This window comes from Cricetulus griseus, chromosome 2, assembly GCF_003668045.3.
Source record: "Cricetulus griseus strain 17A/GY chromosome 2, alternate assembly CriGri-PICRH-1.0, whole genome shotgun sequence".
Taxonomy (NCBI): domain Eukaryota; kingdom Metazoa; phylum Chordata; class Mammalia; order Rodentia; family Cricetidae; genus Cricetulus; species Cricetulus griseus.
The window spans coordinates 18498629-18725724 of NC_048595.1; the positions used below are offsets into that span (position 1 = coordinate 18498629).

Here is a 227096-nt window from a genome sequence, read left to right on the forward strand (position 1 = left end):
TCAAATTCAGAGGATCTACCTGCTTCTGCCTCCCAAGTCCTGGGATTAAAGGCGTGTGCCACCAACGCCTGGCTGACCAGTTACTTTTCAAAAGATTTATTTATTTATTATGTCCTCACACAGACATAAATGCAGGCAAAAACAACAACAACAAAAAAAAAAAAACAAGACACCAATGCACATAAAATAAAAATAAATACAAATTTTAAAACCCCATAAGTATGTGTCTATTCGTGCACATTGATGTTTATGTATGTGAGTGCAGGTGTGCCCAGGCCACAGTGTGCCTGTGGAGGTCAGAGCACAGTCTCTCGTGCTCACCAAACTAGTCTATAAGCTTCTGGAGTCTCCTCTCTGCTTCCCATCTCTCTGCAGAAGCTCTGGGATTATAGAGCCGTGCTACCCTGTCTGGGTTCTGGGATTATAGAGTCGTGCTACCCTGTCTGGCCAAGTTCTGGGGATGGAACTCAGGTTCCTAAGTCATGTACAGCAAGTACCTTACCCCCTGGGCCATGTCCCCAGCTCAAAAGTCTTAAGGACTTTTGCCTTCTTAAAAACTAAGTGAAGGCCAGGTGTTGGTGGCGCACGCCTTTAGTCCCAGCACTCGGGAGGTGGAGGCAGGCGGATCTCTGGTCTACAGAGCAAGTTCCAGGACAACCTCCATAGCAATACGGAGAAATCCTGTCTCAAAAAACAAAACAAAAAGCAAAACACCTACGTGAAATTTTTCCTTTTAGTCAAATTCTATCTGATGAGTTGCCACATTATAGCGCCACCTGGTGACAGCATACTGAAGTCACAGGTTCGTTTAGCATCCTGGTGAACAAAGTATTTCAAACCCCAATTTTTTGGACATGACTAAAGATATCAGAGGTAGTCCTTCACCCCGTTGCTCAAGCCTGCTTTCCCAAGTGAGTGCCCAAGTTTACAGCTGCTTTCTTCTTTTCTGAGCCACCATCTCCAGTTTCTGTCAAGAAGCCATCCTGGTTCTCCTTCCCTCCTGGGCCTGTCCTCCAGCCACTGCAGTCCCAGCCCACTCTGCCCTCCCCTGTGCACCAGAGCTAAGCCTGTTCCCCAGCCTTCAGGCAGGAGAGCGCTCCGCCCAGAGGTGTAGGCCCTGCCCTTGGGCTGCTTCTATTTGGACCATCATGTAGCGGCTGGAGCCTCTGAACCACTCAGAGCCAGTGGAACCAAGTCTGGACTCAAACTGAGCTTTCTTGTTCATTCTATTACATATTTGTCATGTGGTTCTATTGCTGTGAAGAGACACCATGACCAAGGCAGTTAGCTCATGAAGAGAGCATGTAACTGGGGGCTTTGCTTACAGTTTCAGAGTCCATGATCATGAGGGGAGAACTAGCTGAGAGCTTTACATCCTGATCCACAAGCCCTAGACAGAGAGGGAAGAGTCACACTGGGCCTGGCAAGGGCTTTTGAAACCTAGAAGCCCATCCCTAACGACACACCTTCCCCAACAAGGCCACACCCCCTGACCCTTCCCTGACAGCTCAACTGCTTACCAAGACTATGGAGGCCAGTCTCATTGAAAACACAGCCACATCTGTCTTCTTTTCTTCCTCCGAGATTGGAGGTGGGGGTGTGCAAGAAACCCTGGCACAGAGCACCCGAGGCCAAGCGTCCTGCAGGGCTCTGTTTTAAAAGGCCCCTTGTGTGAAATGTAGAAGCGGGGCTCTGCCTGGAGCCCCCTTAAATCTGCCTCTGGGCACCTTCCCTGGTTCCCACCCTCCAGACAATCTCATAACACCTTACTTAGCCCCCTCAAAATAAGGACTGAGTGAAGGCTACCCACCAGCCTGACATTTACAGAGCATCCCCCTGGTGTAACTCCAGGGGAGGAAGAAACCCTGTAGCTGGGTGTCCCCAACCTTGTCAGCCAGCAGAAATGCCCTGAAATGCCTTTCAGTCACTGCTGGTGCCAGGGCCCTGGGTGGCCCTGGACATGTCACATACTCATTTGAGTCTTGAGTTGTTCATCTTTAAAAGGGAACAGAGTGGCTCTCCAGACAGTGGCTTTAGGGTGAAGGGGTGAGTAGACCTGTCGTCATCTCTCTCCCCTGCCTCCTTGGGGACATTTGGAGTAGGCACTGCTCCCCTGTGTTGTGAGTTCACGATGCACCCCCACACTGGCTGTGGGCCGCCAGCAGTGAGCACGTCGTCACTATCCCCTCAGCAGAGCAAGTTAAAAGTGAGGTCACCATGGTAACTCAGACGTCGCAATGTGACCAAACTTTTAAGGTGCTCAGTATGTTCTAGACAATCGCCTCCTAGAGGAAGAAAAGGAAGGGGGTCTCAATCCCACTCCTTGGTAGCTTCCATTGATGGGGGCCTGAAATTTTCTGCAAAGAAGGGATGAGGTGAGTACAGGATGGGACCAGAGAAGAGCTGGAAATGACATTGGTGGCCATGAACTGAAGCCTGGACAGAAACGCACTGGCTTCCAGCACCAGCTTAGACGCCATCTTGCTCTGCACCCCCTGATTGCTTCTGTGCCCTCTCTGGGCCTCCAGGAAAGCCTCACCCACAAGTATTTCTTCAAGGGCCAGAGAGGTAGCACATTACAGTTAGCAAGGCAAGGGCCTGGTCCAGGTGGGATTCCCGTCTCGGTCTGACCCCTCTAGAACTCATCGTCTGACCTGAGGCAGGAAAAGGGACTTTGTGCCCAGTATAGTAAAAGATGTCATTGAGCTGGGCCTGGAGGTGTAGGCGCCATTATTTGGAAGGCTGAAGCAAAAGGCTCCTAGTTAGAGGCTTGTCTGGCTATATAGACTTCACATCTAGCCTGATTTAGTGAGACCCTGGCTCAAAATAAAAAGCGAAAGGAGGGCTGGGCCACCATTCACTTGGTGGAGTGCAAGCGAGCTATAGCGTGCACAAACCCTGGCGTGGCAGCCCCTGCTTGTATCCCACTTGGGCAATGTTAGGTCTCCAACCTTGGACAAATGGCTGACTGAGGTGCCTATTTAACATATCAAGGTGAACCTGACTGCCAGGTTCTCCCAGCATCCCTCAGTCCCTACCTGTGACAAGGTATGGCTGGCATATCCTTCCCCCTACCCTGAACTCTCCAGCCCAGGGACTGGGCTGCCCTTCCCTATATCACCTAGCCATTTTGGTTCCCCAGACCTTTGGTCTACCCTTTACCCTCTTGACCTCTTGGCCTGGGCCACCTCTTGGTCAGCATCTCCTCCCTGGCTCTCCCTCTTGTTTGTCTCATGGTCTGGTTTGGTTTGCCAGCCATGTTCAGCCTGGACTCTTCCCTCTGTCTGCTTTCTTCCTTATATCTACAATAAAGATCTTCTCCATATTTAGGAGTAGTTATGGCTCCTCTTTTTATTTAATTTTTTTTTATTCAGGAGATTGAGGCAGGTGGATTAGAGGTTCAAGGTCAACCTCCACTATACAGTGAGTTCAAGGTTAGCCTGGGTTACATGAGACCTATCTCAAAAAAAAAACAAAAACAAAAAACAAAAAACAACAACAACAAAAAACACCAAATAATTGAGATCTAAAAAATAAAGAGTAAAGCCAGGTGGTGGTGGTGCACACCTTTGATCCCAGCACTTGGGAGGCAGAGGCAGACAGATCTCTCTGAGTTTGAGGCCAGCCTGGTCTATAGAGCAAGTTCCCTTACAGCCAGGACTATTTTTGTTTGTTTGTTTGTTTTTTCAAGACAGGGTTTCTCTGTAGGTTTTGGAGACTGTCCTGGAACTCTGTTTGAAGACCAGGCTGGCCTCGAACTCAGATATCTGCCTGCCTCTACCTCTGCCTCTTGAATGCTGGGATTAAAGGCACACATCACCACTGCCCAGCTAGCCAGGACTGTTACATAGAGAAACCTTGTCTCAGAAAACCAACCAAACACACAAAGAAATAAAATAAAGAGTAAGATAGAGGACCAGTGTAGCTCAGTGGTAAGCACAGGATGCTGGTTCATCCCCAGCCCACGGCAACAACTACCAGGATAAATTAGCATTCACTGAACAGCAGCACACTTTCCACAACCCATTTAGTGTCTTAGTCTCTACACAGCCCCAACCCCATCTCCTGGAGCATGGGAGCCTGGATTTGGTGGGTCTGGGTGTCCATGGCACAGGTAGTTAAGAGGAATTAGGAGCAGAGATGGGAGCAGGCTATTGCCCCAGCCTTGCCTCTTCCTCTCACTGGCCTTGGGCCCCTGGCCATCTCACAGCGGGGACATGGAATCACAGAGTCGCCTCTGATCCCTTGCAGCCCCCACTAACTTTCCTGATAGGTCAGCATCACACCCCATGCTGCCCATTGCTAGCCCTGGGACAGGCCTTTTGAAGACAGAATGAGAACAAGACCACCGAGTGATGGATGGAGTGAATAACCAGTCATTACCACTGGCGGCCCTTCGCTGTCCTAGGTCCACCAGGGGCTGGAGCTGGCTGGTCAGAAGGGTGGTACAGGCACAGAGGAGACCTGCCCAGGGGTCCCTCTAGGGGCCCAGAGACACATAACTGAATGTTAAGGGTGTAGGAACCCTGGTCCTGGCCTTTGCCAGAGCTTCTTGGAGCTTCAGTTTTTCTATCTGTAGAATGGGTAGGTAACACTGATGCTTGCACTCTGGCTTGCTGCAGGGACCAGGCCAAGAGCAGGCATGGCCTCATTTTGTAGCTCTTTACACGCCTGTGAAGCCTGAGTCTCTAGAAACCAACTCTCAACAAGGGTGAAAGAGCAACCAGTTCCCTTAGGCAGTGGGGAAGTGAGACAGGGAAGGAAAAAGCCATGAGGGGTTCCCTGGTGAGAAAGCTACAATGGGGAACTCTGGGTGTTCCATTCTGATAGAAATAATGAAAAAAAGACTACATGAGGAAATGGAAAAGCCTTCACAAGTGACATTTACCCCAGTGTTCATTACCCAGCAAACAAGCAACAAAATGTGGTCTCTCCCTGTAGTGGAATATTATTCATCTATAAAAAAGATTAGAGCACACACTGCAACACAGATGAGTCATGAAAACACTCCAAGACAAAAAGCCAGTCACAACAGGCCATGTGGTATATCATTCTCTTTACCTGAGCTGTCTGGAACAGGTAAATCCGTAGAAGTAGAAAGCAGCTGGGTGGCTGCCCGCCGCTGACGGGAGGAGGGAAGTGGGAAGGACTGCCAAAGGACTGGAGGCTTGTTTTGTTTTGTTTCTCGAGACAGGCTTTCTCTGTGTAGCCTTGGCTGTCGTGGAACTCACTCTGTAGCCCAGGCTGGCCTCTAACTCAGAGTTCCTCCACATGTCTCTGCCTCCTGAGTGCTGGGACTAAAGGTGTGAGCCACACTGCGTGGCTGGGCATGAAGCTTCTATCTGGGGTGCAGGGATGTTCTGGAATTAGAAATGGGGGCTGGTCATCCCATATTGTGAAAATACTAAAAGCCAAAGAATTTTGTACTTAAAACAAGAAGTTGCTTGGGCAGGTGGGAGAGTGGCTCAGAGGTTAAGAGCGCTCACTGCATAATGATGAAGACCTGAGTTCATCCCAGGATTCATGTAAAAAGCTGGGTGTGAGCCAGGTGGTGGCGCACACCTTTAATCCCAGCACTCGGGAGGCAGAGGCAGGTGGATCTCTGTGAGTTTGAGGCCAGCCTGGTCTCCAGAGCTGTCTTGGGCGGGGGAGGGGCTAGGCGTGGTTTCATGCGCCTGGAACCCCAGTTCCCTGGCAGAGGCAGGTGGGAGAATCGCTGAGGTTCACTGGCCAGCCGGCCAGCCGAAGAGCCACCTCCAAGTTTAATGAGAGACTGTTTCTAGAGACTTAGGTGGAAAGTGACAGAGGGAGAAAGACACCACATGTTCTTTTCTGGCCTCTAGATACTGGCCATGGGCCTCTATCACAGCAATATACACACAAAAATAAAAAGTAAATTAATATAAAATAATAATAAATCTTCATGACAAAAAAAAAAAAAAACCAAGCTGGGCAATGGTGGTACACACCTTTAATTCCAGAACTCAGGAGGCAGAAAGAAGCAGGTGGATCTCTGAGTTCAAGGCTAGCCTGGTCTACAGAGTGAGTTCCAGGACAGGCTCCAAAGCTGTCCTGAGAAACCATGTCTCAAACAAACAAAAACCAAACCAAATCAAAAAAGCCATGAGGAGCTGGATAGATGGTTCAGTGGTAAAGAGTCTTTAACATTCAAGAGAACCTGTGTTCAATTCCTAGCATGCATCTGGTGGTTCATAGCCCCCTCTAATTTCTTTCAGTTCTTGGGGATCCAATGCCCTCTGCTGGCCTCTGTGTGCTCCTGCAGACATGCAATGCACAGACACTCATGCAGGAATGTACATTTATACTTAAAGATAAAAATAAATAAATAAATCTATCTAAACATGGGCTGGAGACATGGTTCAGTAGTTAAGAACACTGACTTCGGGGCTGGAGAGATGGCTCAGAGGTTAAGAGCACTGACTGCTCTTCCAGAGGTCCTGAGTTTAATTCCCAGCAACCACATGGTGGCTCACAACCATCTATAATGAGATCTGGTGCCCTCTTCCGGCCTGCAGGCATACATGCAGGCAGAACACTGTATACATAATAAATAAATCTTTGCTCATGCCTTTAATCCCAACACTAGGGAGGCAGAGGCAGGTGGATCTCTGTGAGTTTGAGACCAGCCTAGTCTACAAGAGCTAGTTCCAGGACAGCCTCCAAAGCCACAGAGAAACTCTGTCTCAAAAAAACCAAAAAAGAAAAGAAAAAAGAAAAAAAAAAAAAAGAGCACTGACTGCTCTTCCAGGGGACCTGAGTTCAATTCCCAGCACCAGCACCCACATGGCAGCTCACAATTGTCTGTAACTCCAGGATCCAACACCCTCACACAGACATACATACAGGCAAACCACCAACACACATAAAATAAAATAAATAATTAAAAAGCGACCTAAACGGCAACAAAAAGCCCCAATGCTAGCTAACACTCCCTCCAAAACCCTGGGGAGTTGTTTATCCCTCACGTGCAATGTGAACAATCTTTTTGTTTCTTTTTCTTTATTTCTATTTTTGTTTGTTTGTTTTGTTTTGTTTTGAGACAGGGTTCCTCCATGTAGTCCTGGCTATCCTGGCACTCACTCTGGAGACCAGGCTGGCCTTGAACTCGGAGATTTGCCTGCCTCTGCCTCCCAAGTGCTGGAATTAGAGGTGTACACCACCACCTAGCTTGCAATGTGAAAAAGGTTATCTGGATGCCGTCATTTCTTTTAGACCAGTCTGTCACCCAGGCTGGGAGCCCTTCAAGGGCAAAGTCGTGTCTGGCTATTTTGTCCCTGTTGGTAGCAACATCTCCATATAGGAAGCAGCCATAGTAGCTGAATGGCCAAAAGTCCTCATGCCATTGCTTAAGCTGGGCCTTGAGTATGACACTTGGGCCTGGAGCCTGCAGGAAACTGGATCACACCCAGTCCCTGTAGTGGGGGGTACCCTGTGTCCTGCTGTGCCCAAGACCCTTGTCCTCCAACCCCTTCCAAGGAGGAAAGCTAGAGCAGATAGGAAGGGCTTGTCACTGTCACACTGAGGCAGAGGCAGAGTTGGACCAACACTCCAGGAGCCTCATGGCTGTGGGGTCTTCTCCCTCGTGGTGGCATAGCAGAGGACAGCCAGGAGCTCAGGGTCTTCTTTAGGTCCTTGCAATAGGCATTGGCATGAGTTGTGACACACAGACAGGCTTAAGGCCGCAGGACCTGGGGGGGTCCAACCCAAGGTCCTGTGACATTTCCTGGGTTTTTTTGTTTGTTTGTTTGTTTGTTTGTTTGTTGTTTGAGACAGGATTTCTCTGTGGCTTTAGAGCCTGTCGTGGAACTAGCTCTTGTAGACCAAGCTGGTCTCGAACTCACAGAGATCCACCTGCCTCTGCCTCCCAAGTGCTGGGATTTAAAGGCGTGCGCCACCACCACCCGGCAACATTTCCTGTTTTTTATCATTGCTTTAGTTATGGCAGACAGTTGTCTTCGCAAAACCACAACACCAAATCCGATGGCTTCCCTTGGCAGGTGTCTGTGCGTCTTAGTCCCTCTCTCTAGATTCTGTCCCCCTCCTCTTCTCCAGGTCCACAGAACAGACCCCCATGCCAGGAACGTGAATGAGCCTGCAGCCTTGCTGGATCCCTGTCCATGCCCTTTTCCAGAGCTCTCCAGTTGTGTGTGTATTGAGAACTTCTTCAATGCCAGCTCCTATAGTAGGAACACATACCCTGCCCTCAGAGAGCAGTGTATAGCCTTGCAGGGAGGCAAATGTCTGATAACCCAGTTAAGAACCCATCACAGCCGGGCAGTGGTGACCCATGCCGTACACCATTAGTCCCAGAACTCAGGAGGCAGAGGCAGGTGGATCTCTGTGAGCTGGAGGCCAGTTTTCTGCCCGGAAGAGAGGTGGGTCTCTACAGCACTGACTAGAGACTTAGGAACAGCTCCACCTGACAGCTCTACCTGACAGACCAAGAAACCATCCTGCTTAAAAAAAAAAAACTACTAATGCAGTGAAAGGACTAATGTTTGTGCTTTGGATAAATATGTGCCTTTTGCTGGTGTGTGTATGTCTGTGTGTGTGTGTGTGTGTCTGTCCATCAGAGAGCAACCTGCCATTTCCCAGGCACTTTCCCCTTGGTTTTTGTTTTTTTTAAGATTTATTTATTTATGGGCTGGAGAGATGGCTCAGAGGTTAAGAACATTGTATACATAATAAAAAAAAAGATTTATTTATTATGTATACAATATTTTGCCTGCATATATGCCTACATGCCAGAAGAGGGCACCAGATCTCATTATAGATGGTTGTCATCTACCTGTTGTTGCTAGAAGAGTAGCCACTGCTTCTAACCACTGAACCATCTCCCTTGCCCTGTAGTCTTGTTTTTTGAGACAGGATCACTTGCTAGGAATTGGAGCTCAGCAGTTAATCTAGACTGGCTGGCCCAAGGATCCAACCACCTGCCCTCACTGGAATAACAAATGTACACCCCCATCTCGGGCACTCCCATGTGAGTTCTGAGGGTTGAACTTGGGGAGTCCTCGGGCTTGTCTGGCAAGTGTTTTACAGACTAAGCTAGCTATCTCCATAGCCCTCTTGGTTTGGCAAAATAGTTTTTTTTTTTTTTCCTGCTTTTGTCTTGACCACATTTCTTCATGTCGGCATTCCTGGGGCTGCATAATCCACTGTATAATTTCATTTATTTAAAAATCCTTCCAGTCGGGCATTGGTGGTGCATGCCTTTAATCTCAGCACTCGTGAGGCAGAGGCAGGCAGATCTCTGAGTTCGAGGCCAGCCTGGTCTCCAGAGTGAGTGCCAGGATAGGCTCCAAAGCTATACAGAGAAACCCTGTCTCTGAAAAAAAAAAATCCTTCTTGTGCTGGGCTGTGGTGGTGCACACTTTTAATCCCAGTTCTTGGGAGGCAGAGGCAGGTGGATCTCTGTAAATTCAAGGCCAGCCTGGTCTACAGAGCTAGTTCCAGAACAGCCAGCGCTACAAACAAACCTTGTTGCTACAAAGAAACCCTGTCTGGAAAATTAAAATAAATAGATAAAGCTTTAAAGTAGAATAACTTTTTTTTTCTTTTGACAAGGACACGAGGAGGCCAGTTGTTCCAGAGTGCTGCCCTCTTAACAGCCCCCATCTTCATCAGAGTAGAGGCCTGATGAAGGCCTGGCCTGTTGACAGGTGATGTTTTCCCACAGAAGGCGAGGTGGGGAGGGTCTTTGGACTCTGGCCACTCCCTCCTGCCTCTCCCAGATGGCTACAGGTGACAATTTGCAAATGGCTTTGGGATAGGCAGGTGCTACAGTAAATAAAGGGTGGAGAGAGCCACAGTGTGTGACTGACTGGAAGATACCATCCAAACAGCTAGGGAGATGTTATCCGTGCCTGGGCTGAGATTTTCCAGTGGTGTTTTGGGGTCTCCCACATTCTTGTAAGGGTCCTCTCACCCCTGCCCTGTAAGCAAGCCTGATAGTTTGTTTTTGTTTTTTGTTTGTATTTCAAGACAGGGTTTTGGAGCCCGGCCTGGAAATCACTCTGTAAACCAGGGTGGACTGAAACTCATAGAGATCCACCTGCCTCTGTCTCCCGAGTGCTGGGACTAAAGGTGTGCGCCACCATTGCCCAGCCAGCAAACCCAATATTCTTATTGGTTCTCCAAAATGGACTTTGGTGGAATGTTACTTTGGTTTGGTGATGATGGTCAATAAGAAGGGGTTAGACATTTGTTTCTGTGCCCTAGGTAACTGTTCCTGCCACCAAGTGTTCTCCTTTTTGGCCCCACCCTAGTGACAGATCACCACCTAAAATCACTTTGGTGCTTTGTTCTGTGTATTGAGGCAGGGTCTCTAAAGCTCACTGTATAGCCAAAGCTGGCCTCAAACTTAGGAAGTTCCTCCTGCCTCAGCCCTTCAAGCGGTGAGATTACAGGCATGCATCACCATGCCTGGCCCTAGGGCTCCTCTGTAGTGGCTGCTGCAGCTGTCCCTCACTGCTCCACCCTGGACTCTCCTCAAGCATGGCAGCTGCCTGCTTCAGTGACTGAAGTTCTTCCCTGTAGAGGAATCCTGTTTATAGGTAATGCTGACCACGCCTGCTTGGTGGTCAGTGACATGGGAAAGGTTCAAGAGGCCCCCTCTCTCTCACTCCCTGCCGCCTGGCTAAGTGGACTTGCGGACTTGTGTGAGTACTCTTTCTTAATAAACTACCTAGATCTGGATGCACAGCTTTACTTCCCTGTGGCCTAAGTCTTGAGTCCCAACTGGGGAGCCCCTGAAGCTCTGAGGGACACACCTCAGTTGCCCAGTCAACAAAGCAACTCTGAGTTGTGTTCCCTGCAGCTGGTGACCAAGAAAATAAATCCCTACTGCCCACCTGCTCTGTCCTGCTGTCCCACCCAGCCAGGCCCCTCTCCACTCCCACATTCTACATTCTAGCTCCCTCCATCCTGTCCTGCTCAGAGGCCTGGGATACTCAGGGTCTGACCCATCCTATTGCTCCAACTAGTCCCAGGGCCTCATCTCAGGCCTCTTTCAGGTTCCTGTTTCCATAGCCCTGCAGAGGACATGACAGGTGCCCAGGATGACAATTTCTGGCTTGGAATTGTCAAGTATGACGGGCTCAGAGACACCACGTTATCAGAGTCACTGATTTTGAGAGATCCAGCTGGGGCCGGCTAGATGCTGCCCTGAGACAAACAGCAAACTGGGGCTGGGGCGTAGCCCAGGACTCAGTCAACTCAAAGCAAGTCTCCCTCACAGCCTGGTCCTGCCACACCTCCTCAGAGCCACATGGTCTTGAGATAGGGCAGGTGAGCACATGTGCCACATTCATGGAGAAAATTTGGACATTTCTGAGGAAAACAGACTGTGGGTTTCTGTTTTGTTTTTTGAGACAGGGTTTCTCTGTGTAGTTTTGTAAACCAGGCTGGCCTGGAACTCACAGAGATCTACCTGCCTCTGCCTCTGCCTCCCAAGTGCTGGGATTAAAGGCCTGAGCCACCACTACCTGGCCTCAGACTGTGTTTTTTGTTTTTTTAAGATTTTTATTTGTTATGTATACAACATTCCGCTTCCATGTATATCTGCATACCAGAAGAGGCACCAGATCTCATTACAGATGGTTGTGAGCCACCATGTGGTTGCTGGGAATTGAACTCAGGACCTCTGGAAGAACAGCTGGTGCTCTTAACCTCTGAGCCATCTCTCCAGCCCCAGACTGAGTTTTTAAATACCTTTCTGGCCTTCTCCCACAGTGACAGGTTGTAGCTCAGAAACCAGGGCCTATGGGATACTAGCCATCACTGATTAACCAATGTCACTTTCCAGAAACTATTACATTTCCACTCATGGCAATCTTGTTATTTTCATGGGAAATAAAGTATTCAAGAATATAGGAGGTGATTTTCCCCCCTCAAGACAACACTGATAGCTTTTGGTTCAGGCAAAAGGCAAGTGTCTATGAAGGTCAGGAGTGGGGGCACGAGGGCCAAAGTGACCGACTCATAAATGGTCCAGGTCCTAGTGTCTGAGAGCAGCCAAGGGTTCAAGGCCCCTACCTAGAATACCTGGCAGTGACCTTGAGGGTGGAGGCCTGGGTTCAAGCTGGCCCTTCAAAGGCTGCTTTCTCCTGAATGTAGAAGCCATCTGTCTGTCTGATGCCACCTGTGCCCACTGGCCAGAGTTCTTACTACTGTCCTCTTTGTTTCTATCCCCACAGCAGCTTTCCAAGTGCACACATGTGTATACACATATTCATAATAAAATAATGATAATAAATAGATAATGGATTAAAAACCATTCTAATTGTTATTTGTAACTCTGTAATGCTTTTATTTTTATCTTTAAAATTTTTTAATTAAAAAATCAATCTATATGTATGAGTGTTTTGCCTGCAAGTATAAATGTGTGCCACATTTGTGCCTCATGCCCACTGAGGTCAGAAGAGGGCATCAGATCCCCTGGGACTGGAGTTACAGACAGTTGTGATCTACCAGGTGAGTGCTGGGAATTGAACCCAGGTCTTCTGGAAGAGCAGCCAGTGCTCTTAACTAATAAGCCATCTCTCCAGCCCTCTGTGACGCTTTTAAAACCTTTGTGCTTCCCTTTCCCTCTCAAGTTTTTGCTTTAGGATTTCTATCCACTTTCTTGATTCTGTGATACCAAACCTGAAAGGGCTCTGTCTGAAACCCAAATATGGACTATTGGGATGGCTCAGCAGGTAAAGGTGCTTGCTGCCAAGCCTGAAAACCTGGGTTCAATCCCAGGCTCCATTTGGTAGAAGGAGAGTGTTGAACCAACTCCCGTAGATTGTCCTTCAAGCTGAATGCAAACATGTTAATACACAAAAATAAATAAATACGGTAAAAAAAATTTCTCTGTGTAACAGCTCTGGCTGTCCTGAAACTCATTCTGTAGACCAGGCTGGGCTCAAATTTATAGAGATCTACCTGCCTCTGCCTCCCGACTGCTGGGATTAAAGAAGTGTGCTACCACTGCCTGGTTAAAAAAAAAATTAGCCGGGCAGTGGTGGTGCATGCCTTTAATCCCAGCACTCGGGAGGCAGAGGTAGGCAGATCTCTGTGATTTTGAGGCCAGCCTGGTCTACAAGAGCTAGTTCCAGGACAGCCTCCAAAGCCACAGGGAAACCCTGTCTTGAAAAACCAAATAATAATAATAATAATAATAATAATAATAATAATAATAACAATAATAATAAAACCCAGACTTATCTTTAAGAGGGAAGGAGGGAGAGGGGGCCTCCCTTGCAAGACTGGGCCAACTCCAAGTCCTTGCCTCCCACTGTGAATGGAGGAAGATGAGGCCCCTCCAGGACTACCCCTCAGTCTCCAAAGACCCTCTTTTCCACCCTGCTGGCTCATTTTAGACTTGGTGACAACCCTGTACAAAATGAAGGTCACAGCAAGGAAGGATTCTGGTTCTCTGTGAGTTGGCCAAGTCCTTCCAAGCCTAGAATGTTTGCCCAGGATGGTCTGTGAGAGAGAAACACTCAAGTCAGACAGAGTGGGTTACCGCTGCAATCCCAGCACCTCGAAGACTGAGACAGGAAGATCAGAAGTTGAAAGGCATCCTTGGCTATATAGCAAGTTAGCCAGGGCTATACAATGAGATCTTGTATTAAACAAACACTCTAAATGGGGAAGAGAGAAAGAAGAGCCTGATCTGTATTCTCTAAGCTGCTGTTGGGGCCGGGGGTGGGGGGGAGTGGGCATGGTAATTTTGATCCCATGTGTTGGAGAGAAAGGAAGAAGGAAACATTTTCCCCATCACAGCGCTGTGTAAGGAGTGTATGAATGAATGGCTACTGAATGACTGCTGCCATAGAAGCTGTTTCTCATGCAACTAAAAGAAGGACAGCAGTGGGGTCATAAGACGTCAGAAATGCAGCAGTTCTGACCCACACAACATCCAACTGCTCGGCCAGTGGTCCTCTAAGGGGCTCAGACCTAGGAGGAAAAGGGCAAAGGTCCCTGCTGAGTCCCCCTATGGTGAGGGCCTGACTGGAGGACAGTAGCTGGCTTGCCCAAGGTCTCCCTGGCTGGTGGTTAGAAGCGGAAGGGGCTGAGGAAACCCTAGCAGAGGATTTGGAGCCAGAATGGGTTTGAGGGGGAAGCAGATGGGAGGCCAGCAAGGGAGAGAGAGGCCACAGACAATGGATGGAAATGACCTAAGGAATCCCAGTGGCGGGGGTGGGGGATGCATTTGGACCAGGGCCTCAGGCCTCCAAGCCTGTAGACCCACTGCTCACAGCCACGGGCCTAGGGTGACAGGAAACGGCGGGTGAATCCTTGGAGTCTGGACGCAGGACTGCCAGAACCACCAAGTTCTGGCCTGAAGTGCCAGCGCCACAATGAACAGGATAGAAGAGATGGACCAGGGAAGGTCCCCATGTTCCATCCATCCACTCGCCCACATCCTCTTTTTGTGTTTCTTCGTTTGCCAAGTTCCTACTGAGAAGGGTCTGGGTTCTAGCAAGGTACTTCCCAGTAACCATAACGAAAAGCCAATCAGCTAGACAGCCAGGATGTTTCTGAAACTATTTTATTTTTAGTTTATTTATTTATTGGTTTTTTGTGTTTTTTGTTTTTTTTTGTTTTTGTTTTTGTTTTTGTTTTTGAGACAGGGTTTCTCTGTGTAACAGCTTTCTGCGCTGGAACTACTAGGCGGGCCTCCAACTCACAGAGATCCACCTGCCTCCCAAGTGCTGGGACTAAAGGCGTGCACCACCACCTCCTAGCTCTGAAGCTATGTTAAAAAGGACCATGGGAGCCTGGGGACAAGACAACCTAAGATTTGCAAAGGCCAAGTGTAAATACAGGTCCTGGGGCAATGTTCCCTTCCCTCTGCTGTCCCTGCCCCCATCTCTTGCCACCGAATTTTAAATATGCTATTAATGTCATTCTGAGTAATGAAATATTAAAAATTTAAATGATTAGCATGAGTTTTGCCATTCATCTTTGTTGTGTGAATTGCCAGTTTTAAATGCAAACGTCAGAGTCCGTCCCTCATGTGTGTAATCATAAAAACTGCATGATTTGTATTTCATGATTCATCTCGGGGAATGAGGATGGGATCGAGCTGGCCAGGATGATAGACACAGCAGACTGAGGATGGTGGGGAGGTAAAGGAGAGAGTCTGATGCCAGGCAGTTTATTTTTAGCATATTTAAACAGAGTACAATTTGGAAAAACAGTTCCCAACAGTCGTTCCAGTTCCAGATGCACAATAAAGCTTAAGGCATGGCTACATAGAAACTCCTTTGCACAATTCATGTGACCATGAAGATGGGTTGAATAGTTAAAGTGTCTGGGATCTGGCTGAGGGAGTGATCTCTGACTGAGATAGTGTGGAGGTCAGCAGGCTATAAAGTACATGTGTCATTTCTCTGAGGATGGCTTCTATGGACTGAAAGGTCTAGGGAGGGAGAGTCTGGAATAAACATTCTGGGGGATTTGGATGAGGTCTGGCTCTGTAGATAGCACAGGTCACCAGGTCATTAACAATATCCACTCCTGGGACTGGGAATATAGCTCAGTGGGATAGTGTTCATCCACCAAGTACAAGGCCCTGGGTTCATATCCAGCACCACACAGAAAAGAACAAACAACAACAACAACAAAAACAAACCAATATTCACTTCCAGCCTTGTGGGTGGAAAACAGGTATTAATTTTCTCTGAGGAGACACCCCTTTCGTGAGTGTTTCCTGGTTTCCCTAGTGATCTTTGGGCACTTGGACCTTTGTGCCCCCAACAATCCAGTTCAGAGGGGCTGGGTCTTGGCAGTCACCTTTGTGTGACTGGGTGGGAGGGTATGGAAGGCAGCCTGCCCTCAAAAGGAGCCTGCTCCTGCCCTGGCTGCTCTTCTACTTCAGAGCAGTCACACACCACAGGGTGCTGGTGCAGGAGCTGGTGCTGAAGGTGGGTGCAGGAGCTGGGTACTGGGTGCTAGAGCTAAGGATAATAGCTGAGCGCTAGAGCCAGGAAGCCCAGAAGAGCCGAGTAGCTTTTAAACTTTTAGCAACTTGAAGCCAGTCATGGCAGCTGTGTTGACGCCATGGGAATCAGCAAGCACTGTTGTAAACTGAAGTCCCCACAGAGGGAGGGCGCACACCTGTGTTAAAGAACTCTACAAGGTTAAATGACTGATTCAAACTTCATGATTACAGGGTTAGAACGTTACAATTTCAGAGCCACATTTTTTGGGGGGGTTATTTTTTGTTCTTTAAAAAGCCATTCACGGGACTGGAGAGATGACTCAGTGGCTGAGAACACTGGCTGTCCCAGAGTTGGTTCCTGGCACTCATGCTGGGCAGCTCACAACTGCACCCATCTCAAGCTTGAGGGAGATCTGATTCCCTCTTCTGGCTGCTGTAAGCACCTCCACATATGTGACACACATGTGGCATGCTCTTTTTTTTCTTTAAGATTTTATTTATTATGTATATAACATTTTGCTTCCATGTATATCTGCACACCAGAAGAGGGCACCAGATCTCATAATGGATAGTTGTGAGCCACCATGTGGTTGCTGGGAATTGAACTCCAGACCCCTGGAAGAGCAGCAGTGCTCATAACCTCTGAGCCATCTCTCCAGCCTGTGGCATGCTCTTTTTTTTGTTTTTTGTTTTGTTTTGTTTTTTGTTTTGTTTTTCAAGACAGGGTTTCTTTGTGTAGCTTTGGGGCCTATCCTGGCACTCGCTCTGGAGACCAGGCTGGCCTTGAACTCACAGAGATCCACCTGCCTCTGCCTCCCGAGTTCTGGGATTAAAGGCGTCCTCCACCAATGCCCAGCTCGTGGCATGCTCTTATACATACATACAAAATAAAAACAAATCTTCAAAAAGTAAAATAAAATAAAAGTATTCACTGCCCACCCCTTTGAGTAACTTAACATCCTTTGACTGTCGAGTAAAACCTTTAAAGTGCATTCTTTAAGACTACTAGCTTCCAGGGCTGGCGAAATGGCTCAGTGGTTAAGGGCACCGTCTGCTCTTCCAGAGGACCGCGGTTCGATTCCCAGCACCCACATGGCAGCTCACAACTGTCTAACTCCAGTTTCAGGGAATCTGGCATTCTCACATACATACAGATGTAGGCAAAACACTGATGCATATAAAAATAAGTAAATAAATAAAAAAGACTATTAGCAATCAAGCTGGGCTAGCAGTGGTGGTACACACCTTTAATCCAGCACTTGGGAGACAGAGGCAGGTGGATCTCTGTGAGTTTGAGGCCAGCCTGGTCTATAGAGTAAGTTCCAGGACAGCTGGGACTACACAGAGAAACCCTGTCTCAAAAAGCCAAAAGAAAAAAAATAAAGACTACTAGCTTCCACCAACCCAAAAGATAAGTACACCATCAGACAACACCTGAGACCCATAACAGAGTTTTCTGAGCTTTGCTACAACCTACCTACTTGTGTCCCACTTACATATTTGGTGAACATCTTGATTCATGACTTCCTTTGTTTTGTAACTAATAAAATCTCATGTAACCACTCCCACAGTGGATATTATCCTGGGCCATAGCCACTCACATTTGGCTGAAAATAAACTGTCTTACTCCCTTTGAGGGAAGATCTGTGCTCTGTGCCAACACTCCACACCAGTGTGGTTCTTGTTTTTCCTTCCAGAGTGGTATTGTCAATGCCGGTCACAAGAGTGCTCCAGCCACCAGCATCGCCAGGCAGGAAACAGACAGAGACCTCGGAAGGCAGTTCATCCTACACAAATCATGTGCTTCCCAGGAAACCTCCAGGTGAATCAGACCCTCCAAGGAGCCCCTACCCTCTGTCTAGCAGTGGGCCAGAAGAAAGAGCATGACTCAGTCCCAAGGCATGATGGCAGCAGGAGTGGCCACTCTTCAGTTCTCTCTCTCTCTCTCTCTCTCTCTCTCTCTCTCTCTTCTCTCTCTTCTCTCCTTTTCGAGATAGGGTTTCTCTGTGTAGTCTTGGCTGTCCTGGAACTAGCTCTTGTAGACCAGGCTGGCCTCGAACTCACAGAGATCCACCTGCCTCTGCCTCCTGAGTGCTGGGATTAAAGGCGGGTGCCACAACACCTGGCGCTATGGAACATTTTTTTAATGATGCAAAGTTGTGTTGTATTCTTTTATGTTGCATTTGTTTAACTCTGTGAAACTGCGTTACTTTTCCTGACTAAAACACCTGATTGGACTAATAAAGAGCTGAATGGCCAATAGCAAGGCAAAAGAAAGGATAGGCGGGGCTGGTGGGTAGAGAGAATAAATAAGAGGAGAAATCTGGGAGGAGAGGATCAAGGGCTGAGAGAAGGAGGAGGACATCAGGGGCTAGGTACCCAGCCAGCCAGCCAGCCAGCCAGCCAGCCAGCCAGCCATGGAGTGATAAGTAAAGAGAGATATATAGAATAGAGAAAGAGAAAAAGCACAGAGGCAAAAGGTAGCCAAGATAATTTAAGAAAGGCTGGCTAGAAACAAGCCAAGCCAAAGCTGGGCATTCATAAGTAAGAATAAGCCTCCGTGTGTGTGTGTGTGTGTGTGTGTGTGTGTGTGTGTGTGTGTGTGTGTGTGTGTGTGTGTGTTTATTTGGGAGTTGGGTAGTGGGTCCACAAAGAGCCAAAAGAGTAAATAAATAAACAAATAAAAGCCAACAACACCTGAGTTCAATCCCCTAGCATCTTGTAAAGAACCAGGCACAAGCTGGGTGGTGATGGCACACACTTTTAAACCCAGCACTCAGGAGGGAGAGGCAGGCAGATCTCTGAATTCGAGGTTGCCCTTGTCTCAGGGAAGAAAAAAAAGCACCAGGCATGGCAGTGCTCTCCTCTCATGCCAGTCCGGGGGAGTCAGAGGCTAAATGATGCCCAGCCAGTCTAACCAAATCAGTGAACTCCAGGCTCAGGAGAGTCTGTCTCACTAAACAAGGCGAAGGCCTGGAGAGATGGCTTGTCAGATGAGGGCACTTACTGCCAAGCCTGCTAACCTGAGTTCAATCCCCAGGACTACACGGTGGTAAGAGAGAGCTGACTCCTCCATTTACGTAGCACCTCGTGCACCCACCCACCCACCCACCTCTACATATAAAATAAATAATAAAGAAATAATTTTGAATAAAAATTTGAGAAATTGGTGAAGACACCTGCCATCAACCATGTGAACACACAAACACAAAAATGTTGATTATTATTTTTTTTTTTGGTGGCCACTTTTTTTGGTAACTTGCATATGCTGATCTTGAGCACAAACTCTGTAAATATAACACCACGTTGCAGTTTGAAAACAACGGATGTGGCCTGGGCACTTGGCATATGTGGACAGTTCCCAGGAATCAAAGTGTAGAGCTAGGTAGAGAACATACAAGGCTGCTCTTATCTCCAAGCCCCTCGGCATGTGCTGCCTCCAGCCATCTGTGGAAGAGTGTTTTTGAAATGTTTCTAGCTGGGCCTAGTGGGGTACACCTTTGATCCCAGCGCTTGAGAGGCAGAGGCAGGCAGGTATCTGTGAGTTCGAGGCCAGCCTGATCTACAGAGCAAGTGCCAGGACAGCCAGGGTCACATAGAGAAATCTTATCTTGAAACCAAACCAACCAAACAAACAAAACAAAAAAGAAAGAAAAGATGACTATTTTTATAAAATACATAAAAAATTAATTGGGGGGAGAACCCTTCAAACCTAATGTTTTTATTTTTATTTTTTGGTTGACTTTTTTTTTTTTTTAAATGTTCATTGGTATTTTGCCATGTGTGCTCCCTGGAACTGGAGGTACAGATAGTTGTGAGCTGCCGTGTGGATGCTGGGAATTGAACCTGGGTCCTCAGGAAGAGCAGCAGTGCTCTTAGCCACTGAGTCATCTCTCCAGTCCCACCTAATGTTTTTATTTTGAGACTTGGTAGACATCAAATCTTCCCCCACCTGCTCACAAGTTCTCAATCTCAGGCTTGTCCTCACTCTGCAAGGCAGACTGTCCAGCTCTCTTCTTGGATGTACGGGCTCTCCTGATCACAGCTAGAAGCTTTGAAGAGCTTCCACAGCATAGGCAAAGAGCCTGCTCAGAGGAGGCAAGTGGCCTGCCAAGGTTGCACAGCTGGTGAGAGAGGGGCTGAACCCCCAAAGCCTTGCCGAGTCTCTGGAGGCCCTGAACCTTGTGTTTCTTCCTCCCCTTTGCACAAAGTCAAGGGCCCTGTAGATGGCACAGGGTGGTGTGTGTGTGTGTGTGTGTGTGTGTTGGAGGCAATTTAAGACAATCAAGGAACTGCTTGCTCTGTGTCCTCCTGCAAGGGGGTGGCAGAGGGGGCCAGCCTCCCTTCTCCAGACACCAGTCAGTGCTCAGTTTCTCAGTGTGGCCTCCAGGGAGGGCCGGAGAAGGAGGGCAAGAAGAGACAGGACTCATTAGTCGCTGGCAATTACACAGTGCTTTGTCGTTCTTAATTAGCTCAGTTGCTCTGCAGCCTTGGATCTCCCAGGGCTGCCCACGCTGGGAGGTGACAGCTTCAGGGTTCACTGGGGACAGCAGTAGGCAGGGTGGGCCTCCTCAGAGTACATCTCCAGATGCCTCAGGCTCTGCTGTTCCTCCAGCTTCAGAGAGCACCCCGCCCCACCACCATAGAGACACATCAGAAAACAGGAAAATAGAAAGGATGTCCTTGGCTGGATCTAGATTTGTGGGCACCTCCAGGCATTCCCCAGTGGCTCCAGGAGGCCCTGGGAGCATGAGGACTTCCGGTCCCCTGCTGGAGACCTGCTCACCTGTTGGGAACTGCCCACAGACGGGCTCACTGCAAATTTAAGATGGCCTGCATGGCTGTTGGTTGGGCACCTGCTCTCATACCCCAGAAACCTCACAAAGCCCTTGAGGTGGCTACGAGCCCACTATGCTGACAGGAAAACTGAGGCACTGTTAGTTTGAGGTGGCACGTACATAAATGGAGGATTTGGCTGAAGTGCCCAGGCATGTAGAACTCCAAGGTCCCAGAGATGTTGTCCATATGTGTATATGTGTACAAGCATGTGGAAATGTGTATGTGTGCATGTGTGTGCACGTCTTAGGGCAAGAACACCTTTAATCCCAGCACTCAGGAGGCAGAGGCAGGTGAATCTGTGAATTTGAGGCCAACCTGGTCTACAGAGTAAGTTCCAGGACGGTATCCAAACCTACAGAGAAACTCTGTCTCGAAATCCCCGCCAACCCCCCAAATAAACCAAAAACAAAAAAAGCAAACAAAATGAACAGTAGTATAAGTAGCTAAGGTTGAGTATTGGAGAGGAGGCCATTTAGAAGCTATACAATAGGTGAGGAAGCCAAGAGTAGCTGGAAGTTTCTAGAAAAGGAAGCACTGTGAGCAGGGAGAGTGGACCAGGTAAGTGGGTTAGCAGGTGGGTTAAAGGCCGGAGCTGTGTAAAGACAGGCTCCTCGTGGACTACTTGCTTTCCAGTCACTCAGATCCCTTAATGGTGACTGGTCTCCACCCAATTCAGGGAACTCTGGTAGCTGAAGTGAAGCCGACTTGCTCAGGGCTCATTCCAGGTGAGGCTGGTTCCTGTCTCCAGAGCACTCCCTTCCCGGAAGCCACGTGAGAAACACAGCCACAAGAGCCACAGCCACGGAGTGGCTTTTGTTTATTTGAGACAGGTTCTCACTATGTAGCCCTGGCTGTCCTGGAGCTTGCTTTGTAAGCCAGGCTGACCTCGGACTCACAGAGACCCACCCGCCTCTGCCTCCCAAGTGCTGGGTGTGATTAAAGGTGTATGCTGCCACCATCTGGCTCAGTTTGACACTTTTGAGTAAACCGAGGCCCACAGTATTTAAACATTTTGCCAAAGACCAAGCTCATGCTGGCCTCCTCCAGGCTAATCTGCTCTGTGGAACAACAGGTGGAGGGCTGACTCAGAGAAGCAAGATTAACGTTTTTATTACATTTTACTTCTTCATTTTCCTGGGAGGCAGAATGCTCAGCATGGTGTGGAGGTCAGAGGAAAACTTTGGAGAGTGGATTCTTTCCTTCTACTACGTGGATTCTGGGGATTGAAGAGGACCGCTGGCTCCTCACCTAGGCCTTTGCTTTGGTCTCAGTCACTCACAGAGTTGCTAATGGACCATCCTCTGGACACCTGCTCTCTCACCGGGATCCTTGTAAGAACTCCTGAGGAGAAAAGAAGCTGTTTGACTGAAGCCAGAGCATCCCCATACCTGCACTGATTTTTATTTTGCTATTACTAAGGGACTTAGGTCATTGTAGAAGTGTTTGTAAACTTAGATCAGATAAGAGAAAAATTAAAAACAAAACCAAAAACAAACCAGAGTGCTGGGCATGGTGTCACACGCTTTAAACCAGCACTTGGGAGGCAGAGGCAGGCGGATCTCTATGAGTTCAAGGCTAGCCTGGTCTACATAGTGAATTCCAGGACAGCCAGAACTGCCCAGAAAAACCCTGTCTCAAAAAATGTAAATCAAAACAAAACAAGAATCCCAAAGGCAGAAGTCTGGAGACGTAGCTGGTAAGATGTTTGTCCTAGCATGCGTGTTTGTCCTAGCATGCATGAGGCTCTGGGTTCAACCCACAACAGTACATACACCTGGTGAGTAGGGGGTGGGAAGGTTGCAGAGGGGTGCAGACGATGTCCCTATAAATCCATTTGGGAGGCAGAGGCAGGAGGATTAAGGTCATCTTTAGGCTAGGTAGTCAATTGGAAGCCAGTTGGGAGCTATATAAGACCCTATCTAAAAACAAACAACAGCAACAAAACCCCCAAAAAGAAAACAAAAAAAACTCACCTTAAAGCCTGTCTTGAGCATCGAGTATGCTTTCCCTGCCCCTGTCCTGGAGTTTTAAGCATCCCAGTATCTCAGGTGGGAGGCGGGAGAACACTGGCTGCTGGTCCTAGCCTGCTGTGTGACCTTGGGCAAGTTCCTGCTCTTCTCTGGGCCTTAGCCTCCTGACCTGTGAAATGAGGCTTTGGGCACAGTGGCTGCAGTGGAGGCCCCTTGCAGCTCTGACCTTCTGTCTCTACTTCTCTTTCTGGGAACAGCAGAAGGGCTCCCGGCAGCCTGCCCCTCTGCAGGAGATGCATGGCTGACAGATCCCAGCAAGTCACCTCCGGAAGGACACAAAGCTGCTAAACAGTCTCTGCTGCCCACACAGGGTCCCAGGCTGGCCTGATTACCTGGTCCATATGTCTCCTGCCAGCCAGACACCACTGCTGCACTTGGGCTCATGGCCATGGTTGATGTTTTCCCTCTAGATTCCCAAAATCTCTCTGCTGTTCTAGGATCTAGCTGACCCTGGACAAGAAAGCTTGGGGTTCAGCTCTGTCACTTCCCTAGCTACCGCCACAGCCTTCTGAGGGGACAGAGATAACCTGCTGGAGGGAGAGAGAAGGAAGGAGGAGGAGCGGACAGCCCTTCCTGCTGAGAGTCCTCCAACTCCTCTTATAGCTTCCTTAGACACCCGGGGTCAGAAATGAATCAAAACAAAACAAAACAAAAACAAAAACAAATTACAAAAAACAAAAACAAAAAAACCCTTTGTGCCCTTGAGAACATGACTTCTAATTCAGAGGGAATAGAAGGGGACAGCATTACATTGCTCCAAGTTGAATGCAGTGGGAGCCCATGGGAAGAAATGTAACCCAGGGGCAGTGGTCCAGTGGCCCAGGAGGGTTTCCTGAAGGAAGTGGATGGATTCTTCAGGGTAGAATTTAACTTCTCTAATTCCAGTCCCACTGACAGCCCTGTGGAAAAGGTCTTATTGCCTCCTTCATAGATGAAGCCCAAAACAGCCAGACAATGACCATGACCACTGGGCTCTTACTGGGGCTTCTGTCTGTAACTCTTGGGGGAACGTCAGGTGTGTCTCCTGCTGTAATAGGTTGTGGCTGGCTGCACTGTTCACTCAAGCTGAGCTGTTGGAACAGACAGGAGGGTTTAGAGTGGAATGTGAGCCAGGCACACAGGAGACACAGCCTGCCTGTCTCCCAGCCAGGATAAACCTGCGGGCTTCTGAAACTAGCCAGAGGTCACAGCTGCACGGCTGAGGCACAGCTTCTGAGAGTCAGGTAGTGGACATCTGCCATGGATGTCCTTTGCCTGGGACTCCTTTGGGCACAGTCTGATCCTAAGGCCCAGGGTTTTATGGTTAGAATTCTTTGTATTCCGGATTTTTTGAGACAAGGTTTTTACTCTGTATCCCAAGATGCCTTGGAACTTGCAGGAATCCTCCTGCTTCAGCTCCTGCTCCCTAAGTGCTGGGATTACAGATATGAGCCATCACATACGGCTCTAGAGTTAGTCTGGCTTCCTGGAGTTGGAGCAGGTGTGCTGTCTTGCAAGCAGACAAGGGCTGGAACAAAGTTATAATGTCTCCTGAGGCAGGTGGGTAAGGTTTTCTAGAGATAGGATCACACTTCATTTGACACATAACATGACTCAAAGAAGGGAAGGACAGCCTGGGGTCACACAGCAAGCCTGAGTCAGAGGCTAAGGCTGCAATATCCCTGAGACTGTGGGGAGGGGGACAGCTAAGAAGGCTGCTTAGGGAGCCTAGGGTATACACTTCCGTTCCTTCCCAGCAAAATTCACAGCTTCTATCCTATTGTTTGAAACCCCATTGCTTTGGCGAGCCCCTCTGTCATATTTATTTAAATTAATTCTTTACATTTATTTTGTGTATGCATACAGTGGGGGAGAGCACGTGGGTGCCATTGTTAGCCCCTGGAGTTCAGAGGACAACTTGCAGGGGTTGGTTCTGTTCTTCCTCTGTGTGGTCTTTGGGATCATTATTATCAAGCTTGGCGCAAGTGCCTTTATCGACTGACCCATCTCGTTCCCATCTACCACTTTTCTTTCTCTTAGTTTTTTTTTGTTTTGTTTTGTTTTTGTTTTTCAAGACAGGGTTTCTCTGTGGCTTTGGAGGCTGTCCTGGAACTAGCTCTTGTAGACCAGGCTGGTCTCAAACTCACAGAGATCCACCTGCCTCTGCCTCCCGAGTGCTGGGATTAAAAAGGCGTGCGCCACCACCGCCCGACTTTCTCTTAGTTTTGAACAAGACCCTTGACTGCTCTAACCCTCACTCTCTCCATTTGTGAAACGGTCTCCAGGTGCCTTTCAGCCGAGCTGTGTAGAAGGCCGTGGAATCCTGTAGGTTGGGACCGGGAAAGGAAGCTGAGCTAGGAGCCTTGGTGGTCACCGCGCATCGGAACGGACTTCTTGCTGTCACGGAGCCTGTCGTGGGCGGGGAGGGGCGGGGTCGCACTCTAGGGGCGTGCCCGGGGCGTGCCCATGGGTTTAGCCTCTTGGCCCCGCCCCCGGACGTCGCGGGGAGGGCGGGGAGGAGCGCTGCGGGCGCGCGCCGCCTGGCCCGGCGGAAAGTTTTCCTGGAGGAGTTTTGGCGGCGGCGGCGGCGGCAGTGGAGACCGGAGCGGGCCATGGACGCGCTCAAGTCGGCGGGGCGCGCGCTGATTCGGAGCCCCAGTCTGGCCAAGCAGAGCTGGGTGGGCGGCCGGCACCGCAGTGAGTGTGTGCGCCCCGGGTCGGGCCTCCGTCGGCTGACCGGGCGGCCTCGTCCCGACCCGCGCGGCCGGGCCCCGGGGGTCATGTCCGGCTGCGTCTGGGGCGGGTCGGCGGGGTGCGGGCGGAACTCCGGGTCTCCAGGTGCAGCGCGGTGAGGACGCCTAGAGCCTCTCCACCCGCCCAGCCCAACCCACGGGGTCCCTTCCCTCTAGACCCTGGGTCCCGCAGTTCATGCTCCGAGGGGCGAGCTCAGCCCGGGTGCCACCCGAGGTCCTCTCGTCCAGGCTGTTTTCAAACCTTGTTTTCCCTCGTACCTTCCCTTGGGGGCTGTCCAAGTCCCTGGGCACCTAGGCAAAAGGCAGACTCAGACTAGCTGCCACTTCTCCCGGGTGTCTGGAAGGGCGGAGAGGAGCCTCCCCAAGCCACCTCTCGGGTTTCTGTCTGGGAGCCGTCACCTGGCACCCTCCCCCGAGGCCTGAGAAACCTAGCTCAGGTCCCGCCCTTTTCGGGAGTCGTTCATATGGTATCACCTGGGCCTTCCCTTCCTGATGTGAAGCCAAAGCGCCTGGACTCCGGCACACCCTCACCTGCCACCCACCTGGGGCCCACTGGCAGTGTCCCCCACCCCGCCCCCAGCTTCTTGCCAGCACCTTGCCTTGCCCGGCTCCGCCAGGGGAGCCCGAGTTCCCTGGTCCCTGGAGCGCCAGCGTGTCTGGGCCGAGGGAGCCCGCCCTGCCCCTCCTCTCTCCCACTGTGGTGTTCCAGCTGTGGGTTCCTTCTAGCCCTGACTGGTATTGGGAACGTGCGCTGGTGCTAGCTGGTGGGGGTGGGGTCAGAGGCCCCTTGGGCAGGGCATGTACCATCCCTCACACTTACTGACTCCCAAAATAGCCCTTCAAAAATTCGTGAGATGTGACCAGGACTTTTGAGCATGACCTTCCCTTCCAGTGGACGAACCCTGTGGTTTTCTCCTGGGACAAGAGGGAGAAGGGTGGGTGGGGAGGAGGTCTGAAGAAGAGGGAGCCAGGAAGCAGAGATGAATCTGGAGGACCAGGGTACATTTTGGATGGCTAGGTTTCCCTGCCTGCTCCACTTTAAGGAAAGTCCCTTGTTCTTGGATGACTTTTCCCAGCCTGCAAAATGGGGATAAAATTCCTGTGGGGCTGTGTGTGGTGTGTTTCGGAGGGTGCTTGCCTGGCTTGCAGGAAGTCCTTAGGTCCTAAATTCTTGTTTCCATCATCAGCACTTCACAGATCATTTTGTAGTTTTACAACACAAGCCTGTAATCCCAGCACTAGGGACATGGAAGCCCGGGGGTCAGAAGTTCAAAGTCACATTGTGCCAAAAATGAGTTTGAGGCAAGCCTGGGCTAGGTGTTAGTAAAGCTGTTGCTACTATAGTTTGCAGGTTGATGGTAAGGTCTCTTTATGTAGCCCAGGCTGGTTTGGAACTTGCTATGTAGACCAGGCAGGCTTTGAGCCTCTACCAACCTGGGATTAAAGGTGTGCACTGCCATGTCCTCCCTTTGAAACCTAATTCTTTTTTTTTTCTTTTCTTTTTTTAAAGAGTTTATTTACTTATTATGTATACAACATTCTGCTTCCGTGTGTATCTGCACACCAGAAGAGGGCACCAGATCTCATAATGGATGGTTGTAAGCCACCATGTGGTTGTTGGGAATTGAACTCAGGATCTCTGGAAGAGCAGTCGGTACTCTTAACCTCTCCAGCCCGTGGCATGCTCTTTTTTTTTTTTTTTTTTTTTTTCTTTTTTGGTTTTTTGAGACAGGGTTTCTCTGTGTAGCTTTGGAGCCTATCCTGGCACTAGCTCTGGAGACCAGGCTGACCTCAAACTCACAGAGATCCACCTGCCTCTGCCTCCCGAGTTCTGGGATTAGAGGTGTGTGCCACCAACACCCCGAAATCTAATTCTTAACCAAACCAAGTTTGGCCAGCTCTGAGATGGGGGCCTCAGCCAGTCTGCACCTTGGAGGGAAGCAGAACTCTTCTCCTCTCTCCCTGCTCCTCTCAATACTCCATACTCGGAATGAGCTCCTCAGAAGCCTGGCCTGTCTTTGCTTAAGTGTCAAGTTCATGATCTTATTTCACCAAGAAGAGTATTACTTTCCTGGGACTCTTGTGGGACTGTCTGAATGTTTTATTTGCCTAGGAGTGGCTTTGATGAATGCATGCTCCTGCTTTTGTCTCTGGTGTTTGACTTCTGTTAGCTCATTTGTACCTGGGAGGTGATGAAACTTGGGATTCTTATCTTCAGACCCATTTTAGAGATAACAGGGAAGTAAAGTCCATGGCTCCAGGCACAGAGTATGTCCTGAGGCAGAGCTTCCCCAGCCCAGGGATTTTAGCCGCATACCTTGGATTTTCTGGCTGTTGGGGGAGAGGACCTCCACTCCAGGTTTGGCTGGCTGTCCCTAGGACCAATATGGACACAGGTTAGAGAGGAAGGCCTTGGGTGTGTCCGGCATGAGAGATTAGGACATAGACAGTCTTTGGGTTTAGCTTTCATGGTCAAAGGCCAGAGCCTGTTAGTTGGGAAAAGGAACTTGCTCTCAAGCCTGAGGACCCGAGTTCAATCCCTGGGTCCCAGGAGGTGGAGGGAGAAAGCTGATTCCCAAAGGTTGTCTTGAGACCTCCACATGTGCTTACTTCATCCCCCCACATACCTACAGAGTGTAAAAAACAAACAAAAAAACCAAAACTCAGAGGAAAGAGCCATAGGCCTAATTGGAAAGAAAGAGGACTCCCCTCATGGCCACTTTCTCCATCTCTCTGGGAACTTTAAAATCTTATCTTAGTGCCTGACCCAGAATCACAGTATTTGCCCCTCTTCAGCTGTATCCTGGGGTCACTGTGACCATCAGATTCCTATATGGGTTGTGCTAGCCTGTCAGAGAACCCAAAGAAAAAGGATAAAGAAATATAAGGTGCCCATTTCACTAAAGGTAATTCATGAGTCTCTATGGGGTCTATTCATATTTACCTATAGGTTTGTAACTACTGCTGGACTACTGCTGGGCATAGTCCTTCAATCCCAGCACTGGGAAGGCAGAGGCAGGTGGATCTCTTGAGTTCCAGGGCAGCCTGGTCTACAAATCAGTTGCAGGACAGCTAGAGCCACGTAATGGAGAGGACTTGTCTCAAAAAGCGAAACAAAAAGACCCAAACAAAACAAAACAAAATAAAAAACTGGAGTGTCTCCTGATAGTATGTGTGACTGTCCTCACTTCTGGTGGAAGAAGGGACAAAGGGAGAGGACAGCAGATAGTTGGTGGGACTCGCATAGAATGCTAGAAGAAAAGAAAGATAAGCTGCAGGGTTTTTTTTTTTTAAGATTTTATTTATTTATTATACAACATTCTGCTTCCATGTATATTTGCACACCAGAAGAGGGCACCAGATCTCATTACGGATGGTTGTGAGCCACCATGTGGTTGCTGGGAATTGAACTCAGGACTTCTGGAAGAGCAGTCAGTGCTCTTAACCTCTGAGCCATCTCTCCAGCCCCCAACGGCAGCTTTTTCAGATAGGGTGGTGACTGTTATTCTAGAAGTAGCTGTTGAGACATGGGTCCAGGTGAGGATTGTTTGGGAGGATTTCCCAGGAAGTGTGGTGGGGACAGCTGAGAAGGGAAGGAAGCCCCCATAGTGGACAATAGAGCAGCCCCTAGGTCTTCCTACAGAGGTCCCTCAGGGCAGAATTAGCACTGTGCTGTCTTGCTTCTGAATAGCAATGGTTGGAGTGAGACCCACATATCTGTGACTGGAGGATGTTGCAGATGGAGACCATAGCCCTCCAGGTTACGAGGCACCACAGGGCACTGGGTATCTCTAGCAGCCAGGCTGCAGGCAGAGTGGTAGGCGCTGGTGTCTCCTGTCAAAAGTGGTCTGCCAGAGGGGATGGGATAATAGGTTGTGTCATCTTCTAAGAATCTGACCTGGAAGACACAGGTGTGTCAGGGAGGGAAAACCATGGGAAGAGCCTTCGGCTGGTGGAAAGGCACCAGCAGCAGGTCGGAGGACATGGGACCGGAGGCTCCTCGCATTCTGGTTACTGAGGGAGGGACAGGATGTTTGAGGAGTCAGGTCACCACTGTTGACAGAGGTCAGACACTCTCTTTGGGTGCTATGGCATGTGTTACCCTTGCCTTACATTGGAAGGGGCTTGGTGGTTGCAGGATGGGAAGTGGGGCTTGAGTTTCAGGGCTGTCAGTCAGGATCGATCCTTCGTTTTATTTCTTGCCTGTGGTGCTGTGACAGTGACTTCATAAAACCTAGGAAGCTGCTACATGTACATAAAGCCTTTGTGCTTGCCTGATGGGTGACACTGACAGGGGCTGGTGCCCAAGGGGCTCTTGGTGTTGTTTTGGGCAGGATCATGTGCAAGCTCCTCTGTCCTCATGACAGCCCCATGGAGTGCGTACTGTTACCCATTTCCAAGCAAGGACACTGAGACACAGGGAGGCTGAGAGACTGAGTAGCCTTTTCTTGCCCTTACTTTTCCCTTCTAGTATATGCAGGTAGGAGGAAGCCCTGGCTGAGGTAGCAATCACTTAATTATTCACTTTTGAGAATGATCTCGGTGGTTTTAATTTTTGAAATTGGCTTAGTCTTTGTGTTGTTTTTGTTTTATTTCAAGACAGGGTTTCTCTGTGTAACCCTGTAACCCTTGCTGTCCTGGAATTCACTCTGTAGACCAGGGTGGCCTCAACTCAGAGATCCACCTGCCTCTGCCTCCTGAGTGCTGGGATTAAAGGTGTGCATTTGCCACAATGCCTGGTTTTTAGTCTGTTCACATCCCGAAACTTTCACCATGGAAGTCCTGAAAGACCTACTGAATTTGTTTTGTCATGTTCCTGCCAGGGCAGGGTTTAGGTACCCTCCTAGCATGTCCCTGCTGCTTCCAAGACACCCTCATCAGGCTTGGGAACCAGACTGGGTGCCTGGGCAGAGGCTTGTCATCACTTACTTGTGCTTGGCTACAGCTGTGATGTTCAGACACCACCCAGCCAGGTCCTGGCAATGGGGGCCAGGACAGGATGCCCAAGTAGCCCTAACCACTCTTGGGGACCTTAACAAGGAAGGAGCATGTGGTACCCACTGAAGCTAGACTGGACCTGTGGTCTGTCCCCAGGTAACTCCCACAGCATGTCATCTGTAAAATTACAAAATGAAAACAGCGTAGTCATTACCCATCACAGGGCTGAAAATAAGTCGGACTGGAATAAGGCTTAGGGTGCAGGCCTGTATCTGCCCAAGGGCCTCTGGGAGACCTGTGCTTGGGAAGGGGTGCAGCCCTGGCTCTTTGCTCTTGTGGGGTCCAGTAGTAGGAGGCCACACTGGTCTGTCTGTCTGTCTCAATGCTCTTTCTTGGGGAAGTTGTGGGCACAAGAGGCCCCGAAGAACCTCAGTGAAGAGCAAGTCACGTGTCCAGAAAGCACAGAGGGGCCTGCAAGGATAGGCAGGCAAAGGCAGGGAGAGCACTCGGGGAAGGGGCCCTTGTGGCACGGCAGCCTGGGGAGCAGGCTTGAGGACAGGTCCTTTGGAGAAAGGCAGCTGCTGGGCATGGGTGCTGCTGCTGCGGGAGGAATCGGTAGAGCTCTGCTCAAGGCAGCACAGCCATGGCCAGGATTGAGCAAGCCTCAAAGGACCTGGCCCTTTGTCACACCGTATCTCATTATCTTACCCACAGTCCCAACAGCCCTGTGAGCCTGGTATGCTTTCTCTATTTTATCCTGTTTTTGAGACAGCCCCACTATGGGGCTCTAGCTGGCCTGGAACTTAGTATGTAGACCAGGCTGTCCTCGAATCCACAGAGATCCACCTATTGGGATCTGGGGCAGGTGTCACCATACCCTCCCTGTATTCTGTAAGTATTTTTATTTTTTAATAATGTGCATATGTATGTATGAACCTGAGTGCAGGCTCCCACAGAGCCCAGACGTATGAATTCCCCTCGAGCTGGAGTTAGAAGAAGCATTGTGAGCTCACCAGTGTTCTTAACTGCTGAGTCACCTCAGCCCCCATTTCATTTTTATTTATTTTTTTCTCTTCTGAGACAGTCTTGTGTGTGCCAGGCTGGCCTCTAACTGTATGTGTAGCCAAGGACAGTCTTTAATTTCTGATCCTTCTGCCTCTACTTCCCAAGTGCTAGGATTATAGGCATGCTCCATCATACCTGGTTTATGCGGTATTGGGGGTGGAAACCAGAGAGCGTCACACATGCTAAGCAAGCACTCCATCAAGTAAACAACGCCCCAAACTACTTTCCCCCAATTTATAGATGATGAAACTGAGGCTCATGGAGATCTCACTCAGGGTCATTCAGAGTGTCAAACTAAGGCCCTTGCCCTTAGCCACTGGGATAGCTTGCCTGACTCTGATTAGGTGCCCTGGGAGAGGGTGGATGCGTAGAAGATCACTGTAGCTCTGGCTGTGTAGTTTGGCTGGCCTCAAACTCACAGAGATCTGCCTGCCTCTGCTTCCTAAGTGCTGGGATTAAAGGTTTTTTTTTTTTATACATGATCTCAAGGTGTGATCTGGGCTAGTTTCTAATTTAGAATCCCCCTGCCTCTTCCTGGGATTGCAGGTAGGCACTGCCATACCTTGCTTGGAAAGTGCATTTTGGATATTGAGAAATAGACGTTGACTGTGTGGTGGGAGCTTGTGGGGTGTGTGTGTGTGTGTGTGTGTGTGTGTGTGTGTGTGTGTGTGTGTGTTCAGAGAGGAGGGGGGAGCTTTCAGATACCCCAGCTATCACTGTGGGCACCTCTACTTTGACTTGCTGTGTGATCTTGCATAGGTCCTGTGCCTCTCTGGGCTTTAGTTGAATTACCTATCAACTAAAGGGTTGAGTAGAGGGTCTTCACAGCTGGACTTGGTAGCCAGTGTAGAAGTTGGCAGTACTGCAGAGAAAGGTCAGGTCAGGGAAGGAGGAATGTAGAAAAATGTCAAGCATTTGAGGTCAAGGAGGAGAGACTGTTTTGACAGCAAAGAGATCACCAGTGACCTTGGCAAGCTTTGTCCCTTTGGAATGAAGTGAGCGGAAGTGGCTTTGGACAGGGGCCAGGAAAGGGCTGAGCCAGAGGAAATGGGAGAGTGGGACCCAGAGATAGGGGAAGGATGCCTGCCTTCAGGCAGGGATGGATAATGTGACGAGGTCATTCATGATTGATTAGTATTGCCTGCCTTAGGCCACAGTTGAGAAACAGGGAGGCACTGCTGTCTATTAGCAATGTCTGTCAAGGACATAGGCATTGGGCATGGATGTGTCTCAGGTTGGAACGGTGGGCTGGGTATCTTGGGTTGTGGGGAAGCAGCATTGATTATTAGGAAATACCCAAGAACCTTTTCCCGACCTTTGACTAGGCTGGAGGCAGTTTGCCTTATGGCAAGTTGTGTGATCCAGCGATCAGGAGCAAAAGTAGGCACTCCAACCAGTTCCTCAGCTATAGAATAGGCATGAGAGACCTTCAAGGCTGCTGTGCCTCCATTGTTGTTTGGTATGGCGGCTCTGCATGTTCTGGATATAGTGCTGTGAGTTTTGGTTTCTTCCAGAGCAGGGAGTTGTTCTGGTGTTCTTATTGCCTGACACAGAACTGGGGATACCATGGGGACCCTCTGCTTCCTTTTGGAGGATCTAATGGATGGGACGTTGTCTAGGGTCATCTCAGTTGGGGCTCAGGAGGCCCAGGGGGCATCAAGTCAAACATAGCTGGTGCTGACAGTTCTATACTCAGAGAACATTGAGTGCCAACTGTGTGTCAGGCTCTGGGTGACCAGTCAGCAGAGTCCTCTTACCTGGGTCTGAGAGGAGGGGTAATACTTGCAGGGCCCCTCCCATGCTCACTCACAGTGTCAGTGAGGGACAGCGTCTTACTCAACACAGATCCTGAGCCATGAGCCATGTGTGAATGAAATGATAGAGTCCCTGGAACTCAAGGCTCTGGGGCATGGCCAAAGAAAGCAACAGGGAATCCAGAGGGGACAGGGACATGGTAGTGTCCCTTAAGCCCAGGACTCCTCCCCTTCCTGACAGTATCCTAAGCTGTATCATGGCCTTTCCATCCTAGCTGGTGGGGAAGGCACAGGACTTGTGGAATGGGTACCTCCTATGGGTGTGGCATCTTTGGGTTGACAGGCGAGACCCTCACAGGGCTGTGCTCTTATCCCCAGTGACCTCGCTCTCCCAGATAAGCTTGGCCCCATTTCCTACTGTGTGATGGGTGCCCTTAGCCTCAGCTCCAAGGAGGAACTGAGGGATGGCCAAATTTTCCCTTGGTGTCCCCTTTACCTCAGCACTCTTTCCTGCATAGGGACCAGGTGGGGCCCTTCCCAACTCTCCCCTGCCCTTGCTGACATTAGTAATGGCCAGGACATCTTGGAGGGCCCTTCCCATGGGCCATGGCTGCAGCCCAGTGGAGCTAGTAAAATCATTTAACTCTAACCTTAGTCCCTCTCCTTGGGCCACTGTATCTTTGCTGGTCCTCACAGCCACCCATATCTAAAGTGGGTGTGGGCTGGGACGTACCATCTGGTGGGTAACTACCTGTATTTACTGTGGTGGCTTTTTTGTCCCATGCCTTCAACTCTTGAGCCTCATTTTCCTTATCTGTAATATGTGTGTCTTAATTAGGGTTTCTATTGCTGTAAAGAGGCACCATGTCTACGACAACTTTTTTTGTTTGTTTGTTTTTTTGAGACAGGGTTTCTCTGTTGTGTAGTTTCAGCTGTCCTGGAACTCACTCTGTAGACCAGGCTGGCCTTGAACTCACAGAGATCCACTTGCCTCTGCTTCCCGAGTGCTGGGATTATAGGCGTGCACCACCACTGCCTGGCTACCACAGCACCTCTTACAAAGAAAACATTTTATTGTGGCTCTCTTGCAGTTCAGAGGTTCAGTTCATTATCATCATGCTGGGACATGGCAGCCTGCAGGCAGACATGGTGCTGCAGAGGTGGCTGCTACATGTTGATATGCAGGCAACAGGAAGTAGACTGAGTGTCACACTGAGCAAAGCTTGAGCATAAGAGACCTCAAAGCCCACCCCACAGTGACATATTTCCTCCAACAAGGTCATACCTACTTGAACAAAACCTCACCTCCTAATAGTGCCACTCCCTTTGGAGGTTACTTTCTTTCAAACCACCATAATGTGATAACCCCATCTCAAAGAATCAGACTGAGGTCTCAGTAAGGAGGTGGGACCATTCACCTTCAGCATTGAGTTTGGGCACATGAGATGGCATAGTCAAGTCTTGACTCTAGACTGACTGACGGACTCTGTGACTTGGTTTGACTTCCTGGGCTTTGAAGTGGCAGTCTGCAGTGTGTGGCAGCTTGCGGGTGCTCCTAAGGGAGAAAGGGGACAGTGTATGTGAAGCTGGTCAGGGTTTGGGTAGGCTGGGAGGTAATAGCTAAGGTGAGGGTGGGGGTAACCCCAGGGCCCTTTGTAGGTGTGCTGAGGAGGTGGGTGGTGAGAGCCAGGCCTGCTCAGCACTCTGAAGACGACCTGTCCTGTGCTAGAGTTACCAGAGAACTGGACGGACACACGGGAAACTCTGCTGGAGGGCATGATTTTCAGCCTCAAGTACCTTGGCATGACACTGGTGGAGCGGCCCAAGGGGGAGGAGCTGTCAGCAGCTGCTGTCAAGAGGATCGTGGCCACAGTGAGTGTCCAGACCAGGAGAACAGGAGCCTGGGCCAGCTCCCCCTGCCCCAGCTGCCCTTGTCCCCAGGTGGGATCTGTATGCCGTGAGTGATCTCCTGTGTCCAGCTCAGGTATTTCTGGAGATGGCCTTTGTATTTGCCCATAAGGGTCAGCTAGCAGCCTCTTCAGGCCACCCTGGCCTTGACTACTTCCAACGTCAGTCCCCACCAGGCTCCTGGTGACTCACTAGCCCCAAGGAGGGAAGGAAGTTATTCCCGGTTTACCATGTTCTCACTGCTTGGCTGTGTGGTCCACAAAGTTTCCTTCCCCTACCTCTGAGTGGGTGTGGGCCCTTTAAGTCCATTCTCTAGGGTAGCCTTGAACTGTAGCTCAGGCTCTGGCATGTGGGTGGAGCTGGGTTCCTAGGTCATGGTGCTGGCAATCTCCCAGCTACATGTCCCTGGGCTTGTCCCTTCTCCTAGGAGTCCCCAGCTTCCTGGACAGGGGGTATTGATCCCCTCCTGTGAGGGCCAGCTCTCACCAGGCCTCAGGCTGTGGGTTGTCCATTTGTGTCTCAGGAGGGTTGTCCTGGTTTGCTTTCTGTTGCTGTGCTAAAAACACTGACCAAAAGTGACTTGGGTAGGAAAGGGTTTGTTTGTCTCAAACTGAGGGAAGTCAGGACAGAGACTGAAGCAGACACCTTGGAATGAAGCTTTTTGGCTTGCTCAGCCTGCTTTCTTATATCCAGAACCTCCTACACAGGGTAACACCCCGGCTCCCCAGGGGACCGGGCCCTCCCACATCAATCACCAGTCAAGGAAATACCCCCCCAGACTTGGCTATAGGCCAGTCTGATAGCTGTGCTTTCTTAATCAAGAATCCCTCTTCCCAGATGACAAAAGGTAGCCGGCACAGGGTGCTGGTTTAATGTCCACCCCCTGGCATCTTCCAGTTGTCTGAGCTGAGGGGCCTTGGAGCAGTGAGGTACAGGCTACTAGACAGGCTCCTCTGACCCCTGTGTGCCCCTAGGCCAAGGCCAGCGGGAAGAAGCTGCAGAAGGTAACTCTCAAGGTGTCGCCCCGGGGAATCATCCTGACTGACAGCCTCACTAGCCAGCTCATTGAGAACGTGTCCATTTACAGGTATGCCCAGCAGGGAGTGGTCATGTCTGCTCTGCCACTCAGTATGATTGGAGTGTCTTGTCTGAATCTAGGCTCAACAGCTGTCTGTCTGGGGTCCAGGGAATCTCAGTTTCCATCTGTGAATGGGCTGGGGGCAGGTCCTGCCTCTCTGTGCTGTTACTGTGGTGCTAGCAAGTAACCCACAGCTCACAGGGGGCTGTGATGTGATGATGGGCACTGCTGTCCCCTAACCAGCCGAAGCCGCCTCAGAGGGCCTGTGCTTGGCCATGCACCTCGGCTGCTGCTAAGTCAGGCTGGGAACACACAGCTGTGAAACCTGCCTGTTCTATCTGCCTTGAACACAGCTCTCAGATGTTTCCTCTCTGCTCCTAGGGAGGTAGGGTGTAGCCCCGGGGAATTCAGGCTATCCTATTTCGTCTCAGCTGGTCAGGTGTAGGAGTACAAAACCGGGGAGAAGCAGCCCAAACCCATGTTATCCATGGAGAAGCATGAGGCCGAGAGAGGGAGTGACCCAAGACTGTACCATGAGGTAGAGGCTGAGCTGGGATTTGGATCCCAGCTGGAGATCTGTCTGCCCAGGTCCCAGGCCATTGTGTGGCAGGCACAGGTGTGCTGAGTGTTTCCACCTGCCCGCCTTCCCTTAGCCAGCACTTTCAAGTGCCTGCCAGCTCCTGCCCTCCGGGCACTTCCAGTCTGGAAAGGAACGGAAGGAAGGATGTAGGAGACAGTATTCCCAAGAAGGTGGAGGAGGTGGGCCAGGGGAAACCTGGGAAGACCTCCCAGGGGAGGTGGCTCCTTGCAGGACCTGGCTGATGGCCATCCAGAAGCAAGGGATGGTTAGCAGGGAGCCTGATACCTGGGATAGAAAAAGTACTTGGGGACATGGCACCCCCTTCTTTCCTTCTGGGGTGATCAATAGTGGTATTGAAATGAGATGCAAGTTGGGACTGCACTGGTGAGGAGTGAATTGACTGGGCTGCACCCCCAGCCAGCAGGCCCTCCCCTAACTGACTCTCAGGATAAATAGAAGCAGGGCAGGGTTAGACAAGGAGCAGACGATGAGGCAGAGCTTTGAAAGGTCACTGCTGCATAGGAAGTTGATGTCTTCCCTGCACCCACTGGGGCTCCTGGGCGCATCGTCTTCACGTGACCCCAGCTCTAGCTCTACTCCTAGTCACAGTTCCAGAGGACTTGGTCTCTTGGGAGATGATCCTGGATAATATGTGGTATCTGGGTGTATAGGTTTGTGAAGGGCAGTGTCTTGCTTCTCCTTCCAGCCAGCTGACGCAGACCCCACAGGATTGTGGTTGTGAGTTCACACCCTGGCTCTGTCCAGCAGCGTTGTGTCCCAGATCCCCAGCTCTGAGGATGGCTCAGAGGTTAAACAGGGAAGAATCTGCAGAGCTCTGGTGCACTGGCTGGTGTGCAGTTGGGTTCAGATGTTCCTGTTAGGACTGTGGCTCAGTACGTCGTGGAGAGAAAGAAGAGGAAGGGACTTCTTCCTTATTCTCCATGTCCCCTACCTGGTCTGAATCTCTCCCTGTAGGTGGCTCAGGATGCCAAGGCCAGATGTGCAGAGGCGTGCCCTGGTGGAAACCAGGCAGCAGACTCTCTGACACTCAGGGGAGGCACATCCAGATGTGATGAGGTGCAGTGCAGGCCTGGTGACACTTCTCGATGCTTTTCAGGATCTCCTACTGCACAGCAGACAAGATGCATGACAAGGTGTTCGCATACATCGCCCAAAGCCCGCACAACGAGAGCCTGGAATGCCATGCCTTCCTCTGCACCAAGCGGAAAGTGGTCAGTGAGGGCCAGGCCCAGAGGGGACGGTAACAGGGAGGTAAAACAGGTGTGAGGGCTGGAGTTGGGCAGGGACTGACTGGCTGTGGGCAGTGATCGGCCATGTCCCCTGGAAGTTCCTGGGTGTCTTTCTCTCAGTAATGTGATTGTTGGGTTTGAGGCTGTGACACTCTTGTTGTTAGTACAGTCTGGGGTGCAGGACTTGTAGGGATTAGCTTGTGAAGATGGGAAACCAGAGAGACCCATGCAAGGTAAAAGTGATATCTTTGGACTGGGCTTTCTGGGGGTGGGCGGAGGCAAATGGCTCCTTTGCAACCCGCTCTGGGCCTGTTTTGGAGCTGGGCTTTACAGTGTTTTCTTGTTTAGTCTCCAGGGCACTTTCATAAGGTGGTAATGGTTAAGGTCTCTGTTACCTTTCTTTATGCCTTTTAATTACAAGACACACCCCAGAAGCCAGCAATCTTGCTCATGATGGCTCTGCACCCACAACCTGAGAGGCCAAGAGCTTCCTGTTCCTGCCTTTGGCCACATCTGATGGGGCTGAGTGAGGGAGGCACCTTGGTGGTCTCCAGCCTGTGCTGTGACTGGGGAGAAGTCGGAGCTGTTCTGAGGTGGTTGTTGACACCTTGGTTTCTGGGGCCTTTGAGGATTGAGTGTCAGCTGGCTCAGTATCTGCATCTGCCAACAGCTCAGAGCCTGATCCCCAGGCCCCTGGTTCTCATCTCAGAGATGAGACTTTTTCCTTCTCCATCAAAGGACACATCGGGAACTCCACGGTCTCTGGGGCTCCCAGGGCCACAGGAACAAATGACAACAAACTTAGTGACTCAAAACAGCACAGATTCATCCTCTTCCAGTCCTGGGAAGAGGCAGCTGGAATAGGCCAGCAGGTTTGCATTTCTTCAGTGGTCCTGGAGAGAGCCATGGCTTCACTTTCCGCTCCTACAGTACCTTCACAGTCTACCCACAGTCCTTGCCTCAGGGACCCATCCTCCATTTTCAGAGGCACCTGTGTGCCCTCTTCCCGTAGCCTGTCTGACTTAGTCACTGAAGAGACACCATGACCAAGGCAACCCTTGTGAGAGGAAGCAGTAACTGGGGCTGGCTTACAGTTCAGAAGGGTAGTCGTTATGATGGCGAGGAGCATGGCAGTGTGCAGGCAGACACTGGGGCAATAGCTGATAGCTACATCCTGATCCAAAAGCAGAGAGAACAACAACCTCAGAGCCCACCCCCAGCGACAGACTTTCTCCAACAAGACACCACCTCAGAATCTTCCTAATCCTCAAATAGTGCCCCTCCCTGGTGACTAAGCATTCAAATATATGAGCCTATGGGGACCATTCTTAATCCAAACCACCAGTGTCCACTCTCACACGGCTGTTTCTCTGACTCTCCCTCTCAGGTCCCACTGGATAATTCAGGGTTATCTCCCCATCTCAATACCCTTACCCTCTTCCTACCTGGGAGGCTCGGTTGCTGCACACAGGACATTTGGGAGAATGGGAACAGCTGGTGTGCTGTGTAACTGTGGGTGAACCCTGCCCGTCTCTGGTCTGTTTACCTATCAGCAGCATGAGGAGGTCATCTCATTGACTCCACGATCATTCCAAAGGCCCTATTACTTTTACAAGCCTATCTCCTTGCAGACTCCGTGTTACCAGTCATCTTTCTGGGGTCCTACAGGGCTCTGAGTGGTGGCTTCTCCCATAACAGCCTGGCTCCCACAGATGGTGGGAGACATTGGTATGAATGAGGCCACATTGACGAAAAATACAAACTTAATGTGGTGTTCCCACCGTTTGCTTCTTCCTTCTCATTGACGGAACCAGGCAGGGCTGCTGGCCCCAGGTCATTACTGCACTGTAGGCACTAGTAGGGGGGGGAGGGCGTGATCATGTGAAGCAGCTCCCTCTGGGATGGGATTCTGTGCAACACAGGGAGCAGGTCCAGCCATTCAGAAGGAGGCCTGGGCCAGAGGACTATAAACAGTCTGCCCCAGGTCAGAGGGCATAGGTGAGAAAAGCAGAAACCAGCTACCCATGGCTGTGGCTAGTGTAGCCACATGCGTGATTGGCACGACTCTCTCTGGACACCCAGCTGTTTGTTTCTCTGTGTGACCTGGCTGTGATCTGTCTTCCACCTGCTTCTACCCTTTGTCACTCAGGGTTTCCCGGTCTCTCTGGGGTGGTGTAGGTTCCTCCCAGGGCTTCAAGACCTTAGCTGGACTCTAAGGCCATAGCTCGGTGGGCCAACAGTGTGACACCCTTCAGGCCCGGGACTCTGGGATTATCTGAGGGGGAAGCCTTGGTTCAACTCCACCTTTCTGTCAGTTGTCCCCAGTTTGTGGACAAGGCTCTGCAGAGTACAACAGGGACCTGCATAAGTCTGTGAGGCAAGGGTGGGCTTTGACATGAGTCTGGGTCTTGGCTCTAGGGTGGAGGTTTTTAGATCTGGAGGTTAGGGATATGTGCAGAGACTGAACTCGAAAGGATGAGTAGAGTAGCGAGCAGGAGCTGAGAGCCTAGGGATTGAGTGCCTGAGAAGCACAACTTGACGTGGTGTGTCGGGCCTGAAGACTCACCATTGGGTACCCAGGCATGGTCAGCCTACTGGACCCACGGTGCAAATATGGTACTCACTGAGCCTCCACCTTTCCTTGCTGGACAAACAAGAGGCTTGGAGAAGGGGTTCCTTCTGGGGTCCCCCACAGTACAGTCCAAGGACTCCCTTTCTTGGTCTTATTTGAGCATGATTAGAAGGTCACTGCAGGGAAGTGGTTCCCTATGCTCATGTGAGAGGCCCCAGCTTAGCAAACATGGCCTCTGTGATCAGCAGTGGAGGTGGAGGAGTCTGGGCTCCCAATGTGGGCTTAGTCCTAGACACCTCCATTCTGTCTGGCAGAGGGGACAGAGCCATTTCTTCCATGTGGGCCTTAGTGTTCTGGAGTCTGCAGAGGTTAAAATGGGAAACAGGGAAGCATGGGACCTGCTCTGGCCTGCATTCTTGGCCCTCTTTGACTTACGTAGCCTGTTTGGGCAGAACAAGATAGGGACATGGACAGCTGGACCAAGAGGAAGCTTCTGGTCATGAGAGAGCCCCACAGCAGAAGTCCCAGGAGGGCTGTGCAGTGCCCTGGGGAATGCAGGTATCCCTGTGACTCATACCGCTGGGGCCTCTAGGGAAGCAGGTCACCCCCAGGCCTTCCCAGGCCAGGCCTGCAGCCTCTCGCACACATTGCTTCACGTCTCGGCTTGGGTTGCATGCTCATTATGAACACTGTACAGGAAGGACACCAGGGCAGAGGCGCAGGAGTGTGCGCAAACAAACGATTTCTGTAAACAGCACGAACCCCTGTCCTCAGGTTTTGCAGGCAGAGATACTGGTGTTTCCACAGCCCTGCCACATGGGTGACCAACCCTTGTTTCGAGTATGGTGATCTGACTTGGCTGGTAATTAGCCCATATTTTTAGTTCATGGGCAATTCTCAATGGTAACTGGGTCTATTAAACTTGATTCAGACGTGACAGCTTAAATTGTAAACAGCTGTGAAGACTTTCGCACTTAATTACCATATTTAAGTTTTACCATAAAGCATCCTCACTTCCATCAAAAATGTAAATGACGGAAACATTCAAATGAGATTTTTATACTTCGTGAAGTTTAATTGGCGCAGATCAGTTAGTTTGGAGATAGTGAATTTTTTTTTTTTTAAAGAGTTTTGAAGGCGGAGGCCCCAAATTTATTTCTCAATTAAGTTGAGTTGTCTGGTAGAGGTCGCTTAAGCCTGGATTTGTTCTGGCATTGAGTGTGGTACCCTTCTCTGGGGCTTGCACTCCGAGCTCTGGGCTGGTTACCCCAAGGTTGGGCTAACAGGAGATTGTAGCAGATCTGTGTGACAACTGGGACCTGAGACACCTTCACAGCCATCTGAGGGCTCTGTCTGAGCTGTGGCTTAAAAGGAAACATTCACATGGGGATATAAGCATGTGAGCTAGGGACACTCTCATGCACAGATTCCAGAGGGAGGTGAGTGGGGCTGTAGAGCCCTGTGCTGGGGACAGGATAGAGAGGTGGTGACATGTGACTAGGATTTGAAGGGGGAGCCAAGGCACCTGCTCATGAGCTGTTCACAGTGCTAGATGGCTTTTCTTCCTTACCATAACCAATACTTGATTGTGCCACCTCTTACCTGGCTGGGATGTCAGTTGTCGGCTGCTGGTATCCTCAATGCCCTGTGGCCTCCATCTCTCTGGCTGTAGTTCACTCAGGCATGGCTAGGTCCTTCCACTCCTGACTTCTGTTGTCTAGCTCTGAGTGTAAGGAATCCTCAGATACCCCAGGAGGGATTCCCAGAAGTCCTCACACTTGGTTTAGGTATGCATGGCAGGAAGAAAAAGGGGGAGGTGAATGGCTATTGGGGGAGGGGCTGGACAGGAGGTGTAGCTCTCACTGGGCCCCCAACTGCCTCTCTAGAGTGTGGCTTCATTACGCCCCAGGCTGCTGTGGGAAATGGAGAAGCTGGGCCCATACATAAGTCCTCCCCTGGGCCTTCAGAGCCGGTCATGGGGTGGGCGCCCCCAGCCCTCCAGTTCATACTTGCTTTTGCTGCTAACACTCACCCATCCCCACCCTCATTTCCTGTTTTTCAGGCACAAGCTGTCACCCTCACTGTAGCCCAGGCCTTCAAAGTTGCCTTTGAGTTTTGGCAAGCGTCCAAGGAAGGTGAGTCTTTTCTCCGAGGCATTCATTGTGAGTGATGTGAACAGGGACTATACAGGCCGGAAGTCAGACCTGAGCTGGCCCCTGCCTCATCCCCTGCTGGGCTTGTGGTTTTGAACAGGTCTATAAGCCTCAGTTTCCCCATCTGGACAAAGGCCATCTTCCCCCTTCTTTGTTTGGGCTTAAGTGAACTCTGGAAGGTGTCCTTCCTCATACTGCCCCTGAGAGCCCTCAGCTTCCCTTCGCCCCAGTGGCATTTGGAGACAGTGCTGTAAGGGCCTCAGCATGTCATGCCTTGATCCCACAGAGAAAGAGAAGAGGGAGAAAGCCAACCAAGAGGGAGGAGCCATCTCAGGGACCCGACGTGACAGCACCCCGTCATTGAAAAGCTGTGAGTCTTGGCACTGAGCCTGCCCTCCCTCCCTCCAGGGCTTCCCTCCTGAACTCTTGCTGTTTCCTTTTGTTCTGTTAAATCAGGGATACATGTGCCTTGGGTAGCTAAGAAGAATGCTGTTCTGACACACACTTATCCAGACATGACCCCGCATATATGCATAAATGTGTGTGCTCCTGTCTGCTTCACAGCCTATTAGACATCCAGCCTAGTTGGTGCACTTTTGTTTGATTTTAGTTTTTCAAGACAGTGTTTCTCAATATAACAACTGGAACTTACTTTGTAGACCAGGCTGGCTCCCAAGTGCTGGGATTAAAAGTGTGTGTCACTACTGCCCAGCTACTTGGTGCACTTTCAGACATTCAATTTATGTTATAAATATGCAAATATGTGGGCTCCAGGGCCTACTTTGGGAGCCACAGGTTCTCTCCTGTGGGCAACTGTCCTGTACCTGGGAGGGGGAGGGCAGCAAAATGGGACTCCAGATGGTCAAGGTTTGTCCTACGTCTGGACAAGGTCAGGGTCCCACAGCTAATCGGGACTGGTACAGGGTACTGGAATGTGTCTGGAAGAGGCTAGAGGAGATAAATGTATGTTCTCCTGATGCCCCCAACTGACCCCTCATAGTGGTTGCCACTGGGAACCTGCTGGATTTGGAAGAGGTGTCTAAGGCTCCCTTGTCCACGGTCACCACTAATACCAACAACATGGATGAGACACTGCGGCCTCAAGTCTTGGGCACCAGCAGTGTGGTCTGGGTGAGTAGCTCCGTGGCCTGGGCATGGTTTTGGGATCCAGTGTTAGCCAGGTCTCTGAACAAGCCTGAAGTAGGTTCCCACACCCAGGCCCTGACATTGAAAAATGGGCCTCTGGAAAGACCAGATCCAGCCCATCAGGCCCTGGGTGGAGTAGCTGAACAATGTCCCCTCTGAGCCCAAGGTTGTGTCCCAGCAGGCCTGGTTCACAGCCGGGCCATCTCCTCATAGTACTCAATCTGAATCTAGATGTCTGTGGCCTTCCCTCTCTAATCAGCAAAGGCTCCCTTGTTCTAGGCATGGCAGGTTTGTGCCTGGCACCCCTCCCTTCCCAGCTGTCTGAATGTGCAGCCGGACTGCAGGCTCTCAGGACTCATGGCCAGTGCCTGACCTCTGTGTCAGCCTTTTTACTCCCTCAGGGAGGACACCCGACTTTCCACAGCATCCTCCTGCCTCAGCCTCCCAAGTATCTGTGACCCCAAGCCTGTGCCACCAGGCCAATTTATCTCTTCACATAATGGGACTCCTGACAACTGTCAGGTCACCTGTCTGTTGGGAGCAATCCGGGTATCCCTTGTACCTGTCCGTTGCTGGCAAGGTCCACCTTTGCCATTTGTCATGTGTCCTGAAGGTCTCAGAGGGGTTTCACATGGCACTTAGCTCCAAGGCTGTGAGTTCCTAACATTGGTTATCCTGAAATAGCACAGGACTGTGGCTGGCCTCTTGAGGCATGAAGGAAGTACAGGCAAATGTTCTCTGCCCTTCCCTTTGGGGCTAGAAAGCTGTGGAAATCATGTCCCTTACTTTACAGAAGGAAAAACTAAGTCTCAGAGGTCTGAAACATGCCTTTTTTGTCGGGGGGTAGGAGATTCTGAGACAAGGTTCATCTGTGTAGTCCTGGCTGTCCCGGAACTCACTCTGTAGACCAGGCTGACCTCAAACTTAGAGATCCACCTCCCCAGTTCTTGGATTAAAGATGTACGCCAGTACTGACTAGCTGAGACATGCCTTTTCTTGTCCTGGGTCCCAACTTTGGGTCCATGGGCATAAGGCCTGCCTATGCTAGTTTCCCTAGGCACTCCCTTACAACCCACGTACAGGTCCTGGGTCCCTGTAGCTCCCTTGGGAAACATGGCCCCACCCAGAGTTCTTACTTCTTGCTTTCTTTCTAAGGAGCTGGACGATGGCCTGGATGAAGCATTTTCAAGGTAACCCTTTGAGGGCCTATGCTGGGGATATGGGCCTTGGGCTGGACCTGGCTACTCTATACCCTTCCGCCTTTGTTCTGACTGAGAACTTGAGTACTCTAGCTGTCTACACAGTAATTCTCGAATCTCATCAGGGACAGGGAGCTTGCTACTTATGAGCGTAGCCTTTGCAGGGTGTCTCTTGTGAGAATGCTTTTGCAGCTCAGTCAGAATGCTGGCTCAGCTTGTCATTTTCAGCATGTCATGAGGAAGGCTGCTGGCAAGGACTGGGCCACTGGGGTTCCTGTTACTGAGTCTGGGCCCTCAGGCCTCCCTCGTCCCCTTTGGATGTGCAGCCCCTTGGCCTTCCCCTCCAAGCCACTCCCGCTGTAGCCAGGGGCTGACCAGCAAGCAGGTGAGGCCCTTCTCAAGGAAGCAGCCCTTTAACTCACCTTCTCTGCTTCAGTGGCCAATCCACCCATATTTGTTCTTTTTGTTTGTTTGTTTATTTTTGTTTTTCGAGACAGGGTTTCTCTGTAAAGCTTTGGAGGCTGTCCTGGCACTCGCTCTGGAGACCAGGCTGGTCTCGAACTCACAGAGATCCACCTGCCTCTGCCTCCTGAGTGCTGGGATTAAAGGCATGCGCCACCAACGCCGGCATGAGGACCAACGTCCGGCCCCATATTTGAAAACAGTTTTATCCTCTTTTCCAGAATATTCAGTTGTCATGGGTCCTTACTAACAGTCTCAAACAAATCCCTGTGTAGTGTAGTCCCTGGCCCAGACTGGCACTGTGTCCGCTGACCTAACCATGAACACCCTTGTATCCATCAGCTCACAGCCCTGGGGACTCTTCATGGGCTCAGTGCCGTCAGAGGCCTCCCTCCAGGTGTTCACACCCTAGGACTCCTGTCCTCCTCCCCGTCCCCCAGGACAGGGCTGCGCTGTACTGACCTCTCCAGGTTCTTCTGGACATTAGTCTCCTTGTGTGACTATTGGGAAGCTCATGCTCACCCTGGTTATGCCAAGTGTCTTCTCCTGGCTGAACACTTCCTACCTACAACTGGCCTCTGTTAGAGTAGGGCTCATGGCCGGCCCCAGGGCTCTGACCTTCTTGGGCATCCTGCTGTCAGGGGGTGGGCTCTAGCTTCCCTGCTGAGCTTTTGAGTCTGGCCATTTCCCCACTCATGGCCCCTCCCTCTGTCCCCATGCTGGCCAGGCTATGCCCGTTCATTTAGCCCTGCTAGCCCTTCTCCTGTTGCTTGGCTTACACAGCTTTGCCTTCCAGGCTGGCACAGTCACGGACGAACCCTCAAGTCCTGGACACTGGGCTGTCCACACAGGACATCCATTATGCGCAGTGCTTATCGCCCACCGACTGGGACAAGCCTGACGGCAGTGGCATCGATCGAGATGACCTCTTCAGCTTCTGAGGGCCTAGGACTGACTGGCAGGACACAACTGGCCTTGACATGTGATGGACCAAAAGCCACCTACAGCAGAGCAGCCATCACAAGGAGCTGATGGCAAAGCCTGCGGACAAGAGCTGCACAGTCAGGCAGGGAGGGAGGGCAAGAAGAGCCTGCAGTGTCCAGTCAGTGACTCCTGGGTTATGCTTGGAAACCAGGTTTGCATCAGGCGCTCATGATGTATGCAGGGCAGGGCAGGGCAGGGCAGGGCAGGGCCTGGCCTCCTGGTCTCTTTCCTGGAGCCAGTGCCCCCTCCTGTGGCTGTCAAGACAGTGACCAAAGCATTCCGTGTTCCTTCTCTCTGGGGCATCCTTACTCCTCAAGCAGTGAGAGCCTATTATTTGTGCACTGGAGGGGACATGGCCTTCAGGGAAGCTGGGATCCTCAAATTCTGCTTCTTTGGGGCCTGGTAGCTAAGGCCCTCCGAGAGGCAGCACCTGACCAAAGACACATAGCTCTGCACTTTATCTCCCATAATGGACATGGTTTGAGGTCCTTGATGGTGCTGTGGGAGAGCTTGCCTCCTGCCCTCCCTCCACAGGAGGGCCACAGTCCCTGAGGTGATCTGTATAGTGCTAGGACCTAGTGTACCAGCTGCCCAGACTCCCAGAGTCTTACCACAACCGCAGGGATCACCTCTGTTCTGTTTTGTCTGTGTGTCCTGTGTGCCCCCACCTTCTGCCTCTCCATAATTCCTGGAATGATACCAAAGCCTAGCACTAGGCTGTGGCGGGATACTTTTCATTCATTTTACAGGTAAGGAAACTGAGGCAACACATGTCGGGGATGGAGATGAGAATAGAACCCAGATCTGATACCAAAGCTGCTGTTTGTACCGCCAACTTCTCACAGCCCACGTCTCCTTTCTCTCTAGCTTTGTTGTCCTCCCAGGAACCAAAAAGCCCCAGCTATTTTCTGACCAAAATGTGTTTCATAACAAACCATCTGGTGCCTTTCCACACAGCGCTGGCGTGGGCCTCCATGCCCTGCTAACTGCCACACTGCTTCCGGGAAGACATGTTTTGAAGTCTTTTGATTCCATGGGTTAAATGGAATCCTCCAGAAGCATCTCGCTGTCCCTTCCTGACACTGCAGCCCCAGTAGTCCCCCTACCCCACCCAGTGGCCAGGCAGTTTAGTGGTGAGCTGTCCTTAGTCTGGCTGGTCTCATGGGCTCTGGCATCCTGAATCTCAGCCAAGCCACAAGCATCTTTTCATTGCTAGGAGCCCCCAGTGGCTGGGCTTGTGAGAGCAGGTCTCAGTAGGCCCAGGAAAAGCACACCACTGTGACTTAAAGTTCCCAGCTCTTATTGAGTTGCTGAGTCAGACCCTTGCCTTGGGGAGGGTACTTGGAGAACCCTCCCTGGAATCAGGGTAGCTCCTTTTCCCCAACCAGCTCCAGGGTCCTGAGTGTGAGGGGCTGCCATGGTGTTGGGTGGTGCTGTGTTCTTGACAGGCTGTGCCTGCTGGCAAGGCAGCTCTAAGAAAGAAACAATAAATGTTCCCATTTTTTAAGTGTAAGCATCACTCGGTGTTGCTGGTGATGAGGGGCAGTGTCATAGCTCCTGCCCTTTGATGATATGTGTCAAAAGACTGAGGTATACCACATGCCCTTGTGGCACCAGAATAGAGGGTGATGGCAGGTTCCCTGCTGATGAGCCAGCAGGGTACCTTTCTCTGCAACTGTCACTGTGTGGAAGGTCACCAGTGGTCCAGTGTGTCGGCACTGACAGTGTTTCTAACCTTACATCCTGGTCGATGCTGAGTGTGTGAGATGTGAGTGTTCCCATGTGCACCCCTCCCCAGGGACAGTATTCCCACGACTCTCCAATGACTCGGGCTTGCGGGCTTGCTTACTCATGATCTGGTCCTGAGCTCAGTGCTAAGGATGACATTGCCTAGGTGAATTCAGGTTGTATGGCTTTGTGTGAAGGGGGCAGAGATAGAGGATGGGGATCAGTGATTTAAGAGACCCAAAGTCCAGCTATGGCCCTGGGTTAATTACCTGCTTCCCTGAGCCTTGGTTTTCCTGTCTGTAGACAGGGCACAGCAGACTCCTGTGCCTGTGTCCCTGGATTTTGAGACTATTGACCATTGTCATGTTATTGGTAGTTCAGACCTCTGGTGGCTTACAGGTTATCTCAGAGCAAAAGGTCATTTGGATCTAATGTGTAAAGTCCCAGTGGACTCAGACAGTGAGTACCACTCTTAGTGCACTTTCTGCGTGCCAGCTGACTAAGAAAAGTCATGGAGAGCCCAGATGCCATTCAGTTCCTACTGCTGAGGGCACTGAGCTTAGCTAGGAAGGTAGCCCTGTCCTGAGTGCCTGGTAAGGCCACAGCCCTGTCTCATATCCCTAGCCCTCATCCTGTCATGTAGCAATTTCCCAAGAGATGGTTATAATCCAGCTGCTCGTGTCTTGCCCAGACTCACAGTGACCATTCCAGCAAGGCTGCATTCCTCAAGTTCCATGGACTTCTGTCTGGGGACTCCCCAGCCACTGCTCCTTCCTGTGGCTTGTGGGGGTCTGGGGCATTTATGCAATAGTCCTATTTCAAGTGTCCAGAGGCAGAGCCTTTTGATGCCAGCCGACAAGCAGACTCCCTGTGAGGCCCAAGTGGATCAGAGAGGACTAAAGAATTCTTTCTTCTTTCCCCCATAATTTGAAAAGACACTCAACAAGCTCATCCTTCCATTTAAATTTGGCCAACGCCTTTAGTCTCCGGATGTCTCAAATTATGGATCCTGAGCCCAGCTGCCTGCTCTTTCATGCGTAGCAGATGAAGTGGAGGAACAAAGCCACCTTTCAGATTTGATGTGACCTTCAGCTCCTCTGGGTAGACATTGGGTTGGCTCTCCAGGAGAAGCATCACAATTAAACCTTGCGAGGGCTTTTCAGCCTCTGTGCCTGGGTCGCAGGCTTGAGCCTGGCCTGGCTCTGCCTTCTCCTATGCTGCAGTTAGGACCCTGTGCCCAGCCTCAGCATTGTCAGTCTGCCTTGGCACACTAGGAAGTGGGTAGGTGGTCTTAGAACTACTTAAAAAATTGAATCTTTGATTTATTCTTTGACAATTTTATACATGTAAACATCATCTTGGTCCTGTGCACCCTGCTCAACCCTCCAATCCCCACACCCCAAACTCCAGCACTTTCTTTCCCCCCTTTTCCTTTATTTATAGCCTGCTGAGTCCAGGTAGTCCTGCCTGTTGAAGTGGACTTGGCCTGCTCTTGTGTGGGTAGCCACAGATGCAGTGGGTTCTTGAATGTGTTGACCATGTCCTGTCTGAAAGAGCATTCCACAGTACTCTTCCTCTCCCCCTAGCGCTTAACATGCTGTGTGCTCCTTTTCCAGTGTTCCTGATCCTCGGGGAGGGCTGTGAGAAAGGCACCAGGCACTGTCTCAACACTTTGACCCATTGAATTTCACTGTATTAACTGCTGACCACTGCAGAGAAGCCACCCTGGCCAAGGTTAAGGGCAGCACTGACCTATAGGTATAAACATAAGTGTTTAGAGGTGGTGTGGTAACATGTCCTTTAGCAAAACAGCAAGTTCTTCCCTGGGCCTGTGATTGCCCTCACCATGGGCTTTTGACCGGGTTTTAGTACCAGGCCTAACCCTCTTCCTGTAGAGCAGGTCTCCAATCTAAAAGTGATTGGTTATCCCATCCCCTTAATGGCACTGTTGTATCAGTGGGCACATTGCGCATGGTGGATCAGTATGGAGCATGCAGGGTTGAGTGCACATTACCGATGTGTTTTCTGCCCTCAGTGGCCTGCATGGCTCCTTCCAGCACTGAAAGCTAGTCAACAAGGAGGAAGCTTTTGGGTCGTTCAGTTTGGTTTCTGTGTCATACAACCAAAGTGTGTCTTAGGCAGTACAATCTTCACCATCTAGTTTTGGTGACCTCTGGGGCCTCCCTGACCTGTAAATTGTAGGGATGAATCTCATGTAATCTCTCTTCTTAGATAGGGTATCTGAGGGACAGGAAAGATAAGCAAGCTGACTTGAGATCCACATTTAGGAGGTTAGGTCTGGGATTTGAACCCCAGGCTGTCTAAATCTAAAGCTTACTTCTGCCACTCTGCAGACCAGCAGCACCAGCAGTGGGCGTTGTAAATTATCCTGGGAGCTGCTTCTGGGGCCCTGACTCGACAGGCAGCAGTGACAGGTGCCAGCTGCATAAGTCTCTTGCCTCTTCCCAGCTGGCTGCCCCCTCATGCCGCTGGTCTGGTCATGTCCAACATGGGACTCTGCAGAACCATGTGCCCACCACATCAGGCCCCATCTTTCCTGGGTGACATGTGTCCAGTCTGCCAGCACAAGGGTGTCTTAACCACAGGAGGGACAGTAAATGCCAGTGCCAGAGGGCTGGAAGGAAGGGAACCCTCTGTAGTGTCCATACAGTTTGAACTGTTATGGAGACTGTAGGTAGTGTCAGCTAATGTGAGGTGAAGACCCTGAGGACCATAGAGGTTACTGCAGGCCTGGGACTCAGATCCCACGTGTCCTGTAGTGTCCTTGCCTCTGCAGGTCACTGGGAACACTCAGTGCCCATGACCTTGCTTACTGGGAGCTCCTGCTCAGAAGAACAGCCTTGACCAAATGCCAGCACAGTACTGCTGGGCAGCTTGGAGCCTCCAGCCAGGACAGGTGTGGGCTGGGACACAAGGCCATGCTGCTAGGCAACGTATCTGTATGTGTCTGCTGATCACCAGCTTGGCCTTGTCTCTGGATGATGAGAGGCCTCTGTTCTTGACTCTTCATAGTCCAAGGGGCGGGGGCATGCTTCCTGGAAGTCCTCTGTCATGCAGACTTACCTACACTAGCTCGACATTGGAGAACTGGGTTGTGGGGTTGTTGCAGGGGATTCCAGGTGGGCTGCTGAGTGAAGGGACCTCAGAAGGAGTAAAAAGGTTGGGAATACCCTCGGTGGCTTGGTAGCTCTGATGTTGGGGGTGCTGTCTGAGTCACTCCATGGCCAGGTGCTGGGGCACTACCTGACTGTGTGGCTATGACTGAACCATGGCAGAAGGGGTAGACCCTGCTTACGTTTCTGAGCCCTCTGAGATCAGGCAGCCCCAGGTCAGTGGCAGCAGAGGGGTCCTAGTTCCATAGACTCCCAGCAGGCACTGGTTGGGGGGTACTGAGTCTTCATTGCTCCCAGCTCAGCAGCCCTACAACCCTTCCTGGGCTGCGTTGCAGAAACTGTGGGTCTAACTCTAGGTCCTGACCAAAGATCTTGCTTTCAACATGTTTTCAAATAAAGGTTCTGGTATCAGCGTGTGTGGTGTGTATGCGGGCACACGTGTGCCACAGCCACGTGCCTGAATGGGGCACATGTATGAGAGTTGAGACACAGATACCCCTGTGTGTCCATGCTTGTGGGCACCTGCTTGTGTAGAAGGACAGAATCAGGGATGTCTTTCCATGCTATGCTTTCCTCAGAGCTGTTGTGTTTTCTTTCTTTCCTTTTTCTTCTTTTGAGACAGAATCTCACCATGTAGCTTTGGCTGGCCTGGAACTCATGAGAACTGTCCGCTTCCTGATTGCTGGTAGAGGTGTGTATCACTGCGCCAACTACAGCTGTCTGGTCTCCTCTGGGCTGTAGTAGGTGGCTCCTGGGAGGACTTTAGTGTTGAATCCCTGGGAGTCTCACAGCCTAGCAGGGAGGCCTAGGTGCAAAGTCTTAAAACCAGAGGCTGCCATCCATCCCCCCACCCCAGGTTCCCGGGTTGGAGCAGGACCCTCACTTCCCAGTTGGGGAAGACTGGAATGTTTGGGCTCTGCCAATCCTAAGTGAGTCAGACTTCTGAACAGGAAGTCCAGGACTTCAGCAAAACCAGTTGAGGCAAAACCAGGTAGGAGCCAAAGGGTTCTGGGTTCATATCCTATTCTTGTTCCTCGTTGTTTCTATAATCTTAGTCAAACCATGGCTCAGTGTTCTCACCTGTAGAATGGGAACCTACCTCATAGTTACATGTGGAAATGAGTCATCCAGCCTTCAGGCCCATCCTCTGTAGTGGGTACTGTTTCCATTCATGTCACAGAAGCAGCTGGGACCCAGAGAGGTAAACGCCTGAGTCCCTCAGCGGAAAAAGGCAAGCAGCCCGAGATGCTGCACCCTGAACCCGAAGATTGGCTGATAGGGGCTTTAGATCAGGGCAGCTGTCATTAGAGCTGACAGAGATGAAGTGCCTTGCTGGGGTCCCACAGGCAGGAAGGGGTTAGTCCCAGAGGAAGGCTGGGTGTAACTGCATATCCCCTTCTCTCTGTGGTGGTGTCTTTATCACTCCCATCAGCCTGCTGTTAAAAACTGAGAAGGTGTCCAGATTGGGAGAGACACAGAAAGGCCACCTCAGGCAGGGAGATAGACAGTTCCTCTTCAGATGTTTGCATGGTTAGCAGAGCCTGGCTCCGAGCCAGGAGTCTTGGGATACCTGGTGCCCTCAGACACAGGTGTCAGGAGCCTGAGTGGGGACCAGTGTGGGACAGGCCAGTGCTCATCATCCCTAGGAGCTGGGAGACTTTACTATAGCAGAGAATAGAAGGGAGGCCTCAGCTGGGCCAAGTGGTGTCCTTGTGAGGGTGGTGGTCAGAGCCAGGCACGGAGTCACCCCCAGCAGCAGGGCCCCTCACCCTGCACTGCCATTGCCTGAGACGAGGGCAGAGCACGTCCCGAATGCCGCTTTATTGCTACAAGTTTGTCGATTCAGCTCATTACACTTAATTAGAATTATTTAATTAGAATCTTAATAAAAGAGTAAAACAGGAAGGAGGCTGGGAGCGGAGGTGAGGAGATCCGTGCCAGGCCTGTGAAGTAGACGCAGCTGGGGAAGTGCAGTGTGGAGGGCTGCAGGGACCTGCTTGCAAGATTGCACAGTGTCTGGAGCAGGTGTGGCCACCAAGGCACAGGAGCCGGACAGTGGGCAGGGGAGGCCCTGGACTGGGCATCGTCTATTCTTTACCAGGGGCCAAGCCTCCTGGCTAGAGCAGTGGTCATGCAGTATGGGGCCTGTTTCCTGTCATCCAGGGACACCGAGTTCACAGACTAGAAGACATGATTACAGAGAGAACAGGCTAGAAGACAGATGTTCACACAGATGGTATGGGAGGCGGTGTCACTGCACCCAGAGGTGAGGTACCTGAACTGACTGGAGTCTGCACAGGGATAACTATACAGAGACCTGAATGCTGAGTGGTAGGTAGACAAGAGGGGAGGGACTGTAGGAGGTGTGGGTGAGGATGACAGTGAAGCATCACCTCAGACAGGGAGGAGGGGCAGAACACAGCAGGGTCAAAGCTTAGACTTGGGGCCAGGTGGCTTATGTCCGGGCTCCACAGCAGAGTGGCTGTGGAAAGTTACTTTAAGCTTCGTCCCCCTGTCCCCTCCTTTCCCTCACCTGTGGGTGAGGGTAACACTAAACCACCTCACAAGGCTCCTGTGTGGAGGAGCTGAGCTAATGTCTGCATAGCACGTGGGGCGGAATACTGTGTGGTGGCCAGGGCCAGGTGCTGACATTCATGTGGTGATGTCCCTTTACGTGGTCACTCTGAAGCTCAAAGATACCAGGGAAGCTGCAGGTGTGGGGGAGCCACCCAAGCAGGTGTCACCCTAGCTGCTGCCTGTCCCCTCCAGCTCATCTTTCTTCATTGAAGAGCCTTAGTGTGGTTCTGCACCTTTGACCCTTCAGGGGAAGCAGCACACATCCTGGCTTCAGGGCAGATCCTGCCGTGACCAAGACAACAAAATGGAGAAGACCTGGCTTCGTGGTCAGCACAGGGCCTCCTGCCCCTCTCCCGGGCACAGAAGCAGTTGGTGGCCCATGCTTCCATGCTTCCCCTTAGGAAGCCAGCCACGCGGCACCTGGTGCAAATATGCCCGCTGTAGTTTATTTCATGCTATAGGCAGAACACCCCCATCCCCGTGGGGTAGAATGCACCGGCACACCGCCCTCATAATCCAAGGGCAGCTGACTTCAGTGCCCCATGATTTCAACCATCGTGGCTGGAGAGCAGCAGAAATGAGAGACAACTCCTAGCAGAACTGTGGGGTGCCAGGAGCCCACCTCCCTCTGGGCTTCACAGTTTCTGTTATTTTCAGCCAAATGTACTCCACACATCATAGGGCCACAAATAAGAGAGACCCAGGGCTGCCCGGCCGTCTGCCTGCATACAGCTGGCAGAGGAGTGAGAAGCTGTGGGCTCAGCCACCTCTGGATTATGCCCCCTCGAGGGAGGGATCTGACTTTGCATTGGCTTTCCACAAACCACTCCAGTGGCAGAAAAAGACAGGAGAATTTTTAGCCCAGTTACATAAAGTGTTTCTCAGCCCCAGGCATAGACTGGAGCTATGGATTTGATGCCTTGAATTCTTCCCCCCGCCCCCACACTGGTGTCACAGAAACAGAATCTGCCTTCAAAATTCTCCTGCACTCCACAGGATGTATGGACTCAGGTCCTCAGTCCTCCAGGGTACTTTTCCCCTCCCAGATGGCCACAGGCCACCATTTAATTAATAGATTAAATGTCATTTAATTGGCTGTTTCATCACTCACTACACACTCCAGGCCATTAGATTCACGCCCTTGGATGTGTGGTGGACTTCTCTTCTGCCCCGACTAGACCAGATCTTTGCTTCCTCCATTTCCCCAACATTCAGGCTACTTTCTTGGTGGTACTTACTGGAGAGACACCAACTTGCTCACAGAAACTCCTGGAGAATCTGGCTCAGGAGGGAGGTAGACTTCAGAAAAGGTTGTGGCTCCCAGTTGTGAACAAGGTGCCTTTATGGGAAACTGGCTTCTGTGGGTGTAAGGTAATAGGGTGCTCAGTGGGCACTGGCCTGGCTACTGCCCATGAACAAGTCATCCCGACCTTGACCTATGGCACCTGAGTGTTCTGCCCTGTGGCACCGGCGTCTTCCTTGACATGAGGACAAGCATGTGAGTGACAGAGGTGGAGATAGCCCTGCTTCCAACTGGCTGGGACCAATGCCAGCTTTTAACATAACACAGATGTGCTTCCTGCTCCCCAGATAAGAAAGGGGACTGGATTCTAAGCAGGAAAAAAGAATTCCCCACTGAAACAAACCCAGAAAACCAGCCATGAGCCGGGGAAGGCAGAGGCAGGCAGATCTCTGTGAGTTCAAAGCCAGCCTGGTCTACAGAGCTAGTTCCAGGACAGGCTCCAAAGCCACAGAGAAACCCAGTCTCTAAAAACCAAAGCAAACAAACAACCCCCTCCCCAAAAATCCATGGGGTGAAGCTTCCGCCATAACAAAAACAAAACAAAACAAACACACATACACACACACACAAAACCAGCCACATTGCACCTTGTCTCAACATGGTGTTATCATTTTGACAGTGTTGTCTTTGTTTAATCTTGACCATGAACTTTGGAGAGCTGTTACTGGCATCAACCTGTTTTGTAGATTGGAGAAAGGTTCTGTGTCTTTGTCACTTCCAGGCTTTTGGGGTATGGTGACAACAGGACAATGTTGTGACTGTTGGCCATTGTAAGCCAGGCTTCTGGAGGGGACATTGAACTTTGGACCAACTACAGTACTTCAGGGCCCAGCAGAGGCAGGCAGGGCCTGCCCCGTACCAACCACTGTGGGCCTGCTTGGCATGGGTCCCAGAACAAGAGGGAACCGTTATGGAGACAGTGGCAGCCACAGCATGCCCGTTTCTCACCAGAAGCAAGGGCGTGTCAGGAATATGAGTTTCCTGTTGCCTCAGGGTGTGGCAGTGTTGTTACGATTCTGGCTACCGCCCACAGTTGAGGTGGTAGGGCCTACTATGGTAAACTAGGGGTCACTGTGCTGAGCACGGGGCATGCTCACAGAGCTCACAGAGCCTCCTGATGGTAGCAAAGGTCTCCTCCATCAGACTGGCAGTCCCTGAACCTGAGGCTGTCTCCCTTCTCATTAGAGGTTCCTAAGGGTTGAGTGAGGCTTCCTCCCACATATTCAGAGCTCCCGTGTACAAGCCTCTGACTCCCTCCCTCTAGGTACTGAGGATTCTGAGGAGCTGCCTCCTCCCTCAGATTAGACTGTACTGACTGTACTGAGAAACACCAGAGCACTCTAGGATCAGACTTGAAGGGTGGGGCCAACGAACTGGGAGGAACCGGTTTATCCTGAAGGAGGCCCTGAGAGGAGTTAGGACTTGCTGAGGTAATTTTCCAAGGGGGCCATCCCCTAGACAGCCTCCCAGCCAGGAGAACGGGGGTAACAGGGGTGAGGTGTGACCTCAGGAATGCAGTGCTCAGAGCCAGCTAAGGGGCAGCCCTGCTGGCCCAGGCTCAGCCCTAGCATGTGGCTGCTAGCTCCACCCCTTTGAGGATCCTAGACTGTTTTGCCTGGATGTTTTGAGTCCTTGGCCCTGCTCCTGGCCATTGTCTCATCCTACAGAGGCTGACAGATGTGCACAGCTGGGTGGAGGCTCTTATCGAAATCCAGCTGGCTCACCACAAGCCTGAGCCATAGAGCTGGGCTCTGGGTTCTCCACTTTGCCTTGCTGGGTGTCTCTAGGCCCAGGACTATCACCCTGGAACTAGTTGCAGGTGCTGGGATTACAGGGGTGCTGGGAACTGAACCCAGTTCTCTGCAAGAGAAAGTGCTCTTAATGGCTTCAATTCACTCTCATTTGTGTCTCCCCAAGCTCTTCTGGTCTTTAAGGCAGATTTCTAGACTCTACTGTCTCTCTTCCTTTGGCCTTCTTGCAAGGCAGGTTTACTGGCAAAAAATGACCCTGCTTCTAATCTTTTGCAGAAATCCTTGTTTCTTCACTTTGTGTGTATGCCTATATGATGTGTGTGTGTGGTGCACATGTGTTTGTGTGTGTGTGTGGCTGCATACCTGAAGTGATGAGTGTGGAGGTCAGAGGTCGACTGAGGATGTCAGTCTTGCCCTGACCTTGTTTGAGACAGGGTTTTTTGTTTTTTTTTTTTGTCCTTTGCCACTGTGTATGCTAGGCTGGCTGACTTGCAAGCTCTGATGGATTCTCCTGTCCCACCTCCTGCCTTACCACAGTGGTGCTGGGATTACAGGGGTGCTGGGATTACAGGGGTGCTGGGATTACAGGGGTGCTGGGATTACAAGGGTGCTGGGATTACAGAGGTGCTTATGTACCTGACTTTGCATGGGTTCTGAGGATTCAAACTTTGGTCCTCACATTTGTGCAGCAAACAGTTTGCCCACCTCTTCTCCTCAGCCCCTCCCTTCACTTTTGATGCATGGGGTCCAGATGCCTAGGGTGGCTTCTTTGTGTACTTTAAATATTCCGTGGCATGCTCTTCTTGCTTGTTCGGCTTTTGAGAAGTCAGATACGATGACCCCTGCTCCTTTTCTTTGGCTTCTTTTGGGGTGGTGGCCTTCATCTTTGGTTCTCTGTAGTTTGAAATTGATATGCACAGTGTGATTTTGCTCTGCTCTTTTGACCCTGCCTGACTTTCTCTCAGTTTTTCTCCGTGGTTTGGTGTCTCACATTACTGTGGGGGAAATACACAGTGATAACTCCAAGAGTGGTTTCTGGTCCTTTCTCTTGATCTTTTCCTCCTGGTACCCCATTAGTATGTGGGTGACACCCTCTGTAGTCACCCCACCACAGACACTAAAAACCCCCATACTGCCCTCCACCTCAGCCACTCACTACAGCAGCCAACCATATCCTGCTTTCTGGTTGGTGTGTGCGCATCTATCCCGGGCTCGTCATGGAAATGCAATCATACACTCTGTGGTACCTCTCTCACTTAACATAGTGCCTCCCAGGCTTAGAGTGTAAGTGCCTTGTCCCTCCCTTCCCACCATGAACCAGCTGGGGTAGAGCTCAGAACAGGGCCTCAAGTGGGGCACTGAGCCCCTCTCTCTGGTTTAGCCCTACCACAGCCGGGACCCCAGCTGTGACAAGGGTCAACATGCTGGCTTAATGTAGAGCATGTGTGTACTCTCAGGGCACTGTGGAATCCTGGCCCCTACAGTTTCTCCATATGTGTTACTCCTTAGCCACTCCCCCTCCTGACTCCTGTCTGCAGTTACCAGACTCCTGCTGTTGTCCCTTGCTTCCCTGGGTGAGGGTGACAGGAGTCCTCTTGGGCGAGTGTCAGAAGGCTGCATGAACTCAACTCCTTTCCATGACCCCCGCCTTGGGCTGTCTGTTGCCACCCCTTCCACCATAAAATTTCTCTATTAACTTCTCTCTTCTAGGCTGCCCAGGGGATGGGACTGTCTGCCATGGTAGCCAATATTCCCAGGCGGGAGATTTCTTTTTTACAAAACAAAAACAAAAACAAAAACAAAAAACCCCAAAAAACAAAAAACAAAACAAACAAAAACAAAACAACAACAGCAACAACAACAAAAAACCCCAAAAAACTCTGTTTATATTTATTTACTTTATTCCATGTGTATGAGTGTTTTGCTTGCAGGTATGCCTGTGTACCATGTGTGTGCCCGGTGCCCTTGGAAGTCAAAAGAGGGCATTGAATCTGGAGTTACGGAATGGTTGTGAGCTGGGACTCAAACCTGGGTCCTCTGCAAGAACAAGTGCTCTTAACTGCCACACCGTCTCTCCAGCTCCTTGTGTCTTTTTCTTGATACCCCTCCCCTGAGATTGGCTGGAGGAATTCTTCAATTTCACGCCCCCACCACCACCCAGGAATCTCTGTCCCTTGCTCCAATCTTCTGAAAGTGGAGGGGTGAGGGGCTCACTCGCCCCGGCTGTTTGAGGTCTCCACTGCCCCAGTTTGGCTGCATAGCAATGTTCTTGTGTTGACCATGGAACCAGGGCCTAGATCCCTAATTCCCATGTATGGGGTGCATGCGTGTTTGCTCAGTATATTTGTGTGTGTGTGTTGTGAAGCATGCATTTAGTGTGTGTGCATGTCTATTTGTGTGTGTATGTGTGTACATTATGTATGTGTGTACATATGTGTGTGTGCTTATGTGTGTATGTATGTGTGTGTGTGTGTGGTATGTGTGTATGCATGTTATGTGTGTGTATGTCTGTCTGTATGTGGTGTGTGTGAATGTGTATGGTGTGTGGGTGTGTGTGTGTGTGTGTGGCGCGCTATGTGTATGTGGAGTGTGTGTGTGTACATGTGCCTGCTAAAGCACATACATAGAGGAGGGTTCTTTCTTCTCCCTCCCTGGGGCAGAGTCTCCTGTTTCTGTGTTGTGTGCTCCAGGCTCGCTGGCCTGTGAGCTTCCATTTGATTTTTTTATTTCTGCTTCCCTTGTTGCTGCAGGAGTGCTGGGATTACAGGTGTGCACCACTGTTTCTGGAGCATTTTACATGGGTTCTGGAGATCAAACTCAGATCACTGGACTTGCATACCAAGTGTTTTTACCTACTGAGCTGTCTTCCAAGCTTGCATTTCTTCCTTCCTTTCTTTCTTTTCCTCTCATTTTATTTTCTTTTTCTTCCTCCTCCTTCCCCCTATTCCCTTGTTCCCTTTTTATGGTCCTAGAGATTGTGTCCAGGGCCATCAGCAGCCCCGTTTCTTCACCTTAAACAGATCCTCCCTGCTTTCCTCTCAGACATATGGCCTCCAGAGACTGTCTTGCCCCACTTGGCCTTTGGTCTTCCATACATGTCCTTCTCCTCTTGTCTACCTCTGCATCCTGAAGCATCCCTTCCTCCAGGAAGGTTTCCCAAGCTCCTCATGGTGGATGTAAGACTCAGCATGTCTATCCCCCTTCCATAAAGGGACTTGCTTCTCCAGGTCTGGGGCTGTTGGCAGGTGGCCTGTCCAGGGTTTCCTGTGTCTAATGAGTCATCAGAGAATGTTGGGGTGGGAATGAAAGACTCACTCACTCCCCCGCCCCAGCAACCCAGGATAACTCTGGAGGACCACCCTAGCTCTTCAGCGTCCCCTAGAGCCTTCGGAGACTGGCACTGGACCTGTACAGCAGCTCACCTCTGCCCCCACCTGGTCCCCACCTTCTGCTGCCCCAGAGATTGAGTGTACCACATGTGACCCCCACCTCAGACTCTGCCTTGTGTAGCTGGAGCTCACTGGGGACATCAGTGCAAAGGCTTCCATAGTCACCATCCTTGGCACAGAGGCAGAGCCACGGGGTGTCCATGGTCACTCTTTTCAGCACAAGAACTCAGCATGACCACAGCTTCAACAGAGAGTGGGGAGCCAGTACACCCTGATCTCTGGGACAAGGCCCTGCCGTGTGCTGTTGACTGAGGAGGGAAAGGGAGCATATGACTCTAGTGAACCAGAGATCTCTCAAGGGCTGGGAGTGAGGAACGCTGGGTGGGATGCTTGTCCATCATTGTGACTCATTTTATGTCACCTGACTAGGCTAATTCCACCCAGATAGCCAGTGAACCCATCATTACAGGGTGTGTGTCTGTGACATTATGTCCAGATGAGATGAATATTTGGCTCTGCAGGTGGGCCACCATGTGGGTGGCCACTGTCCATCCTCAAGACCCCAAAAGAGCAGATAGATAGGCACGGAGGATACAAATCTGTGTTGTGGGGCTGGAGATGGCTCAGAGGTTAAGAGCACTGACTGTTCATCCAGAGGTCCTGAGTTCAATTCCCAGCACCCACATGGTGGCTCACAATCACCTTGAATGAGATCTGGTGCCCTCTGCTGGCATGCAGGCAGAAGACTGTATACTAAATAAATAAATAAATAAATAAATAAAATCTTAAAAAAAAAATCTGGGGGCTGGAGAGATGGCTCAGAGGTTAAGAGCACTGACTGCTCTTCCAGAGGTCCTGAGTTCAATTCCCAGCAACCACATGGTGGCTCACAACCATCCGTTATGAGATCTGGTGCCCTCTTCTGGTGTGCAGATATACATGGAAGAAGAATGTTGTATCCATAATAAATAAATAAATAAATAAATAAAATCTTAAAAAAAAAAATCTGTGCTGTGTTGGGACATCAATCTCCTGTACTGTAACACCAGAGCCCACGGTACTCCAGCCTTTGGGTTGGGACTGGTTGACCCCAGGGATGGCACCTGGTCACCTTATCTCAAGATTGTAGATGTAGACAGGGGGCTTCTCTGATTCTGTGATGCATGTGTAGGCTGAGTTCCATGGGTCAGCGTCCTCTGTACTTGTCTCTCTCATTCAGCCTCTTCAAAGAAACTGGGTTCACTGTGGAGGCCAGAGCTGTGTGCTGTGGACCCTGAGTCAGCCTCTTCTGGACCCACCTCTCATCAAAGCTACTCATGCCAAGACCCGAGGCTGCTCCGTTCCCTGCGCACCCATCGCTGTGGACAAATGCATGGCCAGGCCAAGAGGCCAGAACAGTCCATAGTTGGAGCTTTGTGCAAGGCAGGATGACCAGGGAGGAACACTCCTACAAGTTTTTCCTTAGGAAAGGCAAAACCCCTCAGTGGTCTATTAATAGATCCAGAGGACAGTCAATAGCCGAGGTGAATATCGGTGTTAACAGGAAGCACTGGGGGAAGGCTCTGGTGGGCTCAGACACTCCGTGGACACCGGGTCCAGACAGAGAAAGGCTGCGTCTGTTGGCTCTGGGCATAGTCTCAGCCTGGAACCTGAGCCTCAGACACTGCTGCTGCCCAAGGGGCTATGAAGTCCCAGCTCCTGGGTTCTTCGTGTCTCTTAAACCTATCAAACCTGTTGGCATCTCAGGCTCACCCTGACTGTGGCTGTCCTTCCTCCCCTCTCTTCCTTCTGGTCTTGGGATAAATGCCGCCTCAGAGAGAACTATTCTGACCTGACCTAAAATGTCCCCACCACTTTAAAAAAAAAAAGCCCCTCCCACATGGCCTTGAACTCTTTTTTTTTTAAAGATTTTATTTATTTATTATGTATACAACATTCTGCTTCCATGTATATCTGCACACCAGACGAGGGCACCAGATCTCATAATGGATGGTTGTGAGCCACCATGTGGTTGCTGGGAATTGAACTCAGGACCTCTGGAAGAACAGTCAGTGCTCTTAACCTCTGAGCCATCTCTCCAGCCCGGGCCTTGAACTCTTGATCCTTTTGAGTAGTCCAGAGAGTCTCGACTACAGAGGACCTCCACACCCAGCCAAAGGTTTTAATACTTTGAACTACTTGCCTAGTTTTTTCATTGTACACACAAATTTCCTTTCATTTGTTCAGTCCAACTCCTTCAGTCTAGAGGGGGAGTCAGACCAGTTACTTTTAAGTTTGTTTTTTTTTTTGATTTAAAAAAAAAAAACTCTTTAGGGGGGCTGGAGAGATGGCTCAGGGGTTAAGAGCACTGACTGCTCTTCCAGAGGTTCTGAGTTCAATTCCCAGCAACCACATGGTGGCTCACAACCATCTGTAATGAGATCTGGTGCCCTCTTCTGGCCTGAAGGGATTCATGCAGGCAAAACACAAATGCACATAAGGAACACATAAATAAATGACAGATAGTAAAAAGGATGTTGGGCTTACAGATGGGTAGTATTTTTGCTAAGTACACACAACAACTTCTGAGGTATTGGATCCCCTCAGAAAAAAAGGGGGCATGGAAAGAGCAGGGAGCCCATCACCCAGCCTTGCCTGGAGACCTTTCACCCCTCATGCCTGTCACCCTCAGGGTTGGGGGGCTTGCCAGTGAAAGACCCCTGTCCCTTAGCCCTTTCTTTCTCAAGTTTGTCTCCTCTTCCTCCTGTCGGCGGCTTCCCCGATCCCCACCCCCGGTGGCCTTTCCCCGCCCGGCCCGAGAACAAGCACCGGGTGGGGCCGGCCCGAGAATGAGCACCAGGTGGGCCAGCCCGAGAACGAGCACCGGGTGGGCCGGCACGAGGGCGAGCACCAGGTGGGTCAGCACGAGAACAAACACCGAGTGAGCCGGCCTGGAGCCCTGCCCCTGAGCCCCCGCCCCGCCCGAAGAGAAACACTCCGTCCCAAGGTCTCCGCCCCCAAGGTCAGCCATCAGGAAGGGGGGGGGAATTGAGTCTGCTGTACCAGACACCAGACACCAGACCTTGAGAATATGCTGATCTGGAATGGCTCTGTGTCTCATTTGAACCATCCAATGGAAATGATTCTGTATTTCGCCTCATTTGAAAGACTCTGTGTTTCACCTCATTTGAATAACTCTGTACTTTGCCTTATTTGAATAACCCTGTATAGCGCCTCATATACATTGACCAATGGGAATAGCTCTGTACAATGCCTCATTAGAATTATCCAATAGAATCCCTGCTCCTAGCTTGCGCCTTTTTCCCTATATAAGGACCCCTTTCCCTTGGCTCGGCGCGCTTAGCCACACAAAGGCTAAGTCGCCCCGGGTACCCGCGTCTCCAATAAAGCCTCTTGTTTTTTGCATCCAGTTCGTGGCCTCGCTGATTCCTGGGTGTGTGGGTCTCCCTCTACGAAAGTGCCTCTTCGGGGGTCTTTCACCAGCATCTTCTGATGCAGCTTTGTTGTTTTCTCCTGACCTCCGCCACCCAAAGATTTATTTATTATGTATGTATGCAGGCCAGAAGAGGGCACCAGATCTCACCATAAATGGCCACAAGTCACCATGTGGTTGCTGGGAATCGAACTCAGGACCTCTGGAAGAGCAGCCAGTGCTCTCACTGTGTTAGTCTGTGTCTTAGTTGCTTTTCATGTTGTGTAAAAAAAAAAAAATGCTGACAAAACAACTTTAAGCAAAAAGAGTTCATTCGGGCTTGCGTTTCTGGGATACAGTCTCATGGTGGGAAGTAATAGCATTGGGAGCTTGAGGCAGCTGGTCACATTGTATACACAGTCATGAAGTAGAGAGCAACAATACTTGTGTCACCTCAGTTTCTCCTTTTTGTATGGTCCAGAATCTGAGCCCAGGGAATGATGCTGCCAACAGGGGGTAGGCCTTCCTGCCCCAATTAACAATTTCTAGTGTGATCTTGGACAAATTGTTAACCCTCTCTGGGTCCCACTTTCTTATTCTGAATGAATATGCACAATAATAGGAATGCCAGGGAAGACACTTGTGCTGGGATAGGAAGGAAGAGGGAAAGAAAGAAAGAAAGAGGAAAGAGAATTGCAGGCAGAGAGCAGCGTGTGCAAAGGCCCTGCAGCAGAAGACGAGGAGCCAGGATTAGAAAGATGGTCCAGGACTGCTGGAGCATGGCATCTCAGCATATCCTCATTGTGCCTTCCCTTCAGAGACTGAAAGTGAGGTGACTCTAAAGTGGGGTACAGACATGGTTTAGGCCCTGCTACGGTTTCAATATTGACTGCCATCCCAAGTTCATGGAAGGGCTGGCCCTCAGAGTGGTATGGTTGGGAGGTGGGGCCTAGTGAGGGTGCAGATTGCTCTTGTGAGGACAGCTTAGTTCCCAGCATCCATGTCAGGCAGCTCACGACCTCCTATAACGCCAGCTCCAGGGCATGGAGGACCTCTCCTGGACCCTGGGAGCACCTGTACCTGCGTGTGCACATACCTGCTTACAGACAACATGGCTACACACAATTTAAAGGATAAAAATAGCTAGGTAGTGGCAGCTCATGCCTTTACTTCCAGCACTCAGGAGGCAGAGGCAGGTGGGTATCTGTGATTTTGAGGCCAGCCTGGTCTACAGGGTAAAAATCTAGGACAGCCAGGGCTACATAGGGAAACCCTGTCTCAAATCTCAGCCCCCCAAGAGAGAAAGAAAGAAAGAAAGAAAGAAAGAAAGAAAGAAAGAAAGAGAGAAAGGAGGAAGGAAGGAAGGAAGGAAGGAAGGAAGGAAGGAAGGAAGGGAAAAAGGGAGGGAACCAGGAAGATAGCTCAGCTCAGTAAGGCATTTGCTAGGCAAGCCTGATGGCCTGTGGCCAAAGAGAGACAGACCCCTGAAAATTGGCCTGTGACCTCCATACCCATGGTGTGTGATGCCCCCACCCCTGCAATCTTACACACTAATAATAAATAAAATAAGATAGAAGTCTTGCTCAGTAGAAATTTCAGACCCGTCACATGTGAGCTAAATGCAGCACCCACAGTGCCTGGGGGAGTAGCTATAGTTAACTCCATCTGTTGCTCATTTGAAATCAAAACTTAACTGGACTTTGCTTTTTTTTTTTTTTTTTTTTTTTTTTTTTTTTATACTGAAGTCTGGCAACCTCAGCAGCAAAGGCCACTGTCTTTGTCCCTGAGTTGCCACCTCTGCTGGAGGGAAAGCAGGTATAGTAACCTCTCTGGCTGGTGTCCTCTGGCATGGTGGCCATGGCCTTTTGTGGAGATGGTCCCTGAGATGAGATGGGAGTGGCCTCCCTGCCCACTGAGTGCCCTCCCAAGGCCTGGGGACTCATGCTACAGGACAGACCCTTTGTCTTCTCAAGCTACTGTCTTCAGGTGTTTGGAGGGAAGCTGATGTATATGCCTTGGGTTGTGAGGGGTTGGTGGAAGCTGTGACGTCTGTCTCTATACAGGAGCCAGGGCTCTGGGAGCATGCATGGTGCTACCTGGGGGGTGGTCTGTGGATTCCGAGGGGTGGAGGGTGATCTGATGGAAGAGGGTGGGGATCCTAGGCTGGGCAAAGCTGTCTTTGTGCTTCTCCAAACCAGGAAGGACTGAGGGGAAGGATCTAGAGCAGACCACGTCTGTGGGCACCGATAAAGGATGGCAGCAAGGGGCTGGGGAAGTGACGGGGCAGAGTTAAATAGCTGGCGTCGAGGCCCACATTCGTGTGGGTCATCCCAGGTCACCTGGCCTGGACTTCCTCTCTCATTTCCACTTTGCTATGCCAGGCTTTCTTCTGAGACCTGCGGAAGTCACCTTCTGTGCAAACCCCCTTTGGCTATGCTCCCATGTCCACTCCACCCCTGCACCTGGGACCTGTCACAGCACTGGGTGCAGAATAGATTATGCTTGATCATTGAAGGGCTGGCCACTCCCACCCCTGTCCCTCAGACTCTGACCCACAATATTCAGCCAGAACCACAAAAAAGCCAGCTAAGGGTGGGAAGCAAACCCATCCCGGGTCAGCTGCTCCCTGTAGGCTTGAGACTGTCACTGGGCCTTTGCCGGCTCAGCAGCACAATCCGGTTATTTCCAGCTTTCCTTGTTAGCAGTTCAGAGGCTTGGATGGTTCCGCTGTGTCTCATGGGTCTTCTTCCTACCTTCCAAATTGCATTAATGTTATCTCCTCTGTGCTAATTATTCTTATGGTTTTATGTTCCTAAAAATAACCGCTTGTCTTGGTGAGACTGGAGTGTCAGGAGGGAGCAAATAGATGTGTGTCCAATCTATCTTAGTTTACCAGACCCACATTCAGCCTAATTTAATCTTCACAACAGTCCCAAGGCCAAGAACAAGCCACGGGGAGAGCGTAGTCTCTTCAACAAATGGGAAAACTGGATAGCTGCAGGCAGTGCGATCAAACTGGACTCCTATCTCACACCAAAATCAGCTCAAAATGGATCAAAGATGCAACGTAAGGCCTGTAGCTAGGAAAGCACTAGAAGGAGAGAAACAAAACAAAACAAAACAAAACCATGATTGGAAGGAGAACAGACAGCGCCAGGACATTTGTGTGGGCAGCATTTGGAGAGGTATGACCCAAAGAACACAGGAATGAGAGGAAACAGACACACGGAATTACATTAAAATGCTCTGCACAGCCAAGGAAATGACAAGCAGCGTGCAGAGACAGCTGTAGGGTGAGATGAACATTGCCACAGCACACATCTGACAGGGGCTTCATATGCAAAATATGTCCAGAACACACCTCACCAGCAAGAGAACAAACAATGTAACTAAAAACTGCATTAAGCCCCCAGGTGTAGTGCTGTCCACTTGTAATTCCAGCCCTCAGGAGGCAGAGGCCGGAGGATCAGGATATCGAGGACAGCCTGGGCTATATGGTGAATTCCAGGCCAGCCTGACTCAGAAAAACAACCCGAAATAGACAAACAACTGGAAAAGCTCCTTTTCAAGGGACAGCAGCTATTTGAAAAGGACCTTATCATCATAAATTATTCTGGGACTGAAAAACCAAACCAGGTCCTGGAGATGTGGCTCTGTGGCCCAGTGGTTCAGAGGACTGCCGAGGCTCTTACAGAGGACCCAGGTTTGGTTCCCAGCACCCACGGTAGGCAGCTCACATCTACCTGCAATTCTAGCTCCAGAGGATCAGATGACCTCTTCTGGCCTCAACAGGCACCTGTACTCACACATATGCACATAATTAAAAACTAACAAACAAATCAAAACCGAAACCACTCTGAGCGGTCAAATCACATGTTATCCAAAGATGCAAACCGCAAGCGTATACTTAGTCACACATACATATGTGGTGGTTTGAAAGAGAATGGCCCCCAAAGGGAGTGGCACTGTTAGGAGGTGTGGCCTTGTTGGAGTAGGCGTGGCCTTGTTGGAGGAAGCGTGTCACTGTGGAGGCGGACCTTGAGGTCTCATATATGTCCAAGCCATGCCCAGTGAGACAGACCATTTCCTGTTGCCTGTAAGTCCAGGGATAGGACTCTCAGCTCCATGCATGCCACCATGATGATAATGGACTGAAGCTCAGAAAATGTAAGTTACCCTAATTAAACGTTGTCCTTTAGAAGAATTGCCATTGTCAGGGTGTCTCTTCACAGCGACAGAAACCCTAAGACACATACATACATAAAATTAGAAAAAAAAAAAAAAAAAGGCAGTATGGGATGGGCTGGTGAAATGGCTCAGTGGGTGAAAGGGCTTGCTGCTAAGCTTGACGACTTGTGTTCAGTCCCTGGTACCCTCAAGGAGAGACATGTCCCCTGACTGCCACAGACATGCTGTGGCATATAACACCCTCTATACACAAAATACATTCTTTTTAATAAAGAAGAGATTATATTTGGCTCGTAGTTTAAGAGTGCAGTATTCATGTGGCAAATCCCTCCTCCCTCCATCTTAAAAAGCTGCATCTCCCGACTGCGAATTGAACAGAGTCCTGGCCTTAAGAGCTCAATAAACTATTTGTCAAGTGTAATTAGCAGTTGGGAACGACCTACATGTCCAGCAGTAACGGATTAGGAAAATAAATGATGGTATATCCATTTTAGTATATGCACTGCTGAAGGGAGCACAATGGTACATCCATTTTAAAAATACTATTTGGCTGTTCTAAAGGATGAGGTAGAAGACTATTTAATTTCATGGAAAAACGCCCCTGACATACTGTTAAATTGAAGAAGCCAGTTTCCTAAGTGGCAAGTGCTGTGGAAACCCATTTTCACGATAATAGGCACACAATGACAAATTAATTAAAAAGGACTCAATGTTTACACACTGTGAGGACTTGAATGTCACCTAAACTCCCACTGAAACTTAATCTTGATTGTGAGGTATTTATTTAAAATTTTTTAAAATTACATTTTTTCGTGTGTGTGTGTGTGTGTGTGTGTGTGTGTGTGTGTGTGTGTGTGTGTGTGTTGTCTGTCTGTCTGTCTGTCTGTCTGTCTGTCTGTCTGTGTCAGGATGTGTAGGACAGAGGACAATATTTGGGAGTTATCTGTCTCCTCCCACCATGTGGAGTATGGGATCTGAACTCAGGTGAGCACCCTAACCCACTGAACAGTCTTGCTGACCCCGTGTATTTAGGTGACAGAAACTCTGTGGTCTTTGAAGGTGGAACCTCATGGAGGTTAAATGAGGTCACAGGGAGAGGCTCTAACGCAGAGGTTCCCAAACTGTGAGTCACAATCCCTTTGGGGGTTGACTGGCCCTGTCATATATCAGATTGCCTGCATATCAGGTGTTTACTTTATGATTCATAACAGTTGCAAAATTACAAAGTATCAATGAAATAATTTTATGGTCGGAATCACCACAACACGAGGAACTGTATTAAAGGGTTGAGGTTTGAAAGGTTGAGAACCACTGTTCTAACCTAATGTGACTGTGGCTCTCTAAGAAAAGGAAGAGAGGCACAGGGTAGGGCAGTCCGCCTCAACGGATGATGTCCTGTCTGTCTTGGGACTTGAGAGTCCTCACTGGTGAAGACCTTTGCTGATGTGGCCCCTTAGCCCCCCAGCCTCCACACTCAGGAGTGGAACAAACCTTTATTCTCTATCATCTCAGTATCCAGTCTGTGGTATTTAGAGACAGCAACTGGAAACAGAGCACGTGTGCACACCCATGGTCATGGCAGCGTTATCCGATGGAGGTATGGCGTTAGCAATGCAGTGTCCAAGGTGGACGGATGTGGTCCTTGGAGGACTGGCTCCAGGACCCCCTCCGATGCAGGATTTGAATGTCCATGTCTCTTATAGAGAGTGCTGCTACGTTTGCATATAACATAAATATTTGCACATAACATACGCATTGTCCTGTGTGGTATAGATCACCTGGATTACTCTCAGTAACTGAAGTGTGGGCGCTGTGTGAGTACTTATTCTGCACTGCTGTTTAGGGAGCGATGACAAGGGACACATGCTCATTAGTAATCTGAGTGCTGTGGGGTTTCACGGATGTGAAGTCTCGGTCATATTGCACACTTAGGAAGTCAGAGGGCTCCTTGCAGGAGTCAGGGCTCTTCTTCAGTGGGTCTGGGGGAGCAAAGCCAGGTCATCAGGTTTGGCAGCATGTGCCCTTACCAACTGATCTATCTCATCATATATATATATATCTCACTATCTATCTATCTATATCTATATCTATATCTATATCTATCTATTAGTGTTCTACCTGCATGCATGCCTGCATGTAGGCCAGAAGAGGGCACCAGATGTCATTATAGATGGTTGTGAGCCACTGTGTGGTTGCTGGGAATTGAACTCAGGACTTCTGGAAGGGCAACCAGTGCTCTTAACCTCTGAGCTGTCTCTCCAGCCCTCGCTTTGTTTGTTTGTTTGTTTCTTTTTTCTTCTGAGACAGGGTCTTGCTGTGTAGTTCATGCTGGTCGTGAACTCAGTTTCCCCACTCATCCTCCAAGTGCAGAGACATGGCATGCACCACCATGCACAACACAATTTTCTTTTACTTAAGACCTGGCCTCTTCATAGTCCCTCCCCTCTCCCTCCTTCCCTCTTCCTTCCTGTCTTATTGGGAGAGATGGGAGTGGATCTGCCTATGAGGGAAATGGCAGCAATTACAATGAAAAGGAAAAGCAAGAAAAATGAACCTGAGCTCTCACCATTGTCTGTCATAGGAGACAATGGATTTCTTTTTCTTTCTTTACTTTTTCTTTGAGACAGTGTTTCTCTGTGTATAGCCATGGCTGTCCTGTAGCTCACTATGTAGATCAGGCTGGTCTAGAACTCAGAGATCCATATTCCTTTGTCTCCTGAGCGCTGGGATTAAAGGCCTGCACCACCACCAACGGGCTGACTAGAATGTTTTAACTGAGGTCCTTAGCCACTACTGTTCAGTCTAGAAGCCACAGCCTTTGGAGCTTGTGGAACACTTGAACTGGGACTGATCTGTATGTGTGTGTGTGTGTGTGTGTGTGTGTGTGTGTGTGTGTGTGTATTTCTGTATGTACAACTTTGCACCAGCAGAGAGCACCAGATCCCACTATAGATGGTTGTGAGCCACCATGTGGTTGCTGGGAATTGAACTCAGAACCTCTGGAAGAATAGTCAGTGCTTAACCTCTGAGCCATCTCTCCAGCCCTGATCTGACTATTGATGTGCTTGACTAGCTGAGGAGACTTTGTTTATAAAGAAAAAAAGTCACTGTCCTAGTGGGCTTTAGCTGTCAATTTGACACAGTCTGGAGTCACTTGTTAAGGGAGTTGCAATTGAGGGATTATCCAGATCAGTCTGGCTTGTGGGAATGTGTATGGGGCATTTGTCTTCCTTGTCAATTTATGTAGGAGAGCCCAGCCTACTGTGGGTGGCACTATTTCTTAGGTAGATAGTCCCAGGATACTCAAGAAAGCTACCTATGGGGCCTGGAGAGATGTCTCAGTGGTTAACGACACTGGTTGCTCTTCCAGAGGACCTGCGTTTTGATTCCCAGCATCTACACAGAGGGAATCCAACAACACCATCTTCTGGCCTCTGCAGGTACTGCATGCATGCAGGACACAGACATACACTCAGGCAAAATTCCCATACATGTCAAATAAAAATAAATCTTAAAAGAAAAAGAAAGCTAGCTGAGCATGAGCCTGAGAGTGAGCTGGCAAGGAGCATTCTTCCATGGTTTCTGCTTCAAGCTCCTGCTCCAGTTACTGTCCTGACTTCTGTCAGTGATGGACCTGTAAAATGAAATGAACCTTCTCCCTAAGATTCTTACGTCAGAGGGTTCCACCAGAGCATCAGGCCCTAAAGAAGCTACTCACCTATCTCAATCATGATTTCCCCCATAATGACTGAAGTGATAATATTTTGCATGTCGTGGTTAAATATCATTGTGGGGTGTTGGTGGCAAATGCCTTTAATCCCAGCACTCGAGAGGCAGAGGCAGGTGGATCTCTGTGAGTTCGAGGCCAGCCTGGTCTCCAGAGCAAGTGCCAGGGTAGGCTCCAAAGCTACACAGAGAAACCCTGTCTCGAAAAACCAATATATAAATAAATAGCATTTTATTTTGTTGAGACAGGGTTTCATGTATCCCAGGCTGGTCTCAAACTGACTGTGTACGGGAGGATGTCCTTGGCTTCTGATCCTTCTGTCTCTACCTCCTGACTGCTGGGGCTTTAGGAATGCACTTGGAACATAATAGCAAAATTAATTTTTGCTTTTTGAGAAAGGGTTTTAAAAGTTAAAAACCACAGTGGCTCAGAAACTCAGACATACAGCAGCCCAAGGCAACATGAGTTAATCTCTTTTAGGGGCTCTGGGCCACCGCGGCCAATGCAGACTGCAGAAATTCTCCTCTTTAGTATCACTACGACCCCACGCTGGCGGAACAGCTGCCTCACAATCTCAACCAGTCACCTGCGGCGTGGACAAGCCACAGCTGTGGAGAACATGGCACCAGAGATGGCATGCTCTGGCCTAGGAGCGATACCTGTCGTTCTTGCTTGCAGCTCATTGGCCAGAACTACCCACATGACTTTATTTAACCACCAGGGGGCGGGACAGTCCCGCTCTGCGCAAGGGTTTGGAGATGTAGAAAGAGAGCCTTTTAATTTTTAAACACTTTCAAGTTAGGGTCTCAGAGTCCCCTGCCTCTGTCTCCTGAGAGCTGGGACATCAGGCTTGTGCCATCACACCTGTTTTGACACATTTGAAAAAGGATTTGAATTAGGACCAAGGCACAAAACATATCTGTGGAATGTGGAAGAGCCTTTGTGGACAGGGATAAAGCTCTAGTCCATTGACTGTCTCGTTTGGGATACTGTGGGTGCCCTTTCCATGGGAAGCCACCTGGCCAAAGAAAGGTGAGGGGCCTGTTAGGTATTTCAGCCAACTGACGGCATGTGGCTTTAGGAACACCTAACTTAACTGATGGCACCCCACCTTCACACCCAACATTCCTTCTTGCACGGAACTGGCTGTTTTTATGTCTTTGAACATTAGCATTTAGGATAGACTAACACCTGTTTCACCTCAGGGTCAAGGAAACTCGGGCCTAAGCAGATGGAGTGGTTTGTCTAGAATCACACAACCCCTTACAAGACAGGATTCGGCTGAAATGCAGTGCGTGAGGCCTTCTGCTTCTCTGCCTTATTTATCTGGCTCAAGACACACACTTGAATGCCAGCAGTGTTCATTTTGAGTGATTTTTCCCTTGGTTCTTTGGTCCAGATGCTCTTTGCCCAGCTCCTGCCTCAGCCTCCACCCTTCCCCTTATTTGGACCCTAGAGGCAGAGACTTCAAGACTTGTCATTGACTTTGGAGCCTTGACTAATGCCTATTAAAAAAACAACAGACCGGGGTGGGGGTGGGGGTGGGGGTGGAGAGATGGCTGACATGGTAAAGTGCTTGCCAGACAAGCATGAGGACCTGAGTTCAGATCCCCAGAACCCACAAAGTGTCACCATGCCAAGCTTGTCACCCAGCACTGTGGGGGCAATAGAGACAGGCAGATCCCTGGGGCTCACTGGCTAGCCAGTCTAGAGGGATTGGTGAGCTCCAGGTTCACTGAGAGAACCTGTTTCAAAAAATAAGGCATGCTGGGTGTATGGGTACACACTTGTAACCTTCAGATCTTGGGAGGAAGAAGTAGGCAGATCTCTGTGAGTTCAAGGCTGGCCAAGTCTACTAAGTGAGACTGGGTCTCTAAAACCAAAACCAAACAACACTGAATAGCAAACAAAACAAAACAAAACAAACAACCCCCCCAAACCATAGAAAATAATAAAGGAAGATAACCAGTGTCACTGCATCTGTGGGCACCCCCTCCAACAGAATCTTCTTGATCTTACTTAGGAAGTGGGAACAGGTGGGGAAATTATGGCAGGGCTGTATTTTCAGCACACTGTTTTATCTCCAGCATTACAGGGCTTGATGAAAGCTTTTGGAAGCCTGTTTTTATGAGAGTCAAAGACATTTCTTTGCCATGCCCTTTGAAAAGCACCAGTGCCATAATAATAATAGCTGACAGTTAGTCCCTTCTGTGTTCCAGGTCCTCGGCTCCCATTCACACCATGGCAAGCGAGGGACACAGGACCCTGGAGGACCTGATGGGCAGCAGTGCTGGTAGGAGTAGTTCCAGATGGGCTCCTCAGGTACTGACAGAGACATCTGCTCCGTTTAGCACTGAAGTTGATCAAGTACTCTGGGCCTTGGAGTGCACATCTGCAACTTCCCGATGCTGGGTGGACATCCCCAAACTTCTGGAAGGAGAGCTTATCTGTGCAGCATTCAGCACAAACAGTCATGATTGTCTGTAGTCACTCAGGCAGGGACCGTGCCCAGGTGCTGAACATCAGAGTGACAGCTGAAGGATTTGCATTCTCACAGGGGACTGGACAGAGTGTTTTGGCCATGGTGCTTCCTTGAAACTCAAGTTCCAGATCCTTCTTGGGGCTGGGGCCATTGCTTGCCACTAGGACACGAGACATGGCTGGCTCTTTGTTTTGTTTATGTGTGTGCTCATGTTCATGTGAGTGTGTCCATGTGTGTCTGACAGTGTGCGTGCATGTGAATCTATACGCATGGAGAGGTTCATGGCCAGTATCTTCCTTGGTTACTCTCTAACTTACTGGTTTTTCGTTGTTGCTGCTGCTGCTGCTGTTTTGTTTTGTTTCTTTTTGTTTGTTTGTTTGGTTGTTTGGTTTGGTTTTTCCAGACAAGAGTTTCTCTGTGAAACAGTCCTGGCTGTCCTGGAACTCACTCTGTAGATGAGGCTGGCCTCGAACTCACAGAGCTCCACCTGCTTCTGCCTCCCGAGTGCTGGGATTAAAGGAGTGAGCCACCAACGCCCCTGCTGCTGCTTTGTGTGTGTGTGCGCGCGCGCGCGCGCGCACGTGTGTGTGTGTGTGTGCGCGTGCGTGTGTGTGTGTGTGTGCGTGTGCGTGTGTGTGTGTGTGTGTGTGTGTGTGTGTGTGTGTTTTGCCTGCATTTATATGCATCGTGAGGGTGACCGGTGTCTGTGGAGGTTAGAATAGGAGTCACTGATGGTTGTGAACAGCTGTGTGGGTGCTGGAAACCAAACCTGGGTCCTTTGCAAGAGCAACAGCTCTTTAAAAAAATTTTTTTTTCCAAAGCTACACAGAGAAACCCTGTCTCGAAAAATCAAAAAAAAATTTTTTTTAATTTCATTTTACATTCCCACCAAAGTTCTCCTTCCCACCCTTCCTCCTTGCTCCTCCTCCCCTCCCCTCAGCCCATCCCCCACCCACTCCTCCCAACAGGTAAGGGCTCCCATGGGGAGTCACACCGTTTGGCACATTAAGTTGGGCAGGACCAAGTCTCTCCCTGCTGTGTTAAGGCTGAGCATGGCATTTCCTCATAGGCAATGGGCTCTAACAAGCTAGCTCATGCAGCAGGAATAGATCCTGGTCCTACAGTCAGGGCTCCCTCAGATAGCCCAAGCTTCACAACTGTCTCCCACATACAGAGAGACACATGGATCGCTCTGGGAAGGGAAATTAGATGAGATCTCCCAGGTAAGCTGGGGGCGAGGGGGTTGGTAAAGGGAGGGGAAGGGGCATGAGAATACGAGGGAATGGGATGGCTGAGGAGGGAAAAGACGGAGAGGGAGAGCAAGGAAAGAAATGCTTGATAAGAGAGCCACTCTGGGATCAGGGAGAAACCTGGTGCCAGGGAAACCCCCAAGAATCCACAAAGATGACCCCAGCTAAGTCTCCAAGCGATAGTGGAGAAGATGCCCGATCTGGCCTTCCCCTGTAATCAAATTGGTGAACACCCCAGCTGTCATCATGGAGCCTTTATTCAGTAATTGATGGAACCAGATGCAGAGATCCACAACTAAGTACCAGGCTGAACTCTGGGAATCCAGTCAGAGAAGAAGGAAGGAATATATGAGCAAGGGAGGTCAAGATCATGATGGGGAAATCTACAGAGACAGCTGAACCAAGCTCGTGGAAACTTGTAAACTCTGGACTGATGGCTATGGAGGCTCCATGGCGGGGGCAACAGCTCCAGTCTCACAGCTTATTTTCTGAGACAAGGCCTCTCACTGGGCCAGGGGCTTAGTGACTTGGCTAGCTCCATTGTTAGGGGTACAGGTGTACCCTGCCACAGGCTCTCATACAGCTGCTAAGGACCTGAACTCATGTCCTCATGCTTGTATGGAAACCATTTTACTGACTGAGATGTTGCACTTAGAAATGTCCTCTTTTGGTCTCCATGGGCACCTTATGTACAGCCAGCCAGGCTGTCTCCACTCCACAGAGGAACAAACCCAGCTTCCCAGGGCGGGGTGGGCTGGGGATTTGCCCAGTGCTCACTGGTGTGGGTGACTGGGTCTCCAGGGTCATCCGCCTTCCCCTCTGCATCAGATGGAGGACTTGGCCTTGGGAGCAGACCAAGAACAGGTGGGCCCAGTCTCTGTCCTGAAGCAGGAGCATGCCATCTCTCCAGGCTTCCTAGCTGCCTCATGCTACCCTCACATCCGCACAGAGGCAGGTGAGGGTTCCTCACCAGCAATGCCTGGGACGAGCAGAATTTCAGATTTTCTATATATATTTCACTGTTTTCATAAGCTTTGCTAGTTGGCTGTCCCGAATCCAAAAACCCCGGTTCTGAAACTTGTTGATCATTAGTTCTCAAACTCAGAGCAAACAGCTAACTAGTGATTATTGACATATCAAAGTGGGTGCTGGCCACCACTCTCTCAGCACCACCAATACCTGGCATATCCTGCCCTCAACCTGAAACTCCAGTCCAGGGCCCCGGCTGTGCTTACTTTTCCCCAGCTCATCAGCCATTTTGGCTATACCCTCTCTTGGCCCAGGTCCCCGTTCTTGGTCTCCCCCCTGCCCCCTCTCCTCACATGGCCCAGCTCAGTCTAGACTCTCCCAGATGCCTCTATCTCTGCCTCTGGCTATTTCCTCTCTTTTATCTACAATAAACGTCTCCTCCACCACACCTAGGAGCTGTCCTCTCTTTTCATTCATTGAGAATGGTAGCATGCTTGGTCTGCATCAACACCATTGGACAGATGGGAAACCAAGGCTAAGAGAGCTCGGGCAATTTGCCCAGAATCACCAGCCCATGTGTGACCAAGCCAGGACTTACACATGTGCCTGTCTGCAGTGCCTTGGCCCTTGGCCAAGTTTCTTACCTCTTTACCCTTGATGTATGGGACTGGGTTGTGGAAATGTAGGTCTATTGAGTGGCATCCCTGACCCACGGCAGTGGCTTCCCTCCCTGACCACAATGTCTCCAGGGCCCTGGAGAAACCTTGCCGCTACTACTAGGACTCCAGGGCCCGGGCTGAAGATGTAGCTGACAGCTACTCTGTAGCGGGCTTAGGGACAAAAGCAGAGTTGAAAGGACTGAACGGCAGCTTCAGAGAGTTTTGGCTCTGTGACCCTGATATCTGGTCCCCAGCAGAGGTATTGGCTGATGTCAGCCTGCTGAGATGAACCCAAGATGACTGCAGGGCCTTTGATCTCAGGAATAACTGGTGTGCCGTGGGTTGGGGAGGAGAGAATACTGTTACCCCACCCCTGGTTGTCTAAGTGTCTCCTGCCTGGGATGGATTTGTCTGGTGGCCATTAGGGAGCTGTCTGATGGTTATCTCCCAGACAGCTTGGTTCTCTCTGTCTGTGAATCTAAACGGGGCTAATGGCCACTTGAGATTCAGATTCCGCAGCTGCCTAGAGCCTTCCTAGTGTGAGAGATTCAGTGGCTCCTCACCTAGGCTCGCACTCCCACCTCAGACATATGCTAGAGTCCTGGATATGGGTGCCAGTGCCCCGTCTGCCATGACCCAGATCGTCTTCCAAATGCCTAACCCTTCCCAGTCCCAGACAACACCAGCAGGGGCTACAGCAGTGCATCCCAGAGGCCTCCGCATCCTTCACTTCAGTCCTTAAAAATGTTCATTTAGCCAGGCCTGTGATCCCAGCTCCTGGGGAGGCTGAGGCAGGAGGATCATGAGTTCTAAGCCATCCTGGATAATTTAGTGTCAAAGTATACAGGTGAAAAGAGGGCTGGGATGTAGCTCAGGGGTGAAGCGCTTGCTTAGCTTGGGCGATGCATTGGATTTGATTCTCAGCACTACAGAGGGGAAACAAAAGTTCATCTGACCCTCCTTCCCTGAGTGCCTGTCCTGTCCTTATCAGTGAGGGACATTGGCCCCCGACATTGCACTCTATTCATTGTCCCCGTGTGTGTGTGTGTGTGTGTGTGTGTGTGTGTGTGTGTGTGTGTGTGTGTGTGTAACAGCTTTGGCTCTCCTGGAACTTGCTTTGTAGACCAGGCTGACTTTGAACTCAGAGATCCACCTGCCTCTGCCTCCCAAATGTTTGGATTAAAGGTGTGCGCCACCACACCTGGTGTGTGTGTGTGTGTGTGTGTGTGTGTGTGTGTGTGTGTGTATGTCTGTGTGCGTGTGTGTTTGTGTGTGTGTGTGTATGTGTGTGTGTCTGTGTCTCTCTCTGTGTGTGTGTGTGTGTGTGTGTGCGTGTGTGTCTGTGTGTGTGTGAGAGTGTGTGTGTGTGTGTGTAGGTCAGAGGATCACTTGTATAGATTCTCTTCTACCATGTGGATCTAACTCAGGTCATCAGACCCGGCAGCAGGTGCTCTTGTCCTCTGAGCCATCTTGCTGGCTCTTGGAGGTGGTTTTCATGACCCAATAATTTAATTTTTCTGGCATGCTGTTTTGTTTAAGACACAGTCTTAATCTGTAGCCCAGGCTGCCCTTGAACTTGTGACAATCTTTTTGCGCCAGCTTGTCAAAGGCTGGGAGTCTAGGCATGCACCACCATACCTGGCTTCTCCAACATGCTTTGCAAAGATCCTTTCCTATAGACAGCGCCTCAGCACTCTCAGTTACAAACATTAACAGATCCCCCTCCTACCCCCATGTGTGTTGTATGGGAACACACATGCCATAGCACGTATGTGGAGATCAGAGGACAGCTTGCAAAAGTCAGTTCCCTCTTCCATTATGTACGTCCCAGGAATCAAACTCTGCTCCTCAGGGTCAGCAACAAGCACTTTTTTTTTCCCACCATCATCTCACCAGCCCTTGATGGGCCTATGCTTAAAGTAACATTTGCAAATTATTCCTTGTGTGGCTCAGGACATGTCACACTGCAGAACCCCAATTTCCTTCCTGGCATCTGAGTGCCAGGAAGATGCTCATTTGGTGAAGTGCTTGAGGCTTGAGTTTGATCCTGAGCATCTATTTAAAATGCCAGGAGTGGTGGCTGCTTATCCTAGCACTGTGGAAGTGGAGAAAAGTGGGTCCTAGGGACTTGCTGTCCATCAAACCTAGCTGATTCAGTGAGCCCCAGGCCCAGGGAGAGACTTTGTCTCAAAAACTACGGTGGACCTTTGACCACATAGTGCACACACATGTAAACCTGTACACACACATGAACCTGCATACACATGAATACCACTCCCTACCACATACACATAAAAAAAGAAGGCATCTGAAGCCTGCTGTCAGAGAGACTTACTCCGGCTGGACAGGATGGACATGGAGCAATGGCCCAGGGTAGAGGTACTTGGTTCCTTCGTAACAGGTCAGATCCATCTGCATTGCCTTCCAAATAAGAATCCCCTTGAAGGGAAGCTTTGTGTCTTACTCAGGGCTGAATCCTCAGCTCCTCTGGTCCTGGCATATAGTAGGTAGGTGTTCAATATAGTTTCTCACGGGATGAAGAAGTAACAACAGGGACCACACTCTGCTCATCTTAGTGCCAGAAGCCAGATTTGTGTAATATCTACCCGCCAGTTTGAGTGTTTGTGAACAGAACAGCTTTGTAGAAATGTGGTTGGGCTGTGTTTCCAGTTCAACTGAGAAAGATATTGTGATGGGTAACTGTGTGACAGTTGGCTGGGCTGGGGGATGCTTAGATAGCGGGGAAGACACCATCCTGAGACTGTCTGGGAGGACATGGATTGAGTAAAGGTCTAGCTTCAGCTACACAGGGGCTATCCCTAACCCAGTGTGGGCTTGCACAGAGACAGAAAATACCAAGGGAGGATGAGCTGAGATAGCCATCTCCTGCTGTGGGATGTTGGGGCTTCCAGTTCTGGGATCTTCAGGCTCAGATGGAGGCCTATGATTGCCTCCCCCCCTTTTCCTATGCTCAGTGCTTCTGGAGTTAGCGATGGTTTGCCTGGGGCTCCAGCCCAAGCCTCCACACTCACGTGAGTCAACCTCTCAGAAGAAATCTTTCTATTGGTTCTGTTTTCCTGGAGAACCTTGATTAAGACAAAGACTTATTCACTTATCCCAAATCCCTCCAAGTCTTTTGTGAAATGAAGCTATTAATAACACCCACCGAGTAAGATTATTCTGAGGAGTAAATGAAGAATTTCCTAGAAAATGTTCAGCTTGTGGCCTTCCTTGAGCCTCACTTTTCCTCTTCTGTAAATGGGTATTTACTCATTCATTCACTGATGCGCTCAACAGACACAGGGTTCAAGGGCACGGCATTGAGGTTGAGATTCAGGGAAGTCACAGAGCCAGGCAGACTCCAGTTCTTGCCGTGAGGGTCTTTGCACACGCCGGAGTGCAGAGACCCAGCCGCTGGGAGAAGAGCCACAGTGTGCGAGGGTGTACAGGGACTAGAGGTCTGGAGGAGGAGGTGTGCCTCAGAGAGCTGACTATGTTTAAAACACCCACATTCTATCAGTGTGAGCCTCAAGTGCCTCTGTGGCTCTACTTAGCCCGACTCTCAGGACACGGCCAGGGACCGGTTGCGAAGTCTCATCCCAGTGAGCACCCTGTTCAGACAACTTTTTTCCCACCTCCTCCAGGGAGCACTCCCTCCCCCCATCCCACTCAGTGCAGAACAATGGTAGAGAAGCTAAAACTAGAAGTCCCTGCCTTGTTCTCCAAATACACGGCAGCCATTTCCTGTGGGATCCAGTGAGAAGCTTGGGCGAGGGAGATGTGAGGGAAGCCAAGCTAGGCCTCTGAGCAGTATACCGTGTCTTGGGATCACAAGCTTACCTCATTGACTAGCCAACTCCAGGGAACTGCCTCCTGCCAGCCAAGCTCACAAGAGGCTGAAACATTTGAAGTAGAAATTTACATTTAAGCTAGGTGTATTGGGAGGGATTATTCATCTCCAGCAACCAGAATATCTGCACCTGTTACCCACAGCAGTCTTTTGTCTTTTATTTTCAGTAGAGAGAAATTTATATGCCAGGGGTATTTAAATGTCAGGCGTGGGTGTGCTGGCAATGGCCTGGCTGGGGTTAGAAGTCTCAGTGGCCCATCTGCAGTAGGCCTCGGGGAAGAGGCAAGATTTATGAGGTGAGAGCCTGGCTGGGCTGCCTGCGGTATTTTCTGTCTTGTCAATGCTGCGTCTCACTTTAAATTGCGGCTGAAACAGATATTTTCCCCCTTGCCTATTACACCTCTTAAATTGTCTCTCCCTCTGCTGTTGTCTCTGTAAAGTGTTTTGCATGAAACCCACACAGCAGCGTTGTTTTGCCCGGTGAGGTTTAACAGCAAAGGAAGGCGCAGACTAAAGTCCACGGATGGCAGTGCTTTAAGTCTGGGTCACACGTGTCTGACAACACATGCCTGTGTATGTGTGGGCTTGTGGAGGTGTCTGTGGGTACGCCTGTGCACATGTCAATGTTTGCTAACATAGACGTGTCTAGACACTTTGCTTTGGGTGTCCGTGCTGAAATTAAGTGTATGTTTGCATACAAGCACACACACCCCCGTCAGTTTCTGTATGCATAAAATGCAAATGTGTACGTACATGCATGTCGTATGTATGACCCATGCATATGTCCAGGTCCCCGCGTCTCTCTGTCCCTCTCCTTCTTCTTGCTTCTCAGGTTAGCATCTCTCTAACCCCACCCAAGAGCTTTGGTCACGTTTTTGGTGGTGGTTTTCAAGGACCACTGGAAATACTGATTCAGCCAGACCTAACCGCGGCCACAGCTCTCCGGTTTGGTCCAGCCAGTCCCATCCCCCAGCACGAAGCAGCGGAACCACCGTGGCTGGTCTGAGCTCTGAGCATCCCTGGCTACCAACAACCTGAAAATCCCCGGCCGGTGCTGAGAAGTGACAGGGTCGCCCAACGATGGGCAAAGCCTTCCAGACCAACCTGGTCTCCTGGCCCTTCCGGGAGAGACCGAAACACAGAGCGGCTCAAGGCGGAGGTGGGCGGTGGAGGGGGCGTCTCGGTCGCACGGAGTCCAGCAAATGCTGGGCAGAAACCAATGGGTGACTGTGGCCCAACGGTGATCCCTCGGAGGCAGCCAATGACCTCGCTTCGCTCTGCACCCCGCCCTTGCCACAGCGCGCAGCTGGACCGTTGGAACCAGCAGGATGGAGGAGCGCAGCGCCAGTACTGGGAGCGGGGGGCGTGGCCTGGACAAGCACCCACCCATCCCTCCATGGTAGGCTCCCTATTGGCTATACTGCGGCACCGCGGCGGGCGGAGAGGCGGGGCGCGGGGCGCGCATGTGGGCGTGGCCTGAGGGCGTGGCCGGCGGGGGGCGGGGCGGCGGCGCTGTCGCAGTGAGAGCCTGAGCGGCGGCGGCCCGTCTGGAGCTGCGGCGGGGGAGGCTGCGCGGCGAGTGGAGCCGCGGGGCCGGGAACAGGTGATCGCAGCGGGAGACCCGCGCCCTCCCGAGTTGCGGCGCCCGAGCCCACGCTCTTGGGCGCAGAGACAGCCTCCCATCCCGGGGCTGATCGGGGCCAGCTACAGGCTTCGCACGCGCTTCTCGGGCATCCCTCTGCCTGCGCGAGCGTCTGAAGCCCCCGGGTCCCGCAGCTGTGCGCCGCGGAGCAAAGTTGTGGACGTGTTCGGATCGCCGGGCCCCGCGCCGTCACCACCAGCCGTGCGCGCGCTCTAGGAGCGGTGCTCGCGCTGCAGCCCCGGGGGCTCCCGTTGCAAACTGCTCCAGAGGCTGAAACTTCGGGTACGGGCGGGTAGGGGCCTTCGTGTGCCCCTGCGCACCCTGCTAGGGCGTCACAGACGGCATGTGACAGCTCCGGCGCGGGAAGGCGCGGGAGGGCGCGGGCTCGGTGGACCAGGCGGAGGGCAGGCTGCAGCGCACGGCGGGCCCGGGGCCCGGGCTCCAGCTGAGCAGCTCCCCTCGCCCGGGCCCCGCCGAGGCCGCCGCGTCCCCGCCCTCGCCCTCGCGCGGGAGGACTCGCTCCAAACTCCCTGAACTTCGGGCGGGTCCCAGATCGGCGGCCTCGGGGTGCGCAGCCCTGTCCGGGGACCCCTTCCGCTGCGCTCTCGCTCCCCACCCTTGAGGACTCTGACGACTCCCGGGAGCCCCGGCGGAGCTGACAGCCCCCTGCTGCTGGCCACGCCGCGATGCTCGTGAGGAAAGTGCCGGGCTTCGTCCCGGCCTCGCCGTGGGGGCTGCGGCTGCCGCAGAAGTTCCTTTTCCTGCTCTTCCTCTCGGGCCTCGTCACCCTGTGCTTCGGCGCCCTGTTCCTGCTGCCCCACTCCTCTCGCCTCAAGCGCTTCTTCTTGGCCTCGCGGACCAAGCACCCCGGCGTGGAGGTGATGGCCGAAAACGCCGGCCACCACCCGGTGTCCGAGCAGGAGTCGCCTCCCAACCCTGCCCCGGCGGCTCCGGCCCCGGGCGAGGACGATCCCGGCCGCCGGGTCGGTGTCCTCCGTAGGAAAGGGTGGCTGCGGCGCATCCGCCCCACCGGGCCCCGGGAGGAGGGCAACAGCGTTGCAGCCCCCAGGCCGCGGGAAGAGAGCGTCCGGTTCAGTTTCGACTACAATGCTTTCCGAAGCCGCCTTCGACACCCGGTCTTGGGGACAAGGACTGATGATGACAGTAAGGAGTCCCAGAGTCTAGTGCGAGCTCAGCGAGAGAAAGTCAAAGAGGTAAGCTCCTGGTCTACCTGAGACCCTTCAGGCACACTGCAGCACCGCCTCCCTCTCCAAAGTTACTCTCTCTCCTCGGTGCATACTTAGGGTAACTAGAGCTTTAGCTTATGGCCTCTTCGCAACCTCTAGGCGGATCTTTCCTCTTGAGTCCCCAGCCCTGGTGGGTTCCACGCTTTCCCTTGCTGGGCGTCTAGTGTGGAGTGGGCTCTAGGTCCCGAGTTTGCATTTGTACAGGAGGAAGCCACTAGAAATTTTCCCTCACTGTGTTGTGTCTTGACTTCCCCCGAGCCCCAGCAGGATATGGAAACCCAAGATGTGTGAGGTATTTGGTATCCTGTTTTGTAATCTCTCAGCATCTCGCAAACCAGGGATGTCTAGCATTCCCGCTAACTGCTTCTACTGAGCTTTGGCAACAATTGTACATAATTGCGTGTGAGAGAGGAAGAAATAATCAATAAAGCAGTGGTTGCAGAAACTCTGATGTTATTGGCTAATTGAGGTGGGTCGTGGACTGGTTCCCTGTAAGGATTGGGCCACAGAGGGTTGGCGAAGGATCACTTTGAGTCACAGTCTTAGTTTATGACATCAAAAACAAACCCAGCCTGGACATGGCTTTCAGACAGTTGCCAAGAAGCCATTGGTACTGAACATTCTGCCCCACCCCAGCTTAAGAGTGGTCTGTGTGAGATGTGTGGCCAGCATAGCAGAGGGGGCTGCAGTGACACCCCCAGGCCACAAGGGGGTTGTGAGCAAGGAGTGGGCCAGGGTCTCCTCCCTGGAAAGAAGAGGATGCTCTCCTCTTCCTGGGGACCCAGAAGGAAAGCACTGCTGCAGTTGGGACCTCTGAGTTTACTGCAGGAAGTCGGCAGACCTGCTTCCATTTCTAGAGAGAACAGGCAGCACCTTTAGGGTCTCCCCTGCCAAGATCTACTAGAGCCACTGGAGGGCTTCGCTACCCTCTTCCTCTGTGGGAGCTGCCTTTCTTCCCAGTACCCATCTCAGCACCATTTATGTCTGCTTGTACCCAAAGGTGCCACTCAGAGCCCTGTTTGAGACTCTTAACAAGTAATCACAGGACATGTGAAGTCACGCAGAAGCTAAGTCCTTAGTGTGTGCATGCTCATGTGTGCACATGAGCAGCTCTCAGTTTCCCAACTGTCACTCAACTCTCGAAGATTAATCAAAGACTAGAATTTGCAATAATTAAGCAAGAGACATCATTTCTCCTCTTTCTTTTAAGGGGCTGTCTTGTGCCCAGTTCACCTATGCCATTTGCCTTTCTCTTTTCCGAAGCTGCTTCCTAACACAGGCCCTCTTTACAGTCTTCTGAACCTCCGTGGCGGGCTGCAGCCCCCAGTGAAATCAATCACACACACATTGCATGCATGTATGCCATTTCTCATGGGATGCCTAGAGCTGCCAAGAAATTGTCAAAAAGATCTCCAAAAGGATTGAGCGTTCAGTACTGTGGAAGAGGTACAGCAACTGTTCTGAAAGCCTAGGTTGGAGTCCCCCTGGCTGGGGGCGGGGAGTGGTAGCCTGGCTGCTGGAGGGGAACTTGGCTCTGTCCATGCAGAGACAGCCTTTGTTACTAGCAGAGGCTGGGGTTCCAACTTTCTGCAGTGGCTGGGGCTGGTAGGAGGTGTGAGGACTCTGCTTTGCAGGTGGGTGTGAAATAACACAGCAGGAGGAGGGCTACATTGTTGCCAGGTATCTGGAGCTGTGATGTGTCATCTCCTTACACCCTTGGTATAGCTGGAGGCATGCTTGGGGTTCCTTGCAACTGCTATTCCACAGCCTGCTGGATCTGTCTTGGAGACTGCGAGCTCCTCAGAGTGATATTCACAGTTATGTTTGGGGACCTGTGGTCTTTTCAGGCTACTTGACTTTGAACCCTACACCATGTCTCCATCCTGAAAATGGTGGGTGGGGTCTTTTAGAAGTTAACATACGGTGACTGTCCCTGCTGTCCCAAAAGAGGAGGCATCTGTAGGACTACTGCTGGAGGTGCCTATTCGTGGTTCTCCTTCTGTTTCTCTGTGTCATGCCTGGGGGTGAATCATTTTAAAGAGGCCAGTGACTTTTGTTTCTGGTTTGTTTATTTCCAGACATGGATTGATTAGACCCAAGGAGAAGTAAAGCTAGCATCAGATAAAAAGAGCCCTGTTCTTATAAGATGAGATTTTTAAAGTGAAAATAAGCATTGGAACAGAATCCGAGAGGGTGATAGATGGGAGTGGATGGAAACTGGACACTGGCTCCCGATCAAGTAAATGTATTTGTGAACATTCAGGTCTGAGAGATGACCTGTGCTGAGAAGATGTGTGGAAGTGGCAGGTTGTGGTTATTCATGTGTCGGGGATACTTTGTCACCTCTAGGTTTTGGAACCATGGAGAAAGCAATGTGTTGGAGATGGGGGATCAAGAGAACAAGGGTCGGTGTCTCAGCTGCCAGCCATCTCTTTTTAGGCAAGTCACGTCCCTTCCTGCCTGAACCTTCCTGTAGGATTGGGTGAAAGAGAGGTGATAGGCTGTTGGTGGACACTGGTCCAGCTCTGGCCCCTCTGTAGACTTCCATGACCATCAGGGACACCAGGCATCCTTGCACCTCCTGGTCCCATGAGGTCAAGTGCAATCATGTGTTGGTTTTGATGGCAGTGATGGATATTATTGTATCCCTAGCTTATACCCATAAATAGCTATCTAAATGTTGATTAATTTAGTTATTCCCAGCGCTCAGGTTGAACTTGGGAGATGGGGTAGAATGGCTGGCTCTACAGCTTGTGCTCATGAAGGGCAAAGATGTTAGCTAGAATACAAAAGAGAGCAGGCTTGTTAACTACTTCTTTTTCCAGATCTGATGACCATATGGACCCATAGGGATGCTTTGTGTGTCGTCCACATGTGTGTTGGGATGCATTCATAGCTGTCCTGGGACATGTGCAACCTGAGAGCTGCAGGTTGGACATGTTTGATAAGGAATGGGAGTCCTTGTCCGTTGGGGGATGGCCCGTGGATTCAAGCTCAGGCTTTTCTTACATAGAAGAGTTGGGAATGGGCACTCTGTTAGCATCACATTCCAGGGAAGTAACTTACACTGTTCTAAATTCATGATGGTGGGCTGCTGATCTGAAAAACCTTGTGGTTCCCTCCCAATAAAGGGGACTTTTGTCAAACAGAATGGCAATCTAGAGCCATGATACTGGTCATGGGTTTTGGGTGTTCTCCTAGCCCATATGTTACTGTTGGACAAATTATAGGAAGGACTATTCCTTCTGGTTCCTCTTCCTGAAGTGCTTGTCTGGGCCAAGAGAACCTGGATTGAGTTTCTGCTTCATTGTCCAGTTGGCCCTGGTCTCTCATGTGTCACCACCTCACAGCAGTCTTGCAAAGAATCCTGCCTGGTTCCACTCTGATTGTGGTTCAGGTCTTGGTCTTGACATGGTAAAACCAAGAGACCAGAATTCAGAGAGTGCTCCTCTCTTCCCCCTGCCTCCCTGTTTACTGTGTGTTCGTGGATCTGCCCTAGTACTTGGATCTGGTGTGACATTTAGTTGGCCCAGATACTTGAATACCAATTCAGTTTTATTCAAGATCTATATATTGGGCTGATGTGGTAGTTTGAATGTAATTGACCCCTGTAATGTCATAGGGAACGGCACTATTAGGATGTGTGGCTTTGTTGGAGTAGGGTGCTGGAGGGTGTGTCACTGAGGGGGCAGGTTTTGAGGTTTCCTATGCTCAAGATATCACCCCGTATTGCAGTCGATTTCCTGTTGCCTGTAAGATGAAGGACTTTTAGCTACCACTTCATCACCATGTCTGCCTGCAGGCTGCCTTGTCCTGCCATGATGATAATGAACTGAAACTCTAAACTGTAAGTGAGCCACCACAATTAGATGCTGTCCTTTATAAGAGTTGTGGTGCTCATGGTGTCTCTTCACAGCAATAGAAACCTAAGACAGCTGAGATTGGTCAGTTGGTAAAGTTCTTCAGGACTTGAGTTTGAACCTCAGAAACCATGTCAAAAAGCAGAGCTTGATGCTGTGTCCTTCTTATCCCAGTCATAGGGAGGTAGGGACAGGTGGATCCTTTAGATTTATTGGTCAGTCAGCCTGCGGGGTGGGCGGGGGAGCCATGTTAAGGCACCTGCTGCCAGGCCTGACAAGTTGCCTTTGATCCCTGAGACGCACTGTTTCCAAAAATCTTACCCTGACCTTCACTGTGGTGCTACGACATGTGTGTTGCACCCCTCCCTGTAAACAAAATAAATAAATGTAAAAAGAATTGCTGTTCTTAGAGGTAAAGCACAAGCAAGACGGATAACAGCGTGAGGTTGACCTCTGGCCCCATATGCACGCATACGTGGGCTTGTGCACCTTCTCTTAACATGCAGCACACACACACACACACACACACACACACACACACACACACACACACACACAGAAAGAGGGAGAGAGGGGAGGAGAGGAGAGAAGAGGAGAGGGAGAGATCTGTAAATGAACAGTTATGGCTGCTGGTAGTTGAGACTGGATCATTGCCCCAAGAGCACCTGTGTTCCCAAGGAGGCTTACAGGGACCTCCAACCAGGTTTAAGGGCTTTAATGGCTCAGCCACCCAAGAGGTTGCCTAAAAGGATCAGTAATTTTCCAAGGCTAATTTGAAGGGGGTGGAGGTGAATGAACTCTTTTCTGCCTGGATAGCAGGCACCTGGAGGATGCTTTTAATTGTCCCAAAGTGCCTTTGGCTTGGCAAGCATGTCCCTGGCTCTGCCCTCGGGGCCTGCCACCCCCAAGCCTCCAGGATATTGCTGGCTGTGACAGGTGATGTTGTCATCTTGTTGGATGGTCTTTGCTCCTCATTAGTAGGCTGGTTCATTAGTCATGTGTGGTTTCTCCCTGTCTCTGATTTATCATCACCAGTACCAGGGACAGGTAGGAAAATTAAAAGGCGTTGTGTTCTTTGTAGCATGTGAATGGGAGTCTGGGAGATGCGTAGGATAATTAATATTAGGAATGGCTCAGATCGAAATGGCTTCGTCTCGAAGAGCTGGCTTGCAGACCCATCGAAAATACTTTGTCTTCCCTGCCCCTCCGTTTCCCTTTTGCCTTGGCTGTGTAGTTCATTTGATTTAGGTGCAGACAAGCTGTAATAACTGGACACATCCCTCAGGAGACTCTTGTGTCTTGAGCCCGGTCACACCCTTCCAACTCCTCCTTAGAACTTCCTGCATTGGTTCCTCACCGGTGGGCCAGCCGCTGTTAGCACCCGCGGATGGATGGATGTCTCTCTACTTTCTCTCTGGGTTGCCAGTCTTTTGGGGAGACTGGGCATTAGAGAAGCAATTACTTCCTGGGCCTCCTGTCCTTAACTCTGTCTTTAGCGTTAGACAAGAAACAAATAAAATGGGGCCTGTAAAGAAGTCAGTTGTTTATTTCACAGTAGAGTTAGCAGGGGGTGAGAATATAGATTCCCCGAGGTGTTCAGAGTGACTGATTTACATCCGTGTTCACAAGATGCCTTTTCTCCACTTTCCCGCAAGACCGATCTATTACTCCACCAAAAATAAATATTGTGATATATATTAGGCACACTTCGCTCAGAGGGTCTTATATCTTTTCTCTTATTGGAAAAAATAAATCAGGCTCATAGATGGCAAAGCCTGGCACAGAGAAGCTGCTTGGTAATCTTGGTGGACACCAGGCCTTGAGAGTACTGTCGTTCAAGCTTGGGGACATCGCCAGTCTGCATCCTGAGCTGAGGTCATGGGTAGGGGAAGCGTTGGGAGTTTTAGGAAACTCTTTCCTGTCACGTGTTTGTTAGCCACATGGGCAACAACTTAGCCATGGAATAATGAACTTATTGGGATTCAGGACAGTGATTGCCTTGAATGTTTTTTACATGTCTTGAAGACAGGGACTGAATGTGGATCATATGTGAGCGTCACAGCCAGGGATGGCTGTTGTTACAGCTTGTTGTGTACCTGCAGTGCCAGAGCACCAGGCTCACTCAGACAGTAATGACTCCTGCTTTCCCACCACCCCAGGCAGAGGTTTGACACACAAATGTTTGCATAACTAGGGGGAAAACAATACAATTTCTTGGCTCCACGTTTCCATGGCTGATAATGGAGCCTCCACAAAGAATTTTTGACAGCCAAAGGACCCTAGTCCCACCTCCCTCTTCCTCCTTCATGTCTCATCTCTCTGGGGCTAGTTAGCACTCAGCTTAGGCATAGTTCTCATCTCCCACCCCTACCCCCTCTCTCTTTGTTTTTTGAGACCATATTTCTCTGTTTAGCCCCAACTGTCCTGGAACTCACTTTGTAGACCAGGCTGGCTTTGAACTCACAGAAATTACCTGCCTCTGCCCCTGCCAGTGCTGGGATCAAAGGTGTGCGCCACCACAACCAGAGCCCTTTCTCTTAACGCAGTCTATGCAGGCAAGAGTGTTCTCATTAGCCCTGTTTTGGGGTCCCTACCTTTCAAGAGAGCAGCAGCTGTAGGCCTCAGTGTGGTGGCTTAACTACAGCTGTTTGTTGCTCCCCCACCAGGGTGTATTGTCTAAGATTTGGGTTGAGAGCCCCCCAGAACCGGGAGGCAGGTGTTCATCACAGCTCTCACCTCAGCAGAGGCTTCTTAACTGAAACTGGAGTGGCTGGCCACAGGATTTAGTACCATCTGTGGAAATTTTTGTGGGACAAATTTGTGGCTTTTACCTCTCTCTCTCTCTCTCTCTCTCTGTGTGTGTGTGTGTGTGTGTGCTTGCTTGTATGAATTTATGTGTATACACGTGTCCTTGGTGGGGCACTGGACCCCCTGGAACTGAAGTTACAGGTGGTTGTGAGCTGCCTGATATGGGTGCTGGGAACCAAACTTGGGTCCTCTGCAAGAGCAGCCAATGCTATTACCCCTGAGCCGCCTCTCCAGCTGCAGCTTTGGCATTTTGACGAGTGCCCTCCTGGGTAGATGAATAACATCTGGGATATTCGGGGTCAGCTCCTTTCCTGGTGAACCCTTCACTAAGTAGCCTGCCATTTTCAGTCACCAAGTAACAGGGCATTTTTTTTCTCCCTCCTCACCTTTCACCTCAGTCACTTTCTGCGGCATCCCACCAAACACAAGCCATTCTTGGCAACTCAGAGGTCTTTGCACGTACTGCTGTGCAATGCAGCCATGTCCTGAAGGGTCCAGGACTGTTACCTGTCATTGCTGGTCCTGTATATCCTCTTCTTTTCCACCGCTTTGTGCTGTAGGTGTTATTTAGTAAGTATAGTTTATATATAGTGAAATGCACAGGGTCTCTCTGTGTAACAGCTCTCTTGGAACTCTCTCTGTACATGAGGCTGGCTTCAAACTTAGAGATCTGCCTGCCTCTGCCAGCCCCACCTCCCCCAGTGCTGGGATTAGAGGTGGGCACCACTGCCACCACCACCACCACCACCACCACCAGGTTGAAATGCACAGACCTTAAATACAGTTTGCTGAGTTCCATCCCTTCTGAAATGCTTTTGCTTTTTCGGGCTCCATCCCCAGAGGTTCCCCATCTACCCCCATCTCCATCCTGATTTCTCCCCAAAGACATCAGTATAGTCAGCCATCTAGTTAGGGTTTCTATTGCTGTGAAGAGACACCATGACCATGGCAACTCTTTTTTTTTTTTTAATTTTTAAAGTTTTTGGTTTTTCGAGACAGGGTTTCTCTGTAGCTTTGGAGCCTGTCCCAGAACTTGCTCTGTAGACCAGGCTGAGATCCTCCTGATTCATCACCATGTCGGCTAGACTGGCAGATCAGCAAGAATCTGGTGTGTGTGTGTGTGTGTGTGTGTGTGTGTGTGTGTGTGTGTGTGTGTGTGCTTTTTACAAGGATGCCAGGGATCCAGGCTCAGGTTTTCATACTTGCACATTACCCATTGAGACATAGTTTGGCCCCTAATGTTTAAAATATTCCAATATCCATTTAAACTGTTTTTAAGCCAGGTGCATGCCTTTAATACCAGCACTCGGGAAGCAGAGGCAGACAGATCTCTGAGTTTGAGGCCAGCCTGGTCTCCAGAGCTAGTTCCAGGACAGGCCCCAAAGCTACACAGAGAAACCCTGTCTCGAAAAACCAAGAAACAAACAAACAAACAAACAAACAAAAAACCCCAAAAACAAACATACAAAAAACACCCCCAAAACAAAAAAACTGTTTCTATTTTTGCATCATGTTTTATTTTTGTTATTTGATATATTGTCCTTGAGTTACTGTTACTATGATGAAACACCATGACCAAAGCAAGTTGGGGAGGAAAGGTTTTTTTTGGCTTACACTTCTGCATCTAAGGAAGTCAGGACAGGAACTCAAACAGGGCAGGAACCTGGAAGCAGGGGCCGTGGAGGAGAGCTCTTACAGGTTTGCTCCTCATGGCTTGCACAGCCTGCTTTCTTATAGAACCCAGGACCACCAACTCAGGAATGGCCCCACAATGGGTTGGGCCCTCACCCATTAATCTTCTCGTCTTCCTATAGCCCAATCCTATGGAGGCATTTTCTCAATTGAGGCTCCTTCCTCTGATGACTCCAGTTTGTATAAAATTGACATTAAACTACCCAGTACATACATGGACATTTACTACTGTATCTTCTTTAAAAAAACAAACCAAACACTTTGTTTATTTTTGTGTGCATGTATGTCACATTGTGTATATGTAGGTCAGAGGACAAGGACAACTTATGGTGGTCAGTCTGCCCTTCCACCAGGTGACATCTCAGGGACTGAACTCGGTTAAGGCTTGGTGGCAGGCACTTTTGCCTGTTGAGCAATCTCCCTGGCCTTCAAACAACCTGCTTCCTGTTACAGGTGTGTCTCTTTGTTTTCCATAGTGTACCTTGTATGAAGTTTACTTTACCTTGATTGACACAGTGTCTTCAGCTTTCACACAATGAGTATGATAGAGATGTTTTCCCATCTTTCATTTTTGATCTAGTTGTGGTTTGTTTGTTTGTTTGTATTAGACACAGGGTTTCTATGTGCAGGCCTGGCTGTCCTGGAACTCACACTGTAGAACAGGCTGGCCTTGGACAGAGATCCTCCTGCTTCTGCTTCCCAAGTGCTGAGATTAAAGGTGTGTGCCACCACTGCCCAGCTTCTATTTGTATTTTTGTATTTAAAGTGGGTCTATTGTGAAGAGTACAAAGTTGGATCTCACTTTCTTGATTTAGTCTGATTTAATCTTCACCTGCTCATTAGAGTTTATTCCATTTACATTTAATGTAATACTTATATAATTGTGTTCAAACCATTTTGTTTTTTAATAATTTATTTTTATTTTATGTGCATTGATGTTTTGCCTGCATGTATAGCTGTGTGAAGGTGTTGAATCCCCTGGCACTAGAGTTACAGACAGTTGTGAGCTACCATGTGGGTGCTAGGAATTGAACCCAGGTTTCCTGACACTTAACCAGCCCAATACAGCAGTTTTTAAATTAGTTCCACATATCCTGTTTCTTTTCTTCCCTTTGGGTCATCTTTTGGGTTAATCAAGTTATTATATCTGATATATCATTTTAGGTAATTTTTAAGACTATGATTTATTTTTATTTTTTTATTTATGTGTATATATGTATGTCTGTAAGTATGTATCCAACATATGTATAGATACCAAGGAGTCCAGAAGACAGTATGAGATATACCTGGAGCTATAGTTACAGATGACTGTGAGCTACTAGACATGGGTACTAGGAGTTGAGCTGAACTCTGGGCCTCTGGAAGAGGAGTAGGTGCTTGAAAGTCATCTCTCCAGCTTCTTACATGGTATCCTAGTTACTAACCTTTTGTCTGTATCATAGTCTACCATGAAATGATATGTCTGTCCTATAATGTAACACTCTAACTAACAATGTACTTCTATTTATTCAGTCTTTTTTCTGTTGTCATTATTTAGCTTCTATATACGTTTTAAACACCAAAGCATACTTGACATTATTTTTGGCTTTATTTTAAATAATCAGTTATCTAAAGAAAAGAAATTCATAAGTTAAAGCTTTCACACACTTTTTTTTTTTTTTTTTTTTTTTTTTTGAGACAGGGTTTCTCTGTGTAGCTTTGGAGCCTGTCCTGGAACTCACTTTGTAGACCAGGCTGGCCTCAAACTCACAGAGATCCACCTGCCTCTGCCTCCGGAGTTCTGGGAATAAAGGCGTGCACCACCACTGCCCGGTGCACCCTCATTCTTATCACTTTTAGTGTCTTGAAGTTTTTTCTTCTGTTTGTGTTTTGTCTGCTTTCATTTCTGTTTGGCCTGAAAATACTCTTTTAACAGTGTAGGTCTGCTGACAATAGGTTCTTGGAGTTTTTGATTATCTAAAAGTGTATACATTTCATTTTATTTTGGAATTTTATTCAGCCATTCATTTAAAAATATATTTCTTTATTTTTATGTGTATGGACATTTTTGCCCAAATATATATCTTATTGCATGTGTTCCTGGCACCTGCAGAGGCCAGAGGAGGGTGTCAGTCCCTTGGAACTGGAGTTATTGATGGTTGTGAGCTGATATGTGGGTGCTGGGAACTGAAAACCTAGGCTTCTGGAAGAGCAGTCTGTGCTTTTAACTGTTTAACAGTTCTCCAGCCCTTCTTTTGTATTTTTGAGTCAAGGTCTTTGCTAACTAGTCCAGGCTGGCCTGGAACTCACAGAAATTGGCCTCCTGCTGACTGCTGAGCATTGGGATTAAAGGTGTGCTCAAGCCTGGCTTTATGGGGTGGCGAATTGTTCATCTTACTTCACAGGTTGATAATTTTCTATCAGCTTGGAAAAAAGACAGTTCACAAGTCTTGAGATACATTTTTTTTCATCCAATTTATGTCTTTTTTTTATTTAGAACTCTAGTTATATGTAACTAGATTGTAACTATATATAATTACGTAACTATATGTAACTAGATTGTAACTATATATATCTTAGATTGCTTGATGCTGCCCTAGAGGTCTATTTTTCAAGTGCATTGAACTTTTCTTCTCTTGTTTGTGGTCTCTTTTCATGTCTACCAGGCAGGTATTTTAATTTGGAATAATTTTACTTCTAGAATTTTCTGTTTGTAAAGGTTTTTGTTTCCCAGGTGTTTGTTCATCGTTTGTATATTTCCCTTTAAATCCAAAGGTGTATCTTTATAATAGCTCTTAAACCAAAAAAAGCATTTGTGTTTGCTCCTTCTCACCTTCTTGCCCTCACCTACCTCTCCCTCTGGCTCTGAATTTCCTGGTTGTGGGTCACCCAATGCCCTCCATCTTCCTGCCCAGCTATTTGATACCGTGGATTAAACATTGTGGCTGCTGCTTTCTTTGAAAATCTGACTTTGTCTGCTTTCAGCGCCCTTCCCGCTTCCAGCCAGCTGACAGCTGTCACTTCTTTTCCTGTCTCCTGATGCTGTTCCCTACTTCCCAGATTTTGTTATTTTCTAACCTGGGGTTGGCTAGGAAACCATTTCATCTAGCTTGTTACCTGATAGATAAGTGCAAGCAGGCAGACCTCTAATGACTACCAAATCAAGGACAGCTCATAGCCTCATAGCACAGTGTGGTATTTAAAGCACCTCATTGAATGATGGGATGAATAATTGATTTTTTTTTTTGAGACAGGCTTTCGCTGTGCAGCCCTAGCTGTCCTAGAACTCGCTCTGTAGACCAGCCTGACCTTGAACTCACAGAGATCCACCCGCCTCTGCCTCCCAAGTGCTGGGATTAAAGGTGTGCGCCACCAACACTCGGTGGTTGATTGTTTTTTGTTTCTTTCTTTATTTTTTTTCTGTAAGCTATGATTTTTCTGTTGAAACTATGACCCAACAGTGATGGGGTTCTAGGAAGGGCTCCTGGCTTCTGACTGATCACATCTTAAATTATTTGTGCATTTTTGATTCACCTCTTCTTTGTGTTAAGAGATAGACGTGTAAGTGATCCACAGTGTTCCTGCCAACATTACTGTGACTTGCCCCTCAGGGTCTCATAGTCAGTCAAATACTTTCTTGGCCTCCTTACCTTAAGCATAATGACCACCTTTGAGACTTGGTTTATAAATCTCCACATTAAAAAAGGAAGGAACAAGCCAGGTGTTGGTGGTGCACACCTTTAATCTCAGCACTCGGGAGGCAGAGGCAGGTGGATCTCTGTGAGTTTGAGACCAGCCTGGTCTACAAGAGCTAGCAGGACAGCCTCCAAAGCCACAGAGAAACCTGTCTAGAAAAAAAAAAAAAAAAAAAAAAAAAAAAAAAAAAAAAAAAGGAAGGAACAGAGGGAAGGACAGTAGGAAGGAAGGGAGGAAGAAAAATTCACATAAACTCAGTTACTGAGTTACCAAGGGATTTCCATGGTGTGGAAAGTTGCTGTGATAAAACAGGGACCAAGGGGCGGGAAGTGTTCATTTCAGCTCACAACTCTCAGGTCACACTCCATCACTGAGGAAAGAAGCCAGGGCAGGAACCTGCAGGCAGGAACTGAAGCAGACAGGCCACGGAGGAGTGCTGCTCACTGGCTTGCTCCTCATGGCTGGCTCAGTGGCTTCCTTATATGCTCCTGCACAGGGGTGGTACCGCCCACAATGGACTGGGCTATTCTACATCACTAACCAAGACAGTTCCCCACGGACTTCCTGACAGAACAATATTATGGAAGCATTTTTCATATTGAGGTTCCCTCTTCCCCAGTGACCCTAGCTTGTATCAAGGTGATACAAATGTATCCAACACTGTATATCATGCACAACCTGCCTTTAATTTTATTTTTCTTTTTTGGGAAGGGGGAGGTGCTGGGTCTGAGCCCCAAGTCTCTGGTCCCACCCCTGGGATGGTCTTTTCAGAGGTTAACCCTTGACCTTGCTAGTAAGTGCTAATTTCTAGGAAGGCATTCCAGTCCTTGTTACGTTTTTCTGTATGTGCGCTCTTGACCCAAATCACAACCCTCCATCCCTCTGGCTCTCCACAAGCCGTCCCCCAAGTGTGCCCCTTGCCTTACCGACCCTGGAGTGGCCTTGGGTTTTAATGATAAGAATCAGTGGGAAATGAAGGCTTTCATTCCTTCCTTTCAGAAGCAGACCTTTTTAAAAACAGCAAGTAAAATATAATCAATTTTGCTACCTCATCGTGCAAGGAAACCCTTTATAAAAGAGACACATTCCTGTTTTGGCAGGAAAACAGCAGCTCAGTCTGGAGACTCCAGCAGCTTGCAGCACTGGCCTCCCTAGACTGTAGCTGGGAATGGGTGGGGGGCATGCATTGCTCTGTGATCTACTTGAATGCAAGACGAAGAAGGATGCTGAGGGCTGGTGAGTTAGCTCAGCAGGAGCCTGAAGACCTGAATTTGACCCCTGGATTCCTGGATCCCATTGTAGGAGAAGACTGACTCCCAAAGGTTGTCTTCTGACCTCCACAAAGCACCTCTGTACACACACACACACACACACACACACACACACACACACACACACACACACACACGAGATACAATAATAATAATATCAAAATTTGAAAAGAGTTTTGACCTAGTACCACCCAGGCATGTAAGAATCCTGGGATGGGGGTGGGGACAGCCCACTATTAAGAGCACTGACTGCTCTTCCAGAAGACCTGGGTTCAATTTCCAGCAACCACATGGTGGCTCACAACTGCCTGTAACCCCAGTTCCATAAGATCTGACACCTTCTTCTGGCTTCTGAGGGCATTACATGCAGGCAAAACACCAGTACACATAAAAATAAAATTAAGCTGAGCAGTGGTGGCTCATGCCTTTAATCCCAGCACTTGGGAGACAGAGGCAGGTGGATCTCTGAGTTTGAGGCCAGCCTGGTCTACAGAGTAAGTTCCAGGTCAGCCAGGGCTACACAGAGAAACCCTGTCTTGAAAAAAACCAAAAAAAAAAAAAATTTAAAAATTAAATTAAAAGTAAAAATAATCTTTAGGCGCTTGACTTTGAAGAAAAGTGAGCAGGCTGAATGATGCTAACCCTAGAACACTCAGGTCACATAGTCCGGGTTTGTGGTGTCCGTAGCACGGCCCATCATTCCATTAAGACTTGAGCTGATCCATCCAACAGACTGTGATATTTAGATCAAGGACTATAATCCTGGCTCATCTGTGACAGAACCCCAAGGGGAAAGTGACCTGCAGGCCACAAGCCAATAGGTTTTCATTGTGTGATGCAGACTCAGACATTGTCTTCTGGCTCCGAGGTTGATATTCTCATGACCTCATCTGAAAGCCACCGTGGTAGTTTAGAAGGTGAGCTTTCACTTTGGGATGGGACTCGGTAGAAATGTCATATTCTTAGGTATTCAAAATTAGTCGTCCGAGTCTTGAGTGCAGGGCTTCTGGCCTTTATTGCCTTCTAGAATCTCATGTAGGCTTTGGTAAATGCTACTGCGACTTCCTTTTATGAAATCAGAGATGCAGACTTAATTGATCTGGGTGTAGCATGAGCCACTAGACCTCTACACACTTCCCTGGTGGGTCTGAGGTGCACCAGGTGTCCCTGTTCTGAGGTGGTTGTCAGTCTAGGCGCTGTCTCCTTTTGAAGTAGAGAAATCTTTTCCTTATTTAAGGGGAATGCTGGAGATGATCTATCTGTAAGTCTTGCACCGGAATTGGATGAGAGAAAAGGTGAGGCAAAGACTCCGTTAAAACTGAATTTTCCTGAGCCGAGAGTACATGCTGTTCCCTTGATCTTACGGATTCATTAAAACTTTAAGAAAAAGGTTCAAAACACAGACAGTTCGTGGAGTCTCATTTACACAGTAGGCTTAAAGGAAGGGCAAAGGCGAGCCCCTGGCTTCATAGAGCTTCATAGAACAATATTGTCACAGGCACAGGTCACTTCCGTGCCCAAACAGATGCCCAGAGACAGAGAAGCACTGCTTAGTGGTGTAAATATTTGCCTGTTCCACCTAAGTCTTTGCTGGGGGTGGGGGAGCAGACAGGATAAACCGCCCGGATGAAAATATTTGCTTGTCCAGGAGCAGTGCTCACAGCAGGACCATTGCTTGTCTTCCTGCTGTGGCCTCTGATGCTTTTGGATCAGCAGAACCGCCTTTGCACACTGCTTCATGACCTTCTGGAGAGCCTGTGGTCAGCAGGGCAGCTTGCTGTCTATGGTATCCAATAACTGATGGCATGCAGGAGAAAGGGACCCAGAGTAGAAGCCACCTGGTCCTGTTGCTACCTCATTTTTGCCATGCTGGGTGTGACCTACCCTGAGCGCTGCTGACCTGGGTGAAAACACCAAGGCTGTTGAGGCTACCTGTGGCAGAAGCCACCAGGGCTTGAGAATATGCTCCCACTGGGCTGGGGAGTGGTGCTTGCTTCGATCCCAGGGGCCCAAATGGCATCAGGGGAGAACCCAATTCCCATGAGTTGTCATGGCACGAGGGACCCCATCTACTACTTCTCAAATAAATTTGGTGAAAAATAATTTAAAACAAAGAATGTCCTAATGATTTCTGGAAGCATTCTCTCCGTGGCATCGGGATGGTGCCTTACACATCTCCATGTCTATGTAAGAAACCTGTGAATTCTCTCTTCAGCCAATTTGCAATCTTTCATCATTCTGTCCCCACTATTTATTTCTAGTGCATTCCTTGGCTGATGCAGCATATAAAACCACATCTCATTTGTCCCTCCCTGGTTTCCTTCCAGCTTGGAGGGGTGGACAATCAGCTCAGGGGCACCAGTGGAGAGTCAGGCTTCAGAGGAGAGTTCTCTGTTGTTAAATCTACCATAAAGCTATGCTTACTCAGGGGCTGCTGGCTGCAGGAAGCGGTGATGGGCGTCTTGGCAGATGGCCGTGCCTGTGGTTTCCTGGAGGCCTATGTGGGAGACGATTGTTTGTATATTGGTTTTCATTTATGTGTTGGTCTTATTTTCATCTTCCCGAGGTACCCAGATGCTACAGTGATAGATTGATTGGAAACGACTCATTTGTCAGGGTTCCGTGGGGGACGCAGGTTCCTTGCTCATGTGCAGTGGAGTCTAAAATGTTTAATTAGATGCTGAAGCTTTTCTGCCTGGGTCCATCTCTGCCTGCTCTCCCAGGTGGGTGCCATTCCTTAAGTGGGAGAGGGACTGGGGGCCCTCTGGGCGCAGCGTGCTCTCCTTCATCCCTCCATCCCTTCATTTTGTCTCGGGGTTGCAGTCCTTTTAAATTCTGCTGTTGGTGTGTCATCCCTGCGCCCCCCCCATCTCAGTTACCCTAAAAACTGCCCTCCCATGGCTGCTGGGATTTGCAGAGCTCATCTGTGTTGCCAGGCAGGTGAGACCCAGACCTTTCTGGATGGATGTGCTTGAACTGATGGTGAGAGGAATGTTAACCCCTTCCCTTCCTTTCTGCTTCAACTTTTCCTGGGAACTGACCTCATCCAGCCCCGGGCGTGAAGACGTGAAGGTGTGGTTTCACCTCTACCATGTTGAATTTGTAGGTTGTGTGCAGTCGCAGGTGTACAACGGTGGCGCCACGGCACTCTGCATGTGTGCAGAGGACTGGACAAGCTGAAGGCTGGGGAGAGAGTGACATTTAGGGCATTATGGGTGGTGCTGAGAGTGGTGGGCTTGTAGAGTTGAAGCTGGGGTTGCCGGACTGGGGGAGAGGTTGGTAGGTGCGACTATGGGGGTGATATTTGGTATGGCCAAAGTTGCTGCCTGGTGAGGGGCGAGGAGGCTAATTCTAGGCACACTAAATGTTGAGAGGTTTGTGAAATGGAGGTGGCCATTGCTGCTGGGTGCCTGGGGACAGGGGTCTGGAATTGGTTGCAGTGAGGTTGCTGGAGTCATTGTATAGTATGCCAGGGGTCAAAGGCTTCCCTGACTGAAAGGCAGGGGCCAACACTTTTGGGAGCACCAATATTTAGAAGAAGAGCCTGTGGCTGATGGCTTAGAAGGTAAGATCCCTTGCTGCCCGTCAGAGGACTGGAGTTCCATTCCCAGGACCCGTGTTGTGGGGCTCACAAACGTGATTCTAGCTCAGGAGACTCAGTGCCTTCTTCCGCCTCCACCAGTGTCTCCACACACATGGCACACACACACATACACACACACACACACACATACACACACACACACACACACACACACACACACACACACACACACACACACACGCTCTCATGCACATAAACAAAAATTTTAAAATCATAAAAGAGAGAATGGAGCCTTGGTCTCCCTCACTTCAGCCGGTCAGCATCTCTCAGCTGTGTGAAGAGTCTACCCTTGGTCCTCTACCTCACGTCTCTCCTGGCTTACTGAAGACTGCCCTCAGTTGTCATTGAATCCAGCCTTCCTTCCTGCCTCTTATCAAGGCCTGAAAAGCCATTTGCTGGCTAGATGTCAGGATTTGCTGTCTGAACTCAGCTGAGAAGAGCTTGGAGGAGCTGGCTGCCTGAGTTCTCTGCTTTCCAGCCTCCCACTGAGGCCAGTTATGTGACCATAATGCTAGGCTGCTGCTGAGCCAGCCACCACAGGATGCTCCTTGTTTGTTTGGTTTTCTTGAGATAAGGTCTTTTGCAACCCAATCTGGCTTTAAACTAGCTATAGAGATAAGGCTGGACTTGAACTCCTGATCCTCCTGCCAAGTGCTGGGGTTCCAATCAAGCAAGCATCACATACTTACGTGTGTGTGTGTGTGTGTGTGTGTGTGTGTGTGTATATATATATATAATATATATATATATATATATATATATATATAGTCTTGCTGTGTCTAGGACTCACAATTTACCTGCCTTCTCTTCCAGGTGTTGGGATTCCAGGCCTGTGCCCCCTTTTTGGGAAGTGGGTTGTGCATGTCTATGGCCTGGTGACACACAGGAGAAAGGAGGAACCCATGAGTAGTGGGAGTGTGTAGCTTCACCTTCATTGCGGTCTGGGAGAAGAGACCATAAAAGAGCAAGGATGACTCTCACAAGCTGGCGGTGGCCGAGTAGATACCGTCAAATTCTTCCCAGCCAGTGTCCAGAGTATACTCACTTTTAGACCAAGTGCCCTGTCAAGGCTTCCTTGACTTTGGGTGGTTAGGCAGGCCACTGCTACAGGCTCCCCGCTGCCATAGAGACCACCCGGCTTCCTGAGTCCAGCCTGGGTGTGAAGATAGGCTCCTGGGTTGGGGAATGGCTAAAGGAAGCGCAAGGCCTCTGCTGCCACATGCCCCTGTGCACGACATTCAGGAAGTTTGCTTTTTCCATCTTGCCCAGATCATTCTGTCTTTAGTGGATCAGACATCTTGAAGTCTGCATGCTAACCCTGCTGGTTCCCCTGGGGTGCAGGGTGAGACCAGGCCAGCGTTTGTCAATTCCAGTTTATTACTGCAGAAATGAGAAGTGATTCTCTGATGGCTGTGTTTTCCCCACGCTGGTGTTAGGCTGCTCAGGTCCCTCAGAGAGGTGTCTTCTCAGGGTCGGCGCTGGCGGAGGATCCAAATTGAAAAACATGTGACTTTTTGACTCCACTCCTTGTTATTTTCACATCTGCTAGACCCGGACCTGAATACTCAGTCAATGCCTACCGCACAGTCCCAGGGCACTTGGGACCAACATGCCCTCCTCATGGTCCTGGGCTTTGTAGACTGAGGCTGCCCATGTGTCTGGAGAGTGTCAGGGGACTGCAGGCTGCTGAGTGAGAAGTCTGGTGTATGTATCTGCATGTGCATATATGCTTGCCTGAATAGGTGTACATCTGCACACGTGTGTGTCGGTTTATGAGCACGAGTCAGAAGACAACCTTAGTTGTCTGTCTTTGCCTTCTATCTTATTTGAGACAATTTTAGGCTGTCTATGCCTAAAGTTTCTGCATGGCCCTCTAGTTTCCGGAGATTCTCCTGTCTCTGCCCGCTATCCCCCAGCAGTAGGAGAGGAGTGCTGGGGTTACAGACCCTGGTGCTGTGTGTCTGGCGTTATATAGCTTTTAGGGATTCAAACTCAGCTTTTTTTTTTTTTTTTGGTTTTTCGAGACAGGGTTTCTCTGTGGCTTTGGAGGCTATCCTGGCACTGGCTCTTGTAGACCAGGCTGGTCTCGAACTCACAGAGATCCACCTGCCTCTGCCTCACGAGTGCTGGGATTAAAGGCGTGCACCACCACCGCCCGGCTCAAACTCAGCTTCTTGTGCTTGCATAGAAAGCACTTTTACCCACTGAGCTGTCTCCCCACCCCACCCCCTTTTTGCTTTTTTTGGTGACTAAACCAAGGTCTAGTTTGAGTGAGGAGAAAGAATGAAGAGGCTGGGGAGGAGCTGGCTGGCGTATACACGGATTAGGACAAGGGGAGGACCCAAATGGCTGACACCAGGATGTCCGAGGCCAAGGAAGTTGCTGCTGTGGGGCTGTCCCCTTAGCTCTGACTTGACCAACAGCTCCTAGGGAGACCTGGAGTCAGGTCTTCAGCAGTAGCCCTGGCTCAGTACAGTAGTGCCAGCTTGGGAGCCTGTTGCTGTCCCCAGGCCTGAGAGGCCAGAGGGCACCTGACAGAGACCTCCTTTGGGGTCCAGGGTTGGAGTTCAGGCGTGTATGGGTTTTCAGAGATTCCTCTGTGTTTTCTGCCTCCTTTTCACCTGGGCATCAGAAAGTGTGTTTCCATTGTACAAATGGAGGCTTGGAAAGAGCATGAGGTTCACAGTCCCACCATGAGGGAGACAGAACCAGGGCACGCATCTGGGCTTCCTGGCTCCTACAATTCTTTCTGCTGTGCTTGCTTCCTGGGGCACCTCACAGGTCTGAGACCCGTGGTCATCTCTCCCTGCACTCTCTCTGTCAGAACGGAAGAAGGTCTTGGGCTCATGAGGAATCAGGAGGAGAGCAGTGGGATCTGGGCCATCTCTAGCTCTTGAGCTGCCAGATTTCTCTCTCCCCAGGCTCTGGTCAGATGGGAGATGAATCTGTTTTTCCTGGTCTGCTGAAGCCATCTTGACCCCTGGCTGTGCCCCATCTGTCCATGTCCCTTTGTGCACAGTGGCCTCCCAAGGGGATGAGCCCTTATCTGAACCCTGCCCAGATTCTTTGACTCACCATCGGAGTCTGATGAGGCATAGCCAGCATCCCTGGCTTTGAGAAAATGGTAAACGCTACTTAAGGGCAACATTCAATTATGAAATCTATTTCTCTTGCCACATTAAAAAAAAAAGTCTCCTAATGTGCCTTTGTGCATACACAAATTTAGTGACACATCACTAAATGTGTATGCGGTTGCCATGGAGACATCTCTCTTCTAACATGGCAGCCTAAGAGCACAGCGAAAAGGGAAGTTTTCTTTGTAAAGAGAAGCAGAGCAGAACTTGGCTAATTGTCATCACACTAATCCCCAAACTGTCAATCTTCTCTGACTACCTGTCTCCTCCCCCCGGCAGCAACTTTGCAGTGGAATCCAAATCAGCACACAGGGCTGGGCCCCTCCTCCACCTCCCCAGAAATTTCACAAGTATCCGCTCCCCCAGTCCCCTGTGCAAAGCCAAGCATATACCTGGAAGGAGTCCAGGTCTTCTTGATTTGAGTTTTCACCTGGAGACTCAGGAAGTGTACCCCCCCTACCTCCGGGCATCTTCTAGCACTGACCAATCAGACACTTGAGGCTCTAAAGGACTCTTGGCACCATTTCTTTGTAGAAAGTGCAGGCTGAGTAGGTAGGTCCCCTGCAGACTCCTGTGAGCTCCACTGGGGACTCAGCTTCAGTTTCTGTCATCACGACAAAGCTCATAGCATGTGGCACATGAGATGTGCTGATTTCATGGTGTCTTTTGAATATCAGAAGTCCCAGGTTTGTTCTTGGTAGTGTGTAAATCCATCAGATGTGGAGAGAGAGGGGAAAGGCCCACAGAGACCTAAGTCTTCCCCCACCTCCAGGTCTCTGGTGTTCCCGGCTTTTCTAGGATCTGATTCTGTGTTTCCACCTGTCTTGGCTGGCTTAGTTGATCCCCTCTGTGGGCGCAGACATTCTTGAAGTTGTGGGCTTTACCAGTAACTTCTGTGGTTTATGTTGGCTGGTCTGTTGACCGGGACATTGGGCTACACTGTCACCTGTCTGGGTTTAGGGTGAAATAGCTCCAGTTACTGGTACAAAAGTTCAAATTCCAGAGTCTTATTGGGTTTACAATCAAAAGCTAGTCTTATGACTTGAGGCCACTTGACTTTCACTGTGTTTTCCCTTCCTGGCATCCGGGCTGGAGGATCTCTTGGCTGAGAGTGACTGCTTGCTGCTTCCTGTAACAAGATTCTGTTGGGCTGGAGAGGCCTAGAGTTAAGCAGACCCTCTCTGACTTGATCTCTGAGGAGAGATCATGAGCTCTTTCAGAAGCTCAGGGCAGCCTGAAGGCAATGGCAGGAGGTGGCCCTGCCTTTACACATAGAGCCAGAGGGCAGCCTTGGTTGTCAGGCTCCAGGCGCTGTCTGCCTTCTCCTCTCAGAGAACTGACCTGGAGCTCACCAAGTAGGCTAGGCTGACCAACCTAATCTGTCAGGCTATGCTGACCAACCAGAGAGCCCCCTGAAACCGTAGGTTTTGCCTTCCCAGTTCTAGAATTACAAGTGTGAGTAATCTGACTTTTTCTGGCTAAAAAAATCTTTAGCTACTACTGGTCCAGTGGTGTGGTCAAAGTCACAGGATACAACCAGCTCTCTCTCTCTCTCTCTCTCTCTCTGTCTGTCTGTCTCTCTCTCTCTGTCTCTCTGTCTCTCTATATATATTTGTCTCTTTTAGAGACATCTAATTATGTAGCCCTGGCCAGCCTAGAACTTGCTATGTAGACTAGGCTGGCCTTGAACTCATAGCGACCTGCTCTTGAGTGCTTGGCCTCAGAACTGGTTTTTGATGCTAAAGGTGGGGTCATAAATGCTTGATGCCTTCTTGTGTACACATTTGTGTCCCTGATGGAGTCCCGGGGCCTCCACATACCAGGGGCATACGGCTTTTTATCTGTTGTTTAATCTCCTGCCTTCATGAGGAGGCACCAGACTCAGGCTGGGGCAGGACCTAATGAAATTTACAAGATTAAAAGCGGAAAGGGTTGGAAGCTTTAGCTACCAGATCAATGCCTGGTGCTCCCTTTGTGGAGTCTTGTAAGGGACATGTGTCACCTCTGCAGGCCACCGCACTCCTGACCCCTTACAAGTATTTGGTGCCTCCTGGCAGTTCTGAGCTTGTGAAAGGATTCATGACTGCAGTATGCGTTCTTGTTGGACTGCCAGCCTGCAAATAATGACATAGAGACTTATTAATTAGGAAAGCTCAGCCTATAGCTTAGGCTTGTTCCTAACTACCTGGTAACTTAAATTAACCCATTTATATTAATCTACATTCTTCCACCTCTCTTCCATCCTGCACCCCCTGTTTCCTCTCCGTCTCCTAGCATCTCCCCTGTGCCTCAGTTATCTCCTCATACTTCCTCTCTCTGCCAGGAAGTCCCGCCTATACTTCCTGCCTAGCTATTGGCTGTTCAGCTCTTTATTAAACCGATCACAGCAATATAGCTTTACTGAGTGTACAAATATCCCCTGACACATGACTTTTCAGAGAAACCAAGTCAAGAGGCCTTGACTCTGGGCTCTAACAGAATTGACTCTCTGTCAAGAAACTGGCCTTTAACAGTGAGCCCGCATGTGGCATGATAAGCTACAGAATTTACCTCTCACACGCCCCCTTTCTTCCTGCCATTTTGGACGGATAAATCTCCCTGACATGGATATTTGAATGGCTGTTAGAAGAGCCGCTGCCCCTCACCCTGCTCTTGGCTTGTACTAGTAAATATCAATTTGGTCCTTATAGAAGGAAAATAAAGGAGACTTGCTTTTCTCCTTAATCCACAAACCCTGTAATTCTCACCTGGAAAATCTGACTCTCCTATTTCAAATCGCTTTTAATGGCAAAGGCAATAAAGGGGGCTTTATTGTTCTTACCCAGCTTATATTTAAACTCTCTTCTTTCTCACTTGTGCATTCAGTAAATAAGAAACCCCTTCCCGGAACACCGGAGGGACTGGCTTGGGGGTGGGGGTGGGGATGGGGTGGGAGCGTGAGGGAAGCTTGAAGCTGGGTATGGGAAAGAGTCCCACCACGTGGGGGTCCAGCAGACATTCTAGAAGAGTTGGGCTTGACTGGTGCCGAATTCTGAGATCCCTTCCCATCTTCCCTTCTGTCCCTGAGGGGAAGTGGACAGATGAGCCCTGGCTAGAGATTATAGACAGGGAACAACTGAGCTGTGCAGAAGGATAGACTCCCCACTGAGAGCTGGGGTGTTCTCAACTCTGTGAGGCTCCATCCCCAAGCTCATCCCTGCTTCTTGGGTTGGGCTCAAAGGCTGACTTTGAGCTTCCTGACTCATTCCTAGGGTCTGGGACAGTTGATTCTAGCTTTGTCCTGCAAAGGTTATGAGCCAGATGGATTTCTGGCCCCCACGTCTGCCCATCTCGTTCTTGAGCAACCCCTTAAGTCACAGATGGACTGTGATGATAGCCCTGACTCTGACCTGAGGTCCCATGTTCAAAAAGAAATAAGCTGCTTCCCATGGGTATGGCTCCGCTTTGGAGTTAGTTGGGTCTCTGGACTTTTCCTACAACTGATGGATTGTGCGTTTAGAAGTGCAGCTAAGCCCTGCTCTGAGTCTGTTAGTCACATGGTGCTACCCCAGCATGGTAGCTGCTTCACAGGTTGGAATGGAGACCCTGCTTCTTGCCAGGGGTGGGGGTGGGGGAACAGCCTGAGCAGGAACTCCTGAAGGGCTTGGAACCAGCAGGCCACATTGCCATCCAGTAGCACCCACTCAAGGCCACATGCTTACTTTCTGACTGGCCCTGCCCATAGCCACTCATGCCTCTTAAGGCCTGACATTTCCCCTGATCAGAGCCCAAGGCCCTTCCCAAGGACACTTGCAGACACCGCTTGCTTGGATCAAGTGGGAGAACCTTGGCTCTGTGGGTCAGGGAGCCCCATCTTCAAAGCCTGCACACTTCATAGTCTGTGGAGGTCTGGGCACGGAGGGACTTCACAGGACAGCTGCCGCCTTCCTGGTTGCTGTTGGCAAACAGTAGGCCCGTCTCAGTGACTGAGATTCTGGCAAGTGCCGCTTGCTGCCAAAGGAGGCTGTTCCGTGTGGCAGAGCCACACTCTCCTGAGAAGCGAGACTCTGCTAATGTGTTCTCAAAGGCTGTTCCAGCTGGCGGCCCCCATTCTTGCTCCTGTGGCTGGAAGGTCCCCAGCACCCACTTGGACATGGGGCTGGCTCACTGGCAGTTCTTGGCCCTTGGCCATTCAGCTAAGACTGGAGCCTGCCACCTACCTTAAACAGTGCCATCTTCCTCTTGCCTTAGTGGGTCTTGGCGCTAAGCCATGATGGGGTGGCTTCCTCCTGAAGCCGAACTTATGTGTAGGGACCCACAGATTCATAGGATGAGCCATGGGTCCCAAGCCAAGCTAACTTAACTACAGCCTTAGTTTCCTTTCTGCACAGTGGGTGATCTTGGAGACCTCCTTGGGTTTAGAGTACACATACAGTGCTTAGCAGACAGCCTGGCACACAGTAGTTGTTTAATTAAGATTAGCTTTTACTTTGTCGCTGTTAGAACCCTGACAGTTTCCCAGGATTTGCAGCTGGTTGTAGACTGACAGGAAAGCCTGGTTTTGTGTTTCTGTGGAATTGTAGTGTCCCTCTAACTTGAATTCCTCCTAATGGGTGTTCTGTTACCCCCTGGCTCTCGGATGGGGTAATCTTGTATCACTCATCCTGGCCAGGGGGCCATGTTGGAGACTGTACCTCCGAGCTCATCTCCCTAGAATTCAATGATGTGCTTGGCTGTGCCTGTCCCTCCTCTGCCCCTGTGCAGGAAAGCTCCTGAGTGGTCCTGCTCTCTCCAGACAGAGGAGCAGAGGCACATTTGGCTGATGTGAAACTTGCCTTCTAACTACTCCAGTAGCTCTCAGCAGTGACCCCTTCCTCTACATTAGTCAGAGTCTGGAGGACAGTTTGGGGTTTAACAGTGGGGGATGGCCTTGGTATCCTGTGGGCCAAAGCTAAGGATGCTATTCAAAATGAGATAGTGCATTACAGACGGCTCTGTAAACAAAGAATTACTGAGCTGAAAAAGTCAGCAGTGCGAGATGGAGACAACCCCCTCCCCCCCAGCCCTATACCCTACCCACCTCTCTGGTGTGGTGATGAGGTGAGTTTGGAGACTCTCAGGGTGTTAGGAGTGGCCCTGTCCAGCTAGATCACTTTTTCATGTTTCCTAATCCGAGAACCTACAGTCACTTCTTCCTTTTTTAAAATTAATTTTTATTTAAATTAAAAACTATCATGTTTACATACCAATCTTAGTTCCCTCTCCCTCCTGTCCTCCCAAGTCCCCCACCAACCCCCCATCCCATCCCCCATCCACTCCTCAGGGAAGGTGAGGCCTCCCGTGGGGAATCATCAAAGTCTGTCACATCATTTGGGGCAGGACCTAGTGTATCTCCTCCCCCATGTATCTAGGCTGAGAGAGTATCCCTCCATGGGGAATGGGCTCCCAAAGCCCATTCATACACTAGAGAGAAATGCTGGTTCCACTGTCTGGGGCCCCATAGACTGCCCAAGACACCTACATTCGGGTGGCCTGGTTTGGTCTTATGCTGGTTCCCCAGCTGTCAGTCTGGGACCCACGAGCCATTTCTTTGTCATCGATGTGCTGTGCAGCTGTGGGCAGGCCCATTGTGGGAGGTGGCTTTCACAGGTGAGGTTCCTTCAATGGACTGCTGTCTTTTGAACGCTGTTGTCTTGGGGACCCTGGGCAGTTCCACTGGTTCACAAGGCCCCTGGCTTGTAGAAGAGAAGCTGTGCCAACCTGGTTTTGGGTTAGATGGTGTGTTGCTGTTATCAAGCTGGATCCAGGCCAGGAGCAAAAGGAACCATCCCACGGGCTGAGTGGGTTGCTCATCAAATAACTGTCCACAAGAGTTTGCTTCAGACTGTCTGTGGCTGTGCCAGGGAAGCTGACTTGATGCGGATGCCAGAGAATGTAATCTCCTCACAGTTTGGCAGTAAGTTTTCCATGGCCCCCAAAATGTGGTGGGGTCCCCAGAACACATGCTAACCTAACATCTGGCTTGAAGTGAAGCAACGCCTTCTCAGGTTACAGTAAACTAGGTCAATTTAAAACAGACACAAACTGAGACCATAGCACCAATAAACCTCTAGCCCACGCCATCCTCTAAGACCCTGGGTGAAGAATTCAGTTACTCTAATTCTGGGCACCCGCCATCCAACTCTCTGTTTCATTTATAAGTCCCATCCCGTGGCCTTACGGGTTCTGTAGAACTTAGGGTGGGAACCAGCTGCTCAGAGTTAAAATCAAGCATTCTCCTCAAAGGTGATGTTAGTCTGAGGCCAGCAGCCTTCCTTCTTGACCACCTCCTTGCTAACCTCAGGTGTGGTAGTTACTCGAAGCAACTGGATTAGTCGCTGGGAACCTCGGACACTTGTGGTTTTGTCTCTTTTCTCGGCTTCCTGGGAGTGAGTGGAGTTGACAAATACAAATGGAATCCTGTTGTCTGGGTCTTTGCTCAGGCCCAGGGGATAGGGGATGATGGATGGGGGGTGGGGGCTAGTGCAGCTGGTTGAAGGCGGCCTCTTTCCTCTGTGGCTCTCTCTCCTGCTGCCTTCTCAGCCTCCAGTCAGGAGGAATGACTTCCAAGTCTGTTGGAAGAAATCTTTAAAAAAAAAAAAAAAAAAAAAAAACCTTTAGAAAAATGCCAGTTTTCCCTCAGGACGTGTTCTTGGGTTAATGGGGGAAAGTGTGAAGAAATGTACTTTTGCCTCCAAACCTCTGTTTCTCTTGTATTATAGTTTGCTTTAAGGAAGGAAAGATCTTGTCCTGGAACCTGACAGTGTACAGTGGCGTCCCCAGGGCCGCCAACAGGACAGAGTCCAAACTGTAAGTGGGGCACCCTCAGCAGCGGCTGCCTCTCTGAGGTGGACATGACATCCTGAAGCTGACACAGGTGTTGGAACGGAGTTATCAGTCTCTTCTGTATTCCCTTAGGAAAGGACTTGTGGGGCTCGAGAGATGGCTCAGTGGTCAACAGCACTTGTTTCTCTTGAGGAGGACCCAGGATTGATTCCCAGCACCTACATAGCCATACACAAGTGTCCATAACTCCCATCCTAGGGGACCCGATGTGCTCTTCTGACCTTGCCAGCACTGCTTGCTCATGGTATGCATACACACTTGCAGGCAAACCACTCATACACATGAGATAAAAATAAATAGAATCTTAAAAAAAGAAATTGTATGCGTGCAGGTACATGTGTGTGTACATGGGTGTGGAGGTCAGAGGTCAACTTGTTGTAGACTTGTTTTTCCTTTCTTTCTTTCTTTCTTTCTTTCTTTCTTTCTTTCTTTCTTTCTTTTTTTTTCTGAGACAGGATTTCCCTGTAGCTTTGGAGGCTGTCCTGGAACTAGCTCTTGTAGACCAGGCTGGTCTCAAACTCACAGAGATCACCTGCCTCTGCCTCCCGAGTGCTGGGATTAAAGGCGTGCGCCGCCACCTTGCGGCTGACTTGTTTTTCTTTCTGGAGACAGGGCCTCTGTTGGTGTTGGATCCCCTGACCAGGTCAGGCCATTGGTTCTCCGGGATCTGCCTGTCTCCACTTTCTAGTACTGTGATTACAAGTTCACGATGCCTCAGCTGGCTTTCCCTCATGGCCACAGGGATTCGAGCTTAGCCCTTCATGCTTGTGTGGCAGGTGTTTCACACCCCAACTTGAAGAAAAAAATTTAATTGATGCATACTGTTTGCAAAATTTATGAGACATGGTGTAATCACTCGACACATACATATAATATGTAATTATATATAATATATACAATGACCAAGTCAAGTATTTTAAACACACTACTGTGAACATCATTGACAGTCAGATGCCATTTGTCATCTGGCTTCAGGTACCTTGGCACCTGGCCCCGGGCTACCAAGTCTTAGTAACACTTTGTTGAAGTGTTAGATGAAATCCTGACTTCAACCTGACTGGGTCAGCTTTGTGTTCTCGATGCCTCAGTCTGAGTGATTCGTTCCTCTGTGGTCTCCGCCCTCTGCTGTGTGCTCTGAGTCCCGTGCCCTCAGTGGGCTGTGCCGAGGCCTGCTTAATTACAATGGTTAATTTGAAAGTGCCCTTAGAAGTAAACTTGAAAAAAGGCACGCGTTCCGTCATGCCCGTGCTGGTATCTTGCTGTCTGTCTAATCTGTTGGGCGCAGGGAGTCGAGGAGTAGAGAGGGAGATGTGGCCTGAGAGGAAAGGTCACCTGTCTGGGCCCTGCCCTGTGAGGCCTGCAGCCTGGCATTTGTGGCGCCTTTCTTTCTCAGCCTGAGGTATTTATTCTAGTGACTCATCTCAGCAGCAATTTATGTTCTTTTTCTCCTTTACCAAGAAATGATTTCCTCTCCATCTGCCACTTGAAGACTCAAGGCCTCCGTTTCCTGTGCTGAGAACATAGTGGCCTGTTGTCCCTTGGCTCTGTTTGTGTCCTTTGGGGCTGGGGGTGGGCTTCTGTCTGATAGATGCACAGAAACCAGATTGACATAGCCAGAGCCTCGGAGAGGCAGCCAAGTGGGACTGGGAGTGTAGGAACCACATGTCATGCCCTGTTACCCACAGGCTTTGTCAGTTGTCACCTCGATCAGACATCACGGCTCCCGCAGCCTTTTGTCCCTCATCTTCTCTGGAGTGAAAACGCTGATGCAACTCATAAGACATCACCGTCCTGAGGCGAGGTCTGGGGACTTGAGCTCTGGACTGAAGCAGCTTGCAGCCAGCAGAAGTGGAAGTCCACCACACAAGTCACCCTGCAGACTGGACAGCTGTCAATTTCAGGGCCCACTCATGGGGGCGGGGGTGTCACTTTTACAACCAGATGTTTTTCGTGTTCAACACTCCTCACTCACTGCCCTGCCTCCTGCCTGGGGCCTTGGCAGTTCTGAAAGTGAGATCTTCACCCTAGCTGTCTTAGGTGCTACTGGTCACACTCCAGGTGGTCACTAAAACCCAGTGGCTGGATGGGTGGTCCTTCCCATAAGTTATCCATCTTCATGGTGGCTCCCAGGAGACAGGGATGGCTTTCCTGTGGTGGAAACTGAGGCTCAGAGATAAGGAGCAACATGCCCAGAGGAAACACGGCTAGGCAGTGACAGAGCCAGGATCTGGATTTTGAGAGAGAGCCATGCTGCCTGTGGGGGCCGGGTGTACGGTCTATGGACTCAGGGCTAGAGAGAGTGGAGAGGAGCTGAGGCTTCATGGGAGCACAAAGTGGCTATAAGGAAACAGCTTCCTCCTTACCTAAATTGCCCCCAGAGTTCTGTCTCCTCTTGGAGGTTCCTCTCAGCTACTCAGCCCCTTAACTCTCCGGGAACCATTTTTCATTCTTTCCTTTGGTCTTTACATTAATTAGTCTCAGAATTAATCTTTGCAGAAGAGTCACTGAGGCAGGGAAGGGGTACTTTGTCCAAGATGGTGTAGTAAACGGTCAAGTCCCGGGGAGTGTGAGTCTGGAGTCTGTTTTTTTTTTTTTTTCTGTACCACACCGCCTGTCCTCCATGTTAGGTTTTCTATGTTCCTTAGTCTCAACTGTTTTGTTAGATGGGCAGTGGGCTGTGGCCTGCCATATCCAAGGCTCCCTCCACACAGCCCTGCTCTTCCCTCATGGCCTCTCCAGGCCCACTGCATACCACAGCGCCTCTCATTACTCCCACAGTCCCTTCAGCTTTGTCTCCTGCTCAGTGAGAAACCAAGAGGTTGTTTGCTTTCTCAAGTTATCTGCAGCTGGCATCTCTCAGGTCTGGCCAGCAGTATAATCAGAAGCACGGCCTGCCCTGCCGACTCTTCCCAGCAGGCCTGAGCCTGAGCAGGGAATGGTTGGGAGGAACAGGGGCTATTGTACCCCAGGAACCCTCATTCCCCATCACCTGACTGAAAGACTTGGGTTGTGCGTCACCTACTTGCCTTGGCTATTCCCTAATTTAACTACAGCTGCACCAGCTGGGATGTGGAGGGGACACAGGATGTGTTAGGGGGAGGTGAGGAAGGGTAGGAACAGTCTTTCCTGCTGCTGAGCCAGTGCCCTGGGCATCGGGGCAGCCTTCAAAGTCATGACTCTTTTGTGACAGTGGCTGGTCTCCAAGGGCACCTATCAGTGCCTGCCAGAGTCACTCTAGCTCATGAGTCCACTTCTGCCCCTGGCTCTGTCCCCACCCTGACTTCATATCTCAAAATGTATCAGTTAGTCCACTGGAGCGTCACTCTGACAGGGATGGAAGTGAGGCTGGTCTCTCACTGTGACAGGGATGGAAGTGAGGCTGGTCTCTCACTGTGATAGGGATGGAAGTGAGGCTGGTCTCTCACTCTGACTGTGGTGGAAGTGAGGCTGGTCTCTCACTCTGACTGTGGTGGAAGTGAGGCTGGTCTCTCACTCTGACAGGGATGGGAGTGTGGCTGGTCTCTCACTCTGACAGGGATGGAAGTGAGGCTGGTCTCTCACTCTGACAGGGATGGAAGTGAGGCTGGTCTCTCACTGTGACAGGGATGGAAGTGAGGCTGGTCTCTCACTCTGACAGGGATGGAAGTGAGGCTGGTCTCTCACTCTGACAGGGATGGGAGTGTGGCTAGTCTCTCACTCTGACAGGTTTGGAAGTGAGGCTGGTCTCTCACTCTGACAGGGATGGGAGTGTGGCTAGTCTCTCACTCTGACAGGGATGGAAGTGAGGCTGGTCTCTCACTCTGACAGGGATGGAAGTGAGGCTGGTCTCTCACTGTGACAGGGATGGAAGTGAGGCTGGTCTCTCACTCTGACAGGGATGGAAGTGAGGCTGGTCTCTCACTGTGACAGGGATGGAAGTGAGGCTGGTCTCTCACTCTGAGAGTGATGGAAGTGAGGCTGGCATGCCTGACCAGTGCACCCATGGATGTACAAGAGCTGACTGGAGTGAGAATTTTTTAAATTAAAATGTGATTATGGGGTTGGAGAGACGGCTCAGCTGTTAAGAGGACTGGCTGAAATTTTAGAGGACCCTGGGTTTGTTTGATCCCCAGCACCATCATGTTAGCTCACAACTGTTTCTAGCTCCAGTTCCAGGGGATCTGATACCCTCTTCTGGCCTCTGGGCACCTATGTGCAAGCGGTGCACAGACAGACATACAGACAAAGCATACATAGAAATAAAGTGTAATCACACCATTTCCCTCAGCCCCTTTCCCCTCCAGTGCCTTCCTGTTGTCCTCTGCCTCCCTGGATCCCTCTCAGATTCCTAGCCTCCTCTTCATTAATTGTTACTCACACACACGCACGCACGCACGCACGCACCCATAAATATGTAAATATAACCTGCTGAGTTTGTTTCAATTGATTATGTGTATATATTTCAGGACTGACCACTTGGCATCGGATAACCAATTAGGGGCCTCATCCCTGGGGGAAGACCACTTTTCCCAAGAGCAATGGGCTGACTATTAAAAACAACCATTATTTTAAAACTGCAGTTTTTACACAAATTTGCCCTTAGATATATTGAAAACAAGGACAGCAAAGGCTCAAAGTTTCTCTCTTCTTAATTATTTTGCCACCTTTTAGATAATTTGTGTAGCGCTATTGTGTCTGTGTACAGTGGTAGGTGGTATACACCCTGGCTCTGCCCAGTGAGGTCATTTGGTAGCCTGGGGTGAGCAGTGATAGGAAAAGTTACACCACAGAAATTGGCAAACACCATAAATCAAAATTTGAGTTTTCCCTTTAATCATTGTCTGGACTTTTAAAAAGTGATGGGGGGAAAGGCTATAGAGATTAAACTTGAAAGTCATTTTATATGTCACACAAAAGCTGAAGAGGACTGAAAAAATTACCCAGTGCTGTGGTGTAGCTAAGTGGTGGAGTGCTTGCCTGGCATGTGTGAGGGGGTGGGTTCACTGCCAGGTACTGTGAGAAAAAGGGGGGCACCTACTGTATTAGTCAGAACTTGAGAATGAGTGTGTGTGTGTGTGTGTGTGTGTGTGTGTGTGTGTGTGTGTGACCTACTGTATTAGTCAGAACTTGAGAATGAGTGTGTGTGTGTGTGTGTGTGTGTGTGTGTGTGTGTGTACACGCGCGCACTCGCATGCAAGTGTAGAGGGGATTTATTAGAATGACTTCCAGGCTGTGGTTCAGCTGATCCAACAATGACTGTCTATGAATGGAAAGTCCAAGAATCCAGTAATTGTTCAGTTCACAGGCTGGATGTCTCAGTTGGTTTTCAGTACATGCTAGAATCCCGAAGAAGTAGTAGTAATGCCAGTGAAGAAATGGACTTGCTGGTGAGGGCAGGAGGGAGCGGCAGAGAGAGCGCCTCCTTCTTCCACGTCTTTATATATGCTTCCAGCAGGAGGCTGGCCCAGCTTAGAGGCGTGTCTTCTCACCCCAAAGATCCAGATTAGAAGTGGTTCTTCTTGCCAGGCGGTGGTGGCGCATGCCTTTAATCCCAGTACTTGTGAGGCAGAGGCAGACGGATCTCTGTGAGTTCGAGACCAGCCTGGTCTACAAGAGCGAGTGCCAGGACAGCCTCCAAAGCCACAGAGAAACCCTGTCAGGAAAAACAAAAACAAACAAACAAAAAAAAGTGGTTCTTCCCAGTTCTAATTAAGCAGAGCGCCCTCACAGGTGTGCTCATCCCATATTTGGGTTTTAGTCAATCCCAGATGTAGTCAAGTTGACAACAAAGAATAGCCATTATACCTACCATACAGTTCATCAAATAAAAGTCTCTGGTGTCATTAGCAAACAACATTGAGTACCCTTTGATTGTTGGTTGGTTGGTTGCTTTTTTTTTTTTTTTTTTTTTTGAGGCAGAATCTCTCAATGTAATCCTGGCTTTCTAGAACTTGATATGTAGATGAGGTTGGCCTCGAACTCACAGAGATCCTCTTGCATTCAGTGGTCTGGGATTAAAGGCATGCAGACCACGCCTGGCCCAACACTGGGTATCTTTTGAAGTGGTTCCCCACCTTGTTTTCTGAGGCAGAGTCTCTCCTGAACCTGGGGCTCACCTTTCATCTAGCCTCACTGGTCAGCCAGCCCAGGGAATCTGCTGGTCTTTGCCCCTCCCAGCTCTTGCCTGTTGCCATTTTGTTCTCATTGTTCCTGTAGGAGCTCCCGCCACAGCTGGTCACCAGTCACAGGTTGGCTACACAATCTTCCAACTTTTGTCTATGGCTGTTCCCTTAGACTGTTGTAGATCCCTTTCATTGTATACTGTGTGACATGCCCCAGGGGCACAGAATAAATAAAACAGCCACAAATATAGATCCTGTTCTGTGGCAGAGAGGGTCTAGAAACAAAAGAGATATGAAACTCCCGAAGCAAGACTTTGCAAACTTTCACCTCTTTTAGTTGCATAGAAAACTCCCCTGCCTCAGTCTCCCTGACCAAGAATAAGCAATCCATATTTCCACCTGACGCTGATGGGGACACATCTCAGCTCAAGGTCTGAGGTGGGTGGTGTGTGAATAGCCAGGAATCTGAAATGAACAAAGGCTATAAAGAACATGGGAGGTTTGTGTGGGGGGGGGCGGCGGGAGGTGGGGGGGGATGCCAATAAGAAGTAGAATTGCAGTTGCATCCGTTGGGGCAGGGGGGTGCCTGCTGCCTAACTCATGTTCTGCTGGTGTTTCTCTACTCCGTGTGGGCTGAACATATGAGACGAGACCTCTGCTCCCCAACTGGGTTAAAAATAATTAATCTAAGAAGTATCACAGAGTAGCCAGCTCGGCCACGAGTCTATCTATTTGTTCAGCAAATACAAGTCCCTGCCCAGTCCTGGACATCACAAGCGCCATGAGCTGCAAAGTCACGTGATCTGAGTCCTTTTCCTAGAGGAGCTTTTGGACTTGTGGGGAAAGTGCCTGGGGTGGAATGCTCGGGAAGCCTTCCCTGTTGTGGAATCGTTAACCATTTTCTCCACATGCTTCACATAGATTTCAGTTTGTAATTATATATGTGTGTGTACGGTAGATGTCTGTCTCTCACAGGTTAGGAGGACCCAGGCCTTAAGTATAGAGTCTGAACAAGCAGACAGGAACAATGTGGGATCACTAGGGAGCCTGGGGGCAGGCGACAGGACTCAGGGGCATCCAGGAGCGAGAGGCTTGAGCTGGGGGGACAAAACCTTGGGAGATAGCTGCACTGATAAAATGCTTGCCTTGCAAGAACGGGAAGCTGAGTCCAGGCCCCAGAACCCCGGTAAAAGTCAGGTGTGGTAGTGCATATTTGTAATCGAGCCCTGGGGAGGTAGAACCTGGTAACTTGCTGGTCAGGCAGCCTGGGATGATTGATGAGTTCCAGGTCAAATGAGAGACCGTGTCTCAAAACAAGGTGTACAATATCCAAGGAAGAATCTAATATTGATCTCTGCCTCCATATGCACAGGCATACACAGACTCAGACAGACAGACAGACAGACAGACAGACAGACAGACACACACACACACACACACACACACACACACACACAGGCGCGAGCACCTTGTGAGTCCTGTTCTTTGACATTAGGTAGGGAACCCAACGCTCTTTGCCTACGTTGTCTTCTTTCTGGGCCGTCTCTGGCTGATCACATCAGTTTGCATTAAAGCTCACAGAAAGTGATTTTTGACATTTTCTTGGGTCAGAGACTCCTGTGTGAATCCAATGAAACTGTAAAGCCATTCTTTCCTAGACTAATGCTCATAGCACGTGCACATAAGCACATCCTATCTAGTTTTACCTTTCCAGGGGTTCCCATACTCCCCAAAGCCTACCCATCAAGTCCAAACCAAGAAGCTTGCTGTAAACGTGAGTGAGCCCATACTCTGGTCCTCTGTAGCCCCGAGCTCTAGCCTAGTTCTTGGCAAATGTGTAATAGGGCTGTGTGTAATAGGGTGAATCTGATGACTTGGTGAGTTGACTTGTGAAAGCCGTACCCTGGTTTGCCATGACTGTACAGAGCTGAGCTCATGGTGGGTAGGGAAAAGGACCAGCTGCAGCAGAGGATGAGAGAGCATTCATCCTGATCTGGCCTGGCCTTGGGGTAGTGGTTCTGTCTGCATCTAGGATGCCTACTTAGTCTCTAAGGGTCTTTTCCAAATAAATCTTAGAACACAGGGGTCTGGGGACTTTGGGCTGTTGTTGTTTGGTACCAGAATTATTTGAACCTACAGGGTGAGGCAGTACAGTACTAGAATTTGCTTGGAGAACTGTTGACATGGAGATAGATTTTTGTAAAACATTTCTTCCTGAGAGAGCCCCCTTCCGTGTCTCCGCACATTGAGCATTATTCTCCTATGTGACCGTGGTAGGCAGAGGTATTATTGGCAGGTAATTTGTCTAGCCAACATCTAATTATGAATTAAAGCTCTCGCTGGAATCTTTACAGCCTGATGGCCAATAGCAGTTGAAGTTTAAGTTGAGCGTATGGTGTCTGAACTTTCCTGGGCACAGGAGTGATGCAGGATTGCTTGGCTCTGAGCTTGCCTGTGGGATGCTGTGTTAGCGGACAATGAATGCACCTGAAATTGCAAAGGGAAGATGGAGACTCCTGAAGTAGGGTCATGACTCAGGGTCTTATGTGTGGAGATCCTTATCTCATGGTTAGACAGGCTGGCTGCTAGACACCAGCCATCATTTCTAGCAGGACCTGCCTCTGCTAGACATGCCATGAATTCTGTGGCCCTCTTAGCTGTGAGCAGACCTTATAACCAAGGATGCCAGCTGTAATTAGCACCTGTGAGAACTCCAAGAACATAGTGCTGGCCCCATTAGACTTAGAGGGCCACGGGCCCTGGCAGGTGGTTAATCTCAGGCGTCTCCACTCCCGTGGAGGAGCTCAGCCTGTATGTAAACAGTAGCAGAGTTGCCGAGAAAGACAGAGGTGGCCTGTCTCTTCGCCTTCCTGTTTGGGTTGGGATCTATTGTATTTGCAGTAATCTTTAATTATAAAAGCCATTACCATGGAGTGGATTATCAGTGTGATTCATTTCTGTCATGTTGCCTGGTAACATCCCCTTGTGTCCAAGACACACTTGCTCAAGAAGGGAAGCCTGGCTCTCTCGGACATTCTGTCATTGCGCTAGCTGGGAAGGCTGGAGGGCCAGTGAGATGGCTCAGTGAGTAAAGGCACTTGCCACCAAGCCTGATGACCTGATGACCAACCCCAGGTGGGTTACCCGGCAACATTACAGGACCCACATGGAGGAAGGAGAGAACTGACTTCTGCACATGTGTGTGTGTGCAGGTGCAAGTGCCCACACATAGTTAAATGGATGTTTTAAACTTTCCCCCCCCAAAAGCTGGAGGTTTAGTTCAGCTGTCGAGTACATACATAGTATGAATGAGGTCCTAGGTTCAATTTCCAGTAACTCAGAGAATTGGGTAGGGCAGGTCCATTCAGTGTGGTGGAACACAAAAGCAGTCAGTTTTCACAAAGATGGAACGACCACAGTGTAGTTCTTCCAGGGCACTGTTACCAGCAGCAAGGCAGAAGCAACTTCTAGACAGTTCTCTCTCCCTCCAGGATAGCATCCTATTGTGCTCTGTGCACTTTCTTCTGAGAAGCCCGTTGTGCACACCCAAACGGACTGCAGAAGTTGTGAGTCTAGGATTTTGTCTTCCAACCAAGAAATGGTCACTGATGGAGACGACAAAGTGTTCTTAGCTGTCTTGGGTAGCGTCTATTGCCCTACCCCCAAACCACGCTGTCTCCTCCTCCTGCTGATCCTTGAAAAGGCCCCATTAATAGAAGAAATGGCCACAGTTCTAACAGGAGCACTCAGAATCATTCACTCAAAGGCCACACTGGTGGGATTTTCAGACACTGCTGGCAATGGCTGGGCTTTTTTTTTTTTTTTTTTAAGTTGAAGAACAGCTGCCTGGACCACTTGGAGAGGTCATCTGTAGAGCGTCAGAGCCTCAGCCATGGCTGTGACCCCACAAAAGTGGTTATCACTTAAAGATAATCACATTCTGCATTGTTCAGCTAAACTCTGGAGATGGACTGATTGGCATATTTAAATCTCATCTCCCAGGCATGTGCTAATTACCATAGCCTAGTTGGGGAGAAGAAACACTCTAATCAAATAGCTGTTTAGAGAGGTTTTGCATTTTAAAATTTTAATGCATCTGTCCATAGGAAGAAGATGGTTTTTGTCCCTACCTCGAGAGGGCTTAAACCTTCAGTGGTTTAAATGGTCCTGGCTATTCACACAGGGACTGTTTTTGCATCTAAATTCTCTGGGTTTTTGCTGCCTTTCCATGTAGAGTCCCTCTTTCAGTCAGCACCTTCCCGTCCAGGGTGGGGGGGAGTTGAATCCAGCTAATGATGCCCACCTGTCTTGCTTATTGTCCATGGCACAGCCAGGCCCGGAGTCAGACCTGAGCAGTGTGCCTCCTTCTCATCTTTCTCAAGTTCACACACGGATCGTCAAGTCCATTGAGGAAGTGAGAGGGATTCCTCCCTTCTGTACTGAAAAGGGCAAATCCAGAGAAAGCTTGGTTGCTCTGTGCATGTAGTGGAGGCCCCTCCTTAGGGAGGACATTCTCACACCCTCACTCTCCCTATCTCAACCCTGACTTTCACCCCCACATGTCCCCATCACACTCTTCCTCACCTTCATCCTACACTTGACCCCAGCCCTTTCTCTAGCCCATCATTTCCGCAACCCTCTCTCTCTCTCTCTCTCTCTCTCTCTCTCTCTCTCTCTCTCTCTGTGTGTGTGTGTGTGTGTGTGTGTGTGTGTGTGTAAAAGGCAGACAATTAAGGGACTCAAGTAGGTTCTTGCTTTTCACCATGTGGGGCCCAGGGATGGAACGCAGGTCAGCAGGGGCCTCACCTGACAAGCCATCTCACTGGCCATAGCTGACAGTGTGTTAAGCAACAGTGCCTGTCAGCCACTGCTCTCAGAATGGAGAAAACAAGATGGTCTCTACCTTTACACGGTATATGCGCTGCCAGGGACAGGGATCTCAGCACAGCCTTCCCTTTGTAGGTGGTGTCAGAAAGAGCCTGTCTCCGAGGTTTATAGAAGAGCCCCGCCCAGTGAGCCACCGTCACCCACAGTGGTGCCTCCAGAGCAAGCGAGGGAAAGAGGAATTTTGCGATGGCTTTGTCGAATCACCTGTCACGGCTGTCCGCTCATTTGTCTCCCTTCTGTGGAAGGGGTCTGTTTTGCCCACACAGCAGGAGCTGCCACTCCTTGTGGCAGTTTTATGGGCCCCAGCAGGAAAGCCCCAGATCTAGAGGCAGCTTAGGAAGAAGAAAACCCTGGTGCCATCAGAGAGTGGAGCCGGAGAATGGAGAACCCTGTCAGGAGTGGGCTGAGGATTCCGGGGAGGCTGGCTGAGGCCTCTGGAAACCGAGCGAGTCCAAGGCCTGTGTGTGCTTTGATTGTGATCACTGAAGCAGTTCAAAAGATCTGAGTTCTCTCTCTTTCTCTTGGTCGGTCCCACTAGTTTTTCTAGTTAATTGTTCTTTGGTGTCTCTTTCAAGGGTTTGAGATCAAATTGCCTGATGTGCTGCCGGCTCCCGTGTGATTGGATCCTCTTTTCAGAGGACGGCTGCAGGAATCCTTTCAAGAACACAGCGCCTCCGCTCAGACTGTGACAGGGAAGCATCCTGAGTGTGTCCTGAGTAATTCAGTCTTGCGGGAGTGGGGGAGCACCGCTGGTCCTTATTAGGAACCTGTAGGGGCCGCCACGCATCATCCATCACCTCAGACCTAGAAAAATGAAAAGCAAGCCTGCCCAGGCAGCCTGATGGATGCAGACACCAGGAGTGCTTATGGGGGGCAACTCCCCAGCTTCAGAATGAATGAGTCCAGGACCCAGTCATTTTTATGGCATTTGTAAGGCTGAGTCATGCTGTCTACTGCTGTAGAACCCCCTCCCAGTGTGATCGGATAACCTTCTCGGTGGGTTTGGCAAGCCTTTCTAGCCGAGACCAGCAGGCTATACTGGTGAGGGTGCTGCAGGGGGAGGAGGGGCGAGGGTGGGGAGGACTAGGGGGCAGAGGGAGATTTCTTAGGCTGCAGATGAAGAAACAGGCTTATCTTTTTAGTGTTCACTGGGGGCTCAGCCCAGCTGTCATCTTAGAGGCCATTCATGGCCACCTGACCCCTCAGCTGCCTTCACCCCTTCCCCTGCTGGGTTTTTCTTCATACTATTCGGCCCTGGTTGAATTTCTCATGCTGGTTGCTTTCTGTCTGCTCACACGGGGATGGATGTGTGAGTCGTGAGTCACAGGGTGCCATGCAGTCTCGCGGTGCTCAGGGCATGTTCTCTGAGGGGATGAGGTGGAAATAGGGACAGGAAGAGGCAAAGGTTGCAGTCAGGCGAACCTGGGTTCAAAGCTTCCACGTTGGCTGTGTGTCCCTCATTTTGGACGTGGGCTTTGTACCTCCTCCCTGGAGTGACTGGCCCGATTTCCTGCCTCATTATTCTTCTTTGACTAGAATATTTTTATTTAGACCAGAATGGGGTCCCTAACATCCCATGAATGCTGGGTTGTTAGGCCTCTTGTTTTAGGGAAGGTCTCACTCTGGCTTTGCTGACTCGGAACATTCTGTGTGGACCAGTTTGCTTCAGAACTCACAGAGATCCACCTGCCTCTGCCCTCTGTGTGCTGGGATTAAAGGTATATGCCACCATGTCCCACTCAGTCCTCCTTTAGTTCAGAGACAGGGCCTCTTAGAAGAATCCTCACTAAAACCCTTAGTCTAAGGGAAAGGTCCAGGAAACACACCGTTCTAGGTATTCCTATGAGGGTTCCCTTCCCAAAGCCAGTTTCTAGGCAGGTGACAACTAATAAGCAATACCCCTGTCCTCCTGAAGCCTCCGTTCCCATCTGTGGCGTGGGGCTTCCTATGAAGCCTACAGGTCACCAGGTGACACAGTGTCACCAAGATACTTCAAACTGAGAGCCGGAACCTAGCTCTTTGTGCTCAGCCAGGGTCCATCCACCACTGACTCTGGTGTTTTCCTGGCTTTTACTCAAACTGGCCTCTTGACTGTGTGTGTGTGTGTGTGTGTGTGTGTGTGTGTTGTGTATACATGTTCACATGAGTGTGTGTGTGTGTGCATGTGTATGCAGAGGTCAAAGATTGATAATTGGGTGTTGTTGTCAATCATTTTCCACTTTAGTTTTGGGACAGTTTTGAACCTGGAGCTCACTGATTCAGCTAGACTAGAGTCATCTCCACAGCCTGGTTTCTAGGCTCTTTCAGCTCAGACAAATGAGCAACCTCTTCAGAGGCTCCAGGTCCTGCTTTGCAAAAGCAGGCGGCCCCTGCCTTCCACCCAGACATTAACATTCAAGAAACAGGAAGGGCAACATCTTGTTTTCACAGGGAACAGAAATCAGGATGGGCCACTTGGCCCCGGCCACTGGGGTGGCAGCCAGCCCTCATCCCGACTCTCTGAGTTGCCACATGCTGTCTAAAGGTGCCGGGCTGATGTTTTGTTGGCTCATTCATTAGCCAGTTGGAGCATCCTGGTGAGATGAAGGGACACAGCCTTTCAAATCAGCCAGACCCAGGCTTCACACTGCTTTTGCCACCTGCCAGCCACGCAGCCCCTAATGTCATTGGGAAGAGGAGACTAATCACACCCCTGCAAATAGCTGGGTGGGAAGCAGTTTGCTCTCATGGATAAGAGTGCAAGCGCTGGAGCTCTCCACTAACACCATTGCCTGGCCCAGCTGCTGTCTGTTCTGTGGCTGTGAGCATGTGCCCTGGGGCTCCACTGTTTCTGTTAAGACAAGGGTAGAGGGGCTTGGGAGATGGTTCAGTTGGTAAAATGCTGTGCAATCATAAGGATCTGAGATAGATAACTAGAACCCATGTCAAAAGCCAGGTATACACGGAAGAGTGATATCCACCGATGTATATTTACCACAAATGAACCATGATCTCCTTGTCACAATGCAGTGGATAAAAATTAAAACTAAACTCAAAACAAACTAAAAAAAAAAAGCCAGGTAGAGCCGGTCGTGGTGGCGCACACCTTTATTTCCAGCTCTCAGGAGGCAGAAGCAGGCAGACCTACATAACGGGTTCCAGGACAGCCAGGGCTATGTAGAAAGACCCTGTCTCAGAAACACACACACACACACACACACACACACACACACACACACACACAGAGAGAGAGAGAGAGAGAGAGAGAGAGAGAGAGAGAGAGAGGAGAGAGAGAGGAGAGAGAGAGGTGAAAATGATACAGCAGCTGGCAGACGTTGGCATGGGAGTAAACGTTTATGAAGAACTGGCCCAGTGTCATGTTTAAGTGGCCAGAGACTTCCATTGCTGAATGACTGAGGCACTGATGAGCCATCATCTGGACTGGTGTGCTATGTTGATTCCTCTTTGGGAGGCTGTGCCAGGTGTTGAAAATGCAGAGGTGACCAGGTCACACATTCAAGGGAAGCATAGACAGACACAAATGGTATTTCTATCTAGTGGAGAAATTAACAGCTGCCAAGATGGCCTGCAATGGCAGGAGCCCTGAGTCCAAACATTGGACACCCTGTGCAGAAAGTGCCACCATGGAGGGGAAGTGGGAGGCACTGCCTGGCTTGGCCTGCTCATTCAGTTTTTTGTTTTTTGTTTTTTGTTTTTTGTTTTTTGTTTTTGTTTTTGTTTTTATTGTTTTGTTGTTGTTGTTGTTGTTTGCCAGATGCAAAGGTCTCAAGGTAGTGTGTGATGCTTGGGTGACAGGTCTTCCAAACTCAGTGACTTGGTGTACACATTTGTTCTCTCCAGTTCTGAAGTCTGAAGTCTCAGATGGGTCTCACTGGGCTAAGAATCACAGCGTTGGCTGGGCTGCATTCATTCTGTTCTAGGAGAGTGAATCAGGCAGGGCTCTCCGGGGAATTAGAGCAACGGAGTAAAGAGAAATGAACCAGGTTCTGTAGTACAGGCCTGTGGTGTGGTTGCAGCTAACACACCCGTAGTTTAATGCCCAGTTGGTCAGGAGTATTGCTTGAGCCAGCCAGGAAAACCAAAATACCTTATTCCAAAAACAAAATGAAGGGATAAAAAGCAAAAATGAAAGAAGAAAAGTAAGACTATATAAAAGATGGATGAATGGATGGATAGAAGGATGGATGGATGGATGGATGGGTGGGTGGATGGAAGGATGGACATATAGAAGGATGGATAGAAGGATGGAAGGAAGGAAGGATGGATGGACAGATAGAAGGATGGATAGAAGGATGGATGGAAGGAAGGATGGATGGATGGAAGGATGGATGGGTGGATGGAAGGATGGACAGATAGAAGAATGGATGGAAGGAAGGATGGATGGATGGAAGGATGGATGGACAGATAGAAGGATGGATGGAAGGAAAGATGGATGGATGGAAGGATGGATGGGTGGATGGAAGGATGGACAGATAGAAGGATGGATGGAAGGAAAGATGGATGGATGGAAGGATGGATGGATGGATGGATGGGTAGATGGTGGATGAAAGAGGTGGGGCTGCAACTCAGTACAGGGCCATGGCTTGAGAGCCGGGGAGGGGGTTGTCATCTGTGTGAAGGAACAGATGTGGGTCTCAGAGGCCAAAGGCCAGAGCACCCAGAGCTCTGATGTCCAAAGGCCAGACAAGGGTCTCTTCTGTAGCCCAGAAGAGAGGGAACATACCCCTTTGCTTGGTTGGTTCCTCTGTGCTTGGCTGGCTCCCATGAACACTGAGCAGGGCCTGCCTTCTAACTCAGCCCACTGACTCAAGTCAGTCTCTCCCATAAGCATCCTTAGACACTAAAAGCCATGCTGCCACAGCCACCGGAGCTTCCCTCGGCCCTGTCAGGTTGGCACCTGAAGTCAACTGTCCTGGGAAGAAGCCCTTCTGTAGGCGGGTCTGCATTCCTTTGTTTCTTGCCCCTTCCTATCCTCAACCACGGCATGGCCTGCAGAGGCCTTTAGTGCCCACCACTGTGGCTCTGACACCGTTGCCCAGATCCTAGCAATCATGGTGACTTGTCCAGATAATCAGGCTCATCTCCCAGGTTCAAGCTCAGCTGGTTAACAGTCTAGATCCACCGGAAGCATTAATACCATCTTGGCCCTGTGATATCTCCGACTCACAGGTGCCGCTCTGGGACGACTGTGCTACTTGGGGTTGGGTGTGTCTGAGGCCAGCTCAAAGGTTCTTGTGACTGAAGCATGGTGAGCAGAGATGGAGTTCAGGGAAAAGTCAGAGAGGCAGGAGTTGATCACAGGAGGTTTGTGAGTCAGGGGAGAGCCACTCGTGCACAGGGAGGGTGTGGGACAGGTGAGTGAGAGGTGCCCTCAGGCTTGATGGCTGTGAGGTGTGGATAAAAGGAGACTTGGGAGGTTCTGGCCAAAGCTACCTGCAGGATGGCGGTCGGGTGCTATTTCCTGAGAAGGGAGGGCACTGGCTCTGCCGCCCAGGATGTGGCAGCTTTTGATGACACTTTCTAGGGGTTCTTGAGTATTTGCTGGGGTGACTGTGGACAGCACAGGTTGCTAAAAGAGACAGGTGAGTTTTGTGGGCTTGAAGCTTGCTGTGACCCTCAGGGTATTGCCTCAGTTTCCTTCTCTGATAGTGAGCACGATGGTGGGCTAATCTCATGAGATCTGCAAGAAGGGGAATTACCGTGTGTGTGTGTGTGTGTGTGTGTGTGTGTGTGTGTGTGTGTGTGTGTGTGTGTGTGTGTGTGTGTGTGTGTCTCCTATGTTGTTACTTGCCTGAGACATTGAATGTATGTATTCATGCAGAGCCTATAGGTGCAAGGGCCAGTGGTGAGCAGGGGAGCCCACACCCATGCTCTGGTGGGGAACTAGATGTAAACTAGCAAGTCACAATGAGCGTGAGCTTTTATCCTAATTAGTCTACACAATGGGGAGGCTGGTCCTGATGCGGAATGCCAGCAAGGATTCGGTAACAAGTGACAACTAAACCAAGTGTGGAGGTACACACCTGTAATCTCAGCATTTGGGAAGAAGGAGGAGAAGCCATGGCCATCCTCAACTACACTGTGACATCGTGAGTTCCGGGCCACCCTGACCTACATGAAACCACGCTCCCCACCCAAACGTCCCAAACGCACCGAGAGCTACGAACAGTGGGATTCGAAAAGCAGTGAAGAGGGAGGGGCGCACCTGGGGAGTGAAGATCACCTGCAAAGGTCCTGTGGCAGGGGGGCCGGAGCCGGCAGAACCACTAAGGGAGAACTGGCTGGAGACTCGAGTGGGTGGGACTTGGGCTTGAGGGCTTCATTAAGGAGTTTGCTCTTTCTGTCTGATGAAAGTGTTTTAAGTGTGTTGGGGTAGCAGCGTGGCGCTGGGAATAAATTTGCATTTCAAATAACTGCTTGGGCTCCAGTGTGGAGAATGGCTTTGGAGGCCTGTGGAGGGGCTCATTGGGGATTCTGATGCTGCCTGTGGGTGGGGAGATACTTAGTGGATAATTAACAGGATGTAATCTCCTGCCACCACTTCTTATTGGGCACCTTCTCTACACTAGCCGCCATGCTACACATTACCAGTGTTGTTGTCTTTCTCTGTCAGGTGATTGCAAGAGTCAACTATTCCTGTTCCATCTTAGATGAGAAAGCTGAGGCTCAGAGAGGTTGAGACACCACAGCAAGGGCACACAGCCAATAGAGGCAGAGCTTGAGAGTAGCCTGTGGGCTTCTGCAGGTCTGGGGTGCTGTCTAGGGTGCCCCAGTTCATGATGTGTCCAGGCCACACTTGGGATGGCAAGGAGTTCTGTTCTCTAAGACCACACTTAGCCATGGTGCCTGAACTGCCAGCCATGAGTTCCAGAGGCTCTGGTCCAGGTCCCTGAGGGCAGTAGGTGGGGCTTGATTGGCCACAGGCAGGTCCATCATAGTCACTACTTGCCATTTCCTGTCTCTGCCCCTGAGCAGTCAAGCAAGCCTGTGCGTGAGAAGTGGACATCACCTCCCTGTCCCTTCCCCAGGGGCAGCTCTACAAAACAGAGCCGAGGTCGTGTGCCAGCTCCCCTGTTGCACTCACAGCCTGGCTAGGTGGAAGACAACAGGTACAAGCCAGGAATGGTGGCTCATGTCTATAATCTCAGGACTTGGGAGGCTGAGGCAGGAGGATAGCTGCAAGTTTGAGACCAGTCTGAGTGACATAGTAGGTTTTAAGTTAGCTAGGGCTACAGAATAAAACCCTGTATGAAAAAAAGGAAAGGCAGAGAGAGAGAGAGAGAGAGAGAGAGAGAGAGAGAGAGAGAGAGAGCAGAGAAGAAAAAGAGGGCTAGAGAGATGGCTCAGTGGGTAGAGGCTTGCTGCCGGTAGTGATGATTTAAGTTCAATGCCTGAGACCCACATAATGGAAGGCGAGAACTGACTTCTGCAAGTTGTTCTTTGACTTCTAAATGTATGTCAGGATACATTTGTGCCCCGATCTGCACATATACATAATATAATTTATAAATAAATAATTATTTAACAGAAAATGAGCCAGCAGGAATGGCTGCTGGGTGTCTAGCCAGCAGCTGGCTCCTTAAACTGCACAAAAGTGGGGAGAAGCCACACACCGCCCACGGCTCCAATCTGTGCATGCAGTCATTGGATCCCAGTGTCATTAGAGACCAAACCCTTTCCCATCTGGCCCTACAGATGGGACTGGTGTCACTGCAGGGTGGTGCCAGTAAGGTGTCCAGTCAGGATGCCCGTTGTGGTCTTGAATGACTGGGAAACCCATTCCCTTTCTTAGCTTGGGAGGAAGCAGCTATGCTGGGCCTGGCCAGGTGAGGCTATGTGCACGTGTGTGCGGGTGCCTGTGCCCGTGTGTGCCATCCATCTTTTTTTCTTTAAGACAGGGTCTTACTGTAATGGAAGTCACCAGTTGGGACAAGCTGGCTGGCCTGTGAGCTCCAAGGCTCCATTTCTCTCTGCCTCCCCAGTACTGCATTGTCACCATGTCTGGGGGACAGAACGTAGGTCCTTAAGCTTTCAGGACAAGCACTTTACAGACAGAGTCATCCCCCTAGTCTGAGTGGATCCTAGAGAGTACACATCACCCTGGCTTGGTGCTTGCTCACTTCTTATCTAATGGTCCATGTAACTTTCTGTCCCAAGCATGGTGTTTCTTTCCTCTTCAGAAGCCATCATTGGGACTGTGTCCCCTTGCTTATAGGCTTCTTTTCTGTGGTGTGGGTTGTTCCCAGGACCTCAGTGGTGTGGGCATCCATGCCTGGGAAGACAGTGGAACCGTTTTTTCTGCAGGAGAAAGTCTCAGTGATGCTGGGAGCCTGCTCCCCACCAGTGTCATTCATGTGGTGGCCTTGAGTCATGGCCGTTTGATCAGGTGGATGGGAACTTGTGTTGGTGGACAAAGAGATAGAGGCATCTTGGGGTCTGACTCTTGTTCTCTTGTGGCTGTGGTGGCGCATTGCTCTCCACCCTCGAGGGCTCAGGTGAAGAGAAGGCTCTGGGGTCTGTTGATATGTAGTCTCTGGGTGGAAATGAGGCTTCTAGAGGCTTGTGGGAGCCACGCTCTGTCTAGCATGTGCATGTACATGTGTGTGACTGCACACACACACACATGCACAAATGGTGATTGCCTATCCTTGACTCTGGCGTGAACATCTGCTGTATCCCAGGCTGCCTCAACCCCAGCCATTTGTCTCGTCTTAACCTTTATGTCCTGGCTGGGGCAGGTCATTTCTCCGACACTCACATAGTTTTTATGAAATTGGGACATTGGGAATAGATTGTGTCTTGGGCCATGTGTTAGTTATGGTTTCTATTGCTGTGATAAAATACCATGACCAAAAGCAACTTGGGAAAGAATGGGCTTATTTCTGTTTACAACTCTCAGGCCCCACTCCTTCACTGAAGGAAGTCAGGACGGGAACCCGGAGGAGGAGCTGATGCAGAGGACATGGAGGAGAGCTGCTTACAGGCTGTTCCCCATGCCTTGCTCAGCCTGCTTTCTTCAAGCATGCAGGGCCTCCAACCTAGGGGTAGCCCCACCCACAATGGGCTGGACTGGGCCCACCCACATCAATCTCTAAGGAAATCACAGCCTTGTCTAGAGGCCAAGTTGGTGGGGGCATTTTCTCAAATGGTTTTCTCTCTTCTCAAATGTCCCTGTGTCAAGTTGACACACAGACTCAGCAGAACAGGCTCTGAGGTTCTGTTTGGTCCTGGGCTCCTCTTTGTGTTGCTCCTCCTGTTGGACAATGCTCAGCTTTGGACACCGTTCTTTCCTAGCAAACCATTTGCCTCCATCTGCCCCTTGTATTGCCTTTTGGCCCAGGACATCGTGCTATTTCTTCTGTTTTTCATGTTAACAACCTTTGTTTCTCATATTGCAAATATTTCCAGATACCATTGTGGAAATTCAAAAAAATATAGAATAATACAAATAAAAACCACCAAACACGTCACTCTGAGATGTAACTGCTGTCAATATTTTGCTGTTTTTCAAGTTCTTTAATATATACATACATTGTGGATTTCATGACATAAAATTTTATATCTTGCTTTTCCACTTAATGGATATAATATATATGTATATATATATTGGATATTATATATATACATATGTGTATATATGGCAGATATAATATTTATACATATATACACATATAAAATAAACATACATACATATACATATATACATATATACATATATACATATACATATACATATACATATACATATATATATATATATATATATATATATATCATTCCTTGCCTGGCACTAAAGATTTGAAAATATATTTTTAAATATTTGTATACTATTTTGCATCTCAGCCTTTTTTTAAAGGCCCTCGCATAACTACTTTTGAAAGCACTGGTCCTGTCGTGTCTGATGCCATGTCTAAGTCAGGGAAGCAGTGGCCACTCAGTAGGTTTACCTTTTGCTTTGGGGCAGAGAAGGGAAGATGAGACGTGGAAGTAGGACCTTGGTCTCATTCTGTAGCCCAGGGCCTCCCATGACCCTTTCAGCATCCCTACATTTGAGCTGGTCTTCTGTGTTACAGTCTTGAATTGCAGGGATACCTCTGCCTCCACCTCATGAGTGTTGGCATCATGAGTGTGAGCCACAGCATCTGGCTAGGGCAAGTTTTACACAATATTGAGTAAATAAACTATTTGCTTTATAGTCTTGTGTGTGTGTGTGTGTGTGTGTGTGTGTGTGTGTGTGTGTATTAATACCCACTGAGGTCAGAGATGTCAGATTCCCTGGAGCCACAATCATAGTAGTTGTGAGCTGCCCAACTTGGAGGTTAGAAACTGAGCTTGGGTTTTCAGCAACAGCCATTTCTCTGGCCCCTCCATCTAAGTTTTGGAGACGGGGGTCTCTCACTGAACCTGAAATCTGCTGTTTGGGTCAGCGTGGCTGATCAATGAGGCCCCAAGGCTCTGCCTAGTGCTGGGGTTATATGCCTGCACCACTGGGCCCAGCTTTTTCTGTGGATGCTGAGTGATGAACTCAAGTCCTCATTCTTGTTCAGTAAGCACTTTACCCACCTCCCCCAGAGCCATTGCTCCAGCCTCCTCTGTTGTCATCTTCAAACCCCACACACAATACCAATAACTTCTCGTTTGTATAGAATGAGGCTCTGGGCGAAGGAAAGTCTTTGAAATAGTTTGTGTACAAAGATTCTCACCATATCATTACTTTTCAAACTAGAAATCGCATGAATGTCTATGGTTGGGCAGGAAGATGAAGTAAGAGTTGATGGATCTGCTCCGGGCTTTTACGTAGCTATTAAAAGTTATGTTTAGGAAGTGTCTGTCATAACACTAAGTGTGTTTGTGTCATATTCATAGGGAGCAACAAGATACAGGGTAGGAGTGTGGTCAGATTGAATGATGGGTAATTGTTTTCCTTCTGTCTGCTTTTCGACACTAAATCTGTGTTACACCGCCTCCCCACCCTCCCACCCCGAGTCTCTCCCTGGTTTTTGTTTTCGGTGTGTGTCTCTGTGTGTGTTGTACTAGAACTCTCTCTGTAGACTCAGTAGACCTCAAACTCAGAGATCCACCTGCCGCTGCCTCCCAAGTGCTGACCACTTGGCATGTGTTCTTTGTCTATATTAACTACAAACAGGTGCATAGATAGGCATCAACCTTATTTTTTAAATTATGTGTAAAATGCCAGGCCTTCTCTGTGCTGCTATAACAAAATGTCTGAAGTGGATACTTTAAGGAGATCAATTTGGCTCGAGGTTGTGGAGTCCAGCAGCGCGTCATGCTACACTCCCCATCGCTGAGCCACGTCATGGTAAAGGCGCAGAAAGAGGAAATGGATGCGGAGCAAGACAAGAATCTGAACCCACTCTAAAATAATTCTCCTCCTTAGAAGCCAATTCCATCCAGTGTGACCCAACCCCCTCCAACAAGACCTCCATTAATCCTTTCCCAATGTCATGCCCCAGAGAGCTGGTCACCTCTACTTGGCCCCCTTGGCTCAGGGGTGCCACACCTTACAGTTCCGTTACCCTGGGGCCAAACCACATCCAACCCATAGCAAGAGATGAGTGCTGGAGGGGACGATGAGGGCCCAGAGTGGGCCCAGAGGGAGGGGCAGCCTAGAAGTGGCACCCAGTGAAACTTCTGGAAAGTGTTCGGAACTGTAAAAGGAGCCTCTAATTAAAAAAGAAAACCCACTAAGGATGGGAAGTCCATGTGAACATGGGGTCTCACTCTAAAAGGAGCAGCCCCGTCTCTGGTTCCCACTCTGTTTGCTGGGCTCTGTCTTCTCTAGGACAGGCTGTGTTTGGTGACGAGCCCACCAGGCTGGGGAGGCCCTGGGGTGGGAAGACCTGCAGGGTGGCTGACAAGGGCGGTGTTCTACACTGAATTCTACCATGTTGGGAAATAGAAATCTGCAGGACAGACATTTGAGTAAAGATGGCATTGACCTTTGGCAAGGTTTTCTAATGCATTCACCCTCCCACCCTCCCTCCCTCCCTCCCTCCTCTTTTTCCCTCTCTCTCTCTCTCTCTCTCTCTCTCTCTCTCTCTCTCTCTCCTCTTTCTTATGTGTAAATGTACTTGGTAGTTTTCTGGGCCATTTGAGATTATGTTGCAGACATAATGTCCCCAAATACTTATCTGTGTATTTTCAGCAAGATCAGACCCCTCCCACAGGAAGAAAGCCCCTTAGAACCGGAAGTTGCCCCCCACCCCAGAGGTGCTCTCTGGTCCTGAGGCTGCCATTCAAATCTGTCAGCTGTCTCAATAGCATCCTTTGCCTCAGTAGTGATAGTCATTGCCAGTTGCATTTTACTCCAGATGCAGCAGGTCCTTCCTTGTGGGTGTTTTTTGACTTTTCTTTCTCTTTCTGTTGGGTTGGTGTGTTGCATCCTTAGGGTTTGAGGAAGGCAAAAGGATCCCTGGGGCTTGTTGGCCAGCCAGCCTAGCCACACTGGTGAGCTCAGTAAAGAGACCCTGTCTCAGAGAACACTGTGGGAAGACACTGTTGACTTCTGACCCCCAACCTTCAGCTCCATTGGCAGTCTCCTCCCCTTTCCCTTCCATAGCCTCTAGAAACTAGCACCCCACTGGGTCTCTAGGGTTTCTTTCTAGACATCACTCTTAATTAGAATCATACATTAAGTGGCATTTTTTTAAAGATTTTATTTATTATGTATACAATGCTTTGCCGGAAGAGGGCACCAGATCACATTATAGATGATTGTGAGCCACCATGTGGTTGCTGGGAATTGAACTCAGGACCTCTGGAAGAGCAGTCAGTGATCTTAACCTCTGAGCCATCTCTCCAGCCCCTTAGGTGGCATTTTTGGGCCTGGATCTTTCCCTTAATGTATGGTTTTAAGCCTCATTAGTATTGCTGCATCTCTTCCTTTCTATGGCCACTCAGTATTCTTTTGGATGGATATACCACATATTCACCAGTCAATGGGCATTTGGTTTATTCCCCTTTTGGGCAATTTGAAATAGCGCTGCCACGAGCATTTGTGCCCAAGTCTCTATGTAGATATGTGTGATCTAATTTCATTTGGTTATTATGGTAATCACAGCAACTTGGGGAGGAAAGAGTTTATTTGACTTACACTTCCAGGTCATAGCCTGCCAATAAGCGGAACAGGGGCAGGAACGAAGCAGAAGCCATGGAGACTGCTGCTCACTGGCTCACTCCTTGGTACCATGCTCAGCTAGCTTATTACACAGCCCCGGCCCACCTGCCTAGGGATGGTGTTGCCCACAGTGGGCTGGACTTTCCCACCTCCATGAAGATTATTCTTACAGTCACAGACATGGCCACACCCAGTGGCCATTGGGACTCCCTCAGTAGACTTTAGCTGCATCCAGGTGACAGCTCACACTGACTGGGACATTATGTTTTAATTCCGGGTGTGTGTCAGGGGTCCTCAGGACTTCTCCTAGATTCAGTGGTTCTGTAGGAGGTCTTGCTGCAGGACTCAGTGCTCCGTCTCACTCACAAGCGTGGTTTACTGAGGCAAGAGGCGTGCACCAAAATTAACCGAGGAGTAAACACAGGGGCAGCAGTGCAGGGGGGCAACAGGTGCAGGTTTCTAGGGTCCCCTCCCAGTGAGGCTGCACAGGATGTACCTGCAGCTTGAGATTGCGACTCTTTAGAGACTGGTCATGTCAGGACCCTCTGCCTAACTTGTACTGAAATCCTGGGCGGGCCCCAGGCAGAAAAGCAGGTGTTTGTGTGCTTTCGCATGGTCTTGGTTCAGTGGGCCTCCTTATCAGTCATCCAGTGGTGGAACACTCAGGAAATTCACCTTTCCAGAGGCTGGCCGAAGCCCAACCTCAAAAGCAAACCTTTCTGAGGATGAACCTTTTGGGCCTCCTGGGCTGACTCTTTTGTACAGCCATTTTACCTGGGATTAGACTCAATGGAATACTAACTCCCTTAGTTTTTATTGTCAGCATAACCAAGAGTCACCTAGCAAGAGTATCTCGGTGGTGGGCTTGCCTGTGGTCATGTCTGTGGGAATTTCTTTTGATTGTCGATTGATGTGGTAGGGCCCAGCCCACTGTGGGCAGCGCCACTCCTAGGCAGAGGCGGTCCTGAATTATATAAGAAAGCTGGCTGAGCTGGAACCAACGTGAGCGAGTGAACCGGTGACGGCATGTCTCATGGGTTCTGTTCCAGGTTCCTGCCTCAACTTCTCTCCACGAAAGACTGTGATGTGGACTGTAAGACGAACAAACACTTTCCTCCCCAGGCTGCTTTTGATCAGAGTGTTTATCACAACAGAAAAAGAAACTAGAACACTCCCCGTGGAAACTTTTCCTGCTGAACCCCCCAGAGCTACTGTGCACAGCCACCCGGCATTGCTGAGGACTTCCGTCTCCCTGCATCCCTGACGGTGACTTTACAGTCATCTTTCTGCATATAGCCATCCTAATGGGACTAACAGGGCCTTACGTTAGTGATTCGTAAGCATTCAGAACAAAAAGGAATGATCAGAGGCAGCCAAAATGAGTTCTCCAAGAACAATCCCGCCAGCCTAAACCTCTTATTTTCCTTAGGGGAGCAAAAGTATTTGGTCTGTGCTGCCTGTACTGGGCCAATGTCTGTATTTCAGCCTTCCTCAGTCTTTTCATACAAAAGTAGAGAGATGGATTTTTGCTGACAGCCTGATGAGCTCTTGGCTAGTGGTTGGTGAGTGGCACCAGATCCAAGAGTTAGGCCTCTGGTAGACTCCTCCTCCTCAGCCCAGCCTTCTACACTTACGCCCCAAATCTGGGTTGCACAAGATGTCAGCCCATCTAGTCCGAGTCCTCGAATTGCTCAAAGCAGACATCGAGTTTCATCCTCAGATCTGGATCCACAAAAATCTGAGTAACGTGGGATGGCAGACAGCCCAGTGGCACAGAAGTCACCAGGAAGAAAGGGCAGATCCACAGCCGCAGGGTGGCTGAGGCGGGTTGATCCTGTTCCTACACTTTACCCAAATGAGGACATTAAGTGGTGGGTTACCCCGGGAGCACGTAGCGCAGGAAGTTGTGTAGTCACAGAGGGTGCCGTGGCTGATCACGGGGTCCGGAGGTTATTGACAGAGCAGGGCTGTTGAGCTAGGGTGACATGAGAGCTGGGTCCCCAAAGTGAACATGTGTGTGGTGTGGAAGCTACTTCTTCCCTCTGTAAACTAGGGGAGAATAGATTTGATGGGTTCAGGAAGGACTTGTGACATCCTGCAGTTGACATTCTGAGCTGCCCAGTAAGGTGAGCACTTCCCATCACTGGGCGTATCCATATCCCGGGAGAGATAGCTTAATGTTCCACTCAGGAACATGGGCGAGACAGGAGGGAGCCTGAGGGACCTTCGAGGCTTTTAGGACCTTAGGTCACATTGCTACTGTTCATACCTTTGGACAAATCTCGTCATGTGCCCCTTGTATCCCTACACGTCTGTCTAAGCACTTGGGGCCCAGTAGGCTCCTCTGAAGACTGTCACTGAGCAGCGCTTATTCAGTGGCTGGGTCCCATCTGTGTCCCACATAAGGCATCCTGGCCATGGGTCCAGTTTTCCTGATTGTCTTTTTCATTCATTGATCGAGCAGATATTCAACATGAGCCAGTGCCTAGACAGCGGTGGGTGTGCAACACTAATAGGGTGTGAGAGACTAAATCAAAGGCAGCAGGGAAAACAGCTTGACCCCAGACACCCAGATACCTGTTGTCTTGGTTGGTTTTTGAGCCAGGTTCTCACGCAGCCCAGACTGGTCTCGAACACACTATGTAACCGAGATGATCTTGGCTGAAACATGAGCTGACTCAGGCAGGGCTGGAACTGCCTGCACAGGCATCCTTCAGCTGGGACCTGAAGATGATGAACAGCTGGCAGGGGAGAGGGCGGGGCTGTGAGAACATTACCTCCACGGCACAGCTCAAACTGCAGCCCACGCCCAGGCCTTGCTGGGTGTGTGCACGCTCATCTGATACCCAAGCACCTGGGCCTGGGGGCAGCACACATGCACTTGAGGGTTTGCACATAGAGGCAGTTGTGATGTCTTCCCAGACCAGCCCCAGATGACACAGGGGTCATTCGTGCCTTTGGCTACCTCTGTCATGTTCCACCTATGTGGCTGTCTATGAGAACAGACAGGCCACAGCCCAAAGGGGACAGCTCTGGTGAGACTGGGTAGACACCTGTGATCCCCATAACGCCTCCTGAACACTCACTTCTAAGTAGGGGTGGTTTCAGTGGGGTGCAGCAGCCTGCACACCTCTGTTTCAGCCTTTCCATGGTTTGTGTGCTGAGATCTTGCTGCTGCCTACCCCACTGCTAACTGCAGTGGCGGGGGTGGGGGGTTTCACAGAAGAGAGGGAGGGAGGACTCTATTCTCCCTCCGCACGCATACCCAGCAATTATTCTCTGCTATTGCCAATTCGAGATAAGTAGAAAATAACAGAGGAATAGAGGCAGGCCTCCAGGCCTGTGCTGAGTTCTTGCCATGCACTGCCATGACATTGGCATGGGCCGTGGGAGCAGGGAGCCCCACAATGGCTGTCTATGATAGGGCCTGCTGCCTTGGCTTGTTCCAGTCTGGTTAGCTGTGCAGCCCCAATCACTTTTCATCCTGGAGCCTCAGTTTCACCTATTTTCGACATGGGGATGTGGTGCTAGAGCACCCTGCCATTCCTCTAGAGTCCAGCCCACACTTGTGTGAGGTCCCTCCTCTGTGGATTTTGGTCACAGCAGCAATGATTACCAGAAGAAATAGCTTTTAAGCCTGGGGAGCATGGTGAATGCAGCACGGCTTGCTGCAGAGACAGGTACTGCAGCAGGAAACACGGGGCAGCGTAAATCAAGCCTGGCAGTGTTCGGAAATACTGAGAAATGGCAACCAATAAGTACAAGTTGAAGGGCTTCGGATGCAGGGCGACATGAGACCCTGCCTCAAAGAACAAGCAAACATACTCTATAGATCAAATAGCTTTAATTTTAAAAATCCTAAATGAAAGCCAGATGTGGTGTCACACACCTTTAATCCCAGCATCCGGGAGGCAGAGATAGAGGCAGAGGCAGAGGCAGAGGCAGGTGGATCTCTGTGAATTCAAGGCCAGCCTGGTCTATTTAGCAAGTTTGAGGCCAGACAGAGCCATACAGTGAGGCTCTGTCTCGAAATAAGTAAATAAATACCAAAAGACAAAACCCACCCAGCTGAGGGGCTGGAGAGGTGGTTCAGCAGTTAGGAGCATTGATTGCTCTTCCAGAGGACCTGGGTTCAGTTCCCAATACCTACATGGCAGCTGTAACTCCAGTTACCACCTGTAACTTATTCCAGGGGATCTGTTGCCTTTCTAGCCTCTGCAGGCACCAGGTATGTACTTGTTACATGTATGCAGGTAAAATACCATACATAAAATAAAAATAAATATACTTTTAAGCCGGGTGGTGGTGGCACACGCTTTTAGTCCCAGCACTCGGGAGGCAGAGACAGGAGGATCTCTATGAGTTCGAGACCAGCCAAGTCTACAAGAGCTAGTTCTAGGACAGCCTCCAAAGCCACAGAGAAAACCCTGTCTTGAAAAATCAAAAGAGAAAAAAGGGGGGGGGGCTTTTAAAGAAACCCAAAAATGATCCAAACTCTGGAATTTTGGGAGAGACAACATGACTTCACAAATGAAGACTTCCACACTTGGCTTCATGTAACAGGTCATGTTCAAAACACAAATGCAGTAAAATTACATTTAGGCCACATGCCTTAGGTATATAGGAGGAACACAAATTTCCTGTTTAGACTTGGATCCCTCTCCAAGATATTTCATTATGTGTATGCAGATATTTGAAATACTGAGAAAAAACCCCTGAAATCCAGAATGCTCTGGCTTCAAGCATTTTCGGTAAAGGAAGCTCACCTGTGTGATACAGGTGGTCCTCTGTGTGGCCCAGGGACCAGCCACAGCATGTATGAACTGATAAGGGCAAGTCCATGCCTTGCACCAGACCTGCATGGTCAGAAGCCTGGGACCAGCCTCACCCGTCTGGGCTCACAGCTCTGGCTGGCACTGAGAACTGACAGATAGGGTGGGGAGTAGAAGGGGTTAGGAGATCCATACAGAGACTCTGAAGGCCAAGAAGGGAGTCTAGTGTTTGCCAGTCCCTCCCACTGGAGGCAGGCATTTCTGCTTCCTTTTTCCGTTGTGGCTGGGCAGGCGTCCCCGAGCCTTGTTAAAGCAGACTTCTCACAAAGAGTGGCATACCAGCTGGGGGTGGTGGCAGAGGTGGGGTTAGAACTCAAGGCCCAAGTTCTGTCTTCTGCACCAGCTGCTTCCGCAAGTACCTGCACCTCCTGCAAATCCTGCCTTGTGCTCCATTCCACTGTCACCCCAGAGCTCATCCCCACCCTCCTCAGCCTTCCTCCTGCACCCTACCATACAAAGTGAAAGGATGCTGGGCAGTGGTGGCTCTCTGTGAGTTTGAGGCCAGCCACCAGGTCTACAGAGTGAGTTCCAGGACAGCCAGGGCGGTTAGACGGAGAAACCCTGTCTTGAAAAACCAAAAACCAAAGCCAAAAATCAAACAAACAAACAAAGCTGAAAGGGCACAGCGTAAAAGCAAATGAGGGAGACTCAGGATGAGGGAGCAGGGTGGGCACAGATTGTCACTTTGTGTCCCTCAGCCTCCAGGGCTAAGTGCATCTAGGGAACCAGGATCAACACTCCCGTGGGGCTGGCAAAGCTTTCATGTTGAGACTCTTGCACATAGTGAGTGGCAACCCGCAGGCACTCTGAGAGTGTATACTGTGTCCTGGGCTGGGTTCTGTCAGGGAAACTGAGGCAAGGCAAGTATAGTGTCTGGTTTCAAGGAGCTCCTGGTCCACAGCCATAAAAATCACAAATAACAGCTAAGGTCCAAGGGAGCCCATGATGTCTGGGGTGGGTCAGCACAGTCTATAGAGACTCGTTTGTCTTTAGGGGACAGACCCGACACTCTGAACCAGAGGGTGTGGACTCCATACCCAGCCCTCTCGATAACCCTCGGGGGCAGTTTGGTCAGGTCACCCCCATTCTGACCCAGCTTCTTATGTATAGACGGTGACAATACTTTGTTAGGGGGAAGGAGGAGAGGGGAGGTCATCTGGTAAATTGAGACAGGCACTCTCCCTGTGAGTAAATGAGTTCTTTCTCTTCCCTTGAGAGGATTACTTTAAACCAGGGCAGGGCAGGGCAGGCTGCATGGAAGAGGTGGCCTTGGCCTTCCTTTGATTTTTTTTTTCTTCTGCAGTACTGTGGATCAAAAGGAGGTCCTAAAATACCATGGGCAGGCCTCCCACCGCTGAGCCACACTCCCTGCCTAGGAGGTGGTTTAGGTGGGAAACCCCTGGGTGATGTCCAGTGTGTGGAGTGACTGGAGGGAGTGGCTTTCCAGGCAGCTCTGATTGGGAATGAAATCCAGCTGAGACCTTGCAGAGGGTGTGGTGGGCACCATTGGCCACCAGCATCGTCTCACCAGGGTCTGGTCCCCTGCTCTTTCCCGCAGATGATGCGGTTTGCGTGGCAGAATTACCGCCGTTATGCGATGGGCAAGAATGAGCTCCGGCCACTCACAAAGGACGGCTACGAGGGCAACATGTTCGGTGAGTTGACACAGACCCTGGGGCATCCAGTGCAGCGTCACTTTGGTCTGCCCTTTTCTGGCTCGACTCAGAGGACCCAAGTGCTTCTGTCCACTCCGACAACCTTACATCCCAGCAGTAGAGCTTGGGAAGGTGAGGATGGTGAGAGACAGGGTCTGGAGACGAGACCACGAAAGATTTGGTAAATCCACTTTACTGGAGGGTAGCGGTAAGGTGGCATTGTCCTCAAAGAGACCAAACGTGTATAAAAGAGACTGGGTTTGGGCTGCCTTTAGATAAAATTCCAGGGTGTCGCTCACGTTGCCTGGTGACAGCAGATTGGCCACGTGCCCTTGTTTTTCTCCTGCAGCCTCCGGCTGTGTCACCTCCCTCTTACAGCATTCTCTGGACCTAGAGCCCCTTTGTGTACCTCCTAAAGTCTGCAAGACCAGCATCCTAGTTCAGATGTCACTCTAGAGAGAAGATTTTTCTGGACAGCCTGGCCATCCCCTTCCTTTAGGGAAGGATGCTATGCTGGACCAGATAAGGGCAGCACCATACTCCTAGTCCTCACTCCAGAGGATTACTGTAGGGGACAGTTAGCCATGCCTGTTAGGTGAGGTCAGGGTGACACGGCATGGGCTCTTAAGGGACCGCAGAGCGCATGGAAGCTTCCTCTCCCTCCCCTTCTCCCTGGCCTCCCTGCTCAGCTGCCCCTGGCACGCTCTGGCTTGCGTTTGGCTGGTATTTATCTGAATAAAGGTATCTTGAACCTACAAGCTCTCCCATCAGAATACAGGTTGCTGGAGTTGGGTCCAGAAAAGCAGGCCTGAGCTGGAACTTCCCAGAGAAACCCGTGAGTGGACGTCCCAGTGTCAGGGTTGGTGTTTAAAACGAGACCCAGACCCACACCCTCCTCCCGCAGTCAGTGCTGGAGTCTCTCTGCCTGTCCAAATGAGTCACCCGTGCGGCAGGAGCAAGGGACATGGATTTGAACAGCCTTATACATTTGTGAATGTAGGAGGAAAAGGGCTCCAAAAATTACAAAGTGGGCAAAATAAATGAACAGATGAAAGTTGATCTGTCTTGTAAATGTAGCTGCTGTTGACATCTTTGTTCATGTCCTACCGATTTTCCCTCCCGTGCATTTACTCTTGTATATACAGTTTTGACTCTGTGGGAGGAATTCAGGGTAAATTGTTTTTCTATAAATGAGAAAGAATGTGTGTTGGTTGCTTTTCTCCTTTCTATGACCAGATACCTGACAAAAATCAACCTAAGGAAAAGAGAGTTTATATGGCTCACAGTTTAAAGGCTTACAGTCCGTCACGTGGAGAAGGTGTGGGGACAGGAGAGTGAGGTGGCTGTTGTCATCGAGAGAGAGCAGACAGAGATGGATTTGGTGCTCAGCTTTTAAGTTCAGTCTGTGCCCTGAGTTACACCCAGAGTCTCGTTGTGATTTTAAATCCAGTCAGGTTGACAGTGAAGAATAACTATCACAGAGTATTTGTATTAATTTTTAAAAAATATTTGAGCCAGGTGTGGTGGTATATACTTTCAGTCCCAGCACTTGGGAGGCAGAGGCAGGTAGATCACCGAGTTTGAGGCCAGCCTGCTCTACAGAGTGAGTTTTAGGACAGCCAGGACTACACAGAAAGACCCCTTCTCAAAAAGCAAAGCAATGAGAGTGATAATAATAAATATTTGAGGTAGTTCTCATTATATTGCCCAGTCTGATGTTGAACTCCTGGGCTCAAACAGTCCTCTTGCCTCAGCTTCCGAAGTGGCTGGAGCGATAATCTGCCCATCTCCTGTGAAATGACTTTAGTGGTTTAAGTCGTCCCCTTTTCTTCTCTGTAAAGGAGAACTGGTGTTGACAGTGGGGTGTTCATGTTTGAAACTGCTCAGTATAGACCCAGCTTATTCCTTAGGTTTTACAGGAAGCACTTCTAGGATGGGTTGGGTTAAGCCCAGCTCTATTTGGTACCGTTCCCAGGCCCAGGATTTATTTATTTATTTATTTATTTATTTATTTATTTATTTATTTATTTATTTATGTTTTTTGAGACAGGGTTTCTCTATGTAGCTCCGGCTGTCCTGGAACTCACTCTGTAGACCAGACTGTTCTGGAACTCACAGAGATCCATCTGCCTTTGCCTCCTGAGTGCTGGGGTTAAAGCATGCACCACCACTATGAGGTTCAGAGCCTAGGATTTAAATCACAGCCCTTAGGGCCTTTATCAAGTGAGGGAGAGGACCGGGTGCCTGGAAGGATGGAAAGAACAGATCCCTTGAGTTAGAAGACTTGGGTGCAAATCCTCCCTCTGTCCTTAGCTATGTGGCTGTACCCAAGTCACTCAACCTCTCTGGGCTCCAGATGGTGCAGCTTTTGTCCTGGGGTTTCTGTGAGGATATCCATGGGAGCGCGTGTTAGGAATGAGGAATGATTTCTACTGAAGCCAATGAGAGCAGCCATCGCCCCCAGGAAGTCTGGGATGCGTTCTGACTCCTAGAACCCATTGTCAAGTTCCTACAGTAAGCATGCACTCCTGGCAGTAAGCATGCACTCCCAGGATGCCCCAAGGCCTGGGGAAGGGAGGGAGAGGTGTGGGGCCAGCAGACAGGAAGGCTGCTTTGATCCATTTGCTCTTTCACTCTCCACACTGTTGGGTGCTGGGCCTGGGGTCAGCTGCCAGGAACTCTAGGGTTGAATACACAGTGAAATCTTCAGCAGGCCATCCAGACTCACACTAGCTCCCCTTTCCTGGCACTCTCTGGGACCTGTCCAGGGTCTTCAGAAAGGGTCTGGTAGAGGTGACCATTAGACAATGCTATAAATAATCCTTAGTAGCATGACCTTCTAGAGTCAGACAGTCCTAGGTTCAAATTTGGGCTTCCCTGCTTCCTTGTTGAGTGATCTTGGGCTAGTGTTTTTCTCTGTAGCTATTCCTGGGAGCTGGAGCCACTGGTAGCACTGAGCGCAGCCTGGGCCTGCCTGTCTCAGAGCCCCTGTCAGTGGCGACAGTTCTCAGAATTCTGAGTCTGTGAGAGCACGCCCAGAAGACAGGATCCCAGAGGTAGGAGCAGCTGTGCTGGCCTGAACTCAGCACTGTACCACACTCCTGCTTCTTTCCTGGACCCAGTGGGGGCTGTTGGGTGGTCTCTGCTGTCACCAATGACCTCAAGGAGGCTGAGCCCTATAGATGCAGGATGCCCTGGGGTAGGCATGAATAGGCAAACCCATCCTGCCCTGCTGGCTGAGTGAGACTCACAGGGAGGTCCTGCCCAGTGTCCCCTGTATGCAGTGCTCAGATGGAATGGGCTCCCACAGCCTAGTCCTGGGAGCTGCACTGGGTGCCTGCACATGGGGAAGGTCCTGAGGTCACACCGGCGCCTCCCTTTGCCAAGGTCTACAGGAGCTGTGGTGACAACAGTCACTGTCTTGATCCTGGTCTCTCTGGTCTCCCTGTGTGGCCTCTCACCATGCCATCCACCCCATGCTGCCCCATCCTTCCTGAAAGCTGTTCTTACTCTGAGGGCACATCCTCCTGCTGAGGCCAGTTTTTGTGAACTGGGCATTTCACTGCCTCAGTAGCTTGTTCTCGTCCACATCCGACTCAGCAGGCCCAGTCGGAAGACACTCCTAAGGCCACCGGAGAAGACAGCCCACTCTTGGGGTGCCACTCAGACCAGAGGACTTGCCTTTTCCCTCCTCCACAAGTTTGCCATATGGGACACTTACTGTCCAGCTGGGTGGCAGAGGGGCATGGACTTCAGGTCCAGATAAGCTTGCTTGGCTCTATGCAGAGTGGGCAGGGGCTCAATTTCCTGGGCTTGTGGTGATTATGACTGTTTTATATTTTGTGTGTGTAAGAGGTGGAGGTCAGAGGAGTCTTCTACAGTGTGGGTCCTGGAGCTTAAATACCCATTGTCAGGCTTGTCGATAGGTGCCTTCGCCCAGTGAGCCATTTTGCCGGCCCTGCCTCTGGCAATTAATAGGAAGACGTGCACAGGACCCAGCCCTGAGCACCAAGGAGGCAGTCAGTAGCTCTTACTGCTCCTGTCACAGAGGCTAGTCCTCAGACTGGGACAGTATGGGCTACAATGGTAGAAGAGCCAGCCACAGATTGGTAGTCACCATATCGTAAAGTAAGTGGCTTGGCACACAGAGGCCAGCCACTAATACCCACTGCTAGAACTTGGGGGACTGGGAAGTTCACTGAGGGGCCTGGACTCCACAGCCAGAGGGCAGGGATTTAATGCCATTCTGCTGTTCCCAGCTGTGTGATCTCGGGCAAGTTTAACTTCTCTGGGCCTGTTCGCCCAGCTGCACAGTGACACAGGGGCAGTGCTTCCTTCCCAGGATTGTCTTTAGAGGAAGTGGTCAGCACACACAGACCGATGCACGCGTATAGCACACAGGCGGCACTCTGCAGACTTCCGGTGCTGCGACCTGGCACAGGCAGAGCCCTGAGATCAAACTTCTGCTCCCCCGTTGTGGGGGAATGTCCAAGTTCCCTGGACCCACTTAAAGCCACAGGGCTGTCCTCTGCCTGTCCCCATTGTCCCTGCTAGGAATGCACCTCTTGACCCCTCCTTTGAGCAGCACCCTAGAATCTTGTAACAGGAAAACAGCAAGAAATAAACCAGCCTCTGCCAGCAGAAGGGTTCAAGGTGTCCAGGGAAAGTGGTAGGCAGCCACTTTATTTGTATTCTATGTCAGCCAGTGGTGACCGCCCATCTCTCTGTCAGTGCAGTGAGGACTTGGCCCCTTCCTGACGGAACTGTCATAGGGCAGAGTCTTGTTGCCACCGGAGGGCCCCTTGATAGTGTGGCTGTTCCTTTTTGGTGTTTTGTTTTGGATTTGTTTTTCCGAGGTAGAGTTTCTCTGTGGCTTTGAGGCTGTCCTGGAACTCGCTCTGTAGACCAGGCTGGTCTCAAACTCACAGAGACCCGCCTGCCTCTGCCTCCCGAGTGCTGGGAGTAAAGGCGAGCACCACCACACTCGGCTTGTTCCTCTGTTTTAGAGTTGGGAAAGCTGAGGCTCAGAGAGGGGAGAAGCGACTTGGTGGAAATGATAATTCACATTTACCCCAGTGACTCGAATCCCTGGCCGCTGCACTTCGCAGTACCTATCAGATTAGCCAGATTGTCACACGTGACCTGCCACTGTGGCCCGGTCACCTCCAAAGGTGGATACTCTCAGAACTTCAGAGCAGCAACTGTCTTTCAGGAGGTGTGGGATTTGGGGTTCAAGAGTCCACCCCCACCCCCCCACACACATATATCACTCCAGACACCATAGCTGCATTTTCTAGTGGACTCATCACATCCCTTGTAAGCTGTCATTTCCCCACTGTAGCCCCATTTCACAGGCAAGAGAAGAGAGCTAGAAATCTCCAGAACTTGTAGTAGCTGAATCCCAGGTGGAGCGTGGGCTCTGAAGCCCAAGCAGTAAGCTACCTTGCTGCCCCGTCCTGCAGCGAGCGCAGTGTAGGGAGTGGGTCAGAAAGCTCGTCTCAGGGTTGGAGTGATGTGTCTTCTGGCTCACCTTCCCCTGTGCACCACAGCTAGGGTCCACATAACCTGCCTCTCAGCATCATTACTGGACATGAGCCAAGCTTTGGGGGCTCAAAGGACATGTCTTCCACCTAGAAAATCTGCCCAGCAACGTTAGGTACACCTGCTTGCAGCCACGCCATTGGATGTCCGAGCTGAGCTGCAAGGGGCAGGAATTTGAGAGTCAAACCAGCCTGGGTTTGAATCCTGGGTCGGCCACCTACTCATCCTCTGACATAGAGTTTCTTTCTTGACCTCTCTGCACTCACTTTCTCCATCTGCACAATGGGGACAGCAACAGTTTCCTCCAATGTAAGATTTAAATCAACTGCTGTGTGTTAAACACCTGGCACAACACCTGCCTACGTGAATTCATCAAATGGAAGCCACTGTCAGCATTCTACTTGCTAATTAATAATAATGACTCTAATTCTAATCCAGGAAAGCAGTGTCTGGCACACAGCAGGCTCTCGATGTATTGTAGAAAGAATGAGCAGCCACGGTCTCTGCTTGGGCCATTTCCCTTTTGTTCCCAGCCTGGCTCGGCTGTGCTCTGCATCTCTCATCCCCTCCAGTGGCCTTGACCTCCTGCCATGAAGTGCACTCAGACTCAGCAGAGACCTGGAAAAGTAGCTGTCCTGCTTGGTCAGCAAATGTGGTTCCCTGAATCTTCACTGTGAAGGTTGGAGGTGTTTGTGTGGCCAAAAGTGATGTTCCCCAGCTCTAAGCCAAGCCTCAGGGTGATTGTGGAAGCCCAAAATTGGATTCTGTCTCTGCCTATGGATTCCCCGATAGAACTGCCAACCCAGTCCCCATCACAGGGATGATTTATAGCCATGGGTGAGTTAAGAGGCAAAATGAACATGGTGTGATTTTCGGATCACGGGCTGGCAGTGTTCGGCCTTGGCAGACAGAAAAATCATCTTTGCCTTGTAAACGGAGCAAATAGGATGCTGAGGAGCAAATAAATCCAGACCCCTCGGTGTCAGTTTTACAGTTGCTGTAGGGTATGTGACTTAGCAGTGCCACCTGCTCTCGGGTCACCCTCTCCTACACAGATGCACACACTGGTACACATGCCATTCTTCCAGGTCTGTTTCAGATGAGAGAGCTCTTCCCCCACGGGGCTCCCTTTCAGGAAGTCGGCATTGGCAGCCAGGTGAAGCATGCCCCATATCTCCCAGGATCTCTATCATGCCCCTTAGTTTGTTTCTGGGAAGTAGCGGTTTGGATCGCAGACACTCACCTGAGTCCCATCCCTGCCATTCACCAGCTGAGTGACACTAAGCAGGTTGCAGATTTCTCTGGCACTTAGTTTCGTTCTGTGTGAGGCTACAGGGGGTGGAGACACAGAATGGCACCAAACATTTAAGTGTTTTTTTTGTTTTTGTTTTTGTTTTTTTTTCTGGTCTGGGGAGATGGCTTGGTCAGTAAAGGGCATAACGACTCAAGTTTGAGTGCCAGAGCTGAGTAAAAATGCTGGGCAAGGGGGTGCATGTCCCAGGGGCACAGAGCCAGGCAGATCCGGGGAAGACGTGTCACTGGACAGCTAGCCTAGTCTATTTGGCAAGGTCCAGGCCAGTGAGACCCTGTCTCAGAAATGCATACTAATACATCTAAGAATATTTTCCTTCCTTATACATATACATTCTGTTCCTGATGACTTTTTTCAAGGATTACATTTATTTATTCACACATGTGGTTGGTTGTTTGTAAGTGAATTCATGCCTGGTACATATGTGGAGGTCGGAGAGCAAATTTCAGGAATCTGTTCTCTCCTTCCACCATGTGGGTTCCAGGGATTAACCTGACATCACTGGGCTTGGTGGCAAGTTCCTCTACCTGCTGAGCCGTCTTGCCAGCCCCCAGCACCTCTATCGTCTTTTTGGTTAAGTAATAAATAGCGTTTCAAGTTGTCTGGTGAAAATACTGTTTCTGTTTCATGAGCTGTTTTTCTAGAGGTTTTCTTCTGGGGAAGAAAAACCATCTATAGTTCCTGGAACATCCCTGTCAGGCTGGGCAGCTGGCTGATTCTGGCAAGCTGGACACCCATTCCTGACTGGGGCTGGAGTTTGCTTTGAGAAATGACTGTCATCAACTTTGCAAGTGGCAACACTGTAGTTCCTTGGACAGAATAGGTCAGGCTCTGGGGCAGCCACCACCCTCCCAGGAAGTCACATGCTTTGGAAGCCCTGGGTGCTCCGTCCGAGGCCAGAGGGTAGAAAAATACAGGGGAAGTGAACTAGAAACTCAGCCACCGACAGATGTGCCCTTGGCACAAGGGGGCCAATCGGGTGAAAAGTCAGCACCGCGTTGAAGGACAGGCTGGACCTGCAGTCACTGGACAGATGCTGCGGCCCCATGAGGTCTCCCTGGGACCTTGAATGATAATCCTCTAGCAACCTTCTGATGGCCAAAATGCCCCTTGGGTCACCCTTGGTGATTCTCAGAGTGAACACTCCTCTGCAGCATGATGCACTGGGTTTTCAGGCTTTCGGGCAGCTGGCTGGCCACTGGCAGGGCTCTGCCCCCCCCACCTCGCTTTCCTCCAAGCGGTTTCTAATTAAGATGCATCGTGGCCCTTTTCTTTTTCTTTAAAAGCCCTAACACAGAGGAGAATTTATTTCTTTAGAAAATATAGTAGCAGGTTGTTGTAAAAAGAATTCTCAGGCGAGAGGCCTGGATCGGTGTCCCAGCACTGGCGCCGGCTGTCACCAGAGCTCACAATATCCTCTGGGCCTTGTCAGTATCCGCACAAAGGGTCTGTGCACAGGGCCTCTGCCTCTGGACTCCAGGCGTTTTTTACTAGCACTCTCTCTCTCTCTCTCTCTCTCTCTCTCTCTCTCTCTCTCTCCTTCTTCCTCTCTGCTGTTGCTGATTCTCTTGGCATCTGAAATGTTAGCAACAAGTCTTGCTCCTGTGGGAGCTAAGTGAGTCAGGGTATCTATTCCCAGAGTGAGTTACTGCCATGCATGAAATGATTCATATTGAAATTGACATTCCCTCCCCGTGGCAGCATGTTCCACCCACTCTCCAAAGACCTTTCTTTCCTTGGAAACAAGGCTGAGCCGACAGCAACCAGCCCCCTCTCTTCTCACAATGCTGATGGCACGCACTCGCCAAATTTCCCAGCGAATTCTGTGACTCATAGGAATGTGGATTCACACCGTGGCAGATCAGCAATGCCAGTAGGATTCTCTACAGCCATCTGGTCTGGTGCCTGAGGATGGAGAAGATGGTACCCAGGGCAGTGACTCCCCTGAGGCTTGACAACCTAGATCTGAACCCTGCTTTTGGAACTTGTGTTTCTTATGTGTAGTTGTTACATAGCTCTATCCTCAAACTGAAGCATTTGCTGTTGAAAAGAGTCTTGGTAAATAAGACCCAAGAAGGAAAGGAAACTCACAAACCATAGGAAGTTCCTGAAACTTAAAAGATTTGTGAAGCCCCATCCCCACGGTTACGGGTAGTGACAATTTCTGGGAAAGGGAGACTGACCAGCTGTGTCACCTGCCAATCCTGCAAGGAATTCCATGGATGCCACTTTCATAAGCTGTCACCTTGCTGGGGTAATGCAGCTACCTTCAAGTTGCCTGTGCTCATTTAAGTGACCCCAATAAAGTCATTGGTTCACTCAGCTAGACTTATGGGTGCTATTGTGTGTCTCCAGGAAAAGCCACAAAATACTTGCTGGGAAAAAAACAAAAACAAAAACAAAACTGAAACTCCAAGGCATTACTCTCAACATCTACACAGCAAAGTCATAAGCATACAGTTCTGCAAGTTCTACAGAAATACAGCTGTGGGCAGCCACAGACCTGCTTGCAGAGGGCTCCCATGTCATTATAAGGTTCTTTCTGGTTATTAGGTTCCCACAGGTGGCTGCTGTTTGGACTCCTAACACCATGGATTCATTTTGTCTACTCCAAGATTTTGTTATGTCCTGCGCCTTACCTCATTGTTCCATTATGAAACGTAGCTTATCCTTTATCAGGTCTGTCTGTTTATTCTACTGTTGCTGGCCATTTTTGTTTCTGGTATTTGGTGACTTATGTGTACGCTCCTATAAAATACTTTTTTGTTTACCACGAAATGATTTTTGGTATATTTATGGAAGTTTTAGCCATCGCCACAATTCATTTTAGAACATTTGTGTCAACTCATTGGAAACCCCACACTCACAAGTGGTTCACTCTGATCCCCCACGCCCAACCCAGTGTAACTGGCTAATTCTGAATGCTTTATCTATAGTGGGAAATTACCAATATGGAGTCAGGTAGAAATATAAGGGTATTTAATAGGGAAAAGCCTTACTTACAGAGCAACCTAGCCAGCCGGCGTGGTAGCGGTCTGTACAGCAAGCAGCAAAGAGAAACTGAAAGCGCAAACGCAGACACACTACGTCACTCTGACCACGCCCTCACAAGCAGGGTCAGGCACACCTGTAGCCAGCCCCTAAGAAGGCGTGGCTACAGCTTCCCCTAAATTTATCTAAATATGTTATGGGCTGACTCTGAACTGTCCCCCATAGGCTTGTGTTCTGAACACTTGGTTCCCAACTTGTGATGCTATCTGGAAGGCTGTGGAGTCTTTGGGAGGTGGGTCCTGAATGGTGGAAGTACTCTAAGGGTGGGCTTTGGAGATTATACCTGCTCTGTGTTGAAGAAGTCACCACAAGCTCCTAGAGGGTGGACTGAGCCACTCCCCTCCATGCTTTCTCTGCCACAATGGACTGAGACACTTGGAAACCATGAGCCAGAGTCAGGTTTTCCTCTGTTCAGATGTTTCTTGCAAATATTTTACCAGAGCAACCCAAAAGTAACTAAAGTATGGTTTGCATAGCACCTGTCTTTGCAACTGGCTTCTTTCTCTGAGTATGCTTTGTGGTTTAGCCACACTGTGGCATGTATCAGTATTTCATTCTTCTTTATTGTTGACTACTATTCCATCCTACGGATATGCCATATATGATGGGCTCGGTAGTTGACAGACATTTTAAATTTTCCCTCCCTCCCTCCCTCCCTCCCTCCCTCCCTCCCTCCCTCCCTCCCTTTCTTTCCTTCCTTCCTTTTCTAGTCAATAGTGAATAATGCTGCCATGACCATTTACTTATGTACACAGGTTTTTGTTTCTCTTGGGTATATGCCTAGGAGGGGATTGTTGGGTTATATGGTAATCAGATGTCTAAACATCTGACTGTTTCTCTTAGGCTACACCAAAACTGGAAAGGAACCAGTTTTGCAAAGTGGTTAACCCTGTCGGCAGCCCCAAGCTTCGAGAGCTCTGGTTACTCTGTTATCCTTGCCTGTTGTTGGTATTCGGACATTAGCCTCCTGCTGCATGCTGCCTTCTAAGTGTCCTGCACTGCCTCCTCCACCCTGGTCTGCAGAAGTCCTGATATTCCTGCCTCCTCTTTAGGGGAAATTGGGACACCCACACATGTTTCTCACATTAAAGCCCTCCTCCTTCAACCACCCCTCTCTGCTACCTCCCCGGTGCTATGGAAGGTCTCTCTGCTTTCTAGTCAACCCCAACATTATGTGTCCAGATAAGATGGAGGCAGATGGGACTTCTCCAGTCTGGGGACTGCAAGACACGGGTATTAATGGGGAAAGCATTAGCCTGGGAGTCAGGCATCATGGGTCCCTCAAATGCTAATTCCATCACTTGCTCACTGGACAGGAGCACACTCCCTTTCCAGGACCCTGTTTTCTCTCTTGTGTAGTGGGGTTGGTGACACTCTCTACTGTGACTATTGTTAGGATCACAGGAGCTCCTCCCTTTCATGTGACAGCTGTGTGGTGTCCCCTGTGAGCTAGACACTGTCCACACTGTGGGGACCTCCCCATCTTGTGTAGACGCAGGTCAGCAAAAAACATATGGGTCATGTCTGCCAACTTGAGGTTCACATCCCCTCAGCTTGCTCTTGAGGATGGCTTCCCAGGGCAGCTGCTTCTACACTGAAACCAGAAGCACAAATGGGAAAATGTGAGTGGGGGGTTGTGGCACAGAAGTACCTAGAGGAGACAGAGAGCTAGCCCATGGTCCCTTTGGATCTAGAGGATTCTCATTGTGGCTGGGGGGGGGTGGGCATATCTGTGGGAAGAGAACTTCTGTGAGCATAGACACAGAAGTCTGCAGATGTAGCTCAGAGTACCGCCTCCTGTCCCAGGCTCAAGAGCCAGGGCCCCTGCCTCTCAATTCTCAGCTACTGGGGACTGCAGGTTCCTCCTCATACCACACAGGTGCCTAGTGCATGGTCTCTTGGGTTCCTTCAAGGTTCTAAAACTGTAGATGACTGTGAACCCCTTGGGGGTGCTTCTCCCTGCAGCTGGGTGGTCAGTGGGCTCAGTGATGGGGTTTCAGGGACGGATCACTGGCCACGCAGAGAGCAGCATACAGACACAGCCTCTCCCCTGCTGTCCAGGGGCCTCTGGCACAAGATCACTTTCCACACTCCACAGGAGGCGGTCCTCCCAAGCATCACTAGAATCAATAGGCACAATGACATTTTCTAAAAGAGCCCCAAGGAGACAAAGAGCCCCGGAAGCACACTGTCAGCACAGTTTGTTGCTAATATTCAAGTTTATTTTCTCTTTTCATCAAGTCTGAAAGACAACTTGCAATTCTCTGCCTGTGGCTTTTGTTTTGTGTTCTAATGACTGGATAACACACAATCACATTTTCTCCCCCAATAACCGTGAATTCTGGGAATAGTCCATTCAAGGTCATTGCTGTTGTCCTACCCATACCCTCAAGGCCTTGATGAGGGAAGGACAGAGGAAGGGAGCCATGTGCTTCAAACTTCTGTCCATGTCACTTCCTGTAGACAGGGTATGGCTCTGCTGAGGACCCTGGTCCTGAAATAGCCATTGCCTAGAAGTGCATCCGGACATTGTTTTGCAACCAGCAGCAGATGGGGGTGGTGGTGACGTGTTATTGCTTAAGTTGGAGTTTAGTCTGTATGTTCTGAGGCTTCACTGTGCACCTAGCCAGGAGCTAGCTGGGTGAGGAGCAGGGAGGAAGGCTGAAAATGAGCCAGGCCCAGTGGGCTCATGGGAGGGTAGACAAGTAGTGTTCACTTTTGCCACCAGTCAGAATGTGTGCAAAGGCTCACATTTACTATAGGCCCTTGGAGCATCTGAGGAGGGGCACACATCCCACTCCTGAAGCTGTTGTCACCTTCCCATCAAGATGTGAGCGGTGGCACTTGGAAGGGGTTGTGGGGAGCAGGTGCTGTGCTCTTGGGTGCTGGGACTCTGGGAAGGCACCTGCTGACCGACGGCAGTGAGGGACAGCACAGGCCACACCCAGGAGGACACTCAGTGTGGTACCGCTGCCATGCAGGGGATGGGAGACGTGGGGGTGCAGGTCTGGAAGGCAGAGATCCCTGAGCACTCAGCCACAGATTACCCCCATGGCTCTGCGCAAGCTGACTTACTTCTTCATTAAACATAATACGCAGGACCCATGGGCTCACAGGATGTTTTAATTTCAATTTCCTTTCTGATCAGGAGAAAAAAGCACATATAATAATGTACCCAGTGGAGATCAGATGTGTCTTTATGCTGATACAGTTGTAAAGGGTAATTTTCTTTCTTTCTTTTCACAAGAGAAAGGGAAGCTGGGTATAGATAGTAATACAGGCTCACAGTCCCCGGATTTGAGGATCAGGAGTTCAAGTCTAGCCTGAGCTACAGAGTGAGAACTTGTCTTAGAAGAACAAGAAAAAATAAAAACCCGAGAAAGGGGTCCCAAAGACAACCTTGCCAAGGCCCAGGGAGTCATACCCACCCTGCTGCCTGGACCTGCCTTCACCTGATTTGGGGGCGAGTGGTGGGGGTCTGAAACCTGGGCCTGCTCAGATCTCATGAGAAGGGCCTGGGTCAATGTTGCCTTCAGATCTAGCAGGCAAATCCAGAAACAGTTTGTTTCCTTGCTTCTTTTCCTATCAGGCGTGGCAGTGGGGTCCCCCGTCTAGATGCCTCTTCTTGAGCATCTGCCATCATGCCTTAAAGGGGAAACAGACTCTGAGAGAAGTGACCTCCTCGGCTGCATAGGTAGTCATACCCAGGCTGCCTTGCTTCCAAGCTGAGACCCCTTTCTGGGTGGGGACTAGGACCACAGGAGTATCAGGGCCTCTAACAGCCTCCAGCATCAGGCCCAGAGGTACCCAGAGGAGGCAGGGGTGTATTCTGATGACTTTAAGGGGGGCTGCTCTATTGCCACTGCTTGCCCTGGTGCCTGGTGTCTCTCCTCCCTGCATTAGGATCTAAAAATAAAGCCCGAATAGCCTTCTTCACATGGAGGATGAGAAAATCTTGAACATTCCAGACAAAGCCATCACTTGACACTTCGTGCCACCTAAGAGGGTGCGGCTGCCAGCTAATGAAGAAGACCTCTGTGGGATAAGCAGAAGCTTGCTTTCTTGCCTGAAGCAAACCCTGAAGTGGCTTCATTTGAAGGGCTTGAATTCCCAAACATCAAACTCCCTCTGACCCAGAAGCAAGTGCCAAAGAGCTCCTGTAGCCATGGAGAGATGTATTCTCTAGGCTCTGCCAGCTTCTGGGGGCTGTACATGTCTCTCCTTCAGGGAGCAGGGAGTGGGAGCAAAGCTGGGCATGTCTCCAGGGACCCCCGCCCCCCAGAAGCATGCTGGAGTTGATAGCTCAACCCACTAACTGGGGAAGGAGAGAGCCCCCCTGGGGCTGGGCAGTTAAGCCAACTAGATAGGAGTGCAGGCTTCAGTACTAGCCGGCCTGGTGCACCACACTTTGGCGGTGTTAACCTTGGGCATATAAGTTAACTTTCCTGTGCCTCAGTTTCCTTTCCTGGAAATGTGGGAATTGCAGTGGTTACGAGAACAGTTCGTGCACTATAAAGGGCTCTTCTGTCATCTCTTCCTTCCTTCCTTCCTTTCTGTTTTTTTGAGACAGCGTTTCTCTGTGTAGCCCTGGCTGTCCTGGAACTCACTCTGTAGAACAGGCTGGCCTTGAACTCACAAAGATCTGCCTGCTTCTGTCTCCAGAGTGCTGGGATTAAAGGCGTGCGCCACCACTGCCCAGCATCTGTCTTTATTTTTAAGTTTGGAGTTTTGGTTTTTTGAGGGAATGTCATATAGCTCATGGTGACCTTGAACCCTGCCTGCATTGTAGCTTAGGGTGGCCTTGAACTCCTGATCCTCCTGTTTTCATTTCCTTAGCTCTGAGATTGCATGCAAGAGCCCCTGTTCCCAGCCCCCTTGGCCATTAACACTCCCATCTTTATTATGAATGTTTTCTGATCTGCCCATTGAGGGCCCCCACCCTGATATACCAACTGCTGCTATGACTCCCTTATTCCAGTCTCCCTTGAATGCAAACTTGCCAACAATGAAATAAACATTATTTTTATGTTCATCTAATGAAGCTGTGCCACTTTTTAAAAATATTTTTATTTTTCTTAACTATTTTTTAAAAGTACAAGTCTCTTGTGTTTGTGCACATGAACGCAGTGCCTGTAGAGACCAGAAGAGGGCGTCAGATCCTCTTGAACTAAAGTTTACAGGCAGTTGTGAACTGCCTGATGTGGGTGTTAGGGATTGAACTAGGGTCTTCTGGAAGAGTTCTTAACCATTGAGCCATCTTTCCAGCCCAAGCTGTGCCTCTGGACCAGAGATCCCCCTGGTACCTACACCTCCCATAGATCCAGCTGGGAGGGTCTGGAGCTGGCCTGGGGATTTGGGCTGAGAACCGCACCCCTGCATCTCCGTGATGGTTCTGATGCCCAGAACCAGGCGAGGGACCTGAAGTGACCAGCCCCCACTAACTGACCCAGATAGGATTTTGGCACCTCAAGCACCCCAACCCCTATCCTGTAAGTACAGAGTCTGCCTCATAGCTGGTTTCCATCGATGCTGGGGACAGCAGGGGTGACCCAGAAAACAGCCATATTGTGTGTGCAGTGGCTTTCACTCAGCTGGTGTTTGCTGACTGTGGAATCTGCACATGGAAGGCAGGGCAGTTCTAAGAAGTGTCTTCCAGCTGGTCATGGGCTTAGTACTGGAGACCACCCGCTCGACTGGAGACCATCTGCCTCACTGGAGACGGTCTTCCACCGACCTCCACACTGCCTCTATAGCATTGCCAAGAAGGGGTTGGGGCTGGGGTGGACATCAGCCTCCTATAGGACTTGAGTCTGCCTAATAAGAAAAGCCTCGAAAGACTGGCAAGATGGCTCAGTGGGTAAAGGTGTTAGTGGCCAAGCCTGGCAGCCTGAGTTGAATCCTGGGACACACATAAAGGTAGAAAGAGAGAACCAACTCCACAGGGAAGGAAGTGAAGACTGTCCTTCATATGGGCTCCATGGCATCCACATATGTTCCCACAAATCATACATACATACATGCATGCATACATAATACATATAAACAATCATAATAAAAATAAATAATTTACTGGGAGTTCTAGCTTTTCAAGAGGTCTGACCTAGAAGTTGAGACTAACCTCGGTTACACAGTAAGACCTTGTCTAAAAGTGGGAGTGAAAGAATGCCTTAAAGAAGTTTTACTGCCACAAACAGCCCATCCCCTTGGCAGGGCAGCGTCCTGCCTCCCTGGCCCATGCTGGCTTCAGCAACAGACACCACCACTGTGTAGGCCTGGCTTACTCTGTTCATCTCGCCTTTGATCAATGGCCAGGAAAGCAGGTCTGTGGCCTTGGGGTTCCCCACAAGTACTTTATCTCTTTCAAGGCTGAGTGGCTCTCCATCCATCCCCCTTATCTCCCTTCCAGCCGCCGCTGGCTGTGTGAGGTTCACTGGATTTATGCCTCTCTCTATCGATGGGCACCACGGCAGACAGTGTTTTCTGAAAGCAGGTACAACCTCCCCCTGGCCTCCAAGCCTCACCCTGTCCCTGGCCAGATGACTGAACAAATGAACCTGCCTCTTGCCCCTGAAACCCGATCCAGAGCTGCACAGCCCCCTGTGTGGGGAGAAAAGGGTAGCAGACCCCAAGTGATGCCCACCCAGCCGGCTGTGGTAGCGCCTCAGCCTTAGCCTGCTCAGCACAGGCCTCCAACAGAACCCTGGAGGGCGGTTGTTACGGCTTACACATCTAACCTCTTCAGTTTGGCACCGGTCTCGAGGTGCTGGGTAAGCATCTTGTCAGCGTCAACACAGCTGACAGAGTTACGACACCAGGAATACTTAGACTCTGCAGTTTCCCCGGCCTCCAGCTGATCCTGTGAAAATGTCGCTTTTGCTTCCAGAGGGCTGATTTGTGTCCCAAATTTCCTCCTCTCTGTAGGAAGGGCCTCTCTGCCAGGTGGAGCAGAACCCTCTCGTCACCCGAGGCTCTGGTGTTAAAGGATCTGGAGACAGGCACATTTCATGTCTGGTTTGTCACTGGTTTTCAAGGCTGAGTTCTCACACGATGGAATAGTGAAGCATTGCTGGGTGCTCTGTCTCTTTTATTAATATATATTTATTAATGTGTATGTGGAGTGTGCATGTGTGCGCGCATGCGTGCATGCTGATACAGGTGCATGCAGAGGCTAGAGGAGGGTGCTGGCTGTCCCCTCCATCACTCTTAGCTTTATTCCTTTGAGGCAGGGTCTCTCATTAAACCTGGAGCTTGAGTTTTTCTGCTTGGCTGGCAGCTATAAACCCCAGCAATCCTCCTGTCTGTCCCTGCCTCCTCCATGCTGGGACCATCCTGGCTTGTTCCGTGGGTGCTGAGATCCAATCTTAGTCCTCTGGCTTGTTCAGCAGATGTTGTTAGCTGCTGGGCCATCACTCCAGCCTCATGCTGTCATTTTCAAGTGGCTTTCATGGATGAAAGGCCTTTCACCTGGTGGGGTGACCCTTCTCTGCTGTTCCTTGTGTATCTTCTCAGTCTGGGGAAGTTTGGGCAAACTCTTTAATCCATGTTGGCATTATGGAAAGAAAGTTTTTTGAGATGGTCTTGCTGTGTATCCCTGGACGTTCTGGAACTCGCTCTGGAGACCAGGCTGCCTGGAACTCACAGAGATCCACCTACCTCTGCCTCCCAAGTTCTGGTATTAAAAGTGTGTGCCACCACTACCCGGCTGCCAGGTGGACTCTTATCCCTCAGGAACAATATGCCAGAATGAACTGTCCCTTCCTTTGGTTGTCTTTGGTCATGGTGTTCGGTCTCAGCATCAGAAAGGCAATTAATACAATAGGTTTAGCCATTCCTGATTTTTTTCCCTATGCTAAGCAGTGGTGTGAGGAACTTCATAATTCCATACATTAAAATTTTCAGAAACTTTGTATATATACCTTTTGTGTGTGGATGATGCATGTTTATGTTCAGGTGTGTGTGTGTGCAGGCACGTGTGTGCCACGAAGTGACATGGAGGTCAGAGGACAACCTTAGGTGTCAGCCCTTGCCTTCCACCTTGTTTGAGGCTGGGGCCTCTTAGTTGCTGCTGTATATGCCAGGCTGGGTGGCCCACCAGCTTCTGGGAATTCTTGTGTCTCCACCTCCCATTTTGTCGTGGGAGTTCCGGGATTGCAGACACATGCTGCCGTATCCACTCCAAACTTGGGTCCACGCACTAGAGGGGCAAGCACTTCCTTCCTGGAACTGTCTCCCCAGCCACGGTTCATTAATCTTTATTCAGCTGTCTTAATGTTTCCTAAAGACTAGTTAGTACGCCCACATGTTGGCCACCTGCTACTCTGCTGAGCGCACCATCTATGGAATGCTACAGAATGCCTATGCTGGAATAGTCACATGTGACAGATGAGGAGGCTGGGGCACAGAGAGGTCAGGTGCCTTGATCAGGGTTGCACAGCTAGCAAATTGCAGAGCCAGGATTGGAACCCAAGTTCTTTGGTCTTAGAAGCTTTGGGTGCAAAGAACCCATCAGCGTCCCTTGGGAATAAGGGTCTATGACTGGCTGGCCTGAAACCTGGTCTCCGGGAGTCCTCTCACACTGCCTCACAGCAGGAAGGAAGGGTAGCAGTGCGTGTGCTGAGCCTTTGTTTCTCACAGCACTGCCTCACAGGACCCTGACCTCTAGTCCCTAGAGGGTTCTTTCTGTAGAACCATCCAGGGCAGGAAGATGAAGCTACTGGAGTCTTGCCTTATGGAGCCTGAGCTTTTCTCTGGGCTGAGATGCAGCCAAGGTTGGGAGCCCACAGTCAGATCTCTGACTGAGGAGAATCCTTGCAGACCCCTCTGCGGAGAGCCTGGCTGGCCATGCACACGGCTCTGTAGAATAGAAGGGAAGATACTAAATGGGGACTGGAGGCAATTAGTTCACTGAAAATGTCCCTAGATTGGGCACACCCAAGACCAGAGCCCCAAAGTAGGCCAGCTATTTTGCAAGGCCATGGGGTGCGGGTACCCATACAGGCTTATGTTCTAGAGATATTGTGATCCTTCCTGGGCTTCACTACATGTCAGCAGCTCTGCCCTTTGAAGATAACTGGAGGCTCAGCTGCCTCTTCCTTGGGCCTGCAGTGCCAAGCTAGAGTCTAAGATTCCCACCCGGACCACCTCCTGGTCCACAAGAAGAGACAGAACGGGGAAGACTTGCCCTGTGCTGGGCCAGTCATCTCTCCCCGATTTAGCTATAGATTGCGCTTGATGATACAGGCTCAGAATATTCATTCAACTAATCACGCGAGTTATTTCTGCAATTTAGGTCTTCGAATAAGTGCACTCGGTTGCTGAATATGTGATCAGCCACAGATTTCTCATTCTTTAAAACCCGGGGAGCGGAAATGCCAACTCGAAGTCGTCAGCACACAGCAGAGATGTCAAGGCAGTGAAATCAGGCCACGCAGAGTGCTGGCCCCTGGGCCTCCCCACAGGCTGCCACTTGGTCCATCAGGGCTGCATGCAGAGCCCAGTTGGGGGAGCTTTCTCTGGCAATCGGGATGGCGGCAATCAATAAGACAATCTTTTCTCATTCTTTTACTTAACTCAGAGAATTGGTTTGCCGCTGTGGAAGGGACTGCATCTGGAGGAGAGAATGCACTGGAGAGGTTAGAGAGAGAAACTGGAGGCTGGAAAAAGCTGCAAGCTTTGAGGTGGGGAAGGCCAGACGGATTCTCAATGCTGTGACCCTGAACGACTACCCCTCGAACTCCTTTTTGTCACTGACATTGTCCTTACAGACATCACTGCCAGCTGGGTTCTCTCAACAGAATTTTTGGGAATCACTGTTGGGTTCTGTCAGTGTTCCTGGGTTTGGCTTCAACACTGGGGATTTCAGAGAGAAAATTTGCCCTGGCTGTGCCCTTACCTGGCTTGAAGTCCTGCAGAGTGGGGTCAGCTGCAGGCAGTTAATACAGCTGGAGAAAGCAAATATGTTATGTAGAAAGGAGTCCTCCTGTGTACGGCCACTGAGTGGGGACCTGGCCTGGAGAAAAGGCCTTGGCCTCTGTTTCCTGTCCCTCACGGCCACGCTGAGTCCTCTGAGGTGCCTGCAGGATTCTGAGGCACAGCTTAGACCCTGCTGACTGGGTGGCCTATGTGTGGCTGCAGGCAGGGGCGTCTCAGGAGCAGATGGTAGATACATGGTACACTGCAGTTGGGTTCAGTCTGTGTTGTGGAGCCGGTGGCATCAATTCCCTGTCCCCAAACACAGAAGGTGAAGGTCTCAGATAAAGTATTTTTAACACCGAATCCAAGAGCTTGGTCTGAAGTTACTAATCAAACTGGAGTTGTCATTTCAGGGCTGGCCCTATCCAGGCTGGCAGTCTTTCCCTGATCAACCTCAAAACTTACACGTTCTTAAGAAACCATCCTACTGGGATCTGAGAAGTGGTTTGCCCCTGACCCTCCTATTTCAGCTTTAGGACAGGCCCAGCCTGTCCTCTCCTCTTTAACCACAGGCCTGTGTTTCCTCTTCTCCAAGTCTGGTGTCTCAAGACACCAGGGGCTGGCCTCAGTGAGCTGTGGTGTGGTCATTATTCATTCACCTGGCCTGCTGGCTGATGGATGGTAACAGGCACCAAAGGTCTCAGAATAATTTGTGGGAGAAGGCAATAATAGCAATCACTAACATTTATTGAACGCTCACCATGTGCCAAATGCAGCTCCGTGTGCCTCTTAAAGATTACAGCTAATATTAAAAATCCTATTGACTTCTACAAGTTTTCTCAGGTTGGGGAAAGGCCACTGCGGTTTGGTTTTTGGGTCAGAGAATGAGCTGATTTGAGGGAACCTAATGGCTTCCTCAGAGCAGATCTCTAATCTCCGAGGTAACCAGCTGGGAAATGGCGAGATAGAGTTGACCTCGTTACAGCTGCTCAGCGGCCTTCACGCACATGTTCCTGCCCTTTGTTCAGACCCTGGGGCCTTAGCTAAGATGGGAAACATGGCTTCTCAAGGAAGGACCAGTAATTGGTGTCATTGGACAGGCCCCGGGTGACTGGTTCCCAGCAGCAGGTGTGGTTTTAGGAAAGGCCTTGTTCCTCCTGGGGCCTCAGATTCCTCCTCGACTTTTTGGAATGCTGAACTCAGTGTGTCAGTTAAGCTATTGCTGTGTACCCCCCCCCCAAAAAAAAACCTCAGAGTTCTCACACAAAAGCGTGTGTTATTTCTGTGTGTGGGGGGGCCTGGCTTGCTCATGACTTTGGTCAGCTTCAGGTCATCTGAGAGCTGCTTGGCCTGCCTGTGTTGGCCTTGAATTGCTCAGCTTTACTCTGTCTGAAACTGAACTCCTCCCCAAGTCCAAGAGAATAGGGTGAAGCACGCTTAGCCTCTTGAAGACCCAGTTTACGAATAGCACACCGCCGTGCCCTGTGCCTACTGAGGTCAAGGCTAGTGAAAAGGCCAGTCTAGGTGCAAATGGTGAGCATTTTGACTCCAGTTGATAGGGGCAGCTGCTAAATCACATTCCCAAAGCCATGGCCACCAGAAGGGGGGTAGGGAATCAGGAGGTAACAGCCACCTCCCTTCCCGCTATAACATCTCTAGGACCAGAAAGTTATCAGGGGCTAAGAGGGCCTCCATTGCTAACATGGTTGCTGTATAATCTTAAAGATACGAGTTCAGATCACCAGTACACACATTAAAACCTAGATATGGTGGTATGTATATGTAATTTTGGGGGTGATTCGGGGGTAGAGGCAGGAGGGTCCCTGGGGCTCTCTGGCCAACCAGCATAGCTCTGAATTGGTGAGCTCTAAGTTCAGTGAGAGACCCTGCCTCAAAAACAATAAAGTGGACAGGGCAGTGTGTAGACACTTGCTGCCAATCTTCATTTCCTTAGTTGAGTGCCTGGACCCACATGGTGGAAGAAGAGAACCGACGCCAAGTTATCCCAGGATCTCACACAAACAATTGGCACGTGTGCTCACACATGCCCACCCCCCCACACACATGCACATCTACACACACACACACACACACACACACACACACGTGACACATGTGCTCACAGTGCTCCCCCAACACTAAACTCACACAGTTCACAGACCAGAAAGAGAAGTGCATCCCAGCAGGGGCCGTGGTGGCACACCTTTAATCCCAGCATTTGGGAGGCAGAGGCAGGCAGATCTCTGTGAGTTCCAGGCCAGTCTGGTCTACAAGAGCTAGTTCCAGGACAGGCTCTAAAGCTACATAGAAACCCTGTCTCGAAAAACAAAACAAACAAACAAACAAACAAACAAACAAACAAAAAAGTGGTCCTTCCCTTATCTGTTTGTTGAAATGGATGGACCCAAAAGCCAAGTTTTTCACTTCATTCTTCCTTTTGCATTTATTGAGCATCTCCATATGCCAGGGCCTGAGCTGAGCCAGCCATATAAACCACTTAATTGCAGCCTGCACTGGACCCTTCAGGACGTGTGGCTGGGCCTTTTTTGGACTCAACTCCAGAACCCTTCAGTTATGGGCTTTCCCTCAGCCCCACGCTGGCAGATCCGGAAGCCTTATGGCTGGCTGGACAGTCCCACACAAAGCCCTCCATCACTGGGCAGCAGGGGACAAACACAGAGACAGGTGACCATAGCCGGCAGGGGCAGGCCCACGTGCCTGTGCTGTGGTCCCAGGCACCAGGCTTCTCCTGCACTCCCCAGGAACTGGCTTTGAGAGGCAGTTAAATCAGCCTCAAGTCTCCCACAGCCCCTCCTCAAATAGACACCCAGCTGGCATTTTTCCTTAAATACCACTCATTTTTAAAAGGGGAAGCAATGTTGGTGGCATTGAAAGAGATCACACTTTAAAATGCAGAGTAGCAGCGAGTCAGCTCAAATTATTCTCTTAATAGAGTTCTTCAGAGTGGGAAAGTGACGAGGGAACATAATTGCTTCTTTTGTCATTTGGGCAAAAATCTAAGGCCTGCAATCCATCCATTTGTCTGCAAAAGTACTTGTGCAAATTTGCTGCAAGCCATCCTCTGCCAGGGCGAGTGGGTTTTAGTTAAAAGTCAGTTGTCCCCAGTGCTTGAGGGAGGTAAGGGGCTTGGGAGCCAGACTAATAGGATTTCTTTGCCTCTTTAAAAATGAAAGGGAGGGGGGTTGAGGAGACAGATTAGTGGGTGAAGTACTTTTTGTGCAAGCATCTGGACCTGGGTTCAGATCCCCCTATCCATGTAAAATTCACATCAGCACAGGGAAGCAGAGACAGAGAGAGCCCGAGGGCTAATTGGCCAGTCTAGTGGGCAAGGTGAACTCCAGGTCCATTGAGAGACAGTATCTCAAAAAAAAAAAAAAAAAAAAAAAAGGAAAAGCAATTGAGGAAGACACCTTATGTGAGTTTTGGCGCCTCTCCCTCCCTCTTCCTCTCTCCATCTATGAAAAAACAGCCAGATACAATGGCTCATGACTGTAATCCTAGCACTCAGGATGTAGACGCAGAAGGATCCCAAGTTCAAGGCTAACCTAAGCTATATAGCCTGAGCTACTTGAGACTTTCACAAAAAACAAAAAGTATATACATTACTTAAATTTACATTTCCTCAGTTTGGTAGTTAGGGAAAAGCCTTGCTTATAGGTAAAACTCTCCTGGCATTTGTTGGTGTTTAGAAGTGTTTGCAGTCAGCTTTTTAGAGGCAGGGGGAGGATTCCCATAGCAATCCCAGTGAAGATCCGTCCTCACAGCATTGATTTTTGTAGCTCAAGTGCATTATGTGTTTTCCATGAGCTTTTGAAAGCTCAGATAAATGGGATGGCTCAGAAAGCAGATAAAAAAAATATTAACAGGAGGAAATTATACCGATCCACAAAAAGACAAATGCCCACTAATTCCCAGATTAACATTTTCGACTCCTGTGTTTTTTGTAGGAAGATTTTTGCAACGCTTATAATGTGCGATTGGTTCACAATGCTGCAGAGCAGGTGGAATGGATGAGCCTTGTTTGAATTCTCAGATACAGCCGTGGAGTGTACTCAGGAGTGGAATAGCCGTACCTACCCACAGCGGCTCTCAACCTTCCTAACGCTGCAACACAGTTCCTCATGTAGTGGTGAACCCCCCTCCCCCCCAAAAAATTATTTTCGTTGCTACTTCATAACAGTAATTTTGCTAGCGTTACGAATTGTAATTTAATTATCTATTGCAATCCACAGATTGAAAACTGCTGCCCTAGGGGGATATTGACCCTGAACTCTGGAGTGAACTAACTTATAATTGATCAGAGGCCATTTAAATCTAAAAGGAATTTACCAGATTATTTGATTGGAATCATTAGCACTGGACTTCAGGCTCAGCTTGACCCAGGGAGCAAACCTCAGCTGTGTCCAGAGCTGGTTTTCTATGTCTCAGAGTGGCCCTTCCTTCTTTCGCTTTAGTGAGCTGGTGTTGGCAACTGGGCCTCCATCTGCATATGCGGTTGGCACTTGTCTTATTCTACTGCTGCTGTGAAGAGACACTTTAACCAAAGTAAATCTTATAAAAGAAACCATTTAATTGGGGACTTTGCTTACTGTTTCAGAGGGTTAGTCCATGATCATCTTGGTGGGAGCATGGTTGCAGGCAGGCAGGCAGGCACGGTGCTGGAATGGTAGCAGAGAGCTTTACAACCTGATCTGTAGGCAGGAGAGAGAGAGAGAGAGAGACAGACAGACAGACAGACAGACAGACAGACAGACAGACAGACCGACAGAGACACAGAGAGACTGGTCCTGGAATGAGCTTTTGAAACCTCAAAGCCCGCCCTTTGAGTGACATCTCCTCCAACAAGGCCACATCTCCAGTCCTCTCCTAACTCACTAGGGAAGCATTCAAGCATATGAGCTTATGGGGGCCGTTCTCATTCAAGCTACTATTGTACCTCTATAGGGTGAGTTTTGTTTTCCTGACTGTCTCACTTAAGCCCCCAGGTCAGCTCTGGTCACCTTTGTATGTGCCTGTGGTTCTGTCTGTCCCTAACTAGTCTTGGTTTCCAGAGGAATGGAAGGGGTGGAGACCCACTCAGGCTAAGATCACATGGTCATCCACAGGTCTGCCCCAGAGCCTCTCAGGGCTGCAGAGGAGGGGGGCCTGTATTGGGTTACTTTACTTGTAGCTATGACAAAATAGACAGAAACATAAGGAAGCGAGGGCTGTTTGGATTCATGGTTTACAGTCCATCAAGGTGTGGAGACCATGGCAGCTGGGCTCAGCACTTCTTGGCTTATTAGTTTTTGTGTGTCAGGAAGCAAAGACCTTGAGCTGGAAGCAGGGGTATATATGGTCCTCTAGGCCAGTGGTTCTCAACCCTCCTAACACTGCGACCCTTTAAACAGTTCCTTGTGTGGCGGTGACCCCCAACCATAAAACTATTTTCATTGCTACTTCATAACTGTCATTTTGCTACTGTTATGAACTGTAATGTAAATATCTGATATGCAGGATATCTGAGATGTGACCCCTGTGAAAGGATTATTTAATCCCCCAAAGGGGTTGTGACCTGCAGGTTGAGAACCACTGCTCTAGGCTAATTTCCTCAGTCACCCAGTGTTTACACACATGAGCCTGTGAGAGGCATTTCACACTGAAAGCACAATCATGTACTAGAGGGAAACTCAAGGGCTCTTAACCCCTCAACTTGAAGCTTGAACCTTCTATGGCAACCTTCATCCAAGCAAGAAGCTTCTAGAAGAGATCAAGGGTTACTGGTGACATCAGGACTCGGGTGCCGCAGAGCAATTTGTCTGTCTTGGCTGAAGCTGGGATTTGCACATGACTTGATCTTTACTGAGTACCAATGTGCCAAGGCCTGTCAGCAGATGGGTGAGCAAAACCAGGGCTGCGCCCTCAAGCATCGTAGAGAAAAAACGACAATGGTGCGGCCCTGGAGGGCCTGAGGCACTCGGGACATTAGCTCATCACCCCTCACCTCTGCCTTTGTTCATTGTATTAATTAGAATTACATTCTGGTGGAACTGATGGAAAGCCCAAAATAGCAATGACTTAAGCAAAGTGGAATTTTACACTCCCTTTCTCAAGTCAAAGTACTTGAGTACTTTGTACTTTCTCAAGTACAAAGTCTGTACTGACTCTGTGTCTCTGGGGACTCAAGCTTCCCAGTTCATCTCGAGTGGTGGCGTCTACCTTGTGGTCCAACACAGCTGCTGTGACTCCAGTCATCATGACCACATTCCATCCAGACCATACTCCAGGAACAGAAAAAAGACAAGACTGTCCCTTCCCTCTAAACATATTTCCTAGAAAACACACACACACACACACACACACACACACACACACACACACACACCACTTTAGCTAATAGCTTATTGGCCAGAACTTAGTCACATGCCTGCACACAGCTGCTAGGTGACTTAGTCTTTATTCTCATGGCCTTGTGCTCAGCTAAAAACACAGTAGCTACTATCTCTGTAGAAACAGAGGCAGAATGGACATGGGGGGTGCCATTCAAATTCATTCATATTCTCATTCTCTTCCTTCCCCTCTTCCTCCCTTCCTTCTCTTGTGGATTATGATTCATTAACAACCTGACAATTTCTTCTTCGAAGTGAGGGACTATCCACATTAGCTTGGCCTGTGGCCATGTCTATGGGGGATGGTCTTAATTAAGTTAACTGGAAGTGGAAAGATTCAGCTCACCGTGGGTGGCTCTATTCCCTAGGCAGGCAGTCCTGAACAGTGTAAGAGTGGAGACATTGAGGAGAATGCAAGCAAGCAAATGAGTGAGTATGCCTGCATTCATCTGTCTGCTTTTGACTGTGGATGAGATGTGACCAGTCATTTCAAGTTTCTGTTTCCTTAACTTCCCCACAGTGATGCTCTATAAGCCTGGAATAGTGAGCATAAATGTTACAGGACATATGAGTCTTTCTCCTTGCTCTTCTGTGGCATCTGGCTGCTCCTGGGTTCTGTCTATTTCCATATAAATTTAGTATCAGGCTGCCAACTTCTGCAAAATTCCAGTTGGGATTTTGATAGGGATGGCATTGAATTTATAGACCAATTTGGGGACTATTGACTTCTTAATAATTTTGATTTCCAAACCACAAGGATGAGATATTTTTCTACTTACTTAGAAATAAATATATTTGTTTTATTTAAAAATAAAATAAGCCAAGTGTGGCGTCACATGCCTTTAGTCCCAGCACTTGGGAGGCAGATCTTTATGAGTTTGAGGCCAGCCTGGTCTACATAGGGAGTTTCAGGCCAGCCAGTGATACCTAGTAAGACCCTGTCTCAAAAAGAACAAAATAAATAATTTAAATAGTCGATTTCAACAGTGTTTTCTGTTTAATGTTTAAGTCTTGTAGATAATTGTTAAATTTGTATGTATTTCATTCTTTTTTAATGCCCTTTCCAAGCACCATTCCTCTTTCATTTGACGTTTGGAATGTCCATTGCTGGTGCATGAAGCACAATTGAATGCCAAGCTCCTGGCTCTGCCATGTTTTAATAGATCAAGTGTTTTATTCACAAACTGTGCCACCTACAGAGATAGTTACTTCTTTCCCACCACCAACGTGCCTTTTATTTCTCTTGTCTGCCTAGTCGCCCTGTCTAGACTCTGTAGCAGTGTAAAGTGGACAACGGTACTAGTTAACCATTCTTATGGCTGTGACAGAGTGCCCCGTGGAAGCAACTTAGCAAGGTTGACTTCAGCTCACAGTGAGCATCGTCATGGGGAGGACCCCATGGAGGTCGGTGGCTCCTTTGTGAGACAAGTGGGCAGCAGGGACTCACCTGCTCCCATCTTGATAGAACAGGACATGGGCCAGGCCATAACTCTCAAGGCCCATCCCTAGAGACCCATTTTCTCCAGCCAGGCCCTGCCTCTGAAGATTCCACCGTCTCTCAGAACAGCGCCATCATCTGGGGGTAAAGTGTTCAAACATTTGGGCCTGTGGGGAACATTTTACATCTCAACCATGGCAGTGTCTTCATGTATTACTGGCCCTGGAGGAAAGTGTTGGCCTCTAACCATCCAGTGTGACAGCTCTGGTTGTCTCTTGGTATTGTCATCCCCCAACAAACACACCAGCTGCCGTTCTTTACTCTCTAGTATGCTCCATCCAGTAGATGGAAAGGCCAGGAAGGGTGTTGGGGAAAGAAAGAAGTGGTTGAGATGTTTGAAATCTGGACTCTATTCTGCTCTCAGTCTTCATGATTAGGCTGGGGCAGGGATCATAAGCCATTTTCCCTCGGCGTTTGAAATGGACCCAGTTTTTAGATTCTGGCTTCCCTGAAGAGAAGTCTGGTGCCATTCCTCACCTGATCGCTCAGGTGGACATGACTGGTGTGTTTTTCTCTAGAAGCTCATAAGACCTACTCTGTGCTTTCAATTTTCTGAAATGTCACAATGGCAAGTCTTAGCATTCACTCCCTCTGTCCATTGTCCACAGCCCTGAATTACGGCTCTAGCTGTCGTCTTCTGTATATCTGGAGCTGCTGGAGTTGGGACATTAAATCTACTGAGCTGCTCCTGTGCCTGCCTCATCCTCCTGCTGTCTGGGTCTGTGCCTTGGGTTCTGTGTCAGGATGTTTTCCTTAACTCTATCTTCAGCTCTCTGGTTGAGTTTTCTGTATCTGCTAGGCTGGTTCTTGTCACTCTGTCCCCGGCTGCTTGTGAATGGAACATCCTTGTGGGTGGATCCGTTTTCTCTAAATGTTCATCTTGGTTCCTGGGAGTCAGGGTCTAGGACATTCCTCTCTCTCTCTCTCTCTCTCTCTCTCTCTCTCTCTCTCTCTCTCTCTCCATATATATATATATATATATATATATATATATAATATATATGTCTGCATGTATGTCTGTGCATCACATGTGTGCAGAGGCCAGAAGACGGTGTTGGGTTCTCTGGAACTGCAGTTACAGGCAGTTTTTAGCTACCATGTGGGTGCTAGGAATTGAATTCAAGTCGCCAGAGGGGCAGCCAGTGCTCTTTACTGCTGAGCCATCTCTCCAGCCTCCCCGCCCCCACTCTCTAGCTCATAACTGATAGCTTCTCTGCCTATCTGGGGGGGCCTCTAAAGATGAGCTCCACCCTAGCACCTGCCTGGGAGCCTTTGTGAGGACCAGATGAGTCTCTGGTGCTAGGGAACATGACTGTGCCACTGTCTTCCAACAGGGTTGAGATCACAGATGCATGCCACCGTACCTGGCTTTTTACCTGGGTGAGGGGGACTGAATTCTGGTCATCCTGAACAACTGAGTCATCTCCTCAGCTCCGAGGAGAGCCTTTTGTAACCACTACTTGGGTCACATGTACTGTCATTGACTAAGGAGGAGACAACCTACTGTGTGGTACACGGCATGGGCACAGGACAAGGGCAAGGACTGGACCCCGTACCCCTCTACCGTGAAACAGCATCGCCCTTACCCTGTTTTCCTTCTGCTGAACCCAAAATATTTTGTTCCATCAAGTGAGCCACTGCCCTGATTTGCGTTCCTCTCTCCCTGCCCTTGGCTGGGAAGCCACACTGCCCGTCTGGAAGCTATCAAAAATGATCTCTCCATCAGCATCGACCTCTAGGCTCCTGCTTGAGCTGTTGATCACAGGAGGTCGACTTAATCTGCTTAATTATTTGATTCAATCAGAAGTTGGCTTAATTACTTTCTTACTTCTCACCTCCTTTGAATCCATTCTGGAAACTGATTATGTCTTTAACACGAGCCCAGAGATAAGCGTTGCAATTGGGAAATGTAATTAGCCAAGGAAGACGGATGTGGGAGCTGCCTTTTGTCAAAGCACCGTTAAAACCCAGCTCCAGTCAATACCAAGGCGGAGGGGACAGCAGCTGACCAGGAGGGAAAGCCCAGCTGAAGTCGGCTGGGTGAGAGGAACCTCTGAGCCTGAGCAGCTGCAGGCTGGGATGCAAAGGTGAACTGGCCGTGACCTTGCTCCCCACATCTCTCCTTTCCCGAAGAGTCCATGCATCATGAGGTCAGGGGTGTGGCAACATGGGGAGACAGTTATGGATATCACTCCTGGGAACTTGAGTGGACAGTGGGAGGACAGAAGGAGTTAGGGAGAGCCTGAAGGAGGGAGGGCCTTGGGAAAGATGCCTAGGCCCCCACAGACCACAGCAGGCCTTCCAGAACACATAGGAGTGTTCCCAGACGTCCCGTTTTTGCCTTCTCCCCGCCCCCATCTGTCTTGACCCTTTTCCCCCTGACTTTTTGGGGATCCCCTCGAAATGCTTGTTTAATGGAAATTTAGGTTGCATGGCTTTTGAGGAGACTCTGAGCCATCTGAGATAGGGGACAGATCCAGGGCCATCAGGAAGAGTCAGTGTGCCCATTTGAGAGACTCAGAGTCCAGGAGGAGGGAGTCTGGGCAGATGGCATAGCCTGGGCAAATTAAAGCAACCGTCCCTGATATAAGGAGTAGGACGCTAACTTGCCAGGCGTGTGAATGACAGAGGCCCTTTCAGAGGCCCTAGGAGAACAGTCCCTAGGCTGTGACCTCTGTGACGGGGCTGTGGGCATGCAGTCCTCATCACAGGGAGAGTTACAGTGGCTGGGGACGCTCTGGGCATGCAGTCCTCATCACGGGGGAGTCCCCACCTGCCAGTCTTGGAGAGCGCTGGGCCCTAGATACTTGAATCGCAGCCAACACAGAAGCTTGACTGGGCTGTCGTGGGCTGGAGAGGATACCGGCCAGGTGGCTCCTACAGCTGTTGGAGGGAGGGGCTCCCCCCTTCAGGCCAAGGAAGGGTTGAATACCACACTCCTGGATCCTGTTCACCTTGACTATTAGCTGTCTGAGCATGCAGCCAGGGATGACTGAACTCACAGAGGATGCCACCCCTGTCATGCTGAGTCACTGGTTTCAACCTGTGGGTCATGGTCCCTTGGGGAGGTTGAACAACTTTTTCACGGGAGTCACCTAAGACCATCAGGAAACACAAGATATTTACATTAAGATTCATAATAGTGGCAAAATTATAGTTATGAAGTGGCAACAAAAATAGTTTTATGGTTGGGGGGTCACCACAACAAAAGGAAATATATTAGAGGGTGGCAGCATGAGGGAGCTTGAGAACCCTTGTTCTAGGTCCTCTGTGGCCAGTTGCCTCTCTGATACACACAGACTTGTTGATAAAGTGATATCATTGCAGCATTGCACCCTGCGTTCTTCTCTTGGTGGAATCTTGACGCCTCCTTCTCAGGGTCCCCCAAGTAGGTTCCGGCGTCATTTGTGACACTCCTGGTATAGGACGAGAGCACAGGGGCATGACCCTGTAAACATCAGGCCATGGTTCCTACTCCGGTGTCTTTGTGTTTAAGTCTCTTTTTTGAGAATGTCAAACACAACACATGTGCCGTATTTATATCATGTCCATCTCTCCCTCTCCCTTCCAACTCCTGCTGTGCCCTCCAACTCCCTCTCAACTTTATGATATGGTTCTCTTAACTGTCATTGTTACACACACACACACACACACACACACACACACACACACACACACAGAGTACAACCTGCTGAGTTTATTTAGTGTTGCTTGTATGTGTTATCCTTAGGGATGACCATTTAGGATTGGGTGACCTGTCTGGGTTCATCTCCGGAGAAGACTGATCCCGCCTTCCACCCTTAGCAGCCATTACTTCTCATCTAGGGGTTGGGCCTTGTGAGATCTTTCTCACCCACGTTGGCATGTCAGCTGATGTTGTCTTGTGTAGGTCTCAGTTGGGCAGCCGCATTGTTGAGATGACAGCTCTCCTGTCATATACAGAAGACACCTCCTCTGCAGATGTCTCACGATTCCTACAGTTTGTTTGTCCCCTCTTTCAAAACTGTTCCCTGAGTATCAGGCACAGTGGATGTGTTGTAGATGTACCAGCCAAGGGTGGGCACCCTACGCTCAGCTGGTTCCTGTATTTTGACCAGTTGTGGTTTTCTGCAAGGGTCTCTATCTGCTGTAAAAAGAAGCTCCTTGGAAAATGGGTAGAGTGGAGTCAGGTCGTTAGATTGGCTTAAGGATCTGGCGAGGATAGTGGAGAGGTCATTGACCCTGGAGGAGAACCTTGTACTGTCACTTTCCCTACATCTGTTCCTGCTTTACTGTGCAGCTTTGGACAAGTTGTTAAACCTCTCTGAACCTGTCATCTGGACATGGAGGTACCACAACAACCCATGCTGTAAATTTTTGAGGACTGAGAGAAACATTTTTAATGTCATACTTCCATGTAGGGGGGGGTCATTACAGATGGTGGTGACAGTTTTCAATGTCATACTTCCATGTAGGGGTCATTACAGATGGTGGTGACAGCTGTGGGAGTAGCTAGACCAGGTCAGATGACCACTGAGTAAACTAACTGGTTGGCCTTGGGCACCTGCCATTTAACTTCTATGAGCCTCAATCTTCTCCTCTGTAAAACAGGGACAATAATAACTACTGTGTGAGACCCTTGCCATGGTCCAGGACTCCAGTGAATTCCATTCCCATAGGCAGTATGAGGACCCCTTATATGTCTCCAGATAGAGCCAGAGTGTGGGACTGAGAGAAGGGAGAGCCGGTGTCTGCCCTGCTGATGAGTGGGTCAGTGGGTGCCCTTGTGTGTGATGAGGTGGCCTGGTTCCCAACCCCAGGTTCTAGGAACCAGGTGGAGCATTCTCAACCCTGCCCCAAGCTGGAGCAGAGGAACCAGCCTTGTCCATCAAAGTGACAAGGGATGGTCCTGGGTCCTGTGGCAATCTCCTATAGTCAGAGAGGCAGCTTGGCAGCTGTCTTCAGGGCCACAGCACTCCTGGGCCAGAGCACTGGAGGCTCCAGACCCGAGGTCAGGCTGAGACTCAGCCACCATGTGTGCAGATTTTATCCAAGCACCCATGCTGGCAGAGCACTCAACACCGTTTTTTTTTTTTTTTTTTTTTTTTTTTTTGGTTTTTTGAGACAGGGTTTCTCTGTGTAGCTTTGGAGCCTATCCTGGCACTCGCTCTGGAGACAAGGCTGGTCTCGAACTCACAGAGATCCGTCTGCCTCTGCCTCCCGAGTGCTGGGATTAAAGGCATGCGCCACCAACGCCCGGCTCAACACCAGTTCTTAAAAGCAGCGTAGTGTGCTTGTGTGCTCGCGAGGATCAGAGCCTGGCAGAGGACGCAGCAGAGTGTTTGGGGGCCTCCAGAAGACATGACAAGTTTTGATAACACAGTCTGCCTGACATGTCTGAAAATCAGGCAAGCGTCTTCCTGGCAGGGAGGGTGATTCCCTGCTAATGAGCTGTGAGAGGCTGAGAAGAAGCTATCCAGGAGGAACTTGGCCCTCTCCTTCCGGGGGGAGCAGCCTGCAGTTGAAGCCTGCCCAGCCTTCCCATCTCAGATGCCCCCACCCCCCCCACACACACTCCCACTGCCATCACTGCTCTCCGATCCGCTACCCTCCAGGGAGCCTTAGCTACCTTTCAGGTGGAACTAATGCCTGGAGTGAGTGTCTCTCTGGGTCAGGACCAGCAGTGAACCTGGGCTCCTCTTCCCTCTCATCTGGAGCTACCTTAGCCTTGACTAAACCCCTGCTTTCAGTCCTGTTCAGTAGCCTAAGGCTCACAGAGACCCAGGCCAAAGATCTCAGTGGTGAACACAGATGGGCCTCCTTCTTGCGCTCCCCACAAGGCACCTCTCCTACAAGGAGTACTCTTGAGCCTTCACAGAAGTCTGCGAGAGCAAAAATGAGAGGTGCAGGCAGGTATCGGAGGCCAGGACCTTAGTGGGCATATGTGTTTAAGATCAGGCTATCTGCTATAACAGGTAAGCCCAGAACCGGCAGAACATCCAGACAACGGCTATTTATTAGCTCTCACCCATATGAAGGCAAGTTGATGGAGGAGGGGGTGTCTCTGCTGCTGCTCACTGGCTCTTAGGGACTCAGGGTGTTGGAAGCACACTGGGGATTCCCACAGTCACCCTGGTTTTGGAGGATTTTATGGACCAGGTCTCCTGGTGTCATATGGGACTCAGGCCCCCGTTCTCCTGAGCCAAACAGTCCCAGGTCCCACTGAACTGCAGAGTGAAGCATAGGTCCTGCCCATATAGCAGCTCCCATCTCTGCTCTACCTCAGGGACGAGCTCTTGAGACAACACTCTGAGCAGCCTCTAGGGGCCTGAGTGAATGCCCTTCGTGTCTGTGAGCAGCACACAGTACTGCTGAGAGCTGGGAGGGGACGTGCCATGTGGTTCTGTATCCTGCAAAGAGCCTGAAGTCACGTTGCCCATTGTCTCTGCAGCCTCCCCCCCCCCCAGTGCCCCTAGTCCTAATGGCAGTCAGCAGCTTCACCCTGCAGGCATGCCTTCACATTCCAACCTTGCTTTACCTTAGGCTCTGAGACCCTCAGCCTGCACCCATGTCCAGGGACCTCCAGTCCCCGCCTCATACACATTCTCTAAGTGATCACCTCAGGACCTTTGCACATACTGGAATCTGCCTGGGATGGCCTTCCTCCACCTTGCCACTCTGCAGTTGTCTGCTCCTCCTTCTTCATCCACAACCAGGGTCATCTCAGGCTCCCTATCACTGCGGGCTGCTCAGCCGGGCATGTGTCAATGGCTGCCTGGGTAGCAGGTGCTGTCATAGCTGCTGTGCCAGAGTAAACCCCTTTACTCTCCAACCCTCTTCACAGAGGAGCACTGGAGGCCCCCAGGGGAATAAGTTCCTAGAGTAGGCCAGGGGCAAAGTCCCAGAGCAGAGCAGAGCCCCAACTCTGGAGTAAGTGTCTGTCCCATCTGTCTCCACCAGCTGTCACAGTGGATCCCACTAGTCCTTTCCTAGACTTTACTGTCTTCCTGAGAAAGCAGCTGTGGGGAGGGCTTAGGCTCAAGCCATCATGGACCTTCTCCCTCCAGGGCTCACTGTCTCTGTCACCTCAGTCTGGGTGGTGATTATCTCTCAAATCCTTCACCCCCTGAGACACAGACCAGACCTAGAAACCTCACAGATCACGTCTGCCGTAATCCTCTCCTGGCTCGATGATGATTTTTGCAAGTTACCCTGGAGCATTCGGAGATGATCTGGGGGGCAGCGCCTGTCTTCTCCATACTTGATTATGTCCCATGGTGTCTTAATGACTTGAGCTAAGCCTTTCATTGACGGGCAAATACAGATTACCATATATTTCTAAAACTCTGTGCTGCCAAATCAGATCTGTGTCATTTCCTCCATCTTTTGTACTGCCAGCGCCAAGTGTGAGAGATAACTTAGGGCTCTAGCTGGGGTAGCCTTGACACCCTCCCTCTCATTTTAGTGTTGCTCTGCGCATACTGTGAAGTGGAGCAGTCTTCCAGGCTCTTACTGCATCTGTGAGTCACTCTGGCCCCCATCCAGCCCAGAGGCCCTTGGCCCCCAGAAAGCCGTTCAGGCACCAGCATGAGCTTGGGTTTGCTGTGAGCAGGAGGCAGGTGGGCTCGGGTTTGTGGGTGGGGCTACCCGGAAAGGACCCTGGGCCTCCAGCTTCCTCTTCTGCAAGATTCTGCAGGTAGGTCCCCCACCTGCACATCCCAAGTTGGTACGCTGGTCCACTGATGGATTTAGGCTCACTGCTGGCTCTGGCAGGCTAAGTCATTTGACCAGGGTCGCACAGCTGCTAAGCCCTAGAGTCAAGGCTTAATTTTGTTTTATAGAGAAAGAAACACACACACACACACACACACACACACACACACACACACACACAGGCAGAGAGACAGAGAGACAGAGACAGAGACAGAGAGACAGAGAGAGAGAAACAGAGAGACAGAGAGAGAGAGAGAGAGAGAGAGAGAGGAGAGGAGAGGAGAGAGAGAGAAATTTAACCCATTACTGCTGCCAAAGGTGACTGGTAGTTGCTTTCACTGGCAGGCACTGTGGCCTATGCACCCGTAAAGGAAACACATGTTATCACCACCTAAGACAACCATTTGCTTCAGCAATGAACCAGAGTCCTGTTGTACAGGATGAATCAGGAGAGCTTGGACGCTTGGCTGTAATGAGATGAGAATATTTACTGACATCCCATCCTCATTGTGTATCGACTGCCCCAGGTCTGTCCTGAGCGTGGGTCAGTCTGGTGGTGGATGCTGTGTTCAAGAGTCTTTAAATCCAGCACTCAGGAATCAGAAGCAGGTCAATCTCTGAGTTCAAGGCCAGCCAGGGATACATAGTGAGACCATCTCAGAGAGGGGGAAATGGAGAGGGAGAGGGAGTGTTTGGCATCTTTCAGAATCTAGAAGGCTCTGTGAGCCACAAAAGAGATCCAGGGCTATCCACTGGGCCTCTTTCTGCCTCTTCTCTCGATGCTGGGGTGAACTGGTCCACTGCTAGTCCCGTTTGCTTCCTAGTCCCTAGTCTCTGTGGGTTCACTCTGTGCTCATGACTCAGAACCTGCCATGGAGCTAGCATCCTCCTGGGTCTTTGATGGTCTGGAGACAAGTAACAGGGCTTCAAGACCTCTGCCTTCCCAGTCCTCCTGCGAGCCCATCTGGGTCATATAGATAGTGGGGACATAGACATGGGGACATGCCAGCCTGAAGGAATCTATAGAAAGCTGTGCAAGCTGGGGTCCCTGTCCTGTGATGAGGGACCCCAGGCCTCCAGAGAGAGAGAAAGAGAGAGAGAGAGAGATCAAGTTCCTTACACACAGTACCTGCGCAGGAACAGCGCTGCAGTCCTGGGTAGGAGGTAACACCAGGCTGCAGAGAAGCACCCTTGACCTCCTGCACCAAGGACCCTCTGCACAGTGGTGACAGGAGGTCCTCTGGAGCAGACCCTGCCTCCCAGTCCCCGCTTTGGGGCATTTGGCTGACGGTGTACCTCTGTTCTTTATCTGTAACCACGGCCTCTTTGTCAAGTTGTCAGGAAGCTTGTGGTTGCACTGTCAAGGCCTGGGGTACCCCTCAGGGGCAGAGTGTTTGCCACTGTGAGAGAGGACCTGTGTTCTGTCCCCAGCACTGCAGATGGGAGTGGCTGTGGTGCCCAGTAGGAAGTGTCCACAGGTTCAAGGACAGCTGCTCCAGGCCTCATTTAATTGACTTTCTAGCCCCCAGGGCAGCTTTAGCAGGTAAAACTGTTCGTATTACCCAGATAAGGAAACTGAGGCCCACACGACCACTAGAGTCAAGCTTGTTTGGTGTCTCCAGAGTGCTGCCCACTCCCTGTGGCTGGAAGGGCCTTCCCAGGGCCTCAGCTCTGTACCAGGCTCCCGCCCACCTACCCCTGCACACTCCTGCCATCTCCATGTGTGTCTTGGGGTGAATGAGGCCTCTCTCATTGCAATCAGTAAGTATTCATCTGGTTATCAGGACCACACATCCGTATCTCTTGGCTCTGGCCCATCCCGTAAGAAGATACACAGTGATCAAGGCAGAGCTCTGTGTGGCTACAATGTATGCCAAGCCCTGGAATGGGGAGACACCCCCCCCCTGCTGTTACAGACAGACGGACGGACGGACCGACAGACGGAGGCTCTCTTAGTAGGGCAGAGAGAGGCAGCTGGCTAACTCAACCTAGATCTGTAGGAGTGTGGAGGTCCTTAAAGCTTAAGTTCTTCTTGTTCACACACATACACATACACATACACACACACATACACATACACATACACACAGATAGACACACACACACAGACACGTACAGACACACACACACATATACATATATACACATACACACACATACACACTCACACACACACACTTGTGTGTCCCTAAGTGACTATTGGGCACACCCCAGACTCAGAAGACTAAGGTCTTCTGGGTCCCCTCCAGACCACTCCTCACACAGCAGCCCATCAGATGTGCTCCTAAGCTAGCTAGACCCCCTTCCCTTATCTCCATGGCCCTGCACAGCCTGGGTCTGACCCCCTCTCTACCTGCTGCTTCCCCTCCCCCCCCCTTCTGCTCCAGGAACTTGCTAAGATTTACTCTTGCTAAGAAGACAGTGTGCAGTCTTCTTCCTACCATAGCTTACCCTCTCCCCTGAGTGTGCCCTGCTGGCTCTGATCAGATGGACACAGCCCTTCCTGACCACACCCCCCACACTCCCCTGTGCTGTGGAGCTCTGCCCCTGCCTCTGGCTGCCTATAACCCTGTCTCAGTCCATGTGGTCCGAAGACACCACTAGTATAAAGAGAGATTAGCTGGGGTAGGGCTTTTATGTGATGCAGCTGTTTTGGGGGGTCACACTCCAGTAAGTAAGCACCATTCATTACTGGTTCACCAAGCTAGGCTGAGAGTGTTACTGTGGTGTATCCATGGTACCCTGCCTGGGCTGAGGAAGTGTGTTCTCATTGCCCCGGCAAAGTCACCCAACACTCTTGCAGGACCTTTATGCTTGGGCCTTGGTCCCTCTCTTCCCACGGCATTCCTGTGCCAGGCCCCAGCACCCTGAGGATAGACTTGGGCTGAGTGGATGAATCTTGAGCAAGTGACTTAATCGGCTAAGCCCTGATCCTCATCTGTGAGAGGATAGCATTACGAGAGCTGTCACGAGGCTTAAGAGAACTGTGTGTATGGCACTTCGGAGCCTGGCTCAAAGTGAGCACAGAGGGTGCCAGCTCTGGTGAGGTCATGGGCATCTGTCAGGTTTCACACTCCAGGGGCATGCATTTCCTGGAGGGTCAATCCCAGACCAGGATCTGAGGGCATCACGTAGCTGAGTTCTCCCACTGGCATCCCTTAGTGGGAGGCAGAAGAGCACCAGAGAGGGAGGGGCCAAACTCACCCATTGACCAGGACCCGTGCCTGAGATACCCAGCCCACCGCTATGATAGCAGCTTCCTTTTGCATGAGACCCCAGGAACGCCCTATCTCCTAGGTCCCATCTGTAACACCGTTGCATTGGAATTTATGTTCCTAAGATGTAGGAGGCACTTTAGAACCCTAGCAAAGAACATCTCAGACACAGAGACCTGTGCTGTGACCCCAGGACACAACTGGTGATCTGTGGTGAAGACAGATCATCACTTGCAGAGTGGGTAACAGGCACTGTGCAGGGGGCTGCGAGGCCTGGACTGCATCATTGCTCAGTGCATCAGGAGTTTGACCCTGTAGAACAGGAGGATTGGAGCTTTTAAATAGGCCAGTGGCGTGGGCAGGGCAGACTGAGTAAACAGCCCTGTGGTACTCGGCTTCTAGAGAGCATTCTGGATTCCGGGAATAGTTCCTAATAATGTTTTTCCTCACAGAGGCTCCAAGAAGCCTTTGCCTGGAAACAGCCACTAAGTGCAATTTGAGTGACCCAGGAAACAGCATCATAAACATTCCAGGAAAAAGAAAAAAAAAACAAAAACCCTAGACTACATAGTAATGGAAGGGCTGGGGGGGGGGGGGTGAGAAGCCTGTGTCTGTAATCTCAATACACAGGAAGCCAAGACAGAAGGCCCATGGGCTTGAGGCTAGCCTGGCCTACCTAAGGAAAGAAACAGAAGGTTTCTGTGCTTCTGGATGGCATCGTCCTACAAGACAGTAGTTTTCAACTAGTATAGTATGCTCGTGACGAGGTCGGGGTTGGGGACGGGGGGTGGGGGTGGGGTGTGGGGCGTGTGCTTTAACAAATCTTCCTAGAAACACATGTGGTAGGACTTTCCAGGCGCCTTTGCTGCCCCCGAATTTAGGGCTCAGAGTAGTTATTTGGTGAGGCTCTCCAATTAGACAGGTCAGGAATTCCCAGAAGGCTCAGCATGCCTGGCTTTTCTGTACCCGGTGTGCAGGCGCTCAGCTGGGAGGCTTGGGGGTGGAGCTTCCCGTGGAATCCATGCCAGTCATTGGCCAGACCTCTGATGAGACTGTCAGGATAAATGGGCATGGCTCCTGGTGGCTGTCTTGGGCTCCCCCACAATATGGCAAGGTCCCTCACAGAGGCAGGAGGGGAGCTGCCAGTCAATTTCTGCCCAGAAGCCAGCATACCCGCCCATGCTTCCTTCCATTGGTCCAGGTCATCGCCTGTCCTGCCCAGGTGTTGGGGGAGAGCCATGGAAGGAGTGCCAGTATCCCACAAAGCCTCGTTCCCATGGGTGGGCAGTGCCTTTGCCTCAATCTATAAAATTACAGCCTGCCACACACAGCCACCCCGCTCTCTGTGGCAGCCGAGAAGAGACGTGCCTGTTGTTTCACTCCAGATCAAGAGAAGTCTCTGCGGATTGTATCATTAAATTAAACGCAGCCATTAGTGTGTGGCTCTGGGGAGACGCAGTAATAGGCTATGCCTTGGGTCATTTTTTTCCCTCCTAAATGTTCTTCCCGGAGCTGGAGTTGCCCAGCCTGACCCATTTCTTTCTGTTAATATAACATAAAAAAATCATTATTATATGGCAGAGTTGGTAGAGACACATGGGAGCGTGGCTCTTTAGAGGCAGCACTGGTAGGGGGTGTTGGGCTGGGCTTCTCTTTCTGTCTCTCCTCAACAGGAAGCTCTGTGAAAGGTGGTGTGTGCACACCTGTGGAGGCCAGAGAATGACCCTGAGTATCTGTCCTCTTCAGGTGCTGCCCACCTTGGTCTTTAAGACATGGTCTCTCATTGGCTTAGAGTTCATTGATTAGGCTAGACTGACTTTCCATTGAGCCCCAGGAATCCTCCTGTCTCCATTATTCTGCAAGGATGTCAGGGGTTTTTTGTTTTGTGGCTTGTTTGTTTGGCTTTTGTTTGTTTGTTTGTTTTGACAAGGTCTCACTGTGTATCCCTGGCTGCCCTAGAACTCATTATGTAGACCAGGCTGGCCTTGAACTCACAGAGATTCATCTGCATCTGCCTCCCAAATCCTTGAGACACAATCTGTATGCCACCACACCCAGAGAGAATAAAGGTTAACCCCAAGTCTCCCCAGTACAGGGGTGGTAAAAGCATGCCACCTGAGGCTTTTTTATTATTGCATTTATTTATTTATTTATTTATTTACTGTGTGTATATGTGTGGAGGTCAAAGGCCAACTTGCAGGAGTCAGTTTGCTCTTCTACCACGTGGGTCCTGAAGACCAAACTCAGATTATCAGGCTTGGTGGCAAGCACCTTTACCCACAGGGCCATCTTGCCAGCTCCATACCCTGCTTTTTGTCTTGAGGCCCAAGACTATAACTCAGGTTATCCTGGAATTGGGATATGATCCCAGGAATGAGATATACCCTCATTCATGCTTGTGCATTACCACTTTCTAGCCTGAGCCGCCCTCCAGCCTGTGACTTGGTTCCCTCTGCCTTGAGGACAGATGGGTGGGGGAGAGGGGTAGACAGGGGAGAAACCTAGGGGCTGGCCTAGGAAGCCCTTGGGTTATGCTGCAGAACAGGGCTTCCCAGGAGAGAGCAGGGGCTGGGTGTGGGGGAGGGAGCACAGAGGCTGAGGGTCCCTTTGGAAGGAGGAGCAGGAAGCTTCCAGTGTGTTAATAGGAGATGGTGCCTGCAATTTCCAGTGACAATGGCCTGGCAGGAAATTTAAATCTGGGGGTCCCCAGCATGTGGACAGGAACAGGCACAGACTGAATCTCAGACAACCCAAGATATAGAGCCGGCAGGCAGTGAGGAGCCAGGAAAGGGGACTAGGAATCAGTTACCATAGGAGAAGCAAGAGGGAAAGTCATGCCCTGTGTGTCCCATGTCATGTCCCCCCCCATCCAAGCCCAAGATGGAGCCAGCAGGGGGCCATGGGAGCATCTGTGGCTTCCTGTCTCCAGCCTTCTCACTGTCACCCAGCAGCTGTTTCTTGGGCATGGGAACAACTCCATGCAGACCAGGGTTCCAACCATGGACGGTTCCTTCAGAACCAACAGGAATGAGAGCCCTTGTGCCAGGGAAGGCTTCTCGGAGAAAGTAGCAGAAGGCATGACTTAATACACACCAGGGGATGGGTGTCAGACGATGCCAAGAGCCAACAAGGTGACACTGACTGCCACAGTGGGGTGGATGGGAACCATTGTTGGTGGAGGGGCTGCAAACTCAGAGGTGTATGAGGAGGCCACAGGAATGGCTGGTGGCCCTATGAGCAGGACTCTGGCCTTCTAGGGCTGCTTGGAAACAAAACTACAAGGTTAAGGGGAAGAGGAACCTTTGACCTTTGACATTCTTCAGATGTTGATGGGGAAAGATAAAGCCCTACAATGCATGGAGCGGGTGTGGCCTGAGAGTACTGTGGGCATGCCCTGAGTACTCTGGACAAGGGCAGATGAACTTATGGCGGGTGGCTCATGCTCAGGGACCTTCGGTGGCTCCCCAGTGCCCCAGCCAGGGGTCTTCCCCTTAATCCACAGATAATCTTTTTTTTTTTTGAGACAGGGTTTCTCTGTGGCTTTGGAGCCTGTCCTGGAACTAGCTCTTGTAGACCAGACTGGCCTCGAACTCACAGAGATCCGCCTGCCTCTGCTGGGATTAAAGGTGGGCGCCACCAACGCCCGGCCCACAGATAATCTTGATGCTGCTGGCTTGTGCTGGTTTGAGCCAGTTCTTCTGCTTCCCGGGTCTTTGTTCTTTCTAACATGTTTGGATGTCTCCTGCTCTGAGAGGTTATCCTTTGTGAAAAGCAGACTCAGAGAGGAAGCTGGGAGAGTAAACCAGGCCAGAGCCCACCATGGCTGCAGCCCCAGGAAAGTTCCTGGCTGCTGTTTTGATTCCTGTTGGGTCTTAGGTATACATATGTCATGGCGTCTTTACTGGGTGTCTGTCTGTGCCACCTGGATGGTTTCCACAGAAAACACACAGACACCCAGTAAAGACGCCATGACATATGTATACCTAACCTTCTCTGTCATCCAGCCTAGGCTCCCGAGTGACCCTGAGCCTGAAGTGAATGAAGGTTCTCCTTAAGTGCCTTGCTAGACCCCAGCCCAGCCAGGTGCAGGGTGGGGGTGGGGTATAAATCAACCAAGCCAAGCAGCCCTCCGAGCCTCAAGCCAGAGCAGGCCCTCACCAACAAACTCAGCCAGTTTCTCAGCTCTCAGCATCAGGCATCTTGAGGTGTCATGGGGACAGCCGGTCACGAGGAGCCCCGATTGCTCTCCCTGCTGTGCCCCAAGAGACAGAGGGCTATTGAGGTGAAGACAGGTGACCCAGGGCAGGGTTCTGAAATGAGAGACTGCTTGCTGTGCCCCAGAGGGAGGGACTCAGCTTCTTCCTGACCCAGGCTTGTACTGACTGCCAGATGGGTGAGTGCTTAGGTTTCTTTGTCCAGAGTTGAGAGGTCACATTGGTGGGGGAAGCTCATCTCCCCAGAGCTGGCTTAGTCCTTGATGGGGCCTCATCTGTGAGATGAAAGGGTGACCCAGCAGGATCTCAGAGTCGCTCCACGTCCTTAAAATACCAGCTTTGCAACCTGCATGGGATACATTAGACAGGGCCCCAGGTCATCAGGCCCTGCAGGGTGAGGCCCTGAGTTTCAGACCAGTAACCCAAGGAGCATAAGCATCTCCAGGGGATATAAAGTCTTCACTGGAAGCTTGCTGGCCCCAGAGAGGAGGCAACTGGAGGGGACACCTAGAGAGGGGGCAGCTAGAGGGGACAGCTGGGGGGGGACACCCCCCCAGCTAGGAAAGGATTGCATGGCCTGGCCTTGTGGTTGTGGGAGGGACTGTCACTCCACAAGTTCTTGTCAGCCCTCATCTGTGACCACCCCCCACTGTGGCCAGCCCTCTCTTCTGGCAATATGTCCTTAACTTCTGGCCCTGTCTTTGCCCCACTTCTCCCTTGCCCTCCCTTTCTCTGGTTCTTTTTTTCAGGCTGTACCTTTTATCACACCATGACTCAGTTCAGAATTCTCCGTGTGCACTATCAACACAAGTGAGCAGTTAGGGACACACAGGCCAAGGAACCCTGAATGTGGAAGCACCGAAGCCAGGCCAGACTCGGCGGGCTCTGCTCAGGAGGGCAGACCCTGTGACTCCTGACCCCCTGAGCCTCTGCAGGGGCACAGTGGAGACAGCCATTCTTCTGTGCTATGGGCTCTCTGCCTCCGTTGGCTTCACACGAGTGGATTCAGCCAAACACAAGTGGAAAATATTTGGGAGGAAAGTGTATACCAAACACGATCTTACTCTTGTCTCTAGCCCCTAATAATATGATGTGACAGGGACTTACCTGAGACTAAGTTTCGTAACTCGTGTGGGATGAAATAGAGAACACAGGAGAATTGCCTAGGTCATATCCAAATCAATACCATTTATAGACGGGACCTCAGCATCTGCAAATTGGGACATCCAAGGAGAGTCTGGGTACCAGTCTCCCTAGAAGAATTCAGGGGTGAAAGTGCTCTGGACCCTAAAAGACGTTGCTGCTGGCTGTGATTCTAACTGTAAGATATTAATGAAAGTCAGCCTCCTCCTCCTCCTCCTCCTCCTCCTCCTCTCTCCCCCTCCCCCACCCCCTCCCCTTCCTCCTCCTCCTCCTCTCCTCTTCCAGGAAGCTCTCCAGGTGGCACCATATCACCCTTCCCTCACTCTTCCCCAGTCCCACCCACTCTGGGCCCTACCAGCTGAGGTTTTCCTCGGGCCTCTCCTGCCTCCCTCACAGTGAGGATGGCGGGGAAAAGTTATCTTAGTTTTTACTCCAGGGACTAATGTCGGAGTGGCAGGGCAAGCAGTGACAGCTCTTTGTGAACTCATTCCCTGGAACAAGAGAGAGCATGAGGACTTTTGGGTTGCACATTTGTCTGGCTTCTTTGTCTAAACTGTTTCCCATTTTTCTTTCTAATGGAAATAAATCTCTAGCAATAAAAATAACTCAGAACAGAGAAATCAGGCACTAGGGAAATGTCTGGAGATCTACACAGATGACACCAGCTAACAATCTAAGCAACAGAGGAGAGGCTACCTTAAATGCCCTCCCCTGATAATGAGATTGATGACTGACTTATATGCCATCCGATAGCCCTCATCCAGCAGCTGGTGGAAGTAGAAGCAGACACCCACAACTAATCACTGAGCTGAACTGGAATCCAGATGCAGAGAAGAATGAGTGATGGGCAAAGGGGTCCAGAACAAGCTGGTGAAACCCACAGAAACAGCTGACCTGAACATTGGGGAGCTCTTGGTCCCCAGACTGATAGCTGGGACACCAGCATAGGACTGATTCAGACCCCAGGAACATGGATTTCATTGAGGAAACCTTGGAAATCTACAGGACTTCCTGTAGTAAGTAGATCAGTACTTATCCCTAGCATAGGTGTGGACCTTGGGAGCCCATTCCACATAGAGGGATACTCCCTAAGCCAAGTCACACAGGGGTGGGCCTAGGCCCTATCCCAAAGTATATGATAGACTCTGATGACAACTTACAGAAGGCCTCACCCTCCCTGGGGAGCAGAAAGGCTATGTGATAGGTAGGATGTTGGTTGGGAGGGTGGTGGGGAGGAGGGGAGGGACTGGGAACTGGAATTGACATGTAAAACAACCTTGTTTCTAATTCAAATAAAAAAAGGAAAACAAAACAAACAAACAAACTCAGAAGAAATAAACAGTATTTTTGCCCCAGCACCCAGAGATAAGCCCTGAACCTGGAAGTCTCCATCTTGGAGCCCCCTTTTCCCTTTTCGTCTGCCATACTGCTTCTGAAGTTTTGTTTAGTTTTGCTGGCTTTGTGTGAGAAAGAGGATATGTGTGCTCATGCGCACATGTGTGTAGTGCCCAGAGGACAACCTCAACTGTTGCTTTTCAAGTACTATCTTAGATTTTATGACACCGGGTCTCACAGGCCCAGGACTCACCAAGAAGGCTAGGCTGGCTGGCCATAGGGCTCCAGGGATCAGCTATTTCTGTTTTCCCAGTGCTGGGATTACAGGCCTAGCCACCACCTCACTAACAGAGCCATCCCCACCACCTGTTCTGTTTTTATTCTTTAATCTTTTTTTAATTACTATTTGAGAATTTCATATGTGCCTATGATGATTGATCAAACCCAACTCCAACTCCTCACCTGTCTTCCTTCTCGTCCTCTGACTCCACTTAGCATGGTCTGTATTTGCCTGGGTGTAGGGTCTTCTACTTGATCATGCATGTGTCGTGTGTGAGTTGCTCTTTTGTTGCTGTGATAAAATAACACCACCGAAAGGACCACAGGGAAGAGTTTACTTACAGAAAGTGCATAATGGCCGGAACCGGAAGGTGAGCAGTTGCATCTCAACTGCACACAGGAAGCTGTGAGTGACAACAGGAAGTAGAACAAGGCTGTAAACCCTCAAAACCCAACCCTAATAATGTACTTCCTCCATCAAGGCTGTCTATGCCTTGTAAAGACCCCACAACCTCCCTCTACAAACAGTGTTCAAACAGGAGCCTGTGGGGGACATTTCTCATTTAAACAACAGGTAGACTCTTAGGGACAGCATCCCTGAAGAGAACCAGTTCTCCTCCACCAGCAGCCATCAGTCTCCCAGAGCTCCTCAGCTAGGGGTGGGACTTTATTTTGGGATTTTTCTGGCTTGATCTTGTACAGTCCTTAGGCATGCTATCCCAGCCACTGTGAGTTCGTGTGTACAATGACCCTGTCGTGTCTGACAAATACTGCTTTGCTGCAGACATCTGTTCTCTCTGGCTCTCACGGTCTTTCCACCCCTTCTTCCCAGATGACCCCTGATCCTTGGGTGAGGGGCATAGATGTCCCATTTAGAGCTGAATACTCCACAGTATCGTATTCTCTGCAGGTTGGCCAGTTGTGGCTATCTGTATTAATCACCATCTCCTAAAAACTATAAAATAAATAAAAGTAGATAAATAAATAAATAAATAAATAAGCTTCTCTGATGAGATGTGCTAAACTATGGATACAAAGAAAATTACTTAGGAGGCACCTGGATATTATGTCCCTTTAGCAAAGTCATAGTGCTAGGATCTCCCCTAGGGCTTGTGGCCTAGCCAGCAGCCACAGGTTTTTGGCCCAGTGAGTAGTCCTAGGCATGAGCAGTCTTGTGGTACATCACTCAAGCCTAATCAGAAAGCGACTGGCTGATTACTCCTATAACGTTAGCACCAGTGTTGCACCAGTGGGCATATCCTGCCAAGCCAGTTGCTGCTGTGTGTTGCCTACTATGTTCTGCTGGGTTCATAGTCCTGCAGTGTCTCTCCCCGCATAAGCATGTGTGAGCTCACAGTGTTCAGAACTAGGAAAGATTTATAATTTCTTTTCTCCTCTGACAGCATGTGTAGCACCTTCCAGCACCATGAAAGCTAGCCAGTAGGCAGGAAGCTTCCAAGTTAGTACCAGCTTCATTTCAGCATGCTCTATGATTCAATCATGTCATGTCTTCAGCGATAGGATCTTACCATAACCTTCTGGATAGTAAGCAATAGTAACAGCAATAGCCTTTAGGGGAGTCTATGGGACCCCACTGACCAACCACTTGGAAGAAGGTAACCCAAGCCTGCCTTTTTATTTGATAAACAATGTCTGGTCTTAGAACTTATTATGCAGTGTTTCCACACAGCCTGACTGTGTTTGTTTGTTTGTGTCTGTTTTTCAACTTAAGAGATCCCAGGGTTATGTTCCAAGTGCATTAAGGCAGATCTACCTCACCTGTCTATGTGGATGTCCCTGTGATGTCTGTGCTATATTCCAGTCTGATTGTGAGGCTTGGAGTTTGCCTACTACGTTCCCCTGGGTTCACAGTCCTGCAGTGTCTCTCCCCGCATAAGCATGTGTGAGCGCTGTTTTTTTTCCCCACAGGATAAAGGAGAAATAGGGATGAGTGAGCCACAGGAATCCCTGTGCATTAGGAGCTGTGTGTGCCACATGGGTCAGTGCAGGCATTGCCTGGAACTGAATGACTTGCTGACTGAGGAGTGGTCATGGTCTGGGAAGGGCCCATCTCCCCTCCCCCAAGGAGACAGGATGATGGATCCATCCTTGCCCTCACTGGTGCTACTGGAGTCCCCCTGGTTGGTGACTTGGAGTTCTCCAAGGGTGATTTTTCTGGCTAAGGATGAAAAGGATAAAAATGGCCCTAAGTTACACTTGCATTTCTCTGCCCCTACAGGTGGCCTCAGTGGAGCGACCATCATTGATTCCCTTGATACCCTCTACCTCATGGAGCTGAAGGAGGAGTTCCAAGAGGCCAAGGCCTGGGTGCAAGACAGCTTCCACCTGAATGTGGTGAGTCAGAGGCCACGGGGAGATGAAGGACTTGGTGAGTCAGTGGCCATGGGGGGATGGGCAGCCTCCAGCTCCACAGACAGCACACTTCTTGCCTAGGGCTATATAATAGAGCAGGCTTGAGGTGGGGATGTCTCCCAGCTGGTGTCCTTTGGTGCCAGGGGAAGACAGCCAGCACCATCCCTCCCCTCCCCACATCGCTCATCTTGGGTGTGTTGCTCAGCAGGAAGGGAAATGGCTTTGGCTGAGGCAAGAGATGGTGGGGAGAGTTGAGAGCTGGACCGGATAGCTGGGAAAGACTTTCCACCTCCTTGGACCTCAGTGTCCTCACTATGAGACAGGAAGGATGATCAAGACAGGCTGTAGAGAGTATTTTATGGCCCCATAAAGTCAGCACAAATCTAAAGCCTCCTTATTGCTGTTACAATTAGTAGAATCATCTTGAGACCTTTGTAGCTTCTGGTGCCTGTGAGGCCAGGGGCGTACAGAGCCCTTTGCTCTTTTTCTGTTGGTTAGGAGAGAGGCAGAGGGGCATCTTCCAGGACTCGCCTCGTCCCCTGAGCAGCCCCCAGATCCTCCAGGCAGAGGATAGGCCTGCCCAGGGGACTAGGGAGCCGTGGACACTCAGAGAGGCTGGGGCAGGCTAGAGTGTTTCCAGAAAAAAGGAAGGTGGGGTCACCTCTTTAAGCCTTAGCTTTTTCATCTAGAGACTGGGGTGATATCACAGAGAGCTGTGAGGCGGAAAGGAACTGAACTGAGCTTTGTGTACTCTGCTGGTGGAAAACTCTTCCCTGATTAACAGATACTGATGGCTGCTGTCAATAATGAAAGCTTGAGCCAAACCTGGTAGTGCAGGCCTGGAATCCCAGCCGCTCTGGAGGCTGAGGCAGCCAGAGCACAAGTTCAAGGCTAGCCTGGGCCACTTAGTGAGACCCTGTCTTAAAATAAAGAAAAAAGAAGGCTGGGGATATAACACATTTTCCTAGGACCTCAATTAAATTCCCAGTATTACAAATAAAAATGAAAAATATGATGCACCTGGGGCAAAGGAGGTGACAATAGACACCTGTGTAAGACCCTGCTCAGTTTACTGTACCACCTGTGAGAAGGCCTGCCTGGGAGGTGGTGACAGACCTATTCTGTGCAGTAGGAAACCCAGGGGTGAAGGAGAGGTCTGTCTCAAGTCACAGAGCCATGAACATGGCCTAGGTGGGGAATTCAGCCAGGCCCTGCCCTTGGCATGATGCCATCGTGGAGAAGGGCAATGTGAGTTGGCCCAGAGACTGACAGCTCTCACATGGGCATCTGCCCACAGCCTTTGGTTCAGCCCTGCCCTGCTGTCACCCCAGGGAAGGGCCTCCCTCATTCCTGCTTTGCCTCTCCTGCAGCTCAGCAAAGCTCCTTGGAACACAGCCAGGCGTAACTGCTCCAATGGCCTCCGGCAAGGCTGGGGAAGGAAGCCAAAGCTGGTGTTTATTTGGAACACTTAAATGCACAGTAGCAACTGCCAGGCAGGTGCTGGCCCTCTCGACCTCTGCTATGAAAATCGAGCTGTGGCCTGGCCTGCTGGGGTCCCCAGAGCAGGACACAGGTGTGTGTTAAGGAGAGCAGTATGGCGCGTGTCCAGGGCCTGGATAGCTCTGGGAGCTTACCCATGCCCCTGCCGTTCCCTCCCTGCCTTCTTGCAGAGTGGAGAAGCATCTTTGTTTGAAGTGAACATCCGCTACATCGGAGGACTGCTCTCAGCCTTCTACCTGACAGGAGAAGAGGTGAGTTGGTCCTTTGAGGCCCCAGTGCTGTCCAGACTGGACGGGTCTTAGGAAAAAAACCATAGTCCTGCCTCCTCTTTCACAGTAAGTGGCTTCATGGGGCAAGGTGGTCTGCCAGAGACCAAACAGTAGCCCCCATGAGGATTCCACATTGCCCAGATCTATGGCCCAGGTGAGCACACTTGGCTCCTAGAGCAGCTGACGAGTTTTCTGAGAACAGAACCATGTCCATGAGAACTGGCACAGTTGCCCTGCACAGTTGCCCCGTACAAACCCCCCCCCCCCCCCGCACACTTGCCCCACACCAGCAAACTGCTATGCTGCAATTCACAGGGTCAGCTCTTAAGACCCACAAAGCTAAGACTGCTGCTTCTCATTCCCAGGGCCTTTAGCTTTGTTCTTGTTTTAGTGTGTGTGAGTGTTTTGCCTGCATGGATGTCTGTGTAGCACATAGGTGTCTAGTGCCCACAAAAGCCAGAAGGCATAGGATTCTATGAAACTGTACTTACAGCTGTGAGCCTACGTATGGGTGTTAGGAAGTGAACCTGGGTCCTCTGGAAGAGCAGCCAGTGACCTTAAAAGCCAAGATGCGGAACCCATTGATTTTGATACACTCACAGCCAGCTCTTTCCTTCCCTCCTCCTGTCCTGGGCAGAACTGTAGCCAGATACTTGCCTGCACCCATTCTCAAGGGAGCAGTGTGGCAATGGAGCCACCCTGCTGGCCACCGCCTGCAATTGCAAGGCTTCGAGGGCCAGGAAGTGCCCAGGGTCACCTGCTAGTGACCTTAAACACCCTTCTTATCATTTTCTTTCCAGTCATAGGACGGTCATGATACCTCTTTAGACCAAAGAACCCTTGTGACATGGGACAGGAGGGAGAGAGTTTGGCCCAGGGCTGTCACCTCCAAAGGGCATATTCTCTCTGCCAGAGAATCCTGAATTGTACTGAGATTGGGAGAAACTGGAGCCTCCTTTTCTCCTCTTGAGTTCTCATCACAGCACAGCCTGAGTATGGGGTGGCTGGGTTGGCAGCGTCCCCAGAATATAGGTCATCAGCCAGGCTGTTTTCTGGGATCCAGAGGACCGCTCTGCCCTGCTCAGCTGCCACCTGGAACCAGGAGCTGAGCAGGTAAAGCAGGCGAGCTACGGAGAAATCCTTCCTCCCTCCATCACTATGCAAGAAAGTCTTCCTCCCTCAGCTGTCATGACTGAAGTCGAGAGCTTAGTGGTAACGGGCTATCTCTATCTCCTTCGTCGCTTCAGGCAGCTCTCTATCAAACATAATCTCCTCAGTAGAGATTACTGCTTGTACCAATTTGTCCAAAAAAAAAAAAAAAAAAAAAAAAAAATTGTCGATGGGAGCCGTCGGCTTCAAGCCACCCAGAGCTTGAATTTTCTTTGAAAATCCCAGGACAGGAAAATGACAGAAGGAGCAGGAAAAAAAAAAAAAAAGGGCAAAGTCATTCATGTGGTTCACAGGTACCTGCCCAACCTCCCGGCTGGTGTGGGTGGAGGGATGGATGGGCGCAGGGAAGGAGGAGGGTGGTGCTTGAGGACTAACCACTCAGAAAGGAGCTAGTGGCTCTTGGGTGGCAGCCACCCGGCCCTCCTCTGACCCTTCTCTAAGAAGTCTGAGGTTTGGAGCCCTCAGCCCCCTCCCTCGCTTTGACTTCTCAGGATGTGCACCTGGCAGGGGCTGTGGACCCGGGCATCGGTGACTTGAGAAACAGTTCATAAGGCTCAAAGAGAACCCCAAGTAGGCAGCACTGAGTCTGTCTGTACAGTCCCTGCCCAGAGGTGCAGCACACCTCCGAGGTCCCTGCTATCCCCGGGCATGCTACTTTTCTAAATAGCAGATTGTGAAGAGCTCCATGGGAGCTGCAAACGCCCCTTCAGCACAGGGAGGGCTTTACCCACTTGCAGATGACAAAACAGACTTGCAAACCCATGAGGCACTGTCCTAGGCCTCACTCCAGCCCTTTGGTCTTCCTGCCTCCGTCTCTGTTGTCACTGCTTGCTACTAGGGCTGAGTCACACTAAGCTCACACACACCCAGTGGGTGCCTGTTGGGGACTTCCCTTTGTTAACTTCCCTCAAATGTGTATGCCACATTTGCTGGCTGCTACTTGCTTTGCTTCCGAGAAAGTGGCAGAAGGGGACCCTGCCGGTTAGTCATGCCTGCTGAGACTCGACTCCCATTAAGATGACCAGCATAGGGCTAAAGAGATGACTCAGTCATTAAAGAGCACTGGATACTCTTGCAAAGGACCTGGGTTCGATCCCCAGCACCCACATGGAAGCTCAGAAACCTCTCTAACTCCAGTCCCAAGGGATCTTTTGCCCTCTTCTGGCTTTCTTGAGTACTACACATATACGGTGCACAGACAGACATGCCGACTAAACACCTGCACACATAAAACAATAAAATATTTTTTTAAAAAGTGACAGACATAATCAGAGCTGTTCCCAGGGTGTTAGGATAACACTTCACAGTTTAGAAGCCTGTTCAGATATTAACTTCCTCTTTCTCAATTTCTACAAAAACTCTGTGAAGCTGCCATGGGCACACTGTGCAGGTGGGGAAACTGAGGCTCAGAGACAGTGCAGGGCTCAACGAAGGTCACACAATGACATGGGAGGATGTGTCGGGGCCTTGGCCCTGCAGAATGAAACTCACACCTGTTCCTCTCCGATTCTGGAACAGTGGCCACCGAAAAACCACATCCCTCTGTGGAGAGACACTAGGTATCCTAGAGAAAGCCACAGAGCTCTGTAGCCCTGAGTGAGCCACTCTGAAGCTCAGCTCTCTCAGCCATAGTGAGGGCCTTCCCTGTGAGCTATTACAGAGACTAGAGGTCTGCAAACACAGCTCCCCCCCCCACTCCCTTTCAAGGTGGCAGGGTGGACCTATGTTCTTCTGTCCCCAGAAGTTTTACTCTACATACATGCTTGTCTATAGTAGGAAATTACCAATACGGAGTCAGGTAGAAATATAAGGGTATTTAATAGGGAAAAGCCTTACAGAGCGAACCAGCCAGCCGGTGGTAGTCTGTACAGCAAGAAGCAAAGAGAAACCGAAAACGAAACGCAGTCCCCCTACTCACTCTGACCATGCCCTCACAAGCCTGCTCAGGTACTCCTGTAGCCAGCCCCTAAGAAGGTGTGGCTACAGCTTCCCCTACATTTGTCCAGTCCCTTCTCAGGACCACTGGACAATCTGTGACGGCTGCAGCAAGGTCTCCCAAGGGCTGTGCACAGGAGGGACATGGTACTCTGCTAGAGAAGAGCCTGTCAGCTAGCTTGGCTTCCTCAGGGTCTCAGGCAACCATGCAGCTGCCTGGACCCCACATCTGGGCAGGTTCCATTCCCTGCCAGAAACCTGGCTGGGTAAAGAGACCCACAGCCTGCATTCAATCAAGCCCTTGTCACTAAGCCAGTGGCTTCCAACCCGGCTGAGCACTGCAGCAGACCCACAGGGTGAACCTTGCAGCTCCAGATGACAGGTGCCTTTGGGTTGTAGACCAGTGCCCATGGTCTACTTCCAGGATCACTGACAGGACTCACAGGAGGCACTGGACAGTGTCCTCTTGTCTGACCATGTAGCCAGCCCTGCAACTCCCTTTCCTCTTCCTTGGCAAGGCCATGAACCCTCAGAGGCCTCAAACCCATTCGCCACTCAGAGTTGGGAAGCCCCTAACAGTTGCCTCATGGGACTTTTTGTTTGTTTGTTTGTTTGCATTATATTCTGTGGCTTGGGAGACCCAGGGCCTTGAGGACTAGGTATGTGAGCTCCTTCTCCCAGCCCCTCATTTAGCAGATTTTTGTCGTTAGTGGCTTTGTGAGGAAGGTCAGGAAACTGAGTCAGTAGAGCTACAGACTGGGGGCTTGCATCTCATCTCTTAAGTGAAAATTTATGATCCTCTCTAGGTATCCATGGTGATTGGGCCCAGGACCCCTACAGATCTCAAATTCCAGGAATGCTCAAGCCCTTACCTGAAATAGTGTGTTATTTGCAGAGAGCCTACATTCATCCTCTCAAAGTCCTTAGGATGCCCAACAGCAGAGGCTGTGTCTTGCTCCCTCCTCTAGGAATAAGAGTCCCTGTGCATAGTCAACACAGACATGCTTTCTACCCTTCCCTCCAGGGGGTAGCCCACACTGGCCTCAAATTCCTGGCTTCAAATGTTTCTCTTGCTTCAGTGTCAGGATTACGGGTGGATCCCATCATGGCCAGTTTTGTTTTTGTTTTTGTTTTATCTGTGTTTTCAGTCTGCAGTTTGTTGAATATGGAGTCCAACTATGTTATAGGTCTGTCATGTGTGTGTGTGTGTGTGTGTGTGTGTGTGTGTGTGTGTGTGATGATGTTTGCCATGCATGCAAATGCATGTGGGCAGGTACCTGTACCCTCAAATTGGGAGACCAGGGCCAGCTGTCTCTTACTGAACTGGAAGCTTGCTATTAGGCTAAGCTGCCCCGCCAGGGAGCACCACCTATCTCTGCCCCACCCAGTACTCCTGGTTCCAGGAGCCACAGCCACAGCCAACTTTTTCTGTGGGTGCTGGGGATCTGAACTCAGGTCCTCAAGCTCACAGAGTAAGTGCCCTTACCCACCAAGCTATCTCCCCAGTCCTATTGTAAAATTACACAGGCTGAGCATGGTCAAAAATACCTGTAGTCCCAGTCAGGCAGTGGTGGCGCACGCCTTTAATCCCAGCACTCAGGAGGCAGAGGCAGGCGGATCTCTGTGAGTTCCAGGCCAGCCTGGACTTTTACACAGAGAAACCCTGTCTCAAAAAACCTAAATAAATAAAATTACATAAAAGCATCAATAAACCAAAAGAAGGAAATAAATATCATTTGTGGGTTAACCCTTCTGAGAGGACATTGCTAAAGTTTTGATATATTTCCTTTTTTCATGCATCCATATGTAAACAAATTTTAAACTGAGTTGCACTAGTTTGGAAAATTTTTCTGCATCATAGGTGTATATACTTACTCTGCTCCTAACGATTCTACTACATCATTTCAGTGGCTGCATGCCATTACATTGCGTGGAAGCCAGGACTGAACCACTTCCCTGTCTCTTGATGCACCACAGTCTATTTTAGGCAATGCTGGAATAAACAACCATAATATAAAATCTTTCATAGCACTCTCAATTATTTATATCCTAAGAATAAATTGGGTTTATTTGTTTTTTACATTACATTTGTTCATTTGTCTTGTGGGTGTATGTGCACACACACGTGTGTCACAGCATCCATGTGAAGGTCAGAGGACAGCTTCTGAGACCACTCTCCTTCCACAATGTGGGTCTTAGGGATTGAACTCAGGTCATCAAGCTTGGCAGCAAGCACTTTTACACACTGAGTTATCTCAATGGCCCTTTGGAAGAAATTGGTTATGAGAGAGACTGCTGAGTCAGAAGGTCACATATCCTCCTGAGTTAACCTAGCATTTCAGAGGGACAGTTTACAGGGATTGAAGCCTCACTTGGGGACCCTGAGCTGGGACCTCATTATGTCTCCTTAGCTATCGTGTGGAGGGTTTAAAACAACCCACTCACCCTTGCCCTTCGTTCCCTATCTGTAAAATGGAACAACTGAATGGCCTCAGAGTACCAAAGAGAGGCCCTTTTCCTGACATGGGGGAAGCTGTCATCCAGGAAGGAGAAGTTTCTAGAATCTGGAGAATGGTTTGGTCTGAACTCTTAGTCTAATGCTGTATATGCTGTGTCCAAATAGACTGTTCCCTCACTTTCGCTGTGTTAGTCAACTCTCTCTCATGGAACAAAATGCCTAAGATAATCGACTTTCAGGAAGAAAGTGTTCTCCTGGGCTCACCGTTTCAGTGGTCTCCACTGGGGTCACCGTTTCAGTGGTCTCCACTGGGGTCACCGGTTCAGTGGTCTCCACTGGGCTCACCATTTTAATGGTCTCAGACTATGCTTACTTGGCTGCTTCTTTGGCTCCATAGTGGTCCAGAACATTGTATCAGGATCATGTGATGGAAGAGATACCAGGAAACAGAGAGCAAGGAGGGTCCCAATGTCTCCAGCAAGTTCCCCCCACTAGTGACCCACCTCCTTTCCCATAGATTCTAGCTTTTAAAGGTTCCATCATCTCCCAGTAGGAATAAGACTGGTGATCAAGCCTTCAACACATAGACCTCTGGGGATGCCCCAGGTCCAGGCTATAACATTCAGCATGTACCATCGCACAGCTCTGTGAAGGACCCTGCTGATAGCCCATCTTCGCAGTGGGGTTTTCCTCTGGACGTGGAGGTGATGCTGACTGTTTTCCCCTTCTCTTCCCAAGGCCACCTGACCACAGTGACAGTCCTTCATTCTCCTACCATCTGAGGAACAGCACTGGCTTCTTATGTACTCAGAAATTGACAGAGAGAAACACCTGGTCTAAGGCTGCAAAGCCAGTGATCTAGGAGCCTGGCCTTCCATCCAGGCTGTCTGGCTGCAGAACCTGACATCATGCCTCTTCCCAATCCTGTCCCCAGCCTCGAGTCCACTCAACTTGTACTTAGTGCCCTTTGACCTTTCTTGGCAGGTGTTCCGAGTAAAGGCTATCAAGTTGGGTGAGAAACTGCTGCCCGCCTTCAACACCCCCACAGGCATCCCCAAGGGCGTTGTGAACTTCAAAAGGTGAGCTGCCCCTTGTGATCCAGTGAGGTGTCCCTTGTGACCCAGTGATCTGCCCCTTGTGATCCAGTGTCTGTGCTCCAAGTCCTGGGTGGTGGCCTGATGAGGAGTCCTAGGGAGTCACTTTTGTCTGACTTAAATTTTTATAGATGTGGGAGCTGAGGCACAAGAAAAGCATAGTTCCTATTTTGTGCATGGTGAGAACTGGCCTTTGCGAAGTACTGTCCTGGACAGGTATTGGTCACCAACTGTAGGGTTTGGGCCACGCAGGCCTGGCCTTCCCAGGATAGGAGGGACATTTGTTCCTCTGCAAATAGCTCCCAGCCCTGTTGACTCAGAGCCTCCAGAGTTGGCCCCAGCTCCCCCCCTCCTGAGGCAGGGCTCAGCAGCCTGCAGGCAAAGCCAGTACTCAAGGAAGCTGAGGGGCTCTGGGCCTTGGCTCTCCCCAGGACAGGAATCCTGCTATAGAACCCTAGCCCTGACTCTGATCTTGGTAAAGCAGACCTCTGGAAGACACAGAAGGCATACGGCCACGTCCCCAAACACCTGCAGCTCTCTGGGCCATATGTGACACACCTGAGCTGGGAGAAAGGCTCGGGAAATCCATGCTCCCTGGTCTGCCTGGGCCCCCATCTAGGGTACCTCATGGGAGTGCTGACCAGGTATCTGGAAAGGGAGTCCGTCCAGCTTCTGCTGGGCTCCACTCTCCCTCCTGTCCCATGGCCTTAATGGCTTTGCCCACCATGTCCCACAAACCAGTGCCTCTTTCACCTGGTGGGAAACCTTCCCAGCATCCTCAGTAAAACTTCGCCGAGGCCAGGGAGGTCATGAGGGCTGACAGGAGCCGTCCTCCACACTGGACTTGATACCTCAGAGATCCACACACAGGCCTGGGCTCAGAGTGCTTCTCCACAAACACTAAACCTGAGAATCAGGACAGAAGTGACCCACACCCTCATGCTGGGTTTGGGCACAGCCCTCAGGGCCCCGCCCTCTGCTGTGGCCCTAGCCCCTGTCTCACCTGTAGCCCTCAGCGGAGCCTGATCCCACACAGACTCTAGAATTCCTGGCACAGGCATGGATATTTTTAGGCTGCTTGCTCGCCATTGAGATATCCTGCACGTGGATACTTCTGGCACGGCCCGCTTTCGTATTCTGGGAAAGAAGCGATCGCTAAAAATGGGAGGGTAGCGAGGACTCAGTGGCCACGTGCTACTGCGAACACTCCTCAGAGATGACCTGGTAGGGGGCTGGAGCTATCCTGCTGTTCCTCTAGTGTTCAGCAGGCCTGGTTGCAGGCAGCTAGAGGGCTAGGCGGCCACACTGCCCAGTGTGGCGGTAGGTGCTCATCTCTGTCCCGGAGACATCCTAGGAGAGGCAAGGCCAGCTGTCAGAGGCAAGACCTGAGGCAGTGACTGTGGCCAAACCAGGGACCTCTGACTGAATCAGTCTGTCACAGGCGTGCATACATGCCTGCACAAAACTCTCCTGCTGCTGCTCATGCCACTAGTAAGGGATCAGGCATTCGAGCTGACCATTGTCATGTGATTCTCAAATCCACACATGGACTCATATATCCATACAGATGCAGGTATGTTCATGTGGTGTGCTCCCTCTAAACATGCCTATACATGCCTACATAATTACTAACAGCTTGGGAGCACACAGTGGGCCGGGCACTCTATGAGCACACGACAGAGAACCTTCCTTTCTAACCACCAGGGCCTCATTTTGCCGGGAAAGAAAATGAGGCTCAGAGAAGTGCAGTAACATTCCCGAGGTCACACAGCAGCCAAATAAGCTTAGGCTTTGAGCTCAGCTCCGGCTATAACAATTGCACCATACACAGGAGGTTTAGCCAGGTAGCAGTACCCCTTGCCAGCGGAGAGGAGAGGAGAGCAGATCTTACTGTTGGCTCATTGTTTTATAGAGCTGGTCGAAGGACCCTGTCCTTTCCTGGATGTTGCTCCGTGTGCAAGCTAGTATACAGGATTTGGATTCAGTTCTACCACTTGCTGTGTGACCTTGAAAAAGTGTCTCCCCCTTTCTGAGCCTAAGTAATTCCCACCTATGAAATGAAGATCACAGTATGGGCCAGTAGAGTTAGAGGTGAAGGGTGAAATAAGACACCAAAGCCACCTGGATCCTATTAGAAGTTTATTGTCACTTACATATGCATAATTCCATACTGATAAAAACGACAGTCATGCGCATGATTAATGCCCCACAATAGCTCCATGAAGCTGAGTGCCTGGGTTTAAGGGAGGAGGAAGCTGATACCTAGGGAGGTGGTGGGGTTCTCCTGAGGGCACCTGGTCTGGGACATAGAGGAAGCCAGGAGCAGGCAGAGAGTGCCAAAACACCCCACACTTGTCCTCTCTACCATCTGAAGCCTCTGGGGCTGGTGACTGTGAGGAGCAGGAGAGAGAACAGAGAGGCCCAAGTGGTGGACAGTGAGGACAAAACCTATCTGGAAGACAGGGTGGAGTGGTGGTACTCGCCTTTAATCCCAGTGCTCGGGAGGCAGAGCAGAGGCAGGCGGATCTCTGAGTCCAAGGCCAGCCTGGTCTCCAGAGTGAGTTCCAGGACAGCCAGGGTTGCATAGTGAGACACTGTCTAGAAAGAAGAAAGGAAGCTAACTGGGGGACTTGGGCTTTCTATTTTTAACTTATGAAGCAACAGTTGACATCACCCACGAAGCCCTCTGAGCTCCTCAGCTGGAGGAAGAAGGCTCACTTAGCCTGGGGGATCCCCTTATTGCCTCTAGGGAGCATGAGGTCTTAAGGTACACCCTCAGGGTGGGGGATGTGAAGCCAGAAGACCTGGGTTAGAATCCCACCTCCTGTGGGCTCTAGTTATGAGCACATCACCGCCCTGACAACCTCAGTTTCCTCCTTTGAGTGCTGGGGTTAACCATGCCTGTGAGCTTCCTGTACCAGATGAAACCACTCCCTGGAGTACCCAGGCTGACCTAGTGGCTCCATAGACGGCAGCCTGCCCAGCCCAAGCCTAGAAATACACAAGGGGACAGAGATGGGACGAAGTGTGTGGCAGTCTCTGCATTTTGGTGGAAGTCACAGTCTTCCAGGAGCTGGGACTCACCTCAGCGCCCCTGCTTTCCAGGAAGATCCAGTCTGGGCAAGAGCAGAGCTCAGAGTGGACAGTGAGGCCTCAGGCCTGCACCAGCAGAAGTTAGGCCCCCAGGCGCCCCCACCCCCACACCACACTGCCTTCCTAAGTCTTCTCCATCTCTAGAGATGGCTGGAAGGCAGCCAGGCAACAGGAGAGTAGAGGGGCCTCCAAAACACGCCACCCCACAACCTGCCCAGGGGAGGTAGTCACTGCACCCAGCCCACCCTCACCCCTTCTTACACTAACTCTACAGACTGTATGTCCCCCTGGAATCCGAAATATCCCATGGGAAAGTAACCAGGATATGTGTATGGAATCTGAGACATACGGAGAGGACGCCTCTTGCCCACCGCCATCCTTACTCAGCACCAAGTCCCCACAAAAGCCCGAGACTGGGAGGCAAGGGCAATTGTCCTCATTCTGTTATTCAGATATGGAAACTAAGGCACATGGGGATTTGCCCGAGGGTGCCAGCCAAGCAGCCCTGGCCCCTACACCCTCTGGATCCAGGGTGCGGCAGGTGAAAGGTCTGGAAAGCACTCCCTCACAGGGCAGAGTGATGCAGACAGCAGCCTCTCTCTGGGCTGACCCATTTCAGCTTCTTTTGGGCCCAGCTACTGCACAGACTGGTGGCTGTAGCGGGAGGTCTCTGACTCTGGCCAGATTCTTTGTCTCTAGAAGGAAAGTGGGGGTATAATGCATGTGCTGGCTCTGAGGTTTATTCCTAGAGCACTGGACCCCGAAGTGGCCATCACAGCCTCCTGCAAGGCACAGGGCAGAGAACATGACTGATGCCTGTGAGAGCCACGGTTTCACAGGGCACTGGCCTTGGCTACGGGGGCCCTGCTTCTTTCACTTCTAACCCTGGCTTCCTTGGGTCCAACAGTTCTAGGGCTGTGGTCACACCTTGTAGGTCCCAGGAAACTCCTGTCTGGGGCTATTATACAACCTTGGGCAGACGGAAAGGCAAAAGTATATGCACGTGCATGGGCCTGGGTAGCTCCTAACCACGCCAGTGGTGTCACCTGCAGATTTCGCCATCACTGTGTGTCATGCCTTGAACCCCAAACGTTATAGAGCAGGAACAAAGGCTGTGATGTGGGTTCAGACTACCCTCAGTAAATTTCATCCCCTCACCAGCCCCAGTGCCATCCACATAGTGGGGCCCAGGGGGGGTGACCTGAGGTGTCTGGAACTGAGGTGTCTGGTGCAGGATTCACCCTGTACTATAGCCACTACTCATCTCAGCCAAGGAGCCAGCAGGGTGACGCCGCTGATGTCTTTTCAGCGGTAGCTGGGGCTGGGCCACCTCAGGCAGCAGCAGCATCCTGGCTGAATTTGGATCCCTGCACTTGGAATTTTTGCACCTCACAGAACTCTCTGGCAAGCCGGTCTTTGCAGAAAAGGTGAGTTTCCCCTCGCTCTCTCCCCAGGCAGTCACCCCACACCACAACAGAGGGGCAGAGGGTGAGTGCCTGCAGTCAGGGTGCACAGGACCCCCAACCACCCCTCTCACATGTGCCCAATGCCAGGCGGCAGGGAGGGGAGCAGAAGCCACCAAGCTCTGCCAGGGAGGTCTGTGCTGGCGTGTTGGCTGGGGGCAGATCTGTGAGCTGTGAAATCTGGAGACTGACAGAGCCAGGCTCCTCGTACTGGCAGGAACAGGTGGTGGTGTGCACACATACCCTTTCCAGGGACATTTAGCTTTTCCGTGTGTGAGATCTGCCTGCCTTTGCCTCCCAGGGGCCCGTCTGGCTCGGGCTGGCAGCAGGCAGGCAGAGTGGTTCCTTATCACTGTTCTCGGCTGCCCAAGGCTACATGGGTGCTGAGAAGTGGCATCCAGGTCACTGCCCAGGCCTGACAAATGCCCATCCCTGGCCCTGAGAAGCTCTCTGGAAGGGCTATGGCCAAGGAAATGTCTGGATTCGGGTTTAACCCTGAATCTAAAGAAAGGCAGTGTACACATAGGCCCCATCTAGAACCCCCCCAAGAACAGCATTTGGGATCCTGCTGTCTCCCTGAGATGGCTTCACACCTCCACCTGGTGGTGCTATCTTGTGTCACTAGTTGTTCCCAGAGCATAGTGACCACCCCACACACACACACACACACACACAGCTGGAAGGAAACATGTTCTGGGCCTCTGCTTGCCCCAGGCCCCGGTGTCTGCTCGTTCACACACACAGGAAGCCCAGTGCTCCTTAACACCAGGTTTGGGACCACTGTGCCCTTGATGTGGGACTCCACCAGGGTAGAGAAGCTCAAGACAAGCTTCACACCCTCTTGATTGGTGTCTGTGGCCTCCTCTCGCCCCCATCCTTACCTGTCTGGGATGTGGTCGGTCATTCTACTCAACTGAGTCCAATCCCACAGCCTAGTGCCATGCTCAGTGCCATCCGAGCTCTCTGACCCTTTGCCCAGCCCCAGGCTTTCTGTTCTCATGACTGGATTCCCCTGGGAAGCCCTGGCCACCTCAGGAAAGGGTCCCATGAGTGAGTGCACACTGACGTTTGCCATGTCCTGGGCATGTTTTATCTTAAGCCCCAGAAGACCTGGGGGTAGCGGGACTGCCAACCCTAACTGAGAGGTAGAGGGTGGAATGAACCAGAGAGGCTAAGTAACCTGCCCAGGGTGGTCAGCAATGGACTGAGAATTGGACCAGGGACTTTGCAGCCTTTTCTTCCCTGGACAGATCAGTGTAGCCAGCTGCCCTGTGCACCTCCAGACTCCTCGTCCCTCTGTCACTCTCCATTTGCATACTTAAGCTATTTCCAGGCCCTAGTGACATCACATCACACCTCCCGCAGAGGAGATTATTAACAGTTGGCAAATTGGCCCAGATTTTTACAATGCCCTGAACCCTCCAGGGTAGCTAATACAGCCTGCTTCCCTAGGCCCCACCAGCACAGGGAGTCCAAGAATCTTCCTGCCCCTCTCATGGTCCCTGTTACCTTAAAGAGACATGAAGTCCAGTGAGGCAAAACCAAGTGCCTTTGAGGAATAGGAAAGCTGATGGCTCAACCCTCCCAGCTGCCCCTGCCATGCCAATTATTCCATGAGCAGGCGGCAGTATGGTCCTGGGGACTTGCTCTCCCAGAGGGTCCATTTCTAGCAGGCATCTAGAAAAGGTTCTCAGTTGCATCTCTCAACATGTGCAGTCCCCAGGGCTGCAAGCCAAGCCTCAACTAGTGTCACATCATGCATACCCTCCAGGTTTGTATTGAACTCAATGGCTTGGGAAGCAGAGACAGGCGGATCTCTGTCAGTTAGAGGCCAGCTTAGTCTACAAAGCGAGTTCTAGGACAGCAGGACTGCACAGAGAAACCTGTCTCAAACAACAACAAAGCAAAATAGCTACTGCCACTGATCTGAAACCCCCCACCTAGGCAGGCAGCCTAGGATAGGACTGTCCCACGCAGAAGCAGTCAGCAGAGAGTGGGTCAGGCCCCACTCAGCCCCATCCCACCATGCTCTGCGTGTGGGCACAGAACCTGTGGTTCTTTCACCATCTCCCCTCCTCCTCCACCAAACACACATCAGAAAGCTTTAACCCCCACGTGCTGAACCAATTCACTGGATCCTCATGGGTGGGGAAAGAGCAGCTTCTTCGGGAAGTGACCGTGCCTGGTGTTTCTCACAGGTCAAAAACATCCGCAAGGTCCTCAGGAAGATTGACAAGCCCTTCGGCCTCTACCCCAACTTCCTCAGCCCAGTGAGCGGGAACTGGGTGCAGCGTGAGTACTGCCATCACTGCTCCTCATCCCATGGGTTCCCATTCAGGCTTCTTGAGCCCAAGTGGGCACTGGCTGAGAGCCAGGGACAAGCACCAGCTCCTGAGTTCACCAGCCTGGATATCCGATTCCTTCCAACATTCCTAGCGTCTGTCTTAGTTAGAGCTCCAGTTGCTGTGAAGAGACACCATGGCCACTCCTATCAAGGAAAACCTTTAATTGGAGCTGGCTTATAGTTTCAGAGGTTTGGTTCATTATCATCATGGCGAGAAGCGTGGCAGCATATAGGCAGACATGGTGCTGGAGGAGATGAGAGTTCTAATCTGGATCTGCAGGCAGCATGAAGAAGCCGTGTACCACACCTGGCAAAGCGAGAGCATAAATGAGACCTCACAGCCTGCCTTTACAATGGCATCCTTCCTACAGCAAGGCCACACCTACTCCAACAAGGTCACGCCTCCTATAATGTCACTCCTCATGGACCAAGCACTCAAACACATGAATCTATGGAAGTCATTCCTATTCTTTTTAAAAAATATATATATATTTATTTTATGTGTATGGGTATTTGGCCTCTGCACATATATATGTACACAACATGCATGTCTGGCATCATGGATCCCCTGGAACTGGAGTTACAGACAGTTATGAGGTCCCGTGTGGATGCTGGGGATTGAACCCGGGCCCTCTAGAGGAACAGCCAGTGTTCTTAATTGCTGGGCCATTTCTAAGCCCCGGCATTCAAACTGCCACAGCACCCACCTCTCACAGCACCTCTGCACCCTCCTCTGTGTCCCCAGACTGGAAGGAATGTCCCACTTAGAGCTGTCACTCAGCAGTGACTACAGGGATGACCCTGTGACATCCCCTAGTCACTTTGATCTGGCTTTCCACTTCTAGTTTTGATTTAGACAAAATTTTAGGCAAGGACAAACTAGGCAGTGACCTGACACTCTCTCCCCACTGTACCTTAAACTTACCTGAATCAGTCCTGGGGGTTTCAGCTTTTTGTTTGTTTAAGAATTTAAACCTGGCTGTCCCAGAACTCACTTGTAGATCAGGCTGGTCTCAAACTCAGAGCTCTGCCCAACTCTGTTTCCAGAGTGCTAGAATTAAAGGTGTGTGCCACCATGACCAGCTGCTTAAAGACGTTTTATTTGAGATAAGGTCTTCAGGTAGCTCAGGTTGCCTCAAACTTATTAGGTAGCCAAGGCTGGCCTTGAACTCTTGATCCTCCTTCCTCTGCATCCCAAGTGCTGAGATGACAAGTGCGCAGCACCACACCTAACAACTTTTCAGACACACAGCTGCCAGTTTCCTGTGGGCATAATTCCCAAGTCCCACCCAATGACACAGACTGAGAAGCAGGCTTGACTCGTCTCCCTGCTGTGCTCACGATGGAGGGGCCAGGCTCTGCTAGAGGCAAACTGCTGCTCGACTCTGGCCTTGTCTCTAAGGCTCAGCCATATGGTCACTCAGCAGGAACTGGTGTGTGGTCTGTCTGTCTGTCTTCCAGTTGTTTGTATCCTCCTGGATGTGTCTGCCTTCTACTTGTGCTACATCCTTGTGTGCGCTCATGTGTGTGTGTGTGTGTGTGTGTGTGTGTGTGTGTGCGCGCGCGCGTGCGCGTGCGCACGCATGTGTGCCTGTCTGTCTGTCTCCCAATTGAACTACACCACAGCCCCTTTCAGTCCCAAGTCTTGGTTTCTGGTGAAAAAAGAGAATTGGGTGAATTCATTCTATACCAATAGGAAGGTACTTGTGAATAGCAGTCAAGGCTAAGGCTGCAGGGGTCCTCCAAATGTGATCTAGATCATCCCAAAAGAAAGTGATCCAGGCAGGGCCTGACTGGCCTCCAGAGACTCCACATAGCATCTTCCGAGGCTTTTCCTCCCCAGCCGAGCCTCTCCCTCAGCAGGCCCAGAGGCCCAGGGAATTCCACCCAAGAGTTTCGTCATGATGCCCTCACCACACACAGCCTCTTCTTAAAAATCACAGAAACATGAAATTCTCAACCAAAACACATGTCGAAAGAGGGAACAGAGACTCAAATTACAGGTTATGACCATTGGCGACAAGGGCTTAAGAACTATGGCAGCTTGGAGTGGGGCCTGGCAGCCTGGCATGGTGCAGCAAGCCCCTGAAGAGGCCCAAGAAGCGGCTTGCTGTCATCACCTCTCCCACCACACAGGGAATCGGTTTCTTTCCAAGTTGCTGCTGGGACCTCGGATGTGGGCAGTCAGTCACGTATATGAGACTATTTCATGATAATATCAGATGAGTCCATGGCCTGCTGGAGAGTAGAGGGAAGGCTGGGCCTGCTGGGCCCATCAGGGCTGCCTCCTCCTGCCTTCTGCCCCTGTTCATCTGAGGTTCTCTGGACTTTGTTGGTTTCTTTGATGTGATGGATTCCCAGAGGCAACAGGCTCAGGACAGCTACTGACATCATTTGCAACCACAGAAATGACAGGTGAAGAGGGAAAGAGTTAGGGCCATAGCTCAAGTCACCCAGCCTCTGCTCCTGTCTATTTCCCACTATCCTCAAACCTGGCTTCAGCCTCTCAGGAAACCCAACCCCGTCTGCAGGGTAGACTATGCTCAGGATAAGCCACTGGCTCCAAACACACACACACACACACACACACACACACACACACACACACACGCCACATGGACTCACAAATATATACAAACTCACACACACATACATACACACGGACCCACAAAATACACAAACACACACATACACAGACATATGCCACATGGACCCATGCATATGCACAAACACACCGCACACATACACATACCAGACCCAAAGACATAAACCATACAGATCTACATAAACACACACACACACATGGACATATGCCACCCCACATACACATATACACAAACACACCACATGTACATACCACACACATGCACACAAACATATACCACACAGACACATGCATATATACAAACACACCACATACATACCACAAAGTCACACACATATACACAAATATACCAAACACATACACCCACACCAGATACATACATATATGTAGACATATGCCACACAGACATACACAAACACACCTTACACTCAGATATACACCACAGACTCACACATATAAACAAACATACGCCACACAGACTTGTACATAAACACAGCCAAAACACACATCACACACATACACACAAACACATCACACAGACCTACACAAACATCACACCACACACATACACACAATAAACGTATACCACACAGATCCATGCATACACACAAACACCGTGTGTGTGTGTGTGTGTGTGTGTGTGTGTGTGTGTGTGTATGTGTGTGTACTGTACATACCACACAAACAAGCCACACCACTGCAGCACAGCCCCCATCACCTTGATCTGCACAAATGAACTAAGATTTCCAAGGGTGCTCTGTGACTGCAGTCTGACCTGTAACTTGCTCTTACTCCTCTTCCCCAGCCTTTCATGAAGGGCCAGCATTCACTGCTGGGTTCTCCAGACAGGAATCATACCTGTGAATGGTCTGCCACCAAATAAAGATACACACACACACACACACACACCACGCACTCAGGCACACACAGAGACACACATACGCATGCACACACACACACACGCATATGTATATACATATACACTCATATGTATTTCCCAGTATCTTATTAAGTTATAACTTTGTAATAGAAAAGGAAAACGCAGACTAAGAGGAACTCCAAACTGCATGCATGAGCCTGCAAAGCCACTGGGGAGGAGCCCAAGGCGTGGCTGCCCTCCTTGGATTTCCATTCCAATAGCTTCAATACAGAATAATCGTTCTTCATTTATTTTTAAATCTCAAGTGATTTTTAAAAGAAAATCAGCCCTTCACAATTAATAACCAGGGTCTTTGTCATCATCCTGCTAAGGCCAGATAGACTGTGGCCCTGAGGACCCTGTGCAAGGATACAGGACGCTTGGCTCAAGATCCCCTGTTCCTGCTTGGGTCCCTTCAGCCCACCCAAGTTGGATTGGGTGGCAGCTGACCAGATGCTGGCTCCAGCGCAAGCCCAGCTCGGGTCACAGAGGTTCGGCATTTGAGCCTAGCCAATGATAAGTGTGCTAATTCTTTTTGTCATCTTTTTCTTGCAGATCATGTCTCAGTTGGAGGACTTGGGGACAGTTTTTATGAATATTTGATCAAGTCCTGGTTGATGTCCGCCAAAACAGATACGGAGGCTAAAAATATGTACTACAAAGCCTTGGAGGTAAGCGAAGTTTCCAGCTGTCTACTGTGTGGGCAGCCACCAGTCCTCAGGGCCCTGCGTGCTGGGAGAGGCCACAGAATGAGCAAGGAGCAACAGGGAAGATGTCCCCAGCCACATTTCACACAATACCTCCCCAGATTCTGGAGACATCGGTGTGTTCCTCCCCCATGCTCAGAAGCCCCGGCTCAGGCAGGTCAAGCCATTTGTCCGAGGTCTCATAGGAAGTGACAGTCTGATTGAGAAAGCTTAGTTTAAGCCCTCCTCCAACAGTCTCTGGACTTCAGCTAATGTGTCAAAGCCCAAATGGCAGCCAGGAGCCCTTGGGGCTCCAAAGCGAGATCGTCAGCTGTCATTCTGTAAACCAGAGGTGACACTTCATGAGAGAGAGGGTAGCATCTGAGATGTGTGGAACATGCCCTTCTGCTTGTTCTCTCCGTGTGAACACAAGCTGAGGTCCAGAGAGAGGAGGACACTTGCCCAAGGCCACACAGCACTGAACTAGCAGAGTTAGTGCTGCTCGCTGCTGGTCTCTTCATGGGGTGTGGAGTAAAGAGTGGGTCCCTCCAAAGAGGAATATTCAGAACTCGGGCCAGCTGGAGCTGTAAATGCCTTTGAACCCAATTGGTGGAAAAGCACATGGCAGGAGCTGCAGAGATGGCTCAGTGATTAAGGGCACTGGCTGCTCTTCCAGAGGATCTGGGTTCACCTCCCAGTACCCACATGGTGGCTCACAACTGCCTGTAGCTCTAGTTCTAGGAGATATAATGCCATCTTCTGACCTCCCTGGGCACTGGCCCCCACATGGTGCACAGACATACATACGGGTAAAACACTCATAAAGTAAAAATAATAAATCTAGCCGGACAGTGGTGGTGCACACCTTTAATCCCAGCACTCAAGAGGCTGAGGCAGGTGGATGGATCTCTGTGGGTTTGAGGCCAGCATGGTCTACAAAGTGAGTTCCAGGACAACCAGAGCTGTTACACAGAGAAACCCTGTCTCAAAAAACAAAATTAATAATAATAATAATAATAATAATAATAATAATAATAATAATAATAAATCTGTAGATAATTTATAAGAAAAAGCATAGAGAAGACTCTTGGCATCAGTTTCCCCATGAAGTTAGTTGGATTCCTTGTCCCATTGCCTTTCTCTGGAATACTACCTTGGATCCTTTAAAGTAAGCTTGTTCCCCTCTGCCCTGCCTCTAAATCAGTTCTGCACACAGCAGCCATGGGGCTGGAGGGGTTGCTCCTCTCCTCTCCATCTCATCTCCCCTAACCCTTGGAGTGAATCCTTTGCCCACTGGGTCCTGCCTGATGGGGACCCTGTCAATCATTTGGGCTGTTTCACTTCGCTCTTGCCCCTCTGCTTCCTCAGGTGCATCAGGCTGTTTCCACCTCAGGACTTTTGTATGTGCCGACCCCTCTACCCAGAATGCCATTCAAAAGCCAGGTCCTTTAGACTGACCAACTCTTCTCTCATATAGTGCCAGAATGACTTTCCCAGCCTATCACATGCCCAGGCTTATTTATTCTCTTCTTCATTTGTAACAGAACCAGAAATGAATGCTTACAAACATTTGCTGACTTAATCCTCGCTGGTCTTTCCCAAATACACTATGTGTTCTCTCACTGACAATCCTGTATCCTTGTTAACCCCATAAGCCTCACTCCTGAGACAGACTGGCAATGGTAGACACACAGTAGCTGTTATATGAACAAGTAGGTGCTGAGTGATAGATAAGAAAGACGAGTGGGTGGTTGGATGGATGGATGCGTGGGTGTGGGGGTGGATAGACGGGAACAGCTCCATCGAGAGATTGAGGGATGGATGGGTGAGCTGGCAGATTGATATAAACAGTTGGATAGCTAGATAGATGGGTGGACAGGAAGACGGGTAGATGGGTAGATGAGTGGGTAGATAGAAATGTGAACAGTTGGGTGGAGAGGAGGTTGGGTGGAGAGATGGACAGATGGGAATATGAGTGGATGGGTAGATTGGTATGGGCAGCCAATGAATAGATGACGGGACGGACAAATGGATGGTTGGCCTGATAGATACATGAGTGGGTGGATGCAGGAGTGGATTGATGTGAACACTTCACACAGTCAAACAGATGCATGAGTGAGTTAGTGGGTGGATGGGTGGATAGAGAGATGGACCCGTGAATTGATGAGTAGCTGGGTGGGTGAGTTGGTGGGTGGATGGGTGGACAGAGAGATGGACTGATGGATAGCTGAGTAGATGGGTGGCTGGGCCTGCAGCTTGACGTGAACAGTGGAATGGATGGATCCATGCATGAGTGAGTTGATGGGTAGATGGGTGGATTTAGGTATGAATGGATAGATGGGTAGATGGCTGGATTGATGAAGAGATGAATGGGAGATGGGTGAATTAATATGAGCAGGGAGATGGATATATTGGGGGAGGGTAGACTGGTGTGCACAGTTGGTTAGATGCATGCCTGGGTGGATGGATGGTCTCTAAGCATTGTTTGATGGCGTGAGTCTGCCTGGAAGCGGTAGTGCTTACAGAAACACACTGCAACAGACTGCTGGAGCCATGGACCTCTTAAGCTATGGACTCTGCCTGGCTCCCTGGTGCCAAGCCCTGTCATGAAGCAGTGCAGCTCAGCTCACTCCATCCTGGCCCTGTCTGCCCTTGGATTTGGCCAGTGTCCCCTGTAGGAGGATAACTTTCTTCTCTTCCTGCAGCTCTCCACAGAGTAAACATGAAGTTAACAAGTGCACTGCCTTCCAGCCCTTAGGGCACACTGTGACTGTAGCTTCAAGGGGAGAGATGGCCATGAATTATTAAGCAGTCTGGGAGCCTCAGAAAGCATGGCTGAGTAGAGAAAACTTGCTCCCACATTTGATCTTCTGTAAGGAGCCTGGGGCCGCAGACCCTGAGTGAAGGGCAGGCCTCTGTCAGGACTGGGGCTTTGAAAAATATTCTAGTGGTTCCCAGCCTTGCCGGCATGTTGGAATCACTTAGGGGACTCAGACCTCTTCTAAGGCTGTACCCTAAAAATGGTGCCAGAACCTCTGGGGTGGCCCAAGGATGGTTCTGTGGAGCTTCCCAGCGATCCGTGTGTGAGCAAGGGAACCTGCAGGCTCAACCTGGGTCCAGTTGGGATGTGTGGGTGGGTTTGGGACACCCCATAGACATGCCCTTGAGACTCATAAAAGGAGGGCACATAAGGAAACCAAGGAGGGCCTCGTAGCTGTGATCTCCTACTAGGTCCCTGTATTAGATCCACCTTAAAGTTAATGAAACCAAGACTCAAAAAGACCTAGTCACACCACAGCAAAAACCAAGGCAGGATTAGGGGCCTGCCTGATGCTAGCCTTGCAGTTCGTGCCTTCATTGGCTGGTTACAAGTCACTTGGGTCCCTGTAAGAGGACTCAGGTGCACTTCCCAACAGGCATAGGAAGGAACTGGCTGGGACAGCCACCAAGCCAGGTCACAATGCCCTCTCCTTCAGCCTCATCACCATCCTGTGTGTGAGCTTGCATTCCCATTCTATGGATGAGCAAAGTGAGTCTCCAGAAAAGAGGGAAGCAGCTCAAAGGCATCCAGACCTCCCCCGAAGCAAACTCAGCCCCTCCGTACCGTGTCTGTGGCTTTAGGCTTTAGTCTGGGCTAAGCAGATGGTTCTGTCTGTAAAGTGCTTGCTGCACAGGGTGAGGACCAGAGTTCCTCCCCAGAACCCACATAAAGAGCCCAGCATGGTGGCACGCACTTGTAATCTCAGGGCTGGGGAGGCAGAGATGAGAGTCCTGAGTGGTCTCTCTGACCAGATAGTCTAATCAGCAAGCCCAAGATCCCCAAAAACCAAGGTGGACAGCTCTTGAGAAATACCTATGGCTCACCTCTGGCCTCCACATATATGTGCACACATTATAAACATGCCCACACATGCACCAGAGCATACATACACATGCACATATGAACACACACAGAATGAAGCCTGGCTTCTATGCCCACCTGGCTTCTAGCTCCACCTGGCTTCTATCTCCACCTCTACTTGTCTTTATCGGAGTGAGAGACACCAATCCGTAGTTTCCTCAGAGAGGCTGTTCCTCAGCCTGGGACTCACCCAGCCTGTGGGAGGAAGTCTAGAAGGTGTTGTTTCCCAGCCCTGTGGCATGGCATCCTGGCATCTCCCCATATGTCTGTTTTATCACATCCAACACATAGGTAGGTTTTGGGGCCCTGGATTCACCCCGATGCCCACCCCCTGAAGTTGCCCAGATGCCTGCCCCCTGCAATGACTCTTAAAAGACCAGCTGCTGGGACCCCACTCTCCCCAGGAGCCAGTGCTAAGCCTGGAGCAGCCCCGCCTAGCAGCTGGTGGCACTCCAGGCCTCAGCACGCTCCCCCACATGGAGCTGGTACCCTAAGCAAGGCACCTCATCAATCCCTTTCCATCTGCCACTCAGCAAGGGTCCCGAAGTCAGACCCCCAGCCCTGGTTCTGACAGGCAAGGAAAAGGAAAAACAGATCCTGAAGCCAATACCATCTTCATGTGCCAGGTCCTGGCTGGTGGCTGATGGCTGTGTCAAGCCACACTCAGATACAGGGATAAAATCACTGAATGTGATCATGCTCCAAGAGCCAGGAAGTGTCCTAAGAGGGCTGACCCCTCCAAGAACCACAGCCTGCTAGAAAAGGCCTTCCAGGGCTCAGAATACAGGGAGGGGTATACACAGCCAGAGGCGAGAGCCTTCTCTGACCTCTTCAGCAAAGCAGAGCATCCATACTTTCATCTCATACCCTCAGTTTATCTCTTCCTGACTGCTGATCACAGTCATTCCTACGTGCATTTGACAGAGACCTCTGCACCCAGAGCTAGGCCCATCCACAGTGCTTCTGTGTTCCCAGCCCTTGGCCCAAAAAAGACTCCAGCCCTCTTGGGATATCCAAACCGGGGTGAGCATGAATGGGGAAAGGCCAGTGAGGCTGGGAAGGGATGTGAGTAGAGGGCAGGAGACGGACTGCAGAGGACTCATGGCAGCATTTGTTGGAGACTCCGATGCAAAGAGACAAAGCTGACAGAGAGAGCATGGAACCTGCCCAATGCCACACAGCAGACTGATAGAAAAGAGATTTGAACTACAGAATGTGTGCCGGGGAATCAGTCTAGAAAACCAGTCACTCCTTGGGGTCTGGATCAGGGTGCCTTTAAGGCCTAGTGGGGCCTTCTTCCAATGGTACCAAGAGTCTATTGTGATTGCACAAAGGCCAATAATGTGGCCCAATTCATTTAAGAGTAGGTTGTGGGGCTGGAGAGATGGCTCAGCAGTTAAGAGCACTGGCTGCTCTTCCAGAGGTTCTGAGTTCAATTCCCAGAAACCACATGGTGGCTCACAACCATCTACAATGGGAACTGATGCCCTCTTCTGACAAGCAGGCATACATGCAGACAGAGCACTCATACTTAAAAAATACATAATTTTTTTTTTTTAAAAAAGAATGGATTGGTGAGCACTGGGAATGGAGGCAGAGGACCAGTAATGTTTCCATGGGTCTTCAGCTAAAACCAGGACTCACAGGCCTATGGAGGCCAGCTCTGGGCCGTGTAGACAGCACCCAGCTTCAGAGTTCCTGGGACTTTTGGCAGAAGGCACTCCAACATCATGAGTCAGTTCTCAGGAGCCCCTTTCTACTAACGAGAGCCTGCAGCGCTAGCAGAAGGAGCGGAGCTCCCGTGGGCGATGAGGGTGAGCAGATCCTCCCACGCCCAGCACGCAGGGAGAAAGCACTGCTGAAGCCCTGGACAGAGGTGAAGATCACTTTCTGATGAGACACAGGGCCTCCCTCCCACAAAGATGCTTAGCCACAGGAAGGCTGGGAACTCCAGTATGGAGCCCATACAGGCCAGCAACCTTCGGGCCAAGCCCTTCTAACACAGGCTGTAGTGGAGAAACAGCTTCATTAATCTTTATTTTATTCACTGTGATTACTGTTGGATCTGGGAACCTGACTCAGGTGGACCAGTTTGCACAGCAGGCTTTTTTACCTGCGAGCCATCTCACTGGTCCCCAGTGTAAAGACTGTTTAAGTGTTCTTTAAAACACTGATTTTCCTTTAACCTTTAATTTTTTTCTTGTTTGTTATTTTTATTTTACGTGTATGGTGTGTCTGTGTACCATGTGCATGCAGAGCCTGCAGAGGCCATGTGAGTTCTGGGAATGGACCTAGGGATTCTAGAAGAGCAGCCAGTGCTCTTAACCTCCGAACCATGTCTCCAGCCACAAAATGTAGATTTAAAAGGCCTGTGTTACATCCTAGCTCCCAGAAGGACCTCCCACTACAGGACTCTGCAGAGAAACCCTGCCAGTTTCCTTGTGGCTCACTTGTGTCTTCAATTCTCTCCTTTCCCGCCCTGTGCGGTCCTCCCCACTCTCAGGCCATAGAGACTCATTTGGTGAATGTCTCTCCTGGGGGTCTGACCTACATTGCTGAGTGGCGAGGGGGCGTTCTGGATCACAAGATGGGACACCTGGCCTGCTTCGCAGGGGGCATGATTGCCCTTGGTGCCGAGGATGCCAAGAAAGAGAAGAGGGCCTACTACCGAGAGCTTGCAGCCCAGATCACCAGAACATGCCATGAGTCCTATGACCGCTCAGGTAACCCTGCAGAGGAAAAGGTAGCAGCCGATACCCAGGCCAGACACCAGGAAGCACTTACCATAGCAGCAGAGCAATGGAGGTGTGGGAAGCTCCCCTGGGAAGTTACTAGAATCTGAGTGTGAGGCGTGCAGTCTTGCCTTTGATTGTGTCATGTCCAGCACTGAGAGGTGTCACTACTGACATACCCCCTACCCCCACCCCACCCCTGCACAAATGGAGAAACTGAGGCCACCCGTGGCAGATTAACAGCTGAGCCCTACAAATCCCCTGCCTGCAGGGTACCTCTGCCTGCCCTTTGTACTCATGGGACTCTCACCCCATGTCAGACGGCGCTTTGATTCAAGACCACCGACAAGTTTAAGATCTGTTTCCACACACCTGGCACTTACCAAAGCCGTCAAATAGTCAGTCTAGTGGTGTGAGCTGCAAGCCTCATTTTTATACTTGGTGAAACAGTCAGCCCAGAGAAGGGGAACCAACTTAGGGAAAGTTCCTCCGAATGTGAGTGGCTGAGCCTAGCTGAGAACCAGACCCTGAGACACACACACACATACACACACACACACACACACACACACACACACACACACACACACCACATTGTGCCCCTCTAAAAATGTACTTCCCAGCCTCAGGAGCTGCCTCTCGGAACCACAGTCCTAGCCTTGGGTGGATGAGAGACTCCAGTGTGCTCTGAGCCTCCGTTTTCTCCTGTGTCCAATGGGGAGAGCAGTGTGCAGCTGCCAGAGCCATGCCAGGTCCACGAGCCAGCGTCCAAGCAGCCCTGCAAGAGGAGAGGAGGCTTTGATGCTTCCCCGGGCTGGAGCTGGTTCCAAGTGGGCCCTGGGAAGTCACTTTCGTGCTGGGCCTGAAATCGGGCCTCCCATTCTTTTCCGGCACTCGCTGGGCCAGGGCCATAAACAAATGGGAAATCTCAGGAATAATAAAGAGCTGTTTGTCGGGACAATCATCCAGGGCTGTAAAAGACAGCCGCTTAATCGAGCATATTGTCCCAACCAGCCTGGCTCACCCGCTGCCGGCTGTACAGCCACTGCCTCCCTCACCCCATTAGGAACTTGGCAAAAGCACTATTTCCCAGTGACAGAGCCTTGGTGCCATTTGAAAAGGCTGAGTGAGGGGTCAGGGCGAAGAGGCTGAGCCTAGCTGACCCTTCTTCTGAGGCGATAAGCCTCCAAAGTGCCAAAAGGCTCCCACCCCAGGGCCTCATGGGTGCCAAGGCCAAGCAGGAGAGGACATACACAGTCCATGACTCACTGTGTGGTCTTGAACAAAATGCTTAGCCTCTCCGATCCTGTTTCCATATGTGTAGAGAAGACTCGCCCTTAGCAAAAACACAGAGAAGCATGAAGGACTGTGATCATATAAGGCACCCAGTGGAGCCCTTGAAATCACAAATGGTGGTGGTGCTGTTCTTTACAATTTTGGTTCTGCAGAAAACAAAATGGCAGCAGACAGCCCCCACACAAAACCTGGACCCCCATCAAGGCAAGCGCTTGCCCTCGGCCAAGGCAGGTGCTTTCCCCAGGCTCCTGCCTTGGTTCGGGTTTCTCCTGAACCTAAAACACCATGAACAAAAGCAACCTGATGAGGAATTTATTTCGTCTTACAGCTCTTGGGTCATGCCCCATCACTGAGGGAAGTCAGGGCAGAAACCTGGAGGCAGAACCGGAGCACAGACCATGGAGGAACGCCACTTACTGGCTTCTTCCCAAGGCTTGTTCAGCTTGCTTATACACCCCAGGACTACCTGTCTGGGGATGGCACTGCCCACCTTGGGCTGGGCCCTCCCACATCAACCACCAATCAGTTTAATACCCCACAGGCTTGCCTCCAGGCCAACCTTATAGACACAGTTTTTCAATTAAGATCCATCACCCCTGCTTTGTCTAGATTTGAGACAAGTTGTCAATAACCAACCCTGACCCTCCCGTAGTTCTGCTCAGTGTTCTCTCAGGTGGTGGTGGTGGTGGATGTGTGACAGGGATGGAGGCACTGGTGGCACATAGGACAACAAAGGATCTGGGAAGGCCTACAACCCCAACCTTTTTGTGGGGAGAGGGTTGAATCAGGGTCTAAAATGTAGCCCTCATTTGCCTGTAACTCATTATGGAGACCCAGACTGGCCTCAAAATCAGAGAGATCCGCTTGCTTCTGCCCCTGAGTGCTGCGATTATAGGCGTGTGCCACCACACCTAGCTAGCCTGCTGAATTCTTCAAGCTTCAACAAACTTGAGGCTGTGGAGGCGGTGCCAGCTTGGTGCAGCCCCAAGAGGCAATTGGTAGGCCTACCCCATGCCAGCATTCGGCCCTGGCCCGCTAGGCATCCAGGTGTGGCTTAGACAGGGCCCACAGGAGCAGGAAGTAAGGGTTCTGATGATTCTTGCTGATCTGTCCCCACAGACACCAAGCTAGGGCCTGAGGCCTTCTGGTTCAACTTCGGCCGAGAGGCAGTGGCCACACAGCTGAGCGAGAGCTACTACATCCTGCGGCCTGAGGTGGTGGAGAGCTACATGTACCTATGGCGGCAGACACATGACCCCATCTACAGACAGTGGGGCTGGGAGGTGGTGATGGTGAGTGCCGGGCAGCAGGGGTCCCTGGGAAGCCACTGGCTCAGCAACTATAGGAAGCCAGCCGGGCTGTCCTTTGGCCAAGGGATAGGATGGTTGTTCAAGAGGCTATGGAGCCAAGAGCACAGCTCTGGGAAAGCCTCCCCGAGGCAAAGCTGAAGTTACTAAGGAGGGCACAAGTGTCTGTGACCTTGGGGACAAGTCTGGCGGCCACCCCTAGTACCATCTAGCTTCTATGCCCTGGCCCCAGAGCTTGAAATACCTCCTTTGAAACAAGTCCAGCTGTCAGCCAGCAGCTTACCCTGCTCAGTCTCTAGCCACCCCCAAAACCCCTGGTCTTCCCTCCATTCCAAGCACTAGTTAGAAACCTGGCCCTCCTAGAGTGTCTTAGTCACTGCTCTACAGCTGTGAAGAGACACCATGACCAGGGCAACTCTTATAAGAGAAAGCATTTACTTGGGGCTGGCTTACAGTTTCAGAGGTTTGGTCCATGATTATCGTGGAAGGAAGCATGGCTGCTGGAATGATGCTAGAGAAGTAATTGAAAGCTACATCCTGAACCAGAGAGAGAGGGAGGGAGGGAGGGAGAGAAAGAGAGAGAGAGAGAGAGAGAGAGAGAGAGAGAGAGAGAGAGAGAGAGAGACTGGGCCTGGAATAGGCTCTTAAAACCTCCAAGTCCACCCCCAGTGACACACTCCTCTAACAAGGCCACACCCACTCCAACAAGGCCAACACCTCCTAACCCTTCTCAAAGAGTCCTACTCCTTGGGACTAAGCATTCAAATATGTGAGCCTGTGGGGGCCATTCTTATTCAAACCACCATATCGGGGTAGCTGGCAAAGACGAGGGTAGTGCTTCCAGAAAATTCTCTAATGGGTGCTACCTTCTCTGTCTGTCTTCCCACAAGCCCCTGTGCTCATGCCAACAAGGAGTCACCTGCTTTGGGGACAGGCTCTCCTTGTGCACACTCAGGGTGGGGCACTGCTTCCCTGGAGCCCTGGCTTTTGACCTTCAAAGGCCGAATGCTTTGTGCACATGTGCATCCCCAGAGCCAGTGGTGGATATAGACAGCAGCAGCAGCAGCAAGCACGGCGGGGGCCCCAAAGGCAATGCACCTGCTGCCTCCCGCTGTCTGAGTCACAGCACCCTATATAAGGTTGGGATCAAGAGGTCACTGAGGCAAGCTAGAATTCTGATAGGAGTTTAACCACACAGACAGAGGGGATTGCCCTGTTAGAGGATTTTGAGAAAGGGGAAAGCCCCACACCACACAGTTTATAAGTAGACCATAATATGCTCTTGCAATCAGATTTCTAAGTGGCAGGGAAAGGGAAAAGATCCATTTTGCCTTTTGTGACTGCAGCCATGGCAGGTGGCCTGTCATCCAGAGCAGGGTGCCTGGCCCACAGACCCTACGATGTACAAAACTGCATTCCTGTGTGGTACAGGACCCACACATCCATCCTGACACAGAGGCCTCAGCCCCAGGCTTCCGAGTCTGCTCTCTGGATCCCAGTGACCCCTGCAGACTCCCGGCAACCGTTCTTTCTTGACCTCATCATCTCTGTGGTGAAAGTGTCGATCACCTGGTCACCCAGGTCCCTGGAAGGTGGAGAAGCCTGGGTTAGACTCGGACCAGGGAATTGCTCCGCTGCTTGAGAAAGCATCAGGGAAACTCAGAGTGGGCCAGGGTAATCTGGGCAGGCTGATCCAGGAAGAAGGACCCGGCCTGGACTCCCAGATGGATAGCCAGGGGTTGGAATCTGTGTTGTTGAGCTCCAGCCACAAGGCATTCCTCCCCATACTAAGGCTGCTCCCTTCCCCCAGGCCCTGGAGAAATACTGCCGAACAGAAGCTGGCTTCTCAGGGATCCAGGATGTATATAGCATCAACCCCAACCACGACAACAGGCAGCAAAGCTTCTTCCTGGCTGAGACGCTGAAGTGAGTACAGCTGTTCCTGGGTCAGGCCAGTGGCTCAGGAGTCACAGAGAGGAAGCCCATGTGGGGTGGAGGCTTAGGGTCCACAGGGCTACACAGCAGGCTGAGCTCTGGCGAGGCCTAATTTTTCCTCAAGAGCCCCAGCACCGACCACAGAGGTAGTTGCGCAAACCCCTTCACCTGGTCCTTTGCCACTCAGCTCTTCAAAATAGTCACCTTCCACGTGACATTGATACTGAGCACCACTGGGGCTGTGCCCCTGTGACCTCTGCAGGCCAGCTTGGAGTGCGTGGCAGTCTCCTGCCTGCTTTGGGTGTAGTCCACTGCCCTACTCTTCTTGCACTAATAGTCCCTTCCAGTTAGGGTCCACACCGGAAGCTGGGGTCCCCAGAGCCTGGCTGTGTCACTGCTGCAGGAATTTAACTGTAGCTTGGGAACCAGGAGTCTGTGCAGGTGCAGACCCTGGGCCGCCTGACGAAGAGCGAGAGGAGGGCCAAGTCTGCAGGATTCACAGCAGGGCAGTCAGGGAAATGAAGCCATGGGTGCGGGCCGGGATTAATCAGATCTTCTGACCCCAGAGCTCCGAATCCCTGTGCTTCCTCAGCACCAGCCCTGGAAGGTGTGGGTGGGCGTCCTGTCCTGTGGCCCTCGTCCTCCAGACACTGACCACTCTCTCACCCTGCCACACAGATACCTCTATCTTCTGTTCTCTGAAGATAACATGCTGTCATCGGAGGACTGGGTGTTCAACACTGAAGCCCACCCACTGCCTGTCAATCACTCGGACAGATCCAGCATGGCTGGGCACCACCACTGACCAACTGACTGCACACCCGTGTCTCAGGGATGCCTCTACTTTCTTGGGATCCGGGACCGTTCTCAGAGGCACTGAGGACAGAAGGCCCATCGTGGGCAGACCCTGGACGGATGTGTTGGACAGGCGACTTCTTTTCCTCTGTGAGGAGACAGGAGCTGGTGATGCACCAGCATCAGGCCCGGGCTGTGGTCCCCGGCGCCCACACGTTCCTTTCTGCGGGGGAATTTCTGCGTCCCCATACTTGCTGTCATAGGGCCAAAGGACTGGAGGTTTGCGTATCCACCCCCATGTATTTGATTATCTTCCTTTCTTGGTTTAGGGAGTTGGTTTTGCTTGATTTTGTGTTTTTCCCCATTTTGAATTTTATGACGATTATAATTTTCAAAATCATGCACCTTCTAAAATGGTGTCACCTAACTCAGAGAGACCTTAAGTGTTTGCACACGTGCACTCTTACCCGTCTGTTTTTAATGCCTCTCACCCAACACTGACTGTTTTATCGTATGTCTCCTATTTTATCATTTGAGGAGGTGCCCCCCCTTTGATTTGGTTCCAGATGTTACAAATCACTAATGCTATTTTCATTACTGTAATGGAAAAACATGTGAAGTAGAATAAAGGAGTTTATTGAATAAGAAATAAGATTTGAACTCATTGCCCACCAGTGGCTCCTGGGAAAAGTGTTACACCAATGTCATGAGAAACAGTCACCAGCCGTGGGAGCTGAGGTGTGATTTAGTCAACCATTCCCGCCTCTATAATGCTCCCTTCAATTGGCCTGAGTAGATCCAGGAAGTATGAGGCCAGCCCTTTAGGTAGAGTTGGGTCTGTACTCTCAGATGAAGGAATGGAAGAAGCCCAGAGAGGTGAAGCTGTTTGCCTGAGGTCACACAGCAGAAAAAAGGCAGAAGTAAGCCTTGCTTCTGGGATCTCCTGGCCACTCCTTCCTTTGTTCATCTGCTGTCATTCAGCTATGCTTGATGAGCACCTGCCATGACCAAGTGCTTCACTTCAGACCAAGGACAAGGCTGAGGTGAGATGGTCGCTGGCCTGCAGTGAGGGGACTCAGATCAGATGGTACTCCCAGGTCAGCGGAATAGCTTCAGCTCATTGGAAATACCAACAAGGAGACATGAGGTTGAGCCAACAATAGTCAGGCCCTGGCTCAGGGGTTAGGGACAATAGGTGACTTTTAAGCCATGACCCAAACTTAAGTAAGAGCTACAGGAAAGGACATAGTTGGGTGAGGTCTGCCAACCCAGACCCCCTTCCCACCCTCCTTGTGCCTACCTCTGATGCCCTATGAACCCAGAGGCCATCTGCATAGCAAGGAGTCCACATCACTACACTGAGGTGCCAAGGTTTCCTTTCTAGCCCAGGGCCCTTTACAGCCTGGCCACAGCTGAGGTAATGCTGAGTCTTTCCCAGCCTCTTGGTCAGGTTATGCTTGTCAGCTGGCCATCTAAGTACTGGAGCTCTGAGCCTGAGGACTGCCCCCCACCCCCAATTGTGTGAGCCCAGGCAAGTCACCTCACCTCTCTGGGCTCTTATCCATCAGCATAAATTCAACCATTGAGATGCTCCTGGTACCCTGTGGTTCAGGATGTACTGCCTCCTTGTTCCGGAGGCTCAGACACTCCAGCTCCTCCTGAGCAAAGCTGTGCAACACACAGTCCCTGTACCAGGAGCCCCAGCCCTCAGAACATCAGTCACACTTTAATCAAGTGTCACAGAACAGGGTCTCCTGCTGCCCACAGCACACACTTCAAAAGAAAAGGGAAACTCACCGCACAAACTCACTGCACAAACACTGTAAGACAATTAAAAAACCAAGATAATTAAAAAGAAAACACAGCCACTATCCCGCTCTCTGGAATGAATACTGTTATATTTTCTTCTAGACCTTTTTCTATGAATATATAGAATATATATTTTACAAACATGGTATCAGCCTAATGCAAACTGTTTTCTTATAACCTGCTTTTGCGCTTAACTATATATTGTGAACCTCTTTCCATGTCAACAAATATACACGTATGTCAGCACTTGTCCTGGTTGTGTGGTTTTCCACCGTGTGTCGTCTCATGCTGTGTGCATCTAACACCCTGATGCTGGGCATTTGGGTTTGTGACTTTGGGGGCTCTTAGTTAAACAACAACAGTGTGTATTGCATTGCCAGTGAGTGGCTCCTGGAATCTTGGGAACAAAGGAACTGATAGAAGTCTGGAGAGAGATAGCTCAGTGGTTAGGGATACTTACTGCTCTTCCAGAGAACTCAATTTTTTAAAAAATATTTATTTATTATGTGTACAGTGTTCTGTATGCATATATCCCTGCAGGCCAGAAGAGGGCACCAGATCTTATTATAGATGGCTGTGAGCCCCCATGTAGTTACTGGGAATTGAACTCAGGACCTCTGGAAGAGCAGCCAGTGCTCTTAACTCCTGGGCCATCTCTCCAGCCCTCCAGAGAACTCAGTTTGATCCCAAGCACCCATGTCAGGTCCCAGCTCACAACCACCTGTAACTCTAGCTACAGTGGATCTGTTCCCTTCTGGCTTCTGCGGGCACCCCCACACATATGTCAGACTCACACACACACATACACATACATTATCTTAAAAAAGAAAAGACAGCTGGGCAGTAGTGGCACATGCCTTTAATTCCAGCACTCAGGAGGCAGAGGAGGGTGGATCTCTGTGAGTTCAAGGCCAGCCTGGCCTACAGAGTGAGTTCCAGGACAATCAAAGCCACATAAAGTAACCCTGCTTCTTAAAAAAAAAAAAAAAAGAAAGAAAGAAAGAAAAGAAAAGAGAAGAAAAGAAAAAAGGAAGGAATAAAGAAAGAAGAAAAGAAAAGAAAAAGGATTTGGTAGCCAGGGGTCCTACAAGAACCAGGGTGGCTTTTTAGGTCCCCAACAGGATAGCTGAGCCCAAAGCACCCAGATCCTGTTCTGTCTCTGTCTTTGTCCCACTAGGCTTGGCCTGGGTGCCAGCTGGCCCACAGCAAGGGTGGAAAAGCATCGTGATTGGCACATCCACCAAGGCCTGAGCATCAGATGTTCATGGAGGACATGGTGAGGTTCACTCTTATATAAGGGGCCTTGAACTGAGTGGTAGAGAGAGCAGGTGGTTCCATTTGCCTGCCTTTGTCCAGAATGGTAAAGGGCTGTGAAGAACCCCCGGCCTCTCCTCCTCACACCCTGCCCAGCTCATCCCTGGGCTGTGTCAACTACAATGTCTCTCCCTCCAAAGTCCCCAAGCTCCCCCTCAGGGCCATGTCACATCCTTGTCCTCTGTCTTTCTGCTGGGAGCGACTTGCAAAAATGACTATTTTAACATCCTTCCTCCAGGAAGGCCCTTGCAGGTGGTGAAATATCATCCTTCCAGCACAGAGCACCATACCAGGGATAAGAGATAAGGAAGGCCTGAGGCAGCCATAAAAAGACAGGCACTGAGGATGACTCAGACCCAAGAGGCAGGAGAGAGCCTGTGGCAGGCCCCAGGCTACCCTTCCCTACGCAGTCTGCACCTCCTGCACCTCACCAACAGCTCCTGGCCAGCCTCTCTCGGGAGTCCTCACCACTTGCCCAGGTCCTGAGCCCTGGAGCATCATGGTAAGCAGAGGGCAGAGTCTGGCCAGGTCCCCCCATCAAACCGCGTGCATGTGTTCAGACAGCCAGACATGCTGAAGAGGGTGCGCAAAACTGGTGGTTGGGGAGATGTCTTAGTTGGTAAAGGGCTTGCTGCACAAGCATGAGGCCCCGAGTTCAAATCCCCGGTGCCCACGTGGTGGCCACACTGAGTGGCACCTATCTGTAATCCCAAAGGTGGGAGAGACCCTGCCTCAAAACTACAGTCCAGTGCAGGCTGGAGAGGTGCCGGGGGCGGTGGGGTTAAGAGCGTATACTGCTCTTTCACAGGACCCAGGTTTGGTTATCAGAACCTGTGTCGGCACTCCATAACTGTCTGTAACTCCGGCTCTACATAATCCAGTGGCCTCTCCTGGACTCCTTGGGCACCTGCACTCACACGTACCCACACACATACGCACATAAAAATAAAATAAAAATTTTTCACACACACACACACACCACAAAGCTAAACTGGGGATCCTAGGGGAACACTCTGAAGCCAAGATGGTGTTCTCACACTAGGGATACAGATCAGTCCGTCACACAGCACTATCTGCACTTGTGCCTGGCCCTGGGTTCCATCCCCAGCATCCACAAAGAAATGAGCTGCTTTCTCATGCTTTTGCTTTGGGAGGTGGGAGTCAGTGTGGCATGGGGCTGCAGCTGTCCCTGTGCCTGCACAGAGCTGAGTGGGCCCCTGTGACTAATGCTTACTCACTGGCTGCTGGTGGCAGAGCACTGTGATTGCTCAGCTAGAAACATGCTTGGCTTCCTAGGTTTGGAGCGATGTTTATACCTGCTCAGCCTGGCTCCTAAATCAGAGCTTCTCAAACTAAATGTGCACACAAAGCACCTGGGGACCTAATTAAAGAGCAAGGTGGGAAGATAGCTCGGTGGACAAAGTGCTTGCCTTCCAAGCGTGAGTACATAAGTTCAGATCCCCAGAACCCATGTAAAAAGCCTTTCTCAAAAGATAAGTTTGGGGCTGGAGAGATGACTCAGGGGTTAAGAGCACTGACAGCTCTTCCAGAGGTCCTGAGTTCAATTCCCAGCAACCACGGCTCACAACCACCTTGAATGAGATCTGGTGCCCTCTGTTGGCACAGGGGCAGAAAGACTGTATACATACATACATACATACATACATACATACATACATACATACAATCTTTAAAAAAAAAAAGATAAGTTTGAGTGCAACTGAGGGAGATGCCTTACCTTGACCTCTGGCCTCTATGTACAAGTACACTCACAGCACACACACACACACACACACACACACACACACACACACACACACACACACGAGCAAGCTAGTGCGGGTCCTGATCTCCTAGCAGACATGAATGGACCAGGGTTCCGAGCAACCAGGCCCAGTTCTGGGGCCACCCCTAAATTGGCTGGCTTCCCTTTGCACCCCTGAAGCTTCAGTGGCTCTAGGTTGGAGTCCAGGGACAATTATTGGGTGACATCTATAGGTGTCTGAACCATATGCAGGACCTACATCCAAACAGATGTGCCCTGTGACATCACTTCTGAACAGGGCGAGTGAGACAGGAGCAGGCAACTGTTGACTGAACAGAGCTGACCAGAGGGATTTCCTGAGGTTCTGTGGCCCAGGATTGGCCACGTGCCTCGGGGATGAAGCGCTGAAGTTGTGGCAGGTGCCTCAGGAGTACAAGTTTAATTTCCTTCATTTCGTTTAAACAGCTGCATCTGCTTATAAGCTGCCGTTTAGCCAGCTCGGAATTAGAACTTGGATAGCGAGTGCCCTCCTCAGACCCTGCCCGACTCTCTGCCTCAGCTCCACTGCCAAAACGACCTAAGCACAAACCGTTCTGTTTGGGATCTCAAGTGTCCCCTGGTACACAAGTGGTTATTTTTATACTGTTTTCTCCTTTGGCTGTTTGCCGAGGACACCCCTGGGTTTTGTCCCATTTTGTCTTTTCTTGCTCGCAGTTTATATGCAGATGGCTGAGGTAGGTCAAGGTAAGCTGAGTGGGGAAGGGTTCTCCTCAACGGAGAGCCAACCCAGTCTCTGAAGCCAGGTGGACTCTGCCCTGGGCTGTGTGGCCTTAGGCAAGCCCCTTAACCTCTCTGGGCAAAGCTTCTCTGGTGGTGAAAACATTGGGATTACTCAAGTAGCCCCCTGAAGGAACGCCTTTCGAAGCAGTGTAGCATCGACAGTTGTTACTATGCCAACGTCTTTGTAAACTGTAGAGCCCCACTTAAATGTGAGGCATAACACTGCCATGGGAAGTTCTCCTCTTTTAAACACAATGCTTCGAAACTTAGAGAAAACAGCATGAAGCAGGCCCAGGAGATGGAACAAACTCTCCAAGCAATAAATCCAATGCTTTTCTGCGTTTCTCATTGAGCAAGCATTTGCCATTAGCCAGAGTTGGCTAAAATTGGGAACCGGAGGTGAAGATTTGCTAGCTGCCCAGGGGCTCCAGCTGAAGTCAGGAGGAGGCCAGGCAGGGGCTGGCCTGGAGGCCCCTCCACCTGGGGGGCGTTGGAGGC

At 50.2% G+C, this 227096-nt stretch overlaps 2 protein-coding genes across 3 annotated transcripts; both read left to right on the forward strand.

Moving 5' to 3' along the window:
- The first annotated feature begins 25325 nt into the window (after positions 1-25325).
- Positions 25326-51919, forward strand: Ldlrap1 (low density lipoprotein receptor adaptor protein 1). 2 transcript variants are annotated; one of them, XM_035439522.1, is made up of 9 exons: positions 25326-25500; positions 35043-35185; positions 36196-36308; positions 37997-38111; positions 42764-42836; positions 43141-43224; positions 43855-43985; positions 45159-45190; positions 46458-51919. In XM_035439522.1, exons 1-9 carry the CDS (start codon positions 25416-25418, stop codon positions 46600-46602), a joined length of 921 nt encoding a protein of 306 aa, XP_035295413.1. In that variant the 5' UTR covers positions 25326-25415; the 3' UTR covers positions 46603-51919. The 2 variants fall into 2 exon arrangements, with proteins under 2 accessions (XP_035295413.1, XP_027255459.1); XM_027399658.2 differs by having other exon boundaries at positions 25330-25500; positions 45156-45190.
- A 30662-nt stretch (positions 51920-82581) lies between these two features.
- On the forward strand, positions 82582-222985 carry Man1c1 (mannosidase alpha class 1C member 1). The gene is made up of 12 exons (XM_027399656.2): positions 82582-83920; positions 141378-141474; positions 189295-189410; positions 191099-191179; positions 197745-197839; positions 202257-202374; positions 204609-204702; positions 208834-208949; positions 215369-215588; positions 218013-218185; positions 220011-220126; positions 220814-222985. Exons 1-12 carry the CDS (start codon positions 83393-83395, stop codon positions 220938-220940), a joined length of 1881 nt encoding a protein of 626 aa, XP_027255457.1. The 5' UTR covers positions 82582-83392; the 3' UTR covers positions 220941-222985.
- Positions 222986-227096: the final 4111 nt, after the last annotated feature.

Coding starts and splice junctions, on each gene's coding strand:
- Man1c1 (XM_027399656.2), top strand. CDS start 83,393: ATGCTCGTGAGGAAAGTGCCGGGCTTCGTCCCGGCCTCGCCGTGGGGG. Junction 202,375..204,608: donor AGCCGGTCTTTGCAGAAAAG/GTGAGTTTCCCC, acceptor TGTTTCTCACAG/GTCAAAAACATCCGCAAGGT. Junction 220,127..220,813: donor TTCCTGGCTGAGACGCTGAA/GTGAGTACAGCT, acceptor CCTGCCACACAG/ATACCTCTATCTTCTGTTCT.
- Ldlrap1 (XM_027399658.2), top strand. CDS start 25,416: ATGGACGCGCTCAAGTCGGCGGGGCGCGCGCTGATTCGGAGCCCCAGT. Junction 35,186..36,195: donor TCAAGAGGATCGTGGCCACA/GTGAGTGTCCAG, acceptor GTGTGCCCCTAG/GCCAAGGCCAGCGGGAAGAA. Junction 36,309..37,996: donor GAGAACGTGTCCATTTACAG/GTATGCCCAGCA, acceptor GATGCTTTTCAG/GATCTCCTACTGCACAGCAG.